Source organism: Pseudophryne corroboree, chromosome 10 (assembly GCF_028390025.1).
Source record: "Pseudophryne corroboree isolate aPseCor3 chromosome 10, aPseCor3.hap2, whole genome shotgun sequence".
Taxonomy (NCBI): domain Eukaryota; kingdom Metazoa; phylum Chordata; class Amphibia; order Anura; family Myobatrachidae; genus Pseudophryne; species Pseudophryne corroboree.
The window spans coordinates 272,023,652-272,312,009 of record NC_086453.1 but is presented as its reverse complement, the minus strand read 5'-3'; the positions used below and the strand labels follow the sequence as shown (position 1 = coordinate 272,312,009).

The 288,358-nt window shown below is 44.0% G+C and overlaps 1 long non-coding RNA gene across 1 annotated transcript; it reads left to right on the top strand.

Annotated features, from left to right (window-relative positions):
• Window positions 1-59,612: 59,612 nt before the first annotated feature.
• LOC134965515 (uncharacterized) lies at window positions 59,613-190,735 on the top strand. The gene is made up of 3 exons (XR_010188414.1): window positions 59,613-59,890; window positions 61,473-61,544; window positions 190,595-190,735. It is a non-coding gene; the product is annotated as an uncharacterized LOC134965515 (long non-coding RNA).
• The last annotated feature ends 97,623 nt before the right edge of the window (window positions 190,736-288,358 follow it).

The following is a 288,358-nucleotide window of genomic DNA, read 5'->3' as shown; positions in this document are numbered from 1 at the left end:
GTGATTTAAACATCCATTGACAACTACAACACTGAGCAAATACTCAGGTGTGCATATTATTATCTCAATGCTGATTGGATACAAAAATATTTAAATATCCATCTATCCCTCTATTGGACATCTACACCTCCTGATGAAACTGCCGTTTGTTTGGGGCGGAGAAACGCGTTGAGGGTTGCGGGCACTGCTTGTCCACCAAAGGAGTCCTCATTTATCCTCCAATACTGCGGCTAATCCTGAGATCTCTCCCCTGCTGGCGCTTGATGAGACGATACATCTATATGCTCCACCGCTGTGCTTGAGAAGCCCCGTCAGCAGACTGACTGCTGAGAACCTGCGGCATCCCCTCCTGACACAATAAGGAGATATACTTCCAGCCACTCGTAGTCTATGCTGCAATATTGCCATTGACGGGAATCAGCGGAGACCAGCTCTCACGGGTGAGATCAGTGCCTCGTATAACGAGGAATCGTGCAAATCAATACAAAGTATCAATTTATAACAAAACTGTGGGACGTTTTCTTCTTTTTTTCCACACCTAATTATACTAAATTGAAGGACTTCCTGATTCTAATATGTTCATTTTTGGACTACAGTACTGCTTTTTTATAAAAGAGCTAATCAGCTGAAAATACACACATTGCATATATAATCATTGTATTGTGGTTTTATGTTACCTTGTAGCTACTAGGTAAATTGTCTATACTGTGGTAAATATTATCTATAAAAATAAATAAAAAATATTTTTATGATTATACCATTAGCGCTCCTTAGTGTTTCCATTGAAACTTAATTTACTTTCCTTATTATAGGACTAGTTATTTTTATGTTAGGACTAGTTATATTAATTATAATGCGTGCCTACGCACCATAACCCTGAATATCTTTATCCAATAGGAATTTATGTAACCCATTCTTAAAGGTGTTGACTGAGTCCGCAGTTACTACTCTCTCAGGCAGGGAATTCCAAACATGTATTGTCCTTACTGTGAAAAATCCTTTTCGCCTCAATGTGCGGAAACTCCTCTCCTCTAACCTAAGCGAGTGACCACGTTTTCTCTGTGCTTCTAGGGACCATTTTCTCCACCTCACTTTCATGTCAAGAATATCTTGGTACAGATGGGTCCACCGTTATCTTGACTAGTTTTCTGTGCCTAGTCACAACATGACTTATTAGCATAAACCCTTCATCTATTGTTCTCAGCTGCAATACAATACAGAGAATAATACATCAGGGGATTACATCATTACAGTAGGGGATTAAGTCCGACTGGCCAGCCTCAGTTAATCCTATTAAAGGTCAAGATAAATGTGGACCCATCTGTATGTTCCTTGAGTTCCTTGATTGTGTGTCACCCTTGATTCCTCCCTGTCCTTCATACCACACATTCAAAATATATTTCACTCTTGCTGTTTACACCTCAGAAACATCACTGCCCCGCTGACAACAGCTCATTCCTGCCTCACTGACAGCAACACATCCCTGCCTCACTGACAGCAGCACATCCCTGCCTCACTGACAGCAGTACAACACCACCTCACTGACATCAACACAACAATGCCTTACTGACAGCAGCACATCCCTGCCTCACTGACAGCAGCACATCCCTGCCTCACTGACAACACAACAATGCTTCACTGACAGTAGCACATCCCTGCCTCACTGACAACACAACAATGCCTCACTGACAGCAGCACATCCCTGCCTCACTGAGAGCAGCTCATCCCTGCCTCACTGAGAGCAGCACATCCCTGCCTCACTGAAAGCAGCACTTCCCTGCCTCACTGACAGCAGCACAATACCACCTCATTGACAGCAGCACATCACTGGCAGCAGCACATCCCTACCTCACTGACAGCAGCACATCAATGAGCACATTTTTGATGTTCCCAGTATAAATTTACTTCTACCAATAGTGGAAATTATTTGTTTGGTGTCAAAATAACAATAGTATTTGAAAGGAAATAATTGTGGTGGTGCTTTGATGAGTGGTATCTTAGGCTTGCACTCATGCAGTGCAGGGGTTAAAGTGGTCTCGAATGGGGTGTAACTGCGTTCCGTAAGTTGTATATGGAGGCAGAATGCGTTCTGCCTCTGCCGGCCCACCTTGCCTGGCTACAGAACTCCTCTGTACTAGCAATGCTACTCCTGGCTCTGGTCACCGTCACCTCTGGTGTTGTGGCTCCTCCATCTCTCCTGCCTGGCTTCCATGCTCCCTGTTTCTGCTGTGGTCCTCTCCAACGTTCCTAGGCTGGTGGCTCTTCTTCTGTGTTCCTCAGGGCTGCCTCTATGCTCCAGGCGTGCTCTTCAATGGCTTCCGCCATCTTGGTTTCGGTGCTGAGGCGCGGGCTGCAGCTGCTCCATTCCTCTGTCTGGGTCTGGCAATGCACTTGTCTGCTGTCCTTTATCTCTGGATGTCCCTGTGGTTTTTTTCCAGCAGCGGTGCTGTGGACTGCTGATGCTGTCCTCCCAGAGACTCTGCTTACAGGTTCCCATGGGTACCTACTTCTTCCAAGGGATATGCTAGCATATGGGGGGGGCACATGGGCAGATCTGCTACATGGGGGTTACGTGAGGGCATATAAGCTGCATGGGGGGATGACGACCATGAAGGCAGATACGCTGCATGGGAGGCACATGAGGGAACATACACTGCATGGGGGGGGGTATTTTGCATGTGTGTGTGAGGGGAGGGGCATTTAAAATGTGTATAAACGGCACTGCTGCCATGTTCATTGTGTATAAGGGGCACTGCTACCGGGGCATTATGTATAAGGGGCACTGCTACCGGGGGCATTATGTATAAGGGGCACTGCTACCATGGGCATTGTGTATAAGGGGCACTACTGTGTAGCATAACCTGAATATTGGGTTCTACTGTGTATCGTAACATGAGTAAGGGGCATTACTCTATGGTGTAATGAAAAATAGGTGCACTACGTGCAGTGTAATGACAATAAGACTGTGCCTCTGTGTGGCATAATTTGAATTGAATTGGGGGCACTATTGTGTGGCCACACCACCACTTCCTTGTAATACCACACCGCTCTTTTGCGACGTGCGCCTTCAGCACGCACAGTTTCTTTAAACAGTATGGGTGTTAGGGCACAAATTTGTAATTTGCAGGGGGGGGGGGGGGGGGCGGGGGGGCCCTCAAACACACTACCATCAGTCCTAGTTTTTACTAATGGGAGGGGAGTAGGTGGCTGTGGAAATGGGTTCTACTACCTCTCCATGACCACTTTGAGCCCTGGTGCAGTGTATAGGCTGTGGTATAGAGAAAGTGTAGTAGAGAAAATTATCCATATCTACAGTGATGTTACTGCTGTATGATACCAAAACAGGGTTTAGCAATGCAATTTTATGGCAAAATAACTATACAAACATAAAGATAAGAACGGAGAATTGTCCTAGGAAACCCAATGTGCGCTGAAGTACATGGTACACACTTTTTTCTCTTTTATTCAATACAATTGTGGAAAATAATAATTGTGGTCTAAGTCAAAAACACAGTAAAAATGTGTTATCAGTATCACACCATTATAAGGCATTTTATATTTTCCATAATAACATCTTAAGCTGAAGTGATTTCAGCTTGTACTGCTTTTTATAGCTGCTTTCTATTGTAAAACATGAAAAATAAAGGTGCAGACCACTACATTTACTCTGTAGAACATTTCAGCTATAAAATATTTTCTAAAGAATTTAAGGACACTGGGTGGATCTGAGAACACGGCTAAAAGCATCACAGTGCATCCAATTACACTTGAAAGTAGAGTTAAAGAAAAAAACATTTTAAAGTACATATTTGATCACGTCATGTTTTTCAGTCAGGGATGTATATGTTCTAAATCTATGCCCATTGGTTTTGACAGTGGTGGTATTCTATTGTTTACCCTAAGTAATCCAAATCAGAAGTACTTGGGGTGCTGTAATAGAGTAGCACTTTCACCTCTTGTAACCCCATGCTGTATATGGCATTTATCCGTGCCGCAACTAGACGTTTTAGCGCTGTGTGCAAGAAACAGCATTGTCGCCCCCCCACCCCCGTCATATTTTGAAATTAATTCTACCTCTCCCCCCCCCCTTATTTTATCAAGCTCTGTGACTGGGCAGGTGAGGGAAAGGTCACTGAAGGTCTGACTGGCAGGTGGCAGAGCTGTGCACCTTTTGCACCACACTCTCATGCTGCACTGGGTTGCTGCTGCAGTGTAGGCTCTGACTGGATGCCACCTCGTCCTCCTCCCACTACCCGCCTGCCCAAACGCTGTGGCTCATTGCAGTGCTGGGCATTGTGGAAGTTAGCTGAGCTTGGAGAGATGTCATCACTTTCCTAGGAAAGGTTATTGAGAAAGTCGTTGCAAATCAACTGGAAACCCGCCTGACAACCCATGATATTTATGATCCATTTCAATCAGGATTCAGGAGGAGACATAGCACTGAAACAGCCCTGGTGTGTGTGTTAAATGATCTTCTGATGGCAAAAGACAGAGGTGACTGTTCAATATTAATCCTTCTGGATCTTTCGGCAGCATTTGATACCGTGGACCATGGGCTTCTGATTGAGCGACTGATACATTTCTGTAGTCTGGATGGCACAGTCCTAAACTGGTTCAAATCATTTCTCACAGGCAGGTCACAGAGAGTATCATCTGGATTATACTCATCACCACCAGTGCCATTGCCATGTGGTGTCCCACAAGGTTCTATACTATCCCCGATGCTTTTTGCAGTATACATGCTCCCATTGGGCAAAATAATCGGACGCCATGGCCTGGTCTACCACTGCTATGAGGATGATACACAACTGTACTTGTCCTTTGCTCCGGGCACTGATAACCCAATAGCAACCCTAAATGGCTGTCTAGCTGAACTACAGGAGTGGATGAGCGCCAGTTGGCTGCGACTGAACCCGGATAAAACAGAGGTCCTTATGATACGACCGCAACATCAAAGGACAAGTCTGCAGCATAGCCAACCAACTGGACTTACACTCGGGGATTCAGAATTACAGACCAGTGATCGTGTGCGGAATCTTGGCGTTGTCCTGGATGGTGGCTTGACACTTAAACATCAGCAACAATCAAATCCTCATTCTTTCACCTGAGGAACATAGCCAGAATCAAGCACTTAATTCCCTCAGATGATATGCCAAAAGTCATACACGCATTTGTATTATCTCGTTTAGACTACTGTAATGCCCTCTACCTTGGTCTACCAGCAAAAGAATTGCAGCGCTTACAGCTGGTGCAAAACACAGCTGCCAGGCTATTAACCAACCAGCCCCGTTCTAGCCACATAACACCCATCCTCTACTCCCTTCACTGGCTGCCTGTACGATGGCGAATCATCTACAAGATTGGCTTACTGAGTTTCAAAGCATTACATGACCAAGGCCCAATGTACCTGAAACAGCTTCTGACCCCAGACTGCCCCACTCGATTACTGCGATCTGTAGATGAAGGACTTTTAGCAGTACCTAGAATCTACTGTAATTCATCTGGGGGTCGAGCTTTTAGTCATGCGGCTCCGACTCTATGGAACTCACTTCCCCGCACAGTGCGAGAGGCCCCAACTATAGAATCCTTCAAAAGTAGACTCAAGACTTTTCTGTTTACTCAAGCATTTCCATAATGTCCCTTTTAGTATCTTCATGCTTCTGTATTTTATGAAAATGTACTTCATTATTTTCTGTACTATATTATGCTATGTATCTGTTAAACGCCTTGAGTCCTATTGGAGAAAGAGCGCTATATATATAAAATTATTATTATTATTATTATTATTATTATCACTTCTCTCCCGAGTCCCTGGCTGGAGACACTGCAGGGGGGTGGGAGAAGGCGAAATGGCGGCGTTACCTTGTGCAACTTTAAGTGAATGCGATCAACAGCAGAGGAACTGAGCGCATACCACATAAGCGCTGCAGTGGCAGGAGGCGGTGACCGACGGCGGTGAGTGACAGAGACAGAGCAGCTGTGTGGGTGGTGCTGTCAGATGGTGCGCCTACAGTGCATTTGCCATTTGCGCTGTAGGCAAGGCACCACTGGCACACACCTAGTCACGGCCCTGATAGATACATACCACTTATGTGTAAACTGCAATATACTCTAAACAATAGAGGATGAGATATGACAGCAGATATATGGGACAGATACTCCCGTTGTAATAGGTACCTATTTGTGCATGACCTACTCAGGTCCCATCAAAACAAGCATTGCTTGTACTGGTAAAGCATAAGACAGATGTATGACGACTGTGCCTACATCCCTATGCCAGTCTATATTGGGTATAGACCAAACCAGAACATACCATAATTTTTACTCTATTAATACATTTGTGTTGCTTATGTTTTCTCTCTTCTCTTTTTTTTTGTACCAACTCCATGGGGAGAATGAGTGGATACTGAACTTATTTTAACGAGACATAATAAACGCTATGTTTTAATAATATCATTATAACTTGAACAAGAGTGCACCCAAACAAGAGTCTTCTTTAATCCATTTTTGCTTAAACTGCAATATAGACGGGGAACATTAGTTATATCCAGCATTAGCTGACATATTAGTAATGATCTATGTGCCCCCGCCCTTCTCCGTACAGGTAGATAGACAGTAGTGTACAGTAAAACATGAATTAACACAATTAAGAAAAGCAACTTACTTAGACAACTGTCATCAATATAGTTGTAGATTAAGGCAAGCAAAAATATCAAAAATAAAGAACTAATTATGCAGCATGACAAATTTCTCTTTATCAGACTTACAGAAGACTAGAGAATGAAAACTGTAATAAACAATATTAGGTTCACTGTGGAAACATACTGTACTGTAGCTAATCATTGCACGGCACATACCTGCTATAATAGGAAAGGAACAGCTGTTGAACAAGAGGAGTGCAGACAGCTTGCCCTGCGAGATGTGCTGCTGGGAGTGCTGTCTACCATGGCGGCGGCGGGGGCTGACAGCAGTACATGGACTGTAGATGCCGCCAGTCTGTTCAAACTGAGTCCGTCATCCTCCCGTCTCCCAGCATCCCCTACCAGAAGGAGGCGCATCCCCTGAATGCTGTATGGTCAAGTGTGCGCTGCAGACTGTGCTGCTGCTGGAGTCGAGGAGGGGGAGGAGCTGGTGGGAAGCCAGGAGAGAGACTGCCCAGCGCTGCGTAAGGCATTGAAGAAGCCGATCCGGGCGCATCACAAGTACTACTATTATATATTATAGGGGGGAGTGCTGGTGCTGTCGGCGGCCAATTGGGGTGGAAGTGGATGGTGCGCCCACAGCGCATGTGCGCTGTGGGCTAAGCACCATCCGCCCACACCTAGTTACAGCCCTGGCATTTATTATCTAGACATACCATTTGTCCTGTAGAGTAGAAATGACTTCAACAGTGACCAGACCGCCGACTAATGTACAACTCCCAGTAAAAGGATGCAAAACCACACTAAAAAATCACAGTGACAATATTTTTTTTATTCAGAACCCTTATAATCAGGGGCAGATTGGGAACTAAAAGTGGCCCTGGAAAAAATTCTAGAAGTGGCCTCCCATGGGCGGCACCAAATGAACTGTAGGCGGGACAAACACCAAAGTAGGCAAGATAAGTACATCACTACTCTGTGGAATTTGTTGGTTTCAATGTTATTGGTAGTCCTGGCCCCACCACTCACAGACCTTTAACCTGCAGTGACAAACCCCAAACCTCCATATTCCAAATAACACCCAGCCACCACCACCGAGAATGAACAAAGACATCAAAACCTCCAGCAAATAGACACACTATCATTAAAACAAAGAGACCAAACTCAATGCCCAAAATTCACAAATATCCCCACCTGTGGAGCCAGGAATCACCCCAGAAATTGATTTAAACCCAGTTAATAGCAACTCTTGAACCTTTAGTGGGGGCTGGCACACACACAGGGCTGGACACAAGAGCGGGGGCTGGCACACACACAAGGCTGGGTGCAGGTGCTGACACACAGGGCTGGGTAGAGAAGCAGGGTCTGGCACACACACAGGGCTGGGAAGAGGAGCAGGGGCTGACACACATACAGAGCTGGGTAAGGGGCTGATACAAAGGGCTGGGTACAGGAAAGGGGACTGGCACACATACAGGGCTGGGTACAGGAGAAGGGGCTGACACACGGGCTGAGTACAGAAGAGGGGGCTGGCACACATACAGGGCTTGGTACAGGAGCAGGGCTAAGTACAGGAGCAGAGGCTGGCATACACACAGGGCTGGGTGCAGGGGTTGACACACAGGGCTGAGTACAGGAGAGGGGGCTGGCACACATATAGGGCTGGGCAGTGGCGGAACTAGTGAGATATGGACCCAGGTGCAACAAAATACTCTGCCCCACCCGGATATATATATATATATATATATATATATATACTTGACGATAAAGGCGGCACTCTGGAGACGATTCAATGCAGTGGAAAAGTATCCTTGTTTATTTGAAATAAACAAGGATACTTTTCCACTGCATTGAATCGTCTCCAGAGTGCCGCCTTTATCGTCAAGTCTATGGGAGTTGCTTTTCTCCAGGAGGGCACCGGAGCATGCTGTTACATTAGAGGGAGTGCCGGGTTTGCATTACCTTTTATATATATATATATATATATATATATGTAACAATGACGTTCGGCACTCTGTAATAGCTTAAATTATCAGCTCACCGGGTGCCCTCCACAGCGTTTGCAGCAATGTAGAATATGTAGACAGGCGGCACTCACGGATTTCTGAGCGAACAAGAAAAGAGATCACTCCTCCTTGTATACTTAATGTTTCGGTTTATTAACCGTCTTCAGAAGTAACAATTTACAAAAGTGACAAATCTTACCTTTATACATAACTAAGACCACCACGTGCAATGTCCTCCGTTCCCCCAACGGACTGACTTCCGGTTTCGGCATCATCCAAAGACAACGCTGCCAGAGAGATGATGTATGCCTGATTGTGATTAAACCATCACCATGGTAACATGACAGCATGGCAACACAATAACAAGAGAATGCACTGTTTCCACATAATAATTAAACTATACATGTTTGCAATAAAATCTTACAAATCTATGGTAACTAGATGAAAGTCATGCTAATCCACATAATGCAATCATAAACAACTAGATTAAAAAAATAACATATATGAAGGATCGTATTAGCCGCTAACTCACAAGAAACTAACCAGAGATAGAGTTTCATTAAGACCATACGGAGCCACGGTGTTTAGCCGGTGTATCCACCGTGCCTCCTTCTGCAACAAGATCTTATGTCTATCATCCCTCGTTTAGAGAAAGGAACCTGTTCCAATATCTTGTAAGGCAAAGCTGCCAACGTATGGTTATGCGACTTAAAATGTTTGGCTACGGGCTGATCTATGTTCTTGCCTTCCAAGATCTGTTTGATGGCGCTTCTGTGCTGAGACATACGTTCTTTAAAAAGACATGTGGTCTTTCCGATATAATACAGACCACGTGGACATTTTATGCAGTAAATTACAAACTTGCTGGTGCAGGTAAGTACCTGCTGAATTTTGATTTTAATACCTGTGTGAGGATGCAATATATAGTCACCTGTCTCTAAGTACAAGCACGTAGGGCAGCCAGTGCAGTTATAATTGCCGCGCTTCCTTTTTAGAAAAGTACCTGCATCAGTGTCACCTAATTGTGATATGTCATTATGAACAACCAAATCCCTTATATTACTACCCCTTTTGTAACAAGGAAGGAACCTACTGGATTTAATGCTAGAGAGGCCCGGATCTGCTTGTATTACCGGCCATATCCTTTTGGCCGTTTTTGTGAGCTTTTGACTAGCTGTGGTATATTTGTAACGCATATGACTGCATTATCCAATTGTTTCTTATTACTAGCCTTCTCTGCTGGTATTTTTGGTTCTATCATAGCTCGTGCCCTAGCTGTTTGAAGCAGTTTATTGCTATGCCCCTGCTCCAAAAATCTTTGGGTCATAGAATCCATTTGCTTAGACTCTTCTTTAGAATCGCTGCAAATTCTGCATACTCTGAGGTACTGGGAATAGGGGAGCCCATCTTTCAGAGATTTGGGGTGGTGACTTGAAGACAGTAATAAACTATTGACATCTGTAGGTTTGTGAAAAATGGAAGTGACTAATTTACCTTCAAGTTTGCTTACATTTACATCCAAAAAATGTATGCTCTCAGCTTGTATGTCAAACGTGAATTTAATGGATTCATCCATTTCGTTCACTTGTTCCATCATATCTATGAAGGCTTTTTTTGAGCCAGTCCATAGTATAAACACATCATCTATGTAGCGTGTATACATAGCGATATGGGACTTAAAATTGGTATTGGACAAAATCAATTCATTTTCTATATTGAACATAAAAGAATTTGCATATGCCGGTGCGGCACAAGACCCCACCGCACAGCCTCTTGTTTGTTCAAAGAATTCATTGTTAAATAAGAAATAGTTTCTGTATAACGTGAGTTTCAGTAGAGATATAAAAAACTCCACCGCAGGACCAGTATAATTAGGATTTCCTTCTATTAATGTTTTGACTGCTTCTAGACCTCGATTATGTGGAATGCTGGTATACAGGCTAACTACGTCCGCCGTGCATAACCAGCATGTATTCAAATTAGTTTCCAAATTACGTAGTTTTTGCAAAAATGTAGAGGTATCTTTAAGGTACGTGCCCTCATTCTGTATCACTGGCTGTAGAAAATAATCTATATATTTGGCCACATTAGAATATAGAGAATCCCTAGCTGCAATTATAGGACGCCCCAGGGGGCTAACCGAGTACTTATGCAGTTTAGGGATGGTGTAAAATGCTGGCACTTTAGGAGCCGGTGTCATCAATGAGGCATGTGTGTTTTTAGTGATGATACCGTCTGTGACTGCCATTGCAAGTAACTGATCTAACTCTTTAGTATATTTGACAGTAGGATCTGTAAGCAATCTTGTATATACTGTGTTATCATTTAACTGTCTATACGCTTCAAGCTTGTAATCAACGAGATCCTGAACCACTATGCCACCCCCCTTGTCAGCGGGGCGCACAGTGATATCAGGATATGATGCTAAATTGCGCAGAGCTGCGCGCTCATCTGTGGATAAATTAGAAACACAGGATTTCACATTGTATTCATCAATACATTTAGATGAAGTTTTAGTATATACCTTTATAGCGGGATTTACAGAGTAAGGATCAAAAGTAGACTTGACTTTAACAGGACAATCAGGTACTTTAGGACTACTATCAGATTTAGAATTAAAGAATTTTCTAAGACAAAGCTGTCTATTAAATCTGGACAAATCAACCATACTGTCAAAAGTTCTGTGCTGATTGGTAGGCACAAAATTAAGTCCTTTAGATAGAACTCTGATCTCTGTTTCTGTCAGAGACCGTGAGGAGAAATTGTGCACTATTTCTTTGGTTTTGCCCATTTTCCTCCCTTCCCTTTGGCATTGCTTGCCGCGTCTTGTTCTTGTTCGTTTGGGCTTTCTCGTTGGGCCCTGGTTTTGACGCCTAAAGGGACATGTTGAGACAGGGGACATCGTCTGGTGGGCGCTGTATCTGATTCACTGTTGGAAGCTCCACTAGAGGTGTCTCCCTCCAATGGAAATCTGCGCCCTCTTCCATAGGATTTTGGACGATAGGAGTGGGGTTTAAATGATGGATTGTTAGCCCAAAGGTACATTTTGTTTTCAACATAGTCCTTGGTGACTGTAGCCAGTTTTTTGGTCTCTTTGGTACTCTTAATACTGATATTGCATGCATACACTATAGGTATGCATCAGTTGCTTATGCCTGCTGCATTATCTTATACTAATGGCCTGCAGCTATGTATTTTTCTATTTATTTATGTGGTTGTTTTACGTTCTCATGCAATCCTATATATGTTTGTTTTGTATATTAATAAGTTGTCTACTCAGTGCAGTCACTATTTGTTGCTGTTGTGTCACCATTCTCTATTGTGGGGCTTTTTCCTCACATCGTAATTATTGTTTGCACGGTTTTCGATTTTATTTTGTTTATGTGTTGCTATGGTGACTCATGTATGCTCTGTGTGTTTCTTTCCGTCCCTTCCGACGCAGGTCCCCGTAGGTTCCCCGCTTCCGGTGACGTCAGCGGCTAGAATCCGGAACTGTTCAGACGGGACCCGGGGCTGCGGCCGGCGGTGGGCGGGAGAACAGGCAGTCTGTGAGTATAAATGTTTTATTATTTATGTACACATGTTATCCTGATGACGGGGTGAGACCCCCCGAAACGTTGATCCATGACTTAAAGCTTTTCACTTTTACAAACATGGAAGTGCCGCCTCTTTCTTTGCTGTATATATATATAGCAAATACAGATACCGGCACTCAACGTCTCCACATCCAATATGCCCCGGTGCCCTCCATCACTATGCTCTGTATATAGTAGGTTGAATTGGTGGCACTCACTGGGGGCTTGTTCAACAATGAAATGAAGAGACGAGGCTCTTATCAGCGGTTAACATTTCAGTTTATACAACTTTCGTCAGAGCACCCACGTCTAACGAAACTTGTATAAACTGAAACCTTAACCGCTGATTAGAGCCTCGTCTCTTCATTTCATTGTTGAACAAGTCCCCAGCGAGTGCCGCCAATTCAACCTACTATATATATATATATATATATATATATATATATATATATATAATACAGCAAATTACCGGCACTCCACCTGTAATGGTAATTGCCCCAGGTGCCATCCAGCTAAAATAGCATGTATACGATCCAGAGACGGCGGCACTCCGCCGTCTCTGGATCATATATATATATATATATATATCCTTCCAGTATGTGCCAGCACTCAAATCTTACAGTCAGCATGCTCCGGTGTCAGTTAAAGCAGAGTAATAGCAATCCAATTGAAAATGGCACTCGGAGATCACAAATCAAATAAAGAGATTTAATTCATGGCATTAACGTTTCGGGGCAGCAAGCCCCGTCCTCAGAATGGACAGAAATACAAAGAGAAAACACTTACCACTATAAATAGAGCCCCACACCGCTGGCGTCTCCATCCTTCACTTCCGCCCCCGCGTCACCGTCACTCTGCAACTTCCGCAGCGTCATTTCCGCGTACAGAGCTGGTGGTTACCAAGGGAACGCAAGCCTGCGTTCCACCGCCAGCCGGCGCTGCGTTCCACATCAATCAGAAGTGGGAAGGTCAAGCAGGGAGGGCTCTGCGAGGGGAGAAAGAAGAATCGGAGGCGCCACATAGTATAATACAAATCTGATGTCCCCATACATAATGTACAGGCACATAACACACATACACAACAGTGATTAAAAACATGTGCAGAGGTTGAGAGAACATATACTGTCAGACACCAGTAGCAAATACATATTAATATCCAGTAAGAAATTACAGTACATTATATCAAAAACCACAGCCCACCAACAGTGCTATAAAGTCACAGATACATATTCAAAGTTAGTCGCTATACCAGTGTATTCCAATTAATTTTCTCATTAAGGCCACCTGGGAATATAGTTCCTAATCTGGTGATCCAGCGTGCTTCCTTAATAAGTAGAGATTTGGATCTATCCCCCCCCACGAAGTGACAAGGGGACATGATCAATCATAAAATACCTAAGGGATTCTAAAGAATGACCAGCCAGTTTGAAATGTTTGGCCACCGGTTGGTCAATAAATTTGCCATCAAGGGTCAGTTTAATAGCCACCACTTGTAGATACATGTTTACCTGCAAAGCCTTCCAGCATCCTCATTGTGAGAACAAAAAATATGACATTAGATTTGTACTTACCTGCACCACCACTCATGTCATCTACATCATTATTTGCCCCTGTGGATTGTTTTATGTTGGGCAAACCATACGTAAGTTTTCTGAACGAATGGCTGCCCACAGGTCGGCTATTAAACTGACCCTTGAAGGCAAAAAATGTATCTGTGACTTTATAGCACTGTTGGTGGGCTGTGGTTTTTGATATAATGTACTGTAATTCCTTACTGGATATTAATATGTATTTGCTACTGGTGTCTGACAGTATATGTTCTCTCAACCTCTGCACATGTTTTTAATCACTGTTGTGTATGTGTGTTATGTGCCTGTACATTATGTATGGGGACATCAGATTTGTATTATACTATGTGGCGCCTCCGATTCTTCTTTCTCCCCTCGCAGAGCCCTCCCTGCTTGACCTTCCCACTTCTGATTGATGTGGAACGCAGCGCCGGCTGGCGGTGGAACGCAGGCTTGCGTTCCCTTGGTAACCACCAGCTCTGTACGCGGAAATGACGCTGCGGAAGTTGCAGAGTGACCGGGACGCTGGGGCAGAAGTGAAGGATGGAGACGCCGGCGGTGTGGGGCTCTATTTATAGTGGTAAGTGTTTTCTCTTTGTATTTCTGTCCATTCTGAGGACGGGGCTTGCTGCCCCGAAACGCTAATGCCATGAATTAAATCTCTTTATTTGATTTGTGATCTCCGAGTGCCGTTTTCAATTGGATTGCTATATATATATATATATATATATCAGTGCTCCAAAGGGCAGCACTAACAATCTAAAATTACCTCTGATCCCAGTGCCCTCCTTGTTGTCCCTGGCGGGGAGTTCAATACAAACAGCACAACAGCAGCACTCAAAGAAAGAAAGAAAATAGGATTTTAATTAACTACTGGTAAATCCTTTTCTCGTAGTCCATAGAGGATGCTGAAGTCCACATTAGTACCATGGTGTATAGATGGGTCCACTAGGAGCCACTGGCACTTTAAGAGTTTGAGAGTGTGGGCTGGCCCCTCCCTCTATGCCGCTCCTACCAGACTCAGTTTAGAAACGGTGCCTGAGGAGACGGACAACTTCGAGAGAAGGATTTTACACAGATAGTGGCGAGATTCACACCAGCTCACACACAAGGCAAACCAAGCTAACCAGCTTGAAACATCAGCAACGGCTGAACAATATTACTTAACCAAGTAACAAAACAGTACTTAACCAAGAACCAAGCAGTACTGAACTAAGTAACCACTGCAGGATAATGAAGTGCTGGGCGGGCGCCCAGCATCCTCTATGTACTACGAGAAAAGGATTTACTGGTAGGTATTTAAAATCCTATTTTCTCTTACGTCCTAGAATATGCTGGGGTCCACATTAGTACCATGGGCATGTACCAAAGCTCCCAGAACGGGAGGGAGAGCGCGGAGGCTCCTGCAGAACTGATCGACCAAACTTAAGGTCCTCAGAGGCCAAAGTATTGAACCTGTAGAATTTTGCAAACATGTTCGACCCAGACCAAGTAGCCATTCGGCAAAGCTGTAAAGCAGAGACACCCCGGTCAGCCGCCCAGTAAGAACCCACCTTACAAGAAGAGTGGGCCTTAACAGACGTAGGACACGGCAATCCTGCCATAGAATACGCATGCTGGATAGTGAAACTAATCCAGCGAGAGATCGTCTGCTTAGAAGCAGGACACCCAAGTTTCTTGAGATCATACAGTACAAACAGAGAGTCCGATTGTATGTGACGAGCAGTCCTCTTCACATAGATTTTCCGAGCCCTTACAACATCCAAGGAAATTTAGGAGTCAGTAGCAACTGGCACCACAATAGGTTGGTTGATATGAAATGCCGACACAACCTTCGGAAGGAACTGCTGACGTATCTGGAGATCAGCTCTATCTTCATGGAAGATCAAGAAGGGGCTCTTACAAGACAAAGCCCCCAACTCGGACACACATCTAGCAGAAGCTAAGGCCAACAAAGTGACAGCCTTCAAAGTGAGAAATTTGACCTCAAACTCTTATAGAGGCTCGAACCAATCTGATTGAAGGAACTGTAACACCACGTTAAGATCTCAGGGCGCCGTAGGTGGAACAAAGGGAGGCTGGATGTGCAGAACCCCTTTCAGAAAAGTTTGAACCTCAGGGAGGGAAGCCAACTGTTTCTGGAAGAAAATGGATAGGGACAAAGGGGGTAATTCCAAGTTGATCGCAGCAGGAAATTTTTTAGCAGTTGGGCAAAACCATGTGCACTGCAGGTGTGGCAGATATAACATTTGCAGAGAGAGTTAGATTTGGGTGGGTTATTTTATTTCTGTGCAGGGTAAATACTGGCTGCTTTATTTTTACACAGCAAATTAGATTGCAGATTGAACACACCTCACCCAAATCTAACTCTCTCTGCACATGTTATATCTGCCTCCCCTGCAGTGCACATGGTTTTGCCCAATTGCTAACAGAATTCCTGCTGCGATCAACTTGGAATTACCCCCAAAATCTGGACCTTTACGGATCCCACCCTTAGGCCCATATCCACACCTGCTTGCAGGTAGAGGAGAAACCGTCCCAGTTGAAGCTCCACTGTAGGAAACTTCTTGGACTCACAACAAGATACATATTTTTTCCAAATACGATGGTAATGTTTAGACGTTACTCCTTTCCTAGCCTGTATCAGGGTAGGAATAACCTTGTTCGGAATGCCCTTCTGAGCTAATATCTGGCGTTCAAACTCCATGCCGTCAAACATAGCTGTGGTAAGTCTTGACAAGCGAACGGCCCCTGCTGCAGCAGGTCCTCCCGAAGCGGGAGAGGCCTCGGCTCTTCTAGCAGCAGATCCAGAAGATCCACGTACCAAGCCCTTCTTGGCCAGTCTGGAGCAATTAGGATTGCCTGAACTCTTGTTCTCCTTATGAGTTTTAGAACTCTTGGGGGTTTATTTACTAATATTCCTGTTTAAGTCGGTTTGTGTAAACTCATTTTTTATCGGGTGCATTTTCATGCAACTTTTTGAAACTATGGCCCTCATTCCGAGTTGGTCGCTCGCAAGCGGATTTTAGCTAATTTGCTCATGCTAAGCCGCCGCCTACTGGGAGTGAATCTTAGCATCTTAAAAATGCGAACGATGTATTCGCAATATTGCGATTACACACCTCGTAGCAGTTTCTGAGTAGCTCCAGACTTACTCGGCATCTGCGATCATTTCACTGCTTGTCGTTCCTGGTTTGACGTCACAAACACACCCAGCGTTCGCCCAGACACTCCTCCGTTTCTCCGGCCACTCCTGCGTTTTTTCCGGAAACGGTAGCGTTTTTTCCCACACGCCCATAAAACGGCCTGTTTCCGCCCAGTAACACCCATTTCCTGTCAATCACATTACGATCGCCAGAACGATGAAAAAGCCGTGAGTAAAATTACTAAGTGCATAGCAAATTTACTTGGCGCAGTCGCAGTGCGAACATTGCGCATGCGCATTAAGCGGAAAATCGCTGCGATGCGAAGATTTTTACCGAGCGAACAACTCGGAATGAGGGCCTATATACGCTAATTTACGAAGCTGTCGAGTTTTTGGTATTCGTGTTTTCCGATGTCGATGGCAGTCGGTTTTTTTTGGCCCATTTACGTCCGTCATTGTCATTTGCGTTAGTGTTGTTTTTACTTGTTTATTTTCTATGTTAAACGCGGCAAGGTTATTTACCAACCACGGACGCTTTTTAACTTTTAGGTTCGTTTTTCATCCCCGTTCATGATTGGTTGTGTTTCAGATGTAGGAGTGTCTGTGCGCAACCATATAAATACGCCCCAAACCATCCGCACCCCGTGGGTTTAGTTAATGGTGAGGAGGGAGGTTGTGCTGTGGAGGTTGGTGAGTAGTTGGTTTGGTGAGGAGTTTTTTGGGCGATTTCTGAGTGTAGTATTGTGTTTGAAAGTAGTCTTATCATTCTTGTAGTCTTGTTTTTTTTTGGTTTTATCTCATTTTTTGTCCAAGTTTTTTTGCTTTATAGTCTCTTGTCAGTGTGTGTGTGTGTGTGTGTGTGTGTGTGTGTGTGTGTGTGTGTGTGTGTGTGTGTGTGAGTTGTGCAGTGGTAGTGGAGGAGTGTGTTGTTTGTCTTATTTTTTTTCTGTGTTAATTGTTCAACAACACAATTATGGTTGACTCAGAGGTGGATGAGGTGGCTGAGGTGAGTGAGGTGGAGGGTGTGAGTGAGGGGGAGGAGGTTGGTCAGGTGAAGGAGGTGAGTGAGAGTGAGGTTAGTGAGGTGGAGGAGGTGGGTGAGGTTGCTGCAGCAGCCTCAAGTGACAGTGATAGTGACAGTCAGCCAGCTCCGCAGCCACGCACCACTACTAAGACTGGGCGGAATGTAAAGTTTAGTTATGCAGAAAATGTCACATTGGTGCGGGAGCTAAAAAAGTATCAGCGGCAGCTATTTGGGCCTGAGTCCGCCAAGGTGCCAACATGGAAGAAGACGGTGTTGTGAGCGAAAGTTGTTGCTGCTGTAAATAGTGAGGGGGTGGTCAAGCGGACGAAGGACACGTGCCGCAAACGGTACTATGACATAAAGCGACGTGTCAAGTCCAAAATGGCCAAGGAGGTGAAGTCGGCTTGCAAAACCGGTGGTGGACAGCCCTATATTGCCAGATATCTGGACTATGAGGAGCCCATGCGGAGTTTAATACTTCCTGAAGTAGTGTCTGCAAACCTTGTCCGTGATTCCGATCGGCCCAGGAAGGATGGTGAGCATGTGTATTTGTCTTAACATTCTATTACATTACTTCTGTCTTAATTTTTTTTGTAAATGTGTGTCATGTGACGTTGCATATTACTCCCATCTTCAAGTGTGCATCAGCAAAAACATTGTTTTGGGTAATGTTTTCTACAAAAGCCAATGTAACATAGTATTTTATTGTATGTCATGTGGTTTTTTAACAGTACATTTTCCATGTGTAGTTTGGACTTGGTGTGTCATTGAATTGTCCAGCAATAATGTTTTCCTTTTGCACATTTTACAGTTTGAAAGTTGGACTATGTTTTTTATTTCAGTTATCCATGTGCAATGTTTCAAAAACAGTGGTTGACATGTTAGAGGCTGGAGTAAAGCAAAGTGGCTTTGAAGCCAGTTACATGTGTAATTTCATTAGCACTGAATGTAATCTTGTTTAAGACAAACCCACTATTTGTTGGTTCAGTTTGAGTCTGTATTTGTACCCTGACACAACACTGCAGACTTAGTTACCTTTCTATTATGTTTTTTTTGGGTTTTTTTGGCTCATATTGTGCTAATGTGTGTTTGTAGTGCCACATCACAGAGCATTTTCTATATTGCATCTTTCATTAATTACATTACATTTTAAAATGAAGATGTGTGTGTTTTGGCTTGTTAGTGTATGTATTTGTAATTGTGTCCTATGTCTGTGTCCTTTACATTATTTCCTGTGTTGCACTTTCCATAGTGCATATGGCTATTGGCCAATGTGTGTGTTTTTCTTAATTTTTTTGTTTTTGGTCCGAAATTTTTCCCACATAAACATCCATTTATGTAAGATGTAATGTTTATAAACATAATGGGTGGATGTATCAACAATAGCATGAATAGATGAGTTCTTTTATTTGTTTCATTATTTACAGTGTTGAAAAAAAGCAGTACTGGTCGTCCTACAGTCACTCCCATGACATCTGATGATGATGACGATGCAGGTAAAGTGACCATTGTAGTATAGGTTATGTTTGTAAAGGAATGGCCATAACAAAATTACACTTTAAACACTAGGTCCATCAAAAGAAGTCTTGAGCAGCAGAAGGCGGACTCCTTTACCACAGCAAACAATAATACATGTGGCAACAAAAAAAGCAAGGTCTGATGTCCAGTCCCAACCACAGCAGTCTACCCCGCCACGAAGATTGTCTACAGTTTCTTCGGTCCCACCACTCCAAATTTTGGACACACCTCCAAGACGCCAACCACACTCCCCTCATCTTGATTGTGAGTAAGAAACTAAATAATAAAAAAAATTACTTATCTCATAATAATTCAATTAATTAGATATATTAACTCAAAATCCAACAAAATCTGCTATACTTACCGAAAACACTAAAACATCAAATGGAATCTGAGCAAAATGGCCTTGTCCACATCCAGTAAAGATATGTATGTCCACTTCAGCCATACAGTAGCAGATTGTGTGGAAGATGTTGCAACATAAACACATGTATAAGCTTGGCAAATAGTAAGGTTTTTTTCCTCAATTTCACTTATGTGTTTGTCCTAACATTGGCACCAACATGCAAAAACATTACTATGTTTTTGTTTTAAACACTATAAGGCAACACATTATGGTTTAAAGTGTGTTTTTATGGTGGAGTATGTCTGATCTACTATACAACTCATGTGCTTGCTTTAAGAATGAAGTAACCAGACACATTTGCCACAAATAGTAATATGTCTGTATTTAAGTTCTGAGTGATGATGTTGCTATGCTGGATATCTGAAAGCACCATTCAAATACATGTGTTCCATGTTTATTGCTTTGTATTAATTTCTCTAACATATGGCTAACTAACACCAAAATGATTCTAATTCCAGATTCTAGTACTGGTACCAGCATTCCGATGCAACAGCAGCAACACAGTGACATGGATGAGACAATCATTTTACAAATGCAGCCAGTAATCGAAGGAATCAGCCACCCAGCACCTGTGAGTACACCACCACAGCAAAGCACACCACCACCACAACACAGCCCAACAACACCAGTAGCACAAGGCCATGATCAAGTGTTTTGGGACAGTTGGGCTACACATCAGGCCACTAATCAAGATTGCCTGCGTAGGCAGACCCACATTTTTTCTAGCCTACCATCTCACCTCAGAAGAATCAGCAGAAATATCAGTCGCCAAAATGAACCAACCACCAGAATTGCCAATACCATGGAAATCATGCGTGCAGACATTACACATGTCATGGGCAACTTACAACGCATAATGGAAGAACAGCACAGACAACAGCAAAGCTATATCAACATCTTAGAAAACAATCAAATGATCAATGAATCTATCACCAGAATTTTAGAAAATCAAAATGCTGCAACACGTGAACTCAATGCCACCCTCACTAACCTCAATGAAACACTCAGATTCCAGCACCAACAGCAACCAAGCAGCAGTTCTAGTACGACTACTCCTATTCTATCGTCAGTGTCCTCACCACCAAGGCGCTCCACCAGAGCACGCCAACATGACAGTGGTAAAGGCAAAGGCCAGTCCAAGCAGCCAACCATAAATAAATAAATAAATATATAGACACCGATTTCTGTATAGAGAAGAAAATAAACACAGTTAGTAAGTGTAGGATTGTCAGAATATATATAACACTTAGCACCTTGTCAATTTTTACATCATTAATTATAACTGTTACAAACAACAACAGGATTTTTTACCGCACATTTATTCTTTAACATCTTTGTATTTTTTTGGAGGAGGAAAATGTTCTTTGAGCTGCACATTGATCTTAGCATGCAGTAACAATACCACTTGATTTTATTAAATAATTACTATTTCTTGATTCCAATCACTCTCATATCCTGCAGACAGACTAATTGGCAGCCATGCAGAATGTCTTTAGCATGCAGAAACCATACCACTTGATTTTTTTAGAATAATTACTCTTTCTTGATTCCAATCACTCTCATATCCTGCAGACAGACTAATTGGCAGCCATGCAGAATGTCTTTAGCATGCAGAAACCAGACCACTTGATTTTTTTTAGAATAATTACTCTTTCTTGATTCCAATCACTCTCATATCCTGCAGACAGACTAATTGGCAGACATGCAGATTCATCCATGACCAATACAACTTACAATGTGAATTTTAACTCTTTTACATTTCTTCTCTAGACGACATTACGAGAATAACACAATTGAGTTGGCTAAAAGTGTCCAATATGTTGGCAACAAATTTAGATAATTCAGTCCCAAAATGAATGACATTATTGTTGTGCCATGTTTGTGTGTGGTAAAAATGAGTAATCAGATTCTAAAACATGATGCAGAAACAAAGAAATTGGAAATATTTGAATTTACAAAAATAATGTGTGTAATAATGGATATATGTTGAAAACTGTGTATTGACTTACAAATCTGCAAGTTTACTCCAGCAAACATAACAAAATAAATTATTTTGGATGAGACTAAGTTTGTGTCCCTTAAATACGATGGAGCATCACACATAGGGACACATGTATTCCTCAAGGCTAACATATTATATGTGGAGAAGTGTTACATTAGGACGTTACACACATTCATAAAGTAAAAACATACTCAATTACTATGTGGATTATGTGTGTTTTAAAGAAATTATCAGTAAAAGTTTATTAACACTTATCCAGACTTCATGCATGTCACTCATAATCTGTTGTTTAGAAAATTTAAATAAACACAATACACATGCTGCATTTGTTATGCATAAAGCAAGGGTATGTTTGTATGTCTCAAAGAGACAGACACATTCTGAGTAATGGTTTTTAAATGAAAAATGGGCCAACATATATTTAGGCTTACACAACAAATGAAAGAAGCAAAAAATACTTACCTTAAAAATAACTATTTATGAGGTCTTGCCTAACCTGCCTCCCTACATCTGTACTCCAAGTGTCACCAGATGTATCTAATTCCTCTGCTTGCTGGCTGCTTTCTTCACCCTACTCGTCATCATCAACATGTGGCAGATGTTGTTGCAAACACATGTTATGAAGAAAGCAGCAGCAGAACACAATTTGAGTCACCTTCAAGGGACTATACAACAAAAGGCCACCAGACTTATCCAGACACTGAAATCTAGATTTCAGCACACCAAATCATCTTTCTATCACATTCCGCGTGGACTTATGTGCATTATTGTAATTGTGTTCAGCAGGGGTATCACGTCGGGACAATGGAGTTAGAAGCCAAGAGAAACAGCCATATCCTCCATCACCTGAAAGACAGATATAGTAATGTGATTCATGTTAAGATACAGCAACACATAAGTAACACACTGTATTTGGCCAAAGTATACACAGTCCTACACATATCAAATTACATACCCAGCAGCCATCCATCTGACATTTGTCTGTCCTCAAACTTATCAAAGAGGGATGACTGACTGAGGATGAAGGAGTCATGGCAGCCCCCAGGGTAACCAGCAACAACACTCATTATTTTGAGTTTTGCATCACAAACCACCTGCACATTTGTGGAGTGGTCTAAATGATGATTAGTATAGATACGCTGCCTACCTCTAGGTGGTCTCAGCTGAATGTGTGTGCAGTCTATGGCTCCCAGCACATTGGGCATGCCAGCAAGCTCATATAAATCTACCCTGATGGCATGCCACTGAGAGTCCTGGGTAGGGAAGCAGATTGAGGCATCGATGTGGGGCTGCAAAACAGCCAACACCTGTGTGTATATTTGATAGAAAATAAAACATTAGATTTTAGGACAGAACATTATCACTGGCCACTGAGAGTAATTAAAACCAACCAAAAACAGAGGAGGTAGTTAGGTATACATCACCTGTGTTAGTATTCTTGAAAATGAGGGCTGTGAGATACCAATGACATCCCCAGACACAGCCTGAAAGCTCCCAGTAGCCATAAAGTGCAACACAGCCAGGAGTTTGTGCAGGCCTGAGACAGGGCAAGAGCATGCTGTCTCAGGGTCTAGGCCCAGTTTGACAAGGTCATACAGATGGAAAATGTTGTTACGATTTAGATGGATCATCTGTATGACCCTGTCATCGGACAATGCGTTCAAGTTTACACGCCCCCTAAAAAAACGAGGCCTGTGCAGCCTCCGCGGAACCTGTACAACCTGCTGACCATTTTCAGTTTTTTGGCCCTGGTTACTTACAGGCTGATATCTGAGTCTGAGGAATCCCACAGCACACAAAAGATCACTGGTCCACAGTCCTGCAGCCATTTCTGAGTGTAGGTTGTTTGAAATGGGCCTAAGATCCTTTTATAGGCATCCTAATTCAGGTGTGAATGATTTGAAAGTGGCAACACATGTAAATACGCCTGAAAAAAGCAGCTCTATTTTTTTGCTGCTTTTTTTAACAAATCGCAAAAAAATACGACCGCAATTGAGCACTCAGAGACTAACACCCAAATACGAATGAATAGTGAATGATGTATGAAATAACAGCCGCGTTTGACTGATGGTCTATTCATTCGTATTTCTGAACTTTGCCGTTAAAACCATTACGAATAGCCCAAACACTGCCGAGATTTGTGCTTAGTGAATTCCCGTATTGGGACTTGGAAAAAAAAACACAAATCGGACAAACTCGGATTATTAGTAAATATAGGCCTTGGAATGAGTGGAAGTGGATGAAAAACGTACACCGACTGGAAAACCCACGGAGTCACTAGGGCGTCCACCGCCATGGCTTGTGGGTCCCCCGACCTGGAACAATACCGCTGAAGCTCCTTGTTGAGACGAGAGACCATCATGTCTATTTGAGGTATACCCCAAAGATCTGTTACCTCCGTGAACACCTCCGGATGGAGTCCCCACTCTCCTGGATAGAGATTGTGTCTGCTGAGGAAGTCCGCTTTCCAGTTGTCTACTCCCGGAATGAAGATTGCTGACAGCACCAATGCGTGTTTTTCTGCCCAGAGAATGATTCTGGTTACCTCTGACATTGCAGCTCTGCTCTTCGTTCCGCCCTGTCGGTTTATGTAAGCCACCATCATTACATTGTCTGACTGCACTTGAATGGCTCAATCTCGCAGAAGACGGGCCGCTTGGAGAAGACCGTTGTAGATGGCTCTTAGCTCCAGAATTTTTATTGGAAGGCTGGATTCCAGGCTTGACCACCGTCCTTGGAAGGTTTCCCCCTGAGTGACTGCACCCCAGTCCCGGAGACTTGCATCCATGGTTAAAAGGATCCAGTCCTGAATCCCAAACTTGCAGCCCTCCAGAAGATGAGGTAGTTGCAGCCACCAGAGGAGTGAAATCCTGTCTTTCGGTGACAGACGTATTCTCTGGTGCATGTGTAAATATCCAGATTACTTGTCCGTAAATCCAGTTGGAAGGGCCAAGCATGAAACCGTCCGTACTGTAGATCCTCGTAAGAGGCCACCATCTTCTCCAGAAGGCGAATACACTGATGAACTGAAACCCGGGCTGGCTTCAGGACATCCCAGACCATTGTTTGTATCACCAATGCTTTCTCCTGTGGGAGAAACACCCTCTGCACTTCCGTGTCGAGGATCATTCCCAGAAAAGGCAACCTCCTGGTCGGCTCCAAATGTGATTTTGGAAGATTCAGGATCCAACCGTGTTCCCTGAGCAGATTAGTCGTGAGAACAATGGACTGCAACAACTTCTCACTGGACGATACCTTTATCAGAAGATCGTCCAGATATGGGATTATGTTCACCCTCTGTCTGCGGAGGAGAACCATTATCTCTGCCATCACCTTGGTAAACACCCTCGGTGCTGTGGAGAGGCCGAATGGCAGTGCCTGGAATTGATAGTGACTGTCTAACATTGCAAATTTAAGATAAGCCTGGTGAGGTGGCCAAATTGGAATGTGGATGTATGCATCCTTGATATCAAGGGATACCAGAAACTCTCCCTCCTCCAGACCTGAAATCACTGCTCTGATAGACTCCATTTTGAATTTGAACATCTTCAGGTAAGGGATCAACGATTTCAAGTTCAAAATTGGTCTGACCGAACCGTCCGGTTTCGGTACGACGAAAAGGTTTGAATAATAACCCTTGTTTTGCATATGAGGTGGAACTGGGACAATGACCCGTGACTTTTCCAATTTTAGGATGGCTTCCTGTAGGATAGCCCTGCATGTCAGCAAAGCTGGCAAGCCTGGTTTGAAGAATCGGTGAGGCTGGAGTTCTTGAAACTCCAGTCTGTACCTCTGGATACTATATCCTGTACCCAGGGATCCAGGCCGGACGACACCCAGACGTGTCTGAAACGTCTGAGTCTCGCACCCACATGCCCGTCCTCCAGGCTTTGAGTTCCACCATCATGCTGAGGATTTTGAGGAACCAAAAGCAGGTCTCTGGTCCTGGGAGCCTGCGGGTGCATGCTTTTTTGATTTTGCCCGACCACCTCTAAAGAAAGTGATAAGAGGGTTGGACTTTTTTGCCTTAGCGGTCCGAAAGGACTACAGCACAGCTGAATAAAATGGTTTCTTCGAAGAAGGTGTAGCAGAGAGAAGGAAAGGTGACTTAGCCATGGTTGTCGTGGAAATCCACGCCACCAACGCTTTCCCAAAAAGAACCTGACCTGTGTAGGGTATGTTCTACACACTTCTCCTGGATTCCGCGTCTGCAGACCATTGACATAGCGAGAGTCCCCTGCGGGTTGAGACCAACATGGAAGATATTCATGCAGTCAGCATACCCAGGTCCTTCACTGATTCCACCATGAACCCGCAGAATCCTGTATGTTATGTACAAACAATTCAATGTCACTTCTATCCATTGTATGCAAATCCTCTAGTAATGTGCCTGACCACTTTACTATGGCTTTAGAAATCCATGCACAGGCAATAGTGGGCCTTAACTCCTGAAGCAGTGTAAATGGATTTGAGCGTAGTGTCAATCTTACGATCAGCTGGTTCTTTTAATGTGGTAGATCCAGGGAAAGGTAAAACCACCTTTTTAGACAGTCTGGAGACAGATGCATCAACAATGGGTGGGTTTTCCCTTTTTTTCCTATCTTCCTCTGGGAAGGGAAAAGCAACCAGAACCCTTTTTGGGATCTGTAATTTTTTTCTCTGGGTTTTCCCTGGATTTTTCAAATATAGCGTTTAATTCTTTAGATGCAGGGAAGGTTAGCGAGGCTTTCTTATTGTCAGTGAAGTAAGCCTCCTCAACCTGTTCAGGTGTGGTCTCATTAATGTTTAACACATCTCTAATGGCCTCAATCATGAGCTGCACCCCCTTAGCAAGGGATGCCGCTACCCTCAGCACATCCCCATCACCGTCTGCAGCATCAGAATCGTTATCCGTGTCATTTTGCATAATTTGGGCAAGTTCAAGTTTCTGTGGGAACATGCTGGGGGATTTTTCAGGAATAGGGACAGAGCCTGACCAAACTGCCATAGACTTCTTCAACACCTGAGTTTCAGTCTCAGTATTAGCTACCCTAGTAGAAATCTGAGAGATCATTCCTTTGATAGAAGTTAACCACTCAGGTTCAATGATAGGGATCTGAGACAAAGCATTACAATCCTGTGTACACGGAATGCATCCCTCCTGACAGGAAACATCTTCTGCAGCATATGACATAGAGTCCCTAGACATGGTTATGTGAGATATTAAACACCACACACACACACACACACACACACACACACACACACACACACACACACACACGGAATTGTCACATACAGTTTCCCCCCAAGTATGCCACAGAGAGACACAGAGATTGGAGCCAACCCACACACAGCACTTTTTGAGGTATAACTAATGAAACTACCAGCACTGTTGTGTAACTTAATAGACTACACAGACTTTACACATCCCCCCTTCTTTCTACAACCCTCTGGTACCACACAGGATAGCTGGAGTTGCTTGGAAGGACAGCTCTCCCTGTCAGCGTCTGTTGTACAGGAACTGCAGGCAGGAAAATGGCGCTGAACGCTGCTGGGTCCGCTCTGAAGAGAAGCTCCGCCCCCTGAACATGGCGCTGCTTCCCGCTCTTCATTATATTATACTGGCCTGAGCATTTCTGCTGGCAGCAATCTGGGGACCCTGACAGGCTTGCTGAACAGTGTAGGGTATAGGCGCTAGCTCAGGGCGCCCCTCACAGCGCCGCACTATGTACTGCTGAGCCCTGGAGCGCAGTTAGTACTGCACTCCCTACCCTGTTGCCGCCATCTTCACACCGGCTCCCCACTTGCCAGGGGGGATGGTGACTCACTCGCCACCGAATTCTTCTGGCTCTGTACGTGGGTGGCGGCATGCTGGGGAAGTGAGCGGTCACCTGGAGCAGCTAACGATCAGCACCCTCAGGAGCTCAGTGTCCTGTTAGCGGAGTTAGTGTCTCAGACCCGCAGGGCGGACACTACTCCCCCCCTTAGTCCCTCGAAGCAGGAAGGCTGTTGCCAGCAGCCTCCCTGTAAAATAATAAACTCTAAAAAAAACTTTTACTAGAGAAACTCTGGAGAGCTCCTTTAGCTGTGACCGGCTCCTCCGGGCACATTTTCTAAACTGAGTCTGGTAGGATGGGCATAGAGGGAGGAGCCAGCCAATACTCTCAAACTCTTAAAGTGCCAGTGGACCTAGTGGACCCTTCTATACCGCATGGAACTAATGTGGACCCCAGCATCCTCTAGGACATAAGAGAAAACTAGAACACAGCTAATGTCATCAACGTTTCTAAGCCTTAATAATTCATCATTAGGATATAAAAATTTAAAACAAACACTGACCTTATACTGACCACCATCACCACGTGTCCCACCACCAGCACCTGAGCCAGCTGTGATGACGTCCACTTATGCCGTCACCATCACCAGCCAGTAGCCGTGGCTACAATACAACAAATAATAGATATATAAAACATACAATAATCAAGCAAAATAAACAAAAATACAATATTGCAAAATGATACATAATGACACCCAAAGAATCCATAATAAGAATACATAGTAACATCTATAATAATAATATGTAAAGATGATATTATAGATGTTTCTATCTTAAAGCTGAATGTTTTTAATGTATTATCGATATACGGTAGCTATTACTTACGGAATCTTTGGATGTCATTATATATAATTTTGCAAGGTAAGTGTTTGTATGCAATTTTTATATCCTGACGATGAGACATTAAAGCATCGAAACGTCGATGACACTAGCTGTGTTGGGTTGGGTAGAATATCCTGGCGCACAGGATGCCGGCACTCAGATGATCCCGGCAGGGGTATGTTATGTATTCTAACTCCCCCACAACCCTCCTTGACAGCAGCCTAACCCACCCCTCCACCATCCATCTGGAGCCTAACCCTAACCTCCCTACACCTGCAGCCTAAACCAAACCTCGTCTGGCTGGTAAAGTGTCCCCCTCCCCCATATACATCCTCCCTCCCATATATATATATATATATATATATATATAGTGGACCACTTGTGATGGCCTATAATGTTTAATAATAACTTAAATTCATATCTACAGCAGACAGACAGGTAGGTAGATATATAGATATTCAGACAGAGATAGATATACAGTAGGTAGGTACAGTAGGTAGATAGAAAGATACTCTTGCCACACATGCCAGGGGCTGCCAACACTACAACCTAGGTATGCCCAACAATGTTGCCTATCAAGCCAGAGAGCAAGCCTTATCCTGGGGATACCCCTGACCTTGCCATACCAGAGGGCACAGGTGGCAGGATATGCCAATAACACACACAGGGAGCATGGCATTAGGGTACCCACACAGTAACTGTGCTGCGGGCGAGGAGTACATGGTGGTACCGGCGGCGGGGGCTCACCTTTCTGCTCGGAGAATGCCGTGACAGGGAGAGGAAGATCCAGAGGCAGAAGGCGAGCAGCATCAGGAAAGTGCCATTGCGGAGCCTCATCTCCTCCTCCTTCTGCTTCTCAGTCTGGGCGGCAGCGGCTGCATGTCCAGGGGTCGGAAAGGTATCCCGTGTACCCGAATCTCTATGGTGGGTGGCGCACAGCTCCCGGGAGCAGGAACTAATGGAGACATCGCCGGTTGCGGCCTTGGGAACCCAGCACCAGGCATGCAGAGAAGCTGGGCAGCACACGAGGGAGGGAGGGGGGATCACGCGCCTGTGAGAAGGGGCTGTCAGCGAGCACAGTGGCGCCGCTACCAATTACAGTGCGCCACAGCGGTTCCGGAGTCTCCTTCCCTCCTCCCCCTTCCCTGCTTCCGTAGCTGCGTCTGCACTCCTCCGAGTCCTTGCTCCAGTGGCATAACACAGCAGCAGGTGGCTTGTAATGAGTCAGCTTGATAGCGCCGGGCCCTGCTGCAATGCACCAGCTGCACTGGCACAAGTTCCGCCACTGGGGCTGGGTACAGGAGAGGGTCCGAGTACAGTAGCAGGGGTTGGGTACAGCAGCAGGGGATGTCATACAAACAGGGCTGGGTACAGCAGCAGTGGCTGGCATACACCCAGGGCTGGATACAGGAGAGGGACTGGGTACAGCAGCAGGGGCTGGGTAAAGGGGCTGACACACAGGGCTGGGTACAAGAGAGGGGGCTGGGTACAGGAGAGGTGCTGGGTAAAGTAACAGAGGCTGGATACATCAGCAGGGGCTGGGTACAGCAGCAGGGGCTGGGTACAGGGGCTGACACACAGGGCTGGGTACAAGAGAGGGGGCTGGGTACAGGGGAGGGGCTGGGTTCAGCAGCAGGGGCTGGGTACAGTGGCTGACACACAGGGCTGGGTATAAGAGAGGGGGCTGGGTACAGGAGAGGGGCTAGGTACAGGAGTAGAGACTGGGTACATCAGCAGGGGCTGGGTACAGGGGCTGACACACAGGGCTGGGTACAAGAGAGGGAGCTGGGTACAGGAGAGGGGATGGGTACAGCAGCAGGGGCTGGGTACAGGGGCTGATACACATTGCTGACTACAGGATAGGGGGCTGGCACACATACAGGGCTGGGTACAGGAGCAGGCATACACACAGTGCTGGGTGCAGGGGCTGGCACACAGGGCTGAGTTCAGGAGAAGGGGCTGGCACACAAACAGGGCTGCGTACAGGAGAGGGTCTGAGTACAGTATCATGGGCTGACACACATGGGTGGGTACAGGAGAGGGACTGGGTATAGGGGCTGACACAGAGGGCTGAGTACAAGAGAGGGGGGTGGGTACAGGAGAGGGGCTGGGTAAAGCAGAAGGGGCTGGCACAGACGGCTGGGTACAGGAGAGGGACTGGATACAAGAGAAGGGGCTGGGTACAGGAGAGGGACTGGGTACAGGAGAAGGGGCTGGGTCCAGGATCAGGGGCTGGGTGCAACACACACAAACACGGCTTGGTAGGGGAGAAGTGTTTGTTACACTGGGCTGTGTTACCCTAATCCAGCTTCCATTGTACCTCTTTGCTGTATCCCATATTTAGTTATTTGGCAGCTCCGCGCCTGTGTCCAGCAGCAATCACTCAGCCTCAGGCAGGAAGTTAAAGTAATCACACATGAGGTTTCCTGTGTAACCTGAGGCTAAGCAGAGGTTGTGCTGTCAGTGATGCCGGTGGCCACTAGGCCACTAGACACTCAGCAGGAGGCCGGCCCCACAGTAATGTCGGCCTCCCGGGAATCTCCCCAGTAAATCTTATGTCCAGTCCGGCCCTGCTTATAGTTGACTAAATCAGGCAACATAAATATAAAACAAATTAAACACGATATAAAAATCATTGTTCCTAAAAAAATAGTAACACATTTTTAAAAACAAACTTTGCTTTATTCAGTGCATGATCTGGTTCATAACCTCGATGCCTTTGGCTTCTCCTGCAATATCTCAGTAGTTATCATATGTAGGTCTCATTCCCCTTTGCCATGTTGCTGTATGCAGCCTACCTGTTTTGTATTTCTTATAATTTACTTAAAATAATGAAATAATATTTTCATACTCCCTTGTCAATAGATTGTTTTAAAAGGCCCAGGTTAATAACTACTGACTGGCTGTTGGTTTAACTATTGAGAGAGCCCCCAAACTTCCATATTATGAGTAGATCCAAGTACCAGCTCTGGTCTTCCTTCCAGACTCTGATCCAAAAATGAGGCAAAACGTCATATTCCTGGTCTCAGATCTCACGTGTTTTGGATTGCATAAATGTGAAACACTCAATTAATGTCTTATACTTCAACGGATCTCACTAGTTATTGTTCTCCTTAAACAGGTTCTCCTCTTCAGGCAGAGTGGTGAAGGAAAGTAACTCAGCAAAGAAGTTCAAGAGTGGTCAGACAAAACAATATTTATTAAATAAAAGGGTCACACTTGTAAGGTAACAGGGTAACGCTGTTTTAAAACAGGTAATACAATGGAAGCACAGTAACCAAGTACAACAGAAGATAACAAAATATTGTTATTCGAAATAATTTGCAGTTACAATTCAGTTGCGCTTACTACGTACACCAATAAGAAATGTAGTTGCACTACAAATGCTTCTGTCTTCCATCTGTAAATAAAGGCTGGTTAGCAATTCAAAGAGAAATACACATTTAGCAAAAACATACATCTACATCAAATACATATTAGGTACCTAATAATTGGTTTGTAGCCATTTGCAAGAACCATTGTCATGTATTTATATACTGTATACTGCATCTATACTATGTTGTCAACAAAGTAACTGCAGTAACATTAACAAAATCAATGTTCAATTAAACCACATCAACGTCAGATAGGGGCAGAGTTTAAAACTCTCTCCAAGGTAGGTATGTCGATAAATAGGTAAGTAGTAGAGATGTGCAGTGGGCATTTTTCGTGTTTTGTGTTTTGGTTTTGGATTCGGGTCCGCGGTCGTATTTTGGATTCGGATGCATTTTGGCAAAATCACCCTTTCGGGTTTTGGATTTGGATGTCTTTTGAATTCGGGTGATTTTTTACAAAAACTCAAAAACAGCTAAAATCATAGAATTTGGAGGTAATTTTGATCCTATAGTATTATTAACCTCAATAACAATAATTTCCACCCATTTCCAGTCGATTCTGAACACCTCACACCTCATAATATTATTTTTAGTCCTAAAATTTGCACCGAGGTCGCTGGATGACTAAGCTAAGCAACCCAAGTGGGCAGCACAAACACCAGGCCCATCTAAGAGTGGCACTGAAGTGTCAGACAGGATGGCACTTCAAAAAAATAGTCCCCAAACAGCACATGATGCAAATAATAAATAAAAAAAGAGGTGCAAGATTGAATTGTCCTTAGGCCCTCCCACCCACCCTTATGTAGTCTAAACAGGACATGCACACTTTAACAAACCAATCATTTCAGCGACAGGGTCTGCCTCTCGACTGTGGCTGAAAGGATTGGTTTGTTTGGGCCACCACAAAAAAAGAAGAAATGAATCACCTTACCAAAAAAAAAAGCAATTCATCTCTCCTTGGACAAACTGGCTCTACAGAGGCAGGTTGTCATCCTCATCCTCACACTCACCCTCAGATTCCTCACCCCTTTCAGGGTTTAGATCCTCCTCCTCCTCATCACAGATTATTAATTTGTCCCCACTGGAATCCACCATCACAGGTCCCTGTGTACTTTCTGGAGGCAATTGCTGGTAAATGACTCCACGGAGGAATTTATAATTCATTTTGATGAACATCATCTTCTCCCCATTTAGTGGAAGTAACCTCCTACGCCGATCGCTGACAAGGTAACCGGCTGAACTAAACACTCTTTCGGAGTACACACAGGAGGGGGGGCAACTTAGGTAAAATAAAGCCAGTTTGTGCAAGGGCCTCCAAATTGCCTCTTTTTCCTGCCAGTATACATACAGATTGTCTGACATGCCTACAGTGATGCTGTTACCCATATAATCATCCACCATTCATTCAATGGTGACAGAATCATATGCAGTGACAGTAGACGACATGTCAGTAATCGTTGGCAGGTCCTTCAGTCCGGACTAGATGTCAGCACTTGCTCCTGACTTCCCTGCATCACCGCCAGCGGGTGGGTTTGGAAATGTTATCCTTTTCCTGGCAGCTCCAGCTGCGGTAGAAAATGAAGGAGGAGCTGTTGACAGGTCACGTTCCGCTTGACTTGACAATTGTCTCACCAGCAGGTCTTTGAACATCTGCAAACTTGTGTCTGCCGGAAAGAGAGATACAATGTAGGCTTTAAACCTAGGATCGAGCATGGTGGCCAAAATGTAGTGCTCTGATTTCGACAGACTGACCACCCGTGAATCTTGGCAAAGCGAATGAAGGGTTCCATCCACAAGTCCCACATACTTTGCGGAATCGCTCCGTCTTAGCTCCTCCTTCAATCTCTCCAGCTGCTTCTGCAAAAGCCTGATGAGGGGAATGACCTGACTTAGGCTGGCAGTGTCTGAACTGACTTCCCATGTGGCAAGTTCAAAGGGTTGGAGAACCTTGCGCAACACGGAAATCATTCTCCACTGCGCTTGAGTCAGGTGCATTCCCCCTCCTTTGCCAATATCGTAGGCAGATGTATAGGCTTGAATGGCCTTTTGCTGCTCCTCCATCCTCTGAAGCATATAGAGGGTTGAATTCCACCTCCTTACCACCTCTTGCTTCAGATGATGGCAGGGCAGGTTCAGGAGTGTTTGCTGGCGCTCCAGTCTTCGGCACGCGGTGGCTGAATGCCGAAAGTGGCCCGTAATTTTTCGGGCCACCGACAGCATCTCCTGCACGCACCTGTCGTTTTTTCCAAAATTCTGCACCACCAAATTAATTGTATGTGCAAAACATGGGACATGCTGGAATTTGCCCACATGTAATGCATGCACAATATTGGTGACGTTGTCTGATATCACAAATCCCCAGGAGAGTCTAAGTGGGGTAAGCCAATGTGCGATGATGTCCCTCAGTTTCCGTAACAGGTTGTCAGCGGTGTGCCTCTTACGGAAAGCGGTGATACAAAGCGTGGCCTGCCTAGGAACAAGTTGACATTTGCGAGATGCTGCTACTGGTGCCGCTGCTGTTGTTGCTGCGGGAGGCAATACATCTACCTAATGGGCTGTCACAGTCATATAGTCCTTAGTCTGCCCAGCTCCACTTGTCCACATGTCCGTGTTTAATGGACAGTGGGTACAACTGCATTTTTTAGGACACTGAGGACACTGTTTTGTATTTTGGTTCTGGTTCTTGTTCCATGCTCGTGTTTTGGATCTGGATTTGTTTTGGCAAAACCACTCTTTCGTGTTTTGGTTTTGGATCTGGATGATTTTTTTAAAAAACATAAAAACAGCTAAAATCACAGAATTTGGGGGTAATTTTGATTCTATGGTATTATTAACCTCAATAACATTCATTTCCACTCATTTCCAGTCTATTCTGAACACCTCACACCTCACAGTATTGTTTTGAGGCCAAAAGGTTGCGCCAAGTTGGCTGTATGACTAAGCAAAGCGACACAAGTGTACGGCACAAACACCTGGCCCATCTAGGAGTGGCACTACAGTTGCAGACAGGATGGCACTTAAAAAAAAATAGGCCCCAAACAGCACATCATGCAAAGAAGTAAAAGAGGTGCAATGAGGTAGCTGTATGATTAAGATAAGTGACACAAGTGTGCGGCACAAACACCTCGTCCATCTAGGAGTGGCACTGCAGTGGTAGATAGGATGGCACTTAAAAAAAAATAGGCCCCAAACAGCACATCATGCAAAAAAGTAAAAGAGGTACAATGAGGTAGCTGTATGACTAAGCTAAGCGACAAAAATGTGCGGCACAAACACCTGGCCCATCTAGGGTTGGCACTGCAGTCCCACTGCACTAATGGCAGATACCGGATGGACATCTAACACCAACATAGCTGTCAAGGCCTCAGTTACCTGCTTTACAACAGGATGACTGCTTTCATATTTAATCTTCTTTGCAAAGGACTGTTGGGCAGTCATTTGCTTAGTTGAAGTAGTACAAGTGGTTTTCTGATTTCCCCTCTGGGATGACAATCGACTCCCAGCAGTAACAACAGCAGCGGCAGCAGCGGCAGTAGGAGGAAGTGGTTCTTGATCTTTCCCTATTTTATCTTCCAAATTTTTGTTCTCCGTTATTTTTCTGGAGTTATTTAACAAAATACAGCAAAGGAGAGTGTACCTCTACACCACACAGGGCAAACCCTGTAAAAATGATTTGGATTAAATATTAATAACCCCTTTATTTGGAGTAAATAATATACAGCACAGGAGACCACCATTGAACTTATATTGCAGAATCACTGGACTGGACTTATACGGCAGTACCACTGGACATATACAACAGTATCACTGGACTTATACGGCAGTACCACTGGACTAGATTTATACGCCAGTACCACTAGATTTATACGGCAGTACCACTGGAATTATACAGCAGTAGCACTGGAATTATATGACAGTATCACTGGAATTATACTGCAGTACCCCTGGATTATTGGGCAGTACCACTGGAATTATAAGGCAGTATCACTGGAATTATACCGCAGTACAGCTGGATTTATACGGCAGTACCACTGGAATTATATGGCAGTATCACTGGAATAATACGGCAGTACCACTGGATTTATATGCCAGTACTACTGGAATTATACAGCAGTATCACTGGATTTATATGGCAGTATCACTGGAATTATACAGCAGTATCACTGGAATTATATGGCAGTACCACTGGACTGGATTTATATGGCAGTATCACTGGACTTATACGGCAGTATTACTGGAATCATACGGCAGTACCACTAGACTTATACGTCAATACCACTGGATTTATATGGCAGTACCACTGGACTGGATTTATACGCCAGTATCACTGGATTTATACCCCAGTACCACTGGAGTTATTCTTCAGTATCATTGGAATTAAATGGCAGTACCACTGGATTTATACGGCAGTACTACTGGACTGGATTTATACGGCAATATCACTGGATTTATACAGCAGTATCACTGGAATTATATGGCAGTACCACTAGATTTATACGTCAATACCACTGGATTTATACGCCAGTATCACTGGATTTATACCCCAGTACCACTGGAGTTATTCTTCAGTATCATTGGAATTAAATGGCAGTACCACTGGATTTATATGGCAGTACTACTGGACTGGATTTATACGGCAATATCACTGGATTTATACAGCAGTATCACTGAAATTATATGGCAGTATCACTGGAATTATACAGCAGTACCACTGGATTTATACAACAGTACCACTGGACTGGATTTATATGGCAGTATCACTGGATTTATATGCCAGTACCACTGGAATTATAAGGCAGTATCACTCGAATTATACAGCAGTACCACTGGATTTATACAGCAGTACCACTGGACTTACACAGAAGTACCACTGGACTGGATTTATATGGCAGTATCACTGGACTTATACACCAGTACCACTGAAATTATACGGCAGAATCACTCGACTTATACAGCAGTACCACTGGATTTATAAGGCAGTACCACTGGACTGGATTTATATGGCAGTATCACTGGACTTATACGCCAGTACCACTGGAATTATATGGCAGAATCACTGGACTAATACGGCAGTACCACTGGACTGCACTTATATGGCAGTATCACTGGAATTATACGGCAGTACCACTGGATTTATACACCAGTACCACTGGATTATACGGCAGTACCACTGGACATATACGGCAGTATCACTGGATTTATATGGCAGTACCACTGGACATTTACGCCAGTATCACTGGATTTACGTGGCAGTACCGCTGTACATATACGGCAGTATCACTGTACATATACGGCAGTATCACTGGTCTTATATGGCAGTACCACTGGATTTATACAGCAGCATAGCACCACTAGACTGATGCAGGACAACACAACACCACTGTAATGGACTGGACATATACAGCAGCACTGGACATATGGCAGCAGAGGACACCACCACTGTGACTAGACTGATGCAGCACAAGACACCACCACTGGATTGATGCAGGACAACACAGCACCACTGCAATGGACTGGATTTATACAGCAGCACTGGACATATGGCAGCAGAGGACACCATCACTGTGACTGGACTGATGCAGCACAAGACACCACCACCGGACTGATGCAGCACAACACAGCACCACTGGACTGGACTTATACAGCAGCACTGGACATATGGCAGCAGAGGACACCACCAATGTGACTGGAGTGATGCAACACAAGACACTAACACTGTATTGATGCAGGACAACACAGCACCACTGCACTGGACTTATACAGCTACACTGGACATATGGCAGCACAGGACACCACCACTCTGACTGGACTGATGCAGCACAAGACACTACACTCTACTGAGCAGCACAAGACAGCACTGGAATCGCCACCCCACTTTCCCTCCTGCACAGACAATGAGGAGGGAGACAAGTCCTCTTATTACACTCTCCAGGACTGGAGTGAAAATGGCGGCAACGCTTGGCTCCTTATATGGAATCCAAAACACGTGAGAATACGACAGCGGAATGATGACGTTTTGCCTCGTTCTGGCTTCCGAGTCAGATGGGAAAACCCGAGCTGGGGTCGGACCCGGGCTCGGGTAGTGAAGTCCGGTAGGGTTTGGTTCTCAGGGAACCGAACCCACTCATCTCTACTGCATACTTCTAATCAGGGGCGTATTCAGAACTTTGTGGTCCTTATAGCAACACTTTCAAGGTGCTCCTGTTCCAATGTTTCTAGAAAGGCATCTCTCGTTAGCAGTTGTTCATTTTATGCCCCATAATAGTGTTCTAGTACATTTTCTGACCCATAATAGTGCCCTACAGTAGTTAGTATTATGCCGCATAATAGCAGAGATGAGTGGGTTCGGTTCTCCGAGAATCGAACTCCACGTGGTTTACACGGGTCCGAGGCAGCCTCGGTTCTTCCCGCCTGACTCGGAAAACCCGAACGAGGCAAAACATCATCATCCCGCTGTCAGATTCTCGCGAGATTCCGATTCCATATAAAGAGCCGCGCGTTGCGGACATTTTCACTTGTGCATTGCCGAGAGTGGAAAGCTCAATATCAGCTCAATATCAGTGCTCAGTATCTGTGCTGCATTGTGGTGACCATTATACTACAGTACAATAGTCCAGTGCTGCATCTTGCTGCTCAGTGTCAGTTCTAGTATCCTCATCAGTGCTCAGTATCACTACTCATTGTCTTGTGCTGCATTGTGGTGACCAGTATACTACAGTACAATAGTCCAGTGCTGCATCTCGCTGCCCAGTGTCAGTTCTAGTATCCTCATCAGTGCTCAGTATCACTACTCATTGTCTTGTGCTGCATTGTGGTGACCAGTATACTACAGTACAATAGTCCAGTGCTGCATCTCGCTGCCCAGTGTCAGTTCTAGTATCCTCATCAGTGCTCAGTATCACTACTCATTGTCTTGTGCTGCATTGTGCTGACCAGTATATTACAGTACAATAGTCCAGTGCTGCATCTCGCTGCCCAATGTCAGTTCTAGTATCCTCATCAGTGCTCAGTATCACTGCTCATTGTCTTGTGCTGCATTGTGTGGTGCTCAGTATACTACAGTACATTACTAATAGTCCAGTGTCTTGTGCTGCATCTTGCTGCTGTAGGGTGCTGTGGTAGTGTCCTGTCACTGTGCATAGGTCATCATCATTCCAGTCACAGTGGTATCTGGGGGGTGACAATTCCAGAGGGCTTTTGTGCTGCTCACTAATACTAGTACAGTATTTTGTGCTGCATCGTGCTGCTCAGTGTAAGTTCTCCGTAGTATCATCAGTGCTGAGTAAAATCAGTGATCAGTATAATCAGTGCTCAGTATAATCAGTGCTCAGTATAATCAATGATCAGTATAATCAGTGCGCTGTTAGACGTGCGCCCATTATCCGCCATTAGTGCAGTGGGATTTAGACAATTGATGAAGTTATTGTGTCCCCGCTACCAAATCCCATCTAGTTTCCACTTCACCAGGCAGGCGATAGCGAGATTTTGACAATTAATTCCAGTGATTTGGACGTAGCATTACAGTGATTTTAACAATTAATATCAGTGATTTATAATTATTAATTACAGTGATCTTGCCAAATAATTCCAGTGATTTGGACATATAATTCCAGTTAGAATTGTTTGTGTTGCTTGGCTTAGTCATACAGCTACCTCATTGCACCTCTTCGACATCTTTGCATGAGGTGCTGTTTGGGGCCTAGTTTTTGAAAAGTGCCATCCTGTGTGACACTGCCATATGAGTCCAGGGGTACTGCTGTATTAGTCCTGGGGTACTGCCGTATAAGTCCACCAATTGCATATTTATTTTTAAAGTGACTGGAGCGTGCTGGAGATGCTGTCAGTGGACCGAACAATTACGGCCCACTCTTGACATTCAGCCACTGCGTGAGACTACTAGATGGGCCAGGTGGTTGTGCTTAGCTTAGGCCTACAGCAACCTCGGTGCACCTTTTTTTCATCTTTGCATCATGTGCTGTTAGGGGCCTTTTTTTTATATCTGCCCTCCTGTCTGAGACTGCAGTGCCACTCCTAGATGGGCCAGGTGTTTGTGCTGACCAATTGGGTCGCTTAGCTTAGTCATCTAGTGACCTCGGTGCAACCTTTTGGCCTAAAAACAATATTGTGAGGTGTGAGGTGTTCAGAATAGACTGGAAATGAGTGGAAATTCTGGTTATTGAGGTTAATAATACTATAGGATCAAAATTACTCCCAAATTCTATGATTTAAGCTGTTTTTGAGTTTTTTTTGAGAAAAAAAACCCGAATCCAAAACGCACCTAAATCCGGCAAAAATTCTTAAGGGAGGTTTTGCCAAAACGCGTCCGAATCCAAAACACAACCGCGGAACCGAATCCAAAACCAAAACACAAAACCCGAAAAATCTCTAAATAGGAGTGCACTCATTTAGTTAATGAACCATAGTAGTGCCCTATGTTACACTGTAGGGCTGCCAACTGTAGGGCTGCCAGCACTCATTATGCCATACAGTACCCCCAATTCACATTATGATATACAGTTCATATTATGCCATATTACAGTGCCTCCTGTACATATTGTGCCACACATTACAGTCCCTCAGTTCTTGTAACGCAACATGATAGTGCTCCCCAATTTATACTATACTGTATTACAATGAGCAGGTCAGATTGTACCACATTACCCCCTTAACATTATAACATCCACTAAACACACCACTCACTGAAAATGGAATGTCACCCCATTCAGGGACCCAATTGCTTACCAAGCAAATCAAGGAAATTTGTACGCAACTATATAATCTTTGTCCAGGACCCTCTAAGCCTCTGGGCCCCATAGCATTGGCACCCCCTGCACCCACTATAACTATGCCCATGCTTGCAATGAAAATGTATATGTATAGTATTGACACCAATCCACCAAGATGATTACATACTTTTTACAGTTGCATGACAACTGTTTGCTTAGACACTGAACTATTCTGAAAGATAAGTGACAAGCAAATATTTAAGAATTTCATGGCCACACATCCTGCAGAAAAATCAGAGATACAACTAGTATATTATTAAAACACAGTCAATTATCAATGAAAAACCAGAAGGACTCAGAATAACAAGCATTCAAGCAATATCACAGGTAGGCAAAAAATTCACATCAGTAATCAAAATGCCCAACAAGCAGCAACTAGAGAACATCAATTCTAATAAAAATGATAAACAGCTGCCCCGAACATATATGGATGTGTCCTTGCCAGTGAGAGTAAGGTTTTAAAACATGCCCTCAGAGCGCGCCCCCCCCCCCCCTTCCCACGCTCTGCACCCTTGTGCTGAGATACATGGTGTGCGCTGCACGTGTGTCACAACTGAGGGCTGGAGCTAACAGGAGGAAGCCTCAGTTGCAGGGGCTGAGGTATAATTAAACCTGGGCGGTAGAAAGGGACTCTTAGACATGCAGTATCCCAGCCCGAAGGCGTGACCACGACAACAGGAGTAAGGTTAAAAGTTTTATTCAAGCACTGGTCAGGTGGTACATCAACAGCAACGTCAGATATGGTAAAAGAATATGCAATACACAGTTCCTGTAAATACAACAGAGATGCAGATGGTACTGCGTGTGGTAATGATAGGTATCCGTCTAGGCAGACTTAGGAGATGGAAAATCCTTAACCGACACCCAGGTGCTGAGTGGTGAAAAAAGTACAGGAACTGACCAGAAGGTGGTCCTCTGGAAGGTGGTAGTATTGACTGAGAGGTGAGTTAGTTGCTGAGTGTTAGGCGCCGGGGTCCGCTCGTCGGTGCGGCCCGGCGCCTAGCAACCAGGGACGCCGTGCGCGTACAGCCGCCGGCTCCCTGGCAACGCTAGACGCCGGGCGCACGGAGCCGCTCTGACCTTAGCAACGGGGACGCCACGTTCAGCCGCGTTCCCCGTTGCTGGGTCTGTCCTGATTACCTCATGGTGTGCTGGCCGTGCAGCATGCAAGCTGCACGGCATTTCAGTTGATTACCCTGTCTGGATTTTGATTGGAGGGTTCCTGAATAAAGGCACCCTCAGGACTCCTTACAGACGCCGGTGATAGCTTCCTGTTTGCCTGTGTCTGCTACAGAGAGTTTCCAGTCCTGCTCAATCCGGTTGTTCCTGTCCTCAGAGATCCTGTACTCGGAAGTTTGTCATCTGTTCCTGGAGTCTGACCGAGCACCTTTAACATCTTGTGGTGTTCGTGAGTCGCGGCTCAGCCGTGTGTTGCGGCTTGTCCGCTTACTGTTTATTATTTAGTTTATTTGTGTTCTGGAGCTTTTGCGGAGGATTCCGCTCCCACAGATCCACTCTGGTATCCAGCGGTGCTGGATAGGAGTAACGGATCAGGGGATCTTTGGTTGTCCTTTTCCCTGGCGGCTAGTCCGCACATACCTTTGGTTTAAGTTAGTTAGCTTGTAACCCCTGGCCTGGTTGCTTAGTCAGAGGGCCCCTTGTTATCACCCTGTCTCGGACTTCCCCTTGTCTCCCTTTAAGACCTGCGGGGGCATCGGGGTTGGGCAGACATAATCCGCCCTTCGAACGCGGCTGCCATGGGCTCAAGCAACCATAGTCTCGCAGGGGATTTCTGATAACACGGGCGAGACAACGGAGTTAGGGTGCCAGGGGTTACTAGGCTCTCCTGCTCCCACAACCAGCTTATTTTCCCTGTACTCAGACCTCTGCCATAAGATCTCCTCCGGTCTGGAGTACAGGAATCATAACATTATCACCGGCCCGACAAAAGAAAAAAATTTAATTAACAGGAGTTAATTTTTTCACTTATTCAGTTGGGAGATTTTGTCGGCCTCATGAATCCCGCCGGTATTGGGCCAAATCCTGGCCAGCTTCTAGTTAGTCAGATTCAAGAACTTACTCAGATGGTTCAGGATCTGTCCCTCCGGGTGAGGTCACAGGAAGATCTGTTACGGACTTCCCCGAGGGTCATCCCTGAACCAAAAATGCATCTGCCTGACCGTTTTTCTGGGGATAGAAAACAGTTTTTTAATTTTAAAGAGTCTTGTAAACTTTATTTTCGTTTAAGACCAGTCTCCTCAGGTACGGAGGCTCAGCGGGTAGGAATTATTATTTCTCTGCTTCAGGGGGATCCTCAGACCTGGGCTTTTGGTTTAAAGACAGACGATCCGGCCTTATCGTCTGTAGACGCCTTTTTAAAATCTTTAGGGCTATTGTATGACGACCCTCATAGAGAGGCGTCCGCTGAGAGTCAGTTGCGTGCTCTTAGACAGGGTAGGAATCCCGCAGAGAATTATTGTACGGAGTTTCGCCGTTGGTCGAACGACTGTGGATGGAATGACCCAGCTCTGCGCAGTCAGTTTCGCCTCGGCTTATCTGAATCTATAAAAGACAGTCTCCTTCAGTATCCCGCTCCTGAGACTCTCGATAAACTCATGGAGCTCTCTATTAAGATAGATCGTCGGCTCAGAGAGCGGAGGGCTGAAAAAGGGGCATCTGTCGGGTCTACTCCTTGTGTGCTTTCCATTCCTGTAGACATGGAGGAGCCTATGCAGATAGGTCTCTCCAAACTGTCTCCTGAAGAAAGAACCAGGAGGCAAAATTCTGGTCTTTGTTTATACTGTGGAGGTAAGGGACATTTTGCCCGTAGTTGTCCGAACAAATCGGGAAACTTCCTGACCAAGTGAATTGTGAAGGGGTTCACTTTGGTCTGCAGCTCATCTCCTCAAATAACTCACTGTTAGTTCCTGCTAAAGTTTCCTTTGGCAGCCTCTGTTCCTCGGTCTCTGCTTTTGTGGACAGTGGAGCTGCAGGGAACTTTATGGATTTAACATGGGCCAAGGCCTTAGGTATTCCTCAGTTAACCTTGGGTAGGTGTGTCACCATGCATGGTTTAGATGGGAGTCCCTTGTCCAATGGGGTTATTTCTCTAGGTACACCTCCTGTTTTACTCTCGGTGGGAGCCCTGCATTCTGAAAAGATTGAGTTTTTCCTTACTCATTGTCCAGCAGTTCCTGTGGTTCTGGGTCACCCTTGGCTGGCCTTTCATAATCCCATCATTGATTGGCAGTCGGGGGAGATCTTACAATGGGGTACCATCTGTAATAAAGAATGTATTACGCTTCCTATCCGAGTAGCTGCCGCCGTTCCTGCACCCATTCCTGAGGAATATCAGGATTTTGTTGACGTGTTTTCCAAGGGCAATGCGGATATTCTGCCTCCCCATAGGCCTTACGATTGTGCCATTGAGCTAATTCCTGGTGCCACGTTGCCTAAAGGAAGGTTATATGCATTGTCTGGTCCTGAAACTGTGGCCATGAATGAGTATGTGAAAGAAAGCCTTGGGAAAGGTTTTATCAGGCCATCTAAATCCCCTTTAAGTGCAGGTTTCTTCTTCGTAGAGAAGAAGGATGGTTCACTCAGACCCTGCATTGACTTTAGAGCTTTGAATAAAATCTCAGTAAAGAATACTTACCCTCTGCCGCTGATCTCTGTCCTCTTTGATCAGCTACGTTCGGCTGTGATTTTTTCTAAGATTGACCTTAGAGGAGCATATAACCTCATCAGAATCAAGTCAGGGGATGAGTGGAAAACGGCATTCAGTACTCAATCAGGCCACTATGAGTATCTGGTTATGCCATTCGGCCTGTCAAACGCTCCGGCAGTTTTCCAGGATCTCATTAATGATGTGCTCCGTGAATTTCTTGGAAGATTCGTTGTAGTCTACTTAGACGATATTTTGATATATTCTGACTCTGTAGAACAACATGTTACCCAGGTGCGTCAGGTGCTAAAGAAATTACGTGAAAATCACCTATATGCCAAACTGGAGAAGTGTGAATTTCATGTCACGGAGGTATCCTTTTTAGGGTACATTATTTCCCCTCGGGGATTCCGTATGGAACCAAAGAAGCTCCAAGCCATCCTTAGTTGGGCGCAACCCACCAACTTAAAAGCAATTCAGCGCTTTTTAGGGTTTGCGAACTACTATAGAAGATTTATTCACTCTTTCTCTGACCTAGTTGCTCCCATTGTGGCACTTACTAAGAAGGGAGCAGATCCTACCAATTGGTCATGTGAAGCTGAGTTATCTTTTCAGGCCTTGAAACAAGCCTTTGTCTCAGCCCCTGTCCTTAGACATCCCAACCCAGAATTGCCTTTCATTGTTGAGGTTGATGCCTCGGAGGTTGGAGTTGGGGCTATCCTTTCTCAGAAGGATCCAGATTCCCTTGAATTACATCCTTGTGCCTTTATGTCCAGGAAATTCTCATCTGCAGAATCCAACTACGATGTTGGTAACCGGGAATTGCTGGCTATTAAATGGGCTTTCGAGGAGTGGAGGCATTGGCTTGAAGGAGCGACCCATACCATTTCAGTTTTGACTGATCACAAAAATCTTCAATACATTGAATCTGCTAAACGACTGAATGCCCGGCAGGCTCGTTGGGCTTTATTTTTTACTCGTTTCAAATTCATTATCACCTTCAGGCCAGGTTCCAAGAATACTAAGGCAGATGCCCTGTCACGCAGTTTTCTTCCAGTTCAAGACAATAGTCCTGTTACTCCCATACTTCCGTCTTCAGTCATTCGGGCAGGCCTCACACAGGATGTATTTACCCAGTTAAAGCTGCTTCAACATCAAGCTCCTGGAAATACTCCTGCTGGTCGTCTTTTTGTCCCTGAGTTTTTGAGAGCTACTGTTTTGGCGGAGTTTCATGATAGCAAGGTTGCCGGGCATCTGGGAATCGCTAAGACTTTGGAATTAGTCTCCCGCTCAGTATGGTGGCCTGGTCTTTCCAAAGACATTAAAGAGTTTGTTTTTTCTTGTCAGGTCTGTGCACAGCATAAAGTTCCCCGTTCTTTGCCTATAGGTCAACTTATGCCCTTGAATGTTCCCCTTAGGCCATGGTCGCATATCTCCATGGATTTTGTGGTGGACCTCCCTCTGTCAGCCGGATGCCGAGTCATATGGGTGGTAGTGGACCGTTTTAGCAAAATGGCCCATTTCATTGCTCTTCCCCGATTGCCATCTGCCCAGGGATTGGCAGTCTTGTTCCTCCGCCATGTTTTCAGACTCCATGGCTTACCCACTGATATTGTTTCTGATAGGGGTCCACAATTCATTGCACAATTTTGGAAGTCTTTTTGTGCTTCGTTAAAGATGAAATTATCTTTAACGTCCGGTTATCATCCCCAATCCAATGGGCAGACTGAGCGAGTTAACCAATCTCTAAAACAATATTTGCGTTTGTACTCGGCCAAACTCCAAAATGACTGGTCTGAGTTTCTTCCATTGGCGGAGTTTGCTTATAATAATGCCTGTCATTCCTCCACCAATGTGTCTCCATTTTTTGCAGTTTTTGGTTTTCACCCCAGAGCTAATTCATTTTTTCAACATTCCTCTGTCTCCTCTCTGGCCCTGACCTCTCATCTTAAACTTATTTGGAAAAAAGTGCACTTGGCTCTCAGAAAAGCAGCATTCCGGGAAAAAAGATTTTCTGACAGGCTCCGGCGGCCGTGCACTTTTAAAGTAGGAGACAGGGTGTGGTTGTCGACTCGCAACATTAAACTTCGACAAACCTCAGCCAGATTGGGTCCTAGATTTATTGGACCATTTCTCATTATCAAAAAAGTCAATCCAGTTGCTTTCCGGTTACGTTTACCAAAAACTTTACGGATCGGAAATACCTTCCATTGCTCATTACTGAAACCATATGTTTCGTCCAGTAGATTTCCTCGTAAAATATCTCAGGGGAGATCACCAATAAATGTACAGGGTCAGCAGGAGTTCTTGGTGGAGAAGGTTCTCGATTCCAAGTTGTCCAGGGGTCGGCTTTATTTTTTGGTACATTGGAGAGGTTATGGGCCAGAGGAAAGGTCTTGGGTCCTGGATGAGGATCTTCATGCCCCGAGGCTCAAAAGGGCATTTTTTCGAGAATTTCCTCAGAAACCCGGCTTTAGGGGTTCCTTGACCCCTCCTCAAGGGGGGGGGGTACTGTTAGGCGCCGGGGTCCGCTCGTCGGTGCGGCCCGGCGCCTAGCAACCAGGGATGCCGTGCGCGTACAGCCGCCGGCTCCCTGGCAACGCTAGACGCCGGGCGCACGGAGCCGCTCTGACCTTAGCAACGGGGACGCCACGTTCAGCCGCGTTCCCCGTTGCTGGGTCTGTCCTGATTACCTCATGGTGTGCTGGCCGTGCAGCATGCAAGCTGCACGGCATTTCAGTTGATTACCCTGTCTGGATTTTGATTGGAGGGTTCCTGAATAAAGGCACCCTCAGGACTCCTTACAGACGCCGGTGATAGCTTCCTGTTTGCCTGTGTCTGCTACAGAGAGTTTCCAGTCCTGCTCAATCCGGTTGTTCCTGTCCTCAGAGATCCTGTACTCGGAAGTTTGTCATCTGTTCCTGGAGTCTGACCGAGCACCTTTAACATCTTGTGGTGTTCGTGAGTCGCGGCTCAGCCGTGTGTTGCGGCTTGTCCGCTTACTGTTTATTATTTAGTTTATTTGTGTTCTGGAGCTTTTGCGGAGGATTCCGCTCCCACAGATCCACTCTGGTATCCAGCGGTGCTGGATAGGAGTAACGGATGAGGGGATCTTTGGTTGTCCTTTTCCCTGGCGGCTAGTCCGCACATACCTTTGGTTTAAGTTAGTTAGCTTGTAACCCCTGGCCTGGTTGCTTAGTCAGAGGGCCCCTTGTTATCACCCTGTCTCGGACTTCCCCTTGTCTCCCTTTAAGACCTGCGGGGGCATCGGGGTTGGGCAGACATAATCCGCCCTTCGAACGCGGCTGCCATGGGCTCAAGCAACCATAGTCTCGCAGGGGATTTCTGATAACACGGGCGAGACAACGGAGTTAGGGTGCCAGGGGTTACTAGGCTCTCCTGCTCCCACAACCAGCTTATTTTCCCTGTACTCAGACCTCTGCCATAAGATCTCCTCCGGTCTGGAGTACAGGAATCATAACACTGAGTAGGCCGGACGGAACCGGACTGAATGATGAGATGAATGGGGTGCTTGAAGATCTGATGTAGCTGGAGAATAGCTAGATGCACTGGTGATACTAGAGATCGTTGAAATTAAGAAGACGGTGACGGAGCACTGATGACTGCTGGTATTCGATGGAGGAGCACCGATGATTGTTGGTATTCGATGGTGGAGCACTGATGATTGCTGGTATTCGATGGCGGAGCACCGATGATTGCTGAAGCCCGAACACCGCTGGAAGCTTGCTGCTGGAAGCCGGTGTTTGGGCACTGCCAGTTGCAGAGGCAGTGTAAGGACACTGCGGAGTCAGGCTGCACCGCTTGATGTTAAACTGGTGCGGGTCTCTAGTGGAGTTGGAAGCAGGAGCTGGAATACCTGAAATAGCAAACAACCACAAGCAAGGAGACTGGTAACACTGGGTTGACAACCAGAGCACTGACAACTTCCTGGTTCAGGAACAGGACCTTTATACCTGCAGCATTGAAGGGATTGGATGGTCAATCAGGCAGAGTCCAGCGGTGCAGCGGATTGGTGGAGATAGTGTCACGTGACTGAAACCAACATGGCTGCCCCCATACTAGCATTTGTAGGGAAATCTAGCTTGTTGAACCATGTGAGTAATTACAGTAATTGCGGCGGAGGTCGTGGAGGGCAGTGGACGCCAACTTGCATACTTAATTCACAGTGATGGCGGCAGAGGCCGCAGCGGGCAGGAGACGCCATGCAGACTTGTTTGCGTATTTGAATCATTGGTATGGCAGCAGAGGCCGCAGCGGGCAGGAGACGCCACGCAGACCCATCTGAGTACTGAAAGTGCAGAAATGGCGGCGGAGGCCGCGGAGGGCTGGCAACGCTATTCTAACTACATGAGTTCACTGTGACAGCATCTGCGGACTGATGGCGAGGAGATGTGAAGTGAGGATGTCAGCAGCACGGCTGAGACCGGGCCCTGGAATGCTGAGCCAGCCTCAGGAGACACCTGAAAGGTAGATAATGGCGTCCAGTAACCCGTATCGTGACAGCGTGTAACTGTATGCCACCAACTATGACCGGAGAATCCCCTCTCTGCAGGACTCCGGTAACATACACCTAGTATGTATATGCCATGTGGCATGAGAGGCCCATCACAACTGAGCCTTTCCAAGTGGTCATTGACGCGAGTTGGGGTATGGCAGGTGAGGCAGAGCCTTTCCTGAAAAACTAACGTTTGTGCCAGAGTTTTGACTGCATAAAGTATATGAAAAATACAAAGAATATGTTAAAAATATCTTCTTTGCATTATTCTAATCATTTTTATAGCCAAATCTCTGGAGTAAAAAGTCTATGACAGGCGAGGCAGTGCCTCCCCTGCCTTTCTTTTCTTCACATCTCTTATCAAAACCCACCAAATTTTCAGGAGTTTATACTGCTGTACCTGTGTATAATGCCCACATGAACCTTTTGGCTCATATATTGTGTGTAAATCTCGTTCTGGTATTAACCAGTGCCTCCTGAGAAATTTACCCCACTGCACATCCCTGCGTTTAACGGCCCTCATTCCGACCCAATCGCATTCGGATCTGGAATGCGCATGCTCAGCGTGCGCATTGCGCACGCGCGTCGTTGCCCGGCTATGACGCTGACAGCGAAGAAAGCGGTAGCAGTGGCGACTGCAAAAAGATTGACAGCAGGAAGGCATTCCGGGGCGTCAAGTGACCGTTTGAAGCCGTTTTCGTGGAGTGGTAAGAAAAACGCAGGCGTGTCCAGGTGAACGGATGGTGGATGTCTGACGTCAAAGCCGTGACCATCATCGCTGGACCTGTCACACATTGTAAGTATTAGGGATGAGCAGGTTCGGTTCTCTAAGAACCGAACCCTACCGGACTTCATGCTCTGAGCCAGGTTCCGAGTCAGGCTTGGGTTTTCCCGCCTGACTCGGAAACCTGAAGGAGGCAAAACGTCATCATCCCACTGTCGGATTCTCGCGGGATTTGGATTCCATATAAGGAGCCGCGTGTTGCCGCCATTTTCACTCCAGTCTCGGAGAGTGTAGTGAGAGGACGTGTCTCCATCCTCAGTGTCTGTGTGGGGACTGGAAAGTGGGGTGGCGACTCTAGTGCTGTCTTGTGCTGCTCAGTCCAGTGTAGTCAGTGTCTTATGCTGCATCAGTCCAGGCAGTCACAATGTTGGTGTCCTCTGCTGCTATATGTCCCCAGTGCTGCTGGCTGCTGTATAAGTCCCTTGCATTTTTGCTGCGTTGTCTTGCATCAGACCAGGGGTAGCGTCTTGTGCAGCATCAGTCCAGTGACCAGTCACAGTGCTGGTGTCCTCTGCTGCCATATATCCAGTGTAGCTGTACAAGTCCCTTTCAGTGGTGCTGTGTTGTCCTGCATTAGACCAGGGGAAGTGTTTTGTGCAGCATCAGTCCAGTGACCAGTCACAGTGGTGGTGTCCTCTGCTGCCATATATCCAGTGTTACTGCCATATTATTTCCGTGATACGGGCATATAATTCCCGTGATATTGCCGTATAATTCCCTTGATACTGGCATATAATTCCTGTGATATTGGCGTATAATTCGAGTGATATTGCCGTATAATTCTCATAATACTGGCGTATAATTCCTGTGACATTGCCGTATAATTCTCGGAATACTGGCGTATAATTCCTGTGATACTGGCGTATAATTCCTGTGATACTGCCATATAATTCCCGTGATACTGGCGTATAATTCCTGTGACATTGGCGTATTATTCCTGTGATACTGCTATATAATTCTCGGAATACTGGTGTATAATTCCCGTGATACTGGTGTATAATTCCTGTGATATTGCCGTATAATTCCTGTGATATTGCCATATAATTCTCAGAATACTGGGGTATAATTCCTGTGATACTGCCATATAATTCCCGTGATACTAGCGTATAATTCCTGTGGCATTGCCGTATAATTCCTGTGATATTGCCATATAATTCTCGGAATACTGGCATATAATTCCCATGATACTGTCAAATAATTCCTGTGATATTGCCGTATAATTCCTGAGATACTGCCATATAATTCCAGTTATCCTGCCGTATAATTCCATATAAATCCATATAATTCCGTATAAATCCAGCCCAGTGGTGCTGCCATATAAAATCAGTGGTGCTGTCCTGTGCTGTATATTATTTACTCCAAATAAAGGGGTTATTAATATTTAATCTAAATAATTTTTACGCATAGCCGTCTGGATCGGCTATGCGTTTGTTTGTTTTTTGCCAAGTACGAGGATTACAATAAAAGAACCGGACACTGGATCAGGTGAGTATATAATTTTATTTTCAGGTACCCCGGATGTTGACAGGCGGAGTCGTTGGCAGAGTCGGCGTGTCAACATAGGTAAGTATGTATGTGTCGGCATGTATGTTATAAAGTTTTACTTTCAAGGTGTGTGTGTCCTGTTTTTATTTGGGTATTTTTTTTGCAGAAGAACTACAGGTACCAGCGGGCCCATTTCCCCCCGCATGCTGGTACTTGTGGTTCTCCAAGTACCAGCTTACGGGGAGGCTTGCTGGGACTTGTAGTTCTTCTGCAAAAAACAATATTCTTTCATTTTTACACATGGCTATCAGACCCCCATCCGCAGCCCTTGGATGGGGGGGACAGCCTCGGGCTTCTCCTCTGGCCCTTGGGTGGCTGGGGGGGACCCCTTGATTGAAGGTGTCCCTACTCCTCCAGGGTACCCCGGCCAGGGATGACTAGTTGGGTATTTAAGTTGGGTATAAAAGTGTCCCCCGGCTGTGGCATTATCTGTCCAGCTAGTGGAGCCCGGTGCTGGTACAAAAAATACGGGGGACCCCTACTCTTTTTGTCCCCCATATTTTTTGCACCAGGACCAGGCGCAGGCTGGTTGTTAAAATACGGGGGATCCCCTGTCATCCCCCCCCCCGTATTTTGGCAACCAGGACCGTCTCGAAGAGCCCGAGGCTGGTTATGCTTAGGAGGGGGGACCCCACGCATTTTTTTGGGGGGTTTTAACCCATTCCTTAAAAAAAACATATTTTAAAAAATATATAAATAATACTTGTGCCTCCTAAAGAGGCAAACCAAGTGCCTAATCCCTTCTAATATAATTAGATATGCTATTAGCAATAAAAAAAACACAAAAAAAATTGTTTTTTAAATTTTTTATTACATTCCGCCAGCAAAGTGAGGCGGATTGAAAATGACGAATTTACTGACGAAAAGCACTATTGTCGAATTTACATTCTTCAATTGAATATACTTTTGTCGAAAAGCCGCATTTGTACCATTGCAGAAATGTCGAATTTGTCAAATGTCGAATTTCAAAAAGTCGAATTTTAAAAGCCCGTTTTTTTGACGAAAAGTACTGTATTGCATTGTCGAATTTTTTGGGGGGGCGAAAAAGTCCAGTTTTTCGACATTTTCGGGAATTCGACCGCAATTGCATATACCCCAATATAGGGAAAGATCAAGAACCACTTCCTCCTAGTGCTGAAGCTGCTGTCACTAGCCATAGCATAGATGATGAAATGCCATCAACGTCTGGTCTGAGGAGAAATGTAAACTTGCCAATATGCCATTTACAACACGGAGTGGCAAGGAACGGCTGAGGCCCTTGCCTATGTACATGACGATGGAAGCCCTCATAACTGAGGCCTTGACAATTATGTTGGTGTTAGACGTGTGTCCGGTATCCGCAATTAGTGCAGTGGGATTTAGACAATTGATGGAGGTATTGTGTCCCCGGTACCTAATCCCATCTAGATTCCACTTCACTAGGCAGGCGATACCTAGATTTTGCCATTTAATTCCAGTGATTTGGACGTATAATTATTAATTACAGTCATTTTGCCAATTAATTCCAGTGATTTGGATGTATAATTACAGTAATTTTGCCAATTAATTCCAGTGATTTGGACGTATAATTATTAATTACAGTGATTTTGCGAATTCATTCCAGTGATTTGGACGTATAAGTACAGTGATTTTGCCAATTAATTCCAGTGATTTGTACGTATAATTATTAATTACAGTGATTTTGCCAATTAATTCGAGTGATTTGGACGTATAATTCCAGTGATTTGGACATATAATTCCAGTTGGAATTGTATGTGTCTCTTAGCTTAGTCATACATCTACCTCATTGCACCTCTTCGACATCTTTGCATGAGGTGCTGTTTGGGGCCTAGTTTTTGAAAAGTGTCATCCTGTCTGCAGCGGTGCAAGTATGCGGTTACGGGTGGGTACAGCGTACACTTAAGAATTTAGCCATGGGTACGCCATACCCACACCGACGGGCCGCCGCTTCTCCCCTCCCTCCTTCTGCTGCTCACCGCCGCTACCGCTGATGTGAGGGGAGGAGAGAGCAGCCTGCGCCTCTCCTGCCCTCAGTGTGTTCGTTCAATTCAATGTCTTCGTTCAATTCAGCACTGCCTGTGAGCCAATCATAGCTCGCGGACCGCGAGCTTTGATTGGCTCACGGATCGGTGCTGAATTGAACTCACCCGCACCCGCCGAATACTGAGGGCAAGGAGAGGCGCACGCTGCGCTCTCCTCCTCTCACACACACAGTACAGCAGCAGCAGCGGTGAGCAGCAGGGAAGGGGGGGATTCATGTATACCTGGCACTGGGGGCATATCTGGCACTGGGGGGGCATGTATACCTGGCACTGGGGGCATATCTGGCACTGGGGGGCATGTATACCTTGCACTGGGGGCATATCTGGCACTGGGGGGGCATGTATACCTGGCACTGGGAGCATATCTGGCACTGGGGGGACATGGGGGGGCATATCTGGCACTGGGGGCATATCTGGCACTGGGCAGTGGCAAACGCAGGATTTATAAGGGGGGGGGGGGGTTCCTGACCTCCCAGTGCGCGTGTAGCCACCATTGCTATACAGACACAGGTACAAACATGACAAGTGACATCTGTGGGGTATATGGGGGGCAGTGTGTTTGGCGCCCATGGCTGCCATCTTCCTTCAGATGTAGCTGCTGTCACAGACCATTCACGGAGCTGGGAGAGTCGGGAGAGCAGAGAGCCAGGCAAGTGCACTGAATACTAAGCTCATGCATCCTATTTGAAGGAAAGTTCGTTGTGCAGAGATATATATATATATATATATATATATAGGATATACAAATAGGCGGCACTCACGGACTTTTTATGTACAAGAAAAGAGATGACCCCCTCTTGTTAGCTTGACATTTCGGTTTTATTAACCGTCATCAGAAGATACAAAAGATACAACAAACAATCTTACCTTAATATAACTTAACACACCACGTGCAGCGTCCCCGGAGCCCCGGCAGACCCATTTCCGGTTGCGTCATCGCATGTAGACACCACTGCCCACTTGACTTGAATCATCTCTTTTCTTGTACATAAAAAGTCCGTGAGTGCCGCCTATTTGTACATCCTACATTGCTGCTATGCTGTGGAGGGCACCGGGCCAGTTGATTTAACTATCTATATGGGATTGCCGAATACCTGCTACCTATATATATATATATATATATATATATATATATATACTGCTCAAAAAAATAAAGGGAACACTAAAATAACACATCCTAGATCTGAATGAATGAAATATTGTTATTAAATACTTTGTTCTTTACATAGTTGAATGTGCTGACAACAAAATCACACAAAAATTATCAATGGAAATCAAATTTATTAACCCATGGAGGTCTGGATTTGGAGTCACACTCAAAATTAAAGTGGAAAAATACACTACAGGCTGATCCAACTTTGATGTGATGTCCTTAAAACAAGTCAAAATGAGGCTCAGTAGTGTGTGTGGCCTCCATGTGCCTGTATGACCTCCCTACAATGCCTGGACATGCTCCTAAAGAGGTGGCGGATGATCTCCTGAGAAATCTCCTCCCAGACCTGGACTAAAGCATCCGCCAACTCCTGGACAGTCTGTGGTGCAACATGGCGTTGGTGGATGGAGCTAGACATGATGTCCCAGATGTGCTCAATTGGATTAAGGTCTGGGGAACGGACGGGCCAGTCCATAGCATCAATGCCTTCGTCTTGCAGGAACTGCTGACACACTCCAGCCACATGAGGTCTAGCATTGTCTTGCATTAGGAGGAACCCAGGCCAACCGCACCAGCATATGGTCTCACAAGGGGTCTGAGGATCTCATCTCAGTACCTAATGGCAGTCAGGCTACCTCTGGCGAGCACATGGAGGGCTGTGCGGCCCCCCAAAGAAATGCTACCACACACCATTACTGACCCACTGCCAAACTGGTCATGCTGGAGGATGTTGCAGGCAGCAGAACGTTCTCCTTGGCGTCTCCAGACTCTGTCACGTCTGTTACATGTGCTCAGTGAGAACCTGCTTTCATCTGTGAAGAGCACAGGGCACCAGTGGCGAATTTGCCAATCTAGGTGTTCTCTGGCAAATGCCAAACGTCCTGCGCGGTGTTGGGCTGTAAGCACAACCCCCACCTGTGGACGTCGGGCCCTCATACCACCCTCATGGAGTCTGTTTCTGATCGTTTGAGTAGACACATGCACATTTGTGGCGTGCTGGAGGTCATTTTGCAGGGCTCTGGCAGTCCTCCTCCTGTTCCTCCTTGCACAAAGGCGGAGGTAGCGGTCCTGCTGCTGGGTTGTTGCCCTCCTATGGCCTCCTCCACATCTCCTGATGTACTGGCCTGTCTCCTGGTAGTGCCTCCATGCTCTGGACACTACGCTGACAGACACAGCAAACCTTCCTGCCACAGCTCACATTGATGTGCCATCCTGGATGAGCTGCACTACCTGAGCCACATGTGTGGGTTGTAGACTCCGTCTCATGCTACCACTAGAGTGAAAGCACCGCCAGTTTCAAAAGTGACCAAAACATCAGCCAGAAAGCATAGGAGCTGAGAAGTGGTCTGTGGTCACCACCTGCAGAACAACTCCTTTATTGGGGGTGTCTTGCTAATTACCTATAATTTCCACCTGTTGTCTATTCCATTTGCACAACAGCATGTGAGATTGATTGTCAATCAGTGTTGCTTCCTAAGTGGACAGTTTAATTTCACAGAAGTGTGATTGACTTGGAGTTACATTGTGTTGTTTAAGTGTTCTCTTTATTTTTTTGAGCAGTGTGTATATATAAAATGACATAATGTGTGGCACTCCAGAATTACAAAGAAACACACTGCACAGTGGATTGCATCAACATTTCAATCCCAATGATTTTCATCAGGACATCAGGTTATCATGACGAAAATCATTAAGATTGAAATGTTGATGCTATCCACTGCGCGGTTTGTTTCTTTGTAATTGCGGAGTGCCGTACTTTATGTCGTCGTATGTTTCTACTTGTGAGGGCACCCGGGAAAGTGTTGGAATTAATCGAGAGTGCCAGACCACACGATTGGTATAAAAAAAAAAATATATATATATATATATATATATATATATATATATATATATATATTCTGTAATTAAATGGAAGAAAAGGAGCGCTCCATAGTGCGTATCAGTTTTAAAATTGTAGTTTATTACAACAATCCGACACACATGAGGTAAGAACACGTACCACAAGCGGCGGTATAAACCACCATAAGTATAACAAGTACAAGATCAATACTGGACTTCACCGTCTGTGCTTTCGGCTGAACAAAGATCCTCCTGCTAGGCCACACCCCTACCGGTTTTGTCACTCAGGACTTCGTCAGAGGGCTGGCCTAGCATAGCTCAGTCTCTCTATTTCAACTCCACCGGACCTATCCCGGCCATGGGGGAGTGATGCTATATACATCAATAACAGATGCTAAACACCTTTTCATTCACAAATGCTGAAACACCTTTTCATCTAATGTTCATTACAACACTGCTAGTGGGAGTCAATTCTAGCTTGCTATCCCTAGCAGTGTCACTCCTAGATGGGCCATTTGTTTGTGTCGCTTGGCTTAGTCATACAGCTACCTCATTGCACCTCTTCTACATCTTTGCATGAGGTGCTGTTTGGGGCCTAGTTTTTGAAAAGTGCCATCCTGTCTGACACTGCAGTGCCACTCCTAGATGGGCCAGGTGTTTGTGCCGCACACTTGTGTCGCTTAGCTTATTCATACAGCCACCTTGGTGCAACCTTTAGGCCTAAAAACAATATTGTGAGGTGTGAGGTGTTCAGAATAGACTGGAAATGAATGGAAATGAATGTTATTGAGGTTAATAATACCGTAGGAGCTAAATTACCTCCAAATTCTGTGATTTTAGCTGTTTTTATGTTTTTTTCAAAAATCATCCAGATCCAAAACCAAAACACTAAAGGGTGGTTTTGGCAAAACAAAGCCAAAACCAAAACACAAAAGTGGAATTAAAACCAAAACCACAACACAAAATACGAAAAGTGCCAGCCGCACATCTCTAGTAAGTATGTCCAGGCCTGGTCTTGTTTTGTGTGAAACTTTTTTAGCATAGCAGGGCTGCACAAGCGATCACAGGCCTGCTATGCTAAAATGCACTCCCCCATAGGCGGGGATTAGTTGATCGCACCAACAGCAAAAACTTGCTTGGTGCAATCAACTCGGAATGAGGGCCAACATACAGTGTTTTTCTTACTCACCAGTGGCGAAACATCCAGAGACAACGGAGCTGATTGCTGCTTGGCTCCAGCCATAAAGGGGGCAACTCCTCCATTTTCTACCATTCCACTTGTACCCATCCCACTCTGCAGCTGCTGTGAGTGAGAGCCGAGGACTCGTGAGCCTCCGAGCGCAATGCCCATCAGCATCTGCGTGCTGTCTCCTCCTACTGTGTAACCTGGTACCAGTGCTCTTTGTTCTCTGGTTGCGGAAGTCAAGTGATTCCGACCACGACACAGAGCCTGACTGGGGAGCCGTATGCACTCCGAAGTGTGTGCGGGAGTGCAAAGATGATGCTGCTTTCATTGTGCAGGTGGGCGGGAGAGCAACAGGGTGCAGAGAGGAGTCCGTACCTATGTAGCCCAAAAAAGAATAGGAAAAGGGGAGGGGGAATAGTGTAACAATGTTTTAACATCCTGTGGCTGTGTTTGTGTTTATACACTGTATGACTGTATACTGTATCTGGCTGTCTGTATATGAGAGAGAGAGAGAGAGAGAGAGTGTGTGTGTGTGTGTGTGTGTGTGTGTGTGTGTGTGTGTGTGTGTGTGTGTGCGTGTATGCTGTATGTGGCTATATGTGCATGTTACTGTATGTGTGTATACTGTATGTGGCTGTCTGTATATTTGACTGTGTGTGTCTTTGTATACTGTATGTGTCTGTCTGTGCATATGTGACTGTGTGTGTGTGCATATGTGGCTGCTGTGTGTGCGTATATGTGGCTGTGTGTGTATACTGTATGTGGCTGTCTGAGCATATGTGGTGTGTGTGTGCATATGCAGTTCTGTGTGTGTGTATATATGTGATTGTGTGTGTGCATATGTGACTGTGTATAGTATATGTGACTGTGTGTATACTGATCTGGCTGTCTGTATACAGTATGTGACTGTGTGTGCATAAGTGGCTGTCTGTGTATATGTGACTGTGAGTGTGTATGTGTGTATACTGTATGTGTCTGTCTGTGCATATGTGACTGTGTGTGTGTGCATATGTGGCTGCTGTGTGTGCGTATATGTGGCTGTGTGTGTATACTGTATGTGGCTGTCTGAGCATATGTGGTGTGTGTGCATATGCAGTTCTGTGTGTGTATATATATGTGATTGTGTGTGTGCATATGTGACTGTGTATAGTATATGTGACTGTGTGTATACTGATCTGGCTGTCTGTATACAGTATGTGACTGTGTGTGCATAAGTGGCTGTCTGTGTATATGTGACTGTGAGTGTGTATATATGTGGCTGTGTGTGTGTGTGTGTGTGTGTGTGTGTGTGTGTGTGTGTGTGTGTGTGTGTATATATATATATATATATATATGACTATATGTGGCTGTGTCTGTGTATATATGTGACTTTGTGTGTATGTGACTGTGTGTATAATGTATGTGGCTGTCTGTGTATATGTGACTGTGTGCATAAGTGGCAGTGTGTATATATGGCTGTGTATATGTGACTGTGTGTGTATACTGTGTGACACTGTGTATATGTGACTGTGCACTGTATACGTGTATGTATACAGTATGTACATTTGTGGCTGTCTGTATATATGAAATTGCTTGTGCAGATGTGACTGCACAACCCTGTACACTTATGTACACACATTGGTCTTTTTATACACTGGATACTGTATGGGATACAGTAATAATATTTGACACTATAGATGGTCTATAGAATAGGCAGGGTTAGACTGCAAAGTGAGGGTTAGGGTTAGCTACTGCTCCTGTCAGGATTTCAAGCAGTCGGGTTGCTCTGGTCATTATTCTGCACACCGGCATCCTGACTGCCGGTATCCCATGAGCCCACCCCAGCCCTGTCCCTTAACTTACATGTTGCCATAATCTGAGCCGCTGCCTGGCCTATGCCTGGCATGCCAAGAGGGGCTATTTGGCAAGACTTGAGCTACAGTGTATGAGGACACATCTGTATAATGTATGTATGTAGCGCCCTAACATAGGAAGACCATGGGAGTTTATTTAGAGGTATGACAAGTTACTATGACCCATTGAATTATACTATGTAATGGTGTATATAAATGAATTCCTGTATTTTCCATTATATATTTATTTAACTATGTATGTGACTGGTAACAATTACATGGTGTACAGGGCTGATACTACTTATGGGACAGCTGGAGAGATTGTTCCAGAAACTGACCCTCACGCTGCTATAACGGTCAAATGGCAGAGACCGCACGAGGAGGAGAGCGGGTGCACAAAAAAGTCAGTTGGTGCCGGTGACTCAGGAGACTGGATGCAGCTGGGAACTGCTGAACACAGCCAGCCCCGGGAGCAGTGAGAGGAGACAAGTGACAGCCGCTAGGGAGAACCAGCAGATCTTTACAAGGGGGAGCGCGTTGAGAGTGTGACGCAGCCCAGAGAAGATGTGGTCGGGAGCCCGGAGTCTGCACGGTACCTGCCAGCTATCCTTCCAGGCATTGGGAGGAGAGGAGATCACACTGAGGTATTGTGCCGCTGCACGCTGCCCCCACAGAGTCTTCCAGGCAGGCAGGGGAAGGTGGTGTGACCTGGCGGAGAGCCATCTTAGAGTCCTCTGAGCGGCAGAAGCAGCGGGAGGGGAAGCGGAGGTGGCCAGCGCTATAACAACATAGACGCCAGTAGCAGCCTAGCAACAGCCACACACACCCTAACCCCAGGCCGAGCCACAGAGTGAGGCACCTATAAGCAGTGAAGAAGCGGCCTATGCAAATGGGAGAGGAGGAGTAGGGAGAGCCCATTACTGCAGCATCAATGGGCGGAGGTGTAAGTGTATTTAAGCAGATATTCATCGTACACTGTACACCAGCAGTACTATCGCTCTAGTCTATGACAGAAGTGGGACTGATTATACTAGCGCTAGACAACAGATATAGAGGAGCTGACTATAGTACAGAGGAATCAGATTTTATTGCATCATTAGTCCAGTGTGGATTGTACAGTATCGGTTCCTGCTCCATCATAAGAAATTAAGAAAGCTGGAAAGTGTACCTGTGGAACTGTGCCCAAGGACTATAGTAGCGCTGCATAAATATTTCTAGCAGTGTCAGTTACCAGTGTTTCACAGCATCAAATTAGCACTGTTGCAGGCGAATCGGAACATTAAGCAGCCCTGAGGATTAATTTTTGAAGGATAGGACCTGCTAGGTATACAAAGGGTGTCATTCTGCTTAGGAAACAGTAAGAGCGGAGACCAAGACATTAAGCGCAGCATTTTTTAAAGACAGCAAATAAAAGCAGAGTCAATAGTAAAGAGATAGTCCAAATTAGTCTGCATTTTATAAATAGTTGCTGAACAATTCACCTGTTCCATAAGTACAAGGTGAAGAGACTGGTAGTCAGCATATAAAAGACTCTACTGTTATGAGCCAAACTACTTCAAGTACCCCAAGACTGTGATTATATTTCATATATTGCTTCTAACCCGGATATCGCCTAAGGGACAGCTTAAACTCTGTAGGAACATAGAGGATCCCTGTGTTACGAAATACACAGGAATACAGTTGGTTAAGGAGGAACAGCCGCCAGGGATCAGATATACTAACATCCCAAGGAGTACCATGTAAAATACACATCTACTGTGAAGGGAAAAAGCCGATTGTTAGTGTTTGATACATATAAGTTAAGAAGTACCTTCTACTCAGCAGACCACAGAGAAACATTTGTAACATTATATAGGATAGTAACTGTTGCAATAATTTTCCAGACTGAGCCAAGAGGCCTGTCACTAGCTAAAGGGAGAATTGAAGGTTATGGTTTAGTAATGATGTTACATAGTCTGTACTAAATGCTGATGTTTTCATAGCTTTATGGGCCCTATAGTGCACTATCACCCTAAGAGTACCCGGGTCACTCAAACACCTATAGGTGTTATTTCAAAGAGTATTTTTTTTTGTAATGCATGCAGTTGGAAATGTATAGTATAGAGTATATAGGATATTCTATGATATAAAGAGATAAGCTGAGATAAAGATTTATTACAATATAATTGCAAAGTTATAAGTGAGAGAAGTGGTTGTGTTTTATTTGCCATAAATACTTACCAATAGGGTTAATCGAGAATCCAGTTGATGACCGTTGGAGTGAATCTGAAACACAAGGAAGAACAGACAGTTGTGAAGGTACAGGTCAAAGTGCAACCTAGGGGAAGGGTATTAATACATGCTCTTCATTGGCTTTCCCAAGCAAGCCTAAACTACATAAGTGCTTGGGTGGAGGCACGCCTTAGTAGTCACTGATAGTAACCCCCTCACTGCAGGGAAATAGTGGGTAGGAAAGGGTTACATGTACAAAAGGTAACATGCAGTAGAAACAAAAACATTCAAACTAAAGATAAATAAATTTGAAACTCTTTTTCAGAATAAACATTGTGTTGAGGATGTAGCAGAGTTTCTGTACACACCAGGAAATGCCTTACACCTATGAACACCCTGGTACTTAAAAAGTGGAGTGGTTTATGTAGGTACCAGGCTGCTGTACAGGATGCTGGACAGCATTTATATCAGTAGGTCTCATTGGAGCTAAGTGACAGATTACTGTCTTCCACTGTGGCACTCTCACACAGTCTCAAGGTGGCACCACACCTACTCAGTAGTAGCCTTAGTGCCCATCAACGTGGATTCTATGCAGTAGCGTACTCCACTTTCAACAAATTGAAATGTTAACATAAAAAATCTGTCAATCAAACAAACAAATGGAAGCTGAGGTGACCATTTAAGCAATATTAGGTTTAAATAAGACATACTGTTCAAACGAAAAAATCCCTGAGGATGTCCACTGAGAGTGTTGATGAAACGCATTGGATGACTGCACCAACTAGTACTGATACACCTGCTAGGCTTATGAAGTTCTATTCACTAGTATTCCCAGCCATTTTCAAAGAAAACAAAATGCACTAAAGCCCAGACTGCAAAGAAACTTGCAGTATTTGAGGCGGCTAAGGACATTAAAACAGAAAAAGCAGCAGGTATCTGCTCACCACAAAGCACCACAGGGGTCATACCCAACCTTGGATTGCTTCCATGACTAAAAGCACACTCTAGCTAAATTTACCCCCAAGATTTTAACTTTTTAATCTCAACACCTTTGTGAGATGCTGCACACTGAACAGACTGATAAGATTAATATGGAAACCTTTCAGGAATGATAATGTGACCTAAGCTTTTTACTAAAGAACTTCACCCTTTTTTAATGAATACAATAAGGCCTCTGAACTGGATTACAACAAAAAACAGCTGTTTGAAACTGGCATCCACCACAATCCCACCTATAACAAAAAGAAAAACCATTTCCTTCTGGCCTTATTGCAGCCCATTAAAATGGGATCCATTCAGGATCCTGGGGTTCGGATACTGGATACTTGGGTTCGGGATTCTAGCAGTCAGATTCCTGACACAGGAATCCCAACACTGCTCAGAATGCAGACGCTGTCATCCAGACCTGGATCGTAATGATGGCACCAGAATCTCAAATTCCGCAATCCCAATCGACATATGCCAATAGTCCTCAGTGGTAAACTGCAAGAGGGCGAGGTGATAGGGTTAGGCTGTGGGGAAGTGAGGTTTAGGGTTAGGCTACAGGGTGGGGTGGTTAGGTTTAGGCACCACCGGGCAGGGTTAGGCTGCGGGAAGGAAGGGTTAGGGGGGAACATACATATCATATGTATTCCATTGAAACAATACTATGCAAACTACTGTGCAATATAACACACTTGAACATTATTATACAATCCTCATTCACTGCTAGCTATAGCCCAGAAACATGCATACATTATAAAGACTGCTACATTTTGTAACAAAGTTGTACTTCAAAAACTTTTGTGGGAAGCTTGCTGTATTATTGAAACTGGGTGTTTTGCTGATAGGAACATTGTCCTTTTAAATTTTGGACACATGGGAAGCAGAGGTTTAAGCAAGCCAATGCTTAAGGGGTCCATACATCAGGAAGGTATCGAGGCAATTCCCCAATCTACTGATATCTGGGTTGAGGGACGGGGAAATACAACATGTTGGAAGTCCTTGATTTGTTGATTCCGATCAAAAAAGTATTGGGATTGGCGAGTCTGGGATTGTTAACATACTGATTTTTGCCAATTCCCCGATGGATTGCTGATGATCAGTGTTCCCCAATTGGCGATTGTATGGCCGATTGGCAGATCGGATTGCGATCCATAGATGTGTGGCCTACATTAGTAAATAACCCCCCCCAGTGTTCTTTAGACATTACTGTTCATCGTTGAGAAGGCAAACTGAGCTACGGTGTTGCAAAGGGTTACACTAAAGAAAAGTATCCTTAACTTTTCCTCCTGCCTATTTCCTAAATATCACATACATTATTAATATACAGTATGATGCCAAAACAGCACATATGAAAGCAAGCTATGTCAAGTAAAAATACAAACAACAAGGTTAGACTGAAGAATTGTCCTAGGGAAACCCAATGCACAGTTAACTACACGGCACATAATTTGTTTCTCTTATTCAACACAAATCTGAAAAAGACAATAAAATATGTTTTCCTATAACCTGAAGTATTTTATTTTTCCCAAATAACAACTTAAACTGTGTTGTTTGCTGCTGCTGCTGCTGTTCTATATTATGTAATATGAAAGTAAAGGTGTTGACCACTAAATCTGAAACACTTCAGAATTTAGAAAGTACTAAAGGACATTGCATATGAAACTCACCTGATTGAAAGCTGTAGAGTGTATCCATTTACACTTGAAGCTAGAATAAAAAGAAATTACATTTGAAATACATCTTTACTCATTTGGATTATTTTACATGCAGTGATGTCTACAGTATGTTTCCACTTTTGAACTGCCATAATCTCCACGCACTGCCTAACATTATATAAAGCTGGACTCCAAATGTATTGTACATTAATGATTTCAGCAGTGGAAGTGTTCTGGTTTCTGAATGCACCAAAAAAGGAGTATTTGGTCGCTGAATAGCACTCTCTGCACTTGTAACCCCAAAGGTGGCATTAATTAATTATTTATTTATTTATCTATCCATTCATCCACCCAGTATAGGGGAAATGAAAGAGTGAAAGGAGCCACCAAGACTTCTGACCTATATATACTGTACATCTTCTAATAAAAGGCAAAAAATAAAATAAAAAATAAAGCAGTCATCTAGTCCCGTCTCCCATATACAACCAGCAAGAATCAAGCATATTTAAAATAGAAGGCAACACATGCATTATTGCATTGGTAGATTACTGTATTGAAGTGGCTTCTCATACGGTCAAGTAATTGGCTTCATCACTTTATTTCTCTGACGTCCTAAGTGGATGCTGGGGACTCCGTCAGGACCATGGGGAATAGCGGCTCCGCAGGAGACAGGGCACAAAATTAAAAGTTTGACCACTAGGTGGTGTGCACTGGCTCCTCCCCCTATGACCCTCCTCCAAGCCTCAGTTAGGTTTTTGTGCCCGGCCGAGAAGGGTGCAATCTAGGTGGCTCTCCTAAAGAGCTGCTTAGAATAAAAGTTTGTTAGGTTTTTTATTTTCAGTGAGTCCTGCTGGCAACAGGCTCACTGCAACGCTGGACTAAGGGGAGAAGAAGCGAACTCACCTGCGTGCAGGATGGATTGGCTTCTTAGGCTACTGGACACTAGCTCCAGAGGGACGATCACAGGTACAGCCTGGATGGGTCACCAGAGCCGCGCCGCCGGCCCCCTTACAGATGCTGAAGAGAGAAGAGGTCCAGAAATCGGCGGCTGAAGACGTCCCAGTCTTCTTAAGGTAGCGCACAGCACTGCAGCTGTGCGCCATTGCTCTCAGCACACTTCACACCGCGGTCACTGAGGGTGCAGGGCGCTGGGGGGGGGCGCCCTGGGCAGCAATGTAATTACCTTTACTGGCTAAAAATACATCACATATAGCCCCTGGGCTATATGGATGTATTTAACCCCTGCCAGGATTACAGAAAAAAACGGGAGAAGAGCCCGCCGTGAAGGGGGCGGGGCCTATCTCCTCAGCACACAGCGCCATTTTTCCCACACAGATCCGCTGGTGGGAAGGCTCCCAGGCTCTCCCCTGCACTGCACTACAGAAACAGGGTTAAAACAGAGAGGGGGGGCATATTTTGGCGATATTAATATATATTAAGCTGCTATAAGGGAAAACACTTACTATAAGGTTGTCCCTGTATAATTATAGCGCCTTGGTGTGAGCTGGCAAACTCTCCCTCTGTCTCCCCAAAGGGCTAGTGGGGTCCTGTCCTCTATCAGAGCATTCCCTGTGTGTGTGCTGTGTGTCGGTACGTGTGTGTCGACAGGTATGAGGACGATGTTAGTGGAGGCGGAGCAATTGCCTGTAATGGGATGTCACCCCCTAGGGAGTCGACACCGGAATGGATGGCTTTATTTATGGAATTACGTGATAGTGTCAACACGCTACAAGGTCGGTTGACGATATGAGACGGCCGGCAAACCAATTAGTACCTGTCCAGGCGTCTCAAACACCGTCAGGGGCTTTAAAACGCCCATTACCTCAGTCGGTCGACATAGACACAGACACGGACACTGACTCCAGTGTCGACGGTGAAGAAACAAACGTATTTTCCAGTAGGGCCACACGTTACATAATCACGGCAATGAAGGAGGCGTTACATATTTCTGATACTACAAGTACCACAAAAATGGGTATTATGTGGGGTGTGAAAAAAAAACTACCTGTAGTTTTTCCTGAATCAGATAAATTGATTGAAGTGTGTGATGAAGCGAGGGTTACCCCCGATAGGAAGTTGCTAATTTCAAAGAAGTTATTGGCATTATACCCTTTCTCGCCAGAGGTTAGGGCGCGCTGGGAAACACCCCCTAGGGTAGATAAGGCGCTCACACGCTTATCAAAACAAGTGGCGTTTCCGTCTCCTGATACGGCCGCCCTCAAAGATCCAGCTGATAGGAGGCTGGAAAATACTCTAAAAAGTATATACACACATACTGATGTTATACTGCGACCAGCAATCGCCCCAGCATGGATGTGCAGTGCTGGGGGGGTTTGGTCGGAATCTCTGACTGGAAATATTGATACCCTGAATAGCGACAATATTTTATTGACTATAGAGCATTTAAAGGATGCATTTTCTTTATATGCGAGATGCACAGAGGGATATTGGCACTCTGGCATCAAGGGTAAGTGCGCTGTCCATTTCTGCCAGAAGAAGTTTATGGACGCGACAGTGGTCAGGTGATGCGGATTCCAAGCGGCATATGGAAGTTTGCCGTATAAAGGGGAGGAATTATTTGGGGTCGGTCTATCGGACTTGGTGGCCACGGCAACAGCCGGAAAATCCACCTTTTTTACCTCAGGTCACCTCCCACCTCCTACCTCAGGTCACCGTCTTTTCAGCCTCAGTCCTTTCGTTCTCATAAGAACAAGTGGGCAAAAGGCCATTCATATCTGCCCGAGGCAAAGGAAAGGGTAAGAGACTGCAGCAAGCAGCTCCTTCCCAGGAGCAGAAGCCTTCCCCCGCTTCTGAAAAGTCCTCAGCATGTCGCTGGGGCCCTACAAGCGGACTCAGGTCCGGTGGGGGGGTCGTCTCAAGAATTTCAGCGCGCAGTGGGCTCACTCGCAAGTCGACCCCTGGATCCTGCAGGTAGTATCACAGGGGTACAGATTGGAATTCGAGACGTCTCTACCTCGCAGATTCCTGAAGTCTGCTTTACCAACATCTCCCTCCGACAGGGAGACGGTGTTTGAAGCTATTCACAAGCTGTATTCCCAGCAAGTAATAGTCAAGGTACCCCTACTACAACAAGGAAAGGGGTATTATTCCACGCTGTTTGTGGTACCGAAGCCGGACGGCTCGGTGAGACCTATTCTAAGTCTGAAATCTTTTGAACACTTACATACAAAGGTTCAAGTTCAAGATGAAATCACTCAGAGCAGTGATAGCGAATCTGGAAGAAGGGGACTTTATGGTGTCCTGGGACATCAAGGATGCTTACCTCCATGTCCCAATTTGCCCTTCACACCAAGGGTACCTCAGGTTCGTGGTACAAAACTATCACTATCAGTTTCAGACGTTGCCGTTTGGATTGTCCACGGCACCCCGGGTCTTTACCAAGGTAAAGGCTGAAATGATGATTCTACTTCAAAGAAAAGGCGTATTAATTATCCCTTACTTGAACGTTCTCCTGATAAGGGCAAGATCCAGAGAACAGTTAGAGGTCGCAGTAGCACTATACCAAGTAGTGCTACAACAGCACGGGTGGATTCTAAATATTCCAAAATCCCAGCTGATCCCGACAACACGTCTGCTGTTCCTAGGGATGATTCTGGACACAGTTCAGAAAAAGGTTTTTCTCCCGGAGGAGAAAGCCAGGGAGTTATCCGAGCTAGTCAGGAACCTCCTAAAACCAAGAAAAGTGTCAGTGCATCAATGCACAAGAGTCCTGGGTAAATGATGGCTTCTTACGAAGCGATTCCATTCGGCAGATTCCACGCAAGAACCTTTCAGTGGGATCTGCTGGACAAATGGTCCGGATCGCATCTTCAGATGCATCAGCGGATAGCCCGTCTCCAAGGACAAGGGGGTCTCTTCTGTGGTGGTTGCAGAGTGCTCACCTTTTTGGAGGGCCGCAGATTCGGCATTCAGGACTGGGTCCTGGTGACAACGAATGCCAGCCTGAGAGGCTGGGGAGCAGTCACACAGGGAAGAAATTTCCAGGGAGTGTGGTCAATCCTGGAGACTTCACTTCACATAAATATACTGGAGCTAAGGGCAATTTACAATGCTCTAAGCCTGGCAAGACCTCTGCTTCAGGGTCAGCCGGTGTTGATCCAGTAGGACAACACCACGGCAGTCGCCCACGTAAACAGACAGGGCGACACAAGAAGCAGGAGGGCAATGGCAGAAGCTGCAAGGATTTCTCTATCGTCCTAGTGGATGCTGGGGTTCCTGAAAGGACCATGGGGAATAGCGGCTCCGCAGGAGACAGGGCACAAAAAGTAAAGCTTTAGGATCAGGTGGTGTGCACTGGCTCCTCCCCCTATGACCCTCCTCCAAGCCAGTTAGATTTTTGTGCCCGGCCGAGAAGGGTGCAATCTAGGTGGCTCTCCTAAAGAGCTGCTTAGGAAAGTTTAGCTTAGGTTTTTTATTTTACAGTGAGTCCTGCTGGCAACAGGATCACTGCAACGAGGGACTTAGGGGAGAAGAAGTGAACTCACCTGCGTGCAGGATGGATTGGCTTCTTGGCTACTGGACATCAGCTCCAGAGGGACGATCACAGGTACAGCCTGGATGGTCACCGGAGCATTGCCGCCGGCCCCCTTGCAGATGCTGAAGTAAGAAGAGGTCCAGAATCGGCGGCAGAAGACTCCTCAGTCTTCTAAAGGTAGCGCACAGCACTGCAGCTGTGCGCCATTTTCCTCTCAGCATACTTCACACGGCAGTCACTGAGGGTGCAGGGCGCTGGGAGGGGGGCGCCCTGGGAGGCAAATGAATACCTAATTTGGCTAAAAATACCTCACATATAGCCTCCGGAGGCTATATGGAGATATTTAACCCCTGCCAGAATCCGTTAAGAGCGGGAGACGAGGCCGCCGAAAAAGGGGCGGGGCCTATCTCCTCAGCACACAGCGCCATTTTCCCTCACAGAAAGGCTGGAGGGAAGGCTCCCAGGCTCTCCCCTGCACTGCACTACAGAAACAGGGTTAAAACAGAGAGGGGGGGCACTAATTTGGCGATATGCTTATATATATATTAAGATGCTATAAGGGAAAACACTTATATAAGGTTGTCCCTATATAATTATAGCGTTTTGGTGTGTGCTGGCAAACTCTCCCTCTGTCTCTCCAAAGGGCTAGTGGGTCCTGTCCTCTATCAGAGCATTCCCTGTGTGTGTGCTGTGTGTCGGTACGTGTGTGTCGACAGGTATGAGGACGATGTTGGTGAGGAGGCGGAGCAATTGCCTGTAATGGTGATGTCACTCTCTAGGGAGTCGACACCGGAATGGATGGCTTATTTAGGAAATTACGTGATAATGTCAACACGCTGCAAGGTCGGTTGACGACATGAGACGGCCGACAAACAATTAGTACGGTCCAGACGTCTCAAAAACACCGTCAAGGGTTTTAAAACGCCCGTTTACTTTAGTCGGTCGACACAGACACAGACAGGGACACTGAATCCAGTGTCGACGGTGAATAAACAAACGTATTCCTTATTAGGGCCACACGTTAAAGGCAATGAAGGAGGTGTTACGTATTTCTGATACTACAAGTACCACAAAAGAGGGTATTATGTGGGATGTGAAAAAACTACCATAGTTTTTCCTGAATCAGATAAATTAAATAAAGTGTGTGATGATGCGTGGGTTCCCCCCGATAGAAAATTATGGGCGGTATACCCTTTCCCGCCAGAAGTTAGGGCGCGTTGGGAAACACCCTTTAAGGTGGATAAGGCGCTCACACGCTTATCAAAACAAGTGGCGGTACCGTCTATAGATAGGGCCGTCCTCAAGGACCAGCTGACAAGGCTGGAAAATATAATAAAAAGTATATACACACATACTGGTGTTATACTGCGGCCAGCGATCGCCTCAGCCTGGATGTGCAGAGCTAGGGTGGCTTGGTCGGATTCCCTGACTAAAAATATTGATACCCTTGACAGGGACAGTATTTTATTGACTATAGAGCATTTCTATATATGCGAGATGCACAGAGGGATATTTGCACTCTGGCATCATGAATAAACGCGATGTCCATAACTGCCAGAAGATGTTATGGACACGACAGTGGTCAGGTGATGCAGATTCCAAACGGCACAGTATGGCCGTATACAGGAAGAGGACTTGTTTGGGGTCGGTCCATCGGACCTGGTGGTCACGGCAACTGCTGGAAAATCCACCGTTTTTTACCCTAAGTCACATCTCTGCAGAAAAAGACACCGTCTTTTCAGCCTCAGTCCTCTCGTCCCTATAAGATCATATCTGCCCAGGGATAGAGGAAAGGGAAGAAGACTGCAGCAGGCAGCCCATTCCCAGGAACAGAAGCGTTCCACCGCGTCTGACAAGTTCTCAGCATGGCGCTGAGACCGTACAGGACCCCTGGATCCTACAAGTAGTATCCCGGGGGTACAGATGGGAATGTCCAGACGTTTCCCCTTCGCAGGCTCCTGAAGTCTGCTTTACCAAGTCTCCCTCCGACAAGGAGGTAGTATGGGATAAAATTCACAAGCTGTATTCCCAGCAGGTGATAATTAAATTACCCCTCCTACTACAGAAAAGGGGTATCATTCCACACTATATTGTGGTACTGAAGCCAGAAGGCTAGGTGAGACTTATTCTAAAAATTTTTTTTTTTGAACACTTACAAAGGTTCAAATTAAGATGAAGTCACTCAGAGCAGTGATAACGAACCAGGAATAAGGGGACTATATAGTGTCCCGGGACATCAGGGATGCTTACCTCTATGTCCCAAATTTGCCCTTCTCACTAAGGGTACCTCAGGTTCGTGGTGCAGAACTGTCACTATCAGTTTCAGACGCTGCCGTTTGGATTGTCCACGGCACCCTGGGGTCTTTACCAAGGTAATGGCCGAATTGATGATTCTTCTTCGAAGAAAAGGCGTCTTAATTATCCCTTACTTGGACGATCTCCTGATAGGGGCATAGTCCAGGGAACAGTTGGAGGTCGGAGTAGCACTATCTCGGATACTGCTACAATCAGCACGGGTGGATTCTAAATATTCCAAAATCGCAGCTGATCCCGACGACACGTCTGCTGTGCCTAGGGATGATTCTGGACACAGTCCAGAAAAAGGTGTTTCTCCCGGAAGAGAAAGCCAGGGAGTTATCCGAGCAAGTCAGGAACCTCCTAAAAACAGTGCATCATTGCACAAGGGTCCTGGTAAAAATGGTGGCTTCCTACGAAGCAATTCCATTCGGCAGATTTCACGTAAGAACTTTTCAGTGGGATCTGCTGGACAAATGGTCCGGATCGCATCTTCAGATGCATCAGCGGATAACCCAATATCCAAGGACAAGGGTGTCTCTCCTGTGGTGGTTATAGAGTGCTCATCTTCTAGAGGGCAGCAGATTCGGCATTCAGGATTGGATGCTGGTAACCACGGAGCCCAGCCTGAGAGGCTGGGGAGCAGTCACACAAGGAAAAAATTTCCAGGGAGTGTGATCAAGTATGGAGACTTTTCTCCACATAAATATACTGGAGCTAAGGGTAAATTTATAATGCTCTAAGCTTAGCAAGACCTCTGCTTCAAGGTCAGCCGGTATTGATCCAGTGGGAAAAACATCACGGCAGTCGCCCACGTAAACAGACAGGGCGACACAAGAAGCAGGAGGGCAATGGCAGAAACTGCAAGGACTTTTCGCTGGGCGGAAAATCATGTGATAACACTGTCAGCAGTTTTTCATCCCGGGAATGGAAACTGGGAAGCAGACTTCCTCAGCACGACCTCCACCCGGGAGAGTGGAAACTTCATTGAGAAGTTTTTTCCACATGATTGTAAACCGTTGGGAAATACCAAAGGTGGACATGATGGCGTCCCGTCTGAACAAAAAACGGGACAGGTATTGCGCCAGGTCAAGAGACCCTCAGGCAATAGATGTGGACGTTCTGGTAACACCGTGGGTGTACCAGTCGGTGTATGTGTTCCCTCCTCTGCTTCTCATACCTAAGGTGCTGAGAATTATAAGACGTAGAGGAGTAAGAACTATACTCATGGCTCCGGATTGGCCAAGAAGGACTTGGTACCCGGAACTTCAAGAGATGCTTACAGAGGTCTTATGGCCTCTGCCGCTAAGAAGGGACTTGCTTCAGCAAGTACCATGTCTGTTCCAAGACTTACCGCAGCTGCGTTTGTCGGCATGGCGATGGAAAGCCGGATCCTAAGGGAAAAAAGGCATTCCGGAAGAGGTCATTCCTACCCTGGTCAAAGCCAGAAAGGAGGTGACCGCACAACATTATCACCACGTGTGGCGAAAATATGTTGCGTGGTGTGAGGCCAGGAAGGCCCACAAAGAAATTTCAACTCGGTCGTTTCCTGCATTTCCTGAAAACAGGAGTGTCTATGGGCCTCAAATTGGGGTCCATTAAGGTTCAAATTCGGCCCTGTAAATTTTCTTCCAGAAAGAATTGGCTTCAATTCCTGAAGTCCAGAAGTTTGTCAAGGGAGTATTGCATATACAAACCCCTTTTTTGTGCCTCCAGTGGCACTGTGGGATCTCAACGTAGTTCTGGGATTCCTCAAATCACATTGGTTTGAAACCAGTCAAATATGTGGATTTGAAGCATCTCACATAAAAAGTGACCATGCTCTTGGCCCTGGCCTGGACCAGGCGAGTGTCAAATTGGTGGTTTTTTCTCAAAAAAGCCCATATCTGTTTGTCCATTCGGACAGGGCAGAGCTGCGGACTCGTCCCCAGTTCTCTCCCTAAGGTGGTGTCAGTGTTTCACCTGAACCAGCTTATTGTGGTGCCTTGCACCTACTAGGGACTTGGAGGACTCCAAGTTGCTAGGAGTTGTCAGGGCCCTGAAAATATGTTCTAGGACAGCTGGAGTCAGAAAATCTGACTCGCTGTTTATACTGTATGCACCCAACAAGTTGGGTGCGCCTGCTTCTAAGCAGGCGATTGCTCGTTGGATTTGTAACACAATTCAACTTGCACATTCTGAGGCAGGCCTGCCACAGTCTAAATCGGTTAAGGCCCATTCCACAAGGAAGGTGGGCTCATCTTGGGCGGCTGCCCGAGAGGTCTCGGCATTACAACTCTGCCGAGCAGCTACGTGGTCAGGGGAGAACACGTTTGTAAAATTCTACAAATTTGATATCCTGGCAAAAGAGGACCTGGAGTTCTCTCATTCGGTGCTGCAGAGTCATCCGCACTCTCCCGCCCGTTTGGGAGCTTTGGTATAATCCCCATGGTCCTTTCAGGAACCCCAGCATCCACTAGGACGATAGAGAAAATAAGAATTTACTTACCGATAATTCTATTTCTCGGAGTCCGTAGTGGATGCTGGGCGCCCATCCCAAGTGCGGATTATCTGCAATACTTGTACATAGTTACAAAAATCGGGTTATTATTGTTGTGAGCCATCTTTTCAGAGGCTCCGCTGTTATCATACTGTTAACTGGGTTTAGATCACAAGTTGTACGGTGTGATTGGTGTGGCTGGTATGAGTCTTACCCGGGATTCAAAATTCCTCCCTTATTGTGTACGCTCGTCCGGGCACAGTACCTAACTGGCTTGGAGGAGGGTCATAGGGGGAGGAGCCAGTGCACACCACCTGATCCTAAAGCTTTACTTTTTGTGCCCTGTCTCCTGCGGAGCCGCTATTCCCCATGGTCCTTTCAGGAACCCCAGCATCCACTACGGACTCCGAGAAATAGAATTATCGGTAAGTAAATTCTTATTTTTTCACAGGGCAGAAAATCATGTGATAGCACTGTCAGCAGTGTTCATTCCGGGAGTGGACAACTGGGAAGCAGACTTCCTCAGCAGACACGATCACCACCCGGGAGAGTGGGGACTTCACCCAGAAGTCTTCCACATGATTGTGAACCGTTGGGAAAAACCAAAGGTGGACATGATGGCGTCCCGCCTCAACAAAAAACTGGACAGGTATTGCGCCGGGTCAAGAGACCCTCAGGCAATAGCTGGGGACGCATTGGTAACACCATGGGTGTACCAGTCAATGTATGTGTTCCCCCCTCTGCCTCTCATACCCAAGGTACTGAGAATTATAAGGCGAAGGGGAGTAAGAACGATACTCGTGGCTCCGGATTGGCCAAGAAGGACTTGGTACCCGGAACTTCAAGAGATGCGCACGGAGGATCCGTGCACTCTACCTCTAGACTTACCGCGGCTGCGTTTGACGGCATGGCGGTTGAACGCCGGATCCTGAAGGAGAGGGCTCCGACGGAGGAATTTCAACTGGGTCGATTCCTACATTTCCTGCAAACAGGATTGTCTATGGGCCTCAAATTGGGGTCCATTAAGGTTCAAATTTCGGCCCTGTCGATTTTCTTCCAGAAAGAATTGGCTTCAGTTCCTGAAGTCCAAGCTTTTGTCAAAGGAGTACTACATATACAGCCCGGTTGTGCCTCCAGTGGCACCGTGGGATCTCAATGTAGTTTTGGGATTTCTCAAATCCCATTGGTTTGAGCCACTCAAATCGGTGGATTTGAAATATCTTACATGGAAAGTGACCATGCTACTGGCCCTGGCTTCGGCCAGGAGAGTGTAAGAATTGGCGGCTTTATCGTACAAAAGCCCATATCTGATTTTCCATTGGGACAGGGCAGAACTGCGGACGCGTCCTCAGTTTCTCCCTAAGGTGGTATCAGCGTTTCACCTGAACCAACCTATTGTGGTGCCTGCGGCTTCTAGCGACTTGGAGGACTCCAAGTTGTTCGACGTTGTCAGAGCCTTAAAAATATATATATATATTTAAAGGACGGCTGGAGTCAGAAAGGCTGACTCGCTGTTTATACTGTATGCACCCAACAAACTGGGTGTTCCTGCGTCTAAGCAGACGATTGCTCGTTGGATTTGTAGCACAATTCAACTTGCGCATTCTGTGGCAGGCCTGCCACAGCCAAAATCTGTAAATGCCCACTCCACAAGGAAGGTGGGCTCACCTTGGGCGACTGCCCGAGGGGTCTCGGCATTACAACGCTGCCGAGCAGCTAAGTGGTCAGGGGAGAACACGTTTGTAAAATTCTACAAATTTGATACCCTGGCTAAGGAGGACCTGGAGTTCTCTCATTCGGTGCTGCAGAGTCATCCGCACTCTCCTGCCCGTTTGGGAGCTTTGGTATAATCCCCATGGTCCTGACGGAGTCCCCAGCATCCACTTAGGACGTCAGAGAAAATAAGAATTTACTTACCGATAATTCTATTTCTCGTAGTCCGTAGTGGATGCTGGGCGCCCATCCCAAGTGCGGATTGTCTGCAATACTTGTACATAGTTATTGTTACAAAAATCGGGTTATTATTGTTGGAAGCCATCTTTTCAGAGGCTCCTCTGTTATCATGCTGTTAACTGGGTTCAGATCTCAAGTTGTACAGTGTGATTGGTGTGGCTGGTATGAGTCTTACCCGGGATTCAAAATCCTTCCTTATTGTGTACGCTCGTCCGGGCACAGTATCCTAACTGAGGCTTGGAGGAGGGTCATAGGGGGAGGAGCCAGTGCACACCACCTAGTGGTCAAACTTTTAATTTTGTGCCCTGTCTCCTGCGGAGCCGCTATTCCCCATGGTCCTGACGGAGTCCCCAGCATCCACTACGGACTACGAGAAATAGAATTATCGGTAAGTAAATTCATATTTATATATTTCATATTTACCTATTTTCCTACTGTTTTTATGCTCTGATCACCTGTTCCTGTTTTCTATGTTTACCCTACGGAGCTGTGGACACTTTGTGGAACCTTATAATAATAATAATAATAATAATAATAATAATAATAATAAATAATATTTGCCACTCATTATAGTTCTGTGTATAATACTTATCACCAGTTACTATAACAGCTCCAAATGTTTTAACCATCAGTGGTTCTCACTATTATAGTGGCCATCCCTATGAATTGTAAACTGTCCCTATAGATTGTAAGCTTGCAAGAAGCTCCTTCCTACCTCTATGACTGCCTGTTATTACAAAGTTTTGTTCTATCACTGTTGTTTCCAATTGTAAAGTACAACAGAATTTCCTGCACTACATAAGAAACTGTTGTTATTATTATTATTATTATTATTATTATTATTATTATTAATAATAATAATAATAATAACAACAACAACAACAACTATGGATCTATAGATTATACTTGGCACCCGATAAGGCTCAATATTATATACTCAGAATCAGACATGTTTCAGCTCTGTATAGCTGGCACCAGATATGACTCAGTCTGGAATGTGACCATAAACTGGTATCTACCCAATATTTCAGTATATAGAGCCCCCATAAACTCCTGAGAGTGCTAAACCAAATACTGTAAATATAGTATTTTGAGATTTAGGTCTTTAATAAATCTAAGTTTGCCATAGGAGATACTGTAGCAAAGTCCTTATAACTAGAGATGTGCACCGGAAATTTTTCGGGTTTTGTGTTTTGGTTTTGGATTCGGTTCTGCGGCCGTGTTTTGGATTCGGACGCGTTTTGCCAAAACCTCCCTGAAAATTTTTTGTCGGATACGGGTGTGTTTTGGATTTGGGTGTTTTTTTACAAAAAACCCTCAAAAACAGCTTAAATCATAGAATTTGGGGGTCATTTTGATCCCATAGTATTATTAACCTCAATAACCATAATTTACACTCATTTTCAGTCTATTCTGAAAACCTCACAATATTATTTTTAGTCCTAAAATTTGCACCGAGGTCGCTGGATGGCTAAGCTAAGCGACACAAGTGGCCGACACAAACACCTGGCCCATCTAGGAGTGGCACTGCAGTGTCAGGCAGGATAGCACTTCAAAAAAATAGTCCCCAAACAGCACATGATGCAAAGAAAAAAGAGCCGCACCAAGGTCGCTGTGTGACTAAGCTAAGCGACACAAGTGGCTGACACAAACACCTGGCCCATCTAGGAGTGGCACTGCAGTGTCAGATAGGATGGCACTTCAGAAAAATAGTCCCCAAACAGCACATGATGCAAAGAAAAAAAGTAACGCACCAAGGTCACCGTGTGACTAAGCTAAGCGACACAAGTGGCCGACACAAACACCTGGCCCATCTAGGAGTGGCACTGCAGTGTCAGACAGGATGGCAGATTTAAAAAATAGTCCCCAAACAGCACATGATGCAAAGAAAAAAAGAGGTGCAATGAGGTAGCTGTGTGACTAAGCTAAGCGACCCAAGTCGCCGACACAAACACCTGGCCCATCTAGGAGTGGCACTGCAGTTTTCTAGCGAGAGGATGAGTGCTTCCATCCTCATGTGAATCTGAACCACTAGCCATGAACATAGGTCAAGGCCTCAGCCGTTCCTTGCCACTCCGTGTCGTAAATGGCATATTGGCAAGTTTACGCTTCTCATCAGACGCTTTTAATTTTGATTTTTGGGTCATTTTACTGAACTTTTGTTTTTTGGATTTTACATGCTCTCTACTATGACATTGGGCATCGGCCTTGGCAGACGACGTTGATGGCATTTCATCGTCTCGGCCATGACTAGTGGCAGCAGCTTCAGCACGAGGTGGAAGTGGATCTTGATCTTTCCCTTTTTTAACCTTAACATTTTTGTTCTCCATTTTTTAATGTGTGGAATTATATGCCAGTATCAATAGCAATGGCCTACTACTATATATACTGCGCACAACTGAAATGCACCACAGGTATGGATGGATAGTATACTTGACGACACAGAGGTAGGTAGAGCAGTGGCCTTCCGTACCGTACTGCTATATATACTGGTGGTCACTGTCAGCAAAACTCTGCACTGTACTCCCCCTATATAATACTGCTGGTCCCCTGTCCCCACAATAAAGCAGTGTGTGCACAGATATATGCAGCACACTGAGCACAGATATGGAGCGTTTTTCAGGCAGACAACGTATAATACTGGTGGTCACTGGTCAGCAAAACTCTGCTCTGTACTCCTCCTGTATATAATACTGCTGGTCCCCAGTCCCCACAATAAAGCAGTGTGAGCACAGATATATGCAGCACACTGAGCACAGATATGGAGCGTTTTCCAGGCAGAGAACGGATAAAACTGGTGGTCACTGATCAGCAAAACTCTGCACTGTACTCCTCCTATATAATACAGCTGCTCCCCAGTCCCCACAATTAAGCAATAAGCACAAATATTTGCAGCAACATTAATAAACGGAGAGGATGCCAGCCACGTCCTCTACCTAACATTTCCAATGCACAAGTGAAAATGGCGGCGACGCGCGGCTCCTTATATAGAATCCGAATCTCACGAGAATCCGACAGCGGGATGATGACGTTCGGGCGATCTTGGGTTAACCGAGCCATACGGGGGAGAATCCGAGTATGCCTCGGACCCGTGTAAAATGGGTGAAGTTAGGGGGGGTTCGGTTTCCGAGGAACCGAACCCGCTCATCACTACTTATAACTACGGACATAGGGGCTAATACAGAGTTGATCGTAGATGTGCTAAATTTAGCACATCTACGATCATTTACTCTGGCATGCGGGGGGACTTTCAGCACGTGGCTAGTCTGCCCCGCATGTCAGGCCCTACCCCCCTCCCCCGCACAAGTACAAAGGCATTGCACAGCGGTGATGCTTTTATACTTGACAAGTAGCTCCCTACCTGCACAGCTCCTGCACGTTGGCAGGGAGCTACTTTTGCATCCCAGGTCACAGTGGCTGCACGTGATGTGATAATGCACAGCAGCGATCAGGTCTTAATTAGCCCCATAGCCAGAACTTTGTGGTCCTCGTAGCAACATTTTGAATGGGCCCCAAATCATTCTAGAGAGATACGCTCTCTGCTGCAGTTGTTCATTTTGTGCCCTATAATAGTAACCTAGTTTATTTTTTTGAACCATAATAGTGCCTTAGTTAATTGAATGTTACACCCCCAAGTAGTACCCCAGTTTATTTTATGAACCAAAGCAGTGCCCTAGGTCACTTTTTGTCACATTACAGGTCTGCCAGTACACATTATGCAACACAGTACCCCCAATTCACATTATGAAATACAATGTCCTCCGTTCGTATTATGCCACATTACAGTGTCCCCAGTTCTTATTAAGCCACACTATAGTGCCTACACTTCATACTGTGCCACATTATAGTGACCCAGTTCATATTGTGCCCAGCGTTAGACTGGGGCATAAATAGCCCACCGAGGGAACGCAATGGTAGGGGCCTATGCTTAGAGGCTTGGCTAACTATTAGCAAGTGCATGGACTCTGCCCCTTGATAAATATATATAGTAAATACTGCTAGTGCATGCATGATAATGTACCAGATTAATAACAGCAACGCACTGTAAAAAATTCACTGTAATCCTGTGCAGTATATTGTAACATATGTATAATGAACCTGATCAGTAGAAGAAGGGTGGGGCCCCGGGCAGTGGAGCCCACCAGAGATTTCCCGTGTACCCCAGTGGGCCAGCCCAACACTGATTGTGCCACATTCAATTGTCCCCAGTTCATATTATGCCACACAATAGTACCTCCACTTCATATTGTGCCACAATGCAGTGCCCCAGTTAATATTATGTAACATTGTAATGCCCCCCAGTTCATTTTTCTTATATATTACAATGCTCAGGTGTAGGGGCATGCCTAGATATATTACAGGCCCCAAGGCAAACATTTGTAAGTGTCTCTATGTACCACCCTGTGGATAAAAATGTATATTACATATGTAACTTTGACAGAGAAGGTGGGCCCCTCTCAGCTCTGGGGTCCATAGCATCTGCACTGTCTGAACCTACGGTAGCTATGCCCTTGATTATAATGACTGGTTCAATTTGGATGTATTAGTATTGCCTGAAACGGAATAAGATATTAAAATTCTATACATGTGATAGTTCTACACCCAAAACTGATTTGGAAATACAATTTTATTCTTTGTGTTGTTTTGAGAGCCTGGCTTTAAAGAGGGTTGAAAATGAGATAGATTGTTTTCCTGAATTTGGTATAAGTTATTACTGCTCTGCTCATCTATGAATGAAGAAAATATTCACATACAGTACCATAAAATGAAAAAGAAAAAATGGAATATTGGGCTACTCTGAGATATTAAAGCATATTTTATTTTTCCAGCTAGGATTGTGAAACACTATGCTAACACTTTTTTCAATTTAATTTGAAACTAAGTGAATTGCTAATGAAAAGGCCATGATTGCCAAAGTGTAATGCTAAATCTTCTTAGCTGTATCACTTGTACTTTCCACGTTTAGGAGAACAGAACCAGTATAATCTGTAATATATCACTGTCAATTGCAAAGTTCTTTGATGTCCCTCCTAATTTATCACTACCTTTGAAGCCAGTTATAGGGTCTTATTGTATATTGACCGTAGCGATAATGTCGGAATGAGTGGAGCAATATTTTCTTCCTGAGAATGCATTTAAGTCGCATCACGCATGTGCCCCAATTTTGGTCGCACAGAGTTGCAGAACAAATTAGGCTGCACAGTAGCAGAAATGTAAGGGATGTTCCTGAGTGGTGACAAAGAGGTAATGGGGGGTGGCTAAAAGACCTACGGAGATGTTGCCTACAATGGGAGTGTCACAGGTATATTGCAGGCATGCTGCAGAACGCGGTTGTGTACGGAGACGCACAGCCACTCACATAGGGGGTCAAACTCAGATGAAGAACCTACACCTACCTTAGAACTGGTGTAAGTTTTGATGGTGTGACCGATGGAGTGTTTAAAGATGGTCTATATATGCTGTAAGAGGGCATCTCAGTCCTTGCACATTGAGAGGCACTGATGTGTATACCAAGAAAGGGCATTGCAGTAGCATTAAGTTGCATGACTACAACAAAAGATGCAGAGATGGCCACAACTGTGTCCAACTCAAATCAGGTCCATAATAACTGTGCATGAAAATAAGTAATCCTCATTTTTCATTAAACAAGATGTGGTATAATTAATCCACTCTTTGGTTACATATACACTACATACTGTATAATACCGCCTGTAGCATAAGGATATTACACTCAAGATGCATAAAGTCTAAAAGAGTGAAGGTCCAAATGTACTGATAAAAACTTCATAACCTTTATATTGATGTATCTTTGTAGAGAGATGATTGAGACAATTCACCTCCATAGGACTCTCACTTGGAATAGGTGCCAAAGTCCAGCCAAACTCATCTATCATGAAGGCAAATTTGATGTGGGACACTGTTTATATCACTCCACACTTTTCAGTGTTGACATACAATATCTTTCTCCCTAGGTTTCCATGGTGGAACCAAATAAAACAAAGCGTGAAAAGACAAATAGTAGTGCAACACCGTCTGCGTAAAGTATAATTTAATAATACAGAGCATTCACATTTTAAAACCAAAAAGAAGCATATCAATCCAAATAATGGCCCTCTCCTTAAACATGGTCCCAGAATCGCCTACCAGATGACCAAGATGGCTTTGGTCAAACCTGAAACTAGTCCCGGGAATCAGCAGTTTCATTCCAAGTACAGTGGGTGTCTAAAAGTTCCAGGGATCTTTCCAAAGGTCCTTATCACCTTGCTTAATGCATTTCTAGCTCATAGAGGTACAGTACTTCATCAGAAGCATGGTGATATGCACAGTAGCTTCAACCCCTTTATATACCCTAATTGATTACAAATTCCCATCCTACTGGAGGTGCGTTTAAAGACACACCAGATGGTGATGCAGCATCTATAGGTGCTATTAGTGGGCGTCTCAGTCCATGCACATTCAGACACATGGATGTACACCAGTGAAGGTCCTTGCAGCAGTAATAACATAAACACTGTTAGTATACCTCCCACCATTCTCAAGGTCCAAGTCGGGGCTGTGTTATTCTTCTGCACATTGAAGACGAGCGCAGGTTCGAAAGGGTGTGTGGCCTCATGTAATGGGGCATGGTTTTGCAGGGATGCTGCAATCGGGAGCCATGTCCCTACTTTCATCACTATGAGCTGCTGGCAATGAACCCCAGCCAGCCTCTCTGCTTTCCATGAATAGACGCTGTGCACATGCGTGCAACATCTATTCACAGCTGTAGAGCAGCGACTCAACTAAAGGCAGGGAGTCTCCCAACTGCCTTTCTCTCCTACCACGGGACACTTCAGTCCATGGGTGGGACAGCGGAACAGTCCCCAAAAAATGGGACTGTCCCACAAAACGTGGAACAGTTGGGAGGTATAACATGCCACCTTCATGTTTTGTGCACAATTACTCCAAGCTACAATCTTGCCCAACATCTACTAAGTGCTTAAAATGCACCGGGCTTTAGAGTTGCTCATAAGTGCATTTGTGCAATGTAAAAAATACGTTTAAGTGAAATATTGTTGCACCGAGCGTTTGCACAACTTGGCGTGCTCACAGTTGCATGTGCCATGCATTATTTATTTGTTTGTTTATTAACAGTTTCATAAATAGCACCACCATATTCCATTGTGCTTTAGAATTGGGAACAAAACAGAAATAAAATCGACACTGGAGGAAAGGTATAGGGCCCTGCTCGCAAGCTGACAATCTGTTCTTGCCCTTTGCGCTTTAACCTACATAATAATATCTTGGGGTTTATAATGAATGTTGTATCTTCATTGTAAATGTATGTATACACTGGATTTATGATACTGCAATGAGTCATCTGTACATGGAAATCTTAAGGTGGGTATACACTATACAGTTATCTGGCAGATGATCTGCCAGATCTGGCTGGTTGGAATGAAAATCTGGTAATGGATGAGAGTGAATGACATAAATAAATGAGTGAACTCTGGCGCACCGAATATGGTCGGCCCAATCAAAAACCCCTAACGCCTGCCCAAATACAGGTAAATTGAGGAACAAACAGAAGAAAGAGAGGGAAATGATCAAAGGCACCCAATGATACAGAGACAAAGTAAAATAAAATTAGAAAAAATGGAGGAAATAAATTCAACAATATGGTCTGGATTTCCAAACAGGAGTACTTGAGTCACCCGTTTTGAGCCAAATGTCCACAGCAGATATGTAAAAGAGAAAAACAAAAAAATCCAATGTGTAGTATAGTTTATGAGTCTATTTCGTGGTGTCCAGAAATGGAGCCCTGGTGTACGATAAAACTTGACAGAAGGAAGGATAGGGTCTCACCACCGATTCAATACAGAGTAGAGCGTACCAAAACTCACATAGAGGGGAATAGAGAAAAGCACATAAAGGTATCTTTTTCTAATCAGTTCATATAGGCACAGCGTACCCCACTCACGTGTTAGACGAGTTCATTTCATATGTAAAGGTACCTTTAAATGATGATCCAATGGAGTCAATTAAACGAAAAAAAAAGATTTTTTTATTTAAAAAAAAAAATTGGCAATAAAATGATATGAACATTAAAATAAGCAAGATGACCTTGTGTAACACTGTAAAGTGCCTACCGGGGCATTAGGAGCATGATGAAAAAACTCCAATACAGATGGGGAATCCGGAATACCCACTGTGTTAAAACCCCAGCATTACTCACAAGTAAAACAGGCGGCCAAACTTGCTTTGAAATAAAAGTGATGCAAATTAGAAACTCCACTCTCAGCATGCACCAACGCCGTTTCGACCGTGCAGGTCTTTTTCAAGGTGTGCAATGAAAATCTGGTAATGGATGAGAGCAACTGACAATCGCCCATTGGCTCCCAAACACTGAAAAATGTACAAAAACTGTTGTTTGTGCAAATTGGTTAAAGCCTTGATTTAATCAGTTTGTCTGAATTACAGGTTTTGTCCATTTTCAGTGTTTGAAATTAAATGGTCGATTGTCAGTTGCTCTCATCCATTACCAGATTTTCATTCCAATCAGCCAGATCTGACAGATAATCTGCCAGATAATTGTATAGTGTATGCCCATCTTAAATCAAGCCCTCTGTGCATTGCATGTACACAGAGTTAAAATGAGAATCAGGAAATCACTGGTGGTGGCAGAATTGTATCTTGAACTTTAAGATTCTCCTGTTGTTGGGTTTTGTTTTTTTGTTTTTATTTAATATTGCTCATTTCACTCTCATCTTGCTTTAATTGAACTCATGAAAGTAGAGGACATTGATTTTGCCTTAATAGTACATGTCATATTTATTGATTTTGTTACTTTAAATGTGTTGGATTAGTTCTTCTGTACAGTTGTAGGTTTATGTTTGCACCTAGAATGAGTTCAATTCACACAATTAAACTATTACCTTTGTGCTTGTAATTCCCAATTGGATTTTATTATTCTGTTTGTTCCCGGAACTTTTACTCCTTGTACAAATTGACTGTGAAGCTCTTGTTCTCTGTCAATGTTTCAGTTTTATTACAAAACTTTCATCAGAATGAAAGTTTTGTAATAAAACTGAAACTGATTGCTGCTGTATTGTGCAATATCATAAGATAACTTGCACTGTGGTGTTCCAATTTTGCAGCCTTATTGCTCCATTTACCACTACAAACAGCTTGTTACAGTCACCTTATGTAACAACATGCATGGAAATTTGTGTTTTAGAGTTTGTAATTTTACACTGTGCATTAATGTTACTATGTGGTGCTGTGAGTGAGTTTACTACACATGATTTTTATTCCGTTTAGATCAGGGATGGGGAACCTTTGGCCCTTCAGCTGTTGTTGAACTACACATCCCAGCATGTCCTCCAACAGTTTTAGCATGGCCAAATAGCAAAACTGTAGTAAGGCATGCTGGTATGTGTAGTTCAACAACAGCTGGAGGGCCAAGGTTCCTCACCCCTGTTTTAGATACACAGTGTATCAGAATAATTTGTACCACAGTATAGGTATCTTCTCAAAATTATACATACAATATCTTGACATCCACAGTCCTACAGAAGTGTCCTTTTGCAGTGTTGCTGCTCATGACATAGCAGGGAGTATGCAATGCGTATTCACTTCTATGGTAACCAGCGGGCACACTCTGCCCCATTGAAGTCTATGGGAGCCGGCTAGCGATGAATACAAGGTAGCATGCTGTGCTGCATACACATTGCGGTCCTGCTACAGAACACTGCTATACACAGCAACTATGTAGTGGGACACGTCTGCATGTGACTATTTGATTCTGATATACAAGCAAAGCAAAAAAGCAAGCAACTTCGTAGAACCATGTTGCACTGTAGGTGGGGCATATGTAATATGTGCAGAGAGAATTACAATTGGGTGGGGTTTGTTCAAACTGAAATCTAATTGCAGTGTAAAAATAAAGCTAACATTTGTAGTTACATGCAAAAGCCATCAGTATTGACCCTGCACAGAAAAAATATAAATGTATTTGCTCCCCTTACATGGCAACATGGTTTGTACCAAAGTTATTCAAAGTTATTTGTTTTTTTGCTTTACTTACAAATCTGAATAAGGCCCTGTATGTCCATATTCATCGTATCCATCTCTGCAATTGCATTGCCCACAGCACTTCCACTGTAAGTGCATCCGTCATTAGTAGTCGAGTCACATACACCTTCCCGAGGCTATTGGCAGAAGATTCGACTGAGAGTGTCTGTGCAGTATCCATACGAATATCTCACAACAGGGCCAAAACTAGGGTTTTCGTCACCCGGGGCAAGGCAATAGTTTGCACACCCCCCCCCCCCCCCCCCCAAACAAAAAACAACAACAGTAAAACAAACTCTGTCAGACTAAAATATCAGATTACCAGGAAATTTGAAAAAGGTGATACTATTGGACAATATTCCCCTATGTGCCTCAAATGCCCTACAGTATGTGTCACATGCCCTGCTAGCGTGTTCAACTACATGATCCACTGTGTGTCCCCATATATTGCACTATATCATAACACTTCGTCACTGCACTACATTCCCCTATCCACTGCACTACATCACTATACTACATCCCCTACACGCTGAACTACATCACTACACTACATGCCCCTATGCACTGCACTACATCCCCTATATGCTACACTACATCACTGCACTACATCCCCTTATATGCTACACCACGTCAGTGCACTACATGCCCCTATATACTGCAATACATTACTACACTACATGCCCTATATGGTACACTACATCACTACATTACATCCCCCTATAAGCTACACCAAATCCCCCCATCTGGGAGGCAAAGCGGAGCTTAATACTGCTAACTGAGAGCACAGTGCGCTTCTATAGCTTGTACAGTGCACCGCACGCTAGTCGCAGCACTGCGTGTCAAAGAATAGAGTTTAAGACAGTAGCCGGCATAGAAGAGATCCCAGGTACTGTAGCTCACCCGCACAGCGTTGGAGCCAGCTGTGGGAAGAAGGGTGCTGTCTGCTGCCTCACTAGAGCAGCACAGCACTGCCGGTAAACCCCCCCCCCCTGTTCCTCTGTAACTTCTTGGCGCCCCCTCAAATCCTGCACCCAGGGCACATGCCCCCTTAGCCCCCCCTAATTACGGCCCTGCTCATAATAGGACAGAACTTTGGCTACCAATCCACTGGATGTTCCTCTTATGTACGAATGCCCCAATGCTGTCCAGTAGTAAGAAACCACTGAAATAACACACCTGTGAGTCACAAACTATGCTGATGTTGGATGCAGGCAATTTTTTGCTACTGCACATGCATCTAAGCAAGCTACACCATGCACACATCGCAATTTTGTCACAGTAACAATTTTAGATGCACACACACAGAAGTATATTAAAAATATCTTGTGTGTCCCTGAGTTGTCACTGGGTGGTAAAAGGGGATGGACAGGTCTCTTTTTATGGGTGTGTCATGGGAGTGCCACAGGCGTGTCACAGAAGTGATTCAGTACACAGACACTCACTGACATTGGAGGCCATACTCAGATAGAAAATATGTACCTACCATAGGGGGTATAGATGAAGTATAGATGGTGTGACCGATGGTTGCACATAAAGACACACCAAGCAGTATTACAACATCTAAAGGAATCTCATTCCTTGCACATACAGATGCAGACTATGGGAAGGCTATTTTCTAGCATACACAAAAAAAGATAAAATGCAGGTGCACATTGTAAACACTAAGAACACTGGTAATTAGAGACGTGCACTTGAAATTTTTCGGGTTTTGTGTTTTGGTTTTGGGTTCGGTTCCGCGGCCGTGTTTTGGGTTCGACCGCGTTTTGGCAAAACCTCACCGAATTTTTTTTGTCGGATTCGGGTGTGTTTTGGATTCGGGTGTTTTTTTTCAAAAAACACTAAAAAACAGCTTAAATCATAGAATTTGGGGGTCATTTTGATCCCAAAGTATTATTAACCTCAAAAACCATAATTTCCACTCATTTTCAGTCTATTCTGAATACCTCACAATATTATTTTTAGTCCTAAAAAATAAATTTGCACCGAGGTCGCTGAATGACTAAGCTAAGCGACCCTAGTGGCTGACACAAACACCTGGCCCATCTAGGAGTGGCACTGCAGTGTCACGCAGGATGTCCCTTCCAAAAAACCCTCCCCAAACAGCACATGACGCAAAGAAAAAAAGAGGCGCAATGAGGTAGCTGTGTGAGTAAGATAAGCGACCCTAGTGGCCGACACAAACACCTGGCCCATCTAGGAGTGGCACTGCAGTGTCACGCAGGATGGCCCTTCCAAAAAACCCTCCCCAAACAGCACATGACGCAAAGAAAAAAAGAGGCGCAATGAGGTAGCTGTGTGAGTAAGATAAGCGACCCTAGTGGCCGACACAAACACCGGGCCCATCTAGGAGTGGCACTGCAGTGTCACGCAGGATGTCCCTTCCAAAAAACCCTCCCCAAACAGCACATGACGCAAAGAAAAAAAGAGGCGCAATGAGGTAGCTGTGTGAGTAAGATAAGCGACCCTAGTGGCCGACACAAACACCGGGCCCATCTAGGAGTGGCACTGCAGTGTCACGCAGGATGTCCCTTCCAAAAAACCCTCCCCAAACAGCACATGACGCAAAGAAAAAAAGAGGCGCAATGAGGTAGCTGTGTGAGTAAGATAAGCGACCCTAGTGGCCGACACAAACACCGGGCCCATCTAGGAGTGGCACTGCAGTGTCACGCAGGATATCCCTTCCAAAAAACCCTCCCCAAACAGCACATGACGCAAAGAAAAAAAGAGGCGCAATGAGTTAGCTGTGTGAGTAAGATAAGCGACCCTAGTGGCCGACACAAACACCGGGCCCACCTAGGAGTGGCACTGCAGTGTCACGCAGGATGTCCCTTCCAAAAAACCCTCCCCAAACAGCACATGACGCAAAGAAAAAAAGAGGCGCAATGAGGTAGCTGTGTGAGTAAGATAAGCGACCCTAGTGGCCGACACAAACACCGGGCCCATCTAGGAGTGGCACTGCAGTGTCACGCAGGATGTCCCTTCCAAAAAACCCTCCCCAAACAGCACATGACGCAAAGAAAAAAAGAGGCGCAATGAGGTAGCTGTGTGAGTAAGATAAGCGACCCTAGTGGCCGACACAAACACCGGGCCCATCTAGGAGTGGCACTGCAGTGTCACGCAGGATGTCCCTTCCAAAAAAACCCTCCCCAAACAGCACATGACGCAAAGAAAAAAAGAGGCGCAATGAGGTAGCTGTGTGAGTAAGATAAGCGACCCTAGTGGCCGACACAAACACCGGGCCCACCTAGGAGTGGCACTGCAGTGTCACGCAGGATGGCCCTTCCAAAAAACCCTCCCCAAACAGCACATGACGCAAAGAAAAAAAGAGGCGCAATGAGGTAGCTGTGTGAGTAAGATAAGCGACCCTAGTGGCCGACACAAACACCGGGCCCATCTAGGAGTGGCACTGCAGTGTCACGCAGGATGGCCCTTCCAAAAAATACTCCCCAAACAGCACATGACGCAAAGAAAAATTAAAGAAAAAAGAGGTGCAAGATGGAATTGTCCTTGGGCCCTCCCACCCACCCTTATGTTGTATAAACAGGACATGCACACTTTAACCAACCCATCATTTCAGTGACAGGGTCTGCCACACGACTGTGACTGAAATGACGGGTTGGTTTGGACCCCCACCTAAAAAGAAGCAATTAATCTCTCCTTGCACAAACTGGCTCTACAGAGGCAAGATGTCCACCTCATCATCATCCTCCGATATATCACCGTGTACATCCCCCTCCTCACAGATTATCAATTCGTCCCCACTGGAATCCACCATCTCAGCTCCCTGTGTACTTTGTGGAGGCAATTGCTGCTGGTCAATGTCTCCACGGAGGAATTGATTATAATTCATTTTAATGAACATCATCTTCTCCACATTTTCTGGATGTAACCTCGTACGCCGATTGCTGACAAGGTGAGCGGCGGCACTAAACACTCTTTCGGAGTACACACTTGTGGGAGGGCAACTTAGGTAGAATAAAGCCAGTTTGTGCAAGGGCCTCCAAATTGCCTCTTTTTCCTGCCAGTATAAGTACGGACTGTGTGACGTGCCTACTTGGATGCGGTCACTCATATAATCCTCCACCATTCTTTCAATGGTGAGAGAATCATATGCAGTGACAGTAGACGACATGTCCGTAATCGTTGTCAGGTCCTTCAGTCCGGACCAGATGTCAGCATCAGCAGTCGCTCCAGACTGCCCTACATCACCGCAAGCGGGTGGGCTCGGAATTCTGAGCCTTTTCCTCGCACCCCCAGTTGCGGGAGAATGTGAAGGAGGAGATGTTGACAGGTCGCGTTCCGCTTGACTTGACAATTTTCTCACCAGCAGGTCTTTGAACCCCAGCAGACTTGTGTCTGCCGGAAAGAGAGATCCAAGGTAGGCTTTAAATCTAGGATCGAGCATGGTGGCCAAAATGTAGTGCTCTGATTTCAACAGATTGACCACCCGTGAATCCTTGTTAAGCGAATTAAGGGCTCCATCCACAAGTCCCACATGCCTAGCGGAATCGCTCTGTGTTAGCTCCTCCTTCAATGTCTCCAGCTTCTTCTGCAAAAGCCTGATGAGGGGAATGACCTGACTCAGGCTGGCAGTGTCTGAACTGACTTCACGTGTGGCAAGTTCAAAGGGCATCAGAACCTTGCACAATGTTGAAATCATTCTCCACTGCGCTTGAGACAGGTGCATTCCACCTCCTATATCGTGCTGAATTGTATAGGCTTGAATGGCCTTTTGCTGCTCCTCCAACCTCTGAAGCATATAGAGGGTTGAATTCCACCTCGTTACCACTTCTTGCTTCAGATGATGGCAGGGCAGGTTCAGTTGTTTTTGGTGGTGCTCCAGTCTTCTGTACGTGGTGCCTGTACGCCGAAAGTGTCCCGCAATTCTTCTGGCCACCGACAGCATCTCTTGCACACCCCTGTCATTTTTAAAAAAATTCTGCACCACCAAATTCAAGGTATGTGCAAAACATGGGACGTGCTGGAATTTGCCCATATTTAATGCACACACAATATTGCTGGCGTTGTCCGATGCCACAAATCCACAGGAGAGTCCAATTGGTGTAAGCCATTCCGCGATGATCTTCCTCAGTTGCCGTAAGAGGTTTTCAGCTGTGTGCGTATTCTGGAAAGCGGTGATACAAAGCGTAGCCTGCCTAGGAAAGAGTTGGCGTTTGCGAGATGCTGCTACTGGTGCCGCCGCTGCTGTTCTTGCGGCGGGAGTCCATACATCTACCCAGTGGGCTGTCACAGTCATATAGTCCTGACCCTGCCCTGCTCCACTTGTCCACATGTCCGTGGTTAAGTGGACATTGGGTACAACTGCATTTTTTAGGACACTGGTGAGTCTTTTTCTGACGTCCGTGTACATTCTCGGTATCGCCTGCCTAGAGAAGTGGAACCTAGATGGTTTTTGGTAACGGGGGCACACTACCTCAAGAAATTGTCTAGTTCCCTGTGAACTAACGGCGGATACCGGACGCACGTCTAACACCAACATAGTTGTCAAGGCCTCAGTTATCCGCTTTGCAGCAGGATGACTGCTGTGATATTTCATCTTCCTTGCAAAGGACTGTTGGACAGTCAATTGCTTACTGGAAGTAGTACAAGTGGGCTTACGACTTCCCCTCTGGGATGACGATCGACTCCCAGCAGCAACAACAGCAGCACCAGCAGCAGTAGGCATTACACTCAAGGATGCATCGGAGGAATCCCAGGCAGGAGAGGACTCGTCAGAATTGCCAGTGACATGGCCTGCAGGACTATTGGCATTCCAGGGTAAGGAGGAAATTGACACTGAGGGAGTTGGTGGGGTGGTTTGCGTGAGCTTGGTTACAAGAGGAAATGATTTACTGGTCAGTGGACTGCTTCCGCTGTCACCCAAAGTTTTTGAACTTGTCACTGACTTATTATGAATGCGCTGCAGGTGACGTATAAGGGAGGATGTTCCGAGGTGGTTAACGTCCTTACCCCTACTTATTACAGCTTGACAAAGGCAACACACGGCTTGACACCTGTTGTCCGCATTTCTGTTGAAATACTTCCACACCGAAGAGCTGATTTTTTTGGTATTTTCACCAGGCATGTCAATGGCCATATTCCTCCCACGGACAACAGGTGTCTCCCCGGGTGCCTGACTTAAACAAACCACCTCACCATCAGAATCCTCCTGGTCAATTTCCTCCCCAGCGCCAGCAACACCCATATCCTCCTCATCCTGGTGTACTTCAACACTGACATCTTCAATCTGACTATCAGGAACTGGACTGCGGGTGCTCCTTCCAGCACTTGCAGGGGGCGTGCAAATGGTGGAAGGCGCATGCTCTTCACGTCCAGTGTTGGGAAGGTCAGGCATCGCAACCGACACAATTGGACTCTCCTTGTGGATTTGGGATTTCGAAGAACGCACAGTTCTTTGCGGTGCTTTTGCCAGCTTGAGTCTTTTCATTTTTCTAGCGAGAGGCTGAGTGCTTCCATCCTCATGTGAAGCTGAACCACTAGCCATGAACATAGGCCTGGGCCTCAGCCGTTCCTTGCCACTCCGTGTGGTAAATGGCTTATTGGCAAGTTTACGCTTCTCCGACGACAATTTTATTTTAGGTTTTGGAGTCCTTTTTTTACTGATATTTGGTGTTTTGGATTTTACATGCTCTGTACTATGACATTGGGCATCGGCCTTGGCAGACGACGTTGCTGGCATTTCATCGTCTCGGCCATGACTAGTGGCAGCAGCTTCAGCACGAGGTGGAAGTGGATCTTGATCTTTCCCTAATTTTGGAACCTCAACATTTTTGTTCTCCATATTTTAATAGGCACAACTAAAAGACACCTCAGGTAAACAATGGAGATGGATGGATACTAGTATACTTATGGATGGACTGCCGAGTGCCGACACAGAGGTAGCTACAGCCGTGGACTACCGTACTGTGTCTGCTGCTAATATAGACTGGATGATAATGAGATGAAATCAATATATATGTATATATAATATCACTAGTACTGCAGCCGGACAGGTATATATTATATATTTATTATGTAATGACTGATGACGGACCTGCTGGACACTGTCAGCTCAGCAGCACCGCAGACTGCTACAGTAAGCTACTATAGTAGTATGTATAAAGAAGAAAGAAAAAAAAACAACCACGGGTAGGTGGTATACAATTATGGATGGACTGCCGAGTGCCGACACAGAGGTAGCTACAGCCGTGGACTACCGTACTGTGTCTGCTGCTAATATAGACTGGATGATAATGAGATGAAATCAATATATATGTATATATAATATCACTAGTACTGCAGCCGGACAGGTATATATTATATATTTATTATGTAATGACTGATGACGGACCTGCTGGACACTGTCAGCTCAGCAGCACCGCAGACTGCTACAGTAAGCTACTATAGTAGTATGTATAAAGAAGAAAGAAAAAAAAAACAACCACGGGTAGGTGGTATACAATTATGGATGGACTGCCGAGTGCCGACACAGAGGTAGCTACAGCCGTGGACTACCGTACTGTGTCTGCTGCTAATATAGACTGGATGATAATGAGATGAAATCAATATATATGTATATATAATATCACTAGTACTGCAGCCGGACAGGTATATATTATATATTTATTATGTAATGACTGATGACGGACCTGCTGGACACTGTCAGCTCAGCAGCACCGCAGACTGCTACAGTAAGCTACTATAGTAGTATGTATAAAGAAGAAAGAAAAAAAAAACAACCACGGGTAGGTGGTATACAATTATGGATGGACTGCCGAGTGCCGACACAGAGGTAGCTACAGCCGTGGACTACCGTACTGTGTCTGCTGCTAATATAGACTGGATGATAATGAGATGAAATCAATATATATGTATATATAATATCACTAGTACTGCAGCCGGACAGGTATATATTATATATTTATTATGTAATGACTGATGACGGACCTGCTGGACACTGTCAGCTCAGCAGCACCGCAGACTGCTACAGTAAGCTACTATAGTAGTATGTATAAAGAAGAAAGAAAAAAAAGCAACCACGGGTAGGTGGTATACAATTATGGATGGACTGCCGAGTGCCGACACAGAGGTAGCTACAGCCGTGGACTAACGTACTGTGTCTGCTGATAATATAGACTGGATGATAATGAGATGAAATCAATATATATGTATATATAATATCACTAGTACTGCAGCCGGACAGGTATATATTATATATTTATTATGTAATGACTGATGACGGACCTGCTGGACACTGTCAGCTCAGCAGCACCGCAGACTGCTACAGTAAGCTACTATAGTAGTATGTATAAAGAAGAAAGAAAAAAAAAACAACCACGGGTAGGTGGTATACAATTATGGATGGACTGCCGAGTGCCGACACAGAGGTAGCTACAGCCGTGGACTAACGTACTGTGTCTGCTGATAATATAGACTGGATGATAATGAGATGAAATCAATATATATGTATATATAATATCACTAGTACTGCAGCCGGACAGGTATATATTATATATTTATTATGTAATGACTGATGATGGACCTGCTGGACACTGTCAGCTCAGCAGCACCGCAGACTGCTACAGTAAGCTACTATAGTAGTATGTATAAAGAAAAAAAAAAAAAAAAACAACCACGGGTAGGTGGTATACAATTATGGATGGACTGCCGAGTGCCGACACAGAGGTAGCTACAGCCGTGGACTAACGTACTGTGTCTGCTGATAATATAGACTGGATGATAATGAGATGAAATCAATATATATGTATATATAATATCACTAGTACTGCAGCCGGACAGGTATATATTATATATTTATTATGTAATGACTGATGACGGACCTGCTGGACACTGTCAGCTCAGCAGCACCGCAGACTGCTACAGTAAGCTACTATAGTAGTATGTATAAAGAAGAAAGAAAAAAAAAAACAACCACGGGTAGGTGGTATACAATTATGGATGGACTGCCGAGTGCCGACACAGAGGTAGCTACAGCCGTGGACTAACGTACTGTGTCTGCTAATAATATAGACTGGATGATAATGAGATGAAATCAATATATATGTATATATAATATCACTAGTACTGCAGCCGGACAGGTATATATTATATATTTATTATGTAATGACTGATGACGGACCTGCTGGACACTGTCAGCTCAGCAGCACCGCAGACTGCTACAGTAAGCTACTATAGTAGTATGTATAAAGAAGAAAGAAGAAAAAAAAACACGGGTAGGTGCTAGGTGGTATTCAATATTATATATATATTATATACAATTATATATATATATATATATATATATATATATATTAAACTCATAAATTGGTGGTGATTATTAAACTGGTGGTCAGGTCACTGGTCACACTATCAGCAACTTGCAAGTAGTACTCCTGAGTCCTAAGCAGACAATCACAATATATATTATACTGGTGGTCAGTGTGGTCACAAACAATGGCAGTGTGGCTGGCACTCTGGCAGCAAAAGTGTGCACTGTACGTTATATGTACTCCTGAGTCCTGAGTCCTGCTCTCAGACTCTAACTGCTCCCCACTGTCAGTGTCTCCCCCACAAGTCAGATAATACAGTCACACTATCTCTCTCTATCACTTCAGCAAGTACTAGTAGTAGTAGTACTCCTCCTAATGCTCCCCAAATTACTACTGTGTCTCTCTCTGTCTCACTCTCTTCTCGAATCTCTATAAACGGAGAGGACGCCAGCCACGTCCTCTCCCTATGAATCTCAATGCACGTGTGAAAAATGGCGGCGACGCGCGGCTCCTTATATAGAATCCGAGTCTCGCGATAGAATCCGAGCCTCGCGAGAATCCGACAGCGTGATGATGACGTTCGGGCGCGCTCGGGTTAACCGAGCAAGGCGGGAAGATCCGAGTCGCTCGGACCCGTGTAAAAAAAACTGAAGTTCGGGCGGGTTCGGATTCCGAGGAACCGAACCCGCTCATCTCTACTGGTAATCAGAATAATTATAATAAACTCTGCAATTTAACATGGAGTAAAAGTGAGGTTCGTAGCATCATTTTTGGACAAAATGTGGGCGCACCTACCATGGTTGTCAGATGGGTCCCTAACATTTCTAAGGCTCTAGTTCAGAGCATGAGACAGGTGATAAGTAGTAATTAGGGTGTTATAAAGTGTTACACACCCCAAACACATTCGTGACACCAACATATTGTATACATTTATCAAGAACTTACCATTCATAGTGCCTATTCCAGTATGTATTCTCCAAAGAAAGGACCGTATACTAACTGAAAACCCCTGAGGGGCAGGTGGGAGGGGTGCTAGTACAAGCTGAAGTAGTTTCCGCCTTCAAGTGCACACATGTACACAATATAGAATGGGGGGGGGGGCTGGACTGCACAGATAATAAGAGGTGCTACCATGCTGAGACTTGTAGTGCCACAGAGAAAATTCAGGTGCTCACTCTAAACACTAAAGGCCAGTACTCACGGCCCGATGCTGGAGAGATGTGTGCTGAGCGAACCGCTCAGCACACATCTCTCCCGGCGCTCAGCACAGCGCGATCTGTGCTGAGCGTGCGGGGGGAGACGGGGGGGCCGCTCACTTCACCCAGCGGGTGAAGTGAGCGACCCGCTAGATTGGCCTGCATGCAGGCCAATCTAGCAGCAGCGATAGCGATGCGCGGGGCTGCGCATCGCTATCGCTGTTAGGGCTACACACGGAGCGATCTTGCTGAAAATCTAAGCAATCTAGTCAGATTGCTTAGATTATCGCTCCGTGTGTACCCCCCTTAAGAACTATGGTAAACAGATCAATTATAGTAAACTCTGCATTTTACACTTAAACTGCTACTGTACTTATCACAAGTGTGATGCCTTGGGCTCCTGTGCTCTGGATTTGAAACTTAGGAATGTTAGGGACCCACCTGATGTCACTTAGCTGTGGTAGGTGGGGCCATATTTATGGCTTTAAATTATGCTAAGAACCTCGACTTTACTTCATGTTAAATTGCAGTTTATTATAATTACTCTGATTATTAAATATCTGATCTCACTATAGGTGAGTGATAACACTTGAAATATATAAATGTTTAATGGATGTCTCTGAAATTTCTCATTGATATACTGTAAGTTATGACAAAACAATTTTTTTTATACATTTTAACCTAATGCATAATGGACAAAGCCCTATATATCTTGACATGTTGATATAAATATAAAACCTATTGATGGGCCTAATGCAGATGTGGCTGGGGCAGCTATCATTGCTGCTTACATGGAGTCAGCAGTGATAGCTCTGATTTGGTAATGCTGTAGGGGGCATTACATCTCCAGCTTGTATCACTGATCTGAGCTGTGTCCTAGGACGTAGTATCAAATCATCTTCGACACCATTAGCTGCTGCTTGACCTACCGCAAGACCTACCTTACCTCGCAAAGGCGGCTACCTGCCTCCATTTGGAGAAATGGAGACCTTCGCCGCCCCCTCTCTGTCCCCAAAAGGAATAAGATTGTCAATCACTGACAGATCCATACTACATGTACATAGTACAGGTCCTGCATATGCACAAAGTACAGAATATCAGTACTATGCGGCATGTGCCGCTTCTACAACATAACCTTAATCAGCCCTAATATGAAGCAGTCATGTCTACTTAAGCTTTGGAGCAGGGGCATAGCCAGAACTTTGTGGGCCCGTAGCAACATTTTGAAGGGGCCTCCTTCCCAATGCTTCTAGAGAGACATTTCTCTGCAGCAGTTGTTAATTTTATGCCCTATAATATTGCCCTAGTTCATTTTCTGAACCATAGTAGAGCCTTATTTAATGTTATGTCCCATAGTAGTGCCCTAGTTTCTTTTATATATCGCATTAGTGTTTAAGTTCATCCACATTCAGAGCTGCCAGTACACATTATGCCGTACAGTACCCCCAATTCATATGATATATAGTGCTCTCCATTCACATTGTACCTCATTAGTGCCCTGGTTCATTTTATACCACACTACAATGAGCAGGTCCAGGGGCATACCTAGAAATATTGCAGGCCCCAAGAAAAAAGTTTCAAAGGACCCTTACATACCACCCAATGGTGACAAAAATGTATACAACACATGTAACTTTGACAGGGAAGGTGGCCCCTCTCGGCTCTGGGCCCCATAGCAGCTGCACTGTCTGCAACTATGGTAGCTACACCCTTGCTTTAGAGACCACAGATCAATGCTTCTCAACCTTGGTCCTCAAAATACACTAACGGTGCATACACACATATCGATGTAGTAAACTATATTGCTCATTTTCCCCCTCCTGAGCGATATAGTTTACTATATTGCCCAGTGTGTACAGTATGCAGCTGACAATATGCGATGCGGCCGTGCATGCTGCTCAGTTTGGACTCATTGTCCAAAGCTGCATGCTCCGGCCGGCCACTGTATGACGTCACTGTGCGATATCGCTTGCAATATCGCACAGTGTGTATTCCTGCCATTGGGCGGCCCGACCCGGGAAGGGAAACACTATGCGATGTCGCTCACTGAGCACGTCGCCTAGTATGTACCCACCTTTACAGTTCATGTTTTAGTGCTATCCATGCTTGAGAAGAAATTTTTATCAAAATGACTAAGGTACTAATTAATGTAAGACTCCTGTACTCAAGTATGGCTATCCTTAAACCCTGGACTGTTAGTGTGTCTTGAGGACCATAGTTGGGAACTCCTGCCAATGCCATAGATGGTTATTTCCGTGTTCCTGTGTTTTGAAATTTTCTAAACTACATTTCAAGTCACACAAACCAGGATATACAGTATATGACAAGTCAAATTGTATAAATACAAACTACGCTTGAACAGTAATCAAAACCATTCTAGATTCCACCTGTTGCCTTTGATCCATCTCTTTTACAGGACCATTGTTCATTAGTGGGCTAGGTGGATGAATTACAGAGCTTCAAATTGAGAAGTCATTCCTCACTTGCCCAGCTGCTCAAATGAATTTTCCAGCTAAGCAAAGACCTGTCTGGAAACATTGATTCTTGTTAATACACTTTTATAACCAACTACTGTAGCTAGCCTCTCACCTGGTTGCTAGACACATAAACAGCCCTGGAAATTAAAGTCTTCACAGGGCTAATGTTCACATGAAACATCAAAACTCCACAGCTGATATAGCAATCATACTATTCAAGGGTTCTAGTTCTAACAATACACAACTGACTGAATATTACTGAGTGACAGCAGCCCTCCCAAAAAAATGTATTAATCAGTTGTGAAAAGGTTACCCATCTTCCCAAATTCTAATTACACGTTTAATATCATGGATGAAAATGGCATAGCTGTTGCTACGGATACACTAGAAAATTGAGTTACAGTATTGCTGTTTGTGTTATTAATGAATTCAGTGTCAACAGTGCTAAAATGGTATGAATAATTTAATATAAAAAAAGCGCACACAATTAGACATATTTTGCATGTTTGGTTTCTAGAAAATATTACAGAACAACACACTGGTGAGTAGACACAGTATGCTCCAGTTGTGTCAAAGTGCGTTGATGTTCAAGCTTTTTTCCAACATTAAATCACAACATTGTATAGTGTTAATAAGATTGTGCATGATAACTTCATAAACAGATGTAGCCACGCTCAACTTACAGTACCTGCGGCATGGGCACACATGCTGTGCCAAACCGCGGGTGCACCTTAGTACACCGGGCTGTGACTTGGCATGCCATACATTCATTCCCATGGACGTGCGTGTGCATATACACACACATGCATCATAGTTGCGGGCACGCAATTTGCTTCTGCTTTGGCACCGATAAGATGCTCGGCGGCAAAGCTGAGCATGGCTACATCTATATGAATGCAGTAATGATTGCTGTTCAAGTTAAAAAAGTAAAAAATACTTTAAATGTAGCCGCTTGAACAATCAACATGTCATTGTTTTTTATAGTTTTTATTGGCTGACAACTGAACTTCAAACTTTGAACCACAAATACAGTGGGGTAAATTTACTAAAGCTTCTAAAACAGAGAATTGGTGATGTTGCCCATAGCAACCAATCAGATGCTATCTATCATTTTTTTTTTAAACAATAGAGAAATGATAGACCGCATCTGATTGGTTGTTATTGATAACATCACCAATTCTCTGTTTTAGAAGCTTTAATAAATTTACCCCAAAGTGGGAACAAGGTCAATGCCCTGGACCTGACAAAATTATTTTGCATTTGGAAGTAGATCCAATAATTTAAATATATCTGTTAGTGAGATTTCCCATAGCTCATTAAAATAAACAGTTATAATCCAAATTTAGTTACACACACGTTTGAGCGTCAGTGCCATAAGTACAAAAATAAAATGTCACATTCTTTTATAGAAATTGAAATTCATTACAAAGGTAATACAGGAGATATCTACTGCTTTTTTGTCAGTCCGGAGTTAGCCTGCTGTCCCCATATATTAGTATGGGAACCTAAATTCATCAAGCTCTGAAATGACTACATTTTAGAAGCGTGAGAATGGGAACATTCGTCATCTTCAGATGACGCTGATTCTCGGACCAAGCTCCTTCCCTATGGGACAATTGCAAAGAGGGATCCTTTCAGCAGAGGTGTAAATAGCATGGGGCGAGCAGAGCACGTGCCCTAGGCGCCGTGGCAAACCCAGCAGAGGGGGGCACCACAGCCACCTGCACGGCCCGCTCACCCCACTGTGCCACCATTGCGCCCACTGCCGTCAGAGCACCGCCCATCCTCCAGCCCTCTACCACTGCGCTACCGGAGCTCCGCCTATCCTCCAGCTCTCCACCATCGCACCACTAGTGCTCCTTCTGTCCTACAGCCCTCCACCACCATATCCATCACACTGCATGATTGTCGATGGGAGCATCACCGCACAGTGCCATTCTCCCTGTCTGGTGAGCGGAGCGCCAGATCCTCAGCCTGCTGCCTGCCTCACGCAGTCCCTGCCAGCTCCCTTTTCCCAGAATGAACGGAGGGGGGAGAGGTGACATAGTGATAGGATTAGATGGGGGGTAGACACACGAGTGACATAGAATGAAGTGGGGGGACAAAGAATGAAGTTGGGGGAGTTGTTTGACAAAGAAGGAAAAGGGGGTGGAGAGAGACACAGGTGAAACATGCAAAGACACAGGGGAGATGATGGTGTGCAGAGAGACAACATGGGGGAGGGGGTAATGGTGTGCTGAGAGACTAAGCAGGGAGAGGTGATGGTGTAAAGAGAGACTTTGCAGTGGGGAGGTGATGGTGTGCTTAGAGATGCTTTGGGGAAATAGTGTGCTTAGAGATAACGCAGGAGGTAGGTGATGGTGTGCAGAGAGACGACGCAGGTGGTAGGTGATGGTGTGCTGAGAGACGATGCAGGGGGAGGTGATGATGTGCTGAGAGATGATGCAGGTGGAGGTGATGGTGTGCTGAGAACCGACATGATGGGGATATGATAGTGTGGTGAGAGACAATGCAGTGAGTAGCTGATGGTGTGATGAGAGACGATGCAGTGGGGAGGTGATGGTGTGCTGAAAGATGCATGGGGAGATGGTGTGTTGACAGATAATGCAGGGGGTAGGTGATGGGGTGCAGAGAGATGATGCAGGTGGTAGGTGATGGTGTGCAAAAAGATGACACAGGATGGGAGATGATGATGTGCTGAGAGATGATGCAGGGGGAAGGTGATGGTGTGATGAGAAACAATGCAGTGGAGAGATAATGGTGCGCTGGGAGATGATGCAGGGTGCAGGGGGAGGTGACGGTGTGCTGAGGCACGAGCCAGGGAGAGGTGATGGTGTGAGGAGAGACAACGCAGGGGGAGGTGATGGTGTGCTGAGAGATGTTGCAGTGGTAGGTGATGGTGTGACTGAGAGATGGCATGAAAGGGCTATGATGGTGACTACACAGTTTGCGTACACAGGCCTATACGCTGTTAGCACAATGCAGCAGCCTGAGTGGCTATAAATACACTTTAAACCTTAGCAAGGAAATGGGACACGACACCAATTGTAATTCAAAACTAGTTTGGGGTCTAACCCACCAATGGTTCTTTACTTGCAGGGGGTTACAATATAAACAATACAATACAATACAATACAATACAATACAATACAATACAATAGAAGAATGGCTACAATCAATGGTACATACATGTTTGGTTTTGCCTGCGCTTCCCAGTCTGGTCCTCAGTCATCAAGGTAGATGACCTTCAGAGTCTGTGTGTGGCCGGGCATGCAGCTGGCTCTTTCATACAATATTCCAAAACCTAACACAATGGATACTGTAATCTCTTTGTCCATTGGACACAGGGATGGTCATTTACAGTACAGGAGAGGTCATAGGTTGGTTTGAATAGGTGGGCAATGTCTGTTCCAGGTGCACTTGCAGGTGGTCTCCTCTGGGTTCCCGCCGCATACCAAATGAACTGTAAACACAGTTAATATTTATATTCTGCTCCTGCGCATAACTATACGCAGGAGCGTGCGATCTTCTGCAAACCAACACCGGAATATTGCCCTTAAAATACCCTACAGCTGAATAACAAACACCACCTTATAACCTTGTTCTGTCCCCTCCTATCCTGTAAAGGTGAATCCCTTTGTTCTGATACCATTTAAACTATTGTAACTTGCTGGTGTGATGCAGGGAGACTATGTGTACATTGTGCACTATTTGGATTAAATATGTAATGTGTTTTTATGGCTTTTCCAAGCAACTACAAACACTACCGTAAATACTCATACCACGCACTAATACGCAGGACCGCGGGAGCGACCATACGCAAATTGCGAATATGTACACGCAAAGCAGAATAAGTACGCGCACAGAGGCCATCTGTGTGTAGTGTGTAGTTTTTCAACTTCGACAGTCCACCCTTTGGCAGTCACCAAATAACTGCCACTACCTGATCAATAAATAGAAAAATATCTATACAATATACACAGAAGCTTGGATGATCGGGGGAGAGTTGTAGGTGGGAAATGTATGACCTAGTGGGATAGTAAAAAGCATGTATGTATGAATCCATGTCTGAGGGGCATGTATCATTGTGCCGTATATGTTCTAAATAAGCTTCGAGGTATTGCAAAGTATACATTAAATCCTTCTCATCCCGTATTAATGGTCTGTAAATGGGCCAACAAACACTACTGAGCTCTTTTCTGCGTCTTGTTCCAACAAATGGGGTGCACATTTAGTTGATGATACATGGAGGGGGAACATATGTGAGTGCTAGTATATGTGGATATCACCTGTCGACTATGTGTGCCATTAACTGGAGGTTGCAGAGATGAAGATAAGACACATATATAAAAATACATTCACATAAACATTTTGGGTAGGGCTGACGTCTTTTCCGGTTGGATGTATCTGGGCAGAGGGGGAGACAAAGAAAAACGGGTGAAAGAAACAGGCCATGAAATTCATTTGCAATCCTTATCATAACACTGTCTCTATGGATGGATCATAAGTTAAATCTGCTGCTATAACAGCGCCCTCACTCCTTAGACTCATCAAATTTGTGCTGCGCTTGCACCGCGTTAGAATTTGAACACACCTAAATATCAAACCAATAATTATGATGACTCTCAGGATACAAAGGAGAAACTTCCCCACACTCATAATGACATTTTGAGCCCACTCTCCTAAACCTGAGAACCATTTGCGTGGGTTCAACTATGAGACACAGCCGGTCAGTTCATTACCCACAGTCGCTAAGGTAAGGTTGTGCTTCCTCCTGAACTCCCTCTTCGACTGCAAGATCTCGTCTATCTTCTGATCGATGATCTCCATGGGGTCATCAGTGCTGTTCGTAATATATGTACAGCACTTCACACCATATTGAGTTGCCAGAGTAACACAGTACCCACCTGGCACGGCTTTGACGTAATTAAGGACCATCCTGTGCTGGATCAGTTCCTTCTTGTAGGCCTGTAACTCCCTTCCCGTATACCTGAAGGTGTCATCATACATCTCAGTGATATTATCTATCAAGTTCGCTAGTGCATGGATATACCTATAATTTATAATTCCTCTGGCAGTACAGGTGATGTCTAATGCGAGAATGAACTGAATCCCGGTGGATTCATGGATCAAATCAGAGGCTGCGTGCTCTGCCCTATCTATGAGGTGTCTCTTGATGATGTGTTCATAGTGAGTATGAGTATAAGGAGCCTGAGCACTGCGGTGAACGTCTTTCATTTTATCGTGGGTTATGACCATGACCTCCGGTAGTACTCTCCCAATATAACACAATCCCTCAGAGCTCGGGGCAAGCCACTTGTATGCTTTCCTCCTACATATGAAATAGGCATCATCTGGGAGAACATAGGGGACAAAATGTAACATCACCGTATTGCAAACTTTCCAAGTAAAGAAACCAATCCCTAGTTCTCCCATCTGCTCAGTGCAAGTATCGGGCTGGATATGAGCACAATACCCTGACGATACTTTTCCAACCCACATGGTCTTGCTTCCACAGGTATACCTATACCGAAAATACCTCCCACTTTTGGCTATTTGGCGTACAAGTTCAGAGTCTTTGGGTATCCTATCAGCTCTGTGTGAAAAGGTCATTGTCTGGTTATTCCATGTCACTTCCCAATTTCCTGGTTTTCGGTAATTGGAAATATTAAAGCACAGTAAGGACCTGTCTACATGATACTGGTGGAGCTTCAAACTAGGGGGCCTAGAGATATTGAATTTCTTGTCCACCGGTCTCCCACCCCGTAATCCGAGTACCTCATCTATTGCTAAAGGGTATGGTACTAATCCTGACTTACTCTGACCTTGAGGTACTTGTGAGCACACCCAGCATTCTGTCTGGTTTAAGACCTTACCCACTAGTGAGTGGTAATCACTCAACGGATGGCGGTCCATGTCGATATTAATGTTGGACTGACATCTCTGGATGCACCCATCCTCGACTATATTCTCACAATTCCTACAAATACAATATTCATCAGACAATAACCCTTCACAGTGCCTCTGAGCTCCATGACTACCAGAGCGCTTACTGATACCAGCCTTTACTTGAGTGATGTGCTGCTCCTCAGATCCTACAAATTCGTACTCGCCATCAGAACCCATTCCAGATCCCTGCTCGACCTCTCTGGGACCCTCACCAAAACAAATTGTCCTGATCAAAACCAGAAATACTAGTAGAACCCGAAACGCAGTCTCTTGTGATAGATCCATTTCATTAGGGGAAAGAAGGAAAATAAGAAGGAGAAAAGAAAGGAAAATGTAGGGGAGGTGAAAAAAGAAAGTGGTGCGACAACCGTCCTTGATCTTGTTGCTCTCTGCACTCAGGTGCCTTTCCACAGTCCTGCCTCTCAACTTTCCCAGAACAAACACTCTAGTGTCTCTTTGCATTGCTCTTTGACCACACAGTTCACTTTGAACACACAGTTACCAAACTACTTTGTCACGAGTTCTCTCCGGGTCAGCGACCTTCTTGCAGTGGGACGAGTGGACCCAAGTCTCTCTTTCGGCGACCTTTAGTGCTATCGTGCTGGTTAACAAGACTTGGTATGGTCCTTCCCACCTGTCTATGAGGCAACCTCAGCGTAAGAAATTTCGAATCATCACATAATCTCCAGGCTCAATGTCATGACAATTACTGTTCGATAGGTCAGGAATCACCAGCTTTAGATTTCTTTTTTGATTTCTCAGCTGCTGGCTCATCCCAACCAAATATTTCATAGTCACTTCATTATTACATTTCAAATCATCCTGGGGTCTATCATTACATGAGGTTGTCGACCAAAAAGAATTTCAAAGGGTGATAAGTTAAGTGGAGACCTTGGAGTGGTTCTGATGCTGTACAACACTAGTGGCCAAGCTTCTGACCACAACAATCCAGTTTCAGCCATCATTTTGCTCAGCTTGTTCTTAATAGTGCTGTTCACTCTCTCTACCCTTGCACTCGTCTGTGGCCGGTACGGAGTATGCAGCTTGCTATTAATTCCCATCAGTTTGCACATGACCTGAAAGACTTCACCTGTAAAGTGGATACCCCTATCACTTTCAGTTACTCTAGGGATACCATATCTACACACAAATTCCTGCACAATTTTCTTTGCAGTGAACATAGCAGTATTTGTGGCAGCAGGGAACGCTTCTACCCAATTGGAAAATACAGCAATACAAACTAAACCATATTTCAAATTCCTACAGGGTGGTAACTGTATGAAGTCAATTTGTATTACCTGAAATGGTCCGTCTGTCGGAGGGATATGGGATGGCTCTATTGGTATTGTCTTACCAGTATTCTTCCTCAAGCAAGTAAAACATGTCATTGCTCTCTTACCTGCATGAAAAGAGAATCCTGGCGCACACCAGTAGGCTCTTACCAACTTGCACATACCCTCTTTGCCTAGATGAATCAGACCGTGTGCCGTCTCAGCTAGACTTGGAAGTTATGCTTTGGGGGCCACCGGCTTACCGTGTCCACCTGTCCAAAGTCCTGAGGACTCCTGGCCATATCCCTTTGACCTCCAGACTGCCTTTACCTGTAGGGAACACAAATTTTGCATTTTAATTTACTATCGTGTGTTATCAGTTGTGTGAAGTAAACCATCTCTGGATGAGAGAAGAGAGATGAAAAAGTGTAAATAAAAAGAAAATGTCAGGTTTGGCATTCACCAACAGGCTGTCACAACATCATGCATATCGGTGTCTGTACACAGTCTCCCTTCACCAGTATTCTCATTCTCCACCCTTTGTGCATGACCAGGCACACTGCATTAATACTGGTGTCCTTATGCTGGTGAGATATACTGGATTTGGGCAGAACTCTGAAGGACCGAGTAGGCATGTGGCGTTTGAACTGTAATCGGGTCCATGTATTGTACCCTCCTGTCGGTGAACGTTAGAGATGAGGAGGAAACTTTGAAGAAAAATCACATAGAGGTTAGTAACAGATAAGTTGTAGAGGCAAAGAGGATTTTATAAAATTTGACAGCTGGATTGGGCACTATGGAGAATGACTCTCTACTGTTTATACCCCTAAAAAAATTCTAAGTGTCATATCTCTACTGGGGCTATCCCAGCCATCAATCCAGTGTCCTGTCCTTCCTAAGTTCTGATAAAGCTAAATATTTATCTTATATAAAACCCTTTATGAGGTCTAAGAACACTGTACGCTATTTACGTATGGAGTACCGTAAGGGTACGCACGTTGCGTAACAATCGCTTAGCCGTGGTCGAGACGCTCAAGCGTCACGTTCGCTCACGGCCAAGAGATCACAGGCAGGCACGCTATTGGCTGCCGACTAACGTAATGATTCGCTATAGCGTAGCGGACGCTCGGGACCACGAGGAGATCACCAGCGGCGCTGACGCTCACAATGTTAAACCTTTATATCTAAACCATAAACAATGTATTATGCAGCAAAACCTTAGTGTAATGATAGAGTGTAGATGCAACCTTGTGTAGCCTGATTATCTTAAAAGCTGTTCGAGCGTCACCGACGCTCTGAAAATACTTAACACTATAAGAAATACACAGATACCTGACCTTAGGGTCCAACGCCTTATATGAATGTTATTACTTGCAAAAAGAATAATACAATACAAGTCACACACTACAATATAACATAGACTAACTAACCAGATAACTACACAGGAAATACAATACAATACAATTACGTTTTAAGGGAAAATAAGAGAGATAGAGGAGAAGAGAGAGAGAGAGATATGGAGAGATCTGGCTCAGAATAACAAGGAAGACAATATGATTGCGGAGAAAAACTTACGCACAAAGGGGAACGATCGCATGCGCCTCTGGACATCCAGCTCCCGATTATCAGCAATGAGAACCGTTGAAGAGTGAGAGCTGGATGTGATCGGCTTGTCTATTTATGCCCCACACACAATACAATTCAATGGTCCCTACAATCTCATTGTTCATTGGACACAGGAATTCCTCCTCGCATTATAACAAAAGGTCATAGGTTGATTCATATAGGTGGGCTGTGACAATTTCCAACTGCTCAGGTGGGTGGGAAACTAGGTTTCCCGCCGCATGGATAAGTAAGTGCAAATAATAGTAAATGGACATAAACTTCTTATGTCCATAACTATTCGCACGAGCGATTAATTCGCTTCAAACCAACACCAGAATATTGCTAATTAAATACTCTTCCGATGGATACTAAACACCACTGTATTACTCCTGTCTGACCCTTCGTATCAAACAAAGAGGGATTTCTCTGTACATGAACATTCTACATTAACCATACTTTCAGATTCTATCAAAGGGACCATAATCTACAAAATACATTATATGGTGAAAATATGTAACGAAAGAGTCGCCCGCTAGACGCATACAATCTCTACCGTAAATGCACATACCGTGCGCCTGCGGGTGCCCGCAACAGCGAGTATGCGCACGCACGGGAGAGCGCACGCATGCGCAGCAGGGACACATATGAGGTGCAAATATGGCAGTGTGCATAGTGATATTTTTCTGACTTTGACAGTTCGTAGGGAACCCGGTATTTGTGAGATAATTTCCTCTACCTGTGATGGACATGCATCTAGAACCATGAAATGCAACATTAGTCTTTGTGGGCATCCAACATACTTTGTGCTTCCTGGGCAGGAGCACCCTATATATATTAGAGATGAGCGCCTGAAATTTTTCGGGTTTTGTGTTTTGGTTTTGGGTTCGGTTCCGCGGCCGTGTTTTGGGTTCGAACGCGTTTTGGCAAAACCTCACCGAATTTTTTTTGTCGGATTCGGGTGTGTTTTGGATTCGGGTGTTTTTTTCCAAAAACACTAAAAAACAGCTTAAATCATAGAATTTGGGGGTCATTTTGATCCCAAAGTATTATTAACCTCAAAAACCATAATTTACACTCATTTTCAGTCTATTCTGAATACCTCACACCTCACAATATTATTTTTAGTCCTAAAATTTGCACCGAGGTCGCTGTGTGAGTAAGATAAGCGACCCTAGTGGCCGACACAAACACCGGGCCCATCTAGGAGTGGCACTGCAGTGTCACGCAGGATGTCCCTTCCAAAAAACCCTCCCCAAACAGCACATGACGCAAAGAAAAAAAGAGGCGCAATGAGGTAGCAGTGTGAGTAAGATTAGCGACCCTAGTGGCCGACACAAACACCGGGCCCATCTAGGAGTGGCACTGCAGTGTCACGCAGGATGGCCCTTCCAAAAAACCCTTCCCAAACAGCACATGACGCAAAGAAAAAAAGAGGCGCAATGAGGTAGCTGTGTGAGTAAGATTAGCGACCCTAGTGGCCGACACAAACACCGGGCCCATCTAGGAGTGGCACTGCAGTGTCACGCAGGATGTCCCTTCCAAAAAACCCTCCCCAAACAGCACATGACGCAAAGAAAAAAAGAGGCTTTTTACTGATATTTGGTGTTTTGGATTTGACATTCTCTGTACTATGACATTGGGCATCGGCCTTGGCAGACGACGTTGCTGGCATTTCATCGTCTCGGCCATGACTAGTGGCAGCAGCTTCAGCACGAGGTGGAAGTGGATCTTGATCTTTCCCTAATTTTGGAACCTCAACATTTTTGTTCTCCATATTTTAATAGGCACAACTAAAAGGCACCTCAGGTAAACAATGGAGATGGATGGATTGGATACTAGTATACAATTATGGACGGGCTGCCGAGTGCCGACACAGAGGTAGCCACAGCCGTGAACTACCGCACTGTACTGTGTCTGCTGCTAATATATAGACTGGTTGATAAAGAGATAGTATACTCGTAACTAGTATGTATGTATAAAGAAAGAAAAAAAAACCACGGTTAGGTGGTATATACAATTATGGACGGGCTGCCGAGTGCCGACACAGAGGTAGCCACAGCCGTGAACTACCGCACTGTACTGTGTCTGCTGCTAATATATAGACTGGTTGATAAAGAGATAGTATACTCGTAACTAGTATGTATGTATAAAGAAAGAAAAAAAAACCACGGTTAGGTGGTATATACAATTATGGACGGGCTGCCGAGTGCCGACACAGAGGTAGCCACAGCCGTGAACTACCGCACTGTACTGTGTCTGCTGCTAATATATAGACTGGTTGATAAAGAGATAGTATACTCGTAACTAGTATGTATGTATAAAGAAAGAAAAAAAAACCACGGTTAGGTGGTATATACAATTATGGACGGGCTGCCGAGTGCCGACACAGAGGTAGCCACAGCCGTGAACTACCGCACTGTACTGTGTCTGCTGCTAATATATAGACTGGTTGATAAAGAGATAGTATACTCGTAACTAGTATGTATGTATAAAGAAAGAAAAAAAAACCACGGTTAGGTGGTATATACAATTATGGACGGGCTGCCGAGTGCCGACACAGAGGTAGCCACAGCCGTGAACTACCGCACTGTACTGTGTCTGCTGCTAATATATAGACTGGTTGATAAAGAGATAGTATACTCGTAACTAGTATGTATGTATAAAGAAAGAAAAAAAAACCACGGTTAGGTGGTATATACAATTATGGACGGGCTGCCGAGTGCCGACACAGAGGTAGCCACAGCCGTGAACTACCGCACTGTACTGTGTCTGCTGCTAATATATAGACTGGTTGATAAAGAGATAGTATACTCGTAACTAGTATGTATGTATAAAGAAAGAAAAAAAAACCACGGTTAGGTGGTATATACAATTATGGATGGGCTGCCGAGTGCCGACACAGAGGTAGCCACAGCCGTGAACTACCGCACTGTACTGTGTCTGCTGCTAATATATAGACTGGTTGATAAAGAGATAGTATACTCGTAACTAGTATGTATGTATAAAGAAAGAAAAAAAAAACACGGTTAGGTGGTATATACAATTATGGACGGGCTGCCGAGTGCCGACACAGAGGTAGCCACAGCCGTGAACTACCGCACTGTACTGTGTCTGCTGCTAATATATAGACTGGTTGATAAAGAGATAGTATACTCGTAACTAGTATGTATGTATAAAGAAAGAAAAAAAACCACGGTTAGGTGGTATATACAATTATGGACGGGCTGCCGAGTGCCGACACAGAGGTAGCCACAGCCGTGAACTACCGCACTGTACTGTGTCTGCTGCTAATATATAGACTGGTTGATAAAGAGATAGTATACTCGTAACTAGTATGTATGTATAAAGAAAGAAAAAAAAAACCACGGTTAGGTGGTATATACAATTATGGACGGGCTGCCGAGTGCCGACACAGAGGTAGCCACAGCCGTGAACTACCGCACTGTACTGTGTCTGCTGCTAATATATAGACTGGTTGATAAAGAGATAGTATACTCGTAACTAGTATGTATGTATAAAGAAAGAAAAAAAACCACGGTTAGGTGGTATATACAATTATGGACGGGCTGCCGAGTGCCGACACAGAGGTAGCCACAGCCGTGAACTACCGCACTGTACTGTGTCTGCTGCTAATATATAGACTGGTTGATAAAGAGATAGTATACTCGTAACTAGTATGTATGTATAAAGAAAGAAAAAAAAACCACGGTTAGGTGGTATATACAATTATGGACGGGCTGCCGAGTGCCGACACAGAGGTAGCCACAGCCGTGAACTACCGCACTGTACTGTGTCTGCTGCTAATATATAGACTGGTTGATAAAGAGATAGTATACTCGTAACTAGTATGTATGTATAAAGAAAGAAAAAAAAACCACGGTTAGGTGGTATATACAATTATGGACGGGCTGCCGAGTGCCGACACAGAGGTAGCCACAGCCGTGAACTACCGCACTGTACTGTGTCTGCTGCTAATATATAGACTGGTTGATAAAGAGATAGTATACTCGTAACTAGTATGTATGTATAAAGAAAGGAAAAAAAAACACGGTTAGGTGGTATATACAATTATGGACGGGCTGCCGAGTGCCGACACAGAGGTAGCCACAGCCGTGAACTACCGCACTGTACTGTGTCTGCTGCTAATATATAGACTGGTTGATAAAGAGATAGTATACTCGTAACTAGTATGTATGTATAAAGAAAGAAAAAAAAAACACGGTTAGGTGGTATATACAATTATGGACGGGCTGCCGAGTGCCGACACAGAGGTAGCCACAGCCGTGAACTACCGCACTGTACTGTGTCTGCTGCTAATATAGACTGGTTGATAAAGAGATAGTATACTACTAATATTATATACTGGTGGTCAGGTCACTGGTCACTAGTCACACTGGCAGTGGCACTCCTGCAGCAAAAGTGTGCACTGTTTAATTTTAATATAATATTATGTACTCCTGGCTCCTGCTATAACCTATAACTGGCACTGCAGTAGTGCTCCCCAGTCTCCCCCACAATTATAAGCTGTGTGAGCTGAGCAGTCAGACAGATATATAATATATATAGATGATGCAGCACACTGGCCTGAGCCTGAGCAGTGCACACAGATATGGTATGTATGTGACTGAGTCACTGTGTGCTGTGTATCGCTTTTTTCAGGCAGAGAACGGATTATAAATAAAAGTGGTGGTCACTGGTCACTATCAGCAAAACTCTGCACTGTACACTACTGAGTACTCCTAATGCTCCCCAAAATTAGTAAATCAAGTGTCTAAACGGAGAGGACGCCAGCCACGTCCTCTCCCTATCAATCTCAATGCACGTGTGAAAATGGCGGCGACGCGCGGCTCCTTATATAGAATCCGAGTCTCGCGATAGAATCCGAGCCTTGCGAGAATCCGACAGCGTCATGATGACGTTCGGGCGCGCTCGGGTTAACCGAGCAAGGCGGGAAGATCCGAGTCGCTCGGACCCGTGAAAAAAAACATGAAGTTCTGGCGGGTTCGGATTCAGAGAAACCGAACCCGCTCATCTCTAATATATATACCATCTCTAACAAAACTCCTGTTGCGTTAATCAGGGGACATTTCTGCTAGAGAAAGAAGCAAAAGTTTAGAGGCCTCATCTTAACCCCAGCAAGTTTTGTCAAAAGGGTAAAGTTGCATTTATTCCATTCTTCCCATTAACCAAATCTGTGTTTTCTATATGGCTCGTGATTCCTTACTATATGTCCCTTGATCCCGTGTTTGTGTTTAATAATGTGGCTTGTTTTCTCTGTCTAGGGGTCTATATTGACTATGTGTTCTACTACTCCTACAATCTCTGGCAAAATGCCCTTTATTTCTACAAATGTAACATATTATCAGTCTTTTCTTACCACCAGGATTTGGGGGTTTAAGCTGATGAGGCTTTGCTGCAAGAGCCTGTATATTTTCAGTTCTCAGCCTCTCCTCCTGTTGTTCTCTGCGCCTAACAATATTCTTGTGGTGTTCAATTGCGCACTCTCTAAGACAAGCTACTGTGGCCCCTCTCCAATTCGGCAAATATGTTTGTACCCTGTCCCTTATTGTCTTATTGAGCCCGTCCATTAGCACAGAGACAGCCACCTCCCTGTAATTCACATCGTTCCCTGTATCTGATATCCCAACGTATCTATCCATTATTTGCAGGGCCTGATTGAAATCTTCAGATGCCATTTAATTTTCTCTCTGATTTATGGAGAAAATTCTTCTCCACTTAACAGTAGTGGGGAAATACAGCTCTAGTTGCCTGTTAATTCGTTCCACATTCTCCTGATTGTTTCTGTCAGTTATAGGACTATCCGACTCTAATCTACAATCAGTGATACATTTTTGGGTGTCAATATTAGGGGGTAGGCACGCTTTCAAAAATATCCGCCAATCTTTATTAGCTGGTTCATGAGCATTACCCAGATCTCTGATAAACTTCTGACATCTGGCTAAATGCTTCCGGGGATCGGGGAATTCTGAAAAGATTGACCGCAGCTCAGCTCTGGACCACGGGCAATACATTGCATTATTCCTGGTGAGGATTACTCCCTGACTATCGGTTCCCCCATTGGGAGTTACTATTTCCAAGACAGGATGTAATCCTAACATTCCATTCCTAATCTGTTTGCTGTAGGGTGTTGTCTCTGTGCAAACGTCTCACACTTACCGGTAGCTGTGACCTCACCAGTTCTTTCAGTGGGGAATACTGTTACTGCTCTAACTGGATGGACAGGCCCCACCTGAGTTTCCTGCAAGGCGACTGCCTGAATGAGAGCTGCGATTTGGCTGGGTCCTTCATCTTCCTGTGACCTATAACCTTGAAAAGACTTCAAAACAGGATACATCTTGCAAAAATTAGGGTTAATACATTTCTCTTGCATTCTACTATCATTCATAGATATACCATTGACTGTAGCCATCTCTTCCCTCTCGACCTGTGTCGATAATGGTGTGTTTGTATCCTCATTCCTGCTAGGGTTGGAACTTGCTTTGCGAGTTTGTTCCCTTTGCATCTCCCCCTCTTGCTGCCACAGTTTAAACAATCGTTATGTCTAATCCTTTGTTTTCTGGATTTAAGCAGACATATTTTACTGCCTACATTCTGCAGTACCTCTGGTTCAAAGCTGCCCACCCTAGGGAATGATACCCTATCGTTGTCAGTCATACGTACCCATTCATCACAATAAACTTCAGCGTGTGGACCATATTGTCCACACATAATAAACCTCGCTGACCACTTGGGCTGCGGCTCTTTAACCTGAACCCTTGCTACCATACGTCCCTTAGTTGAGAAACTGGCTCCCATAATTGTGGGCCTTTTCCTACAAACACCAAAATACTCAATATCAGCCAATGGTGAAAGTTCTCTGAGCGCTTTCACCCACTCTCGCCCATGTTGGCCGTTACTACCATACACTGTCGATAGTGAAGGCGATGTACCCAACTTAGGGCCCCTAATTGACCTATATTTACTGGAAGTTTTTAGGAGTAACTTACCCTTTCCAGTAAATATCTGTCGTTGGAGATTTTCCCGAGAGAGACCAACTCCCTTTATGCACTTGTACACAAATCACTCTTGCGTTTGCTCTATACAGCGCTAATGATACTGCGGTTTTACGCAAAAGCTCGTAAAAGGGTATCAAGTTGCTCTATGTATCGCACCCACAAACATGCGGTACAATCACACAGCGTATAGGTACTTGTTACCTATCAGCCCTAGGACCACTGTAATCGAATCACAAGCTGTGAAACCTCAGCTGGAGCGTATAAAAAAAACTATATGGGTCACCTCAGTTCACAATTCACAATTCCCTAACCTGCTCCTGTGTAAGTCTCCTCATGACTTACGTATTCCAATCTATACTAACGTGAGTCAGCCGCCTCACGCCGCCAAGCCTCCACTCACTTGGTATACCGAACGACGGGATCCCGAATTCCGGGGTTCAACCCACTCACTCCCGCTTTCACTCACTCAAATACGCTTTGTTTTTCTGTACAGAAAATTTTCACTCGTTCTGATTGGCAGCTTTACCCCCAGAGGCAATACAGTTTAAACAAAAGTTTATACTAATCTGCTTTTGAAACCGGATAGTTATGTGATATTGTAGCATGGCTACTGTCCCAACTTTTAACTGAACAAACTATCGTGTTGTTTTATTATTGCGCAAACAACCCTACGCAAGCTTGCGTAATTACGCAACCATGCGTACCCCTATGCCACTTGTGCGGCCTTGCGCCACGTGTACGTTTTTGTATGCTGTCCTCACATTCCGTACCACGTGTACCAGTGTGCGTACGCAATAATAAATTCCCACAACCTCTATAAATGTGAGCACTGCTAACTATACTCACTCACAAGCACAACCGCCTGTTCTGTGTAATCTTTAACAACTGTGCCAGACCTGCGTGTTGTGCTTTATTTTTACTTCCTTAAATACTTTTATTTCAAATTTAACTATATAGCAACTAATGTATCCGATTTCACACAGATCTAAACAAATCTAGCAATCTAAATCCTGCGGCAACAATGTGAGAGGGTATGCAAAGTATCGGTGCCCTTTGTGTATGCTTTTGGCGTCAAAAAAAAATTCACAGATTTTTAAATAGCTTTTTTCCTGTTTTACGGGTTCTATCAGCACCTCTGCAGACCAGACAGAGCAGACGCAATCTAATTGCACACAAATAGGGTTTTCAGCCCATCCACCGAAAAGGTTACGTAGGATAACTTACCACCCTTTGCTGATAGACTAAAGTCTGCTATGACCTGTTAGGCTGTGAGCATGTGAAAACCGGATCCGAGCCCCCAATTGTAAATGTCGGTTTACTTACAGGACTAAAAAGCTTATACTTTAAACACACTTGATACACTTTAATATTGAGCCGCTGCGGCCGCTGTAATTAAACTTTCACCCTCATATTGTTCACAAACCTTACGTACACAAGATCGTACAGTGTACATATGCCTAAAGGGCGTAGTGACTACACAGTTTGTGTACACAGGCCTATACGCTGTTAGCACAATGCAGCAGCCCTAGTGGCTGTAAATACACTTTAAACCTTAGCAAGGAAATGGGACACGACACCAATTGTAATTCAAAACTAGGTTGGGGTCTAGCTCACCAACGGTTCTTTACTTGCAGGGGGTTACAATATAAACAATACAATCCAATGCAATAGAAGAATGGCTACAATCAATGGTACATACGTGTTTGGTTTCGCCTGCGCTTCCCAGTCTGGTCCTCAGTCATCAAGGTAGATGACCTTCAGAGTCTGTGTGTGGCCGGGCATGCAGCTGGCTCTTTTATACAATATTCCAAAATCTAACACAATGGATACTGTAATCTCTTTGTCCATTGGACACAGGGATGGTCATTTACAGTACAGGAGAGGTCATAGGTTGGTTTGAATAGGTGGGCGATGTCTGTTCCAGGTGCACTTGCAGGTGGTCTCCTCTGGGTTCCTGCTGCATATCAAATGTACAGTAAACACAGTTAATATTTATATTCTGCTCCTGTGCATAACTATTCGCAGGAGCGTACGATCTTCTGCAAACCACGGAGGCCATCTGTGTGTAGTTTGTACATGATGTGTGTACTGCAATATATTTCAACTTCGACAATACGTTTCTACAGAGGTTTCACATTGTGAGAAACCATCAAATACAGTAGGTAAGGTGCATGTGGAATTCAAAAGAATATTCCCAGTGTGACGAGAAACAATTGGCGTGTCATGCCCGTCGGGTATGTGGCCACGCTTATTTTTCACACATAATTTACTTTTGGGTCTTTTTTTGGGAGGGGGGCAGCATTCCTTATCTTGCCCTGGGCTCCAAAAACCCTAGTTATGCTCCCTCTGCTGGAAGCCACGTATGCATGAACTGCAAGTTCATGCTTGCGCACTTGCACTGTCGACTCATTTCACTGATATAGTATGTTGGCTGGGATAGCTGATCTTGGGATCAGCTGTCTCCATACCAATGTAATACTGAATTGCTCCAGTGAGTTTCTCTCCACCACTGCTACTTGCAGCAAACTGAATACTTACTGTAGTTATAAGGGGCCACCTGACCCCCAATAAGTCATAGACCTCTTGGTCTCATGATACAGAAATAGTATAACACTTCCAATTAAGGGATTTTCTTACCAATTGCACAGCATTACTGGAGTGAGAAGAGTGTGTTTCAACAAGAGTCCTTCACTCACGGTTAAGCGAGTATTGTAAAAGCACTCTGTATTTTTATCTTCCTGTTCACCTTTGCTATAAATCATAATAACACACTAATGTGTAATGAATATTACATGCTATCTCCACTGTTCCTATCGCAATGTTGCCTTCCAAACTGCCAGATGTGTTTAGTTAAAACTGTAATTACCAGCAATGTACAATACAGTGATTTCACACTTCTAAATTGCATGCATTTTATGAAAAGTTATTGCCATTCTAGGGATTTGAGACCAAATATACTGTATGTTGAGACTCACACATATAGGCATGCCCAGGTCAACACTCAGTAGAATTGACCCCCTCCTGGTGCCCCTGGTCAGTGAGTACCAGGGAAAACAAGTAAATGTGCTTTCATTAGGTTAAAGAATATGAACTGTAACCTCTGCGAACTGTGTCCTTGTTTATTAATAAAATGTATATAGATGAGTGGCCAATTAGAACTAGTTTTGCATTGTCCAAAGTGAGAGATCACTCCCATTTGGCTTCCCAACTATAAAGCAGGTGGCCATCCTGAAGGTTAACTCATTTGCATTGGAACTTGTTGAGACTTACATTTTGGAAGTCTAGGCATTGTGAGGTACACTTTATGAAGAATGCTCAATGGTGTTAACTTGTCCATGATTTTGGGGCACCATCTCAGGGCACACTGTAGTCTCCTCCCAATTTAGAATAAAAACAGCTGTTGTGAATTTAATGGATTTCACTAAGGAACATACCATATTGCAGAAGTCCAAGATTCTGATGGTACAATCTTTGAGTGCTATTTCTGCTTTATCCTACCATAAAATGTTGCACAGAATTTGTACATTTATTCCAATATTTAATAGTCTATCAGTTGCAGGCAAGGGTGTGATTTTCGCAAGTTATCCATTAGATTGAAAAAACAATAATTTAAAAGGCAAAACCAACCTTGAAAATGAATAATAGAAGTTTGATTATTATGTCCAATTCATACTGCTCTGTAGTATGTTTGGTGAAAGAGTAGTTATAGGACTAATGGGCTGTTGAATTCTCCTTGTAAGGTTAACTAAATTAACCATCTTGTTGCTGTTTGGGTTGTTAGGTAAAAGAATGAATTGAAAATGGATTTATAAAAATCAATTATTATTTATTCAAAGGGCCACGCCCGTATACATGGGAGAGGTAGCATTCTCTCCGCCTGGGTTAAATCCTTTTAACAACAACATACACGTAACAACAATGAGTTTTATATAATACACAGTTACGCCCTTTTCTTATATCCCTCCCATATGATTTCATACTTCTGGAATACAATGTTAGGCAATATTGGGACAATTGTCAAGAATACTAACAAGATACTCGTGATATTCAACTGTGTCCATATTAGGAATTACATCTGGTCTCTATGAGCTTTTAGAAAGTGCGTATGTGGAATTAATACTTAGCCAACAAAGTTGTTTTTCTCGTCTCTCAGTGTGTAAAAAGTTCAAGATGAATTTGCTATATCATCTAGCTAGAAACAAGATGGATTCTCTTATGCTTCTACTAGTGAATATCAGAACCCTCTGCTACTGTGATTATTGGGTATATACATAATATACGTACTATCCTGTAGTGCACACACATAACTGTTAAGCCTTCAGCAGGTTGCCTCAGTCCCAGTATTCGACAGCTCCACCCTTTGATCAGGGACATTATACATGTGCCCTGTCATCTCAAGAGAATTTCTGGGAACGTATAGTTCACTAATAATCTTTTCATGTAATATTGCTATTCTGCGTTTGACAGTAGCCTTCTAAATACAACATAGGCCGCATCTGTAGGCGGTGAACATCAAATGAATGTCTATAATCACATCGGGGTTACCAAAGAATAAACCTCATCACAGAATACATCATCACATACAATCACATACAATATATTTAAAAAACATTTTCCTAATCCTGAAAATTGAATACTAGGATTTAAACATTTATCTTTTCCAGTCCATATCATAATGCCTTGGTTAAAGTTCTTTTATATCATGGACCTCCTTTATATACTTGGCATTACACGTATCAGGATCCGTAATGTCTTTGGTCAAATAAGCACAGCAGTGAGCTCAAAGTGCTGTTTCTGGAAATCAACAATATCCTCCAATTTGTGGTATTAAAAAAATGTAGAACAATATGGTATCGTAATAGTTCATGTCCAATGTCCTGGAATCATCATAAATGTCCACAGTTCTGGAATATCCTATCATAAAGTTCAATCATGTTATCAATAATTTAATTGAAATAAAACGTCAACTTCCAGTTGATTAATCATACGACTTCATTAGCCATAGGAGAACTTATTAGCCACCTTTACCACTTCGAGGTTTTATTGATACTCTGGTGGCAGGAACATGTTTCCTGATTACTGAGTCAATTACTCTTTTTAGGAATAGTTCATCCTGCAAGAAAACTTTTCTCAAGTTATTATGTGTTTTTGTATAAAATTGCTAAATCAATCTTATTAAATAACAAACATTTTTTAGAATTAATAGGTAACCAATTATATATCATATCCTAAGGACATGGTGACAACTACCATTCCCCGTTATGTATGATATCTTCTTTTAACCTTTGAATCTACTCCTAGTAAAATACATATTACATCATAAACTTTAATGAACATCATATGTAACCATTACTATATATATACCTAACTCATTATATCTAGCACATCTAGAAACCTTAGGTTAGTATATTGTAACAATCCTTTCACATTCCCTTAAATCAACCTTTACTATCTACATAAGATAATTTTTTTTCCTGTATTATTGACCTATTTTATTTCCACTAACTGAAATACACCCGACATGTGTAGCTAATATTATCACCAGTGGTTCTTTCTTGAGATACTGTTGTATCTATACACATGTACCGTGTTTCACTATTATCACGAGTCACGACTCTATAAAGTTTTGGTAATCACATCAAATGTAAATTGCATAGAGAACTTTGGCCTGCTAGTGTCTATGTCTACATATCTAACAATTATAATAGTCTTAAATAATGATTAGCAATACAATTTATATAGCTGCAGTACTTAAAATCTTTCCAACAATTAATGGTATTGCTGGACTGGATACTCCTCAGAATAATATCCTAAATTATTTAAATTATCCATGCATTAATCTATACATCTGTCTTCAAGTGGAGTATAATACTCACAACCACGTTTTTCAAAGTGTGTGTTCGTTACACCAGTCATAAATCCCTCTGGATTTCCTGCTTAGAAAAGAAAAGAGGAAGGAAGGGTCTTATTGAAATACTTCCCATCAACAATAATGGATGAGTACTCATACCTACACCACACGTTTGCTCGCTCTCTCTTCAAAGAAAAATAAATAAATTAAGTCCTAATGCTGTTATAAATAACGTCGCTCCCGTATACTTTCAGACATGTTAAAAGTTCTGTAGGATATTAGCTTATAAGCACATAGTCTGTTATCAATGATCAGAATCATCTCTATCTTGATTGAAGGGTTCATTCAAATACAACTCTGTGGTAGTAACAGTAGTAACAGTCTCTGTATTGTATCTCCATACAATTGTTTTTAGTGTTAGGTTCCTTTAAGCTCTGGTCTCTGACCTTTTCATTTCATTGCAAGCTCATGGATCTAGGTGTCCTTCTTCTGCAGCCTTTGCAACGGCTGTATCAGTAGTCAGCGGTACTTGCCAAGGACCATCCTATGCAATCTGTAATGGAACCAAAACATAAGCAACTTCTCACCATAACACCATCTTCACTCTCTTTAGTGATTGTCCTGTGCCGGACTGTGTGTTTTCGTGTTGGTTAAATATCTTTCCAAGGTTCTTGCAGCTTTTGATCTTCTTGTAACTGTTTAAATAATTTGTGTGACACATTTGAATCGTCAAATCATTTTGTAGTTTTGAATCAGTCTCTGGATAATATATCTTTGCTGGATAACATATCTTTGCTGGATTCCAAAAAGAATAACAAAAAATGATATAGAAGAGAGACAAAGCAGAGGCTTAGGTGTAATTCTACCACTATTAAACCAACGATTGGACCATGCCATGATTCAAATTCTGCCTTTCCTGTCTCTTTTGTAGATTAATAATGCTTAATTCTTTAACAACATTACACATATTAAACACAAAATATTCTTCAAACTCCTATAATTTCTATCAGTAAAGAAACTTTACTGTCTTTGAAACAATAGCTCACACCTCTGGCCTTATTATTCATTTCTCAAATAACCCCTTAACACCTGTTACACATACTATAGTTCCTTTTTTTTCATTAAACTATGTTGTATTAAAACAATGTTGTTTTTAATCAACCCAACCATCTGCAGTAAACATGCTATAGCTTTCTTTATCACCATCACGATCCCTCTTATTATCACATAATTTGTTATTTTGGTCCCATGCCAAAACACAATGTACACTTCTCCATTAAACTTCATCCCACTATAGAAAGCTTGTGAATCTATTTCATGTTAGTTACCCTTAGATTTGCATAACTCATGACATTTCCCCTTAATGAAAATTGGCAACAACACTTTATTATTAATAATACTAATTCACTAATTCACCATCCCATTATCCCCTATGGATGCTCGAGAAATTATTCTCCTGTTAATCAGTTTTTTTTTTTTTAAATGCAATGTAAAATGCGATGTAATCATAATAATTGTCTTACTCATCCACATTATATCCCTTATACTCCCCACTTTTGGGGGTGAGGAAGACAAGTATGCAGCTGTATCTAAGTTGTGGTGGATCCTGTGAATCGGGAAACACTCTGAGCTGGGCATCACTGTGCCACCAGAGGAAACCCTACCAGGATAGGTTCTTGGACAGGGGAATCGAGTGACGAGGGTCAGTGAAGCAAGTAAAAGGACTGATACGCTGAATAAACCATCTGCGGTGGTGCCTAGGCTATTTTCAGCCTCGGACCCATGTTGCTTCTTTAAGCTAGCCCAACGCAATCCCATTATATGGTGAGAGATTTACATCTATTGCACGGTCACTTTAACTGGTCCAGATTCACCCATGCACTTTATGTATGTAGTATGTCAGTGAGTTTATGTGTCCTAATAAACACATTTTTCATGGAACAAATCATTTGTTACAATGTCCCTGTTGGTTCATATATCCCCTATTGAATGAAGGGATATATCTTTAAATCTGAAATCTCTCCGTAAGCTACACTATTGCTATATTATATCTAAGTTGTATACTGTCAGAGGTAAAATGTACACATTATATAAAATCTACTGCTTAACCTCAGTATTAAACCTATATACTCAGTATTAAACATATATGTTCTTGCTTATGCATAAGTGGATGGTTTGGCTCTGACTGTGTATCCATAATGTTTTATTCATGATAAAGTGTAATATTGTATTACCTTATATAATTTCTTTGGTTATAAACTTGAATGTATGCATATAGCATTTACAAAAAAAAAAATTACTGTATCTAGAGATTTATCATCTGGTCATACATATCTATCTATCAATAAATGTATACCAAGGCTCCACCCTCTAAGGGTTTTAACTATCTTTGGCCTAGCGCCAAATAATGATCTAGGTAGTTAACTATGTCAGCACACCGTTGACTTTTGTCTTGCGACACCTTGTGTCCTTTTTCTGCAAGAAAACACAACTGTTTAGTATCTGACACCAATACTTCAAATAATTTATAGCACAAAGGTATATCATCCACATACTGGTTACATTTCTTTATTAATCTCAACATATCATTCAGACTGGCCAGTCCACACAAACAATACGTTTTTTCATGCACACCCATTATGTGCTTCCAAGCAAACTTTTCTTGGACTGTGTCCATCCTATGGAATGCCTTGGCACATATACATATTCACAGAAAACTTACAAACTTAACAACGCTCCTGCTCACATTTCTATCTGTATAACTATTCTATACAATCATATCCCCACACTTCCTGGCTACGGAACCTGGTTCATCACTGCATATTGTGCAGTCCACTAAGAACTTTTGCAACGTATTATATCGATGCCTATACAATGAGATGGATTTTAGCAAGCATATTTTTTTTACCTCACGAACCCAGGGTAAGTGATATATAGATATGCTATGCATCCAACTTAATCTGTTCCTACTTTATACTTTCTTGAATCTTTAGAAATACCTCATCCGTGATGTAGTATATTTTACACTGTAACTTTTACATTAGGTTTCTTCCAAATAACTTTGAAGAATTGTCTAAAAGTATGTTAATACTGGAATCGTAGTGATTAATTGCTTGTCGCAATCTTTGATTTACAGCATATACATTAAAGAATGCGTATTCCTTTATCTTTCCCTATGATTTTAGCTGCTGCTTCTGCTGCTTTGAAAACTCTTTTCCCCGTATAGTTCACCAGAGTTAGGGCGTTGTCTTCTTGACTGTCTGCCAGATGCAGATCTGTTAGCTTTAACGCTGTTAGCGTATCTCTAGCCCATATCTGTTGCTGGGATTTTTATTTTTATTTTTTTCTGATTACAGTTATGCTGTAGAAAGAAATTGGCAGCATTTTCTACAGGTTATCTGGTAAAGATATTAGTTTTTATATTAAAACTGGAGTAGATAGTTTGTATAACAAACATTTCTAGAGTATTGCTTATGCAGAGGTTCCCAAACTGTGTGCCGTAGCTACCTGGGGTGCCTAGGACACTTGTAGGGGTGCCCTGGGTTGATGGTCTAGTACCAATTCAAATTATCCAGTGCTGGTGGCTGCCAGTCATAAAATATGTGGCCAAACAGAAGCAAATATCCCTCACCACACAACTGACTCTAAGGATGACATATAAACGCCATCTACTTAATGTAATATCTATTTTTACATTTCTCAATAATACATTTTTTTCCTAGGGGTGCTGTGAAAAAAATTCTGATATTCTAGGGCCACATGATTAAAAAAATTTGGAAACCACTGACTTGTGCTTATTATGATCCATCTTATTAGATGAAAAAAATCAAAGCTCACTGAACACTTTTTTTTTCTTTACTGCGTCATGGCTTACACTGCTGCTGGAAAGGAGGGGGCACGTTTCTGCGCTTTTGCAGCACCCTAGCTTTCTGTGCTTTTACACAGCATTGGAAACTGAAGGGGTTTTCTTTTTTTTTTTTTTTCTTTCTGCTGGCAGACCTTCTCACAATATATTGCATTAAAGAATATTTGCGTATTAAACAATACCATATGGAAACTTCACTTCATAGTTAGATAGTAACATTAGATAAACACATATTTTTTTTTAACTACAGATCTGCCAAAAGCCATTTGAACACGGACATCAACTTTTGTTTCCTCCGTTCACAAATATATATATAAATATATATATATATATATATATATATATATAAACCTTATTATTTCAAAACTTGTAACCATGCCAATCACAGACAGAAGGTTTCTATTAGACACAGATCTGAGAATATACTTAACTGAACATTATGTTCCACACACAAAACCATAACACAAAAATTTAAATAAAGTTTGCAAACTTCAGTTTCTTGCAGATTTCAACAGTTTTGCCGATTTCAAAATACGCTTAGTATTGGTTGATCAGGCCAATATTATACAGCATGATTGAAATGCAAAACATAGACTGTACCCTTTGTCACAGTACTATGCAAAATTTGTGCTTCTATGGAATATTTCTTCCATACATGATATGCACACTTAGGGTTAATCCTCCCTGCCCTTCCCATACGCTGGAAAAATCCTCAATCCCTGCAATTTTTCACACACGCGACACGTCTGTCAACTGGGAAGCTGTAGTAGATCCTCTTATCACAGACTACTATCACAAAGCAACATGCCATGTTATGGTTGCTTAAAACAACCAGCAGCTCTTAGCAGCTCAGTATTGCAATATATAGTTACACTCAAATACATATAATCCCTATAACCTCGGGTTGTTCACTCTATTTATTTAAAGTACTCTTCTTACACACGTGTAGCTGACTAACAAGGGGAGGTGGTCTATGTGCTTTTTACTTTATTTGGCTCTTGGTCCAAAGCACTTATTCACGCAATCATTCATAGAGTGAAAAACACAGATCACTGTTTCTTTGCTCAAATCTTTGAATTAATTTTGGTATTCTTATTTACATGCAACAGCATCTGTCAATCAACATCTCCGAGTTACTTGGTCCTTCAACCGATTTGGACATAATTTTGGTATTAATTTTACAAACAAGCAACAACAAACAGGTCCCTGAGTTATTTTACTAGTTTGTCAATCTCTCCACTCCTAATTCTCATATTATAAAAAATACAATCACACAGACAGCTGGCAGGTATAGAAACAGCATGTACTGGAATACAGCACATACCATGGTATTCTATACTTACCAGTGCTGTAATGACTTGGGATGTTCCTTCCATCATCAGCTGCTGGCTGGCTGGCACACCCCTTTGAGAATTTAATGAAGAGATCGAAATCTATAGTTCAAATCCCGGACGAGCCCCCATCTGTTGAATTCTCCTTGTAAGGTTAACTAAATTAACCATCTTGTTGCTGTTTGGGTTGTTAGGTAAAAGAATGAATTGAAAATGGATTTATAAAAATCAATTATTATTTATTCAAAGGGCCACGCCAGTATACAGGGGAGAGGTAGCATTCTCTCCGCCTGGGTTAAATCCTTTTAACAACAACATACACGTAACAACAATGAGTTTTATATAATACACAGTTACGCCCTTTTCTTATATCCCTCCCATATGATTTCATACTTCTGGAATACAATGTTAGGCAATATTGGGACAATTGTCAAGAATACTAACAAGATACTCGTGATATTCAACTGTGTCCATATTAGGAATTACATCTGGTCTCTATGAGCTTTTAGAAAGTGCGTATGTGGAATTAATACTTAGCCAACAAAGTTGTTTTTCTCGTCTCTCAGTGTGTAAAAAGTTCAAGATGAATTTGCTATATCATCTAGCTAGAAACAAGATGGATTCTCTTATGCTTCTACTAGTGAATATCAGAACCCTCTGCTACTGTGATTATTGGGTATATACATAATATACGTACTATCCCGTAGTGCACACACATAACTGTTAAGCCTTCAGCAGGTTGCCTCAGTCCCAGTATTCGACAGGGCTCTACTACACACTTACCAATCCCCCCGTCACCCGGCTCCATAGCACTGCATGCTAATATGTTCAATCTCGTCCATATTGGCCTGCATGCATAAACGACGGGGCACAAATGATTAATGAGCATGGGGCCGCGCATCGTTAATAGTTGGTGCCTACTTAGAGATGTGCACCAGAAATTTTTCGGGTTTTGTGTTTTGGTTTTGGATTCTGTTCCGCGGCCGTGTTTTGGATTTGGACGTGTTTTGACAAAACCTCCCTTAAAAATTTTTGTCGGATTCGGGTGTGTTTTGGATTCAGGTGTTTTTTTTTTCAAAAACCCCTCAAAAACAGCTCAAATCATAGAATTTGGGGGTAATTTTGATACTTTGTGGGCGACACAAACACCTGGTCCATCTAGAAATGGCACTGCAGTATCATACAGTATGACACTTAAAAAAATAGTCCCCAAACAGCACATGATGCAAAGAAAAGAGAAAAAGAGGTGCACCAAGGTCGCTGGATGGCTAAGCTAAACGACACAAGTGGGCGGCACAAACACATGGCCCATCTAGGAGTGGCGCTGCTGTGTCAGACAGGATGGCACTTAAAAAAATTGGCCCCAAACATCACATGATGCAAAGATAAATAAATTAAAAAAAGAGGTGCAAGATAGAATTGTCCTTGGGCTCTACCACCCACCCTTATGTTGTATAAACAGGACATGCACACTTTAACAAACCCATCATTTCAGCGACAGGGTCTGCCACATGACTGTGGCTGAAATGACTGGTTGGTTTGGGCCCCCACCAAAAAAAGAAGCAATCAATCTTTCCTTGCTCAAACTGGCTCTACAGAGGCAAGATGTCGATCTCATCATCATCCTCCGATTCCTCACCCCTTTCACTGTGTACATCCCCCTCCTCACAGAGTATTAATTTGTCCCCACTGGAATCCACCATCACAGGTCCCTGTGTACTTTCTGGAGGCAATTGCTGGTAAATGTCTCCACGGAGGAATTGATTATAATTCATTTTGATGAACATCATCTTCTCTACATTTTGTGGAAGTAACCTCATACGCCGAAAAGCTGACAAGGTGACCGGCTGCACTAAACACTCTTTCGGAGTACACACTGGAGGGGGGGCAACTTAGGTAAAATAAAGCCAGTTTGTGCAAGGGCCTCCAAATTACCTCTTTTTCCTGCTAGTGTACGTACGGACTGTCTGGCGTGCCTACTTGGACGCGGTCACTCATATAATCCTCCACCATTCATTCAATGGTGACAGAATCATATGCAGTGACAGTAGACGACATGTCAGTAATCGTTGGCAAGTCCTTCAGTCCGGACCACATGTCAGCTATCGCTCCTGACTGCCCTGCATCACCGCCAGTGGGTGGTTTTGGAAATCTGATCCTTTTCCTGGCAGCTCCAGTGGTGGTAGAAAATTAAGGAGGAGCTGTTGGTGGGTCACGTTCCGCTTGACTTGACAAGTGTCTCACCAGTAGGTCTTCGAACATGTGCAGACTTGTGTCTGCCGGAAAGAGAGATACAACGTAGGCTTTAAACCTAGGATCAAGCACGGTGGCCAAAATGTAGTGCTCTGATTTCAACAGATTGACCACCCGTGAATCCTGGTTAAGCGAATGAAGGGCTCCATCCACAAGTCCCACATGCTAAGCAGAATCGCTCCATTTTAGCTCCTCCTTCAATCTCTCCAACTGCTTCTGCAAAAGCCTGATGAGTGGAATGACCTGACTCAGGCTGGCAGTGTCTGAACTGACTTCACGTGTGGCAAGTTCAAAGGGTTGGAGAACCTTGCACAATGCTGAAATCATTCTCCACTGCGCTTGAGTCAGGTGCATTCCCCCTCCTTTGCCTATATCGTAGGCAGACGTATAGGCTTGAATGGCCTTTTGCTGCTCCTCCATCCTCTGAAGCATATAGAGAGTTGAATTCCACCACGTTACCACCTCTTGCTTCAGCTGATGGAGGGGCAGGTTCAGGAGTGTTTACTGGTGCTCCAGTCTTCAGCACGCGGTGGCTGAATGCCGAAAGTGGCCTGCAATTCTTTGGGCCACCGACAGCATCTGTCCGATGTCACAAATCCCCAGGAGAGTCCAATTGGGATAAGCCAATCTGCGATGATGTTCCTCAGTTTCCGTAAGAGATTGTCAGCTGTGTGCCTCTTATGGAAAACGGTGATACAAAGCGTAGCCTGCCTAGGAACGAGTTGGCATTTGCGAGATGCTGCTACTGGTGCTGCTGCTGTTGTTGCTGCGGGAGGCCATACATCTACCCAGTGGGCTGTCACAGTCATATAGTCCTTAGTCTGCCTGCCCCACTTGTCCACATGTCCGTGGTTAAGTGGACATTGGGTACAACTGCATTTTTTAGGACACTGGTGACTCTTTTTCTGACATCTGTGTACATTCTCGGTATCGCCTGCCTAGAGAAGTGGAACCTAGATGGCATTTGGTACCGGGGACACACTACCCCAAGAAATTCTCTAAGTCCCAGTGAACTAACACCGGATACCGGACGCACGTCTTACACCAACACAGCTGCCAAGGCCTGAGTTATCCGCTTTGCAACAGGATGACTGCTGTGATATTTTATCTTCCTCGCAAAGGACTGTTGGACAGTCAATTGCTTACTGGAAGTAGTACAAGTGGTCTTCCGACTTCCCCTCTGGGATGATGATCGACTCCCAGCAGCAACAACAGCAGTGCCAGCAGCAGTAGGCGTGACACTCAAGGATCCATCGGAGGAATCCCAGTCAGGAGAGGACTCGTCAGACTTGCCAGTGACATGGCCTGCAGGACTATTGGTGTTCCTGTCTAAGGAGGAAATTGACACTGAGGAAGTTGGTGGTGTGGTTTGCACTGGGAGTTTGGATACAAGAGGAAGAAGGGATTTAGTTGTCAGTGGACTGCTTACGCTGTCACCCAAAGTTTTTGAACTTGTCAATGACTTCTGATGAATGCGCTCCAGGTGACGTATAAGGAAGGATGTTCCTAGGTGGTTATCGTCCTTACCCCTAATTATTACAGCTTGACAAATGCAACACACGGCTTGAAACCAGTTGTCCGCATTTCTGTTGAAATAATTCCACACGGAAGAGGTGATTTTTTTTTGTTATCTTGACCAGGCATGTAAATGGCCTTATTCATCCCACGGACAACAGTTGTCTCCCCGGGTGACTGACTTAAACAAACCACCTCTCCATCAGATTCCTCCTTGTCAATTTCCTCCTCAGCGCCAGCAACACCCATATCCTCATCCTGGTGTACTTCAACAGTGACATCTTCAATTTGAATATCAGGAACTGGACTGTGGGTGCTCCTTCCAGCACTTGCAGGGGGCGTGCAAATGGTGGAAGGAGCCACCTCTTCCCGTCCAGTGTTGGGAAGGTCAGGCATCGCAACCGACACAATTGGACTCTCCTTGGGGATTTGTGATTTAGAAGAATGCACAGTTCTTTGCTGTGCTCTTGCCAGTTTAACTCTTTTCATTTTTCTAGCGGGAGGATGAGTGCTTCCATCCTCGTGTGAAGCTGAACCACTAGCCATGAACATAGGCCAAGGCCTCAGCCGTTCCTTGCCACACCGTGTCGTAAATGGCATATTGGAAAGTTTCCGCTTCTCCTCAGATGATTTTAATTTAGATTTTTTGGTGATCGTTTTACTGAACTTTAGCTTTTTGGATTTTACACGCTCTCTACTTTGACATTGGGCATCGGCCTTGGCAGACGACGTTGATGGCATTTCATCGTCTCTGCCATGACTAGTGGCAGCAGCTTCAGCACTAGGTGGAAGTGGATCTTGATCTTTCCCTATTTTACCCTCCACATTTTTGTTCTCCATTTTTTTAATGTGTGGAATTATATGCCAGTAATATTATTATATCAACAGCAATGGCCTACTGTACTACTATATACTGCTCACAACAATGCAGCACAGATATGGATACTTGAAGTGACACGGTGCTGCAAGATACAGCAATGGCCTACTGTACTGTACAACTATATACTGGTGGTCACCAAAATGCTGCACTGTACTACCATATACTGCTCACAACAATGCAGCACAGATATGGATACTTGAAGTGACATGGAGCTGCAAGATACAGCAATGGCCTACTGTACTGTACAACTATATACTGGTGGTCACCAAAATGCTGCACTGTACTACTATATAGTATATACTGGTCACACAACAATGCAGCAGAAATTGAGCACTGATCAGGATACTAGAACTGAGTCTGACATGGAGCTGCAAGATACATCAATGGCCTACTGTACTGTACTACTATAATATACTGGTGGTCACCACAATGCAGCACACTGAGCACAGATATTGATCTTTTCAGGCAGAGAACGTAGCCACGTCCTCTCCGCTCAATCTACAATGCATGAGTGAAAATGGCGGCGACGCGCGGTTCTTTATATGGAATACGAATCTCGCGAGAATCCGACAGCGGGATGATGACGTTCAGCCTCGTTCGGGTTAACCGAGCAAGGCGGGAAGATCCGAGGCTGCCTCGGACCCGTATAAAACACGTGAAGTTTGGGGGGGTTTGGATCTCGATGAACCAAACCCGCTCATCTCTAGTGCCTACACACTGCACGATATGAACGAGTTCTCGTTCATTAATGAACGAGAACGTTCATATTGTGCATTTTAACTGCCAGTGTGTAGGGCCCTTAACACATACAGCAGTAGAAATGCATACAAGATATCTTGATTAAATGATTAATAATATTAAAATTACTCATAGGTATTACATACAGTAAGTTTATTTTGGCCACTGGCTGAGTTCTGACATACCGATTGATTTCTGTGAGAATTGATCTGTCCTGTTTTCAAACTTTAATAGGGTATAGAATACAACAATTTCAGAACAGAAAGAGTACAGTTACAACCAAGCTGTACAGCAGATGAAATTGATACAATGTATCTTGCTTTGGTGCCAGAATTAATTGAGCTAGTACTGGTAATTAATTTGTGCCTGCTGGCTACTGGATACGACACCTATTGATTACTGTTTTGTCGCACTGCATTTAGTAATTGTCTTTAATTTTTTTTTAAAAAGGACTGTATGTGATCAGTAGCACTTGCTGGATGCCATCACTCAGGCTGTGTGCACAACATACTGTACTACAATTTAGCACTGTCACTTCAGTATAGGTACGGCATAGGTACAGTTGAATCCCAGCTGTAGAGCATGTGAAATTGATACAGTTTATCTTAATTTGGTGTAGAAGAATTAATTATATTAGTACTACTCAGCGCTGGTTCTAGAACTTGTGGTGCCCATGACAAATGTTTCCTTTGGTGCCCCCCACCCCATTCAAACAGGGACATTTTGCGTTGAAGGCATGCATCAAAAATAAAGGGGCATCACTTCATGGGGAAGGGGCACGAACACAGAATAGTACCAAATCACATTACATCAATCACATAACACCACACAGTAGTATCCCTTTTACACATTATGCCATGGTAAAGCCCCTTACACACATTGCTCCAGGTAGAGCCTCTTATACAAATTGCACCAGGTAGTCCCTTATACATATTGCACCAGGTAGAGCCTCTAATACACATTGAGCCAGGTAGCCCCTTATACACATTGCTTCAGGTAGAGCCTCATATACACATTGCTCCAGGTAGCCCCTTATGCAGATTACAACATGTAGAGCCTCATATACATTGCTCCAGGTAGCCCCTTATACACATTGCACCAATTAGATCCTCTCTATATAGAAAAAGAGTGTGTGTATGCATGTGTATGTGTGCCATCTACCCCGCTGCCTATGTCCCTGTCACTCACCATCCGGACATGGCAGTAGGTCCCCCGGCGAAGGGGGACGTCCAGCGGGAGAAGGGTGCAGGCAGTGTGCAAGCAGTGCGTGGGCGCACTTAATTCAGATGGTGCAGACATGGTGGCTACACCCCGGGAGCCCATCTTGCCAGACCGCACATAAAACCGTTACTGGTACTACTTCACTTATTATTGTTTGCACACTGGCTAGTGACTGAGGGCCGGATTCAGAGGTTGATGCAAGGGGGATCAGTGCTGTTTCTTCAAATGCAGCGGATCTGAGAAGATTGTCACCCACTAATGGCTTCTCAGATCTGCGGCATTAGCTGTGCATAGAGAACATAGTTGCACCATTGAACCTCCTTGCAAACCTATGATTGCTCAGAATTTCCATTGCAGCTGAGACAATGGGGCCAAAAGCACTGCATTCGAAGATGCAGTAGCTGGCTGCAATGCACCCCTCAAAATAGTATTGACATGCCTGTGTTTTAGATGCGACTTCATGTTACCTCCCCAAACATTCACTGGTTGTCAATCAAACTGCAACTTAAGTCACATTGCAATTGCCACCACTGGACCATCGTGGCATATGTACAGTGGGGCAAAGACGCATGCGCATCAGACTGTTGCGACTGAATCAAAAATGCGTCCAGCTCTGAATCAGGTACTGAGACACCTATTGATCACTGCAAGAATTCTTTTGTCCTTGAACGGTAACATGTCAAACTGTAGTGATGAAAGTGATGACAGATGTTGAAAGTGAAGGAAGAGATGCAGATGCACACTCTTAGAACCAAGACCACTGATAGTAAAAATAATTTAAATAAACCCTCACAATTAACATGGAGTATAATTGAAGTTTTTAGCACACATTTGCGCAAATATGCGGGCCCATGTACCATGGCCAGGTGAATTCATCATGTGATGAAAAGTGGTATAATATACTGTTGGTACCTTATTGAGCCCAAATTAAAATCATACTATGCTTTGTCAGACCAAAACAGAGGGAATCATGGAAAGAAGCCCATGGGCTTTTATAGGGCAATGCCATCTAAAGATAGTGTTACCCATCACATCCAAGCAAGCCACGGGATCTAACGCATTCCAGAGCTTGGTACATAAATGGTAAATGGTCAAACTTCCAAAAATGCATTTTCGTATGTTAGGCCACATTTTTAGGTATGATGCATCCTGCCCATGATGTGGTTTAGCATACCTAAGTTGTGAGTTGATAACTTTGAAATATTGACCTGTGTAGGCAGTGATGATAATATAGTTAATTTCATGTAAAACGTTAGCAGGGTTGGACTGGTCCACAGGGATACAGTGGGATACCCCCTGGTCAGGGGCGTCTTAAGCGAGGAGGGGGCCCATGTGCAGACTCTGGGTGGGCCCCCTCCTCTCCATGGCGCCGTAGGCTCTGACACTGTGCCAGAGCCAACTGCGCATGCGCAAGTCTCCATAAACATGGCGCCTGCCATGTTCTGGAGACAAAATTAAAAGTGCGCATGCGCAGCGGGCATTTTGGAGTGGATTTTGTGAACGACAGAAGCGGCTGCAGCTCTGGCGCTGGACTCCAGAGAGGTGACTAGTAAAATATGGGTGCAATGTGTGTGGTGTAGGCCCCCCCCTGGACCCAGGGGCCCGTGTGCACTGCACACATTGCACCCATGATAGAAACGCCAATGCCCCCCGGTGGTCCCCTCTGCCTGAGGGCACTACCATCTTAATGTCAGTTTTCAGATAGTGTACTTGAATTATACATTGTTACACAGTTAGTTAACTTGTAGAGCAGGAACCTGTATGAACAGACCATGCACTGTAGTATCCATGTTGTCTGCAGGCTATGTCCTTTATAATGGGTGCCCAAACCTACTGTATGTGGTTGTCCACACTCCTTAAGCATGGATTCCCAACACTGCTCTTCCCCACGGTGGGCCCTTCATGCCTCAGTCTGACACTGAATGTTAGTGAGGTACATACAGTACAATAGACTTCTTTTGGGTAACAAGAGATATGTCTGCTATATTAACCTTAGAAGGCTATGTGACTGCTAATGTGAGCAGATATAAAAACACTTGACTTATTAAACATCTTTGATAAAAGAAAGGTAGTCAGTGATGATTACCCCTGAGGTCTAGCCTGTATGCAGCTCTATTGCAGACTCAGTAATAATACACCATTAAAAATAACTGACCACTATATACACTACCTCCATTATATCCATCATTAATTCATGCCATTCACATTAATTACCTCCTTCAGTCTAATAAAAACTTACATGTTAATTAACTGCAATAAAAGCATTAACCCTGGACATTAATTTCCTCAACTATATCCAAGGGGGGGCTCCAATTGTACACCTGAACCCCCAGTTATACTTACTTGTTGCTGTTCTGATTATGAATTCTCTGATCCACTGCATGCTCACTGCACAGTTGCCCTGGGTAACAGGTCTGTCCTGCTGTGGCTGGTGTGAGGAAGGAGCTCTGAACACCAGGAAGAGAAGGCAGAGGCTGTGCAGTGGGGGTAATTCAGAGTTGATCGCAGCAGCAAATTTGTTAGCAGTTGGGCAAAACCATGTGCACTGCAGTTGGGGCAGATATAACATCTGCAGAGAGAGTTAGATTTGGGTGGGTTATTTTTTTTCTGTGCAGGATAAAATATTGGCTGCTTTATTTTTACACTGCAATTTAGATTTCAGTTTGAACACACCACACCCAAATCTAACTCTCTCTGCACATGTCATATCTCCCCCCCCCCCTGCAGTGCACATGGCATTGCCCAACTGCTAACAAATTTGCTGCTGCGATCAACTCTGAATAACCCCCATTGTACCAAGAGGTGTCACGGCTTCTGTGCTGCAGTGCTTCACTCATCTGCCAGGCTTCTCAATACATTGACCAATGACCTACAGCTTAGGCTATTAGCTGCAGGAACTTCCCCTGCTGTGGCTTCAATAAATTGATACTGTAAATCCTGGAATGCTGCGGCTTAAACAAGTGAGATTAGAAATCCTGGAATGCTGCAGTTTGAACAAGTGAAACTTGAAATCCTGGAATGCTGCGGCTTGAACAAGTGAGATCAGAAATCCTGGAATGCTGTGGCTTGAACAAGTGAAACTAGAAATCCTGGAATGCTGCAGCTTGAACAAGTGAGATCAGAAATCCTGGAATGCTGTGGCTTGAGCAAGTGAGACTGTAAATCCTGGGATGCTGTGGCTTGGATACTTGTCCTGGCAACCGGTGGCACCACCAGTGATATGAGTCACCGGGGAGCCAGCCCAAGAGTTGGAGGCTGCAGAGAGCGGCACCAACTCTGCACTCCAGGTAGGAGTATGGGAAGGAGCACAGCAGAGCACAAAAGTTTAAAGCAAGAAGCTTTCAAAGAAACAGTGGATGGTTGTAATAAAGGATCCTCCGCAGGAGCAGAGAGCTGAGGCACTTGCCTGCCAAAGCAACTCAAGGCACTGGCAATATTTATTCCACCCAACGCCTCTTATAGGGGATGAACAGCAAGAATTGACTGACAACTCAAGCTGACCTGCTAATGGGCAGAAGTGCATGGCTTTTGGTCTCAAACATGGCGGTGCCCTGTTTCCAGACACACAAGGGAGTGCCCACTTGCACTCATTGTCTTCGATCCTGGCGCTCCGGAGTCGACATACCAATTGCTCCTGACAGCCTCCCTCCACCTCTGCTGAGAAAGCGGACAGGCCACCCGCTGCTGCAGCGTTACCAGTATCCAGACCAGCAACTCCCAGGTTCCCACACCACAGGTGAGACCCCGGACCCTGACATTGTACTATAAACAGAATAAAACTATGTTCATTACTTTATCTATTTTTTCCTAGGTGGAAGCCCTGACACCTTGGAAAAGGTTCCCTTCCTGCAGCTTCATACTTTAGAAAGTGGGAAGTGAGAGAGACATAATCTATTCAGCACTGGGCGTTTTGGTATGTGAGCCCATACTGTCCAATTTTACTGTCATACTGAGAACGGGTCCCAGCCTGGTCAGCGAGGTGCTTTAATCTTGATGGGTAGCCAAAAATACTAATGTTAAATTTTGTTTGACATGTGGAGACTCATTCAGGTGCGGTTGCAAAGCGGCTATTGGCCCTCATTCCGAGTCGTTCGCTCGTTCTTTTTTTTCGCATCGCAGTGAAAATCAGCTTAGAGCGCATGCGCAATGTTCGCACTGCGACTGCGCTAAGTAATTCTGCTATGAAGAAAGGATTTTTACTCACGGCTTTTTGTTCGCACCGGCGAACGTAGTGTGATTGACAGGAAATGGGTGTTACTGGGCGGAAACACGGCGTTTTATGGGCGTGTGGCTGAAAACGCTACCGTTTCCGGAAAAAACGCAGGAGTGGCCGGAGAAACGGGGGAGTGTCTGGGCGAACGCTGGGAGTGTTTGTGACGTCAAACCAGGAACGACAAGCACTGAACTGATCGCACAGGCAGAGTAAGTCTGGAGCTACTCTAAAACTGCTAAGTTTTTTTTGTTCGCAATATTGCGTAAACTTCGTTCGCACTTTTAAGATGCTAAGATACACTCCCAGTAGGCGTAGACTAAGCGTGTGTAACTCTGCTAAATTCGCCTTGCGACCGATCAACTCGGAATGAGGGCCATTGTACGCAGATCATTGCAGTCACACTGAGGAATGAGTCACCAAGTGGGTGACTGGAAGACAACATTTGGGGGTGGGGACGGGGATTGGTCGGATGCGTATGTCATGGCCATTCATGGCCAACTTGTGGGCATGCATAAATTAGCAGGTGCAATCTTACTTGCTACTGGAGAGTCTTCAGCGTCCCGGAAGAGCAGCTCAGCCTGCTTGTCTCTTTAGAGGATTCTGCGACATGACCAGATTTGAGATCTTGGTGCCAATATGTAGTAGTTTTATGCCATTGGATGGAAATTATGTGATAGAAGGGTTAGTTTCTGCCCATATTAGCATATAATCGCAATTACGTACAGCAAAAGATAGCAACAGTAGTAACAAGAACATCCGCACCTGAATGAGCCTCATGGTGAATAGATTTCTTTTCTCTAGGTTTTGATGGATCTACATCAGGGCTTTCTGGTCATGTTGGGGTATGAATGCATTCCCATAGCTAATTTATATTCTGTGAAGCAAATTTAGCATTACATTTTTTACTGTAAGGTTGTTACATTAGAGAGGCATGACAGATTTGTTTTTGGTTTTTCAATACATACATTACTGTTCCTCTCTGGAGACCCATGGCAGTGACACTGAGCACTAGGTGGTGCACAGGTCTCTGGGAAAATGGAGTTGTGGCCATTTTTCCAACGTTTTGCACATGTGCAGTATGGGTAGGGCTGCCATCAGGGGGCTACTGCCAGAAAGTCATTCAGACAGCGCCGGTGGCATTCTAAATTTGAATCCGGCCGCAAGCCAATTGGAGTTCGTGGACCGGCAGCCAATTTGGAGCGGCCGCAGCGGCGGGTCCGCGAGCACCAATTGGCTCACAGCCAGCTTTAAATTCAAAATGGCACTGCGACTGTCCTGCTGTCATTACTTAGCTGCCTATAAGTGATTGCAGCTGGCAGCACCAATTTACAACGCCACCCAGGCCCCCACTCTGCCGGGCAGGAGATGAGAAAGAGAGCCGGGGAGGAGGAGGATGGGGAGCAGGCAGCAGTAGGAGCAATTTGGGCAGCAGAGAACAACATTGACCTACAATAGGGCTAAGAGCAGGTGAGCCGCAAAGTGTAATGTGTGACGCTGCTTCAGGGGGGACTGCTCTGTCACCTTTTCTCCATGACCTCCTAAGGCCCTACCTTGCCCCTACCCCCCAGAGTCTCCTATATAATGTGTACATGTCCCCCTCAGGTCATACCCTGCCCCCACCCCCCACAGTCTCCTATATAATGTGTACATTTCCCCCTCAGGCCTTACCCTTCCCAACAACCCCCCCCCCCTACGCAGTCTCGTATATAATGTGTACATGTCCCCCTCAGGCCCTACCCTGCCCCCACCCCCCACAGTCTACTATATAATTGTACATTTCCCCCTCAGGCCTTACCTTTCCTAACAACCCCCCACAGTCTCCTATATAATGTGAACATGTCCCCCTCAGGCCCTACCCTGCCCTACCTGTCAACAGAGTGTAAGTCTCCATGCCTCACTCCCATCAGTCACCTGTGCAAATGTCCCCATGTTGCCCAATATGTCTGGGGTTTTTTTCTATTTTTTTACTGTTATATCTGTCCCCCCATCTTATTCTAACATTTATCCTCCGGCACCCACCTTTTCCCTGTGTCCCCACCACCGGCTTTTCCTCTTGTGCCCTTCACAACTACTTTTCCTACTGCCCTGATTATTATTATATTTTGGCAGTCCCAGGCCCCACAATTTGTGACAGCAGCCCTGAATAGGGGAATTGGCAGAAAAATGTCCACCACACCATTTTCCCAGGAAGAAATGTGCACACCTAGTGCTCAGAGTTACTGCCACTACCACTGCCTGCTAGAGAGGAGGGAGCATGGACAGAGACTGCACATTGGGCGTCTACTCTCTTAAAATGCCCCTCTTTACAAGTACTGTACATACTGTACACAGTAGTTCATTGACTAATTTTCAGGTGCCAACATTGGTTTTTCTTTTCAGTACAAGGGTGTGTGGGTGTTACTTTTTAAGGATGCTTTCCTTGAGGGCTCATTCACAAATCATTACTGGATTGCGCTGTACAGGCAGGTCAGTTTGATTGTGCAGACTGCATGCACAGATTACTGGTGAGATTGCATGCATTTGGGTTATTAATTCCCGTACAAACACAATTTCTCCATAGATACAGGACGCACAGTGCATTTCTGGACTAGTATATCAATTAGCCATCACAGTTTAATAATCCTGGGATCACAAGTTAATTTAAAGAAAATGAACCCTTAAATAGAAATTGCATATTATAAAATATATGCTAATAACATGCAAAAATATAAATATATGTAAATGCTCCCACACAGTTGTTCACATATCTCACATTTCTATATATATTTGCTATTCAGTTGAATTTTAACTCATGTTCTGCTAAAGATGCTGACTGAAGTGTCTCTCAATGGGATTACTGACAAGAAATCTGCATTGTGTAGGAGAATATGATAGCAATTATAACTTGAATTTCTTCCAATCAGATAAGCTCCTAAAACATTACTTATATATTTATGAATGTCATTAGTAGTCAATTTACATAATGCTGTCTACTAACCTTTTTGATTTATTTTTTTGCTGATGGGTGAATATAAGCAAAGTACCGGGGATTTGGGTATAAATAGGAAAATGCATTTTATGTGTAAACATTGGTTAAAAGTAGGCTGACCGCATAAGAAGAAGGATGGAGCCCTACATACAAAATGAACTGATCGTGAAAGTATATATAAAAGTATATATATACTGTATAAAGAGAAGAAAGAAAGAAAGAAAGAAAGAAAGAAAGAAAGAAAGAAAGAAAGAAAGAAGGAGCTGACACTCTACAAACTCACTAATCACCTTGAGTATTAGCTGCTATGCTGCATGAGATTGGATCTCCCCAGCATCATTCATCTAGCGCTGACCAAACTGCTAGCATAAATAAAAAATCATTCTGCCACTATGGCTTCCCAAAAATTCAGTGATGAGGAAGTAGTAATTGAATCTATGAGAACCAGATAGCATTGTTAAGGATTTACAGATTCCTGCCACTTAAGACGTATAGGAGTTAAGTGAGAGTTTATTTTTTTTAAACTATTCTTTAAAATTGGTTGAATCAGTAAAATTCAGCAATATCTTTAACCTAAAGATTTCATTTCTGTTTGTAAGCTTTTGTAAATGCATTCTATAAATCATTCTGATTTGTTGCTAGTTCCATAAGAGTTGTAAGTCAATAATAGCACTTCACAGGTAAGCAGCAGTATAATTTCTACTTTTATGCAGCCAACATGTTCTCTTATTAAGTCTGTACAGTCTGTTCTTTTACTTAAAGCAAACAATGTTATAAACATTATATATAGCTGTATACAAGTGTTCAAATACCAGAGGAGAAACTAATACAGTATAAATAGAACAAAAATGCCATTGTTGTTGAATTACACAATATTGTTGCAAATAGTGATTTTGAAGCAAATTATTTTGAAGTGACTGATAGTAGTACAGTAGCATCACTATACAAACGTATTACTATAACATACCTTCCGACTGTCTCTATTTCAGCGGGACAGTCCCTCTATTCAGACATAGCCCCACTGTTATTCACATAAAGTCCCGCAGGTGGGTGGGCAAGTTGGGGAGCCTGTGATCACCTCTGCTTTGCACAGTAAAGCAGCAGGTGATCTCTGGATAGATACGATGCGCACGGCATCTAAACAGGGCACTGTATTGATTCCGGAGGCTGCCTAGCTGCTCGGAGAGTGCTGGGCACACCACTAAAATGATGTAAATGGGGGTACGTGACATGAGAAGGTGTTTGGCCTCGTGTTGTTGGGTGATACAACACGAGGCCACACCCCTTCTCAGTCGAATCCCTACCTCATTTTCAGATGCTTAGCGGAATTTACAAGTTGGGAGGTATGCTATATAGCTTAGGATGTCTTGTGCAAATGAAAGTTGAGAGTTGTACAGTAGACAGCATTTTGTCAAGAGTCATCACAGTTTAAAAAAATCAGGAGCAATTGTCATACAGCCTCTGTACTGTAATCATATATTTTTCATTTTGGATTAACACTAAGAACTCTTATTTAGTTTGTTAAAAGCTGACCATGCAGGGTATCACAAAGTGGCTACTGTATATCTCCATTCCTTGGACATAATAGTACACAATTCAGGTTTGCCATTGTCACCCTTTCAGTGTCTACTCTGGGTCTATATTCTCCATCTCCAAATTGCACCAGTTGGAGTACAGTATGTACGGTCAGTATAACTAGGTTGGACACATAATATTAGAGATGAATACTGTTGAATCAAGTCCAGGCTCAGGATCAGTGGACGAACTCCCGGAGGCAATGAAGGCTTTGAACTCTGGGCATAGGAGTTGTGCTGGCATGGTGAACCATGCCTTCACCGCCGAAACCCTGGCCACTCAAGTCTGGCGGTGCTGACCGCACCAGCAGTCTCAGCCACACTGCCAGGTCTAGTTTTGGCCCTAGCAGCACTGGCCAGAGCCAGATTACCAGCCCTGTGATACAGGTGGGAACCTAAGGCCAGTGGTCCAAGGGGGCATGGTACCTGTCTGCCGCTATTGCATTTAATGAGTCTGTTGCCACAGGTAGGGAGATGTTGCAGTTGCTATGCAAGCAATGGTTGCTTGGAGGGTTGGTTGTCACCAGAGATGCTAGGGAAAAATAAATAGTGATACACACTGACAGGGCTGCATGGGAAGTTCTTGCAGCTCATAGCCTAAGCTGTAGGTCACCGGTTAATGTATTGAGAAGTCCGGCAGATGAATGAAGCACTGCAGTGAAAGAGCCGTACAGCCTAGTGGTACAATGCCCAGGCCCTGCCACCTCTTCTTGATGGTCAGAGGTCCTTCCTCTCACAAGCCACATTGGGATGGACTTACCCAGGGCAACTGTGCACTGAGAATGCAGTGGATCACTAAATCCATAATCAGACAAGCAACAAGTAAGTATAACTGGGGAGGGTGTGATTGGAAGAAGCCCCCTCCCCCTCCCCCAGGTATAGCTAAGGAAAGTAATGACACGGTTAATGCTTTTACTGTAGTCAATTAACATGTAGGTTTTCATTAGACTGAAGGAGGTAATTAATGTGAATGGCATGAATTAATGATGGATATAAGGGAGTTATGTGGAGTTCCCACCGGGGAGAAGAAGTGTTGGGGAACAATGCTTAAGGAGTGCGGCCAACCACATAGGTTTTGGCACCCATTATAAAAGATATAGTCTGCAGACAACATGGATACTAATGTACATGGTCTGTTCATACAGGTTTGTTCTCTCAGGCAGTGGTATCCCCCTGTATCCCTGTGGGCCAGTCCAACCCTGCTAACATTATACATGAAATTGACTATTTTATCATCACTGCCTTCATAGATTAATACTGTATTTCTAATTCTACTATAGACTTCACAAGTACAGTAATTACAGCACTAGTGGTATAGCAACTCACATTTTAGGCTTGCTAAACACACAAAGGGTGGGATGCATCATACCTAAAAATGCATCCAAACCTTCGAAAATGCAGTTTTCAGAGGTTTGGCCACTTACCACATATGTTTAGATGGTGTTGCCCTGTAGAAGCCTATGGGTTCCAAATAGATCCATCCCAGCACCCCCAGTGCATGCGCAGGTCTAAAGCCAACAAGTCTCCACATCGCAACGGACAGCTCTCATCGGGAGAGCTATCCTTTGCTAAAATGTTCATTAATATGGCATTAATTAACGCCAATATGAATACAGTGAGTGGCTAGATGCATAACATACAAAATGTGATGCTTGATACATCCTGTCCAATAAGAGGTTAATATTGATATATTGTCTTGAAACAGCGTCTATAAGTTTGTGACAACCTGATTTTTATCAGCTTCCCCATAACCTTAACAGGTAATTAAGCTGACTTATTATAAGGCACTACAGTAGATACTGTACATTTTATATGGAGTATTCTTATAGGTACTGCCCTCCATCTTGGTACCCAATATTACATTTCATATGGAGTATTCTTATAGGTACTGCCCTCCATCTTGGTACCCAATATTACATTTCATATGGAGTATTCTTATAGGTACTGCCCCCCATCTTGGTACCCAATATTACAACTAGAGTAATACTTTGTCTGTAGTTCTGTTAAGACCACATATTACCTGTGTGTGACGTATAAGACAGTAACCCCCATTTTGGTCTGACAAAGCATAGAATGATTTTATTTTGAGCTCAATAAGGTAGCATCAATATATTATAGCACTTTCCTAATTCTGTTCATTACTCTGGAAGAACCTTGGTGTTATATAGGCCTGGTCACACCTAGTGAGGCACCACTGCATATTCCATACATCCCCATATTGTTACAGCTATTTTAAATGGGGCTGTTTTGATTATACAGATGTTTATGAAATTTGAGCATGTATTTTTAAGGCTATGCGTAGGCAGTTAAAAAACTGCATCATATGGTGATTATTAGCATGCTGTCTGTATTATATGGTGGTCACAAAAATGCTTTCTGTAATGCATGTAGGTCACAAAAAATAGCGATCACAAAAATGCTCTGATTATTACATGACTTACATTATTACAAAATGCTCTCAGTATTGTTTGCCAGCCACAAAGATGCTCTCAGTATGGTTTGACAGTCATAAAGTTGCTCTCAGAATTGTATGGCATCACAAAAATGTTTTCTGTAGTGTACGGCGGTCACAAAAAATACTCTCAGTATTGCATAGTGTACAAAAATGTTCTTAGTAGTGTATGGCAGTCACAAAATATGCTTTCAGTATTAAATAGCATCACAAAATGCTTTACATACATTACTTTCTCCTTTGTTCCAAAAGCTGAGCTACTGCTCATGCGCCACCGGAAGTCAGGAGGTGGCAGGCCCCTTAATCTCTCTTGCCTCCAAGGTGCCTGGTGTGAACTTATGCCCCTGCTTGAGGCTTGGGATATCCCTAGGGTTGGACTGGCCTACAGGGGTACAGGGGAAACATGGTAACAGGGATACAGGGGAAATCGACATCTATCTTTCTATCATCTATCTATTGTATATGCGTAATATATATATATTAGAGATGAGCGGGTTCGGTTTCTCTGAATCCGAACCCGCCAGAACTTCATGTTTTTTTTCACGGGTCCGAGCGACTCGGATCTTCCCGCCTTGCTCGGTTAACCCGAGCGCGCCCGAACGTCATCATGACGCTGTCGGATTCTCGCGAGGCTCGGATTCTATCGCGAGACTCGGATTCTATATAAGGAGCCGCGCGTCGCCGCCATTTTCACACGTGCATTGAGATTGATAGGGAGAGGACGTGGCTGGCGTCCTCTCCGTTTAGAATAGATTAGAGAGACACTTGATTTACTAATTTTGGGGAGCATTAGGAGTACTCAGTACAGTGCAGAGTTTTGCTGATAGTGACCACCAGTTTTATTTATAATCCGTTCTCTGCCTGAAAAAAGCGATACACAGCACACAGTGACTCAGTCACATACCATATCTGTGTGCACTGCTCAGGCTCAGGCCAGTGTGCTGCATCATCTATTATCATAATATCTATATATAATATTATATATATCTGTCTGACTGCTCAGCTCACACAGCTTATAATTGTGGGGGAGACTGGGGAGCACTACTGCAGTGCCAGTTATAGGTTATAGCAGGAGCCAGGAGTACATAATATATTATATAGTGAGTGACCACCAGACACACAGTGCAGTTTATTTAATATATCCGTTCTCTGCCTGAAAAAAGCGATACACACAGTGACTCAGTCAGTCACATACCATATCTGTGTGCACTGCTCAGGCTCAGGCCAGTGTGCTGCATCATCTATATATATTATATATCTGTCTGACTGCTCAGCTCACACAGCTTATAATTGTGGGGGAGACTGGGGAGCACTACTGCAGTGCCAGTTATAGGTTATAGCAGGAGCCAGGAGTACATAATATTATATTAAAATTAAACAGTGCACACTTTTGCTGCAGGAGTGCCACTGCCAGTGTGACTAGTGACCAGTGACCTGACCACCAGTATATATAATATTAGTAGTATACTATCTCTTTATCAACCAGTCTATATTAGCAGCAGACACAGTACAGTGCGGTAGTTCACGGCTGTGGCTACCTCTGTGTCGGCACTCGGCAGCCCGTCCATAATTGTATATACCACCTAACCGTGGTTTTTTTTTCTTTCTTTATACATACATACTAGTTACGAGTATACTATCTCTTTATCAACCAGTCTATATTAGCAGCAGACACAGTACAGTGCGGTAGTTCACGGCTGTGGCTACCTCTGTGTCGGCACTCGGCAGCCCGTCCATAATTGTATATACCACCTAACCGTGGTTTTTTTTTCTTTCTTTATACATACATACTAGTTACGAGTATACTATCTCTTTATCAACCAGTCTATATATTAGCAGCAGACACAGTACAGTGCGGTAGTTCACGGCTGTGGCTACCTCTGTGTCGGCACTCGGCAGCCCGTCCATAATTGTATATACCACCTAACCGTGGTTTTTTTTTCTTTCTTTATACATACATACTAGTTACGAGTATACTATCTCTTTATCAACCAGTCTATATTAGCAGCAGACACAGTACAGTGCGGTAGTTCACGGCTGTGGCTACCTCTGTGTCGGCACTCGGCAGCCCGTCCATAATTGTATATACCACCTAACCGTGGTTTTTTTTTCTTTCTGTATACATACATACTAGTTACGAGTATACTATCTCTTTATCAACCAGTCTATATATTAGCAGCAGACACAGTACAGTGCGGTAGTTCACGGCTGTGGCTACCTCTGTGTCGGCACTCGGCAGCCCGTCCATAATTGTATATACCACCTAACCGTGGTTTTTTTTTCTTTCTTTATACATACATACTAGTTACGAGTATACTATCTCTTTATCAACCAGTCTATATTAGCAGCAGACACAGTACAGTGCGGTAGTTCACGGCTGTGGCTACCTCTGTGTCGGCACTCGGCAGCCCGTCCATAATTGTATATACCACCTAACCGTGGTTTTTTTTTCTTTCTTTATACATACATACTAGTTACGAGTATACTATCTCTTTATCAACCAGTCTATATATTAGCAGCAGACACAGTACAGTGCGGTAGTTCACGGCTGTGGCTACCTCTGTGTCGGCACTCGGCAGCCCGTCCATAATTGTATATACCACCTAACCGTGGTTTTTTTTTCTTTCTTTATACATACATACTAGTTACGAGTATACTATCTCTTTATCAACCAGTCTATATATTAGCAGCAGACACAGTACAGTGCGGTAGTTCACGGCTGTGGCTACCTCTGTGTCGGCACTCGGCAGCCCGTCCATAATTGTATATACCACCTAACCGTGGTTTTTTTTTCTTTCTTTATACATACATACTAGTTACGAGTATACTATCTCTTTATCAACCAGTCTATATATTAGCAGCAGACACAGTACAGTGCGGTAGTTCACGGCTGTGGCTACCTCTGTGTCGGCACTCGGCAGCCCGTCCATAATTGTATACTAGTATCCAATCCATCCATCTCCATTGTTTACCTGAGGTGCCTTTTAGTTGTGCCTATTAAAATATGGAGAACAAAAATGTTGAGGTTCCAAAATTAGGGAAAGATCAAGATCCACTTCCACCTCGTGCTGAAGCTGCTGCCACTAGTCATGGCCGAGACGATGAAATGCCAGCAACGTCGTCTGCCAAGGCCGATGCCCAATGTCATAGTACAGAGCATGTCAAATCCAAAACACCAAATATCAGTAAAAAAAGGACTCCAAAACCTAAAATAAAATTGTCGGAGGAGAAGCGTAAACTTGCCAATATGCCATTTACCACACGGAGTGGCAAGGAACGGCTGAGGCCCTGGCCTATGTTCATGGCTAGTGGTTCAGCTTCACATGAGGATGGAAGCACTCAGCCTCTCGCTAGAAAAATGAAAAGACTCAAGCTGGCAAAAGCAGCACAGCAAAGAACTGTGCATTCTTCGAAATCCCAAATCCACAAGGAGAGTCCAATTGTGTCGGTTGCGATGCCTGACCTTCCCAACACTGGACGTGAAGAGCATGCGCCTTCCACCATTTGCACGCCCCCTGCAAGTGCTGGAAGGAGCACCCGCAGTCCAGTTCCTGATAGTCAGATTGAAGATGTCAGTGTTGAAGTACACCAGGATGAGGAGGATATGGGTGTTGCTGGCGCTGGGGAGGAAATTGACCAGGAGGATTCTGATGGTGAGGTGGTTTGTTTAAGTCAGGCACCCGGGGAGACACCTGTTGTCCATGGGAGGAATATGGCCGTTGACATGCCAGGTGAAAATACCAAAAAAATCAGCTCTTCGGTGTGGAGGTATTTCACCAGAAATGCGGACAACAGGTGTCAAGCTGTGTGTTCCCTTTGTCAAGCTGTAATAAGTAGGGGTAAGGACGTTAACCACCTCGGAACATCCTCCCTTATACGTCACCTGCAGCGCATTCATAATAAGTCAGTGACAAGTTCAAAAACTTTGGGTGACAGCGGAAGCAGTCCACTGACCAGTAAATCCCTTCCTCTTGTAACCAAGCTCACGCAAACCACCCCACCAACTCCCTCAGTGTCAATTTCCTCCTTCCCCAGGAATGCCAATAGTCCTGCAGGCCATGTCACTGGCAATTCTGACGAGTCCTCTCCTGCCTGGGATTCCTCCGATGCATCCTTGCGTGTAACGCCTACTGCTGCTGGCGCTGCTGTTGTTGCCGCTGGGAGTCGATGGTCATCCCAGAGGGGAAGTCGTAAGCCCACTTGTACTACTTCCAGTAAGCAATTGACTGTTCAACAGTCCTTTGCGAGGAAGATGAAATATCACAGCAGTCATCCTACTGCAAAGCGGATAACTGAGTCCTTGACAACTATGTTGGTGTTAGACGTGCGTCCGGTATCCGCCGTTAGTTCACAGGGAACTAGACAATTTATTGAGGCAGTGTGCCCCCGTTACCAAATACCATCTAGGTTCCACTTCTCTAGGCAGGCGATACCGAGAATGTACACGGACGTCAGAAAAAGACTCACCAGTGTCCTAAAAAATGCAGTTGTACCCAATGTCCACTTAACCACGGACATGTGGACAAGTGGAGCAGGGCAGGGTCAGGACTATATGACTGTGACAGCCCACTGGGTAGATGTATGGACTCCCGCCGCAAGAACAGCAGCGGCGGCACCAGTAGCAGCATCTCGCAAACGCCAACTCTTTCCTAGGCAGGCTACGCTTTGTATCACCGCTTTCCAGAATACGCACACAGCTGAAAACCTCTTACGGCAACTGAGGAAGATCATCGCGGAATGGCTTACCCCAATTGGACTCTCCTGTGGATTTGTGGCATCGGACAACGCCAGCAATATTGTGTGTGCATTAAATATGGGCAAATTCCAGCACGTCCCATGTTTTGCACATACCTTGAATTTGGTGGTGCAGAATTTTTTAAAAAACGACAGGGGCGTGCAAGAGATGCTGTCGGTGGCCAGAAAAATTGCGGGACACTTTCGGCGTACAGGCACCACGTACAGAAGACTGGAGCACCACCAAAAACTACTGAACCTGCCCTGCCATCATCTGAAGCAAGAAGTGGTAACGAGGTGGAATTCAACCCTCTATATGCTTCAGAGGTTGGAGGAGCAGCAAAAGGCCATTCAAGCCTATACAATTGAGCACGATATAGGAGGTGGAATGCACCTGTCTCAAGTGCAGTGGAGAATGATTTCAACGTTGTGCAAGGTTCTGATGCCCTTTGAACTTGCCACACGTGAAGTCAGTTCAGACACTGCCAGCCTGAGTCAGGTCATTCCCCTCATCAGGCTTTTGCAGAAGAAGCTGGAGGCATTGAAGAAGGAGCTAAAAGGGAGCGATTCCGCTAGGCATGTGGGACTTGTGGATGCAGCCCTTAATTCGCTTAACAAGGATTCACGGGTGGTCAATCTGTTGAAATCAGAGCACTACATTTTGGCCACCGTGCTCGATCCTAGATTTAAAGCCTACCTTGGATCTCTCTTTCCGGCAGACACAGGTCTGCTGGGGTTGAAAGACCTGCTGGTGACAAAATTGTCAAGTCAAGCGGAACGCGACCTGTCAACATCTCCTCCTTCACATTCTCCCGCAACTGGGGGTGCGAGGAAAAGGCACAGAATTCCGAGCCCACCCGCTGGCGGTGATGCAGGGCAGTCTGGAGCGACTGCTGATGCTGACATCTGGTCCGGACTGAAGGACCTGACAACGATTACGGACATGTCGTCTACTGTCACTGCATATGATTCTCTCAACATTGATAGAATGGTGGAGGATTATATGAGTGACCGCATCCAAGTAGGCACGTCACACAGTCCGTACTTATACTGGCAGGAAAAAGAGGCAATTTGGAGGCCCTTGCACAAACTGGCTTTATTCTACCTAAGTTGCCCTCCCACAAGTGTGTACTCCGAAAGAGTGTTTAGTGCCGCCGCTCACCTTGTCAGCAATCGGCGTACGAGGTTACATCCAGAAAATGTGGAGAAGATGATGTTCATTAAAATGAATTATAATCAATTCCTCCGCGGAGACATTGACCAGCAGCAATTGCCTCCACAAAGTACACAGGGAGCTGAGATGGTGGATTCCAGTGGGGACGAATTGATAATCTGTGAGGAGGGGGATGTACACGGTGATATATCGGAGGGTGAAGATGAGGTGGACATCTTGCCTCTGTAGAGCCAGTTTGTGCAAGGAGAGATTAATTGCTTCTTTTTTGGGGGGGGTCCAAACCAACCCGTCATATCAGTCACAGTCGTGTGGCAGACCCTGTCACTGAAATGATGGGTTGGTTAAAGTGTGCATGTCCTGTTTTGTTTATACAACATAAGGGTGGGTGGGAGGGCCCAAGGACAATTCCATCTTGCACCTCTTTTTTCTTTTCTTTTTCTTTGCATCATGTGCTGATTGGGGAGGGTTTTTTGGAAGGGACATCCTGCGTGACACTGCAGTGCCACTCCTAGATGGGCCCGGTGTTTGTGTCGGCCACTAGGGTCGCTAATCTTACTCACACAGCTACCTCATTGCGCCTCTTTTTTTCTTTGCGTCATGTGCTGTTTGGGGAGGGTTTTTTGGAAGGGACATCCTGCGTGACACTGCAGTGCCACTCCTAGATGGGCCCGGTGTTTGTGTCGGCCACTAGGGTCGCTAATCTTACTCACACAGCTACCTCATTGCGCCTCTTTTTTTCTTTGCGTCATGTGCTGTTTGGGGAGGGTTTTTTGGAAGGGCCATCCTGCGTGACACTGCAGTGCCACTCCTAGATGGGCCCGGTGTTTGTGTCGGCCACTAGGGTCGCTAATCTTACTCACACAGCTACCTCATTGCGCCTCTTTTTTTCTTTGCGTCATGTGCTGTTTGGGGAGGGTTTTTTGGAAGGGACATCCTGCGTGACACTGCAGTGCCACTCCTAGATGAACCCGGTGTTTGTGTCGGCCACTAGGGTCGCTTATCTTACTCACACAGCGACCTCGGTGCAAATTTTAGGACTAAAAATAATATTGTGAGGTGTGAGGTATTCAGAATAGACTGAAAATGAGTGTAAATTATGGTTTTTGAGGTTAATAATACTTTGGGATCAAAATGACCCCCAAATTCTATGATTTAAGCTGTTTTTTAGTGTTTTTTGAAAAAAACACCCGAATCCAAAACACACCCGAATCCGACAAAAAAAATTCGGTGAGGTTTTGCCAAAACGCGTTCGAACCCAAAACACGGCCGCGGAACCGAACCCAAAACCAAAACACAAAACCCGAAAAATTTCAGGCGCTCATCTCTAATATATATATATATATATATATATATATAGCAACATTGGACCGGCACTCCGCATTAGATCAAGCTTGGCCAGTGCCCACACATATACAATTGTATAAATATAGAAGCAATTGGTGCAGCACTCGGCATAAAAAAAAAACATTAGGTTATGTCATAACCTAATGGGTTTTTTGTGTGTTATTTTGATGCCGAGCGCCGCACCAATTGCTCATATATATATATATATATATATATATATTTATATATATATATATATAGTACCAGTCAAAAGTTTGGCCACACCTTCTCATTCAACGGGTTTTATTTATTTTAATTATTTTCTGTATTGTATATTAATACTATTGATACTGAAGACATCAAAACTATGAAAGAACACATATGGAATTATGTTGTAAACAAAATAGTGTTAAACAAATCAAAATATGTATTATATTCCTCAAAGAAGCCCCCTTTTGCTTTAATGACAGCTTTGCACACTCTTGGCATTCTCTCAATCAGCTTTATGAGGTAGTCTCCTGGAACGGTTTTGAATTAACAGTGTGTCTTGTCAAGAGTCAATCTGTGGAATTACTTGCCTTCTTAATGTGTTTGAGACCATCAGTTGTGTTGTGCAGCGGTAGGGTTAGTAATCAGTGGACACCCCTATTTGACTACTGTTGTAATCCATATTATGGCACGAACCACTCAACTCCGCAAAGAAAAACTACAGTACATCATTACTTTAAGGCATGAACGTCAGTCGATATGGAAAATGTTAAGAACTTTGAATGTATCATTAAGTGCAGTTGCAAAAAACCAGCAAACGTTATGATGAAACTGGCTCTCATGAGGATCGCCCGAGGAAAGGAAGACAAGAGTAGCCTTTACTGCAGAGGATAAGATCATTAGAGTTAGCAGCCTCAGAAACCGCTATTTAACAGCACCTCAGATTAGAGCCCACATAAATTCTTCACAGAGTTCAAGTAGCAAACAAATCTCAACATCAACTGTTCACAGGAGACTGCGTGAATCAGGCCTTCATGGTCGAATTACTGCAAAGAAGCCACTACTGAGGCTGAACAACAAGAAGAAGAGAATTGTTTGTGCCAAGAAACACAAGGAATGGACATTAGACCAGTGGAAATTTGCACTTTAGTCTGATGAGTCCAAATTTGAGATTTTTGGTTCCAACCTTCGTGTCTTTGTGAGACACAGAGAAGGTGAGTAGATGGTTTCTGCATGTGTGGTTCCCACTGTGAAGCATGGAGGAGGTGTGATGGTTAGGGGGTGCTTTGCTGGTGACACTGTTGGTGATTTGTTCAAAATTCAAGGCATACTTAACCAGCATGGCTACTACAGCATTCTGTAGCGCCATGCCATCCCATCTGGTTTGCGCTTATTGGGACCATCATTTGTTTTTCAAAAAGACAATGACCCCCAAACACACCTCCAGGCTATGAAAGGGCTACTTGAGCAAGAAGGAAAGTGATGGAGTGCTGCATCAGATGACCTGACCTACACAATCACCCAACCTAAATCCAGTTAAGATGGTTTGGGATGAGTTGGACCGCAGAGTAAAGGAAAAGCAGCCAACAAGTGCTCAGCACCTCTGGCAACTCCTTCAAGACTGTTGGGAAACCATTCCAGGAGACTACCTCATGAAGCTTATTGATAGAATGCCAAGAGTGTGCAAAGCTGTCATCAAAGTAAAAGTAAAAGGGGGCTACTTTGAAAAATCTAAAATATAAAACATATTTTGATTTGTTTAACACTGTTTTTAACAACATTATTCCATATGTGTACTTTCATAGTTTTGATGTCTTCAGTATTAATCGACAATTGAGAAAATAATTAAAATAAATAAAAACCATTGAATGAGAAGATGTGTCCAAACTGTTGACTGGTACTGTATGTATATATATATATATATATATATATATATATATATATATAAATATATATATATATATATATCTATGGCCCATTCCCTAGGAAAATCCATCCCTGATAGCACTAGGGATCATCCCAGCACACCTAGGTCACAGGTGTTGGGGTAATAATGTTCTGGAAATAATAGAGATAATATTCTTATTTGCTAGCATATACAGGTCCCAGCAAGCCCTTTTCATGCCCAAGTTTAATGGCAGATGGGGGATGCTGGAACTTTTAATATATTAAGTTATTACTTACCGTCTTAAAGTGATGGTACACACACACACACACACACACACACACACACACAATGACACACATTTAAAAGTCCATTTTAAAATAATAATATCTGCACACATCCGTCATTCTCCACTTTATTACTTTCATCTATATATTTGGGGGGAAAAACATGAATGACACCTGATTTGTTCATGATGGATCCAACTGTAAATGACAGGCAATTCTGCCTCATTCCAATAGAAATGACCTTTAGTGGATTTGACCATGGACCTGCTGTCAACCTGTAGCAGATCCCATAATTTTCTAAATTCTGAAATACTGTTGCTTAGTAAATCTTTCCATACATATTTAATAAACAGGATAAAGATGTTCTCTTTAGGCACATATTCTGTAAGAAACTCAAATGGACAGCTAAGGACTAAGTAACCCCTATTCAGTTTGGTACATATGCAACCCATGTCAGCTCACAGTGCTGGTCAAAGCAAGATGAGGTAGAGAACAACCTACTACAATAATATTAAGATCTTTAAGGCTGGGTACACAGTTAACAATGTGTACTCAGCCTGACCTACCAACAGGACCCTGAATGTGGAAAGTGCATAAACACTTGCCGATGTTGAGTCTGACAGGGGGTAGTCACATGACATGCAGCATTCTTCCTTTCATTATTAGCAACATCCCCTATCAGACCTGCTGTAGGGTTAATGGGGGACGTTGCTAGTAACCTGCGGGAGCGCACATATCATGGGTACACACCAGATGATATACCCGATACTGTATGTCACTCCAATCTGCAGAATCAGTCGACATACCGTCTCGTGTGTTCTCACCTTGAGATAATGATTTCTTTCCAGAATTATTCCTGCAGGTGCTCAAGCAAAGCTGAACATCAAGGGAGGATATCGCACTGCTTTGCTGACTATATTCATTTGAAATTCATTCTTTCTTACTAGTTCTTTTAACTCACTGGCCAAACAATCTTTCTTCAAGGATCTAATCTCCTCCCAATCCTCTAGCCCTCCCCCACAAGCCCTTTGCCACTTTCAAATACATTTGTTGTCCTCCATGCTCTGCTTTTCCAACTTGCCTGTTCACCTCCAACTTTTTCTCATTTTTACACATCAAAAATAGATTCTATCACACAGGAAATCTCTTCCTACCAAGCCCCTTCCTCCTCTCCACTTTTGTTGAGTTATGATGCCACAATTTTGTCCATAAGAACAATTTTCCTATTCAACTTACAGGCAATATTCATAGTAATTACTATGGGAGATATACAGGTTATTTTCTAATTTATTTCTAGCACCTACAAGGAGAATAGTTTAATGTATGTATGTATGTATGTATGTATGTATGTATGTATGTATGTATGTATTAAGGTGCTGATTCTGGTTCACACGCAAAGTGGCTATAGTTGCGGGCAGCCGTGGAAGCCTATATTACTACTTTATGCTAACATGTGTATCCATTCAGCTAATGTGGGGGATCGTATGTATGCCAGCAGAAACCAGTTCCACCCATTAATTTTATGCCAGCAGCAGCATCTGCCATCATTAGTAGGATCTGTACTTGAACCAGCCCCATGCTGGGTGCAAGAGATCTGTGAGATACCTTCCCCATATATACAACTCAGAATCACACAGAGCTTTTGATTTATGCCCATGACACACACATGTTTAGGGAGCTCAATGTGGTCACCTTGCCCCTGCCCAGTCCCCATCACAAAACACCCCATTTCATTAAAAGACAGATTTGGACAAATTGTGTCCAGCTCAGAATATGAAAAGCATACAGAAAAGTTGCTTCTGTGCCTGCAGTACTGTATATGTTCCTGCATTGTGTACCTGCTGCATTAAGCCTGTGATGACTGGCATACGGTTGTTATACCATCTAATAAACCAATCCCTGATTAAGCTATTCATCATGTGGACTGACCTCAATCGCACACTGCTGACACCTATCAACCCCATAGGTTCTGCCAATAGTAAGAGTCAGTTAGAGGAGAAGTTCTGAGATTGTTTTCATTTACCACACAGAAAAAGACCGCTAGCCATAAAAAAGGCAAAGATCACATGGGAGGATGCACAAAAAATGTTAAATATATACAACAGGCAAAATATATACAAGAGCCAAAAAAAAAATATTTTAAAGGTTAAGAAAAAAAGCACGGTAAATGCTATTAAAAATGTTAGTACATAATCTAAAAGTACATGAAATACAGTTTATTTTCTATTGATTTTGAATATGATGGGTGGGATGTAATGAAGTCAGAGTTCGGCAGCCCTGCAGGATGCTGGCTGAACTCAGATGTTTATTTAAAGGGGCAATCATGTACATGGCAAAATAATGCCTTGTACATGATTGACCCTTTAAAAAATGTCCAAGCTTGGTCTGCATCTTGCAGGGCCGCTGAACTCGGACTTCATTACATCCCGCCCCCTATTGTCATTTCTTGGCATATAGCAGCCTTCAGTTCATTAATGGTTCTTGGTCGATGTTTGTAGACCTCAGCTGACAGATGGCCTCGTTGGCTGTGTAGAGGCCTCTCATGAAACTGAGGATTGCTTTCCACCCAGTGACAAAAATTATGCTACTGTAGCTCACATAGCCAGACAAATGAAAGTGAGCTACATGAAGAAATTGCAACGATTATGCCTGAAATGAGCCACCAAATTATGTTAAACTTCAGAAATCGACTGTACAATGTGGATAATGAATACAGGCCACGATCAGGACAATATCATATTAAAACCAAATTAAAATTAACTGTGTTCCATGCACTTTTCAATTTACCATGCCTTTTCTGGTAACCTTTAAAATCTGGGAAATTTTTTGCCTCACCCTGTATAAATGCAAGGGAATCTTTTTTTTTCTTATCAGTTTTTCTTACCCTAAAAATTTCCTTTTCACAACATATTGAAGGAATCTCATACTTTATGTACTTTGAACTCTTTAAATCAACATTGTTGAGGACAGCTATAAATAATTCACTGTAGTCCATCTATATAAATATATTCATTAGCAATTTCACTTGATAATCAGAAGTGCCATTGTTCCATTCATTTTTATTCTTCAATGTGAATGATGTTGCACTTATGACAACAGACACATACTGTATGTGTATTGTGAGGCTTAAGGGGATTATATATATTCCCGGTATAAAAAACAGAGGTAATAAAAGACATTCATATAAAATACAGTACACATAGTTTATACTGATTCACATAGATGATAACATTTGAATCTGTCCAATTTCAAAGGATGCAATGTCCGGCTACCACCTCACCCTTACATGTGTGAGCTCCTTAGGTGAGGATCCTTTTTATAGGGTACAGGCTGCTACAAAATCAACCATGGGTTTGATTTTATAACAGCCTGATTGCAATCAGAACTTGGTCACTGTTGCACTGCTCATTGACCCCCCTCCCCCCTTTGACCAGAAACAGTGGAATGGATTCCTTTGAGTGATCTCCATCCCGAAGTATCTGAAGTGTTGTCAACCATTCCTTACCAATTGTGACCTACACGGTCCAATAATGTAGGAAAAATTCTAAGTGCTCAACCAACAAGAGTTAAACTCAAGGCGGGGGCAGAGCACAGTACCCCTTAAAGCCTGAAGCAGAAAAGGGTGTGTTCCCCGTAATTCAAGAATTACTACAACAAGTGGTGTTGGTTAAAACCCAATGCCAGGTGAATACGCCCCTATTTTTGATTAATAAGAGCAATGGGCGAAGCTACCAATTATTTCAGGACATAATTAATGCAATTGTTGGACCCTTGCACCCTGTGGTGCCAAACACTACCACCATCCTAGTGCAAATCCCCACAATCACTCACTTTTTAGTATTTGATCTGTGTTCAGCATTTTTCTCTATCACCATACACCCAGACAGTAGGTACCTTTTAGCATTTACCAACTTGGGTACACAGTATACCTGGATGTGAATGGTCCAGGGGTTGCTTAACAGGCCAATGATCTTTAGCCAGTCCCTTGATGAAAACCTACAAGCACTCATCTTTCCATGTGGATCTACACTAAATCAGTATGTAGATGATATGTTACTTTGCTTTTAAAACATTACTCAAAAACAGCAGAACTCTTTAAGTTCCTTTCTAATAATGGACACAAGGTTTTCAAAGACAAATTACATCTTTGCCAAACAAAGATGCCCTAAATAGGCCATTGCTTATCTGAATGCCTCAGATATCTTTCTCCAGATAGGATTGCAGCCATACAAACCACAAGGTTGCCCATTAATAAAAGAAAATTAAGGAGTTTCCTTGGAATGGTGTGTTACTGTAGAAAGTGGATACCTAATTACTCTCAGCTAACTGCACCATTGTATAAGTTGACTAACGTTTGTGTACCAGAGCTCCTCATACATACAGATCAGACAACATTATCATTTCAACAATTGAAAAATGACTGGACAAAAGCCCCTGCTTTGGGGGTGCCTAACTACAAACAAGAATTCTCCCTGTTTTGCCATGAATACCTCGGTCATGCCACAGGTGTTCTCACACAATTATATGGTGGAAAGCAAAAACCTGTTACCTACTACAGTGCCCAATTAGACCCAGTGGATAGAGGCCAACCTGTTTGCATAAGAGCAATAGCAGCAGCAATATTACTAGTAGACATGTCTGCAGACATTGCTTTGGGCTGTGATCTTAAAGTTTATGTTCCCCATGCTGTAGCAGCCCTACTTACCTGCCAAAAGACCAGACAGGTGTGCACCTGACAAATAGCCCTCATTATGCCCATCAAGAATTACCTTCATTAAGTGTAATGTTTTGAACCCTGTTGCATTACAACCAGTAAATAAAACTGATGAGTTTCAGAGCGAGGAATGGGGAGTAGAACTAAACACCTCACTATATTGTTTAATACATGCAGATGAGCAGTCCACCCCAAGGGTGGACCTGAAACAAACACCACTTTAAAATTCTCATTTAGTTTACTATGTTGATGGCAGTTGACACTGACAAACAGAAACTAGGGCTACCCAGTCAGGATACTCTGAGGGAGATGACACAAAACTATTTTTTATTCCCTACTCCCGCCACCACACTCAGCACAGCTGACAGAACTTAAAGCTCTAACTAAAACATGTCAACTAGATGAAGGGAAAACTGTAAATAGATACACAGACAGCACATACGCATTTGGCGTTACACACGATTTTGGTGAACTTTGGAAACAGCCTTTCTCACAGCAACAGGCAATCCAACTACACATGCAGATGCAGTAAAAGACCTACTGGATGTTATACAACTGCCTTCACAAATATCAGTCATTAAATATCAAGCTAATGTGACTGGACATGATGAAATTACCAAAGGCAACCAAAGGGCAAATGCTGCCACAAAGTTGGCAGCCCAAGAGGTTAAACAGAAAAAAAATTTATGATTAATGATGAATGTATACCAAGTTATCAGACATTAATCAATATGCAAAAAGTTTGTGATTTACAGGAAAAGACCAAGTGGGAAATTGCAAATGTACTCAAGATACAGATGGAGCCACACTCATCTGAGGCGGCTCCATCGCAGGCATGCGCTCTCAGAGTGACTAGACAATCCGTCAACCTAGTCACGCCATGAGTGCACAGAGAAGCTCCCATTCTGAGCATCTCCATCCAGGTGCACAGACGGAGATGCTCTCCATTGAATTGAATGGGGCACGTCTCCATGCATGGGTGTAAGTGCCCGGCTGGCAAGAGACGATTTCAGCACTAGGCACACCTGAGCTGGTGTGCCTAGACACAAACAGAGCCATTATTAGTGTGGCTCCATCTGTAGCAAAGACCTGTGGCACAGTTCTGAAGCTAACCCTGAACTCATCCATGCAGGTAAGTTGGCCATGATAAGTTAGGATGCTTCAATATATATTGGTTTGTGTAAATACATTCAGTGGTTGTGTAGAGGAATATGCTGTGGCTAGTGCAAGATACTGGTACAAGATTTTATATGTAGGCATAGCATGCCATATGTGATATCATCAGATCAAGGCCCACATTTTACTGGAATAGTGTTATAAAAGATGTGCCAACTTTTTGGAATTAAACAAACAACAATTACACACCGCATACCATCTGCAATCGAGCAGAAAAGTGGAATGCTATAATGGGACTATTAAGGACAAACTGGCCAAAATATGTAAAGAGACTAGTTTGCAGCGGCCAGAACCTTGCCAGGAGTATTACACTCAATCAGAACCACACAGAGTGGAGAGTTGAATATTTCCCCCTATGAAATACTATTTGGAAAATTGCCCAATGTTGCTATTGCGACGCATATGAACTCAGTAAAACAAACTGTGAACCAACTTATTTCATTAATTAACCAGCAAAAGAAGATACAAGCTACTGTGACCAGCACACATTAAATTCCTGTGGAAGGTGCTTTTTTCATAACCTACAACCTGGTGATGAGGTGATGTTCAGAAATTTCCTGAGATTGGTCTCACTGGCAGACCAATAGGAAGGACCAATCCAGTCTTGCTGACAACTCCAACTCCAAGTCTTGCTGACAACTGACAACTCCAACTGCTGTTAAGATAGAGGAGAAGACATCATGGATTCAATCCACACACTGCAGAAAATTCACATCTCCTGATGCAGCCTCTTCACCAGTAAAACCAACAAGTGAGTGGTTTGGGCATAATAATCCATTAAGCCACTTGCCAATGCAGTATTTCTGTAAAGGGTACATAACTCCTTGAAGATTACTGTGCAGACCAATGACAATGCTAAACAGAAAGATGCTGGTGGGCCAAAGGCCAGACCATTCTCACGTGGGCATTTCTGATTACATTAATATTTAATTCACTTGAGTTTGGTATACTCACTCCAAGCTCTATTAACAATGTGACCAGTGATACAGGTAATGAAAAATACAACAGTGGTATGCTAGGCAGAGTACGTATATGCAAAATCTTACAAAAGCAGAATTACATATATGAATTCACTGGTAACTCTGTGATAGAAATGCATAGAAGAATTGCAGAAACTCTCAATAAAAGTAAATGTTGTATTTGTACCCACCTACTTATCAGTGTATACCCCTGCTGGCTGATGACATAAGCACCCCATATATGATAGACAGGGAATGATCCTGTCATAAGCTGAAAATGGTAGTAACGTATGTGCCAACAACACACCTAATTTACAATCTGTAGTGGATTTTCCATATCTGGATGTCTTGGAAGTAGGCTTGCTGTCTGCACCAGCTTTACAAGTGACTGCAGCCACAGGTAAACCTGAGTTCTGCTTTAGTATAAATGAAATGTTGCACCCTTATGTGTACAATAGAAAAATATTGAATTTGAAAGTCCAAAACCTAGGGTAAACTAACTGCACTGAAGCTACATTTGTAATTAAAATGTCTGGCAGATGCTCACTGAGGGACCTCAGATCCTGTTGGAATTCAATAGATGCTAATGGAGTATTAACAGTTAACACTTTGTTTCAGTTACAAAGAAAGATATGTACTCTTAACAATAGTACATGTGGAGATGCCAATGGTAATAACACAGGTTTCTTTATGATATATATGGGAGCCATTTATACCAAAATGTTTGGAATGCCCTTGCCCAAAGGCATGTATTGGGTTCATGGGAAATGGGCATTCTCATGGATTTCTTTAGGTGCTAAAGAACAATATGCTCTCCCAGACAGTTCCCTTTGTAAGAGCCACTAATTATTAGATCAATACCCTTATAAATATTCCCATAGAAAATGATTTGGTGCCAAATGATTAGACATATTTAAAACATCACAGAGGCGATGTATCTTTTATATTATTTGATGGTGAACGAACTGCTGGAACTCTGTTTCCATTGTCCACTATTTGTCTTGTGAAAAAGGCTGTGTCACAGATATTGACAGTACAACATCAGGTGGTAGGGGAATTGGTGGTTTCAATTAACCAGACAGTAGAGGAACTTGCTCAAGTGAGAAGAATGGCTTTATAGAACAGATGGCACTGGATAAAATGTTAGCAGCAGAAGGTGGCATATGTGCAGTGGTAGGAGAAGAATGTTGTACTTATATTGAGGATCACAGGGCTGAGATTGGTGCCCATCTAAGCAAAGTGGAAAAACTGCAGTAGGAAATTAGACATTTAGGTGCTGGTAAAGGTTGGGATCCCCCTAGATGGTTAGGAGGTAGTATTGCAAATATTTTCTCTGGAATAATATAGTACATTATGTTTGCTGCCATTGTTGTAGGAATAATATACCTATCAAGTGTAGACCTGTAGTTTGTGTGCAATCTTGTAAAGGTTTCAGAAAGTTGAAATTACACCAAGAAATGACCATTGTAGTGATCAGGGGGGTCCAATGGACCAGGTAACCCAGGAAAACAGTCAGGAACAGCAAGAGAGGCAGGTGGTGTATGCTGAAATGAAAAATAATTTGAAAGTTTGCAACTCATGGAAGTTGACCCTATATACCAGACTTGGAAGGGTATTAGGAAGCTAATATTATATATTTAATTTATGAGTTGAATAACAAGGAAGAAACCGATAAAGAGGAGTATGTTCAGCACAAATTACAGTCAGGTCTCTATAAACTGTAGCGAAACCCTCTTAGCTGACACCAGAAGGTTCACATGAAAAGTTAGGGACTTCCCATCCGATGCGATGAGCATTGGCGCTAAGCCAAATCCCTGTGGAAATACGTTTTTCCCTGTGTCTACCTAACCCTTACTAGAAATTGTGAATTGGAACCTTTCTGATTTACAGCATGTATTAAAGTGCCAAGTATATTGGCAGAGAGAGGAATTATATGGATAATTGAATAAGCTGGTATCCTGCTGGATAGGGAAATAAAAAGTAGGCAAAATTTAAAATGTCATTTGATATTAAAGTCATAATCACAATATGCTGAGCTAATTAATTGGAAATCCCCCATGAAGGGAGTATATGAATTATAATATATTCTGATATTTTAAATGTAATTGGTCTATGTATATGATTGGCCCGTTGATTCAATTGGTTTATGTAATACTGATATGAAGGTATATAAGATTGAATCAATGTGTATGTCTTCAATTCACAATACATTTTTATTGTGCTCATCACTCTCAATAAATGTACCAAAAGAGACTTCAACCTTTAATAGGCTTGTTTTTTTCATCTCATTAATGGATGGGCTATAACAAGCATAATGAAGTTTCAGTTATTAAAGTTAAACATTTAAATACCTGTTTACTGGTGTTGTTCAGCTATTTATTTTCAAATTTAGTTTACAATTTGTGTATGTGAATGCGTATTGACCAGCACAGTGGAACTTAGATTGCATCTAAAGGAACACTATGGCTATTTAATACAAGCTACAAGTGAGTCAAATATTTAGCTGATGAAAGGTGATAAATTACAATGTATTTGACTATGCAAACATTTGCCCAGTATACCTTCATTAACTACAGTATGCCTCACTGAGCAAAATGGGCAATGGGTGCAAAAAGTGGACACTAAAGTAGACAAGTTAGTGGTGAGGGATGAGAAAGACACTGATAAATCAGAGAGGGCTAACAGGGAATTAAGGCAAATTGGCACAGATATGCAGTCTGATTGTTATGAGAAGAAAAGCCAGTACATACAGTTATAAGAAAGGAAGTATGTTTTTTTTTACAGTGACCAAACAGGGAGTTCAGTGTTGAGCATCCAGGTTCTACATTTGGTTTCTGTAGTGGAGAGTTAGTGAACTTAAAGCTGTTTTTTACAGCAGTCACTTTGTAGTTGAGATAGGTTTTTGAATTTTCTCCTTCTGTGCTCATTCACTTTAACACCAGTATAATGCTATAATAGATTTAAATCTGTGCTATACAAATGCAGTACATGTATTAAACACTGGGAGTAGTAGTCATTTGTCTATGATAGTTTTTAACTCTGGGCTATACAAATGCAAGACATATAGTAAACAATCAGCGTAGTACTCGTTTACCTATTATTGTTTTTAAATCTGTATTATTCATATGCAAGCCATATAGTAAACATTGGTGCTAGTAGTCATTTATCTGTAGATGACAAGAAGAGAGATGGCATCAATTCACAATCAGTGCCAGTTGAAGCTATGGCTAACAATGCCAGTTTAATGCTGAGGTTATATTTAAAATGCAAACTGTGCTTTTAAATGTTTGCACTTCCACCCAACAGTCTTCCAGCCTTCTAATGACTGATCTTTGATGACCATGGTCCTCTCATATCTGCTGGTAGTGTAACTAATAAATCATTATTTATTAGACCCTGAAGAGGTTTTCTCTGAGCAGAAGTAAGATTATCCCATCTTGGTCTATCCACATGTAAGAACATCTCATGCTCCATAAGATAAGTTTTTATGCTCGCACTATAAGACTATGGATCTAATGGCTAGGTCTTCTTAAACTTTTATATGATGCTACCTCCCCTTTCATGTCAGCAAAATATTTTTTTAAACCAACCAATTGTAATATAATATATATATATATATATATATATATATATGTACAGTATATATACTGTAAATACTCTATATGGGCAAAAGTATTTGGCCACCCCTGTTTGAATTGAATTTCACTAATTGAATTCAGGTGTTTCAATTGCACCCATTGCAACAGGTGTATAAAATCAAGCACCCAGCCATGCATTCTCCATTTGCAAACATTTGTGATACAAAATGGGTCATTCTGAAGAGCTCAGTGACTTCAAGCATGGTATTGTAATAGGATGCCACCTTTGCAATAACACAGTTTGTGAAATTCCATCCCTGCTGGATATTCCACAGTCAACTGTAAGAGATATAATTCGAAATTTTAAGCATTTAGGAACAACAGCAACCAAGCCATGAAGCGGAAGTCCATGTAAAATCACAGTGGGGTCAATGACTACTAAGGTGCATGGTGCATAAAAGTCACCAACGATCTGCTGATTCCATAGCTGAAGAGTTCTGCACTTCTACTGACATTAAAGTAACCACAAAATTTGTGTGGCAGGAGCGTAATAGAATTAATTCCCATGGCCGAGCAGCTGCATGTAAGCCTCACATCACCAAGTTCAGTGCCAGATGTTGGATGGAGTAGACTGTGGAGCAGTGGAAGTATGCTCTGAAGTGTGACAAATCACACTTCTCTATTTGGCAGTTGGATGGGCGAGTCTGGGATTGGTGGATGCTGGGAGAACTTTACTTGCCTGACTGCATTATGCCAACTGTGAAGTTTGGTGGGGGAGTGATAATGGTATGGGGATTTTTTTTCAGGGTTTGGGCTATGTCTCTTATCTCCAGTGAAGGAAAATCTTAATGCTTCAGCATATCAAGACATTTTGGACAATGCCATGCTTCCAACTTTGTGGCAACAGTTTGGGGAATGCCCTTTTCTATTCCACAATTACTGTGTCCCAGTGTATAAAGCAAGGACTATAAAGACATTGTTTCATGAGTTTGGTGTGGAAAAACTTGACTGGCCTACACAGAGCCCTGACCTGAACCACATTGTGCACCTTTGGGTGAACTGGAATGAAAATTGTGAGCCAGGCCTTCTTATCCAACATCAGTGCCTGACCTCACAAATGCTCTGTTGAATGAATGGGCACAAATTCCCTCAAAAACCCTCCAAAATCTTGATCTTGGTGCCTGTGCTGTCCATGAAGGGGTTGGGGTGCTGTTTAGGGGGGGTTGATGATCATAGTGCCTGTGCTGTCTATGGAGCTGTGGGGGTGCTGCTGGGGGAGGGGATAATCATGGTGCCTATGCTACATATGGGGGGAGAGGGTCAGTGAAGCATGGCGATGGACCAAAATTATTATTTTTTTGATGAAGATTGCTTTATCTCCATCTACCAATGACGGCCACTGCGCCACTGCATCCTCCCCGCTCAAAGATTTCGCACGCAGCGATTAGAGAGTGCATTCACCAAGCATTTACAACAGCAAACCGCTGAATCATGTTTAGTGGCCAATCAATGTCCAGCGGTGTCTCGATGGATGCAGCTGCTTCCTTCCCGGCAATCAGCACTGATGGTTGACAGAAAGTTGCAGCAGCTCCAAGTCCTCACCACTACTTGTGTCCTACAGCAGCTCCGTGAGATGGTGAGTGATGTGGGAGCTGTGAGGGATATGAAGGTTATCTATCTATCTATCTATCTATCTATCTATCTAATCTATTTATTTGAACACAGACAATATTTGTACTTCAACTGCCCCTGCTTATGCACGTGTATACATATATGTGTCTGTGTGAATGTACATATATATCTCAAAAGGTGGAAATGATAGGTGGAACTGCAAGTCTTCAGAGAGGCAATAAATTTCTTTAGTTCGTGTCACAACAATGCCGACATTTCAGAGTGTGTTGCCGCTCTTTTATTAAAGTAACAGCCGCCCACCATTTCCACCTTTTACAATCTACAAGAAGTGAAGGCACTTGGGTACTCTAATTTTATTTATGACAGTGCCAGTCCTATTGACTATTATATATACTGTACGTTTATGTGTGTGTACATATATAGTATGGATGGTGTAATGGCTAGCATTACTGCCTCACAGCACTGAGGTCATGGGTTCGATTCCCACCGTGGCTGTATCTGTGCAGAGTTTGTATGTTCTCCCCGTACTTGCGTGGGTTTCCTCCGGGTACTCCGGTTTCCTCCCACAATCCAAAAATATACTGGTAGGTCAATTGGATCCCAACGAAAATTAACTCTAGTATGAATGTGTTCATGTACATGTGGTAGGGAATATAGATTGTAAGCTCCACTGCTGCGGAATATGTGTGCGCTATATAAATAACTGGTAATAATAACAATAATATATATATATATATATACTGTATTTATATATATATATATATATATATATATATATATATATAATGGGGGGGGAGTAAGGGTACCGGCGACTTGTGTTGTTTAAAATGCAATAGTTAAAAATAGATTTTAAAAGCCAAAAAATATGTAATAATACAAACGAGCTTTAATAGCACATAAAAGCGAATCACAACATAAAACGTACTTCGAAATATTAAGAAAAGCATAAAAACATAAACATAAAAGGTCTTTGTAAAAGGTAAGGAAGCTCTGACTTAACTCTTTAAAAATAGGCAAGGGAGTCACCACAGGGAGCCCAACGCGTTTCGTCACAACTGTATATATACATACCACTTATATGGAAACCCCCCCATGCAAATCCTGCGTTTGCCACTGCAGTTTAATAATAATACACCAATGAAAATACCAGTGAGAAAAAAGTTTCTTTGCAAAATGTTTGCTACATCTTTCAATTGCCAAATTGAAAGATTTTGTATAAAATACCAATATAGCAATTATCAATCAATTTTGGACAAAGATACTACAGATGATTTATAGAGAACAATTCTATCTCCCAGTATAGAGCCTATTGATTAGAAATATATATTTCAGAGGAATTATGTGATTATGACCAAATTCACATAATTACTGTACAAGAAATCGGTATGAAATTTTAAGAAAGGAGAAATATTTGTTATTTCCCTGTGCAATGTCACCTATTTACAAATAATAGGTGATAAAGTAAAAAACACCCATATATAAAAAAATTAAAATATGAGGGATATCCCACACAAATAAGATTTAAAAAGAAAGAAAGATAAAATACACATTATTTGGTGGAATTAAACTTAAATCATTGCTTTGAATTTCCAAATGAATTACAAAAGCATTTATATGCCTGGAGGGGTTGCAATCCTAAAGCCAAATTAGAATACAGGTCCCATTAGTTAACAGTTAAAGGATGTTCTGGATTCCTGGGCAGATTAGTTAGGGAGTGTTGATTTAGGGTGGAGTTATAGGTGGGGTTGTATTGTTTTGTAGCTTGTTTGTTAAGGACCGGGTTTCTTTTTATTTTGGAAATTACCTCCAGTCACCATTTGGCAGTAGTTCTTGAGGTGTTCTTCCTACCAATACACAGGTTAGGCTGATGCTACTCTACTGGGGTCAGCCTCATTACCTTGTTATGTTGGCCATTTGTGTCATTGAGAAGAGGCATGTCCCATTACCTTGGAGTTTTGTCTTTTCTTTATTTGCTTCCATACTGTACCTCTGTAGTTGATTTCCCACCATTCATGTAGTTATTTTAGAAAAGTGGGGTATTGCTACCTGCTGGGACATTGGCCATTATGGCATTTTATTAACCTTAGATAAAGCAAAAAAATCACAATCTTACCTCACACATTCTCAGTGAATAAAACAAGTTTGTAATAAAGAAGTACCTAACATTTTCATCAACTAACAACAATAACAACTATTCTTGGACTTTCACTAAATTTCTCTCTTTCACTAATTAATGCTTTTTTTCCTTAAAAATAATAACAAAAATAAAGAACCATCAATTAAACTAAGCCCTTGAACTTTAATTGGCAATTAATCAATCAAACTGGAATAACTGCAGCTTCCAGTTTGAGGGGTTACTGAAACCCTTTTTATCATAAGACAAGACAGAAGATATAGGAAGCACTGTTTGCCCAGATATATTTTAATAACAATAACATTAAATATAGCATATATACTTAAAGCCAATGAAAATATATTTAATTTAATAACTACTAGATTAGCCTTAGATATTGGTTGTTAGAGTCCAGTAATTATAAAGAACATTTCAAAACTTATATACTATTATTTCCAATTATCAATAGATGAGTTATGTATTAGATATAGTCCAAGTGATTATTAGTTGTTGGTACTTTCAATTAATAAATATCATACAGACAAACCAAGTTGTTAGTGGATTTGACTGCTGGAAATCAGCCTTAGCATTGGGAATATGCTCTAAATCAATGCATAGAATTAAGTCAGTTCAGCTCCACATGAAAAGCATTCTGATATGCTGCATGTAAATTAGCGAATTCAGCTCCACATGTGTTGGGTTGGTACAAGTCCTCTTACCTCCCAGTTGCTGGTAATCCCTATTATGGTGCTAGTAAGTAGGAATCCTGCTCAAATAATCCTTCCAGGAAACACAGGTAACAATTACAGTGCTGTCATTTTCTCTCTGTTCAACTTTATAACTTTGGCAGGAATGATATAAACCAGGACTGTAATGCTATTTGTCTCAAAAGTGATTTCATGTAGCTTTGCATATAATCCATGAGTTCTCAATATTACAAGGTCCTTGTGTACGTGATTTCAATGTGTCTCCAAATATTGGGAGTAAATACCATAGACATCTAAATAAATTACTTTGAAGTGATCTAGTAAGTCTCAGAAATCATAAATTACAAAATGTCGAAAAATTGCTGGTGCATTAACTAATCCAAAAGGTATCACTATATATAATGTTGGTTGTATCTGGTTCCAAAAGTTGTTATCCTTTCATCTCTGGATACATATTAAATTAAATGTTCCCCTTAGATCAAGTTTTGAGAATATCTTGGCCCCTCCAAATTGCTGAAATGTTTTGAAAATGAGAGGCAATGGATATCTGTTCCAGTGCATTGAGAACTATAATGTAAACATTGCCTTAGGCCTTCATCTTCCTTGCAAATAAAATAAATTGGGGTTTCAGTGGGTGATGTGGATGGACAAGTAAACAATGAAGCTATACATGCTCATTTTTGATTACCCCTATTGGACAAATAAAGCCTCTGGCTAAATTATCTTTAATATACTCTTTTAAGGCATGCAACACAGGATCTTCTAGCTAGAGAGAGTATTTAAACAAATGTAATTTGATCATCAGGATACATTTCCACAAGAAAACCAAAAGTCCTATGAAGTGGTTGAGTTTCTGCTTATCTTATGCCATAAAAAGCTTTATAGTCTTGGCACCCACAAGGGGATCAGTACTAAATGCCGCCGGCCGGAATGCCGGCGATGGAAATACCGACGCCGGAATCCTGACCACACAATCCTGACAGGGGTGGCGAGTGGAACGCAGCCCCTTGCGGGCTTGCTTCGCTCACCACGCTGCGGGCACTATCATATTATCCCTCTATGGGTGTCGTGGACACCCACGGAGGGAGAATATGTCGGGATTGTGGCGGTCGGGATAACGGCGTCGGTATTTCCACCGCCGGCATTCCGGCCGGCGGCATCTTGACCGCATCCCCCCACAAGGGATGCTCCAAACTGGACACTATTGGCCTGATTCAGATTTTTAGGGAAGGGAAGCAGCTGTGCAATACCATGCAAACAAAATGCAAATGCAGCAGGAGATGTCTGTAGAAAATAAAAAACTCCTGCATGCATCTGCAATCCAAGTGCTGCGTCCAAAGCTGCAGCACTGGATCACCATAGCAACCATCACAACCATTGGTTGCGATGGTCATAGCATTTGGCTAGTCTGCGTAAGATGAAGCTTACGCAAACTGGCTGGGTCCAGGAATCCTGCGTCTGATGCTGTGGACCTTGAGCTCAGCATGCCTATAAAATGGGGGCAATACACCCCATTTTAAAAAACTGACCCGTTTGACCCCCAATCACAGTAACATGACAATCATGCTGCAGCTATGAGGGGACTGCAAGTAATCTCTAAGGACCTATTCTAAGTGTAAGTGTAAGTTTTTATGTGCATGCACAGCACAGAAATCCCTATTTTACACACAGTAAAACACAAATAAATCCATCTCTACATGAGACCCATTATGTGTTGTCCTGGAAATAAAAATTCCTGAACATGAATATGTTAAATGTTTAGAAAATGGGAACTATTAAACTTTTTTTTGGGACTGTTGCCAGTAATGTCATAAGAATTAGAAGCTTGGATGAAGGAGCAGGTTGAGCAGATTTGCAAATTTGCACTGGGTGCCAGAACATCTTGTCCTGATGCTGTGCTAAACTAATATAATAAATGTATTTTATTTTGTGATCTGGGATCTGCATACATTAATCCAAGGATTATAAATAATAGTTGAACAGCTTTTAAAACACAAGTTGCATCCAAAGATAAAGTGTGTTTCTTTTGGACTTTTTGCTCAGCCTGATTACCTCTAACTCTACATCAGCTTCAATGTGTGCTTAACTTGATATGATAAAAGCACAGGAAATGTTGTAGCACACAGTGGTAGCTGTGTGTGCCCTAGGCTCTTGGTTTCTGTCTGCTGGGCAGAACCTAATTGGAAGCACTGATTGTAGGGGTACCTGTGAAAGGCTGATATAAGGTGCATCAGTTGCTGTCTCAAGGTGCATACACAAATGATGATTCCCTCCCTGAACAATATTGCTGAACAATTTCCCTTGAACTTCCTGGTGTCTTTGGACAAACTATATTGAGCATACACACTGAACGATATTACCAATGAATGATGAATGATATACCATAGTCGTTCACACTAGGCTGAAAGGAGGGTAATTTAAATACTGGGCTGGTATTAAAGGGGGCATGGGCATGATCTCAGGAGGGGATAAATAGTGGCAGCCATTTAAATTCTTTGCATTTATGCCCTGTGGCTAGTTTGGTGAGGTTTTTACCCGCTAAACGCTGTTACATTGCTATTTTGCTCTGCTTTGTTTTTGGCTTGCCTTATAACAAAGTGTATCTACTTCTTCTATATTTTGTGATGTATCCCTTTCATTACTGACAGATGACAGCATATGCTGGAGTTACATTGCTAGTTGTTAAGGAGAGGTCGTAGAATCAGAGAAGGATTCATTCTTGCTGTATGAAGGAGTGGCCAGTGGCAAACGCAGGATTTTCGTGGTTTTTTTTTTTCGAACATGCATGTCACTGTGTGTGTATATTAGAGATGAGCGGGTTCGGTTCCTCGGAATCCGAACCCGCCCGAACTTCAGCTTTTTTTACACGGATCCGAGCGACTCGGATCTTCCCGCCTTGCTCGGTTAACCCGAGCGCGCCCGAACGTCATCATGACGCTGTCGGATTCTTGCGAGGCTCGGATTCTATCGCGAGACTCGGATTCTATATAAGGAGCCGCGCGTCGCCGCCATTTTCACACGTGCATTGAGATTGATAGGGAGAGGACGTGGCTGGCGTCCTCTCCATTTAGATTAGAAGAGAGAGAGTGAGATTGAGACAGAGACACTTGATTTACTGGAGCTTAGGAGTACTAGAGAGTGCAGAGTTTACTAGTGACTGACCACTGACCAGTGACCACCAGTGCAGTTTTATTTAATATAATCCGTTCTCTGCCTGAAAAAAACGATACACAGTGACTCAGTCACATACCATATCTGTGCTCAGCCCAGTGTGCTGCATCATCTATGTATAATATCTGACTGTGCTCACACAGCTTAATTGTGGGGGAGACTGGGGAGCAGTTATAGGTTATAGCAGGAGCCAGGAGTACATACATATTATTAAAATTAAACAGTGCACACTTTTGCTGCAGGAGTGCCACTGCCAGTGTGACTGACCAGTGACCTGACCACACTGACCACCAGTATAGTATACTATATTGTGATTGCCTGAAAAAGTTAAACACTCGTCGTGTGACTTGTGTGGTGTTTTTTTATTCTATAAAAAACTCATTCTGCTGACAGACAGTGTCCAGCAGGTCCGTCATTATATAATATATACCTGTCCGGCTGCAGTAGTGATATATATATATTTTTTATATCATTATTTATCATCCAGTCGCAGCAGACACAGTACGGTAGTTCACGGCTGTAGCTACCTATGTGTCGGTACTCGGCAGTCCATCCATAATTGTATACCACCTACCCGTGTTTTTTTTTTTCTTTCTTCTTTATACATACTACATCTCATTATCATCCAGTCTATATTAGCAGCAGACACAGTACAGTACGGTAGTCCACGGCTGTAGCTACCTCTGTGTCGGCACTCGGCAGTCCATCCATAATTGTATACCACCTACCCGTGGTTTTTTTTCTTTCTTCTTTATACATACTACATCTCATTATCATCCAGTCTATATTAGCAGCAGACACAGTACAGTACGGTAGTCCACGGCTGTAGCTACCTCTGTGTCGGCACTCGGCAGTCCATCCATAATTGTATACTAGTATCCATCCATCTCCATTGTTTACCTGAGGTGCCTTTTAGTTGTGCCTATTAAAATATGGAGAACAAAAATGTTGAGGTTCCAAAATTAGGGAAAGATCAAGATCCACTTCCACCTCGTGCTGAAGCTGCTGCCACTAGTCATGGCCGAGACGATGAAATGCCAGCAACGTCGTCTGCCAAGGCCGATGCCCAATGTCATAGTACAGAGCATGTCAAATCCAAAACACCAAATATCAGTAAAAAAAGGACTCCAAAACCTAAAATAAAATTGTCGGAGGAGAAGCGTAAACTTGCCAATATGCCATTTACCACACGGAGTGGCAAGGAACGGCTGAGGCCCTGGCCTATGTTCATGGCTAGTGGTTCAGCTTCACATGAGGATGGAAGCACTCAGCCTCTCGCTAGAAAACTGAAAAGACTCAAGCTGGCAAAAGCACCGCAAAGAACTGTGCGTTCTTCGAAATCCCAAATCCACAAGGAGAGTCCAATTGTGTCGGTTGCGATGCCTGACCTCCCCAACACTGGACGTGAAGAGCATGCGCCTTCCACCATTTGCACGCCCCCTGCAAGTGCTGGAAGGAGCACCCGCAGTCCAGTTCCTGATAGTCAGATTGAAGATGTCAGTGTTGAAGTACACCAGGATGAGGAGGATATGGGTGTTGCTGGCGCTGGGGAGGAAATTGACAAGGAGGATTCTGATGGTGAGGTGGTTTGTTTAAGTCAGGCACCCGGGGAGACACCTGTTGTCCGTGGGAGGAATATGGCCGTTGACATGCCTGGTGAAAATACCAAAAAAATCAGCTCTTCGGTGTGGAAGTATTTCACCAGAAATGCGGACAACATTTGTCAAGCCGTGTGTTCCCTTTGTCAAGCTGTAATAAGTAGGGGTAAGGACGTTAACCACCTCGGAACATCCTCCCTTATACGTCACCTGCAGCGCATTCATAATAAGTCAGTGACAAGTTCAAAAACTTTGGCCGACAGCGGAAGCAGTCCACTGACCAGTAAATCCCTTCCTCTTGTAACCAAGCTCACGCAAACCACCCCACCAACTCCCTCAGTGTCAATTTCCTCCTTCCCCAGGAATGCCAATAGTCCTGCAGGCCATGTCACTGGCAATTCTGACGAGTCCTCTCCTGCCTGGGATTCCTCCGATGCATCCTTGCGTGTAACGCCTACTGCTGCTGGCGCTGCTGTTGTTGCTGTCGATGGTCATCCCAGAGGGGAAGTCGTAAGCCCACTTGTACTACTTCCAGTAAGCAATTGACTGTCCAACAGTCCTTTGCGAGGAAGATGAAATATCACAGCAGTCATCCTGCTGCAAAGCGGATAACTGAGGCCTTGACAACTATGTTGGTGTTAGACGTGCGTCCGGTATCCGCCGTTAGTTCACAGGGAACTAGACAATTTATTGAGGCAGTGTGCCCCCGTTACCAAATACCATCTAGGTTCCACTTCTCTAGGCAGGCGATACCGAGAATGTACACGGACGTCAGAAAAAGACTCACCAGTGTCCTAAAAAATGCAGTTGTACCCAATGTCCACTTAACCACGGACATGTGGACAAGTGGAGCAGGGCAGGGTCAGGACTATATGACTGTGACAGCCCACTGGGTAGATGTATGGACTCCCGCCGCAAGAACAGCAGCGGCGGCACCAGTAGCAGCATCTCGCAAACGCCAACTCTTTCCTAGGCAGGCTATGCTTTGTATCACCGCTTTCCAGAATACGCACACAGCTGAAAACCTCTTACGGCAACTGAGGAAGATCATCGCGGAATGGCTTACCCCAATTGGACTCTCCTGTGGATTTGTGGCATCGGACAACGCCAGCAATATTGTGTGTGCATTAAATATGGGCAAATTCCAGCACGTCCCATGTTTTGCACATACCTTGAATTTGGTGGTGCAGAATTTTTGAAAAAACGACAGGGGCGTGCAAGAGATGCTGTCGGTGGCCAGAAGAATTGCGGGACACTTTCGGCGTACAGGCACCACGTACAGAAGACTGGAGCACCACCAAAAACTACTGAACCTGCCCTGCCATCATCTGAAGCAAGAAGTGGTAACGAGGTGGAATTCAACCCTCTATATGCTTCAGAGGTTGGAGGAGCAGCAAAAGGCCATTCAAGCCTATACAATTGAGCACGATATAGGAGGTGGAATGCACCTGTCTCAAGTGCAGTGGAGAATGATTTCAACGTTGTGCAAGGTTCTGATGCCCTTTGAACTTGCCACACGTGAAGTCAGTTCAGACACTGCCAGCCTGAGTCAGGTCATTCCCCTCATCAGGCTTTTGCAGAAGAAGCTGGAGACATTGAAGGAGGAGCTAACACGGAGCGATTCCGCTAGGCATGTGGGACTTGTGGATGGAGCCCTTAATTCGCTTAACAAGGATTCACGGGTGGTCAATCTGTTGAAATCAGAGCACTACATTTTGGCCACCGTGCTCGATCCTAGATTTAAAACCTACCTTGGATCTCTCTTTCCGGCAGACACAAGTCTGCTGGGGTTGAAAGACCTGCTGGTGAGAAAATTGTCAAGTCAAGCGGAACGCGACCTGTCAACATCTCCTCCTTCACATTCTCCCGCAACTGGGGGTGCGAGGAAAAGGCTCAGAATTCCGAGCCCACCCGCTGGCGGTGATGCAGGGCAGTCTGGAGCGACTGCTGATGCTGACATCTGGTCCGGACTGAAGGACCTGACAACGATTACGGACATGTCGTCTACTGTCACTGCATATGATTCTCTCAACATTGAAAGAATGGTGGAGGATTATATGAGTGACCGCATCCAAGTAGGCACGTCACACAGTCCGTACTTATACTGGCAGGAAAAAGAGGCAATTTGGAGGCCCTTGCACAAACTGGCTTTATTCTACCTAAGTTGCCCTCCCACAAGTGTGTACTCCGAAAGAGTGTTTAGTGCCGCCGCTCACCTTGTCAGCAATCGGCGTACGAGGTTACATCCAGAAAATGTGGAGAAGATGATGTTCATTAAAATGAATTATAATCAATTCCTCCGCGGAGACATTGACCAGCAGCAATTGCCTCCACAAAGTACACAGGGAGCTGAGATGGTGGATTCCAGTGGGGACGAATTGATAATCTGTGAGGAGGGGGATGTACACGGTGATATATCGGAGGATGATGATGAGGTGGACATCTTGCCTCTGTAGAGCCAGTTTGTGCAAGGAGAGATTAATTGCTTCTTTTTTGGGGGGGGTCCAAACCAACCCGTCATATCAGTCACAGTCGTGTGGCAGACCCTGTCACTGAAATGATGGGTTGGTTAAAGTGTGCATGTCCTGTTTTGTTTATACAACATAAGGGTGGGTGTGAGGGCCCAAGGACAATTCCATCTTGCACCTCTTTTTTCTTTTATTTTTCTTTGCGTCATGTGCTGTTTGGGGAGGGTTTTTTGGAAGGGACATCCTGCGTGACACTGCAGTGCCACTCCTAGATGGGCCCGGTGTTTGTGTCGGCCACTAGGGTCGCTTATCTTACTCACACAGTCAGCTACCTCATTGCGCCTCTTTTTTTCTTTGCGTCATGTGCTGTTTGGGGAGGGTTTTTTGGAAGGGACATCCTGCGTGACACTGCAGTGCCACTCCTAGATGGGCCCGGTGTTTGTGTCGGCCACTAGGGTCGCTTATCTTACTCACACAGCTACCTCATTGCGCCTCTTTTTTTCTTTGCGTCATGTGCTGTTTGGGGACGGTTTTTTGGAAGGGCCATCCTGCGTGACACTGCAGTGCCACTCCTAGATGGGCCCGGTGTTTGTGTCGGCCACTAGGGTCGCTTATCTTACTCACACAGCGACCTCGGTGCAAATTTTAGGACTAAAAATAATATTGTGAGGTGTGAGGTATTCAGAATAGACTGAAAATGAGTGGAAATTATGGTTTTTGAGGTTAATAATACTTTGGGATCAAAATGACCCCCAAATTCTATTATTTAAGCTGTTTTTTAGGGTTTTTTGAAAAAAACACCCGAATCCAAAACACACCCGAATCCGACAAAAAAAATTCGGTGAGGTTTTGCCAAAACGCGGTCGAACCCAAAACACGGCCGCGGAACCGAACCCAAAACCAAAACACAAAACCCGAAAAATTTCCGGCGCTCATCTCTAGTGTATATATATATATATATATATATATATTCCATGCACAGCACTTCAGGATTTTTAAATGCAGACTTTACTTTCTCAATATTTATCCTGATGGTGGGCATGGTAGACCACGAAATGTTGAGAAAGTAAAGCCTGCATTTAAAAATTACATATATACATACAGTACATCTGTATATATACTATACATAGACATACGTACAACATACTTATATACATACATACACATACACACAGAAGACAGACACATCCAAACCACCTATTTTAACAGTAAGCACAGCCCCCCCTTCACACACGCAAACACACACACACACACACACACACACATACATATCCACATAATCTCACACAAACAACTGCTGTGGTAATAGGGGCAATATGTGCCTCAGCCAGCCAGCATAATATATTATAGACTACCCCCCCACCCCCCCCCCAATGACCGAGTCTCCCCAATTTTTGTGGCACAGACCTGTCTACTCCAGCGTCAGTGAGAGCGCCAGAGACAGGCAGTCATTGATTTACTATTTCAGCCTTTCCCCTTTGCCCGCCGTCACCCTGCGTCCGGCTTCCTCAAAGCCTTATACTAGAACTGCCTGAGAGGAGCTGCGCGCTGTCCTGCAGCTCCCCCTACAGGCAGTCAGTGGCCAGCCTCCAACACCCACACTGTCATGTTAGGACACCACTGCCACAGCCGCTGCAGACATAACCTGCCTGGGCTCCCCTGCTCTGTTACAAAAAAAAAATAATAGTTCAGCAGCACTGATGCATCGGCAGCCAGGGGGAGGTTTCTAGGTACTCAGAAACCCCCCCTGCGTGCGTGTATAGTGGCGGATGCAGAGGGATTCTCTCTGTCACATGCTTCTACTTTCTGAAATCCGTGATAATAGCCTGGATGACTACCCAAACTTCTTGCACATGGATGATGTCATCTTTAGTGAGTTGTTGGGTTTGGTGACGCCTCGCATCCAGAGGCAGGATATAAGGCTGCGAAGGGCCATACCTGATAAGGAGAGGCTGATTGTAACCCTGTGACCTCAAGTTTGGCTTCATCACACACACACTCACACACACATATATATGATGTAGCTATGTGACTGGCGGTCACAAGACTGCCAGTCACAATACCGACGCCTGTATCCCGCTCCATAAAAATTCCGACAGTCGGCATGCCAACTGACTGGGACTATTCATACTCGTGTGTGTCCACAAAACCCATATATTGGGAATAAAACCTGTGGTGAGTGATGACTTCCAGCTCTAAGGGCTCACTAATGGGAGGGGGCACTGATCCGAGTGGGCGAACTGTAATATTAAAAACAATTAGTTCAAGTAAATGCATTTTTCTAAAAATATACTTACCTGGAGGAATGGAAATGCAAAAGCAGTGAAAAGAAAAGTGTGCCAAATGGAGAAGTTGCCCATGCCAACCATTCTGCGTTGAGGAAACAGGTGCATTATACTAAATTATAGGTAGCAGCTGACTAGTTAAACATGGCCAAATTTTCCACTAGCACACTTCTCCACTCTTGTCATTGCTTCACAAATGTACACCAGTTAAGGATTAAACATCACAAAAATAAACGCAAACAAAACGAAACCATAAATGGTGTTGGGTGAATTTGCAATATGTATATCTACTTACCAGCTCATCACTGCCAGCTTGCTCCTCTTCCAATCCCTAAGTCAATGCCGGCATCAGTGAGCAACATGACTGTGTCTCGGGGTCTTGTCCCAGTGTGAAGAGGAGGAAATCATAGTATCACAGTGATGGTTTGTGGACTTCATTGGCCCCCACTTCTGAACGCTGCAACTCCTTATACTTCTTATTTTTCTTAAGGAACACTGTCCACAAATTTTTAATTTTCATCTTGATGCAGCAGATGTCAGTTTCACTATGTCTGCATCTACTGTACATGACAAGCTGCTGGAATGCCTGTGTCTTCTTTTGCTTGTTGACGTAATCTTTTGATGTAACCTTCCAGAGGCACTCCTTGGCATGGTAAAGGTCAATGAATCCACTCCAGAAAATTTTGTTGGGCTGGAGTGTAGACATTTCTGTAATTAAAAATTTGAAGGAAATAAAATTTACAAACATATACAATGAAAGTTACTTAAATAATAAATTAAGTGGGGTCTTCATTGTTTGGCAGTGGGTATATTTAACCCCATTTAGCAGCAGGTACAGTCCCTCACATTGTACCATGTGCAGCTCCTCACACTGCACCAGGTACAGCTCCATAGACAGTGCACCAGGTAAAGCCACTCTTATTGTACCAGGTACAGCCCCATAGAGACTGCTCCAGATACAGCCCCTCACATTGCACCACGTACAGCCCCATATGCATTGCACCAGGTACTGCCCCTCACATTACACCAGGTACAGCCCCTCATATTGCACCATGTACCGCCCCTCATATTACACCAGGTGCAGCACCTCACATTGCATCAGGTACTGCCCCATACACATTATCCCAGGTACAGCTCCTCACATTGCACCAGGTACTGCCCCTCATGTTGCACCAGGTACAGCCCCTCACATTGCACCAGGTACAGCCCCATAGACATTCCACCAAGTACTGCCCCACACATTGCACTAGCTACATCCCCTCACTTTGCACTAGGTACTTCCCCTCACATTGTACCAGGTACTGCCCTTCATGTTGTGCTAGGTACAGCCTCTCGCCTTGCACCAGGTACAGCCCCTCACAGTGCACCAGGTACAGCCCAATAGACATTGCACCAGCAGTCCCTAGAAAGTACTCAGTAAAAGAGCAAATTAACCACTCTCCTGCCTGCTGCCTTGCTTTAAGCCCCATGTGTGCAGAAATGGGACCAGGGAGTGTCCGTTGAGTGACTGTGATGACGTATATTATTTGTCGTTAGTTGTACGTGGCATACACACTGAATGATCTGCACCGAGAGGTGAATGATATAGCCAAAACTGAGCTGCATGCAATGCCGACAGGAACCCTTGCAATGACAAATAGCCTACATTGCTTAGTATGCACAAGTAACTGCACGCTCCTGTGGTCACAAGCAAAGGATGCTACTGTAGGTTTGATGTGCTGCACATCAAACCTACCAATATTGCTAGTGACCTTGTTTATGCTTATGAAGGACAGAACAATCATTCTCTCATTCATAAAACTTGTTTCAGTGTGTACACAGAATCTGTGCTCAAGGGCATTCATTCTGATATCAGAACAAATACCCATCATTTATTGATTAATGTCCTGGACTATTGAGAAATCTCTAAGTGACATCTATGTTCATATAACCCCCGGGTGGGTGTCTCTCAGGAGCAAATTCAACGCAGTACAATAATAACGCATGAGCATGATAAATCATTTTAAGAGCATAGGTGTGTGTTACTTACCTGGTGTAAGGTAAGTGTAAGGTAAGTGGTGATACTCTACAGTACTTACCTAATCAAGCCTAGTTGATTTGTTCACCTTTGCTCAGGTTGTCTCGAACAAAGACATAAGGAGTATTTTTCTGGTGGCAAAGAACTATAGCTAAGGTTTTCCAAATAAGTTATAATTTATTTCTCAGATAAGGTTGGATAACCACAATTACAATCACAGTTTCCCAACAATACTGTACAGTACATATAAGTTCCAGCCAATTATATTTACTAGTAGTTCACAATTACGATGAGTTTAACAATTTATTTCACTGGAACTCTGTGTAGACTGATGTTCCTGTCATTTCAAACCTATATCATTTACCTGGACCTGATAACACAGATCGCTTCTCTTGACGTAAACACATATTCATACAATGGCCCTCATTCCGAGCTGTTCGCTCGGTATTTTTCATCGCATCGCAGTGAAAATCCGCTTAGTACGCATGTGCAATGTTCGCACTGCGACTGCGCCAAGTAACTTTACTATGAAGAAAGTATTTTTACTCACGGCTTTTTCTTCGCTCCGGCGATCGTAATGTGATTGACAGGAAATGGGTGTTACTGGGCGGATACACGGCGTTTCAGGGGCGTGTGGCTGAAAACGCTACCGTTTCCGGAAAAAACGCAGGAGTGGCCGGGGAAACGGTGGGAGTGCCTGGGCGAACGCTGGGTGTGTTTGTGACGTCAACCAGGAACGACAAGCACTGAAATGATCGCACAGGCAGAGTAAGTCTGGAGCTACTCTGAAACTGCTAACTCGTTTGTAATCGCAATATTGCGCGTACGTCGGTCGCAATTTTAAGAAGCTAAGATTCACTCCCAGTAGGCGGCGGCTTAGCGTGTGTAACTCTGCTACATTCGCCTTGCGAGCGAACAACTCGGAATGAGGGCCAATATGTAGAAATATGCTACGAAATGCATTGTCGTAGTTGTTAAAGCAGAAACAATACACAGAATACCCACTATATTTCTAGAGGGATGCGGTTAAATTGCCGGCAGTCAGGAACCTGACGGTCAGGATACCGACGTCGCAATCCTGACCACTAACAATGCAACCAGCCGGAATCCCAGCTAACATAGGCTATTTCCACTCATGGGTGTCCAAGATTGGAAATAGAACCTGTTGGGAGTGCAGTGAGTCACCAAGTCCGCAGCATGACGAGCGCAGCGAGCCCGCAAGGGGCTTCATTGCACTCATCCCCCTGCCGGCATTCTGGAAGCTGGGATCTCAGCATCGGTATGCTGACCACCGGGATCTCGGCCGCCGGAATACCATACCCAACGCTTTCTAGATATTTGTTTATGAGAACAAGAATAAACCACTAATTTCTGTAGCTAACACTACAATTAACATCAAAATATATTTACAATAATTAAGTTCAGTTGTGTCTTTATTGGTGGTGCACATTTGGAGTTGCTATTTAGTTCCAGTTTAACTAGCGATCTTCAATTGTTGCTCAGGATGAGTTAGAGGTACATGAGTAATGACCTCTCCAGTACTTCATTACTTGTACTTAGAATACATAGAATAAACTATACTCAATTCAGAGTTGCTATTTTATTTGCAAAGTTCTACTTTCTTGTATAGATGCAAAATATCCTTGAAAAATTGTGTTTCAATATTTTGTTATTCTTATAACTGCTGTGATGTCTAAATGTACTTCTTTATTGTCACATTATGTATCCCCCTCAGATGAACTGTTATTTTATAAGTCAATTGTTGTACTTGCACTTATGTATATTTATAAAAGCATTGAGAAAATAACTCCTTCCTGTAGGCTACAAGGTTACACTTGTATGATAATTCTCCTTCACTCTCTGCTACAGTTCTTACCCTTGTCATATGTATACTGTACAAATACGAGTGTAGTGAATTTATACTGATACTGGAAGTCTTTGTTGTAGTTGAATTGTGGTTAATTGCTCTTAGTTTCGACACACGGCTGAATGAGGCATTGGAAGTTATATTAATCATCTCAGGAGCAATTGTGGTTACGGGCCTTATTCAGATTGGATCGCTATTGATCAGAAATTGTGATTTTCTCTGAACTGCTGTTGTTTAAAAATTCATAAGAACAGCCACCCAGAAAGGTAAAAGATGCCCACCAATGCATTTGCAAATTTACGTATGCATTCACATAATTGCATCGACAACTCCGGTTGACGAATACTAGTGATGTGCACCGGAAATTTTTTGGGTTTTGTGTTTTGGTTTTGGGTTCGGTTCCGCGGACGTGTTTTGGATTCGGACGCGTTTTGGCAAAACCTCACCGAAAAATTTTTGTCGGATTCGGGTGTGTTTTGGATTCGGGTGTTTTTTCAAAAAACCCTAAAAAACTGCTTAAATCACAGAATTTGGGGGTCATTTTGATCCCATAGTATTATTAACCTCAATAACCATCATTTCCACTCATTTTCAGTCTATTCTGAACACCTCACACCTCACAATATTATTTTTAGTCCTAAAATTTGCACCGAGGTCGCTGGATGGCTAAGCTAAGCGACACAAGTGGTCGACACAAACACCTGGCCCATCTAGGAGTGGCACTGCAGTGTCAGACAGGATGGCCCTTCAAAAAAATACTCCCCAAACAGCACATAATGCGAAGAAAAAAAGAGGCGCACCAAGGTCGCTGTGTGACTAAGCTAAGCGACACAAGTGGCCGACACAAACACCTGGCCCATCTAGGAGTGGCACTGCAGTGTCAGACAGGATGGCCCTTCAAAAAAATACTACCCAAACAGCACATGACGCAAAGAAAAAAAGAGGCGCAATGAGGTAGCTGTGTGACTAAGCTAAGCGACCCAAGTGGCCGACACAAACACCTGGCCCATCTAGGAGTGGCACTGCAGTGTCAGGCAGGATGGCCCTTCAAAAAAATTGTCCCCAAACAGCACATGATGCAAAGAAAAAAAGAGGCGCACCAAGGTCGCTGTGTGACTAAACTAAGCGACACAAGTGGCCGACACAAACACCTGGCCCATCTAGGAGTGGCACTGCAGTGTCAGACAGTATGGCACTTAAAAAAAATACTCCCCAAACAGCACATGATGCAAAGAAAAAAAGAGGCACAATGAGGTAGCTGTGTGACTAAGCTAAGCGACCCAAGTGGCCGACACAAACACCTGGCCCATCTAGGAGTGGCACTGCAGTGTCAGGCAGGATGGCCCTTCAAAAAAATTGTCCCCAAACAGCACATGATGCAAAGAAAAATGAAAGAAAAAAGAGGTGCAAGATGGAATTGTCCTTGGGCCCTCCTACCCACCCTTATGTTGTATAAACAGGACATGCACACTTTAACGAACCCATCATTTCAGTGACAGGGTCTGCCACATGACTGTGACTAAAATGACTGGTTGGTTTGGGCCCCCACCAAAAAAGAAGCAATCAATCTCTCCTTGCACAAACTGGCTCTACAGAGGCAAGATGTCCACCTCATCATCATCCTCCGATTCCTCACCCCTTTCACTGTGTACATCCCCCTCCTTACAGATTATTAATTCGTCCCCACTGGAATCCACCATCTCAGGTCTCCGTGTACTTTCTGGAGGCAATTGCTGCTGGTGAATGTCTCCACGGAGGAATTGATTATAATTCATTTTAATGAACATCATCTTCTCCACATTTTCTGGAAGTAACCTCGTACGCCGATTGCTGACAAGGTGAGCGGCTGCACTAAACACTCTTTCGGAGTACACACTGGAGGGAGGGCAACTTAGGTAGAATAAAGCCAGTTTCTGCAAGGGCCTCCAAATTGCCTCTTTTTTCTGCCAGTATACGTACGGACTGTCTGACGTGCCTACTTGGATGCGGTCACTCATATAATCCTCCACCATTCTTTCAATGGTGAGAGAATCATATGCAGTGACAGTAGACGACATGTCAGTAATTGTTGCCAGGTTCTTCAGTCCGGACCAGATGTCAGCACTCGCTCCAGACTGCCCTGCATCACCGCCAGCGGGTGGGCTCGGAATTCTTAGCCTTTTCCTCGCACCCCCAGTTGCGGGAGAATGTGAAGGAGGAGATGGTGACGGGTCACGTTCCGCTTGACTTGACAATTTTCTCACCAGCAGGTCTTTGACCATCTGCAGACTTGTGTCTGCCGGAAAGAGAGATAAAACGTAAGTTTTAAATCTAGGATCGAGCACGGTGGCCAAAATGTAGTGCTCTGATTTCAACAGATTGACCACCCGTAAATCCTGGTTAAGCAAATTAAGGGCTCCATCCACAAGTCCCACATGCCTAGCGGAATCGCTCTGTTTTAGCTCCTCCTTCAATGTCTCCAGCTTCTTCTGCAAAAGCCTGATGAGGGGAATGACCTGACTCAGGCTGGCAGTGTCTGAACTGACTTCACGTGTGGCAAGTTCAAAGGGTTGCAGAACCTTGCACAACGTTGAAATCATTCTCCACTGCGCTTGAGTCAGGTGCATTCCACCTCCTTTGCCTATATCATGGCCAGATGTATAGGCTTGAATGGCCTTTTGCTGCTCCTCCATCCTCTGAAGCATATAGAGGGTTGAATTCCACCTCGTTACCACCTCTTGCTTAAGATGATGGCAGGGCAGGTTCAGGAATGTTTGGTGGTGCTCCAGTCTTCTGTACGCGGTGCATGAATGCCGAAAGTGGCCCGCAATTCTTCGGGCCACCGACAGCATCTCTTGCACGCCCCTGTCGTTTTTTAAATAATTCTGCACCACCAAATTCAAGGTATGTGCAAAACATGGGACATGATGGAATTTGCCCAGATGTAATGCATGCACAATATTGCTGGCGTTGTCCGATGTCACAAATCCCCAGGAGAGTCCAATTGGGGTAAGCCATTCTGCGATGATCTTCCTCAGTTGCCTTAAGAGGTGTTCAGCTGTGTGCCTATTCTGGAAAGCGGTGATACAAAGCGTAGCCTGCCTAGGAACGAGTTGGCATTTGCGAGATGCTGCTACTGGTGCCGCTGCTGCTGTTCTTGCTGCGGGAGGCAATACATCTACCCAGTGGGCTGTCACAGTCATATAGTCCTGAGTCTACCCTGCTCCACTTGTCCACATGTCCGTGGTTAAGTGGACATTGGGTACAACTGCATTTTTTAGGACACTGGTGAGTCTTTTTCTGAGGTCTGTGTACATTTTCGGTATCGCCTGCCTAGAGAAATGGAACCTAGATGGTATTTGGTACCGGGGACACAGTACCTCAATCAAGTCTCTAGTTGGCTCTGAATTAACGATGGAAACCGGAACCACGTTTCTCACCGCCCAGGCTGCCAAGGCCTCAGTTATCCACTTTGCAGCAGGATGACTGCTGTGATATTTCATCTTCCTAGCAAAGGACTGTTGGACAGTCAATTGCTTACTGCAAGTAGTACAAGTGGTCTTACGACTTCCCCTCTGGGATGACGATCGACTCCCAGCAGCAACAACAGCAGCGCCAGCAGCAGTAGGCGTTACACTCAAGGATGCATCGGAGGAATCCAAGGCAGGAGAGGACTCGTCAGACTTGACAGTGACATGGCCTGTAGGACTATTGGCTTTCCTGGGTAAGGAGGAAATTGACACTGAGGGAGTTGGTGGTGTGGTTTGCAGGAGCTTGGTTACAAGAGGGAGGGATTTAGTGGTCAGTGGACTGCTTCCGCTGTCACCCAAAGTTTTTGAACTTGTCACAGACTTATGATGAATGCGCTGCAGGTGACGTATAAGGGAGGATGTTCCGAGGTGGTTAACGTCCTTACCCCTACTTATTACAGCTTGACAAAGGCAACACACGGCTTGACACCTGTTGTCCGCATTTGTGTTAAAATAATTCCACACCGAAGAGCTGATTTTTTTTGTATTTTGACCAGGCATGTTAATGGCCATATTCCTCCCACGGACAACAGGTGTCTCCCCGGGTGCCTGACTTAAACAAACCACCTCACCATCAGAATCCTCCTTGTCAATTTCCTCCCCAGCGCCAGCAACACCCATATCCTCATCCTGGTGTACTTCAACACTGACATCTTCAATTTGACTATCAGGAACTGGACTGCGGGTGCTCCTTCCAGCACTTGCAGGGGGCGTGCAAATGGTGGAAGGCGCAAGCTCTTCCCATCCAGTGTTGGGAAGGTCAGGCATCGCAACAGACACAATTGGACTCTCCTTGGGGATTTGTGATTTCGAAGAACGCACAGTTCTTTGCTGTGCTTTTGCCAGCTTAAGTCTTTTCTTTTTTCTAGCGAGAGGATGAGTGCTTCCATCCTCATTTGAAGCTGAACCACTAGCCATGAACATAGGCCAGGGCCTCAGCCGTTCCTTGCCACTCCGTGTCGTAAATGGCATATTGGCAAGTTTACACTTCTCCTCAGACGCTTTTAATTTTGATTTTTGGGTCATTTTACTGAACTTTTGTGTTTTGGATTTTACATGGTCTCTACTATGACATTGGGCATCGGCCTTGGCAGACGACGTTGATGGCATTTCATCGTCTCGGCCATGACTAGTGGCAGCAGCTTCAGCACGAGGTGGAAGTGGATCTTGATCTTTCCCTATTTTTTTAACCTCCACATTTTTGTTCTCCATATTTTAATGTGTGGAATTATATGCCAGTATCAATAGCAATGGCCTACTACTATATATACTGCGCACAACTAAAATGCACCACAGGTATACAATGTAGATGGATAGTATACTTAATGGATGACGAGTGACGACACAAAGGTAGGTACAGCGGTGGCCTACCGTACTGCTATATATAGTATACTGGTGGACACTGTCAGCAAACTGCTAAACTAGTCTAAAAAAATGCACCACAGGTATACAATGTAGATGGATAGTATACTTAATGGATGACGAGTGACGACACAGAGGTAGGTACAGCAGTGGCCTACCGTACTGCTATATATAGTATACTGGTGGACACTGTCAGCAAACTGCTAAACTAGTCTAAAAAAATGCACCACAGGTATACAATGTAGATGGATAGTATACTTAATGGATGACGAGTGACGACACAGAGGTAGGTACAGCAGTGGCCTACCGTACTGCTATATATAGTATACTGGTGGACACTGTCAGCAAACTGCTAAACTAGTCAAATGCACCACAGGTATACAATGTAGATGGATAGTATACTTAATGGATGACGAGTGACGACACAGAGGTAGGTACAGCAGTGACCTACCGTACTGCTATATATAGTATACTGGTGGACACTGTCAGCAAACTGCTAAACTAGTCTAAAAAAATGCACCACAGGTATACAATGTAGATGGATAGTATACTTAATGGATGACGAGTGACGACACAGAGGTAGGTACAGCAGTGGCCTACCGTACTGCTATATATAGTATACTGGTGGACACTGTCAGCAAACTGCTAAACTAGTCTAAAAAAATGCACCACAGGTATACAATGTAGATGGATAGTATACTTAATGGATGACGAGTGACGACACAGAGGTAGGTACAGCAGTGGCCTACCGTACTGCTATATATAGTATACTGGTGGACACTGTCAGCAAACTGCTAAACTAGTCAAATGCACCACAGGTATACAATGTAGATGGATAGTATACTTAATGGATGACGAGTGACGACACAGAGGTAGGTACAGCAGTGCAATCTGCACTGTACTACTCCTATATAATATTAATTATACTGGTGGTCCCCAGTCCCCACAATAAAGCAGCACACTGTGAGCACAGATATGGAGTGTTTTTCAGGCAGACAACGTATACTGGTGGTCACTGTCAGCAAAACTCTGCACTGTACTCCTGCTATAGCTGCTCCCCAGTCCCCACAATTAAGCAGTGTGAGCACTCAGCACAGATATATCATGCAGCACACTGAGCACAGATATGGTATGGAGCGTTTTTTTCAGGCAGAGAACTGATAAAAAAACTGGTGGTCACTTATCAGCAAAACTCTGCACTGTACTCCTAACAGCTGCTCCCCAATCCTCCCCACAATTAAGCAATAAAAAACAAACAAGAATCAACTGTCTTCTACAATAAATGGAGAGGACGCCAGCCATGTCCTCTCCCTATCATCTCCAATGCACGAGTGAAAATGGCGGCGACGCGCGGCTGCTTATATAGAATCCGAATCTCGCGAGAATCCGACAGCGGGATGATGACGTTCGGGCGCGCTCGGGTTAACCGAGCCATACGGGAGAATCCGAGTATGGCTCGGACACGTGTAAAAAGGGTAAAGTTCGGGGGGGGGTTCGGTTTCTCGGAAACCGAACCCGCTCATCACTAACCAATACATGCGCAGGATATACGTGGCTGAAGTCACAGAGGCATCATGTTTTTAATCGCAGCAATTGCAGCTGATGTCAGATGCACACCCAAAAAACGGCCATGACACTCCTGCGTTTTTACACCCACTCCCCACAAACGCCATATAACATCCTACAAATGCTAACTTCTTGGCGGTCACTTTATTGGTCCTGCGATCACACTGCAAACCCATTTCAGCATTCACACACATGTAATGTGGTTGCAGCACATGCAAAGTCGTTCGATAATCGGCCAATTTGCGAATTTGCAATTTTTGCAACTGAAGCTAAATGATGCCCTATATGTTATCTGTTAGGTGCCCCTCCTGAGGTAGTTGTCAGTTTCCTAAGGCCTGGCTCCTTAAGTGATCAACCACTCACTAACAGGCAGTTTCTAGCTGCTCCTATATACCACAGCTGCTTCTATGAAGGCATGCAGCTGCTAACTTTGTATACAGAGATGCTGTAGTGAGACGAGCTGAGGCACGCACTGTGGTTGGAGCTGTCCAGTCCTCTTTAAAGCCAGTGACTAGTAATTAATGTAAGCTATCAGCTAGAGCATGGTGATGAGGTATACTGTGTAATTACAGACCTCTCTGTCGCTCACACGGAGGGACCCATTATTCAACGAGTGATAAAACTTGTTGTGAGTGATTAAACCATTGCATATGATAAATGGTGCTCCAGCCAACAAGCTCCAAACGGTCATTTTTGAAACCCATGGCAGTTAGGAACTGAACATATAACAGTTAGGAGCTGATTGGCTGGAGCACCATTTATCATACTCAATAAGCTTTATCTTTCACAATGAGTTTTATCACTCATTGATAAATGAGCGCCTGGGTTTCTTTACATGGGAGTCTCTCTGAAGGGAATCACCTCCCTCTCTCTGGCTACTCAATGCCCACCTTTTGGGTAGAACCGTAAGCCTCACCACCGGGCTTTACTTCCCAGCATCTGCTGGAGGATGCTGGGACTGAAAGACACTGCCTGAAAGCTCTGCTTATGAAGACCTATGAGACAGCGCTGCTGTTTGCAGCCTACATAATGATCTCCTCCTCACAGAACTGAGTAATCTCCTCAGAGTTGTTCCCCTCCCTCATAACATGCTTCCTCACAGCAGGCTCCCTCAGCAATACACCCAGTGGCAGATGTACTAAACCATGAAAAGTGATAAAGTGGAAAGTGATAAAGCAGCAGCCAATCAGCTCTAACTGCCATGTTATAGGCTGTGTTTGAAAAATCTTAAAAACAGAATATAGAAAAATTAACCAAGTGCTCTATCACTCCACTTATTGCGTAGCCAGTAATATATGGCTACTCAACACTTTTAGATAGATAAAATCAAAAGAATAATACTGGTATTATAGCGCACAAGAATTGGATATAAACAATATATTAAAACATATAAGAATATGTCAATGAATCATAACCACCGGTCGTTTTTTCACGGCTTCATAACATATATTCATTAAAAACATACAATGTAGCAGAGTCTCTGTCTAGTACTCAATTTGGCAATAGTTTCTACTCAATTTACTTGTTAAAAGTTCACTTGCATACAAGCACAACAATTAGTCAAGCTGCAGTCTCCGTAATGCAACTGATAAGAATCACTGTGTGTCTAGTATAAGAAAAAACCTAGAGGCCAAGAAACAGTCAATTCAACAGTCCTTTAGTTCAGGTGAGATCCGCTGTGATAAATCAATATAATATTTGTTTGGTCTGGCCAGACAGTTCAAATGCAAATAATCTCCCCACTCCCCACAGCACTCTACTCCGAGATATCCTCCCCGGCTGCTGGTGCTTGATAACCTTTATAGCAATCATCTCTGGAAGATCGTGGATGGAAGGTTTCCAATACAGAAGTGCTGCGGTCAGTAGCAAAATCTGATGAAGCCGCTGAATCCGGAAGGAGGCGGGGGAAACGTGTTAAGATTCCAATGACCTGATCTCTAACCACAGTGATCAGAGTTTTTAGCTACTGGCCGCAGCACTTCTATATTGGAAACCTTCCATCCACCTTCCCATTTTTTATTTTGTGTTTGAAAAATGACAGGAGCTGGTTGGCTGGTACTTTCTCCATTTTATAACTTTTATAACGGTCTCTCCCTGCCGATTATCTCAGGACTCCCCTTGACAAACTGCCACATGCTTCAAATGGTCACTTACTGTACCACACCTCATGTGACCTGCCTCTGACCTCTTGAACAGCTGCAGAGGTTGCTGGGAATTGCTGGGAATTGTGGTCAGGGCCATGTCATGCACTTGCCTTATAGCGCAATGAACGCCGTCAGACGTCATATCTTGCATGGTGGGGTATTACATACAGTACAGTTTGTAAACACATTTGTAGGTCTACTTCAAGACAGATTTTCTGTATTGTAATCTATCACTCCTATTGTTTTGTATCATAGGTAGAGAAAAATAAAATCTAAGAGGTAATTTAGCTAAACTATTGCGTACAGTAACTAAGAGTGTCTTTTTTATCCACCATTTGCAGCATAAGACATATATATTTACTCTCAGATTCAACATCAAAGCATCATTCTATTGTGCATAACAGTACATTAACAATGCCAGGGTCACGGTGTGTGAGCCTCATTCTAACATTGAGATCATTTTACAAGACCTGCATTTGCCAAGAGCAGTAGAGAATAAAAGGACATTGAGAGCTATTGAGCCTTTCACCCTTCTTCTTATATCTGCAGTCCTTGTGACAAGGGATGTGCCTGACAGCCCCTACAATGCACAATTTGTCCAAACGTGGCTGATTTATCATCTAACGTTCCTGCCATCTGTTTTCATATTGCTTCCAGCATAAGATAAGTGGCTCTTGACCATGTGCTGCGAGCTGAGTAGATTGCGAAGTTCATGAGTTAGCAGAATTTATGATAAGGCAGAAATTTTTCTTAGGGCATCAGTCATCTGAGCAGAACCCAGAACGGACTGCATCCCATCCAGATGTTTGCTTACCGAGAGAAGCTTTGATTGCATATAAGATGCTTGGTCATATCTCTGAGACTTTTACATGTATTGATTCCTTTCACGATCTGATATGTTTACTGTTCAAATAATATTTCCCCCAGTGAATTAATTTATTTCAAATAAATAGTTTTGCATTTTTTTCTAAAACATTTGAAAAATGTCTATGTCCTTATTCAATTGTTATATCAGTGAATGTTTGGTTTTGTTCCAGCATACTTTTCATTATTTCATGAAACACCTAGGGCGAGCAGATTTTGCTCTCTACAATGTAAGAATAGAAGGTTTTCAGTGCATGTGCAATAGCCTCTATGTATCTGTGAAATATATTATTTTGTATTCTGTCCTACTATTTCTCACACATCCATCTCCACAAAGTTGTTTGATGCAGATGTACTGGATATCTGATGTCCTTGTGTGCTTCTACAATTGTAAAGAGTGTCACACATCTGATAGATTGCAAGACTTTTGCAGTTAAGCATTTTCTTTTATTATTTTACAGATGCTGGCAGAAAGTACAAAATATGTATATGTTTGTGCCAACACACTTGACAAGATGCATGTGAGAGACTTTTATCATAGTCTATAATGTAAGGCAGGGAGAATTTTACCCATACAGCTATGTAATTGCAAAGTTGTGACATTGAACAATGAATTGAGAACCATTCATCATTAAATGCACTTTAATGTCTGCTTTGTACATTTGTTGTTGTTTTATTAACTACAGTCTGAGATATTTGTGAATACTGTTTCACAGCCAGTGACCTGCTCAATTCCCATCCTGAACCCTCTAACACCTTCTCTTCATTTGATCCCACAAATGAAGATGAAATATCTGCACTCTTCTCATCTGCCTACTCTACTTTCCCTCCCCTTGATCCTATACCCTTACAAATAAGTAAAGCAGCTCTCCAGTGCTCGGTATCCGGACTCCAGGTCGACAACAAAAAGGTAGACACCCATTAGGTCAACGCCAATTGGTCGACACACCTTAGGTCGACATGGACAAAAGGTCGACGTGGACAAAAGGTCGACATGGGTTTTTCACAATTTTTTTATTTTTTGGAACCTTTTCATACTTAATGATCCACGTGGACTACGATTGGAACGGTAATCTGTGCCAAGCGAAGGCACCATGCCCGAAGCATGGTGAGCGAAGCGAGCCATGCAAGGGGACGCGGTGCACTAATTGGGGTTCCCCGTCACTCTACGAAGAAAACGACACCAAAAAACCATAAAAAACTAATGTCGACCTTTTTCCATGTCGACCTTGTTCCTGTCGACCTTTTGTTCATGTCGACCTAAGGTGTGTCGACCAATTGGCATCGACCTAAGGTGTGTCGACCTTTTTGTTGTCGACCTGGAGTCCCATACCCCTGTGCTCATCCCAACTTTAACTAAAATCTGTAATATCTCTCTGTCTACTGGTATCTTTCCATCCACCACTACAATCCATTTTGAATGCAGCTACAAGGCTGATATTCCTCGCTAGACATTCATCGTTTGTGGATTCACTCTGTCCGTCCCTCCATTAGTTATTGGTATTCTATCGTATTCTACCGTATTCAATATAAAATACTTTTACCTACATACAAGGCTTTTAACCAAACTGCACCAACATACATCTCTTCACTCATCTCAAAATATTTCCCTACTCGACTTCTCCGCTCTGCAGAGGGTCTGCACCTCTCATCCACATGCATTACTTGCTCCCACTTAAAATTACAGGACTTTATCGCACACTCTGTGGTATGCCCTCCCATGCACAATAAGTTTCCAAACCTTGAAATGTTCCCTGAAAACTCAGCACCCCAGGCAAGTTAATCATTTTCAGACCCACCCACATAACCTTCAATGCATCCCTATCTAATTACATTCCCTCTGTACAGTCCACACATGACCTCACATATTCTATCTTTCTTCACTTTCACACCCTCCTGACCCTTGGCCAACATTGCTGGGCGACCATATCATACAGCGCATTATGAACCTTTGTAATCTGTTGGACCATTATGCAATAGGTAGCATCTATCCTTGTTTATCAACAGGGCTGTTTCTAGCCAATTTGGCTCCCAGTGCGAGATTTAAAAATGCGCCCCCCCATGACATAAAAAATGTGCCCCCCCCACACACAACTAGATTAAAAAAACAACAACTTGCGAACGCACCCGGCAAGGGGGCGTGGCCTCATCTAAATGGGTGTGGCCTCGTCTGAAAAGACTACCTCACAATCCAGTTTTTGACCCTGCTCCAACAGATCACGACCACCACAGGAAAAAAATTCTACCATATTAAGCCCCACACAGTAATGCCCCCTGCACCATATTATGCCACACACCGCAATGCCCTTGATACATTAAATACCCACACTACGGCAGGCAAGAGTCCCCATTTCACACATTACGGCAGGTGTCCCCATTTTACACATTGAGAGAGAGAGAATACTTACAGAGGCGATTACCGCTCTTCGGCCCGCCTCACCAGTCGCTCCTTACGCCGGCCTTTCCCTCTTCCTAACTTGGATCCCTCTCTGTACTCTGCTCGGGGGGGGGGGGGGTTTCGCGGAGTGACGGGGTTGCGTCGTGACGTAACGACGCAATCGCGTCATTCAGTGAAACTCCGCCCCCCGAGCGGGTTACTCGGGGAGAAATAGGAGGGAAAAGCAGGGAGCCACAGTTAGTGCTGCGGCGGGCGCCCAGTCTCCTCGCCTGCCCCAAGAAACGGCCCTGTTTATCAATGCCTATCTCCCTATTGCTTGTAAGCTTGTGAGTATGGCCTTCCTACCTCTGTCTGTCTGTTTTTACTGAGATTTGTTATTACTGTTCCAATTGTAAAGCGCAACAGAATATGCTGTGCTATAAGAAACTGTTAAGAAATAATACATTTGTGGTATTGTGGGTCCAGATGGAGAAAGCACATGGTACACTAGGGTGCATGGTGAGTCAATTTGCTTAGTAGGCTGCAAAATACCTCAATCTGTATGATCACACAGGGCAGATGGGGCATTTTACTGTGATTCACCACACAAAACACCTCAGCATGAACCCATCTTGTAAATCCAGTGGGAGAATAGGCAGGATCTGTATGGGTGGGCTACTCTATTAGGAGATTATGAGAACTCATGCAAATTCTGGAGTCTCCCAGGCAATTTGGGAAAGTAGGCAAGTATGTTAAAATGGTATTATTAATTCTCTAATCCAATGATCCATTCTATTGTTAACATATCATTAGGAAGTCCGAAATGTTGCACTCGTTCAGAGAACACTATCTTGGCCCTCAAACCCATGAATGAACCCTTATAAATGTCTCAGGTTGAAATCATGGTGGGGCCCCCTACATCCAGCAGCTTGGTGAAATGTAAAATTCTACACCTGAAGTCATTTCTATCAGCCCATCTGCCAGCCCATACCCATACCTTACAGTTAGAGATGTGCACTGACCCCCGTGTTTTGGTTTTGCTAAAGCTAACCTCATGTTTTGGTTTTGAGTTTGGATCTGTATATTTTTTTTAAATTGATAAAAACTGTTAATCACATACTTTGGGCCTTATTGTGACCCTCAGGGGTCACAATATTGTTTTCATCCAGTTTAGGCCATTGGCTGTAGAGAGCTGGCTGGTTAGTAAGTGACAGAGCAGCAGCACGAACACACTGCAGTTTATAGCACATCTTGAAAACATTGCCAGACAGCAGTGGCAGAAATGTGGTACAAGATGGAATTGTCCTTGGGCCATCCCATGCACCCTAATGTTGGATATTAAAAAGCACATGCACAGTTTAACAATCCAAGCTCGTCAGCATCAAGGACTGATAATTTTGTGGCTGAAGTGCTTGGTTTGTTTGGGCCCCCACAAAACAAACTATCAATGGGCTAAAGGCAGCTATGCTAACAGTGCTGTCAGTGTTCTTTACAGTGGCGAGATGTCAAAGTCATTATCATCCTCACAATCACCCTCATCAGTGTGTACATTATCCTCAAACTATATTATTTCACCCCACTGTAATCCACCCTTACAGAAGTCTCTGTATTTTGATGTAATTTCCAGACGTTGAGTTCATTTTGATGAACATCAGCTTCTCCACATTTTGAGGAAGCAGCCTCCTGCACTGATAGCTGTAAAGGTTTCCGGCTGTGCTGAAAACTCTTTCCAAGTACACAATGGAGGGTGGGCAACTTAAGTAATGTAAAACAAGTTGTTGTTTTTTTTCCTTTCAGTAGTGAAAGGGACTACATGACACGCATATTCTTTGATGTTGAGTTACTGTAAAGGTGTCACTAATTTTGGCCAATTCTTTAGACCGACCAGATGTCAAAATGTTGTATTGGCTCCTCTGCATACCCACTGGGTCTCTTGGGAAAGAGATTTTTCCTGGCAGCAGCAATTTGCAGAGAAACTGAAAGAGCAGATGTTGTTGTATCATGTACAGATGTGTCCTATTACTTTGTTGCACACGATACGTTTGCATTATGGGCTAAAAGTTGCAGCATAGCATTCCAGTGCAGGCTAATCAGGGAGGGGGGAGCCACAGTTCAAAGCCAGTAGTGGTGCTCCCGCTGCTCATTTATACATTCCCCCTCCTCTCCCAATGTAAGGTCTTGTTTTGCAGATGTGGGTTGCTTTTTAATGTTCCTCTATCACCCAAAACATAAAAAGGGTGGAAATTCACCTTGTTACCACCTTTTGCTTTAATTGGTGGCACAGCAAATTGAACTGCTCTTGAAGCCACTAGGGCAACAGAGGTTGTGGTAAAATTGGCGGCAAAGCCCCCCCATGACTCATACACACACTGGACGTCACTCAGAGAGCAGCAGCAGGGACAGCTCACGGAGGACATTGTCACTGTCTCGTGGGATTTCCCTTCACTATCCCACAAGGCTGACTATGCATAAATGAGCTCTTTGGTGGCCACTGTTCATGAACAGCTGTCCACCAGAGGGAAACTCCTCTGATTGAATATCATGGTATGTGGGGCGCCTAATGTGTGGGGGCCCGGGACGGCCATCACTGTCATGCCTCCTTTAATGCAGCCCTGATGCTGTTGCTGAGTGCCAAAAATGTCCCAAAATATCTTGGGCCACAGGCAGCATGCATGCACGCCCCTTCATAATTTTTTAAAAAACCCTTTACTACCAAGATGATTATGTGAGCTAAACAAGGCCAGACTGTCCCACAGGAGAATTTCCCAGTGGGCTCCAATGTCTGGGCCCCTCCTCAACCTCTAGAGATGAGGTTCCAGACTGTGTTCTTATTACACATTATACTGTACATATGTGATATTATACTGCACAGAACTATGATGTATTTTCTACAGTGCATTGCTGTTATTAATCTGGTACATTATCATGCATACATTAGCAGCAATTACTGTGTATATTTATCAAGGGGCCCAGACCATGAAATCGCTAATAGTTAGCCAAGCCTCTGTGGTGAGAGTTCACCCCCCCGCAACATGGGTCCCTACCACTGCACTCCTCCGATGGGACCTTCATGCCCCAGTCTAACACTGGGGCTAAACATAGGACATGTTGGAAATCACTGAGCTGTAATATTTGTGGCATTATCAGAAATCCTGAGTAGTGTCCAAGTGGGGTAAGCCATTTTTCTATGACATCCCTTAGTTTTTGTAAGAGGTTGTCAGTGGTATGTCTCTTAGTGTAGCCAGCAATACACAGAGTAGCCTTCTTCTGAATGAGCTGGCATTATTTGTTATATTCTGCTTCTGCTGAAGGCGATTCACCCACCCAGTGGGCTGTCACAGTCATGTTATCTTTAGTTTGCCCAATACTGCTTGACCACAAATCTGTGGTTAAGTGGATAGTGGGTACAATGGCATTTTGTAGGTGAAGAAATACTTTTTTTTTTACATCCTGGTTCAGGCGAGGTACAGATATGTCCCACTATAGCTTTGCTGCTTTTAACAGCATGCTGTAGTGGTGCTATGATGTGAATGCAGCACGGTATACCAGGTACCATACAGGTGAATGCACATGCACATGCTGGCTCTCATTAAAGACTATGGCATAGCAAGCTGTGCTGCCCTTGCTATAATGCATATGCATCTTTATTGCTTGTCTAGTAAATTGGAACTGATATAGAATTTAGCAGTGGGGACACAGGACCTCTAATAACTGTCTAAAACCCACTGCATTAATAGCAGATATTGGCTGCAGATCTAATAGTAGCATAGCCATCATGGCGTCAGTGAACTTCTGTGTGACTGGGTGACAGCTGCCATACTTTATTACTCTTGCAAAGGATTGTTTAACAGTCAATTGTTTTTTTTTAAAAAATCCTAGTCTTTTTGATTCATCCCCAGCAGCAGCAGCAGGCCTAATGCTAAAGGATTCTTTTGAGGAATCCTGGATAGGGCAATTGGATGCAGGACAGGGTGAAGGTTCAGTTAGTAGTGTAGATTGCAGGTGCTGGGATCTAGGGGGTAATTCCAAGTTGATCGCAGCAGGATTTTTTTTTAGCAGTTGGGCAAAACCATGTGCACTGCAGGGGAGGCAGATTTAACATGTGCACAAAGAGGTAGATTTGGGTGTGGTGTGTCAAAGTCGAAAAATATTGCAGAACACACATCACGTACAAACTGCACACACATGCCCACTGCGCGTGCACTTGTTCTGCCGTGCGTGCACATATCCACAATTTGCGTATGGTCGCTCCCGCGGTCCTGCGCATCGGCGCGTGGTATGGGTATTTACGGCAGAGTTTGTGTACGCATGGAGAGCCATCAAAACACATTACATATTTAATCCAAATAGTGCACCACATCAGAAAGTTATAGCTGGTTAAATGGTTGCAGAACAAAGGGATTCACCTTTACAGGATAAGAGGGGACAGACTAAGGTTATAAGGTGATATTTGGTATCCAGCTGTAGGGTATTTTAAGGGTAACATTACGGTGTTGGTCTGCGGAAGATCGCATGTTCCTGCGGATAGTTATGTACAGAAGCAGAATATAGATATAAACTGTATTTACTGTATATTATGTATGCAGCGGGAATCCAGAGGAGACCACCCACAAGAGCAGTTGAGAAAGACATCGCCTACCTTTTCAAATCAACCTATGACCTCTCCTGTACTGTAAAAGTGCATTCCTGTGTCCAATGGACAAAGGGATTACAGTATCCATTGTATTGCTTTTGGAAGAATTGTATAAATAAAGCCTGCTGCAGCCTGGCCACACACAAGACTCACAAAGTTATCTATCAGATGACCGGGGACTGGCCGGGTAGCGCAAGCGATTCCAATCACGTATGTACATTGACTGTAGCCATTATTCTGTTATATTGTCTTGTATTGTAGTGTATAATTTGTATTGTAAACCCCCTTTCAGAAATAATCCACTGTGGTGTCGGAACTCAGCGGTAAAATCACAATTGGTGTCGGTCCTCATTGCCCTGCTAAGGTTTAAAGTGTATTATTATTGCATTGCATTGTTGTAGAAGGTTTAAAGTGTATCTCTGGGTGTGTACGCGCTGAGAGTCCTTTGTACCGTCAGCGCAGCATGTGTACGCAAAGTCTGTACACTACGGGACTCTGTACGCTAATAGCATAAAAGGTGCATAGAGTGTGAATTAAGTATAGCGGCCGCAGCAGCTAAAGGTTTAAAGTGTATTTAAGGTATGTTTAAGGTATAGCTTTCTTTCCTGTAAGATAATCAGCTTTATCAATTGAGGGCATCGTCCGGTTTTCCACATATCCACAGCCTAACAGGTCACAGCAGACTTAACCTATCAGCAAAAGGGTGGACAGGTATCCTACGTATCCTTTTCTTGGTCGGTGGATGCACTGAGAAACCCTATTTATTTGCTGATTAGATGACATCTGCTCTGTATGGTTTGTAGGGATGCTGGTAGAATTCGTAAGGTAAACAGAAAAAAAGCTATTTAAAATCTGTGAATTTATTTTTTGGCGCCAAATGCGTACACAACAAAAGCGTACACCCATACTTTTTGTACACCCGCTCACATTGTTGCCATAGGACTGATTGCTAGATTCATAATATAAATATTAAGGAAGTAAGTGTAAAACACAAACGCAGTCTGGCCTAGTTATAAGGGTTTATACAGAAAAGAAACTGTGTGGCTTGTTAAGTGAGCGATTATAGTTAATATTGCTCACATTTATAGAAATTGTGTGAGTTGTTTTTTTGCGTCCGCACATAAGTACACGTGGTACGGAACGTGAGGACAGTGTACACAAAACGTGCACGTGGGGCAAGGCCGCACACGAGGCATAGAGGTACGCAAGATTGCTTAATTACGCAAGCTTGCATAGCGTTGTGTGCGCAGAATAAAACCACACGATAGTTCGTTTAGTTTAAAGGTGGGATAGTAGCAACGCTACAATAGCACAAGATTGCCCAGTTTCCAAAGTTTAGTATAAAACTCTTATTTACTGTATTGCCTCTGGGAGTAAAACTGCTTGTCTGAATGAATGATAATTTTCTGTACAGAAAAACCAAAGTGTATTTGAGTGAGCGAACGTAGGAGCGAATGGAAATTTGAACCCCGGAATTCAGAATCTCATCGTGTGGTACATCAAGTGAGTGGAGACTTGGTGGCGTGAGGCGGCTGACTCACGTTAGTATAAGGTTTAATACGTAAGTCGTGAGGAGACTTACAGGAGCGTGGTAGGGAATTGTGAATTGTGTTGTGACCTATATATATTTTTTTTAATATACGCTCCGGCTGAGGTTTCGCACCCTGAAAATCGATTCCAGTGGTCGTATGGTAGATAAGTAACAAGTACCTATACGCTGTGCGATTGGACCGCGCATTTGTGGGTGCGATATATAGCGCAACGTGATATCCTTTTTAAAAGCCTTTGTGTAAAATCGCGGTATCATCAGCACTGTATAGAGGATACGCTAGCGTGATTTGTGTATAATAAAGTGCATAGGAAGTTTTCGCTGGTTTCTCTCAGGAAAATCTCCAACGGCCGATACTTTACTGGAAAGGGTAAGTTATTACTAAAAACTTCCAGTAAATATAGGTCACATAGGGCCCTAAGTTGGGTACATTGCCTTCGCTATCGACAGTGTATGGTAGTACTGGCCAACGTGGGCGGTGAGCGGGTGAAGAGCGCTCGGAGAACTTTCACCGTTACCTTATATTGAGTATTTTGGTGTTTGTGGGAAAAGGCCCACAATTATGGGAGCCAGTTGCTCAAGTAAGGGACGTTTTGTAACCAGGTTTCAGGTTAAAGAGCTGCGGCCCATGGGGTCAGCAAAGTTTGAAGGAAAAAGTATTGAAGACTTTTTGTCTGAATGGGAATGTATGACTGAAAAGATAGGGTACCATTCCCTAAAGTGGGCAGTTTTGAACCAGAGGTATTGCAGAATTTAAGGATAAGGATATGTTTAATAAAATCCAGAAAACAAAGGATTAGACATACAGATTGTTTAAATTTATGGCAACAGGAGGGGGATATGCAAAGAGAACAAATTCGCAAAACAGGTTCAAAACCTAGCGGGAATGGGAACACAAACACACCATTGTCGACACAGGTCGAAGGGGAAGAGATGGCTACAGTCAATGGTATATCCGTAAATGATAGTAGTATGCAAAAACAATGTATTAACCCTAATTTTTGCAAGATGTATCCTGTTTTGAAGTCTTTTCAAGGTTATAGGTCACAAGAAGATGAAGGATCCAGCCAAATTCCAGCTCTCCTCCAAACAGTCACTTTGCAGGAAACTCAGATGGGGCCTGTCCAACCAGGTAGAGCAGTAACAGTATTCCCCAATGAAAGAACTGGTGAGGTCACAGCTACCGGTAAGTGTGAGACAGTTCATTGCACAGAGACATAAACACCTCACAGTAAACAGATTAGGAACGGAACGGTAGGATTACGCCCTGTCTTGGAAATAGTAACTCCCAATGGGGGAACCGATAGTCAGGGAGTAGTCCTCACCAGGAATAATGCAATGTAGTGCCTGTGGCCCAGAGATGAGCTGCGATCAATCATTTCAGAATTCCCCAACCATCGGAAGCATTTAGCCAGATGTCAGAAATTCATCAGAGATCTGGGTAATGCGTATGAACTGACAAACAAACACTGGCGGATATTTTTAAAAGCGTGCCTACCCCCTAATATTGACACCCAAAAATGTATAACTGATTGTAGGTTAGAGTCGGATAGTCTTATGACTGACGAAAACAATCAGGAGAACTTAGGACGAATTAATAGACAACTAGAGTTGTGTTTCCCCATTCACGTTAAGTGGAGAAGAATTTTCTCCATAAAACAGAGGGAAAATGAAATGACATCTGAATATTTCCATCGGGCCTGCAAATAATGGATAGATACATTGGGGTATCAGATACAGGGAACGATACGAATTACAGGGAGGTGGCTGTCTCTGTGCTAATGGACGGACTCGATAAGACAGTAAGGGACAGAGTACAAACATCTTTGCCTAATTTAAGAGGGGTAACAGTAGCTTGCCTTAGAGAGTGCGCAATTGTACACCACAAGAATATTGTTAGGCATAGAAAACAACAGGAGGAGAGGCTGAGGATTGAAAGTATACAGGTTCTTACACCAAAGCCTCATCAGCCTAAACCTCAGACCCCTGCTGTTTGGAAAAGACCGAGAATATGTTACAGTTGTAAAAAGGAAGGGCATTTTGCCAGAGATTGTAGGTATAGTAGAACACATAGCCAATATAGACCCCTAGACAGAGAAAACAAGCCACGTTATTAAACACATAGACGGGATCAAGGGACATATAGTAAGGAATCACGATACAGTATAGAAAAACACAGATTCGGTTAATGGGAAGAACAGAATAAATGCAACTTTACCCTTTTGACAGAACTTACTGGGGTTAGGAGGAGGCCTCTAAACTTCTGCTTCTCTCTCTAGCAGAAGTAACCCCTAAGTAACTTAACAGGAGTTTTGTTGGCGATGGTAAACATATTGAGTGCTCCCACCCAGGAAGCACAAAATATGTTAGATACCCACGAAGACTAATATTGTATTTCACTGTTTTAGATGCATGTCCATCACAGGTAGAGGAAATTATCTCAAAGATACCGGGTTCCCTATGAACTTAGAATGGACAAGACACTGGATTGATGGCTGGGATAGTCCCAGTAGAGATATAACACACATAGAATTTTTTTTAGGGGAACAGACCGATTAGGGAATCATTCCCCGTAGTGCCCAATCCAGATGTCAAACTTTGTAAAATCTTCTTTGCCTCTACAAACTTATCTGTTACTAAACTCTGTGATTTGTCTTCAAAGTTTCCTCTTCATCTCTTACGTTCACCGACAGGATTACAGTTCAAACATCACATGCCTACTCTGTCTTTTCAGAGTCCTGCCCAAACCCAGTATATCTCACCAGCATAGGGACACCAGTATCAGTGTGCCTGGTCATGCACAAAGGGTGGAGAATGGAAATACTGGTGAAGGGAGACTGTGCATAGATACCGATATACATGATGGTGTGACAGCCTGATGGTGAACGCAAATCTGACAAATTTTCTTTTTATTATTTCCCCTCTCTTTTCACTTTTCACAGATGGTTTACTTCACACAACTGATAATACACAACAGTTAAACACAACTGAAATGCAAAATTTGTGTTCTCTCCAGGAAAAGGTGGTCTGGAGGTCAAAGGGGTATGACCAGGAGTCCTCAGGACTCTGGACAGGTGGACACGGTAAGCCAGTGGCCCCCAGAGCATATCTTCCAAGCTTAGCTGAGGCAGCACACTGTCTAACTCATCTGGGTAAAGAGGGTATGTTTAAGCTGGTGAGAGCCTACTGGTGTGCGCCAGGATTCTCTACTCATGCAGGTAAGAGAGCAATGACATGTCTTACTTGCTTGAGGAAGAATATTGGAAAGTCAATACCAACAGAGCCATCCCATATCCCTCCGACAGACGGCCCTTTTCAGGTATTACAAATTTATTTCATACAGTTACCACCCTGTAGGAATTTAAAATATGTGTTAGTCTGTATTGATGAATTTTCCAATTGGGTAGAAGCGTTCCCTGCTGCCACAAATACTGCTACGTTCACTGCCAAGAAAATTGTGCAGGAATTTGTGTGTAGATATGGTATCCCTAGAATAATTGAAAGCGATAGGGGTACCCATTTTACAGGTGAAGTCTTTCAGGTAATGTGCAAACTGATGGGAATTAATAGCAAGCTGCATACTCCGTACCGACCACAGGCGAGTGCGAAGGTGGAGAGAATGAACAGCACTATTAAGAACAAGCTGAGCAAAGTGATGACTGAGACTGGATTGTTGTGGCCAGAAGCTTTGCCACTAGTATTGTACAGCATCAGAACCACTCCCAGGTCCCCCCTTAACCTATCACCCTTTGAGATTCTTTTTGGCCGACAACCTCATGTAATGATAGACCCCCAGGATGATTTGAAATGCAATAACGAAGTGACTGTAAAATATTTGGTTAGGATGAGCCAGCAGCTGAGGAATCAAAATAGAAATCTAAAAGCTGGTGATTCCTGACCTACCGAACAGTAATTGTCATGACATTGAACCTGCGGATTATGTAATGATTCGAAATCTTCTACGCTCAGATTGCCTCATTGATAGGTGGGAAGGACCATACCAAGTCTTGCTAACCAGCACGACAGCATTAAAGGTTGCCGAAAGAGAGACTTGGGTCCACTCATCCCACTGTAAGAAGGTCGCTGACCCGGAGAGAACCCGTGACAAAGAGCAGAGTGTAGAGAACATCGTATCACTGGAGTGTCTGTTCCGGGAAGGTTGAGAGGCCGAACTGTTGAGACGGCACCTGAGCGTGGAGAACAACAAGACCAGAGGCGGTTGTCGCACTAGTTTTTCTTTTTTTTCTCTCCATCTCCCACTACCCTCTGTCTCTTCTTCTCTTTCTCCCCCCCTTCTTGTCTCCCTTCTCTTCCCTTAACAAGATGGATCTACCCCAAGAGACGGCGTTCCAGGTTTTCCTGTTAATCATGTTGTTGACCAGGACAGTCTGTTTCGGTGAGGGTCCCAGAGAGGTCGAGAAAGGATCTGGAATGGGTTCTGATGGCGAAGATGGATTTGTAGAATCTCAGGAGCAACACATCACTCGAGCAAAGGCGAGTTTCAGAAAGCGATCTGGTAGTCAGGGAGCTCGGAGGTACTGTGAAGGGTTATTTTCTGAGGAAAATTGCATTTGTAGGAATTGTGAGAACATAGTCGAGGATGGGTGCATCCAGAGATGTCAGTCCAGCCTTAATATCAACATGGACCGTCATCCATTGAGTGATTACCACTCACTAGTGGGTAAGGTCTGAAACCAGACAGAATGCTGGGTGTGCTCACAAGTACCTCAAGGTCAGAGTAAATCAGGATTAGTACCGTACCCTTTAGCAATAGATGAGGTACTCGAATTACGGGGTGGGAAACCGGTGGACAAGAAATTCAATATTTCTAGGCCCCCTAGTTTGAAGCTCCACCAGTATCATGTAGATAGATCCTTATTATGTTTCAATATTTCCAATTACCGAAAACCGGGAAATTGGGAAGTGACGTGGAATAACCAGACAATGGCCTTTTCGCACAGAGCTGATAGGATACCCATAGACTCTGAACTTGTAAGCCAAATAGCCAACAGTGGAAGGTATTTTCGGTATAGGTATACTCGAGGAAGCAAGACCATGTGGGTTGGAGAAGTATCACCAGGGTACTGTGCTCATATCATCCAGCCTGATACTTCAACTGAGCAGATGGGAGAACTAGGGATTGGGTTTTTCACTTGGAAAGTTTGTAATATGGTAATGTCATATTCTATCCCCTATGTTCTCCGCGATGATGCCTATTTCATATGTGGGAGGAAGGCGTACAAGTGGCTTGCCCCGAGCTCCGAGGGATTATGTTATATTGGAAGAGTGTTGCCAGAGGTCATGACCATAACCCATGATAAGATGAAAGATGTTCACCGCAGTGCTCAGGCTCCTTACACTCATACTCACTTTGAACACATTGTCAAGAGACACCTCATAGAGAGGACAGAGCACGTAGCCTATGATTTGATCCACGAATCCACCGGGACTCAATTCCTTCTCGCAGAAGACATCACCCATACTGCCAGAGGAATTATAAATTATAGGTATATCCATGCACTAGCGAACTTGATAGATAATATTACTGAGATGTATGACCACACCTTCAGGTATACGGGAAGGGAGTTACAAGCTTACAAGACGGAATTGATCCAGCACAGGATGGTCCTTAATTATATCACAGCCGTGACGGGTGGGTACTGTGTCACTTTGGCAACTCAATATGGTGTGAAGTGCTGTATGTATATTACAAACAACACTGACGACCCCACGGAGATTATCGATCAAAAGATGGACGATATCTTGCAGTTGAAGTGGGAGTTCCGGAGGAGACACAACCTTACCCTTTCGGCTGTGCGTAATGAGCTGACCGGCTGGGTCTCATGGTTGAACCCACGAAATTGGTTCTCAGGAGAAGGAGAGTGGGCTCAAAATGTTATTATGAGTGTAGGGAAGTTTCTCCTTTGTATCCTTGGAGTCATCAAAATTATTGGCTTGGTATTTAGGTGTGTTTGAATTCTGATGCGGCGCAAGCACAGCACAAATTTGATGAGTTTAAGGAGCGAGGGCATTGTCATAGCAGCAGATTTCATTTACGATCCATCCATAGAGACAGTGTTATGATAAGGATTGCAAATTAATTCCATGGCCTGTTTCTTTCACCCATTTTTCCTTTGTCTCCCCCTCTGCCCAGATACACCCATCCGGAAAAGACATCAGCCCTACCCAAGAATGTTTATGTAAATGTTATGTGAATGTATTTTAGACATGTGTCTTATCTTCATCTCTACAACCTTCAGTTAATGACACACATAGTCGACAGGTGATATCCACATATACTACCACTCACATATGTTCCCCCTCCATGTATCATCAACTAAATGTGCACCCCATTTGTTGGAACAAGAAGCTGAAAAGAGCTCGGTAGTGTTGTTGGCCCACTTACAGACCCTTCATACGGGACAAGAAGGATTTAATGTATACTTCGCAATACCTCGAAGCTTATCTAAAACATATACAGCACGATGATACATGCCCCTCAGACATGGATTCATACATACATGCTTTTTACTATCCCACTAGGTCTTACATTTCCCGCCTACAACTCTCCTCCGACCATCCAATCGTCTGTAGATATTGTATTGATATTTTTCTGTTTAGTGATTAGATAGTGGCAGTTATTGGTGACTGCCAAAGGGTGGACTGTCAAAGTCGAAAAATATTGCAGAACACACATCACGTACAAACTGCACACACATGCCCACTGCGCGTGCACTTGTTCTGCCGTGCGTGCACATATCCGCAATTTGCATATGGTCGCTCCCTGCGGTCCTGCGCATCGGCGCGTGGTATGAGTATTTATGGCAGAGTTTGTGTACGCATGGAGAGCCATCAAATCACATTACATATTTAATCCAAATAGTGCACAATGTACATCTAATCTCCTTGCACCACATCAGAAAGTTATAGCTGTTTAAATGGTTGCAGAACAAAGGGATTCACCTTTACAGGATAAGAGGGGACAGACTAAGGTTATAAGGTGGTATTTGGTATCCAGCTGTAGGGTATTTTAAGGGTAACATTCCGGTGTTGGTCTGCGGAAGATCGCATGTTCCTGCGGATAGTTATGTGCAGAAGCAGAATATAGATATAAACTGTATTTACTGTATATTATGTATGCGGCGGGAATCCAGAGGAGACCACCCACAAGAGCAGTTGAGAAAGACATCGCCTACCTTTTCAAATCCACCTATGACCTCTCCTGTACTGTAAAAGTGCATTCCTGTGTCCAATGGACAAAGGGATTACAGTATCCATTGTATTGCTTTTGGAAGAATTGTATAAATAAAGCCTGCTGCAGCCTGGCCACACACAAGACTCACAAAGTTATCTATCAGATGACCGGGGACCGGCCGGGTAGCGCAAGCGATTCCAATCACGTATGTACATTGACTGTAGCCATTATTCTGTTATATTGTCTTGTATTGTAGTGTATAATTTGTATTGTAAACCCCCTTTCAGAAATAATCCACTGTCGTGTCGGAACCCAGGGGTAAAATCACAATTGGTGTCGGTCCTCATTGCCCTGCTAAGGTTTAAAGTGTATTATTATTGCTTTGCATTGTTGTAGAAGGTTTAAAGTGTATCTCTGGGTGTGTACGTGCTGAGAGTACTTCGTACCGTCAGCGCGGCGTGTGTACGCAAAGTCTGTACACTACGGGACTCTGTACGCTAATAGCATAAAAGGTGCGTAGAGTGTGAATTAAGTATAGCGGCCGCAGCGGCTAAAGGTTTAAAGTGCATTTAAGGTATGTTTAAGGTATAGCTTTCTTTCCTGTAAGATAATCAGCTTTATCAGGTGTGTTCAATCTGCAATCTAATTTGCAGTGTAAAAATAAAACAGCCAGTATTTACCCTGCACAGAAATAAAATAACCCAACCAAATCTAACTCTTTCTGCACATGTTATATCTGCCTCCTCTGCAGTGCACATGGTTTTTCCCAACTACTAAAAAAAATCCTGCTGCGATCAACTTGGAATTACCCCCCTAGTTGGGAGAAAGGAGCTTGCTGAACTACTTGTTGCTAATTTTTTAGCAGCAGTTTCCGATGTTGGCAAAAACTTTTTATGAGCTCACTGCAAATGACGTAACAGGGAGCAGATTCTTAGATGATTAACATCCCTACTCCTACTTACTTTGGTTTTGCAAAACCTACAGAAGGCTTGACAAATGTTGTCAGGACTTAGGAAAAAAATAATTCCACACAAACAGCAAACAGATTTTTTTGGTCCTTTGCCCAGGCATGACAATGGTCTTCTTGTCATAGGCCAGAAATACTTTCACTGTTGCCTGACTTGCACAAACAACATCCTCTTCCTCATCTGCAACATACTCATTAGCACTGGCATCAGCTACGCAAATATATCTGTTATCCTCTTGCACTTCAACGGCAGCATCCCCAATTTCTATGCCAGCAGGTTGACTTGTACTGCTCATCTCCACAGTTGCAGAGGGGCATAAATGGTGGAAGGAGGCTTTTCTATGAGTACAGTATCAACAGTATCAGAAGGGTTAGGCTCACACATGGACACACTTAGAATCTCCTCAGGGATTTGTGTAATTTCTGTTTCTGAACACACATTTTGTACTGCTGCCTTTGCGGTTTTCATTTTATTGACAACTCTACTAGACTCTGATTGAAAAGGTCCTGCATCATAATGAGAGGCAGAAGACAATGCCTGACTGACAGTGTCAGAACCACCACTCATAAATAAAGGCTAAGGTCTGAGCTTTTCCTTGCCACAGTGTGTGGTGAATTGCATATTGAGTATTTTATGTTTTTTGCACTAAACGTTCACTATAATATGTATTTTTTGTTTTTGTCTTTAACCTTGTAAAATATTGATTGTTTGCTTTCAGGTGCTCTGACTTAAACCCTAAATACCCTTAAGCACTGGCTTTACATAATGTTGAATGACTAGTATTGCAGCAATAGTATCTGGTTGCTGCTCCTGCTGTTCTCTGAACTGATTGTTGTACATTTTTTATCTGGAAGCTTGGCTCACACTATGTGGAGTCACAGGGCTTACGTAAAGCGAACAAAATTCACGGAGGTACAGAGAGTACTGTGGTGCATAGAGCAGTACAAACAAATTATAGACTAGATTTCATTTTTTAAACTGCCAGCTCTGCTCACACTGCATGGAGTCAGACCACTTTTATGCATGAACACTGGGGTACAGAACATACTGGCACAGTAGAGTGCACAGAAAAGCACAAAAAGAAATATACAATATTATTATTATTTTTTTTAACTGGAAGCTTGACTCACCCTGAATAGAGTCAGACTGCGTTAACACATGTGCATTGGGGTACAGAGCATTATGGGGTAGGTAGAGCGTACAAATTATACAAAATTATATATTTTGTTAACTGGCAGCTTGGCTTACACTGTGTGGAGTCACAGGGCTTACATAAAGTAAACAAAGTGCACTGGAGTATAGAGAGTATTGAGGTAGGTTGAGTTCACAGAACAGTACATACAAATGATACAACAAAATAGTTTTTTTTTATTTTTTTATCAGGCAGCTTGGCTCACACTGCATGGAGTCAGAACACTCATATGCACACACACTGGGGTACAGATCGTAATGGGTTTTTTGTACAAAAAAACAGTGCAAACAAATAATACAACAATATATTTTTCTCTATTTTAACTGGAAGCTTGACTCACACTGCAAGAATTCACAGGGCTTATGTGAAGTGAACAAAGTGCACTGGAGTAAAGAGCATACTGGGGTAATTAGAGTGCACAGAACAGTCCAAGCAAATTATAAAATATTTTTTTTTGTAAGTGACAGCTCAGCTCTCTCTGCATATAGGCCCTCATTCCGAGTTGATCACTCGCTAGCTACTTTTAGCAACCGTGCAAACGCATAGTTCCGACCACAGGGGAGTGTATTTTAGCATAGCAGGAGCGCGAACACCTGTGCAGCAGAGCGGCTGCAATCACATTTTGTGCAGAACAAGACCAGCCCTGTAGTTACTTATTCTGTGCGATGATTGCTGTGACTAATGACACGCTAATGATGTCAGAAACCCGCCCAGCAAATGCCCGGCCACGCCTGCATTTTTCCAAACACTCCCAGAAAACGGTCAGTTGCCGCCCAGAAACTCCAACTTCCTGTCAATCTCCCTGCGTTCACCAGTGCAACTGAAAGCGTCGCTAGAACCTGTGCAAAACCACAATGCTCTTTGTACCCGTATGCCGCGCGTGCGCATTGCGGTGCATATACGCATGCACAGTTTTGCTGTTTTTTTAACTGAACGCTACGCAGCGACCAACAGCAGAGCATAATGACTTAGGTAGAGGGCACAGAACAGTACACACAAAGTATACAACAATACAGGTTTTTAAAAAAAATATTTTTAACTGACAGCTCGGCTCACTTTGCATGGAGTCAGACTGCTTTTATGCATACTCACTGGAATACAGAGCATAATGAAGTAGTTAAAGTGCACAAAATAGTACAAACAAATTATACAACAATATTTTTTTATTTGTTTTATTTCTTTAATTGGCAGTTTGGCTTACACTGTGTGGCATCACAACACTTATGTGAAGTAAACAATGTGCACTGAGGTATAGAGCACACTGGGGTAACTGGCAAATCAGCTCACTCTGCATGGAGTCAGATTGCCATAATGCATGCACACTGGGGTACAGAGCATATTGGGCTAGGTAGAGTGCACAGAACAGTACAAACAAATTCTACAACAATATATATTTTTATATTAACTGGCAGCTTGGCTCACATTGCATGGAGTCAGGGGCGGATCCAGAAGAAAATGAAAGGGGGGGCACCATGATAGGGGAATGGTAATAGTTATATTTACATGCACCTAAGGCATGTGTGCTCCCAGATAAGGGGTGAGGTATCACAGAGGGCATGGCCTCACAGAATACGCCATTAGGTAATGATTGGCTATAGGAGCGCATCCTGGTTTATTGCCAATGTTTCACCCTGATGAAAAGGCTGATTGAGCCTTGAAATGTTGGTCACCTGATCCATTAGTTATGGGAGCCTGGAAGGCACCCCAGAACAATATAATTATTAAAGTTTTTAGTTGGTGGTGGCAGGTGCAGCATACCTTTTTTGGGCACTGCGCTGAGACTCAGACTGCAGGACATGAACTGCCCATCTTTGATTAGCAAAAGCAGCCAGCTGGATCTCCAACAAGCAGCATTAGACTTCTGCAGGACAACCCTGTCACAATCACAGGGGCCAACTTCTCAAAGCTGAGGCTGAGTTTGACTGCACCTAGCATGGAGGAGGAAGTGCTGGGATACTGTGCGGTGCAGTGAGGGTTAATGAAGCCATCTGCGCTGTCATAAGTAATAGTCTTACTCGATGCTGGCATTTGAACCCCGTGCCTGGGCTGGACTCTGGCCGGCTGGCAGTGGGGGAGGTAGCTGCAGCTCCAGCCTCCCCATTGTTTACCATATGGGCTTGCTGTTAGAGCCACGGCGGGTCCTAGTGCCTGCCGGCTCTTTTATCAAATCTGATTGACGGAAATAGCAGTAGTGCTGCTATTGTTCTCCCTTTGATAAAAAAGAAGTCAGAAACGACAGGGGGGGGGGCACGGGCCCAAGTGCCCCCCCCCCCCTGGATCCGCCTATGCATGGAGTCAAAGGGCTTATGTGAAGTGAACAAAGCACATTGGAGTACAGAGTGTATCTGAAGTAGGTAGAGTGTACTGAACAGTGCAAACAAATTTTACCACAATATATTTTTTAATTTATATTATTTCAACTGGTAGCTTGGTTCACACTGCATGGAGTCAGTATGATTTTATGCTCAAATACTGGGGTACATAGTGTACTGGGGTAGGTAGAGTGCACAGAACAGTATAAATTATACAACATTTTTTTATTGTTTTTTTTTAACTGGCAGCTCAGCTCTCACTCCAAGGAGTCAGATCACTTTTATATGTTTGTTTGTGAAGTGGACAAAGCACACTGGGGTGCAGCATACTGGGGTGCAGTGCACAGAACAGTACAAACAAATTCTAATTTTTTTGCAACTGACAAACAGTAGAGTTAAACTGCTTATGTGAACACAGTGGGTGGGGCCCGCGTAGTCAGTGCAGCACCATGGTGTGATGGAATTAGACTAAGGGAACTGGACACAGCTTGTAGATGGACACAGCACAGCCACTTGTGGTAGACAGACACAGCACAACCACTTAGATGGTAACAGCACAGCCACTTGTAGATGGACACAGAGCAGCCATTTGTAGTAGATGGATACAGCACAGCCACTTAGATGTACACAGCACAGCCACTTGTGGATGGACACCGCACAGCCACTTTAATGGAGACCACACAGCCACTTAGATGGATACCACACAGCAGAGCAGAGAGCAGCACAAAGCAGCATGACTGGAGTGATAACCACCATGTCCTTAAAGAATCCAAACCTATGAGAATCTGACACCAGGAGGTTGACATTTTGCCTCAATGTGGAATCTGAGCCAGACGGGAAAATCCGAGCCAGGACTCGGATTTAGTCTAATCCCTGAAGATCAGGCAATTCAAATTAATAGTATTCCTAACTGCTCATGTCATGTATAATGTACAGATATACATCTATGTATATAAATGCAAAAGCCCTCACTGACTGACTGACCCATCTCTAATTCTCTTACTTTCTGATATGTTAGGAAGCTGAACTCTAACATATGTATTCTTCAAGTGGGAAGTAGGAAAACTATATAATTAGAATTTGAATAACCTCCCCTAAGGGGATGAAAAGGGGAATAACAAAATGACATCATTACCCATGCATGGCTTGCATTGCGTGAATGGTAATGCCCAAACGGACAACCGGATCAAAATTTGGATTGCACCTCAAGTTTGTAGAATTTAATAAACTACAAAAATGGTCCTGACACTTTTTACCTTATCTTCTAAGGGTGCTCCTCGAGTAATGCGAAGAACCATCTCTTATATAATAACCCAGATCTGTGACTCTGTGATTGTGTGTATAATGCTGGGCATGGCTAGGAGCTCTCATTGGGTTAGCGGCAGGTCTATCACACCCAGACCACAGCTGATTGGGTGAGAAATGCCTTCCCACACAGGTTACATCCAATGGGAGGCTCTGCCCTTTGGCTACTGTGTGTTCCCAGAGCAAGATTAACAATGGGCCTGATAGAGCTGCAGCTCTAGGTCCACACCCCAAAATACTATAGGCCCACCGCATCTGCAGCAACATACCCTCCAACAATTTACATATAAAAATCGGTACAAATTCAAAAAGGGGGCATGGCCACAGGTAAAGGGTTGTGGCCATGCTCCTTTGCCTATACTTCCAATGGAACTTTGGAGAGCCAAAAATCGGTACAGATCATAAAAAAAGGTACTGTATTAGCCAAAAAGGTACAGTTGGAGGGAATGCCACTGCATCTGCAGCAAGTCTATGCGCTGTAGATAGGGGAAAAAAAAATATTTTACTGCAGCGTCCTTTGTCCTACTGCCAGTCTGCCTGCCCCCTCCGGCATCAACAATCCCCACTTCCTAACCACGGAACAGCTGCGGCCACCGGCATAGATGTGTATGAAAGCGGCTCAGCGGAATGCTTTCATAACCCTCCCTGCGCTGCATACTCTCAGAGCCCCGGAGACTCTTCTGCGTGTGATGTCACAGAAGTGCCTCCCCAACAGAGCTGCGCCCAGAGCCCCAGAGGCTCTGACTACGCAACACGGCACCTGGGCTGCCGGCCTGGAAGCCCCGAGATGGCTAATGTAACGGAGTGAGTGATATCACGGAGGGTAATGTCTGGATGCTGAATCAATGTAAAAGATGACAGTGCTGTGCAGTGCAGTGGGTGTGCAGTGTTACTGACACTGCACAGCACTCACCTTTTACTTACATTGATTCAGCTAGTCAGTCAATTCTGCCAGCCAGTCACTATTGTTAGCGCCAAACGCGTCGCATTACAGGGAAGTAGACGCACTGAATAAACTACAGCTCCCAGCAGCTCTTAGCGCCAAAGCATTCTGGCGCTAAGGGCTGCTGGGAGCTATAGTTTATTGAGTGCATCTTCTTCCCTATAATGCGGCACGTTGGAACACCGGCGCTAACAATAGTCACTGGCTGCTTGGCTGCTATGCGAGTCTCCGGGAGAGCCACTGCCAAAGGAGGACAGGAACTTATCTGCTTCCAGGAGAAGCAGGAGAAGCATTACCCGCCCCTCCCCCACTCGCAGTACCTCCGGGCCCCATCTGCCACAACCCCACACCTCCCCTCCACCACCCTCATTGGCTCCAAACCCCCTTCCCCACACGCAGCACCCCTGCAACCGCCCCTCCCCCACCCGTGGCACCACTGCACCCAGCCCCTCCCCCACCCTTGGCACCCCCACAATCGCTCCTCCCTCACCTGCGGTGGCTCTGTACCCCCACCTGCAGCACCACTGCACCAGCCCGTCCCCCACCCACGGCACCCCTGCAACCGCCCCTCCCCCATCCGCGTCTTCCCCGCACCCGCTGCTCCCCCAACCACAGCACCTACTAGGTGATTCATCAGGCCGTGCATGCAGTGTTCATGGCCTTACAAAGGGCTACGACCCCTTAACCATCGCACGCCCTTTGTCCTTGTAATATTTAACCACTCACACAATTATGATTGGAGGTAATACTCCATATAATAAAAATATTGCACACCACAAGGGAGTGCAAAGGTTAAGGGGGCGTAGCCCCTTACGGCGGTGCGAAGAGCACCCACAGGGCGCGATGAATCACCTAGTGGAATAATATTTACTTACATGAAGATGTCTAAAATTAATATATCTATAGATTTACCAAATTTTTAACACTCATTTATATTTACATGCGTGAAAACCAGAAACTCCCTTGCGAAGAACGGGTAGAACAGCTAGTATTATAGATATGTAATATGTTGAATAATACAGTACAACTCGTTGTGTATGATAAATGGTGCTCCAGCCAATAAGCTCCTAATTGTCATGTGAAAAATGACAGTTGGGGACTTGTTGGCTGGAGCACCATTTATCAAATGCAATGAGTTTTATCATTGACAATGAGTTTTATCACTCGTTGATAAATGGTCCCCATAAAATATTGCATCTTATCTGGTAAATACACTGCTATAACTTGTTGATCCATATATCCTGTCAAGTATACAAAGTTAATCCATATCTGGCACTAATTTAAAATGAAATGTTAGGACAACATTATTATGTAGCCCTTGCATTTCATTCTATAAATTGTAAACGTCGGTTTACATACAGGACTAAAAGCAACACTTTAAAAAGACATTCAATACACTTTAAATGGAGCCGCTGCGCCGCTGTACTCAATACTTAGCCTACGTACTTTTTACACCATTAACGTACAAAGCCCCGTACCGTGTACGTACTTTGCGTACAAATGCCGCGCTGGCCGTACAAAGTACACTCAGTGCGTACACACCCAAAGATACTCCGTGAGCACTTAGCAGCTCTACATGTGACTGTAATACACTTATAACCTTAGCAGGGAAAGGAGACACGACACCAGATTGTATTTAAAATGCCGGGTTCCGACACACCAACATATAATTACTGAAAGGGGGTTACAATAACAATACAATACAATAGAATAATGGCTACAGTCAATGGTACATACGTTTTAGTTTCGCCTGCGCTTCCCGGCCCGGTCCTCAGTCATCAGGGTAGATGACCTTCAGAGTCTGTGTATGACCGGGCATGCAGCTGGCCTTTTATACAATAGTCCAAAACCTAACACAATGGATACTGTAATCTCTTTGTCCATTGGATACAGGGATGGTCATTTACAGTACAGGAGAGGTCATAGGTCGGTTTGAATAGGTGGGGGATGTCTGTTCCAGGTGCACTTGCAGATGTTCTCCTCTGGGTTCCCGCCGCATACCAAGTGTACAGTAAATACAGTTAATATTTATATTCTGCTCCTGCGCATAACTATTCACAGGAGCATGCGATCCTCTGCAAACCAACACCGGAATATTGCCTTTAAAATACCCTACAGCTGGATAACAAACACCACCTTATAACCTAGTTCTGTCCCCTCCTATCCTGTAAAGGTGAATCCCTTTGTTCTGATACCATTTAAACTATTGTAACTTGCTGGTGTGGTGCAGGGAGACTATGTGTACATTGTGCAATATTTGGATTGAATATGTAATGTGTTTTATGGCTTTTTCATGTGATCACAAACTCTACCATAATTACCCATACCACGCGCTAATATGCAGGACCGTGGGAGCGACCATACGCAAATTGCGAATATGTGTACGCACGGCAGAACAAGTACGCACACGGAGGCCATCTGTGTGTAGTTTGTACGTGAAGTGTGTACTGTAATATTTTTCGACTTCGACAGTCCACCGTTTGGCAGTCACCAATAACTGTCACTAACTAATCAATAAACAGAAAAATATCTATACAATATATATACAGAAGCTTGGATGATCGGGGGAGAGTTGTAGGTGGAAAATGTATGACCTAGTGGGATAGTAAAAAAGCATGTATGTATGAATCAATGTCTGAGGGGCATGTATCATCGTGCCGTATATGTTTTAAATAAGCTTTGAGGTATTGCGAAGCATACATTAAATCCTTCTCATCCCGTATTAAGGGTCTGTAAATGGGCCAACAAACACTACTGAGCTCTTTTTGGCTTCTTGTTCCAACAAATGGGGTGCACATTTAGTTGATGATACATGGAGTGGGAACATATGTGAGTGCTAGTATATGTGGATATCACCTATGTGTGCCATTAACTGGAGGTTGCACAGATAAGACACATATATAAAAATACATTCACATAAACATTTTGGGTAGGGCTGCCGTCTTTTCCGGTTGGGTGTATCTGGGCAGATGGGGAAACAAAGAAAAACGGGTGAAAGAAACAGGCCATGAAATTCATTTGCAATCCTTATCATAACGCTGTCTCTATGGATGGATCATAAATTAAATCTGCTGCTGTAACAGCGCCCTCGCTCCTTAGACTCATCAAATTTGTGCCGTGCTTGCGCCGCGTTAGAATTTGAACACACCTAAATATCAAACCAATAATTATGATGACTCCCAAGATACAAAGGAGAAACTTCCCCACACTCATAATGACATTTTGAGCCCACTCTCCTAAACCTGAGAACCATTTGCGTGGGTTCAACCATGAGACCCAGCCGTTCAATTCATTACCCACAGTCGCTAAGGTAAGGTTGTGCTTCCTCCTGAACTCCCACTTCAACTTCAAGATCTCATCCATCTTCTGATCGATGATCTCCGTGGGGTCATCAGTGCTGTTCGTAATATACGTACAGCACTTCACACCATATTGAGTTGCCAGAGTAACACAGTACCCACCTGTCACGGCTGTAACATAATTAAGGACCATCCTGTGCTGGATCAGTTCCTTCTTGTAGGCTTGTAACTCCCTTCCCGTATACCTGAAGGTGTCATCATACATCTCAGTGATATTATCTATCAAGTTCGCTAGCGCATGGATATACCTATAATTTATAGTTCCTCTGGCAGTATGGGTGATGTCTAATGCGAGAAGTAACTGAATCCCGGTGGATGTGTGGATCAAATCAAAGACTGCGTGCTCTGCCCTATCTATGAGGTGTCTATTGATGATGTGTTCATAGTGAGTATGAGTATAAGGAGCCTGAGCACTGCGGTGAACGTCTTTCATTTTATCGTGGGTTATGGTCATGACCTCCAGTAGTACTCTCCCAATATAACACAATCCCTCGGAGCTCGGGGCAAGCTACTTGTACGCTTTCCTCCCACATATGTAATAGGCATCAGCTGGGAGAACATAGGGGACAAAATGTAACATCACCATATTGCAAACTTTCCAAGTAAAGAAAGCAATCCCTAGTTCTCCCATTTGCTCAGTACAAGTATCGGGCTGGATGATATGGGCACAATACCCTGACAATACTTTTCCAACCCACATGGTCTTGCTTCCACGTGTATACCTATACCGAAAATACCTCCCACTGTTGGCTATTTGGCGTACAAATTCAGAGTCTATGGGTATCTTATCAGCTCTGTGTGAAAAATTCATTGTATGGTTATTCCACGTCACTTCCCAATATCCTGGTTTTTGGCAATTGAAAATATTAAAACACAATAAGGACCTGTCTGCATGATATTGGTGGAGCTTCAAGCTAGGGGGCCTGGAGATATTGAATTTCTTGTCCACCAGTCTCCCACCCCAGAATTCGAGTACCTCATCTATTGCTAAAGGGTATGGTACTAATCCTGACTTACTCTGACCTTGAGGTACCTGTGAGCACACCCAGCATTCTGTCTAGTTTAATACCTTACCCACTAGTGAGTGGTAATCACTCAACGGATGGCGGTCCATGTCGATATTAAGGTTGGACTGACATCTCTGGATGCACCCATCCTCGACTATATTCTCACAATTCCTACAAATACAATATTCATCAGACAATAACCCTTCTCAGTGCCTCCGAGCTCCATGACTACCAAGAGCGCTTACTGATACCAGCCTTTACTCGAGTGATGTGCTGCTCCTGAGATCCTACAAATTCGTACTTGCCATCAGAAGCCATTCCAGATCCCTGCTAGACCTCTCTGGGTCCCTCACCAAAATAAATTGTCCTGATAAGAATCAGAATTACTAGCAGAACCCGAAACATAGTCTCTTGTGATAGATCCATTTCGTTAGGGGAAAGAAGGAAAATAAGGAGGAGAAAAAGAAAGGAAAATGTAGGGGAGGGGGTGAAAAAAGAAAATGGTGCAACAACCGTCCTAGATCTTGTTGTTCTCCGTGCTCAGGTGCCTTTCAACAGTCCTGCCTCTCAACTTTCCCGGAACAAACACTCTAGTGATACGAGGTTCTATCCACCTTGCTCTTTGTCACGAGTTCTCTTCGGGTCAGCGACCTTCTTGCAGTGGGACGAGTGGACCCAAGTCTCTCTTTCGGCGACCTTTAGTACTGTCGTGCTGGTTAACAAGACTTGATATGGTCCTTCCCACCTGTCTATGAGACAACCGGAGCATAAGAAATTTCGAATCATCACATAATCCCCAGGCTCAATGTCATGACAATTACTTTTCGGTAGGTCAGGAATCACCCGCTTTAGATTTTTTTGTTGATTTCTCAGCTGCTGGCTCATCCCAACCAAATATTTCACAGTTACTTCATTATTGCATTTCAACTCATCCTGGGGGTCAATCATTACATGAGGTTGCCGACCTGAAAGGATTTAAAAGGGTGATAAGTTAAGTGGAGACCTGGGAGTGGTTCTGATGCTGTACAACACTAGTGGTAAAGCTTCTGGCCACAGCAAAACAGTTTCAGCCTTCACTTTGCTCAGCTTGTTCTTAATAGTGCTGTTCACTCTCTCTACCTTTGCACTCGCCTGTGGTCGTCACGGAGTGTGTAGCTTGCTATTAATTCCCATCAGTTTGCACATGACCTAAAAGACTTCACCTGTAAAATGGGTACCCCTATCACTTTCAATCATACTAGGGATACCATATCTACACACAAATTCCTGCACAATTTTCTTTTAGTGATGTGCACCGGACATTTTTCGGGTTTTGTGTTTTGGTTTTGGATTCGGTTCCGCGGCCGTGTTTTGGATTCGGATGCGTTTTGGCAAAACCTCCCTGAATTTTTTTTGTCGGATTCGGATGTGTTTTGGATTCAGGTGTTTTTTTACAAAAACCCCTCAAAAACATCTTAAATCATAGAATTTGGGGGTCATTTTGATCCCATAGTATTATTAACCTCAATAAACATAATTTCCACTAATTTCCAGTCTATTCTGAAAACCTCACACCTCACAATATTATTTTTAGTCCTAAAATTTGCACCGAGGTCGTTGGATGACTAAGCTAAGCGACCCAAGTGGCCGACACAAACACCTGGCCCATCTAGGAGTGGCACTGCAGTGTCAGACAGTATGGCACTTCAAAAAATAGTCCTCAAACAGCACATGATGCAAAGAAAAAAAGGGGTGCACCAAAGTCGCTGGATGTTTAAGCTAAGCGACCCAAGTGGCCGACACAAACACCAGGCCCATCTAAGAGTGGCACTGCAGTGTCAGACAGGATGGCACTTCAAAAAATAGTCCCCAAACAGCACAAGATGCAAAGAAAAAAAAAGGTGCACCAAGGTCGCTGGATGGTTAAGCTAAGCGACCCAAGTGGCCGACACAAACAACTGGCCTATTTAGGAGTGGCACTGCAGTGTCAGACAGGATGGCACTTCAAAAAATAGTCCCCAAACAGCACATGATGCAAAGAAAAAAAGAGGTGCACCAAGGTCGCTGGATGTTTAAGCAAAGCAACCCAAGTGGGCGACACAAACAACTGGCCCATCTAGGAGTGGCACTGCAGTGTCAGACAGGATGGCACTTCAAAAAATAGTACCCAAACAGCACATGATGCAAAGAAAAAAAAAGGTGCACCAAGGTCGCTGGATGGTTAAGCTTAGCGACCCAAGTGGCCGACACAAACACCTGGCCCATCTAGGAGTGGCACTGCAGTGTCAGACAGGATGGCACTTCAAAAAATAGTCCCCAAACAGCACATAAAGCAAAGAAAAAAAGAGGTGCACCAAGGTCGCTGGATGGTTAAGCTAAGCGACCCAAGTGGCCGACACAAACAACTGGCCCATCTAGGAGTGGCACTGCAGTGTCAGACAGGATGGCATTTCAAAAAATAGTACCCAAACAGCACATGATGCAAAGAAAAAAAAAGGTGCACCAAGGTCGCTGGATGGTTAAGCTTAGCGACCCAAGTGGCCGACACAAACACCTGGCCCATCTAGGAGTGGCACTGCAGTGTCAGACAGGATGGCACTTCAAAAAATAGTCCCCTAACAGCACATGATGCAAAGAAAAAAAGAGGTGCACCAAGGTTGCTGGATGGTTAAGCTAAGCGACCCAAGTGGCCGACACAAGCACCTGGCCCATCTAGGAGTGGCACTGCAGTGTCAGACAGGATGGCACATCAAAAAATAGTCCCCAAACAGCACATGATGCAAAGAAAAAAAGAGGTGCACCAAGGTCGCTGGATGGTTAAGCTAAGCGACCCAAGTGGCCGACACAAACAACTGGCATATCTAGGAGTGGCACTGCAGTGTCAGACAGGATGGCATTTCAAAAAATAGTACGCAAACAGCACATGATGCAAAGAAAAAAAAAGGTGCACCAAGGTCGCTGGATGGTTAAGCTTAGCGACCCAAGTGGCCGACACAAACACCTGGCCCATCTAGGAGTGGCACTGCAGTGTCAGACAGGATGGCACTTCAAAAAATAGTCCCAAAACAGCACATGATGCAAAGAAAAAAAGAGGTGCACCAAGGTCGCTGGATGATTAAGCTAAGCGACCCAAGTGGCCGACACAAACAACTGGCCCATCTAGGAGTGGCTCTGCAGTGTCAGACAGGTTGGCACTTCAAAAAATAGCCCCCAAACAGCACATGATGCAAAGAAAAAAAGAGGTTACCAAGGTCGCTGGATGGTTAAGCTAAGCGACCCAAGTGGCCGACACAAGCACCTGGCCCATCTAGGAGTGGCACTGCAGTGTCAGACAGGATGGCACTTCAAAAAATAGTCCCCAAACAGCACATGATGCAAAGAAAAAAAGAGGTGCACCAAGATCGCTGGATGGTTAAGCTAAGCGACCCAAGTGGCCGACACAAACAACTGGCCCATCTAGGATTGGCACTGCAGTGTCAGACAGGATGGCACTTCAAAATATAGTCCTCAAACAGCACATGATGCAAAGAAAAAAAGAGGTGCACCAAGGTCGCTGGATGTTAAAGCTAAGCGACTCAAGTGGCCGACACAAACACCAGGCCCATCTAGGAGTGGCACTGCAGTGTCAGACAGAATGGCACTTCAAAAAATAGTCCCCAGACAGCACATGATGCAAAGAAAAAAAGAGGTGCACCAAGGTTGCTGGATGGTTAAGCTAAGTAACCCAAGTGGCCGACACAAGCACCTGGCCCATCTAGGAGTGGCACTGCAGGGTCAGACAGGATGGCACTTCAAAAAATAGTCCCCAAACAGCACATGATGCAAAGAAAATAAGAGGTGCACCAAGGTCGCTGGATGGTTAAGCTAAGCGACCCAAGTGGCCGACACAAACAACTGGCCCATCTAGGAGTGGCACTGCAGTGTCAGACAGGATGGCACTTCAAAAAATAGCCCCCAAACAGCACATGATGCAAAGAAAAAAAGAGGTGCACCAAGGTCGCTGGATGGTTAAGCTAAGCGACCCAAGTGGCCGACACAAACAACTGGCCCATCTAGGAGTGGCACTGCAGTGTCAGACAGGATGGCACTTCAAAAAATATTCCCCTAACAGCACATGATGCAAAGAAAAAAGAGGTGCACCAAGGTTGCTGGATGGTTAAGCTAAGCGACCCAAGTGGCCGACACAAGGACCTGGCCCATCTAGGAGTGGCACTGCAGTGTCAGACAGGATGGCACTTCAAAAAATAGTCCCCAAACAGCACATGATGCAAAGAAAAAAAGAGGTGCACCAAGGTCGTTGGATGGTTAAGCTAAGCGACCCAAGTGGCCGACACAAACAACTGGCCCATCTAGGAGTGGCACTGCAGTGTCAGACAGGATGGCACTTCAAAAAATAGTCCCCAAACAGCACATGATGCAAAGAAAAAAAGAGGTGCACCAAGGTTGCTGGATGGTTAAGCTAAGCGACCCAAGTGGCCGACACAAGCGCCTGGCCCATCTAGGAGTGGCACTGCAGTGTCAGACAGGATGGCACATCAAAAAATAGTCCCCAAACAGCACATGATGCAAAGAAAAAAAGAGGTGCACCAAGGTCGCTGGATGGTTAAGCTAAGCGACCCAAGTGGCCGACAAAAACAACTGGCCCATCTAGGAGTGGCACTGCAGTGTCAGACAGGATGGCACTTCAAAAAATAGCCCCCAAACAGCACATGATGCAAAGAAAAAAAGAGGTGCACCAAGGTCGCTGGATGGTTAAGCTAAGCGACCCAAGTGGCCGACACAAACAACTGGCCCATCTAGGAGTGGCACTGCAGTGTCAGAAAGGATGGCACTTCAAAAAATAGTCCCCAAACAGCACATGATGCAAAGAAAAAAAGAGGTGCACCAAGGTTGCTGGATGGTTACGCTAAGCGACCCAAGTGGCCGACACAAGCACCTGGCCCATCTAGGAGTGGCACTGCAGTGTCAGACAGGATGGCACTTCAAAAAATAGTCCCCAAACAGCACATGATGCAAAGAAAAAAAGAGGTGCACCAAGGTCGCTGGATGGTTAAGCTAAGCGACCCAAGTGGCCGACACAAGCACCTGGCCCATCTAGGAGTAGCACTGCAGTGTCAGACAGGATGGCACTTCAAAAAATAGTCCCCAAACAGCACATGATGCAAAGAAAAAAAGAGGTGCACCAAGGTCGCTGGATGGTTAAGCTAAGCGACCCAAGTGGCCGACACGGGAAGTAAAGCTGAACCAGGTAATTATAGACCAGTTAGTCTTATATCTATAGTGGGGAAAGTATTGGAAGGTATTCTAAGAGATAGTATTTAGAAGTTCCTTGAAACCAATAAGGTCATTAAAAGGAATCAACATGGGTTTATGAAGGACAGATCCTGTCAAACCAACTTACTTGGCTTTTATGAAACAGTAAGCGCAAACCTAGATCAGGGTAAAGACGTGGATGTAATCTTTTTAGACTTTGCCAAAGCGTTCGATACTGTACCACACATGAGACTTATATACAAGCTACAAGAATCAGGGCTAGGAAGCACAATATGCACTTGGGTCAAAAACTGGTTAGATAATAGGAAGCAGCGCGTTGTGCTTAATGGATCTTTTTCAACTTGGACTGAAGTGCTAAGTGGTGTGCCGCAAGGCTCAGTATTAGGACCGCTATTGTTCAATATTTTCATTAACGACCTAACAGAAGGTCTAGAGAGCATGGTGTCAATTTTTGCAGATGATACCAAATTGTGTAAGGCTATAAATACAGAGGAGGATGCCGAGTCTCTTCAGAACGACTTAGTTAAATTAGAAGCATGGGCAGCCAAATGGAGTATGCGCTTCAACACAGACAAGTGTAAGGTAATGCACTGTGGTAACAAGAATAAAAATTACACCTACCTACTAAATGGGGTAAAATTAGGGGATTCTGTACTGGAAAAGGACTTAGGTGTCCTCATAGATAGCAAGCTAAGCAGTAGTACCCAAAGTAGGACTGCAGCAAAGAAGGCTAATAAGATATTAGCATGCATAAAACGGGGTATTGATGCTAGGGACGAGAGTATTATACTCCCGTTATATAAATCACTAGTGAGGCCACACCTTGAATACTGTGTACAGTTCTGGGCACCGTACTACAAAAAGGATATCCTGGAGCTTGAAAAGGTACAGAGGAGGGCGACCAAACTAATTAAGGGCATGGAGACGATGGAATACAAGGAAAGGCTTGAAAGACTAGGCATGTTTACATTGGAAAAGCGGAGACTAAGAGGGGATATGATCAACATCTACAAATATATAAGGGGACAATACACAGAGCTTGCGCTGGACCTGTTTTTGGTTAGATCAACACAGAGGACTCGTGGACACTCGCTCAGGTTAGAGGAAAGGAGATTCCGCACAATACGGCGTAAAGGCTTTTTAACGGTAAGGACAATACGTGTTTGGAATTCCCTGCCCGAGGGAGTTGTAATGGCGGAATCTGTCAACACCTTTAAGAATGGGTTAGATAAATTCCTATTGGATAAGGATATCCAGGGGTATGGTGCATAGTCATGCATTATAGTTACGATAAATAGGGATAAAATGCAATGGCTGACAGCAGCATCAGTCAGAAATTTTAGTCAAATCATCATGCATAGGACACCACAAATAGGTTGAATTCGATGGACAATTGACTTTTTTCAAACTCAGATACTATGTTACTATGTTACTATGTTACAAACAACTGGCCCATCTAGGAGTGGCACTGCAGTGTCAGACAGGATGGTGCTTCAAAAAATAGCCCCCAAACAGCACATGATGCAAAGAAAAAAAGAGGTGCACCAAGGTCGCTGGATGGTTAAGCTAAGCGACCCAAGTGGCCGACACAAACAACTGGCCCATCTAGGAGTGGCACGGCAGTGTCAAACAGGATGGCACTTCAAAAAATAGCCCCCAAACAGCACATGATGCAAAGAAAAAAAGAGGTGCACCATGGTCGCTGGATGGTTAAGCTAAGCGACCCAAGTGGCCGACACAAACAACCTGCCCATCTAGGAGTGGCACTGCAGTGTCAGACAGAATGGCACTTCAAAAAATAGTCCCCAAACAGCACAATATGCAAAGAAAAAAAGAGGTGCACCAAGGTCGCTGGATGGTTAAGCTAAGCGACACAAGTGGCCGACACAAACAACTGGCCCATCTAGGAGTGGCACTGCAGTGTCAGACAGGATTGCACTTCAAAAAATAGTCCCCAAACAGCACATGATGCAAAGAAAAAAAGGTGCACCAAGGTCGCTGGATGGTTAAGCTAAGCGACCCAAGTGGCCGACACAAACAACTGGCCCATCTAGGAGTGGCACTGCAGTGTCAGACAGGATGGCACTTCAAAAAATAGTCCCCAAACAGCACATGATGCTAAGAAAAAAAAGGTGCACCTAGGTCGCTGGATGGTTAAGCTAAGCGACCCAAGTGGCCGACACAAACAACTGGCCCATCTAGGAGTGGCACTGCAGTGTCAGACAGGACGGCACTTCAAAAAATAGCCCCCAAACAGCACATGATGCAAAGAAAAAAAGAGGTGCACCAAGGTCGCTGGATGGTTAAGCTAAGCGACCCAAGTGGCCGACACAAACAACTGGCATATCTAGGAGTGGCACTGCAGTGTCAGACAGGATGGCATTTCAAAAAATAGTACCCAAACAGCACATGATGCAAAGAAAAAAAAAAGGTGCACCAAGGTCGCTGGATGGTTAAGCTTAGCGACCCAAGTGGCCGACACAAACACCTGGCCCATCTAGGAGTGGCACTGCAGTGTCAGACAGGATGGCACTTCAAAAAATAGTCCCAAAACAGCACATGATGCAAAGAAAAAAAGAGGTGCACCAAGGTCGCTGGATGATTAAGCTAAGCGACCCAAGTGGCCGACACAAACAACTGGCCCATCTAGGAGTGGCACTGCAGTGTCAGACAGGTTGGCACTTCAAAAAATAGCCCCCAAAGAGCACATGATGCAAAGAAAAAAAGAGGTGTACCAAGGTCGCTGGATGGTTAAGCTAAGCGACCCAAGTGGCCGACACAAGCACCTGGCCCATCTAGGAGTGGCACTGCAGTGTCAGATAGGATGGCACTTCAAAATATAGTCCTCAAACAGCACATGATGCAAAGAAAAAAAGAGGTGCACCAAGGTCGCTGGATGTTTAAGCTAAGCGACTCAAGTGGCCGACACAAACACCAGGCCCATCTAGGAGTGGCACTGCAGTGTCAGACAGAATGGCACTTCAAAAAATAGTCCCCAGACAGCACATGATGCAAAGAAAAAAAGAGGTGCACCAAGGTCGCTGGATGGTTAAGCTAAGTAACCCAAGTGGCCGACACAAGCACCTGGCCCATCTAGGAGTGGCACTGCAGGGTCAGACAGGATGGCACTTCAAAAAATAGTCCCCAAACAGCACATGATGCAAAGAAAAAAAGAGGTGCACCAAGGTCGCTGGATGGTTAAGCTAAGCGACCCAAGTGGCCGACACAAACAACTGGCCCATCTAGGAGTGGCACTGCAGTGTCAGACAGGATGGCACTTCAAAAAATAGCCCCCAAACAGCACATGATGCAAAGAAAAAAAGAGGTGCACCAAGGTCGCTGGATGGTTAAGCTAAGCGACCCAAGTGGCCGACACAAACAACTGGCCCATCTAGGAGTGGCACTGCAGTGTCAGACAGGATGGCACTTCAAAAAATATTCCCCTAACAGCACATGATGCAAAGAAAAAAGAGGTGCACCAAGGTTGCTGGATGGTTAAGCTAAGCGACCCAAGTGGCCGACACAAGGACCTGGCCCATCTAGGAGTGGCACTGCAGTGTCAGACAGGATGGCACTTCAAAAAATAGTCCCCAAACAGCACATGATGCAAAGAAAAAAAGAGGTGCACCAAGGTCGTTGGATGGTTAAGCTAAGCGACCCAAGTGGCCGACACAAACAACTGGCCCATCTAGGAGTGGCACTGCAGTGTCAGACAGGATGGCACTTCAAAAAATAGTCCCCAAACAGCACATGATGCAAAGAAAAAAAGAGGTGCACCAAGGTTGCTGGATGGTTAAGCTAAGCGACCCAAGTGGCCGACACAAGCGCCTGGCCCATCTAGGAGTGGCACTGCAGTGTCAGACAGGATGGCACATCAAAAAATAGTCCCCAAACAGCACATGATGCAAAGAAAAAAAGAGGTGCACCAAGGTCGCTGGATGGTTAAGCTAAGCGACCCAAGTGGCCGACAAAAACAACTGGCCCATCTAGGAGTGGCACTGCAGTGTCAGACAGGATGGCACTTCAAAAAATAGCCCCCAAACAGCACATGATGCAAAGAAAAAAAGAGGTGCACCAAGGTCGCTGGATGGTTAAGCTAAGCGACCCAAGTGGCCGACACAAACTACTGGCCCATCTAGGAGTGGCACTGCAGTGTCAGAAAGGATGGCACTTCAAAAAATAGTCCCCAAACAGCACATGATGCAAAGAAAAAAAGAGGTGCACCAAGGTCGCTGGATGGTTACGCTAAGCGACCCAAGTGGCCGACACAAGCACCTGGCCCATCTAGGAGTGGCACTGCAGTGTCAGACAGGATGGCACTTCAAAAAATAGTCCCCAAACAGCACATGATGCAAAGAAAAAAAGAGGTGCACCAAGGTCGCTGGATGGTTAAGCTAAGCGACCCAAGTGGCCGACACAAGCACCTGGCCCATCTAGGAGTAGCACTGCAGTGTCAGACAGGATGGCACTTCAAAAAATAGTCCCCAAACAGCACATGATGCAAAGAAAAAAAGAGGTGCACCAAGGTCGCTGGATGGTTAAGCTAAGCGACCCAAGTGGCCGACACGGGAAGTAAAGCTGAACCAGGTAATTATAGACCAGTTAGTCTTATATCTATAGTGGGGAAAGTATTGGAAGGTATTCTTAGAGATAGTATTTAGAAGTTCCTTGAAACCAATAAGGTCATTAAAAGGAATCAACATGGGTTTATGAAGGACAGATCCTGTCAAACCAACTTACTTGGCTTTTATGAAACAGTAAGCGCAAACCTAGATCAGGGTAAAGACGTGGATGTAATCTTTTTAGACTTTGCCAAAGCGTTCGATACTGTACCACACATGAGACTTATATACAAGCTACAAGAATCAGGGCTAGGAAGCACAATATGCACTTGGGTCAAAAACTGGTTAGATAATAGGAAGCAGCGCGTTGTGGTTAAAGGATCTTTTTCAACTTGGACTGAAGTGCTAATTGGTGTGCCGCAAGGCTCAGTATTAGGACCGCTATTGTTCAATATTTTCATTAACGACCTAACAGAAGGTCTAGAGAGCATGGTGTCAATTTTTGCAGATGATACCAAATTGTGTAAGGCTATAAATACAGAGGAGGATGCCGAGTCTCTTCAGAACGACTTAGTTAAATTAGAAGCATGGGCAGCCAAATGGAGTATGCGCTTCAACACAGACAAGTGTAAGGTAATGCACTGTGGTAACAAGAACAAAAATTACACCTACCTACTAAATGGGGTAAAATTAGGGGATTCTGTACTGGAAAAGGACTTAGGTGTCCTCATAGATAGCAAGCTAAGCAGTAGTACCCAAAGTAGGACTGCAGCAAAGAAGGCTAATAAGATATTAGCATGCATAAAACGGGGTATTGATGCTAGGGACGAGAGTATTATACTCCCGTTATATAAATCACTAGTGAGGCCACACCTTGAATACTGTGTACAGTTCTGGGCACCGTACTACAAAAAGGATATCCTGGAGCTTGAAAAGGTACAGAGGAGGGCGACCAAACTAATTAAGGGCATGGAGACGATGGAATACAAGGAAAGGCTTGAAAGACTAGGCATGTTTACATTGGAAAAGCGGAGACTAAGAGGGGATATGATCAACATCTACAAATATATAAGGGGACAATACACAGAGCTTGCGCGGGACCTGTTTTTGGTTAGATCAACACAGAGGACTCGTGGACACTCGCTCAGGTTAGAGGAAAGGAGATTCCGCACAATACGGCGTAAAGGCTTTTTCACGGTAAGGACAATACGTGTTTGGAATTCCCTGCCCGAGGGAGTTGTAATGGCGGAATCTGTCAACACCTTTAAGAATGGGTTAGATAAATTCCTATTGGATAAGGATATCCAGGGGTATGGTGCATAGTCATGCATTATAGTTACGATAAATAGGGATAAAATGCAATGGCTGACAGCAGCATCAGTCAGAAATTTTAGTCAAATCATCATGCATAGGACACCACAAATAGGTTGAACTCGATGGACAATTGTCTTTTTTCAAACTCAGATACTATGTTACTATGTTACTATGTTACAAACAACTGGCCCATCTAGGAGTGGCACTGCAGTGTCAGACAGGATGGTACTTCAAAAAATAGCCCCCAAACAGCACATGATGCAAAGAAAAAAAGAGGTGCACCAAGGTCGCTGGATGGTTAAGCTAAGCGACACAAGTGGCCGACACAAACAACTGGCCCATCTAGGAGTGGCACGGCAGTGTCAAACAGGATGGCACTTCAAAAAATAGCCCCCAAACAGCACATGATGCAAAGAAAAAAAGAGGTGCACCATGGTCGCTGGATGGTTAAGCTAAGCGACCCAAGTGGCCGACACAAACAACCTGCCCATCTAGGAGTGGCACTGCAGTGTCAGACAGAATGGCACTTCAAAAAATAGTCCCCAAACAGCACAATATGCAAAGAAAAAAAGAGGTGCACCAAGGTCGCTGGATGGTTAAGCTAAGCGACACAAGTGGCCGACACAAACAACTGGCCCATCTAGGAGTGGCACTGCAGTGTCAGACAGGATTGCACTTCAAAAAATAGTCCCCAAACAGCACATGATGCAAAGAAAAAAAGGTGCACCAAGGTCGCTGGATGGTTAAGCTAAGCGACCCAAGTGGCCGACACAAACAACTGGCCCATCTAGGAGTGGCACTGCAGTGTCAGACAGGATGGCACTTCAAAAAATAGTCCCCAAACAGCACATGATGCTAAGAAAAAAAAGGTGCACCAAGGTCGCTGGATGGTTAAGCTAAGCGACCCAAGTGGCCGACACAAACAACTGGCCCATCTAGGAGTGGCACTGCAGTGTCAGACAGGACGGCACTTCAAAAAATAGCCCCCAAACAGCACATGATGCAAAGAAAAAAAGAGGTGCACCAAGGTCGCTGGATGGTTAAGCTAAGCGACCCAAGTGGCCGACACAAGCACCTGGCCCATCTAGGAGTAGCACTGCAGTGTCAGACAGGATGGCACTTCAAAAAATAGTCCCCAAACAGCACATGATGCAAAGAAAAAAAGAGGTGCACCAAGGTCGCTGGATGTTTAAGCAAAGCGACCCAAGTGGGCGACACAAACAACTGGCCCATCTAGGAGTGGCACTGCAGTGTCAGACAGGATGGCACTTCAAAAAATAGCCCCCAAACAGCACATGATGCAAAGAAAAAAAGAGGTGCACCAAGGTCGCTGGATGGTTAAGCTAAGCGACCCAAGTGGCCGACACAAAAAACTGCCCCATATAGGAGTGGCACTGCAGTGTCAGACAGAATGACACTTCAAAAAATAGTCCCCAAACAGCACATGATGCAAAGAAAAAAAGAGGTGCACCAAGGTCGCTGGATGGTTAAGCTAAGCGACCCAAGTGGCCGACACAAACAACTGGCCCATCTAGGAGTGGCACTGCAGTGTCAAACAGGATGGCACTTCAAAAAATAGCCCCCAAACAGCACATGATGCAAAGAAAAAAAGAGGTGCACCAAGGTCGCTGGATGGTTAAGCTAAGCGACCCAAGTGGCCGACACAAACAACCTGCCCATCTAGGAGTGGCACTGCAGTGTCAGACAGAATGGCACTTCAAAAAATAGTCCCCAAACAGCACATGATGCAAAGAAAAAAAGAGGTGCACCAAGGTCGCTGGATGGTTAAGCTAAGCGACCCAAGTGGCCGACACAAACAACTGGCCCATCTAGGAGTGGCACTGCAGTGTCAGACAGGATTGCACTTCAAAAAATAGTCCCCAAACAGCACATGATGCAAAGAAAAAAAAGGTGCACCAAGGTCGCTGGATGGTTAAGCTAAGCGACCCAAGTGGCCGACACAAGCACCTGGCCCATCTAGGAGTAGCACAGCAGTGTCAGACAGGATGGCACTTCAAAAAATAGTCCCCAAACAGCACATGATGCAAAGAAAAAAAGAGGTGCACAAAGGTCGCTGGATGGTTAAGCTAAGCGACCCAAGTGGCCGACACAAACAACTGGCCTATCTAGGAGTGGCACTGCAGTGTCAGACAGGATGGCACTTCAAAAAATAGCCCCCAAACAGCACATGATGCAAAGAAAAAAAGAGGTGCACCAAGGTCGCTGGATGGTTAAGCTAAGCGAACCAAGTGGCCGACACAAAAAACTGTCCCATATAGGAGTGGCACTGCAGTGTCAGACAGAATGGCACTTCAAAAAATAGTCCCCAAACAGCACATGATGCAAAGAAAAAAAGAGGTGCACCAAGGTAGCTGGATGGTTAAGCTAAGCGACCCAAGTGGCCGACACAAACAACTGGCCCATCTAGGAGTGGCACTGCAGTGTCAGAAAGGATGGCACTTCAAAAAATAGTACCCAAACAGCACATGATGCAAAGAAAAAAAGAGGTGCACCAAGGTCGCTGGACGGATAGCATACTTGACGACACAGAGGTAGGTAGAGCAGTGGACTACTGTACCGGACTGCTATATATTATATTTTGGTGGTCAGCAAAATTATGCACTGTCCTCCTACTATATATATACTGTGCAAAACTTAAATGCACCACAGGTATGTAATATGGATGGATAGTATACTTGACTACACAGAGGTAGGTAGAGCAGTGGACTACTGTACCGTACTGCTATATATTATATACTGGTGGTCAGCAAAATTATGCACTGTCCTCCTACTATATATATACTGCGCAAAACTTAAATGCACCACAGGTATGGATGGATAGTATACTTGACGACACATAGGTAGGTAGAGCAGTGGACTACTGTACCGTACTGCTGTATATTATATACTGGTGGTCAGCAAAATTATGCACTGTCCTCCTACTATATATGTACTGCGCAAAACTTAAATGCACCACAGGTATGGAATATGGATGTATAGTATACTTTACGACACAGAGGTAGGTAGAGCAGTGGACTACTGTACCGTACTGCTATATATTATATACTGGTGGTCAGCAAAATTATGCACTGTCCTCCTACTATATATATACTGCGCTAAACTTAAATGCACCACAGGTATGGATGGATAGTATACTTGACGACACATAGGTAGGTAGAGCAGTGGACTACTGTACAGTACTGCTGTATATTATATACTGGTGGTCAGCAAAATTATGCACTGTCCTCCTACTATATATATACTGCGCAAAACTTAAATGCACCACAGGTATGGAATATGGATGTATAGTATACTTTACGACACAGAGGTAGGTAGAGCAGTGGACTACTGTACCGTACTGCTTTAATTTATATACTGGTGGTCAGCAAAATTATGCACTGTCCTCCTACTATATATATACTGCGCTAAACTTAAATGCACCACAGGTATGGATGGATAGTTCACTTGACGACACAGAGGTAGGTAGAGCAGTGGACTACTGTACCGTACTGATATAATACTGGTGGTCACTGGTCAGCAAAATTCGGCACTGTCCTCCTACTATATACTACAATGCAGCACAGATATGGAGCGTTTTTTAGGCAGGGAATGTAGATATTTTCACTTCAGCACACTGAGCACAGATATTTGCAAGCACACTGAGCACAGATATTTGCAGCACACAGATATTTGCAGCACACTGAACACAACTGAGAGAATGCTGCACACGTCCTCTCCCTATCATCTCCAATGCATGAGTGAAAATGGCGGCGACGCGCGGCTCCTTATATAGAATACGAATCTCACGAGAATCCGACAGCGTGATGATGACATTCGGGCGCGCTCGGGTTAACTGAGCAACGCGGGAGGATCCGAGTCTGCCTCGGACCCGTGTAAAATGTGTTAAGTTCGGGGGGGTTCGGATTCTGAGGAACCGAACCCGCTCATCACTATTTTCTTTGTAGTGAATGTAGCAGTATTTGTGGCAGCAGGGAAAGCTTCTACCCAGTTGGAAAATACATCAATACAAACTAACACATATTTCAAATTCCTACAGGGTGGTAACTTTATGAAATCGATTTGTATTACCTGAAAAGGTCCATCTGTCGGAGGGATATGGGATTGCTCCGTTGGTATTGTCTTACCAATATTATTCCTCAAGCAAGTAAAACATGTCATTGCTCTCTTACCTGCATGAGAAGAGAATCCTGGAGCACACCAGTAGGCTCTTACCAGCTTAAACATACCCTCTTTGCCCAGATGAGTCAGACCATGTGCCGCCTCAGCTAGACTTGGAAGATATGCTCTGGGGGCTACTGGCTTACCGTATCCACCTGTCCAAAGTCCTGAGGACTCCTGGCCATACCCCTTCGACTTCCAGACTGCCTTTTCCTGCAGGGAAAACAAATTTTGCATTTCAATTAATTGTTGTGTGTTGACCGTGTTAAATGTCATCAGTGATGTGATGTTCGTCTGTATGGGGGTGCTTGCTGCTGATTTAGCAGCTTCGTCTGCCCGGCTGTTACCAAGTGAAATTGGGTCTTGGTTGTAAGTGTGTGCTTTGCACTTGCTAACAGCCACTCTGTTTGGTTCTTGTATTGCTCTCAAAAGCCTTTTGATGGGGGACGCATGCGCTACAGGTGCCCAAGCTGCCATCATGAAATTTCTGAGGCGCCATAGGGCCCCAAAATCATGCACCACTCCAAAGGCGTACCTAGAATCTGTGTATATATTAGCTGACTTACCCTTGACCAATTCACACGCTCTGGTTAGGGCGACCAACTCAACAACTTGTGCTGAGTGCGGTGGGCCAAGGGGTTCAGCTTCTATGATACCTTCGTCATCTACAACTGCATATCCAGTGCACAAGTCTCCCGATTATGTCTATCTGTGGCAACTACCATCAGTGTAGAAGGTAAAGTCTACTCCTTCCAGTGGGTTGTCACTGATTTTAGATCTCGCTGTAAAAGTTTGATTCAGGTATTCCATACAATAATGCGTATCAGTATCTGCACTAAATCCTCCTTTACCATTATTCTCATCCTCCACCCTTTGTGCCTGTCCAGGCACACTTGGCAAGTAGGTTGCAGGATTTAGTGAGCTGCATCTCTTAATGGTGATGTTTACCGATGCCATAAGTGATAATTCCCACTTTGCAAACCGAGCAGATGAGACATGTCTGGTTTGGGCGGAGTTCAGTAAGGCTGATACTGCATGAGGTGTCCTAACACTACGTCCTCGCTTTTACTTACCAGAAAAGCTATCGCTGCAACACTTCGCAAACAAGTGGGGAGAGACCGCGCTACAGTGTCCAACTGTGCACTGTAGTAAGCTACCGGTCTGCTGGCATCACCATGTCTCTGTGTTAAGACACCTGCCGCGCACCATGCACTTTCAGTACCGTACAATTCAAAGGGCTTCTCATAATCTGGCATACCTAATGCAGGTGCCTGTGATAGACACTGTTTGAGTCTCTTAAACGCCAGTTCGGACTCATCTGTGTGAGAGATCCGTTCCGGTTTGTTTGAAGAGACCATTTCTTGCAAAGGTAAAGCCAGTATAGAGAACCCTGGAATCCAGTTTTGACAGTACCCACACATTCAAAGGAAAGTTAATGAGTTTGTGGCAGAGTCATGTCGCGAATCGCCTGTATTCTATCAGCGGTGAGGTGTCTAAGTCCTTGAGTCAAGCAATGTCCCAAATATTTGACCCTGGTCCGGCACAACTGCAACTTATCCTTTGAAACCTTGTGTCCTGTATGGGAAAGATGAAACAGAAGCTGTTTCGTGTCTTTCAAGGACGATTCGAGTGAGTCCGAACACAACAATAAGTCATCGAAATACTGTATTAGTACTGATCCACTCTCAGGTTTGAAGGATTGTAAACAGTCATGCAAGTCCTGGGAGAAAATACTCCGGCTGTCAATGAAACCTTGGGGGAGACGAGTCCAGGTGTACTGTACTCCCCTGTATGTAAAGGCAAAAAGGTATTGGCTGTCAGGGTGAAGAGGGACAGAAAAGAAAGCAGAACAGAGGTCAATGACAGTGAAGAATTTTGCAGTAGAGGGAATTTGCATGAGGGTGACAGCTGGATTGGGCACTACGGGGAATTGGCTCTCAACTCTCTTGTTTATCCCCCTTAGATCCTGCACTAGCCTGTAACCCCTCCCCCCACTCTTTTTCACAGGGAAGATGGGACTATTGGCGGTGCTGGATGTCCTGACTAGGATGCCCTGCTGTAGCAGCCGCTCTATGACAGGGTACACTCCTAACTCTACCTCTGGCTTCAGAGAATACTGAGGGATTTTTGGAGCTATCCTACCATCTTTTACTTGTACTGCTACTGGAGCTACATTTGCCATCAATCTAGTGTCCTGTCCATCTTTGGTCCAAAGGGAACCCGGTATTTGTGAGATAATTTCCTTTACCTTTGATGGACACGTGTCTATAACAGTAGAATGCGACATTATCCTTTGAGGGGTGTCTAGTATATCTTGTACTTCTTGAGCATGGTTCTCAGGTATATCTAAAAAGACACCCTCAGGAGTACAGTATATGACAGACCGCATTTTACACAATAGATCTCTGCCGAGTAGATTAGTCGGAGCCGATGCAGCCAGCAGAAAAGAATGTTTGGTTTGCAAGGGCCCTATCGTAGTCTCTGCAGGTTTACTCAAAGGGTATTGTTGCACCGTTCCGGTTACTCCCATTGCCGAAATCATTTTTCCCGTGGTCTTTACACCTGATGTGGAATTCAACACTGACCTGGCCGCCCCTGTATTTACAAGAAATGGTAATGGTACACCAGCTACATCAACCCTGACCTCAGGTTCACTACCAAGGCTAGCAATCAACTTCACTGGCTGCAGACTACAGGTGTGGCCCAACCCCTATTGTGTATGGGTACCCTCTCGCAGCGCATTGGCAGCTACGATATGTGAGGGGGATAACTGAGAGTTTTCAGAGGTCTGCCAGTCCCTCCTAGGTGGATACCTCCGTGGTCCCTGTGCCCAATTATGTGTGTTATAGCGTGGTTCATAACCTGATCTAGGGGGTCGGTATACATTATGTGTACCTTTATTCATACATTCCCTTGCGTAATGTCCTTCCTTTCAACAATTATAGCATATTACTACACGTGACTTACCATTAGGGGTCTGGGATCTTGGCTGATGTGATTTTGTTGTAAGAGCCTGTATACTAACTGCCATCAGCTTATCCCCCTGTGACTCCCTGTGCTTACTGATGTTCCTATCGTGCTCGATAGCAGACTCTTTCAATGCAGCCACCGAGATACCTCTCCAGTTAGGCAGAGAGGTCTGCACTCTTGTTCTCAGTGCCTCTTTTAACCCGTCCATTAATACTGAAACAGCTACCTCCCTATGGAGAGCGTTATCTTTAATATCCTCGATCCCAGTGTATCTAGCTATTTCCTGCAGTGCCCGATGGAAATATTTGGATGCCATTTCACCTTCCTTTTGTCTTATGGAGAAGATTTTATTCCATTTGACAACAGTAGGGAAATATACTCCTAATTGCAGATTGATTTGCCGTACATTCTCCTGATTGTATTCATCAGTGAGAGGTACCTCTGCATCTAATTTACAATCTGTTATGAATCTTGTGGTGTCAATATTTGAGGGTAAACACAACCGTAGCACTGTTCGCCAATCTTTATTTGTGGGCTCATGGGTGTTACCTAACTCTTTAATGAACTTCTGGCATCTGACTAGATCTTCTCTGGGTTTGGGAAATTCTGACATAATTGACCTTAACTCTGCTCGGGACCAAGGACAATGCATGGCAATGTTCCTGATGGGAGTTACTCCCTGAGTGTCAGTCTTCCCATTGGGGACTGCAATCACCCTGACAGGATTTAATTCAATTATATAATTCTGGTTTGACTCTATAATGTGAGGAGCTATTGTTTCTGCATAGTGTATGGTACCGTACTTACCTGTGGACACGACCTCACTTATCCCTCCACTAGGGGGCCTTGCTACAACCCTTGGTGGTTGGGCAATGCCCACCTGAGTATCCTGTATGGTGGCTGCTAGAGAGAGTGCCGATATCGTGCTGGGTTCATCTTCCTGCTCACAGTCCTGGGGAAAATTTAAAACTGTATACAGCTGGCAAGGGTTAGTGTTAGTACATTTATCAATAACTTTCTTATCCTGTACCAATGCACCATTGCTTGTAGCCACTTTCTCCCCATCAATATATGGCGGTGGTGGTGTGGTCGCCATTGTTTTCCCGCTAGGTTTGGAACCTGCTGTGCGAGCGAATTCCCTTTGCACATCCCCCTCTTGCTGCCATAGATTTAAGCAATCTGTATGTCTGATCCTTTGTTTTCTGGATTTTATCAGACATATCCTTATCCTTAAGTTCTATAATACCTCTGGCTCAAAGCTGCCCACCCTAGGGAATGATACCCTATCTTTGTCAGTCATATGTACCCATTCAGACAAAAAGTCTTCAGCGTGTGGACCATATTTTCCACACAAAATAAACCTCGCTGACCCCTTGGGCTGCGGCTCTTCAAGCTGAACCCTGGCTACCATACGTCAACACCTTGTGCAATTGGATCCCATCGCGGACTTTTTCCTTTTACGCAATCCCCAATGCACGACACAAATAGACAGTGAAAGTTCTTAGAGTGCTTTCACCCACTCCTTCTCCACTGAGTACCATGACTCACTCCAATAGTGACCGCCGTGTACCCAGTAAGGTCCCTAATTGGTTTCTATTTACTGGAAGTGTTAGGAGTGACTTACCTTTCAATAAAATATCCACCGCTGTAGATTTTCCTGAGAGAGACCAGCGAAAACTCCCTATGCACTTGTACACAAATCACACTTGCGTATGCTCTACACGGCGCTAATGATACCGCAATTTTACACAAAAAAAAGCTCGTAAAAGAGGTATCAAGTTGCGCTACGTATCGCACCCACAAACATGCGGTCCAATCGCACAACGTATAGGTACTTGTTACCTAGCTGCCGTACGACCACGAGTCGATGTACAGACTGCGACCCTCAGCCGGAGCGTAACAAAAAACCCTTATTACTTCAATACTACACAATGCACAATTCCCTATTACGCTCCTCTGTAATCTCCTCACGATTTGCGTATTTCAATCTATACTAAGGTGAGTCAGCCGCCTCACGCCGCCAAGCCTCCACTTACTTGGTGTACCAAATGACGGGATCCCGAATTCCACGGGGTTCAACCCACTCACTCCTGCTTTCACTCACTCAAATACGCTTTGTTTTTCTGTACAGAAAATTTCCACTCGTTCTGATCGGCAGCTTTTCCCCCAGAGGCAATACAGTCTAAACAAAAGTCTTATACTAATCTGCTTTTGAAACCGGATAGTTATGTGCTATTGTAGCATGGCTACTGTCCTACCTTTTAATTGAACAAAACTATTGTGTAATTTGTACTTAGCGTCCGCACTCTTATGCACTTTGCGTAAACACGCGACTGTGCGTGTCTTTTACGCAGCGTGCGCAGTCCTGTACTTTGTCCGAGCCACATGTACAAAACCGTGCGTCCACAATAAAACAAATCCCACAACCTCTATAAATGTGAGCAATGCTAACTATAATCGCTCACAAGCACAATCCCCGCTTGTTCTGTGTAACCCTTTACGACTGGGCCAGACCTGCGTGTTGTGCTTTATATTTACTTCCTTAAATACTTTAATTTCAAATTTAACTATATAGCAACAAATGTACCCGATTTCACACAGATCTAAACAAATCTAGCAATCTAAATCTTGCGGCAACAATGTGAGAGGGTATGCAAAGTATCGGTGCCCTTTGTGTACGCTTTTGGCGCCAAAAAAAATTCACAGATTTTTAAATAGCTTTTTTCCTGTTTACGGGTTCTATCAGCACCTCTGCAGACCAGACAGAGCAGACGCAATCTAACAGCACACAAATAGGTTCTTTTTAGAACATCCACTAACCAGGAAAAAGTTACGTAAGATAACTTTCCACCCTTTGCTGATAGATTAAGTCCGCTATGACCCGTTAGGCTGTGAGCATGTGAAAACCAGATCGAGCCCCCAATTGTAAACGTCGGTTTACATACAGGACTAAAAGCAACACTTTAAAAAGACATTCAATACACTTTAAATGGAGCCGCTGCGCCACTGTACTCAATCCTTAGCCTACGTGATTTTTACACCATTAGCGTACAAAGCCCTGTACATTGTACGTACTTTGCGTACAAATGCCGCGCTGGCCGTACAAAGTACACTCAGTGCGTACACACCCAAAGATACTCTGTGAGCACTTAGCAGCTACACATGTGACTGTAATACACTTATAACCTTAGCAGGGAAAGGAGACACGACACCAGATTGTATTTAAAATGCCGGGTTCCGACACACCAACATATAATTACTGAAAGGGGGTTACAATAACAATACAATACAATACAATAGAATAATGGCTACAGTCAATGGTACATACGTTTTAGTTTCGCCTGCGCTTCCCGGCCCGGTCCTTAGTAATCAGGGTAGAGGACCTTCAGAGTCTGTGTATGACCGGGCATGCAGCTGGCCTTTTATACAATAGTCCAAAACCTAACACAATGGATACTGTAATCTTTTTGTCCATTGGACACAGGGATGGTCATTTACAGTACAGGAGAGGTCATAGGTCGGTTTGAATAGGTGGGCAATGTCTGTTCCAGGTGCACTTGCTGATGTTCTCCTCTGGGTTCCCGCCGCATACCAAGTGTACAGTAAATACAGTTAATATTTATATTCTGCTCCTGCGCATAACTATTCACAGGAGCATGCGATCTTCTGCAAACCAACACCGGATTATTGCCCTTAAAATACCCTACAGCTGGATACCAAACACCACCTTATAACCTAGTTCTGTCCCCTCCTATCCTGTAAAGGTGAATCTCTTTGTTCTGATACCATTTAAACTATTGTAACTTGCTGGTGTGGTGCAGGGAGACTATGTGTACATTGTGCATTATTTGGATTGAATATGTAATGTGTTTTATGGCTTTTTCATGCGATCACAGACTCTACCATAATTACCCATACCACGCGCTAATATGCAGGACCGCGGGAGCGACCATACGCAAATTGCGAATATGTGCACGCACGGCAGAACAAGTACACGCACGGAGGCCATCTGTGTGTAGTTTGTACGTGATGTGTGCACTGTAATATTTTTCGACTTCGACAAAATGTACTGTTATCTAGAATGTAAACATTGCGATGATAGGACAATAAAGTATTACCCCCATGTTTCTTTGTTGCTGTAAACAATAATGGACTTGGTATAAAACAGAGGAGTCTTTTTCAAATATGCTAAAGCTGCAGCCTCCTGGATTTGTATTGCTATGCTCACTGGTGGCATCTCATATCCACCACTCGTGCATAAAGACATACTGTATAGTCACACAGCATGGCTGCCGGAAGTAAGAAGCTGGAGCCTTGTTTACATTGTATGAGATCACAGTAGCAAGCTGTGACACTCCCCTGTGTTTGAGTTGCCACTCCCACAAATGTTCCCTGGCTGTCAATCACTTTGCAAATAAATCCTGGGGCCGCCATCGCGGCACATGTGCTGTGCAACTTAAGCTACAAAAATATCTTCATTGTGTCCGACATTGACATTCTGCTTGTCTTTGAATCAGGCCCAAAGTTAAAAATGAGTTCATCTCTGCATCAGTTTACCTACGCAGTAAGTAATTATCACTGCCTTCATAGAATAATATAATAATTAGCATAAAGGGTCTTTTTCTCCTCAGAAACATAGAACAGGTTAATAAGATATGTTTATTAATAGGCAAAATCATGTACAATGCTTCACAGGAAAAAGGAAAAAATGAAAATCTTACAAAATATGAACAGACTTGACATGGGGTGTGGGTAACTTACTCTCTTCTGTGTCTCACAATCCATTTTCAATTTAATAGTTTGCTTAGGGGCAGTACTGGGTCCCAATAACTTTCAGTTGCTCTGAATCTGTCTTTATTAGAACAGTACTGAACTGAGGAACTTAGTTAGACCAAAGAGATGGAATGATGATGGGATGAAGGAGATCTGCGTTCTAGCGGGGTTGGAATTACTCACAACTCCTGTGGTAGGTCTCTCTTTGGCCCTGGGTTCTCCTACAGAAAGAAGTATGTTCTGGTGTGATTTTGACAGTTTCCTTTGAAGTGGCTTATCATAAAAAATATTTTCCACTGAGCATCCACTGTGTTTGAACTTTGAAGACTAGCTCTGGGTCGGTTGACATCTGGCTGTTACCTACTCAAATTCTGTCCATTTATACTCAACATTCCAGACATTAACCTACTGTATTTAGAATTCAATTACTAATTTTGGATCAAAGGACAGGGGGAAGCACAACACAGGGCAAATGGATAATAGATTCACCTTGATACAGTCTGGTCTATTAATTCCTTTAATCATGACATACTGGCCTGAGCTCTATTTATCCCTTGGAGTTGTACACATTCCTGGCCATCTGTCAACACAGTGTGCAAGCTTTGGGGCTCATTCTGAATGGTAAATGAATTATACTTTCAAGCTTCTATCTTCTCAGAATACTTTATTATATTACTGCTTCGCAGTCTCTTTTCCTACTATGGTCTCATGATGACAGTGTTTACATAATTAAACTTCAGCTTGTTTGTATTGATCCTAAAGATACTCATGTAAAAAAGTAATACCTTTCTTATATATCAGCCCTTGTGCAATTCCAGCTTATGAAACTGTCATACAGGAAAATTACAACATGCAATAGATTTAACACACACATACAGTATATATGTACAGTATGAAGGTAATCCAGAAAGTAAAGACGTCTTGCACATTCCCGTCACACAGGTGATGCACCGCCCCCAATTCATGGTCAGACGGTCTCCGTAACCTCTTTTCTAGGTGCTCTGTGAGTGGTGTGTTGTTATAGCTGTTTTTGGCGATGTTGTGTATTGTTATAAATTATAATGAACCCAATGATACAAAAACCGTTCGACTGAAGTTAGGTGTTTTACTCAGTTCTTGCATGTGCAGAAAGTGTGACCTGATAAACTATATCCTCAATTAAAATTAGAGATGTGCAGCGGGCACGTTTTGTGTTTTGGTTTTGGTTCTGGTTCCATGATCGTGTTTTGGATCTGTATTGGTTTTGCCAAAACCACCCTTTTGTGTTTTGGTTTTGGATCTGTATTATTTTTGAAAAAAAACATAAAAACATCTAAAATCACAGAATTTGGGGGTAATTTTGATCCTACGGTATGACTAACCTCAATAACATTCATTTCCACTCATTTTCAGTCTATTCTGAACACCTCACATCTCACAATATTGTTGCACCGAGGTGGCTGGATGACTAAGCTAAGCGACACAAGTGTGCAGCACAAACACCTGGCCCACCTAGGAGTGGCACTGCAGTGTCAGACAGGAGGGCAGATTTAAAAAATAGGCCCCAAACAGCACATGATGCAAAGAAGAAAAATAGGTGCAATGAGGTAGCTGGATGGCTAAGCTAAGCGACACAAATGTGCAGCACAAACACCTGGCCCATCTAGGAGTGGCATTGCAATGCCAGACAGGATTGCACTTAAAAAAACTAGGCCCCAAACAGCACATCATGCAAAGAAGAAAAAGAGGTGCAATGAGGTAGCTGTATGACTCATCTAAGCAACACAAGTGTGCGGCACAAACAACTTGGGCTGGAATTTGCCCAGATATAATACATGCATTGGTGGCACAGGAGAGCGTACCCCTAAACCACACACACACACACACACACACACACACACACACACACACACACACACACACACACACACACACACACAGCAAAGCCTGTAAAATTAATTTGGATAATAATAACAGTTTTATTTGGAGCTATCATAATAATCTGCAGCACAGGCGGGTGTACCCCATGTCACAAAGGGCAAACCCTGTAAAAATTATTTGGATTATAATATACTGTAAGTAATGTATATAACCATTTTATTTGGAGTAAATAATATACAGCACAGGACACTACCACTGGACTTATGGCAGCACAAGACACCACCACTGGACTGATGCAGCACAAGACAGCACCACTGGACTGGACTTATATGGCAGTACCACTGGACTTAAATGGCAGTACCCCAGGACTTGTATGACAGTGTCAGACAGGATGGCACTTTAAACAACTAGTCCTCAAACAGCACATGATGCAAAGAAGGAAAAGAGGTGCAAGATGGAATTGTCCTTGGGCCCTCCCACCCATCCTTATGTTGTATAAACAGGATATGCTCACTTTAACAAACCAATCATTTCAGTGACAGGGTCTGCCACATGACTGTGGCTGAAATGACTGGTTTGTTTGGGCCCCCACCAAAAAAGAAGCAATCAGTCTCTTCTTGCACAAACTGGCTCTACAGAGGCAAGATGTCGACCTCATCGTCCGATTCCTCACCCCTTTCACTGTGTACATCCTCCTCCTCACAGAGTATTAATCCGTCCCCACTGGAATCCACCATCACAGATCCCTGTGTACTTTCTGGACGCAATTGCTGGTAAAGATATTCCTGGAGGAATTTATAATTCATTTTGTGGAAGTAACCTCCTACGCCAATTGCTGACAAAGTTAATGGCTGCACTAAACACTCTTTCGGAGTACACACTGGTGTGGGAGAAACATAGGTAAAATAAAGACAGTTTGTGCAAGGGCATCCAAATTGCCTCTTTTTCCTGCCAGTATACATACGGACTGTCTGACGAGCCTACTTGGATGCTGTCACTCATATAATCGTCCACCATTCTTTCAATGGTGACAGAATCATATGCAGTTACAGTAGACATGTCAGTAATCATTGGCAGGTCCTTCAGTTTGGACCAGATGTCAGCACTCGCTCCTGACTGAACTGCATCACCGCCAGTGGGTGGGCTAGGAAATCTTATCCTTTTCCTCACAGCCCCAGTAGTGGGAGAAAATGAAGGAGGAGCTGTTGACGGGTCACGTTCCGCTAGAGTTGACAATATTCTCACCAGCAGATCTTTGAACCTCTGCAGACTTGTGTCTGCTGGAAAGAGAGATACAATGTAGGCTTTAAACCTAGAATCAAGGCCAAAATGTAGTGCTCTGATTTCAACAGATTGACCATTCTTGAATACTGGCAACGCGAATGAAGGGCTCCATCCACAAGTCCCACATACTTCGCGGAATCACTCCGTCTTAGCTCCTCCTTCAATTTCTCCAGCTGCTTCTGCAAAAGCCTGATGAGGGGAATGACCTGACTCAAGCTGGCAGTGTCTGAACTGACTTCACGTGTGGCAAGTTCGAAGGGTTGGAGAACCTTGCACAAGATGGAAATAATTCTCCACTGCTCTTAAGTCAGGTGCATTTCCCCTCCTTTGCCTATATCGTAGGTGGATTTATAGGCTTGAATTGCCTTTTGCTGTTCCTCCATCCTCTGAAGCATATAGAGTGCTGAATTCCACCTGGTTACCACCTCTTGCTATAGGTGATGGCAGGGCAGGTTCAGGAGTGTTTGTTGGTGCTCCAGTCTTCGGCACGCGGTGGCTGAATGTCAAAAGTGGCCCACAATTTTTCGGGCCACCGACAGCATCTCCTGCACACCCCTGTCATTTTTCAAAAAATTCTGCATCACCAAATTAATTGTATGTGCAAAACATGGGATGTGTTGGAATTTGCCCAGATGTAATGCACGCACAATAGAGAGTCGAAGTGTGGGTAAGCCATTGTGCGATGATGTGCCTCAGTTTCCGTAAGAGGATGTCAGCGTTGTGCCTCTTAAGGAAAGCGGTGATGCATAGCGTAGCCTGCCTAGGAATAAATTGGCGTTTGCGAGATGCTGCTACTGGTGCCACTTCTGTTGTTGCTGCGGGAGGCCAAACATCTACCCAGTGGGGTGTCAGTCATATAGTCCTTAGTCAGCCCTGTTCCACTTATCCACATGTCCATGGTTAAGTGGACAGTGGGTACAACTGCATTTTCTAGGATACTGATGGCACTTTTTCTGATGTCTCTGTACATTCTCGGTATCGCATGCCTAGTGAAGTGGAATCTAGATGGGATTTGGTACCAGGGACACACTACCTTTATCAATTCTCTAAGTCCCACTGAACTAATGGCGGATACTGGACGCACATCTAACACCAATATAGCTGTCAAGGCCTCAGTTATCCACTTTGCAACAGGATGACTGCTGTCATATTTCATCTTCATCGCAAAAGACTGTTGGACAGTCATTTGCTTACTTGAAGTAGTACAAGTGGTCTTCGGACTTCCTCTCTGGGATGACGATCAACTCCCAGCAGCAACAACAGCAGCAGTATGCGTACCACTCAAGGATCCTCCGGAGGAATCCCAGTTAGGAGAAGACTCCTCAGTCTTGCCAGTGACATGGCCTGTAGGACTACTTACATTCCTGACTGATGAGGAACTTGACATTGAGGGAGTTGGTGGTGTATCTTGCAGGAGCTTGGGTACAAGAGGAAGAAGGGATTTAGGTGTCAGTGGACTACTTATGCTCTTATCCAAAGTTTCAGAACTTGACAATGACTACTGATGAATGCGTAGCAGGTAACGTATAAGGGAGGATGTTCCTAGGTGGTTAACATCCTTAGCCCTACTTATTATGGATTGACAGAGGCAACACACGGCTAGACACCTGTTGTCCAAATTTGTGGAGAAATAATTCCACACAGAAGAGGTGGCTTTTTTGGTATTTTGCCCAGGCATCACAATGGCCTTATTCATCCCATGGACAACAACTGTCTTCCCCGGTGCCTCATTTAAAATAAAACACATCACCATCAGAATCCTCATCGTCAACTTCCTCCTCAGCGCCAGCATCCTCATCCTGGTGTACTTCAACAGTGACATCTTTAATTTGAATATCAGAAACTGGACTGTGATTGCTCCTTCCAGCATTTGCAGGGGTCGTGCAAATGGTGGAAGGAGCCACCTCTTCCCGTCCAGTGTTGGTAAGGTCAGGCATCGCAACTGCCGACACATGGGAACTCTCCTTTGGGATTTGTGATGCCATCTTAGAACGCAGTTATTTGCTGTGCTTTTGCCAGCTTAACTCTTATAATTTTTCTAGCGGGAGGATGAGGGCTTCCATCGTCATGTGAAGCTGAACCACTAGTCATGAACATAGGCCAGGGCCTTAGCCGTTCCTTGCCACTCCATGTCGTAAATGGCATATTGGCAAGTTTATGTTTCTCCTCAGACCATTTAAATTTATAATTTTGGGTCTTTTTATTAAACTTTGGCCTTTTTGGATTTGACATGCCCACTACTATTACATTGGGCATCGGCCTTGGCAGACAACGTTGATGGCATTTCATCGTCTATGTCATGACTAGTGGCAGCAGCTTCAGCACTAGGAGGAAGTGTTTCTTGATCTTTCCCTATTTTATCCTCCAAATATTTGTTCTCCATTATTTTTCTAGAGTTATATAACACAATATGCGGCACAGGATAGTGTATCCCTACACAAAACAGGGAAAACCCTGTAAAAATTATTTGGATTAAATATAAATAACCCCTTTAAATGGAGTAAATAATATACAGCACAGTACCACTGAACTTATACGGCAGTACCACTGGAATTATATGGCAGTATCACTGGAATTATCCGCAGTACCACTGGACTTATACGGCAGTACCAATGGATTTATACGCCAGTACCACTGGACTTATGCGCCAGTATCACTGGATTTATATGCCAGTACCACTGTAATTAAACGTCAGTATCACTAGAATTATACGGCAGTACCACTGGACTTATACTGCAGTACCACTGGAAATATACGGCAGTACCACTAGACATATACGGCAGTATCACTGGATTTATATGGCAGTACCACTGGACAAATACGCAGTATCACTGGAATTATATGGCAGTACCACTGGACATATACGGCAGTTTCACTGGATTTGTACGGCAGTATCGCTGGACATATACGGCAGTTTCCCTGGACATATACGGCAGTATCACTGGACTTATACAGCAGTACCACTGGACTTATACAGCAGCACAGGGACACCACCACTGGACTGATGCAGGACAATACAGCACTACTGCAATGGACTGGACTTATACAGCAGCACTGGACATAAGGTAGCAGAGTACACCACCACTGTGACTGGACTGATGCAGCACAAGACACCACCACTGGACTGATGCAGGACAAAACAGCACCACTGCAATGCACTGGACTTATACAGCAGCACTGGACATATGGCAGCAGAGGACACCACCACTGTGACTGGACTGATGCAACACACTGCACCACTGCACTGGACTTATATAGCTACACTGGACATATGGCAGCAGAGGACACCACCACTGTGACTGGACTGGTGCAGCATAAGACACTACACTAGACTGAGCAGCACAATACAGCACAGGAATCACCACCCCACTTTCCCTCCCGCACAGACACTTAGGATGGAGACACGACCTCTCGTTACACTCTCCGGGACTGGAGTGAAAATGGTGGTGACGCGTGGTTCCTTATATGGAATCCAAACCCTGCAAGAATCCGACAGTGGGATGATAACGTTTTGCCTCATTCTGGTTTCTGAGACAGGCGGGAAAACCCGAGCCGGGCTCGGATCCGGGCTTGGGTAGTGAAGTTCGGTAGAGTTTGGTTCTCAGGTAACCGAATCCGCTCATCTCTGTTTAAAACAAGTGTATAGTGATGTGAGAAAGTGGTGTGAAATGTTCAATAATGGACAAACAAATGTGCATGACAAAGATCACAGTACGCCCATCACTTGACACAGTTTTGGTTGGAGTTTTTTGATCATCCACTCTAAAGACCAGATTCTGCTCCAACACATTTTTACTTTTTTGCTATGCTCAAAGAGTTTGTGTGTTGAAAACATTTTGGAAGAGATGATGAGTTGAAGTATGCAGTCAACAACTGGTCAATGGACTGGAGGCATCCTAGTACAACAAGGGGGTGGTCTTCAGTATGCCGACTGTCGGGATCCCGGCGCACAGTATACCGGTGCCGGAATCCCGACAGACCACATACCGACACTTTTTCTCCCTCGAGGGGGTCTACGACCCCTCTGGAGGGAGAATAAAATAGCGTGGTGCACGTAGCGCGCCACAGTGCTCGCAGCGTGGCGAGCGCAGCATGGCGAGCGCAGCGTGGCGAGCACAGCAAGCGCAGCGTGGCGAGCACAGCGAGCGCGCAAGGGGCTCATTTGCGCTCGCCACGCTGTCGGTATGCCGGCGGTTGGGCTCCCGGCGCCGGTATGCTGGTCGCCGGGAGCCCGGCCGCCGGCATATCATACTGCACCCCAACAAGGGGATTCTAAAATTCAGACTGATATGATAAATGCTTAAATGAAGGAGGAGGTTATGTGGATAGTTAAATTACGGTATTTTGGGTTTTAGAAAAATAAAATGCACCTTTTTTTTAACAGCCAATCGGTCTTAATTTTCTGGATTACCCTTGTATTTACTATGTATATATATATATATATATATATATTTATACATACATATATATATATATATATATATATATATTAGTGATGTGCACCGGACATTTTTCGGGTTTTGTGTTTTGGTTTTGGATTCGGTTCCGCGGCCGTGTTTTGGATTCGGACGCGTTTTGGCAAAACCTCCCTGAAATTTTTTGGACGGATTCAGGTGTGTTTTGGATTTGGGTGTTTTTTTACAAAAAACCCTCAAATACAGCATAAATCATAGAATTTGGGGGTCATTTTGATCCCATGGTATTATTAACCTCAATAACCATAATTTCCACTCATTTCCAGTCTATTCTGAACACCTCACACCTCACAATATTATTTTTAGTCCTAAAATTTGCACCAAGGTCGCTGGATGACTAAGCTAAGCGACCCAAGTGGCCGACACAAACACCTGGCCCATCTAGGAGTGGCACTGCAGTGTCAGACAGGATAGCACTTCAAAGCAATAGTCCCCAAAAAGCACATGATGCAAAGAAAAAAAGAGGCGCAATGAGGTAGCTGTGTGACTAAGCTAAGCAACCCAAGTGGCCGACACAAACACCTGGCCCATCTAGGAGTAGCACTGCAATGTCAGACAGGATGACACTTCAATAAAATAGTCCCCAAACAGCACATGATGCAAATAAAAAAAGAGGCGCAATGAGGTAGCTGTGTGACTAAGCTAAGCGACCCAAGTGGGCGACACAAACTACTGGCCCATCTAGGAGTGGCACTGCAGTGTCAGACAGGATGGCACTTCAAAAAAATAGTCCCCAAACAGCACATGATGCAAAGAAAAAAAGAGGCGCAATGAGGTAGCTGTGTGACTAAGCTAAGCGACCCAAGTGGCCGACACAAACACCTGGCCCATCTAGGAGTGGCACTGCAGTGTCAGACAGGATGGTACTTCAAAAAAATAGTCCCCAAACAGCACATGATGCAAAGAAAAAAAGAGGCGCAATGAGGTAGCTGTGTGACTAATCTAAGCGACCCAAGTGGCCGACACAAACACCTGGCCCATCTAGGAGTGGCACTGCAGTGTCAGACAGGATGGTACTTCAAAAAAATAGTCCCCAAACAGCACATGATGCAAAGAAAAAAAGAGGTGCAATGAGGTAGCTGTGTGACTAAGCTAAGCGACCCAAGTGGCCGACACAAACACCTGGCCAATCTAGGAGTGGCACTGCAGTGTCAGACAGGATGGTACTTCAAAAAAATAGTCCCCAAACAGCACATGATGCAAAGAAAAAAAGAGGCGCAATGAGGTAGCTGTGTGACTAAGCTAAGCGACCCAAGTGGCCGACACAAACACCTGGCCCATCTAGGAGTGGCACTGCAGTGTCAGACAGGATAGCACTTCAAAACAATAGTCCCCAAACAGCACATGATGCAAAGAAAAAAAGAGGCGCAATGAGGTAGCTGTGTGACTAAGCTAAGCAACCCAAGTGGCCGACACAAACACCTGGCCCATCTAGGAGTAGCACTGCAATGTCAGACAGGATGGCACTTCAATAAAATAGTCCCCAAACAGCACATGATGCAAATAAAAAAAGAGGCGCAATGAGGTAGCTGTGTGACTAAGCTAAGCGACCCAAGTGGCCGACACAAACAACTGGCCCATCTAGGAGTGGCACTGCAGTGTCAGACAGGATGGCACTTCAAAAAAATAGTCCCCAAACAGCACATGATGCAAAGAAAAAAAGAGGCGCAATGAGGTAGCTGTGTGACTAAGCTAAGCGACCCAAGTGGCCGACACAAACACCAGGCCCATCTAGGAGTGGCACTGCAGTGTCAGACAGGATGGTACTTCAAAAAAATAGTCCCCAAACAGCACATGATGCAAAGAAAAAAAGAGGCGCAATGAGGTAGCTGTGTGACTAAGCTAAGCGACCCAAGTGGCCGACACAAACACCTGGCCCATCTAGGAGTGGCACTGCAGTGTCAGACAGGATGGTACTTCAAAAAAATAGTCCCCAAACAGCACATGATGCAAAGAAAAAAAGAGGCGCAATGAGGTAGCTGTGTGACTAAGCTAAGCGACCCAAGTGGCCGACACAAACACCTGGCCCATCTAGGAGTGGCACTGCAGTGTCAGACAGGATGGCACTTCAAAAAAATAGTCCCCAAACAGCACATGATGCAAAGAAAAAAAGAGGTGCAATGAGGTAGCTGTGTGACTAAGCTAAGCGACCCAAGTGGCCGACACAAACACCTGGCCCATCTAGGAGTGGCACTGCAGTGTCAGGCAGGATGGCACTTCAAAAAAATAGTCCCCAAACAGCATATGATGCAAAGAAAAAAAGAGGCGCAATGAGGTAGCTGTGTGACTAAGCTAAGCGACCCAAGTGGCCGACACAAACACCTGGCCCATCTAGGAGTGGCACTGCAGTGTCAGACAGGATGGTACTTCAAAAAAATAGTCCCCAAACAGCACATGATGCAAAGAAAAAAAGAGGCGCAATGAGGTAGCTGTGTGACTAAGCTAAGCGACCCAAGTGGCCGACACAAACACCTGGCCAATCTAGGAGTGGCACTGCAGTGTCAGACAGGATGGTACTTCAAAAAAATAGTCCCCAAACAGCACATGATGCAAAGAAAAAAAGAGGCGCAAAGAGGTAGCTGTGTGACTAAGCTAAGCGACCCAAGTGGCCGACACAAACACCTGGCCAATCTAGGAGTGGCACTGCAGTGTCAGACAGGATGGCACTTCAAAAAAATAGTCCCCAAACAGCACATGATGCAAAGAAAAAAAGAGGTGCAATGAGGTAGCTGTGTGACTAAGCTAAGCGACCCAAGTGGCCGACACAAACACCAGGCCCATCTAGGAGTGGCACTGCAGTGTCAGGCAGGATGGCACTTCAAAAAAATAGTCCCCAAACAGCATATGATGCAAAGAAAAAAAGAGGCGCAATGAGGTAGCTGTGTGACTAAGCTAAGCGACCCAAGTGGCCGACACAAACACCTGGCCCATCTAGGAGTGGCACTGCAGTGTCAGACAGGATGGTACTTCAAAAAAATAGTCCCCAAACAGCACATGATGCAAAGAAAAAAAGAGGCGCAATGAGGTAGCTGTGTGACTAAGCTAAGCGACCCAAGTGGCCGACACAAACACCTGGCCAATCTAGGAGTGGCACTGCAGTGTCAGACAGGATGGTACTTCAAAAAAATAGTCCCCAAACAGCACATGATGCAAAGAAAAAAAGAGGCACAATGAGGTAGCTGTGTGACTAAGCTAAGCGACCCAAGTGGCCGACACAAACACCTGGCCCATCTAGGAGTGGCACTGCAGTGTCAGACAGGATGGTACTTCAAAAAAATAGTCCCCAAACAGCACATGATGCAAAGAAAAAAAGAGGCGCAATGAGGTAGCTGTGTGACTAAGCTAAGCGACCCAAGTGGCCGACACAAACACCTGGCCCATCTAGGAGTGGCACTGCAGTGTCAGACAGGATGGCACTTCAAAAAAATAGTCCCCAAACAGCACATGATGCAAAGAAAAAAAGAGGTGCAATGAGGTAGCTGTGTGACTAAGCTAAGCGACCCAAGTGGCCGACACAACCACCTGGCCCATCTAGGAGTGGCACTGCAGTGTCAGACAGGATTGCACTTCAAAAAATAGTCCCCAAACTGCAAATGAAGCAAATAAAAAAAGAGGCGCAATGAGGTGCTGTGTGACTAAGCTAAGCGATCCAAGTGGCCGACACAAACACCTGGCCCATCTAGGAGTGGCAGTGCAGTGTCAGTCAGGATTGCACTTCAATAAAATAGTCCTCAAGCAGCACATGATGCAAAGAAAAAAAGAGGCGCAATGAGGTAGCTGTGTGACTAAGCTAAGCGACCCAAGTGGCCGACACAAACACCTGGCCCATCTAGGAGTGGCACTGCAGTGTCAGACAGGATGGTACTTCAAAAAAATAGTCCCCAAACAGCACATGATGCAAAGAAAAAAAGAGGCGCAATGAGGTAGCTGTGTGACTAAGCTAAGCGACCCAAGTGGCCGACACAAACACCTGGCCCATCTAGGAGTGGCACTGCAGTGTCAGACAGGATGGCACTTCAAAAAAATAGTCCCCAAACAGCACATGATGCAAAGAAAAAAAGAGGTGCAATGAGGTAGCTGTGTGACTAAGCTAAGCGACCCAAGTGGCCGACACAAACACCTGGCCCATCTAGGAGTGGCACTGCAGTGTCAGGCAGGATGGCACTTCAAAAAAATAGTCCCCAAACAGCATATGATGCAAAGAAAAAAAGAGGCGCAATGAGGTAGCTGTGTGACTAAGCTAAGCGACCCAAGTGGCCGACACAAACACCTGGCCCATCTAGGAGTGGCACTGCAGTGTCAGACAGGATGGTACTTCAAAAAAATAGTCCCCAAACAGCACATGATGCAAAGAAAAAAAGAGGCGCAATGAGGTAGCTGTGTGACTAAGCTAAGCGACCCAAGTGGCCGACACAAACACCTGGCCCATCTAGGAGTGGCACTGCAGTGTCAGACAGGATGGTACTTCAAAAAAATAGTCCCCAAACAGCACATGATGCAAAGAAAAAAAGAGGCGCAATGAGGTAGCTGTGTGACTAAGCTAAGCGACCCAAGTGGCCGACACAAACACCTGGCCCATCTAGGAGTGGCACTGCAGTGTCAGACAGGATGGCACTTCAAAAAAATAGTCCCCAAACAGCACATGATGCAAAGAAAAAAAGAGGTGCAATGAGGTAGCTGTGTGACTAAGCTAAGCGACCCAAGTGGCCGACACAAACACCTGGCCCATCTAGGAGTGGCACTGCAGTGTCAGGCAGGATGGCACTTCAAAAAAATAGTCCCCAAACAGCATATGATGCAAAGAAAAAAAGAGGCGCAATGAGGTAGCTGTGTGACTAAGCTAAGCGACCCAAGTGGCCGACACAAACACCTGGCCCATCTAGGAGTGGCACTGCAGTGTCAGACAGGATGGTACTTCAAAAAAATAGTCCCCAAACAGCACATGATGCAAAGAAAAAAAGAGGCGCAATGAGGTAGCTGTGTGACTAAGCTAAGCGACCCAAGTGGCCGACACAAACACCTGGCCCATCTAGGAGTGGCACTGCAGTGTCAGACAGGATGGTACTTCAAAAAAATAGTCCCCAAACAGCACATGATGCAAAGAAAAAAAGAGGCGCAATGAGGTAGCTGTGTGACTAAGCTAAGCGACCCAAGTGGCCGACACAAACACCTGGCCCATCTAGGAGTGGCACTGCAGTGTCAGACAGGATGGCACTTCAAAAAAATAGTCCCCAAACAGCACATGATGCAAAGAAAAAAAGAGGCGCAATGAGGTAGCTGTGTGACTAAGCTAAGCGACCCAAGTGGCCGACACAAACACCTGGCCCATCTAGGAGTGGCACTGCAGTGTCAGACAGGATGGCACTTCAAAAAAATAGTCCCCAAACAGCATATGATGCAAAGAAAAAAAGAGGCGCAATGAGGTAGCTGTGTGACTAAGCTAAGCGACCCAAGTGGCCGACACAAACACCTGGCCCATCTAGGAGTGGCACTGCAGTGTCAGACAGGATGGTACTTCAAAAAAATAGTCCCCAAACAGCACATGATGCAAAGAAAAAAAGAGGCGCAATGAGGTAGCTGTGTGACTAAGCTAAGCGACCCAAGTGGCCGACACAAACACCTGGCCAATCTAGGAGTGGCACTGCAGTGTCAGACAGGATGGTACTTCAAAAAAATAGTCCCCAAACAGCACATGATGCAAAGAAAAAAAGAGGCGCAATGAGGTAGCTGTGTGACTAAGCTAAGCGACCCAAGTGGCCGACACAAACACCTGGCCCATCTAGGAGTGGCACTGCAGTGTCAGACAGGATGGTACTTCAAAAAAATAGTCCCCAAACAGCACATGATGCAAAGAAAAAAAGAGACGCAATGAGGTAGCTGTGTGACTAAGCTAAGCGACCCAAGTGGCCGACACAAACACCTGGCCCATCTAGGAGTGGCACTGCAGTGTCAGACAGGATGGCACTTCAAAAAAATAGTCCCCAAACAGCACATGATGCAAAGAAAAAAAGAGGTGCAATGAGGTAGCTGTGTGACTAAGCTAAGCGACCCAAGTGGCCGACACAAACACCTGGCCCATCTAGGAGTGGCACTGCAGTGTCAGACAGGATGGCACTTCAAAAAAATAGTCCCCAAACTGCAAATGAAGCAAATAAAAAAAGAGGCGCAATGAGGTAGCTGTGTGACTAAGCTAAGCGATCCAAGTGGCCGACACAAACACCTGGCCCATCTAGGAGTGGCAGTGCAGTGTCAGTCAGGATTGCACTTCAATAAAATAGTCCTCAAGCAGCACATGATGCAAAGAAAAAAAGAGGCGCAATGAGGTAGCTGTGTGACTAAGCTAAGCGACCCAAGTGGCCGACACAAACACCTGGCCCATCTAGGAGTGGCACTGCAGTGTCAGACAGGAGGGCACTTCAAAAAAATAGTCCCCAAACAGCACATGATGCAAAGAAAAAAAGAGGCGCAATGAGGTAGCTGTGTGACTAAGCTAAGCGACTCAAGTGGCCGACACAAACACCTGGCCCATCTAGGAGTGGCACTGCAGTTTTCTAGCGAGAGGATGAGTGCTTCCATCCTCATGTGAAGCTGAACCACTAGCCATGAACATAGGCCAGTGCCTCAGCCGTTCCTTGCCACTCCGTGTCGTAAATGGCATATTGGCAAGTTTACGCTTCTCCTCAGACGCTTTTAATTTTGATTTTTGGTTCATTTTTCTGAACTTTTGTTTTTTGGATTTTACATGCTCTCTACTATGATATTGGGCATCGGCCTTGGCAGACGACGTTGATGGCATTTCATCGTCTCGGCCATGACTAGTGGCAGCAGCTTCAGCACGAGGTGGAAGTGGATCTTGATCTTTCCCTATTTTACCCTCCACATTTTTGTTCTCCATTTTTTAATGTGTGGAGTCATATGCCAGTATCAATAGCAATGGCCTACTACTATATATACTGTGCACAACTGAAATGCACCACAGGTATGGATGGATAGTATACTTTACGACACAGAGGTAGGTAGAGCAGTGGCCTACTGTACAGTACTGCTATATATTATATACTGGTGGTCAGCAAACTGTGCAAAACTGAAATGCACCACAGGTATGGATGGATAGTATGCTTGACGACACAGAGGTAGGTAGAGCAGTGGCCTTCTGTACCGTACTGCTATATATTATATACTGGTGGTCAGAAAACTGTGCAAAACTGAAATGCACCACAGCTATGGATGGATAGTATACTTGACGACACAGAGGTAGGTAGAGCAGTGGCCTTCTGTACCGTACTGCTATATCTTATATACTGGTGGTCAGAAAACTGTGCAAAACTGAAATGCACCACAGGTATGGATGGATAGTATACTTGACGACACAGAGGTAGGTAGAGCAGTGGCCTACTGTACCGTACTGCTATATATTATATACTGGTGGTCAGCAAACTGTGCAAAACTGAAATGCACCACAGGTATGGATGGATAGTATACTTGACTACACAGAGGTAGGTAGAGCAGTGGACTACTGTACCGTACTGCTATATATTATATACTGGTGGTCAGCAAAATTATACACTGTACTCCTACTTTATACTACAATGCAGCACAGATATGGAGCATTTTTCAGGCAGAGAACGTATAAAACTGGTGGTCACTGGTCAGCAAAACTCTGCACTGTACTCCTGTATAATACTGGTGATCCCCAGTCCCCACAATAAAGCAGTGAGAGCACAGATATATGCAGCACACTGAGCACAGATATGAAGCGTTTTTCAGGCAGAGAATATATAATACTGGTGGTCACTGGTCAGCAAAACTCTCCACTGTACTCCTCCTATATATTTTACTACTGGTCCCCAGTCCCCACAATAAAGCAGTGTGAGCACAGATATATGCAGCACACTGAGCACAGATATGGAGCATTTTTCAGGCAGAGAACGTATAATACTGGTGGTCACTGGTCAGCAAAACTCTGCACTGTACTCCTCCTATATAATACTGCTGGTCCCCAGTCCCCACAATAAAGCAGTGAGCACAGATATTTGCAGCCACCTGAATAAAACTGAGAGGACGCCAACCACATCCTCTCACTATCATTTCCAATGCACGAGTGAAAAATGGCGGCGACGCGCGGCTCCTTATATAGAATCCGAATCCCGCGAGAATCCGACAGCGGGATGATGAGGTTCGGGTGCGCTCGGGTTAACCGAGCAAGGCGGGAAGATTCGAATCTGCCTTGGAACCGTGTAAAATGGGTGAAGTTCGGGGGGGTTTGGATTCCTACGAACCGAACCCGCTCATCACTAATATATATACACTGCTCAAAAAAATAAAGGGAACACTAAAATAACACATCCTAGATCTGAATGAATGAAATATTCTTATTAAATACTTTGTTCTTTACATAGTTGAATGTGCTGACAACAAAATCACATAAAAATGATCAATGGAAATCAAATTTATTAACCCATGGAGGTCTGGATTTGGAGTCACCCTCAAAATTAAAGTGGAAAAACACACTACAGGCTGATCCAACTTTGATGTAATGTCCTTAAAACAAGTCAAAATGAGGCTCAGTAGTGTGTGTGGCCTCCACGTGCCTGTATGACCTCCCTACAACCCACACAAGTGGCTCAGGTAGTGCAGCTCATCCAGGATGGCAAATCAATGTGAGCTGTGGCAAGAAGGTTTGCTGTGTCTGTCAGCGTAGTGTCCAGAGCATGGAGGCGCTACCAGGAGACAGGCCAGTACATCAGGAGACGTGGAGGAGGCCGTAGGAGGGCAACAACCCAGCAGCAGGACCGCTACCTCCGCCTTTGTGCAGGGAGGAACAGGAGGAGCCCTGCCAGAGCCCTGCAAAATGACCTCCAGCAAGCCCCAAATGTGCATGTGTCTACTCAAACGATCAGAAACAGACTCCATGAGGGTGGTATGAGGGCCCGACGTCCACAGGTGGGGGTTGTGCTTACAGCCCAACACCGTGCAGGACGTTTGGCATTTGCCAGAGAACACCAAGATTGACATATTCGCCACTGGCGCCCTGTGCTCTTCACAGATGAAAGCAGGTTCTCACTGAGCACATGTGACAGACGTGACAGAGTCTGGAGATGCCAAGGAGAATGTTCTGCTGCCTGCAACATCCTCCAGAATGACCGGTTTGGCAGTGGGTCAGTAATGGTGTGGGGTGGCTTTTCTTTGGGGGGCTGCACAGCCCTCCATGTGCTCGCCAGAGGTAGCCTGACTGCCATTAGGTACCGAGATGAGATCCTCAGACCCCTTGTGAGACCATATGCTGGTGCGGTTGGCCCTGGGTTCCTCCTAATGCAAGACAATGCTAGACCTGATGTGGCTGGAGTGTGTCAGCAGTTCCTGCAAGATGAAGGCATTGATGCTATGGACTGGCCCGCCCGTTCCCCAGACCTGAATCCAATTGAGCACATCTGGGACATCATGTCTCGCTCCATCATGTCTCGTTGCACCACAGACTGTCCAGGAGTTGGCAAATGCTTTAGTCCAGGTCTGGGAGGAGATCCCTCTGGAGACCATCCACCACCTCATCAGGAGCATGCCCAGGCATTGTAGGAAGGTCATACAGGCACGTGGAGGCCACACACACTACTGAGCCTCATTTTGACTTGTTTTAAGGACATTACATCAAAGTTGGATCAGCCTGTAGTGTATTTTTCCACTTTCATTTTGAGGGTGACTCCAAATTCAGACCTCCATGGGTTAATAAATTTGATTTCCATTGATAATTTTTGTGTGATTTTGTTGTCAGCACATTCAACTATGTAAAGAACAAAGTATTTAATAAGAATATTTCATTCATTCAGATCTAGGATGTGCTATTTTAGTGTTCCCTTTATTTTTTTGAGCAGTGTGTATATATATATATATATATATATATATAACAAAGGGGGGATAGGGGTATAAGCGACTTACAGTGTCTAATATGTAGATAAAAGTGAAGAATATCGCAGGATACGGTTTAGAAAAAAATTAACAATATATTTATTTATAATTTAAAACATAGTGATTGGATAAAAAATATAAGGTAAAAGCTTAAAAAATACCAAAGAGAATAGATAAAAATGTATAATTTAGCTAGAACCCAGAATCACATAAAACCAGTATAAGCAATATAATACTGATAAAAGCTATTTTAAGATAAGAGAGTGATGCTTATCTTTAAAAATGGAGAGTCAGTAGAGGTACACCCAACACGTTTCATCCATCAGACTTCATCAAGGGGTATATACATATATATATATATATATATATATATATATAAAAAAATAAAAAACAGTTTCCCAAGTGCGCTAAATAAGACTGTATCTGCAATGATTCTTCCAGTGTTGTTTCCATAAGTCAGAATTGAATACTGTAGAAGATTTGTATCTGGGAACCTGTAACGGACACCCCTCACCAAGATGGTCATCCAAACAAGAGGCTCAAGGCCAATTAGTAAAAATTGTTTTAATAACACATGTTTAAACAAATACACTTTTCACATAAAATTCCTCATATAGTGTTCACAAAGATGAGTTTAAAATGATTACAATAAAGGATAACCAGTATGTTCGTTGTGTGGTCTTTAACTCTAGATACTCTCTCACCTTTTTCAAGGTGCGAGCTTAAGAGGGAGTATCTTCACAAACTATGCTGAAAACTCCTGACTGACAAACCCAATGCCAGAATCTCTCAGGATCCATTCTGTGAGTTTTATTGAGGAGGTTTTCATTGCGTTGTGATTGTCAAATCAGCTTTATACTTTTTGAAGTATTTTTTCCTAGAAGTATTCTATATACGGGCTAATACCTGAATCAGAAATAGTCCTGATTGTAAGATCTGGATATCTTATTCAGGCAGTGCGTCAAAATCTGACTGCCAGTATTTTTAAAGGGAACCTCAATCAATAGTTCCTATAAGAAGCTCCACAAAGGAGTCCCGAATAATTATCTTTAAGGCAACATTTTATATCTAGGACCATTAGGATTCCTAAAAGGAACCACCAACAAAGCTCCTATCAGGAGCGAACTTAAGAGAATCCTTTTTTATCACTATATCCAAGGTTGTGATTCTCCACACACAAATCTATTAATGGCAAATAAGCCTGTTTTATATATTTGTTACCCCTGATGAAGTCGATAAGACGAAACGTGTTGGGTTTGTCAGTCAGGAGTTTCAAGCATAGTTTGTGAAGATACTCCCTCTTAAGCTCGCACCTTGAAAAAGGTGAGGGAGTATCTAGAGTTAAAGACCACACAACGAACATACTGGTTATCCTTTATTGTCATCATTTTAAACACATCTTTGTGAACTCTATATGAGGAATTTTATGTGAAAACTGTATTTGTTTTAACATGTGTTATTAAAAATTTTTTTACTAATTGGCTTTGGGCCTCTTGTCTGGGTGACCATCTTGGTGAGGGGTGTCCGTTACAGGTTCCCAGATAAAAATCTTCTCCAGTATTCAATTCTGACTTATGGAAACAACACTGGAAGAATCATTGTAGATACAGTCTTATTTAGCGCACTTGGGAAACTGTTTTTTTATTCTGTATGCTATTGAGGTCCTCCAACAGGGACCTCTCCCGTTGTGCTGCTTTGAACTTGGCGCAAGATAAAGATACTGTTGTGTTTCATATATACTGTATATATATTTTTCAAATTTTAATAAATTGATCCTCACAAATTAAGACGGAGGTATCTTAAACTTTTAAGTAAGTTATCTTATGAGTACTTATTAGCATTTGCTCTATTATTCATGGATGGACTAGTGACTTTGTGTAAGTACTTTTTAGAATTGTCATACAAACCTGTATTAGTAAATGGTCTAAGGACCTGAAGATTTTTATGAATGTCAATTTTGGCGTTTATAGGTATGTACCTGCATGAAACAATAAGAAACTGCACTAAATGGTTGTAATTGTAGGCATGTTCTGTTATTTGTAATGAAATTTATGCCTTTTGCCTAATCTAAGGCTACCATCTGATGTTCTCATTTCTCCTCATTCAATCAATTATGAACTTTGTATTTGTTAGATTTAATCTTCTATTTACTGCATTGATTGATATATATATATATATATATATATATATGTCTTCACCAGCTGTATTGATCATCCCTCTGAAGAAGTCCGCTAAGGATGAAACGTGTCAGGGTGGAAGAGAGAATATTTACCCTTCATTTTATCATCTGACACTCATCAATGTTAAGTGTTTGTGAAAGGGTCATCTCTTTTAGCAATATGTGCTTTTAATAAATTGTTATTATTTATTTATTGATGTGGTCAATTGCTTTGCTGGTCAAGTAAAGCAGTGATTATCAGCGCCATCTGATACATTTTTTGGAGGTAGTTTGGTTTGGTCCTAGCTAACAGTAGGACTGTTTCAGAAGGCAGCTATTTTACAGAGCAGGATAAGGGTGTTCTTAGTATATATATATATATATATATATATATATACATATATATATGCAATGTAAGCAATGTGCACATCACTCCAGGAATAATTAAAAATTATTTTATTGCATGATGGATTGTAACCACTTCATGCAATAAAAGGATTTTTAATAATTCCTAAACTGACGTGCACATAAATTGCAGTAGCAGAATATATATATATATATATATATATATATATATATACATACTTACATACTCTACACATACTCACACACATACAACACACACAGATTAATGTTTCAATCCTTCATGGAGCAAAGGAGACAGTTTATGCTGTGAAAACAAAATGAAAATGAAACAAAACAAGCGGGAGATTGATTTGAAGGAATGTGTTGAGTGTGAGGAATGAGAACATCCATTATGTAACCACGTCCTGATTTGAATAGGTCTTATTCATAGGTCGCAATGATTTCTCATCTCTGAGGCGTGAGTCAGTTTGAATGACAGGAGTGGCCTTGAGTGTGTGAATAATTGTCTGCTAAGCTGCAATTTGTTTAATAAGCAAGACGTATGCAACCATCCACAATAAAGCAGGTCACTCATGCTCGGTATTAGAGTCTTCCGCTCTGTGTGGATAAAAGCATATCTTCAGGGTTAGTCACTTCCAAGGGTGTGTATTGAGTGTAAATATCCCATTTCTTATCCAAGGATTCTGATGAAAGTTCTGTCACTTACATGCTTTCTACAAGCCATATTGTCATCGGCACTTCAGCACTGTTTTATATCGGAATTATCACATCATTTACGGCAAATGCATAACATGTGGTTTTTGTGATTAACCTGTAATCTAGGGATAAAATTGGTTGTATCAAAGATGAAATTGTAAGATTGATACTCACAATGTAAGTACTGCACAAAGAAATATTTTGTACAGTAGCACTAGCAATTAACCTCGAGTGCCACAAGCATATATACGATGACAATAGAGATGCATTCTCTGTACATATATGTTATTTTCATTAAGAGCTAATAAATATTTAAAACCAAGTGTCCCATTGAGGGAGGCTAAATCACACGCAAAGCCAATGTTCACAGAGTTGAGATATTTTTTTTCTCGCTTTTGCGCATGCCTAAAAACTCAAATGGCACCTATGTTACCCTGTGTGTATGTACAGAGCAGTAGTAAAAATTGAGGTGCACAGTGGGGTTAATTTAATAAGGTGGGAGTTTTTTTTTAGAACTGGTCATGTTCCTCATAGCAACCAATCAGATTCTATTTAACATTTATCTAGCTGGTTCTAGAAGATAATAGAATCTGATTGTTTGCTATGGGAAACATCACTAGTTCTAAAGCAACTCCCACCTTAGTAAATCTACCCTAGTCTGTAAATTGTATTGGAGATGTTTCTGTTGGTTCCGGGCAGTGACTGGCTATGCAGATGCATGGAGACATACAGCATATATCGGTATGTTATGGGAGTGCCACGAGCATATAACTGAACTGGCTGCAAGAATCTACACCCAGCATGGGGCTGGAGAATTTTTTGGTATCTGGTCTTTAGGTTGACACTGTCTAGGTCAACAGTCATTAGGTCGATGACTGAAGGTTGACAGTAAGTAGATCGACACTAACTGAAGGTCAACACGTGACTAGGTCGACAGGCATGGAAGGTTGACATGGGAAAGGTTGACACACAAAAGGTCAACAGTTTTCATTTTTTGGGGTGGTTTCAGGACCTTTTCATACCTCCTATATCTAAGTGGGCATAGAGTTGGTTACAAACCTTGTGGTGAGCCTAGTGAGCCACCGTACCTGAAGCGTGGCGAGCGAAGTAAACCCTATGAGGGGATCCATTTCAACTGTCAGTGGTCCCAGATGGAAATTCGGGTCAAGTAACCCCAAAACTCCCCCAAAAACATTGTCAACCTTTTGTGTATCGACCTTACCAAGAGTCGACCTAATGACCATGACAACCTTCCATACCTGTCGACCTAGTCATGTGTTGACCTTCAGTCACTGTCGACCTACTTACTGTTGACCTTTAGTGGTCAACATAGAGACTGTCAACCTAAACAGGGTTGACCCAATGATCCACTCCTGGAAGTTTTGATGGTGTGAAAGTTGATTACAACTAAAGACTTGCTAAGCAGGATTGTAGAGTCTTAAGATACTCAGAGTGGGTGTCTCAGTCCTTGCATATACAGATGCACACTTGTTCCCTAGTGTTAGCATAAAGTCACAGATGTGACTATGGCAAAAGAAGCTAAAGCTGTGGTAGCAGTGTGCATCTCAGAATCAGGCCCTGAATGGTTTCTAAAATAAATAAGGACCATTGAAATGTAGAGTAGATACTGGTATAACTATTACCCGAGAAGGACATGTGGCTGCTATGGGATCTGTTGCTGACTGTGGCTAATAAGTATTTGTCTATCTTCTCAGGAAGCAGGGGGCAGTGCATGCACAGTACTGCTACAGTTCCTAAAAGCCCAAGCAGCACTGTATATGTGCGGGTCCAAACACACACCCAGTGGAGAAAAGCAGTTGTCTTAAGCATGATCAGTATTGCTGCCCCATCCCCCACCTCCCACACACACATAGACACTTTTCCTTTGGGGTCCTATAATGTCCCTGAAAGAAGCACTATTTGCAATGCATGCCATTTATCACTGCTTACTTTTAAGTAATACAAGTTCACTTGCTCTTACCTATAAAGGTTCTGAGCAAAGCTGAGACACGACATAGGCCCTCATTCCGAGTTGTTCGCTCGTTATTTTTCATCGCATCGCAGCGATTTTCCGCAAACTGCGCATGCGCAATGTTTGCACTGCGGCTGCGCCAAGTAAATTTGCTAAGAAGTTTGGTATTTTACTCACTGCATTACGAGGTTTTTTCTTCTTTCTGGTGATCGTTGTGTGATTGACAGGAAGTGGGTGTTTCTGGGCGGAAACTGGCCGTTTTATGGGAGAGTGTGAAAAAACGCTGCCATTTCTGGGAAAAACGCGGGAGTGGCTGGGCGAACGCTGGGTGTGTTTGTGACGTCAAACCAGGAACGAAACTGACTGAACTGATCGCAGTGGCAGAGTAAGTGTCGAGCTACTCAGAAACTGCTTAGAAATTTCTATTCACAATTTTGAGTATCTTTCGCTCGCAATTTTGCTAAGCTAAGATTCACTCCCAGTAGGCGGCGGCTTAGTGTGTGCAATGCTGCTAAAAGCAGCTTGCAAGCGAACAACTCGGAATGAGGGCCATAGGGTATCCTCCTAACCATCTTTATGAATGTGTTTCCTGGAGTTTGGACTCTGGTCATACTGTATTAATAACCCCTTTAAATGGAGTAAATAATATACACCACAGGACAGTACCACTGGACTTATATGGCAGTACCACTGGAATTATATGGCAGTATCACTGGAATTATCCGCAGTACCACTGGACTTATACGGCAGTACCACTGGATTTATATGCCAGTACCACTGGACTTATGCGCCAGTATCACTGGATTTATACGCCAGTACCACTGGAATTAAACATCAGTATCACTAGAATTATACGACAGTACCACTGGACTTATACTGCAGTACCACTGGAATTATACGGCAGTACCACTAGACATATACGGTAGTATCACTGGATTTATATGGCAGTACCACTGGACATATACGCAGTATCACTGGAATTATATAGGGTTGTGAGTGGTAGAGTATTGATGCTTTGTGAGTAATTGTGGGATGTAATGATATCTGGCCTAATTCATGTTCATACACAATTGAGATTATGGTTTTCTAGGTTATAGAACTGCTAATTTTGCAATTGAAGCTGCCAACTAATTTGTAATTGCGTACACATTGGCAGACTCTATACAATAATGAGGAACATCGACTGCTAGAGTAGGCCTATGGCTACGTAGTTTGGACATAGTAGTAGTGACATAGGCTCCATGGTTTTGTACACACAAGCTCACAGCCGACTGCAGATACATGCCCTAAAAATGGGTTGGGTACGGGATCCCGGTGGTCGGAATCCTGACGGTCAAAATACAGATGCCGGAATCCTGACCGTCAGAATGCTGGCAGGGTCCCAAATCAAGATACTGTATAAAACCGACAATGCTAGATAGAGAGTATATTGAATATGTAATAACAAATAAAGCACACAGAGTACAAATTAAAAAGCACGATAAAAGTGATGCAATAAACTGTATCAATGTAGTCCCTAAAATATTACAAATAGAGTTGGCACATTGTTAATCTCAGTTTGTATTAGATTAAGATATTCTCACCAAGAGAATAATTCAGTAACTCGCATCTGAGTCTATTGCATTCATTAAAGAGTAGTGTAATAATTCCTGTACACCTGGGAATTGTCAGGTCATGTTATCCAGCTATCCAAATAAGCACATATGACAATCGTTTTGTGGTTCCTTATCCGTAATACACTGCATCCTTAGAGTCTTTATTGCTCCAGTGGGTATAGGTTCCTATATATTGATATGAGCATGGCAATATGTGGCACTTAGAATACCTGATGATACCGTAGTGTCTGCGGTATATATATATCCAATGCTGTATGATGCCAGATTCAGCAATGTACGGCACCAATGCTACCCGATATTATGTTGCACGAGTAAGGGTATACCTAGTGCTGAGAAGCAGTCAATACACCTCCGGGTGGCTGGAGTTTTACCTATATTATCTCGCCGCGCTGTAGATGGAAAGCCAGGAGGATCCAACACGCTGCTGAGTCCCAGGCATGTGTCAGGAAAATAACATACTGTAGGCAGAGACTGAATATGTTTTGTCATGCTCTTATGGCTTTCTCAAAGGTATACCCTGTTAACGCCTCCGAATGGTCACTTCCTGTCAATCACTTCTCCATGAAATCCTCATTGCAAGTGAGATCACAGCGGTACATTGATGCATGCACATTGCAATCGCAGTTCATGTGCAGTATGCTGATAATCACTCCGTTGCGTAAATATCGCCCATTGCGTACAAACATGACATAGCCCATTGTGGATATTTATTTTATGTAGGTGCTGGTGGGTATACTGAAATGTGGGCTGGAAAGTCTTACAGTTATTTGGATGTACAGTATTATTGGAATAGGAGTTTGGGAGTTATTACAGCAGACTGGTGGGGATCCGGCATAGACGTGTACCCTTATTATCAGGTCATATATCAAACAATGAATGAAACCAACATATTATAATATATCCCACTTCTGAATGGGTGAATAATAACCCAATTGGTGGTGCTCCCTGAGAGTCAAATAATATAACTGAACGAAAGATAGAGAAGTAAACTCTCTTTGTTGGGGCACTCTTTTGTAGTTAAAATCGTATTCTTTATTAAATATCACCTAAAAATGACAGACATGCCATTACTTGGTTCACAAAGGTCAAGTTGATCAATCAAAGATACAAAACTATAAGTTACATTCCTTGATGTGGATACAGTTGTGGGCATTATAATGCTCCTATTGGTAGTACTGTGGATAGTCCTGGTGTAGACTCCTGTCCTTTAATGCAAGATATTACAGGTTGAGTATCCCATATCCAAATATTCAGAAATACGGAATATTCCGAAATACGGAATTTTTGGAGTGAGAGTGAGATAGTGAAACTTTTGTTTTCTGATGGCTCAATATACAGAAACTTTGTTTAATACACAAAGCTATTAAAAATATTGTATTACATGACTTTCAGGCTGTGTGTATAAGGTGTATATGAAATATAAATTAATTGTGTGAATGTACACACAATTTGTTTAATGCACAAAATTATAAAAAATATTGGCTAGAATGACCTCCAGGCTGTGTGTATGAGGTGTATATGAAACATAAATGTATTCTGTGCTTAGATTTGGGCCCCAACGCCTTGATATCTCATTTTGGTATACAATTATTCCAAAATACGGAAAAATCCGATATCCAAAATACTTCTGGTCCCAAGCATTTTGGATAAGAGATACTCAACCTGTAATACAAAATATTGATACACTGGTATAGATATCACTATAAATATAGAAACATATATAAATGTATGTATAAATGAATGTTACCAATTATCTATATGACCTCATCTCTAGACAATAAATTGTCCTTCAATCATATATCTGCTAATCTGTTTTTAATCAACAATGTATACAAGTGTTATTTTTAATGGTGATTGAGGCACTATTGATGAGGTTTATTAAAGTCTGTATCACAGTTTATGCTATTTTCAAAATTTCCATTTATTTTGTATATGCAGCTGTAGAGGGGAGAAAAAAAGCTCATACGACCTCACCTTGGCTCCTACTGCCTCCCTGTGTGTCGGGTTAAGACATTGAACAGGAAGGTGAGGGTGCACAAGGAAAGGTCAGAGATGAGAGATGTATAGCTGCAGAGTGAGAGATCTGCTTTAGACAGTAAGCGTCCTCCCAACCCTGTTAGGTATACCAGTGCAGAGAAGAGTGGAGAAAACCGCACAATGAGAATCCCCCAGAATTAAGCCTTAATAGGTCAAGAGTGAATATTTGCATAAAAATTAGAACCCCTAACTAGAAATGAATACTGCAATGTCTCAGTCAGCTCACATAAAGTGTGTTTGGAATAGGTACACTGTCTTATGTCACAAGTGGGTTACCATCCCTGATGAGATTGTGTCCATACGTACAATACTATTTAGCTACACAAAATTAGCAGAGTAAGTTATAATACAATGAGAAGGAGAAAACATCCTGGGGTCTACCTCTATTCAATGTGGTTGCGATTGCATTGCGGAGCAGAGCCAAACATGCTGGGCTGCCTTGCCCTAAGTTGGGCGGCCCCCAGCATGTGAGTAGTATGGTCGCAGATTTTGCTGTGATAGCAAAATCTGCAACCAAATCTGAATAACCCCCACAATAATCTTGGTGGTACAGATTTATTTAAAAAATGTCAGGGACAGGCAGGAAATGCTGTCTGTGGCCCAAAAAATTTTGGGACATTTTTGACATTCAGAAACAGCATGTACAGATTGCAGCTGCCGGAAGAACAGTTCAAATTTCCATTCAAACAAATGATGCAAAAAGTAGTAACAAGGTGGAATTCCATCCTTTATATGTTTCAGCAAATGGTGGAACAGCAGCAAACCATCCAAGCGTCCCAACAAGACATGATAGGGAGTGGAAGGGGAATGTACCTTAGTACAGTACAGTAGAGAATTCTTTCCATTTTATGCAAGGTACTGAAACTATTCGAAGTAGTAACCTATGAAGTCAGTTCAGACAGTGCCAGCTTGAGTCAGGTGCTTCCCTTATATACGATGCCCAAAAAAAGGTTTTTCACTTGCGCCAAACGACTGCAGCCAGGTCCTATTTCAGAGCCACACCAAAGCTCCTATACAACTTTTACAATAAACATGAAACAAAACTACGGCACTGTCCAATTCAGGTAAAAAAGGTATCCGATCTTTTCCAGACCGGATAATTCAACAATACATAAGACTTCAGATCAGCGACTCCAAGAATCTTCTTACAACCACGGTGAGATCATGTAAAGAATAAAAGGTAAGAATATGTGAAAATGCCTTCTGGCTGAATGTCTGTTGAATAGAGACCTTTCAGGCACTGACCTTAAAATAGTGCCCTATATGCACTGAAAGGTTTCTTTATATATCTCTCCTATAGACCTTCATTCTTCTTCTAAGAAAAGCAGCAAATATTCATGTAGGATGTACACTGCAAATAGAGACCTGTCAGGCACTGACCTTAGATTGGTGCCCTATGTGCACTGAAAGGTTTCTTTGCACAGGTAGCCCACCGATCTCCCTTATTCTTCAGAAATAGGCAGCAGAAAAATATGTAGACTGACCTTCATATAGTTCCCTATGTTCCCATAAAGGTTTCTTTGGGTTGATCCTATTCAAACATATAGGTTCGTATCCTTGTACAACTTCAACCCCTCATATCGTAAAACATTGAGGCAAAAAGATATATATGAAAATTTTATATGAACATTTTAATTGGTTATAAAACCTTAAAATACTAACACCAGGTGGTTGCATAAAAAACCAAAAGGGAAAAAATATATAAATTATAACCCTTTTACTGAGGACATATATCATTGGTTGGTGGGGAAGGCTGTAAAGCAAAAAGAAAACTCCCAAATCCGGATCTTCAGGAGGATCTTTAGGCCAACACGTACAGGACAAAGATTATAAATATACCAACCAACCATAGAGAATGTCCTCAGTCAAACTTTCATAATACACTGACGCATTTCGGATCACATTCCTTTCTCAAAGTGCCTTTATATGTCTCAGCAAATGGTGGAACAGCAGCAAACCATCCAAGCATACGCAACAAGACATGACAGGGAGTGGAAGGGGAATGTACCTTACTACAGTACAGTAGAGAATTCTTTCCATTTTATGCAAGGTACTGAAACCATTCAAAGTAGTAACCTATGAAGTCAGTTCAGACAGTGGCAGCTTGAGTCAGGTGCTTCCCTTATATAGACTAAAATAGACTAATGGAATGAGAAGATGAAATTAAGCAATTTCACTAAGTACTGTATGTTGGACTTGTAGATCAAGGTCTTCAGTTTCTTCACCAGGACCAAAGGGCTGTCAATATTTTGAAATCAGATCACTACATTTTGGTGGCTGTGCTTGATCCCAGGTTTGATCCCACATTTAATTTGTATGTAACTTTTTTCTTTCCAACTAACACAAATCTTAATAGATACAAAGAGCTCTTTGTGAGCAAGTTGGCAGCTCAAGTGGCACATGACAACAATGTCTCCTCTTTTTACTGCAACTACTGTTACTAGGAAAAAACTTAGGTTTCTCAAGAAACCACTGGTCATGAGGATGAGTCAACTAAGTGCACCAGAGTGACACAACATTTTAGCATCTGGTCAGCTCTCAAATAATTGCCCAACATTAGTGACACATCAATCTGATGTAGCAACTATCCATAGAATGGTGGAGGATTATTTTTATGACAGTGTACAAATAAGCATGTCATACAGTCCCTTTCAATACATGGAGGAGAAATGGGCTATTTGTATCCCATTGTACAAACTTGGTTTGGTGTACTTAGGGCCTAATTCAATGTTGATTGCAAAACATTTTCCTCTAATGGGCAAAACCATGTGCACTGCAGATGGGGCAGATATAACATGTGCAGGGAGAGTCAGATTTGGGTGGGGTGTGTTCAAACAGAAATCTAAATTGCAGAGTAAAAATAAATCAGCCAGTATTTACCCTGCACAGAAACAATATTACCCACCAAACTCTAACTCTCTCTGCACATGTTATATCTGCCCTACCTGCAGTGCACATGGTTTTGCCCATTAGAGGAAAAAGTTGTTTTGCAATCAACCTTGAATTAGGCCTTTAGAACTTTATTTAGCTTCAGCTGCAGTTTTCCTATTTTAGCAAAACTGCAACTGGCTGTGATTGCATACTGGGGGCTGCTCAGCACAGGGCAAGGCTGCCAGGCATGCAGATGCCCGGCAGCGATGCAATTACACTGATGAATTGTGGATGCCCCTTGCCTCTGCAGTCTGGCTGCAAAGGTGAAGAGCAGCCATGTTTTCATTTGTAGCAGCCGCATGTGACGTTGCTCGGTCATCCCAAAGACGGCACCGCCCTCATTTTCCCAGCAATGCCCATGCGCCTCCCGCTGCTGTCATTCATGTTGTACTCACATCCTTCCAGGATGCAACCACATATTCCAATCTGCACATTGCAGCTGATGCGTGTGCACACTACAGCATAGGTCGGGGCAACTCATATCTAACCCAAGCTGAATAAGCTGCCCAACCTCCAGTGTGTACTCAAAAAGAGTTTTCAGTAATGCCAGGAACCTTGTGAATGATCGGCGTAGGAAAAGCTGATGTTCATAAAAATGAACTACAAATTCCATGAGGAAGACCTTTCCCACCAATTACTTCAAAGAACAGAGACGTCTGTAAGAGTGGATTCCAGCAGGGATGAGTTAGTATTGTGTAATGATGATGTTAACACTGATGAGGATATGGATGATAATGACAATATCTTCCCACTGTAGTAACAAAGATATACTGTTAGCTGCATTAAGCCCATTGGTAGCTTGTTATGTGGGGGTTCAAACAAACCAAGCAGTTCAGCCACAAAAGTGGCAGTCCCTATCGCTGAAGTGCTTGGTTTGCTATACTGTGCATGTCCTTTTTAATCTCCAACATAAAAAAGGACATGCACAGTTTCATCTTGCACCAATTTTATGTGTAGAATGTAAGCTCTCACAAGCAGGGTCATCAACCCTCATGTGCTTATCCTTCGCTTACTTAAGCCGTCTTCAATGGCACCTTTATTGTCTTCAAATGAAAGTCATTAGTTTCCTGTTTTCAATATTTTGTTTATATACTCGCTGTGGATCCCTTGTGGCACCATATAAATAAAGGATAATAATTGTGTCATAGATATGCTATAAACTGCCGTGTGTTTGTGCGACTGCTTTGTCATTTAGTAACCGGACAGATCGCTGCAGCGTTTGGCCAATATTGGTGAAAACAATATTATGAGATGTGGGGTGGTCAAAATTGTCTGGAAATAACTATAAATTAATGGTATTGAAGTTAATAATATTGTAGGAACACAAATAGGTCCAAATTACATGATTTAGCCAGTTTTTAGCATTTTGTTAAAAAAATACAGAATCAAAACACTTGAGGGTGGCTTTGTCAAATTTGAACCAAAACACAAAATCAATACAGATCTGAAACCAAAATACAAGTGTGGCACACATCTAGAATTTAGATACACTAAAGTAGAGTTTGTTAAGTGAAGAGTTAAGGCTAAAATGGCAAAAGGAAGGAGAGCTAGAAGGCAAACTAGAGGAGGCTACCCATTTTATCAAGACTACCTTGAGTATGAGGAGCAACTTTTTAATATATTGCCTACTGAAATCATATCTGGGGTGAATGTCCACAACACGTATGAGCCATGCTAGTAATATGTGAAAAGCATACATACACCACTGAAAACATATGTTACACATTAATTAATGTAGCTTACACATTCATAAATAACTACAGTACATGCTGTTGTATTACATTACTCAATTTATGTTGAGAAACTGTATGCTTCTCCTGTATGTTGGAAAAATCAATCATAAAATAAACCTTCTCAGAGAACCGAACCCCCCACCCCCTCACCCCCGCCTTCCCTTCCCCGAACTTCACGTCATGACCCTGGATCCGAGTCAGACTCGGAAACCAGAACGAGGCAAAATGTCATCATCCCGCTGTTGGATTCTCGCGTGGTTTGGATCCCATATAAGGAGCTGCGCATCCCCGCCATTTTCGCTCCGGCATTGGAGAGTGTAGAGAGAGTACGTGTCTCCATCCTCAGTGTCCTCAGTGGTAGTGTCTTGTGCTGCATCTGTGCAGTCACAGTGGTTGTGTCCTCTGCTGCCATATGTCCAGGGCTGTTGTATAAGTCCAGTCCAGTGGTGCTGTGTTGTGCTGAATCAGTCCAGTGGTGGTGTCTTGTGCTGCATCATTCCAGTCACAGGGGTGTAGTATGGTATGCCAGCGCCCGGGCTCCCGGCGCTCAGCATACTGGCGCCGGGAGTCCGACCACCGGCATACTGACAGGATGGCGAGCGCAAATGAGCCCGGTATGCCGGCTGTCGGGATTCCAGGGCCGGTAAACTGTGCAACGGGATCCTGACAGTCGGCTACCTGAAGACTACCCAGTCACAGTGGTGGTATCCTCTGCTGCCATACGTCCAGTGCTGCTGTATAGTCCAGTCCAGTGATGCTGTGTTGTGCTGCATCAGTCCAGTGGTGGTGTGTTGTTCTGCATCAGTCCAGTCACAGTGGTGGTGTCCTCTGCAGACATATGTCCAGTGCTGCTGAATAAGTCCAGTCCATTGCAGTAGTGCTGTGTTGTCCTGCATCAGTCCAGTGGTGTTGTCCCTGTGCTGCTGTATATGTCCAGTGGTACTGCCATATATGTCCAGTGATACTGCCGTATTTGTCCAGCGGTACTGCCGTATAAATACAGTGATCCTGCCGTATAATTCCAGTGGTACTGGCGTATAAATCCAGTGATCCTGACATATAATTCCAGTGGTACTGGCGTATATGTCCAGTCCAGTGATACTGCCATATATGTCCAGTGATACGGCCGTATATGTCCATTGATACAGCCGTATATGTCCAGCGGTACTGCCATATAAATCCAGTGATCCTGCCGTATAATTCCAGTGATCCTGCTGTATAATTCCAGTGGTACTAGCGTATAACTCCAGTGATCCTGCAATATAATTCCAGTAGTACTGGTGTATAAGTCCAGTCCAGTGATACTGCTGTATATGTCCATTGATACTGCCGTATATGTCCAGCGGTACTGCCGTATAAATCCAGTGATCCTGCCATATAATTCCAGTGATCCTGCCATATAATTCCAGTGGTACTGGCGTGTAAGTCCAGTGATCCTGCCGTATAATTCCAGTGATACTGCTGTATATGTCCATTGATACTGTCATATATGTCCAGCGGTACTGCCGTATAAATCCAGTGATCCTGCCATATAATTCCAGTGATCCTGCCATATAATTCCAGTGGTACTGGCGTGTAAATCCAGTGATCCTGCCGTATAATTCCAGTGATACTGCTGTATATGTCCATTGATACTGTCATATATGTCCAGCGGTACTGCCGTATAATTCCAGTGATCCTGCCGTATAATTCCAGTGATCCTGCCGTATAATTCCAGTGGTACTGGCGTATAAATCCAGTGATCCTGCCGTATAATTCTAGTGATACTGCCGTATAATTCCAGTGATACTGCCATATATGTCCAGTGGTACTGCCGTATATATACTGTATATATATATACCCTGTTGCAAAGCAGATTACTGAGGACATAACAACTATGCTGGTGCTAGATGTGCGTCCGGTATCCACCATTAGTGCAGTGGGACTACAGTGCCAACCCTAGTTGGACTAGGTGTTTGTTCCACACACTTGTGTCACTTAGCTTAGTCATACAGCTACCTCATTGCCCTCTTTTACTTCTTGGCATGATGTGCTGTTTGGGTACTATTTTTTTTAAGTGCCATCCTGTCTGACACTGCAGTGCCACTCCTAGATGGGCCAATTGTTTGTGTCGCTTAGCCTAGTCATACAGCTACCTCATTGCACCTCTTTTACATCTTTGCATGATGTGCTGTTTGGGGCCTTTTTATATATCTGCCATCCTGTCTGCCACTGCAGTGCCACTCCTAGATGGGCCAGGTGTTTGTGCCGCACACTTGTGTCGCTTAGCTTAGTCATAAAGCAACCTTGGTGCACCTGTTTTTCATCTTTGCATCATGTGCTGTTTGGGGCATGGTTTTTTTAAAGTGCCATCCTGTCTGACACTTCCATATAAGTCCAGGAGTACTGCTGTATTAGTCTAGGGGTACTGCCGTATAAGTCCACCAATTGCAGAATTTTTTCAAAATGACAGGGGCGTGCACGAAATGCTGTCAGTGGACTGAAAAATTGAGAGCCACTTTTGACATTCAGCCACTGCATGCCACTACTTGATGGGCCAATTGGTTCTGTCGCTTAGCTTAGTCATACAGCAACCTCGGTGCACTTCATTTTCTTTGTTGCATCATGTGCTGTTTGGGGTCTATTTTTTAAATCTGCCATCCTGTCTGACACTGCAGTGCCACTCCTAGATGGGCGAGTTGTTTGTGCCACACACTTGTGTCACTTAGCTTAGTCATACAGCCACCTCGGTGCAACCTTTTTGCCTAAAAACAATATTGTGAGGTGTGAGGTGTTCAGAATAGACTGGAAATGAGGGGAAATGAATGTTATTGAAGTTAATAATACCGTAGGATAAAAATTCAGTGATTTCAGCCATTTTTATGTTTTTTCCCCCAAAAATCATCCAGATCCAAAACCAAAACACGAAAGGGTGGTTTTGGCAAAACCAACCCAAAACCAAAACACGAGCGGAGTATTAGAACCAAAACCAAAACACAAAACACGAAAAGTGCCCGCCGCACATCTCTTATTTTATTTATTACCGGTTATTTATATAGCACACTCAGATTCTGCTGCGCTTTATAGAGAATATTTGGCCATTCACATCAATCTCTACCCCAGTGGAGCTTACAAGCTACAGGGGTTAGACAAAAATATGGAATCACCTAGGAAAAGAATGATTTTTTTAGATAATAAGGTGTAGGACCAGCGTTAGAAAAGACAGCCTAAATTCTCCTTCAAATGGACAAATATAAGTCCTGGATGATCAACAATGGAATCTTTTACCATTCTTCTTGAAAAACTTGGTCAAGTTCCCGGAGTGGTATTTGATTCGGATAATGTGACCGAACCCTGTTCTCCAAAACTGATCCCAGGGGCACAATTGGGGGGGACAGGGAAGATGAGACACCTCATCTGCATGCTAAAAAAAAACAAAATTTGACAACACAATGAATCGTGCCTTATCATCTTGTTACCAGGTGTCACCTGCTGGAAATAATGTTTGCATCATGGCCAAACGAAATGTCTACACAATGTACAGTATATGCACATTCACACTAGGATTAATTTTGCTACAGGTATATTTTTGGATTGTGGGAGGAAACAAGACTACACAGAGGAAAACCACGTAAGTACAGGGAGAAAATACAAACTCCACACTCCATGACTTCAGTGCTGTAAGGTAGTAATGCTAACCATTTCACCATCTGTACTGCTCATGATGAAGAAATGTTCACTCTTCACTTGATGTCAGCCTCGCCACCAGTGGAAGATAAGACTAGTGATGAGCGGGTTCGGTTCGTCAGAATCCAAACCCCCCCCCGAACTTCACCCTTTTTACACGGTTCCGAGGCAGATTCGAATCTTCCCGCCTTGCTCGGTTAAACCGAGCGCGCCCGAACATCATAATCCCGCTGTCGGATTCTCCCGAGATTCGGATTCTCGCGAGATTCGGATTCTATATAAAGCCGCGCGTTGCCGCCATTTTTCACTCGTGCATTGGAAATTATAATGAGAGGACGTGGCTGGCGTCCTCTCACTTTGTTTCAGGGGGCTGCAGTGCAAATATCTTTATTCTGGGGACCAGCAGTATTATAGGAGGAGTACAGTGCAGAGTTTTGCTGACCAGTGACAACCAGTATACGTTGTCTGCCTAAAAAACGCTCCATATCTGTGCTCAGTGTGCTGCATATATCTGTGCTCACACTGCTTTATTGTGGGGACTGGGGACCAGCAGTATTATATAGGAGGAGTACAGTGCAGAGTTATGCTGACCAGTGACAACCAGTATTATACGTTGTCTGCCTGAAAAACGCTCCATATCTGTGCTCAGTGTGCTGCATATATCTGTGCTCACACTGCTTTATTGTGGGGACTGGGGACCAGCAGTACTATATAGGAGGAGTACAGTGCAGAGTTTTGCTGAACAGTGACCACCAGTATTATACGTTGTCTGCCTGAAAAAAGCTCCATATCTGTGCTCAGTGTGCTGCATATATCTGTGCTCACACTGCTTTATTGTGGGGACTGGGGACCAGCAGTATTATAGGAGGAGTACAGTGCAGAGTTTTGCTGACCAGTGACCACCAGTATACGTTGTCTACCTGAAAAACGCTTCATATCTGTGCTCAGTGTGCTGCATATATCTGTGCTCACACTGCTTTATTGTGGGGACTGGGGACCAGCAGTATTATATAGGAGGAGTACATTGCAGAGTTTTGCTGACCAGTGACCACCAGTATACGTTGTCTGCCTGAAAAATGCTCCATATCTGTGCTCAGTGTGCTGCATATATCTGTGCTCACACTGCTTTATTGTGGGGACTGGGGACCAGCAGTATTATATAGGAGGAGTACAGTGCAGAGTTTTGCTGACCAGTGACCACCAGTATTATACGTTGATCTATTACTGGCATATAATTCCACACATTAAAAAATGGAGAACAAAAATGGGGAGGGTAAAATAGGGAAAGATTAAGATCCACTTCCACCTCGTGCTGAAGCTGCTGCCACTAGTCATGGCCAAGACGATGAAATGCCATCAACGTCGTCTGCCAAGGCCGATGCATAATGTCATAGTAGAGAGCATGTAAAATCCCAAAAAATAAAGCTCAGTAAAATGACCCAAAAATCTAAATCAAAATCGTCTGAGGAGAAGCGTAAACTTGCCAATGTGCCATTTACGACACGTAGTGGCAAGGAACGGCTGAGGCCCTGGCCTATGTTCAAGGCTAGTGGTTCAGCTTCACCTGAGGATGGAAGCACTCATCCTCCTGCTAGAAAACTTAAAAGAGTTAAGATGGCAAAAGCACAGCAAAGTGCGTTCTTCTAAATCACAAATCCCCAAGGAGAGTCCAATTGTGTCGGTTGCGATGCCTGACCTTCCCAACACTGGACGGGAAGAGGTTGCACCCTACACCATTTGCACGCCACCTGCAAGTGCTGGAAGGAGCACCCGCAGTCCAGTTCCTGATAGTCAAATTGAAGATGTCACTGTTGAAGTACACCAGGATGAGGATATGGGTGTTGCTGGCGCTGGGGAGGAAATTGACAAGGAGGATTATGATGGTGAGGTGGTTTGTTTAAGTCAGGCACCCGGAGAGACACCTGTTGTCCGTGGGACGAATATGGCCATTGACATGCCTGGTCAAAATACAAAAAAAAAAATCACCTTTTCGGTGTGGAATAATTTCAACAGAAATGCGGACAACTGGTGTCAAGCCGTGTGTTGCCTTTGTCAAGCTGTAATAAGTAGGGGTAAGGACGTTAACCACCTAGGAACATCCTCCCTTATACGTCACCTGGACCGCATTCATCAGAAGTCAGTGACAAGTTCAAAAACTTTGGATGATGGCGGAAGCAGTCCACTGACCACTAAATCCCTTCCTCTTGTAACCAAGCTCCTGCAAACCACACCACCAACTCCCTCAGTGTCAATTTCCTCCTTAGACAGGAAAGCCAATAGTCCTGCAGGCCATGTCACTGTCAAGTCTGACGAGTCCTCTCCTGCCTGGGATTCCTCTGATGCATCCTTGAGTGTAACGCCTACTGCTGCTGGCGCTGCTGTTGTTGCTGCTGGGAGTCGATCGTCATCCCAGAGGGGAAGTCGGAAGACCACTTGTACTACTTCCAGTAAGTAATTGACTGTCCAACAGTCCTTTGTGAGGAAGATGAAATATCACAGCAGTCATCCTGCTGCAAAGGCCTTGGAAGCCTGGGTGGTGAGAAACGTGTTTCCGGTATCCACCGTTAATTCACAGGCAACTAGAGACTTGATTGAGGTACTGTGTCCCCGGTACCAAATCCCATCTAGGTTCCATTTCTCTAGGCAGGCGATACTGAAAATGTACACAGACGTCAGAAAAAGAGTCGCCAGTGTCCTAAAATGCAGTTGTACCCAATGTCCACTTAACCACGGACATGTGGACAAGTGGAGCAATGCAGACTCAGGACTATATGACTGTGACAGCCCACTGGGTAGATGTATTGCCTCCCGCAGCAAGAACAGCAGCGGCGGCACCAGTAGCAGCATCTCGCAAATGCCAACTCGTTCCTAGGCAGGCTATGCTTTGTATCACCGCTTTCCATAAGAGGCACACAGCTGACAACCTCTTACGGAAACTGAGGAACATCATCGCAGAATGGCTTACCCCAATTGGACTCTCCTGGGGATTTGTGACATCGGACAACGCCACCAGTATTGTGCGTGCATTACATCTGGGCAAATTCCAGCACGTCCCATGTTTTGCACATACATTGAATTTGGTGGTGCAGAAATATTTTAAAAATGACAGGGGCGTGCAAGAGATGCTGTCGGTGGCCCGAAGAATTGTGGGCCACTGTTGCCATTCAGCCACCGCGTGCCGAAGACTGGAGCACCAGCAAACAGTCCTGAATCTGCCCTGCCATCATCTGAAGCAAGAGGTGGTAACGAGGTGGAATTCAACCCTCTATATGCTTCAGAGGATGGAGGAGCAGCAAAAGGCCATTCAAGCCTACACATCTACCTACGATATAGACAAAGGAGGGGGAATGCACCTGACTCAAGCGCAGTGGAGAATGATTTCAACGTTGTGTAAGGTTCTGCAACCCTTTGAACTTGCCACACGTGAAGTCAGTTCAGACACTGCCAGCCTGAGTCAGGTCATTCCCCTCATCAGGCTTTTGCAGAAGAAGCTGGAGACATTGAAGGAGGAGCTAAAACAGAGCGATTCCGCTAGGCATGTGGGACTTGTGGATGGAGCCCTTAATTCGCTTAACCAGGATTCACGGGTGGTCAATCTGTTGAAATCAGAGCACTACATTTTGGCCACTGTGCTCGATCCTAGATTTAAAACCTACGTTGTATCTCTCTTTCCGGCAGACACAAGTCTGCAGAGGTTCAAAGACCAGCTCCTCCTTCACATTCTCCCGCAACTGGGGGTGCGAGGAAAAGGCTAAGAATTCCAAGGCCACCCACTGGCGGTGATGCAGGGCAGTCTGGAGCGAGTGCTGACATCTGGTCCGGACTAAAGGACCTGCCAACGATTACTGACATGTCGTCTACTGTCACTGCATATGATTCTGTCACTATTGAAAGAATGGTGGAGGATTATATGAGTGACCGTATCCAAGTAGGCACGTCAGACAGTCCGTACGTATACTGGCAGGAAAAAGAGGCAATTTGGAGGCCCTTGCAGAAACTGGCTTTATTTTACCTAAGTTGCCCCCCCCTCCAGTGTGTACTCCGAAAGAGTGTTTAGTGCAGCTGCTAACCTTGTCAGCAATCGGCGTACGAGGTTACTTCCAGAAAATGTGAAGAAGATGATGTTCATCAAAATGAATTATAATCAATTCCTCCGTGGAGACATTCACCAGCAGCAATTGCCTCCAGAAAGTACACAGGGACCTGAGATGGTGGATTCCAGTGGGGACGAATTAATAATCTGTGAGGAGGGGGATGTACACAGTGAAAGGGGTGAGGAATCGGACGATGAGGAGGAGGTGGACATCTTGCCTCTGTAGAGCCAGTTTGTGCAAGGAGAGATTGATTGCTTCTTTTTTGGTGGGGGCCCAAACCAACCAGTCATTTCAGTCACAGTCGTGTGGCAGACCCTGTCGCTGAAATGATGGGTTCGTTAAAGTGTGCATGTCCTGTTTATACAACATAAGGGTGGGTGGGAGGGCCCAAGGACAATCTATCTTTCATTTTTCTTTGCATCATGTGCTGTTTGGGGACTATTTTTTGAAGTACCATCCTGCCTGACACTCCAGTGCCACTCCTAGATGGGCCAGGTGTTTGTGTCGGCCACTTGTGATGCTTAGCTTAGCCATCCAGCTTCCTTGGTGCACCTCTTTTTTCTTTGCATCATGTGCTGTTTGGGGACTATTTTTTAAATCTGCCATCCTGTCTGACACTGCAGTGCCACTCCTAGATTGGCCAGGTGTTTGTGTCGGCCACTTGGGTTGCTTAGTTTAGCCATCCAGCGACCTTGGTGCACCTCTTTTTTTCTTTGCATCATGTGCTGTTTGGGGACTATTCTTTAAATCTGCCATCCTGTCTGACACTGCAGTGCCACTCCTAGATGGGCCATGTGTTTGTGTCTGCCACTTGGGTCGCTTAGCTTAGTCACACAGCTACCTCATTGCACCTCTTTTTTTCTTTGCATCATGTGCTGTTTGGGGACTATTTTTTTGAAGTGCCATCCTGTCTGACACTGCAGTGCCACTCCTAGATGGGCCAGGTGTTTGTGTCGGCCACTTGGGTCGCTTAGCTTAGTCATCTAGCGACCTCGGTGCAAATTTTAGGACTAAAAATAATATTGTGAGGTGTTCAGAATAGACTGAAAATTAGTGGAAATTATGGTTATTGAGGTAAATAATACTATGGGATCAAAATGACCCCCAAATTCTATGATTTAAGCTGTTTTTTGAGGGTTTTTTGTAAAAAAAACACCCGAATCCAAAACACACCCGAATCCGACAAAAAATTTTCAGGGTGGTTTTGACAAAATACGTCCGAATCCAAAACACGGCCGCGGAACCGAATCCAAAACCAAATCAGAAAAACCAGAAAAATTTCCGGTGCACATCACTAGATAAGACCAAATCTGCAGCACAGTCAAGGTCACACACACCAACACCATCTGCAAGAGAAAGTAATTCTCATATTAAGCTATTGAGAGTTCTCACATGGCCAGCACTACCATTAGGCAGCTTTAGGCAGCTGCATTAAGATGCCGGATCCTGAGTAGGTGGCACAGAGTCTTCCAGCACTTCAGAGACATCCTTAATTTACTTATTACTGGCTGTAGCCATGGTTTGCACAAGCCACAGCATGTTACAGATGTTGCAGTGAAATGCCTACTGCAGCCAGAAGCAGTGCCTGATGCCAACGCCCAGCCACCTATCTGCTGTTGTCTAGAAGTCCCTTCTCCTTTCCCTCCCATGGCCCCATCTTCTCCTCCCTGAGGCCGCACCTCTTCCTACACCTTAAGTCAGGCCCTGTCTGTGAGCCTATCTTACCCTGCTTATCAGTGTGGACCATGACTGAGAGGAAACTGAAGAACTCCCTTCAAGTAGGTGGGTGTCTGTTAGTATTATCTGGGGGTAGGGGTAGGGGCGTAAGTTTAAACCAGACACCCGGAGGTGAATTAGACAATGGTGTGCCCCCCCACTCACACAGCCTCATATGTGCACACACACACACTCACAGATACACAGCCACACAAAGAGCCACATATACACACATAAAGCAATATACTGTACAAAGACAGCCACATATGCAGACAGCCACATATATACACACAGCCCCATATGCACACACGCACACACACAGCCCCATATACAAAAATATGAACACACATAGTCCCATATACATACATACACACACACACACACACACACACACACACACACACACACACACACACACACATAGCCTCATATACATTCATATGCACACACATAGCCCCATATACATACATACGCACACAAAGGTGCTGATTCAAACCTGATCGGTGCTGTGCGTTTTCGCACAGCAGCGATCAGGTCTGACGCCACAGTGCTGTCACAGCCCTGCAATCACCTGTGCAAAAAAAAAAAAGATATACCCAGATATATCCAAACAGGCGCTACTTAGAGTTGGTTTTCCTAGCAGCTGTTTTATGGAGATAGTCACTCTCCACACAATAGATACACACAAAAACAGAGAGAAAACAGCACTTGCACTTGCACTAGTGAATTATACAGACATTGCTATAGACAACATGGAAATCTAAAAAAGTATCATTTATTAAAATTGTTTAATATTGAAAAAGTGTAACTGGCTTTCAAGCCTTCACTATATTCAGACAATTAAAAACAAATTGTTACATATGCATTATTGTTAAACATCATGGGAAATTATTACCGTGCAACCTTAAAGTATTGTCCTCCTTTTTTTTTTCGGTCAAATATCAGGGACTTTTAGTACAGTTTTGTGAACCACAATCCAATTATAGATACAGTTATGGCCACGGACCAATGGCAGGGGTCCCAAACGTTTGTAATATTTACAGATCCCAAGGTATTTGTGAAGGGAGGAAACCTATTAGCGTTGATCCTTTTCATATGATGTTTCACCAAGATGGCAATGGATTTCAGCGCATTTGATGGAGTCCCTCTAACCTTTAATGCTTGGACCAAATATGACCAGAATCGTCCAATAGGTGACCAATAGTTAGAAGTCCACAGAGTCCCTAAGACCAAGGAGGAGCAAGGCTGACGCGTTTCGCTGTCCTTAGACAGCTTTTTCAAAGGGGACACAATGTTGCACATAACCTCTTTATATAGGGTCAGTAATTAGATTACCACATGCACATGATTCCTATTAACAACAAATCTTCATATTTTTCAAATAATGAATAAATATTACAATATTTAAACAAAGGAGGCAAACCTATGTTGATTGTGTATAGTAATTTATTAAAACAAGCATTTAAATAATGAAACTTTAAGTTTTATTATTATAAATCATGTGACCCGCATCAGTTACAACTCAACGACGGGGAAGGGACTGACATGCGGAGTGGACTATCTCTGTGCTGGGCATCCCACCGCATGTCAGTGTGACTGATCGTAGATGTGCTAAATATAGCACATCTACGATCAGGTCTGAATTAGCCCCATAGCCACATATACAAACATACGCACACACACAGCTCCATATACACACACTGCTCCATACGCACATTGTAATTCATTCCGACCTGTTTGCACGCAGCAGTTTGTTGCTGCAGTGCGAACGGGTCTGGAATGCGCATGCGCGGTGGCCACACTGCGCATGCGCTTTGTTGCACGGCAACGGGGGTTGATGGGTTACGTCACGTCCAATGGAGAAATCGGTCACAGAGCTGACCGCAAGAAGATTGACAGAAAGAAGGCATTCCTGAGTGTCACCAGACCATTTGGAGCCGTTTTTGAAGAGTGGTGAAGAAAATGCAGGCTTGTCCAGGAGAACGGAGGGTGGATGTCTGACGTCAAAGCCGGGCCCTGCATTGCTGAGATCGTTGCACATGGTAAGTATGTCCAGGGCTAGTCTTGTTCTGCTTGAAATTTGTTTACCTTAGCAGGGCTGCACAAGCGATCGCAGCCCTGAAAAGCTAAAATACACTCCTCCAGGGCTGTGAGGATGTGGGTGCTTTGCCTGACACACTGCTGGCAAACCCCACTAGTGATATACACTGCAGCGCAGGTTGGAGTGCTCTTTCACTGTGCACAGAGGTTGAAGTTTAGCAGAAACAATAGAGACAGTCGGGCTGGGTGCCCTCTTCAGAGCTGGAGCCTGGCGGCGACTGACTCCATTGCCTCTGCAACTTCTGCCACTGTGTGTATATTAAAATTATCTGGGGAGGTGGGTATTGTATATGGGGTGGGGGTGTAGTATAATGTTGTATTTAGGTTGGAGATGAGCGGGTTCGGTTCTCAGATAACTGAATCCCCCCGATCATCCCATTCTGAGACAGTTTCCGAGATCGGCTTGGGACTTCCCATCAGACTCAGAAACCAAAACAAGGCAAAATGTCATTATCCCATTGTTGGAGTCTCGCAGGTTCTGGATTCCATATAAATAGCCGAGCATCGCTGCCATTTTCACTCCGGACTTGGAAAGTGAGGGAGACAGACATCTGTCTCTCTCTGTGGGTTGTGGCATCAGGTGGGGTCAGCATGCGCTCTCTAAGGGTGCTGTTAGGGGTGCTGTCCTGTCACCGTGATGTTATGGGTGCTGTCCGGGCTTTCACTGGTGTTTCATGTGCTGTTAGGGGTGCTGCAGCTGAACATTAGTGTTGTTGCTGTCCTGGCTGTCACTGCGTTGTACAGGGAGCAAGGGGCACTGTCCTTCTGTATGCAGTGAAAATACAAGGGTGCTGGCCCTGTCTTGTATGCTGCAAAAATTCTGGGGTGCTGAAAAATAAATGTACACTGGCCCTGTCTTGTATGCTGTAAGAATTCAGGGTTGCACTAAAATAAATGTACACTGGCCCTGTCTTGTGTACTGCAAAAATTCGGGGGTGCAGTAAAATAAATGTACACTGGCCCTGTCTTGTATGCTGTAATAATTCTGGGGTGCAGTAAAATAAATGTACAATATCCCTGTCTTGTATGCTGCAAAAATTCTGGGGTGCAGTAAAGTAAATATACACTGGCCCTGTCTTGTATGCTGTAATAATTCAGGTGTGCAGTAAAATCAATGTACACTGGCCCTGTGTTGTATGCTGCAAAAATTCTGGGGTGCAGTAAAATCAGTGTACACTGGCCCTGTCTTTTATGCTCTAATAATTCTGGGGTGCAGTAAAATAAATGTACACTGGCCCTGTGTTGTATGCTGCAAAAATTGAGGGGTGCAGTAAAATCAATGTACACTGCCCTGTCTTGTATGCTGTAATAATTCAGGGTGCAGTGAAAATCAATGTACACCAGTCCTGTATGCTGAAAAAATTCAGGAGTGCTGCTGTTAAAATAAAAGCACACTGGTCCTGTATTCTATAAAAATTCAGGGGTGTTGCTGTTAAAATAAAAGCACACTGGTCCTGCATGCTGTTAACATATAGGGGTGCTGCTGTTAAAATAATATTACACTGGCCCTGTATGCTGTAAAAATTCAGGGGTGCAGTTGTTAAAATAAAAGAACATTGGCCCCTGTATGCTGTAAAAATACAGGGGTGCTGGCCCAGTCTTGTAAAAATGCAGGGGTGCTGCTGTTGTTAAAATAAAAGCACACTGGTCCTGTTTGCTGTTAAAAAAAACAGGGTGCTGCTGTTAAAATAATATTGCACTGGCCTTGTATGTTGTAAAAATCCAGGTGTGCAGTTGTTAAAAGCACATTGATCATGTATGCTGTTAAGATACAGGGGTGCTGCTGTTAAAATAATATTACACTGGCCCTGTATGCTGTAAAAATTCAGGGGTGCAGTCGTTAAAATAAAAGTACACTGGTCCTGTATGCTGTAAAATACAGGGGTGCTGCTATTAAAATAATATTACACTGGCCTTGTATGCTGTAAAAATTCAGGGTGCTGTTGTTCAATAAAAGTACACTGACCATGTATGCTGTAAAATACCAGGGTGCAGTGAAAATAAATGTACACTGGCCTTGTCTTATATACTGTAAAATTACAGGGGTGTTGTGAAAATACAAGGGTGATGGCACTGTCTGTGGTTCAGGGTTGCAGTATAATAAATGTACACTGGCCCTGTCTTGTATGCTGTAATAAATCAGGGGTGCAGTAAAATCAATGTACACTGGCCCTATCTTGTATACTGTAATAATTCTGGGGTGCAGTAAAATAAATGTACACTTGCCCTATCTTGTATGCTGTAATAAATCAATGTACACTGGTCCTGTATGCTGAAAAAATTCAGGAGTGCTGCTGTTAAAATAAAAGCACACTGGTCCTGTATGTTGTTAAAATACAGGGGTAGTGCTGTTAAAATAATATTACACTGGCCCTGTATGCTGTAAAAATTTCATGGGTGCACTTGTTTAAAATAAAAGCACACTGGAACCATATGCTGTAAAAATACAGGGGTGCTGGCCCAGTCTTGTATGCTGTAAAAATTCAGGGGTGCTACTGTTGTTAAAATAAAAGCACACTGGTCCTGTATGCTGTTAAAATAAAGGGGTGCTGCTGTTAAAATAATATTACACTGGCCCTCTATACTGTAACAATTCAGGGGTGCAGTTGTTAAAATAAATGCACACTGGTCCAGTATGCTTTTAAAATACATGGGTGCTGCTGTTAAAATAATATTACACTGGCCCTGTATGCAGGGGCATAGGGAGGGTGGTTCCGGCGGATCTCGAACTCCAGGCACCCAAGGCAGTACAGGCAGCCGCAGCTCAACTCCACCGGGACCTCTGTCTGGCCACACGGAGCTCGCAGCTGTCAGTCACTGACAGCTGCGAGCCGGAGCAGCGTCAGCTCTCTACCTCCCTCCCCTGCTCCGTGCTTTGTGATGCACGGGTGGCTGACGTCATGCTACACCTCTGCCTGTATGCTGGAAAAATTCAGGGGTGCAGTTGTTAAAATAAATGCACACTGGTCCTGTATGCTGTTAAAATACAGGGGTGCTGCTGTTAAAATAATATTATACTCACCCTGTATGCTGTAAACATTTAGGGGTGCAGTTGTTAAAATAAAAGTACACTGGCCCTGTATGCTGTAAAATACAGGTATGCAGTGAAAATAAATGTACACTGGCCTTGTCTTGTATGCTGTAAAATTACAGAGGTGTTGTGAAAATACAGGTGTGATGGCACTGTCTGCGGTTGTGATGTCTAGGCCTGACCTTCACAACACTGTATGGGAAGAGGAGGCTCCTACCACCATTTGCATGCCTCCTGCCAGTGCTGGGAGGAGCACCCACAGTCCAGTTGCTGGCATTATTTGAATGTTATTTCTCTGTGAGGATGAGGATGTAAACACTGAAGGGGGGTGGGGGATCTGAGGATGAGGACAACATCTTGCCAATGTAGAGCCAGTTTGTGCAATCAGAGATTATTATTTTTTTTGGTGGGGGCCCAAACAAAGCAATAATTTCAGCCACAGTCGTGTGGCAGACCCTGTCGCTGAAATGATTGGTTTGTTAAAGTGTGCATGTCCTGTTTATACAACATAAGCTTGTTTCATATCTGCTCTAGGCTTTCATTTAAACCTAGGATCAAGTACAGCAGCACCCCTGGAATTATACGGCAGCACCCCTGCACTTATAAAGCATAGGCAGCACCCCTGGAGAATTACACAGCACAGCAGACAGGCACCAGCACTCCTGGACTTAAACAGCAGTGGAGCAGCACCCCTGGACTGATAGGGCAGAGGGGCAGAACAACCCATAGGGCAACACCCCTGGAATGATGTGGCAAAGAAAAGATGTGCAATCCATCTTGCACATCTTTTCTATGCCACATCCGGAGCTGCTGTGGGGGCTGCTAAAACAAGGGACTGCTTTATTTAAAAATAAAATATGAATAAAATAAACAAGACACACAGGTATGCTCACATGCGTGTAACTGGGCCACACAGGTATGCTCTCTGTAAAGCACTGCGGAATATGTGTGCGCTATATAAGTAACTGGTAATAAATAAATAAATAAATAATATTCTCACATGCATGTAACTGGGAGCTGTGAAAAACTAAAATAAGGCATCTGCCACAAAATATGTAAATAAAAATGCAATAAAAAAATGGGGGAAAAAAAAGAAATCCAAGAGATTTTCACAAAATAATTCTCCAGACTCTGTGGAGGGGAAATATCCAATCTTGATCATGTGGTATACACCAGTTTATTTGCATCCCAGCATTAAATCCGAGATTATCTCTATCACTGAACATGGAGAAGGGGATACAATTTTGGAGGCTTTTGCCCCTAGTTTTTCAGTTTGTCCAGTAATATGGTAATTAATAATTATATATTTGCTTGGTTTAAGTCCTTTCTGTTCCACACCAATATAGGAGTGGAGGTGAAAGCATGTGTGTTCCTGATTGCATGTGCTTCTCTAATTTTTAATCACCTTCTTGACACTGTCCTCTTCCTCTTGCCTCTTTTCATAATGTGAAAAGTCATCAAAGAAGGAGGTGGTATGTTCGTAGTAGTTAGCTATGATTTGGAAAACTTGGCGAGCTCTTTCCGGGGGGACCACCTGTCTCTGAAATTATGGGTTTATTAAACTGTGGATGTCCTGTTTAAACAACATAAGGGTGGGTGGGAGGTCCCAAGACAATTCCATCTTGCACCTATTTTTTTTCTTCTTTGCATAATGTGCTCTTTGGGGCCTAGTTTTTAAAACCACCATCCTGTCTGCCACTGCAGTGCCCCTCCTAGATGGGCCAGGTGTTTGTGCCGCCCGCTTGTGTCGCTTAGTTTTGTCATCCAGCAATCTTGGTGCAATCTTTCGGCCTAAAAACAATATTGTGAGGTGCGAGGTGTTCAGAATAGACTGGAAATGAATGTTATTAAGGTTAATAATTCCGAAGGATCAAAATTAGCCACAAATTCTGTGAATTTAGCTGTTTTTATGGTTTTTTTTTCAAGAACCATCCAAATCCAAAACCAAAACCTGAAAGGGTGGTTTTGTCAAAACCAATCCAGATCCAAAATACAAGCGGAGATCCAGATCCAAAACCAAAACACAAAACTCAAACAGTGTCCACTGCACATCTCTAATTTAGGTATATTGGAAGTTACTTGTAGGTGGTGTACAGTTATGTTTTTGGAGTGGTGTTTTCATGGATTGGGTGTATTAATGTTTAATATGTAGATAAAGAGCACCTGAGTAGGGAAGAAGCAGCACAGATGAACTGGAATACAGGTGATGGGATTGGTGAAAGTAACATTGAGGAGCCGGGTTACAGATGACAGGATGGGGGGAAGTAGCATAGAGGAGCCAGGATACAGGTGATGGGATTGGTTATATAACAGAACAGAAAAGCCAGGATACAGGTGATGTGATGGGAGAAGCAGAACATCAGAGCTGGGATACAGGTGAAGGGATGGGGGAAATGGCACAGTGAAGCCAGGATATGGTTAATGGGATGGGGTGAAATGGCACAGAGGAGCCGGGATACAGGAAACGGGATGGGGAAGCATCACTAGGGAGATGGGATGCAGGTAAGGGGATGACAGGGAAGCATCACAGAGGAGATGGGATACAGTGGATGGGATGGCCAGAATGTCACATGTGGGAGACAGGCGTAGGGATGTTAAAGGCATGCTTTTAGGCCCTACTAACTACCATCTAGCATTATCTGTGGATAACCTATCGGCCTTTGGTGCAAGTCCCCTTACCATATTTCCTAAGTTAA